Genomic DNA, 288,358 nt, shown 5'->3' on the forward strand with positions numbered 1-288,358 from the left:
TTAATTTCAACCAGGTGCTCCAAGAATATCACTGGCCAGGGACATATTCTCACATTCAACTTTGAGCTTGTGGATTCCCAGATCGTGAGGGCAGGGTAATTTTGCACTCTAAATTTGTGTAACGTAATTAGCAATTCTCAAGGAAGAACTCCTATCCCCCATGCCACAGTCTAAATGGAGAAGAGTTGGCATCCTACCAATCTCCCTGTGCTGAAGGAAGATCTCTGTTTTTATTTTATTGTCTGGATTTACCCTTTTAGTAAAAATGTAGCTCTTCAAGAGTCTTGGGCTTATTTGTGAAGTCTCTGTTCTATCCTCCCTACCCTTGGCAGGCTCTTTTCTGATCCCTTTATGGTTTAAGAGCCTAAGCCCCCAGGTTACCAAGACTGACAACCTCCCTCCAGGTAGCTATAGCATCAGCTTATGTACTTATATCTCTGCTTTTCAGTTCTCTTTTTCAAAGCAGAGGAGGGGTTGCAGAGGGTGTCTGGACATTTCCCTTACTTTCTTACCAGCTTAGGTATTCATTTACAATAAAGGTCGTCAAATTTCACCAAGAATTTTTAAATGTTTTGTCCTGTGTATGTGTACACATGTGTATAGGGGAATGGGGCAGCATTTAGATAATTTATTTTGCCACATAGAATACCTTCATGTTCTTAAGCATATATATCTTGCCATGTTTGTTAATTTTTTGAATAAGCAATATGTTTATATGATATCGATAGGTATACATTGTGATGTTTCACTCACCTGCCTTTATGTATCTGTTTTCCATTTCCCACCACCCTTTCTTGCCATATTTTTTTTATAGCCAGTGGGGCTTCTGATTTGGGTTTGAATTCACCGTGTATTTTTAAATATACAAGTATTCACGGTACAGCCTGGTTCGTTTATGAAATGTTAGAGGCCGGGATTATCTGGGAAGAGTAATGTTGGGACAAATATATTAAAATGACCAATGAAATTGTGATGGTTCAAAGAGCACCATTATATTCCTTGTGATTTTTGAAACCTACATGCATGTTTATACTAAATGAAATGCTTTTTACTAAGCATTTATTTAATCCAGAAATCTTTGTTGAGTATGCTAGGCAGTGGGGGTACAAAACTGAGTAAGTGAGCATTCTTGAGGAGATAAACAAGAAGTTAAGTTTAGTAATGGTACATTTTGCTAGGGGCAAGTGGGATTTTGCTAGGGGCAAGTGGAGTGGGAAGAACACAGGGGAAAGCATTACCCAGCCACTAGTCAAAATGAGTTGTACTGTGAGTAATAAAGAAAAAGATGGTAAAATGACAAGATTATGTTTGCTTTATCCTTAAGATGGCACTGTAAACTCACAATTCCTTTGTAGAAAAAGAATACATAAAAATCACCATGATATATCTGAAATTTCACTGAAACCTTATAAACTAGAATGGCTTTTGTGTGTCTGAGACTGTTATAGGTGCTTATATTATTCTCATTTAATCTTTGCAGCAACCCTAAGAAGCAGGAATAAGTCTTTGCCCCATTTTGCAGACTAAGAAAAGGAGTCAGAGAGGGTGTAAGTGACTTGCCTTCAGTCACATAGCTTGTAAGTGGCAGACACGAGATTTAAATGGACAGCATAAATCCAGAAACAGTGTCCTTAATCACTGTGCTGTATTACCTCTTTATAGTAATCCATATGTTGAAAATGCAGTGTCATTAGAATTATTAGTTACAAAAACTCAGGGTTTTTTTTTTTTTCCAGTTCTGGTTAAATCACACAAGTCCCTGGCATGAGACCAAAAAGTCACAGAGCCCAGGTCTTAGCCCTCAGACTGTGAGAGAAGACATGAAGGCATCAGGGACATTGTGCGAGTGGGCGCTGCTGCTTTCCACTGCTTTCCCTAGGCTGCAGCCAGGAGGCTGCCTCTGCCCTGCCAGGTCAGATTCCCCCCAGAGGCCCTCCCATAGCACCCTGGGCATATGGCCATTTTGTACTTAGCACTCCGAACTGTGTTGACTGGTTTATCTGTCTCTCTTCCTCACTAATCTGTGAGCATTTTTGTAACCTCCATGCTCTGTGCAATGCCTAGAGCATAGATTTCTCAAGAAATCTTTGTTGAACCTTTTCTTCCTCTGTATTAAACCAGTCCCTGCATCACAGGCACTATTTTCTCAGTATTCAGTCCTTCACTCCCTTCTATACACAAATAATCTCCATCCTAGACAGGAAATTGTAGAAGAGAAGGCAATCTGTGTGAGAAAACAATTTCTATTTGAAGCACTTGTGTGTTTAGGTGCTGCTGAGAATTGGAATAAAAGCCAACACTGGGCTTAAATTGTTAAGCAGTATCTGTTAGCTAACATTTCTTCTCCCTGGGCATTTCTAAACCTGAGAAACCTATACTGTGCTTACTATCCTTCCATGTATTCATCCATGTGAAATATAGTTAAAATGAAGGTGAAATATAGTTGAAATGAATGCCAAGGGCAACCTGGAAAGGGAAAAGAAGCATCAAACAATTGAATTTTGTCAAAGAAGCATAAATGAGGTAAGGTGAGTTAAGCAGCTCACTTTCCACCTCCTTTTTTTCCTCTTAGATTAACTTCAGGTTGTTTCTTAGCAACAACTGGTAAGAATTACCTCCTTTTCTGCCCTAAGCCAATATCCAGTACCCCAACCCCCACCTCTTTTCCCCCAGTTTCCAAAGTTGGCATCCCTAGTAGGATTCCCAGTTTAGCAATCTTAGAGGCAATTTTGGTAGCCAATAAATCCTCTTGAAAGAGAGAAACTTGGAATCTTTGCCTAGAATGTAAATTAACATTGAGGATGGAGCTGGTAGGAGAGCTGGCATGTTGAGGAGGCGACCTTGTAAGGATAAGAACACAGGTGTGTCAGCGAAACAGACCCTTTGAACAATGTCTGAAAATAGTATTCAACAGATGTTAGCTGTGATTATTACTATGGATTTATGTTACCAGCAAGGAGGCTGGTGAATGACTTTAATCACTCACCACATATTATAACCCCCTTACTAGGTACCAGATACTATGTTGAGTCCTGAATATACCATCTTCACTCCTTAATTCAGCAAATATAACTGTAGCTCTGAACAGGAATAATGCTTTGGAGGAATTATGATGCCTGGCCTAGCATGCAGCTGAATAGGTCAACATCTTGAAATCTTCCTTCCCCAATGTTTCAGCTCTGTTTAGGGATTTCCTCCACTATAGGCCATTAATCATAAATAGAATTTGATTTGCAAAATTTTGTTTTATTATAAAATTTTATTTTCTCCATAAACTTCAGAATATTTATTTTGTGTAGCTGAGAATTTTTTGTTTTCTTTGCATTCAGGAAGATAATGCTCTTAATAGATTAATTTATAAGTTTGGACACTCTTGAGTGGGAAACCTTCCCAACTTCAAGAAAACAATGGACTTTTAGCTACACAAAATAGTTAAGAGGTATGAGCCTTTGAATCAGACCAGACTCTTAAATTCCTCCTTTTAACAGATACAAAATCTTGAGTAATTTCTTCACTCTTTTGAGACTCTGTTTCCTTATCTGTGAAAGAGCTAAAATATTTCCATCTCACAGAAGTGGGAAAGACATTCATTCATTCAAGGATTTTTTTGTTGCACACTTACTATACCAGACACTTTCTGGGTACTGAGAATACAAAAGTAAACAAAACAGCAAGAAATGTTGTACTCTATGTTAGGATATAGAGTTTACATTCTAATGAGATAAAAAATTGAGATTGTCTATGTGAAATAAAGCATGCTATAAAAATTATTGTATCAGTGGAGAAAATAGAGGTAAGGGAGAATTAAGAGAAAAAAGTAATAATTATTATATTAATGTATAGAGTGCTTATGTCACTAATAAAAAGGCTTAAGCATTTTGTTGTGGCAGAGTAGAGATCCAAATTAGAATCTGCAGTTATGTAGTGAAGATACTCTGATAAAGACAAATAATGTAGAAATGAGTTAATTGCTAGTGAAAAGATTTTCAAATTATTTTTATTAGGTAATTTTATAATTTCATAGCAGCTGTTAGGATACACAAACATTATATATACAATTGTCTAAACAAGTAAATAAAAAGCAGTTTAGTATATCTGCCTGAATTCATATTATTCAAAATCTTACCAAAATATTTATTATAAAAATCAGTAAAATTGTTTAACACATTTATAAAAATTGCTGGGTATGTATACATAAACATTTTAAGCTTGCTTTACAAAAAAGAGTTCAATTTCTATCCATGTGCTCATAGTGACTTCAAAGGTAGTTCAAAGGGGGAATAAAGAAGGTAGAATTGCCTTGTAATACAGCATTAATTCTGACTTACCCTTGGACATTCATGAAAGATTCTTTGTTATCACATATGGTGAAAATATTAAAAATTAATACTCCATTTCTATGAATAAAACATAGAAAATAAGACTTTATTTTTCCAGACTAACTCATTAGCATGAAAGACTGCATTCATTCTGCAGATATTACTGACACCCCATATTATTTACTTTAAAAATATTTATGATACTTAAAATTCAAAAGGAAACCCGCAAGACCTATTTTTCTCCCAATACATTCACTGAATGCAGATTTAAATGAGCACATCTCATTTTGATTGTGCCCTTTATTTGTGTACTTTAAAATGACTACAATATAGTACATTTGTATTTTTAACTGGTACCAAAATTAAAATGAATGATCTATGCAAAAACAGTAGCCTGTATTTCTAGTAACAGTTGTCATATGCAAAAAGAAAAAAAAAGCCCTGAGTCAGTATGTTTTTGCAAAAGTAATGAAGGAGGGTGCTCTAAAGTCATTTTATAACTTATAAAATTGTTAAGACTGTCCAGTATTCATTTGCTTTGTTTTCATTTTGATTGAAGAGAGGTATGGTTTTCGTCTAGTTAATCCAATTCAGATCACTTCTTAATACTCAATTTCATTTAAGTCCTCAGAATATCCTGATGATTGTTGAGTTGTATCTTCCATTTCTGTCAGGAAAGACAAATATACAATAACAGTATTTTTATTATAGAAAAATATTTAATTTGTATTCTTGTAGTTTGAGACAGTATTGCAAAGTGCATTTTCAGTCAAGCTTATATGATTGGGAAAAAATATTACCTCCACAGGGTCCTGCCTGAAATTTAACATCATCAATGGCAATATCACTTCTTATCGATACTCCTCGAATGGCTTCAAAAATTATCTGAAAGAATAATATGTTTGAATTTAGAAATAGAATCATCCTGATAATACAGTGCTGGTCAGGGCAGATCCAGGCTTTGTAGATATGAAAACTTAGATTGCTCTTGAGGATCCCTTTAAGGAAAAGGATACCAAATTACAAATTGAAATCTAGGTATTAAAGAGAATATTTATTTGGAATTTAAAGAAACACAATAAATTACTGAAGCCTTGAAGATTCAGGTCCCTGTCTTCTGAGATCTCTTTAGGCAATTTCCCAGAAATGCTTGCCTAGATGTGCTTCTTGGTGGTAACCTGGTTTCCTCTTCTCAATTGGAACACTTCTCCCAGCATCCCCCAGCACTCACACAGGGTCTGTGAAAGTGAGGGGCTCAGAAACTTAAATTTCCTTTAGCACTCCATAAATCTACCTTTGATTCTGCTACTAGGTGGAAAAATTTAATATGACTGATGATACCCATGTATGAACAGAAAAACGTAATAATGAAGTTTACCAAAGATAATGGTTCACTTATGTTAAATACCATGACATCAAAGACACAGCTCAGGCAGAAGAGAGAATCAGTTTTATAACTTCAGATTCTGAGAAGAAAATAACTGATCAGATATTGTGGTTGTAGGAAAAATAGATTAGATTACTTAACCAGCTCTAAGGCTGTCCCAACAATGGTTAATAAATTACTGAATATTCCAGGGAGGCCCATGGGTAATGAAAGTTGTTCAGAAGACACATTTGCTCTATTCATTTTATAAGCAAATGAGTCTTCATTGGAGTAGTTTATAATTTAAATAAAGAAAGCCCTTAAACAAATTTTATTTAAACCCTCCCTAAAATTAAAGAATATGAAATAATATGTTTATAAAGTTATGAAATTAATGTTTCAAAGATGCTTTAATGATGGACTGGTGGCAAAATACTGTTAATAAAAATTCTAAGGATCCAACTCATGGTGGTGGATTTTAGGTGTCAGCTTGACTGGGTTAAGGGATACCCACATCGCTGGTAAAGCATTATTTCTCAGTATGTATCTGAGGGTGTTTCTGACAGAGATTGGCGTTTGAATTGGTGGACTGAGAAAGGAAGATCTGTCCTCATCCAATGTGAGTGGGGACCATCAAATTGGTTGAGGATGCAGATAGAACAAAAAGGCAGAGGAGAAGCAAGTTTGCTCTCTCTTCTGTAACTGGGACACCCGTCTGCTTCTGCCCTTGGACATCAGAACTCTAGGTTCTTCAGTCTTCAGACTTCTGGAATTGTACCAGTGGCACCCTAGGTTCTCAGGCCTTTGGCTGCAGACTAATAGTTATACTATCAGCTTCTCTAGTTCTCAGGCCTTGGGATTTGGACTGAGCTATGGTACCAGCTTTCCTGGTTCTCCAGCTTGTATATAGCAATGGGACATCTCAGCCTTCATAATTATATGAGCCAATTTCCATAATACATCCCCTTTCATATCTCTCTCTCTCTCTCTCTCTCACCTTCTGTGTCTGTCTCTTTCTCCTCTACTGGTTCGGTTTCTCTGGAGAACCCTGATTAATACACAACACTAAATAATCCAAATAAATGGCAAGAAGAGGGAAAAAAAAAATGTCCTAACACATCTAGATAGAAGGACACCTGAGTGCGGATAATAAGCATTTTGGTTCTCTGAACAACAATATAATCTGTTTTTTTGGCCTTCAAGTCTGTAATGAAAAGAGTAATAAACAAAATTACCTGAAGGAATTATATTCTGAATAGTCTATGATTTGGCCAAACACTTGATTTTATACAACTTTCTCCTCTGAATTTTCTTAATACAGTAGTGATCACCATTTTATAGTACTATGATTTCCCCCTTGTATTATAAATATGTAGTAGTATCTCTTCTTTTTCTACATTGACAATAGGATTAAGCTGACTTATCTTTGCACTTTAAGACTAACCAAATCTATCCAAATCAAATAGCTACTGAACAAATACTTATTTAGATAATAAACATAACAAATGTAGGCTTAAATAAGATAATATATGTCCTTGGTTCCCAAAGTGTGTGCTGAGGTGCCCCAGGGTGCCCAAGTACATTCACAGGGTGCTGTGGATAGTTTGAAATTTTAAGGGAAACACGGCAATATTCAATACTTAGCAGACAGCATGTGAGCTGCTAGCTCAATGTCATTCAAAGTTTTAACATGGGATTGACCTGTATTCCTTTTGATAACGTATCTTCATAGAGCTGAGTTTTTTGGTAGCTGCTGCAATTAAAAGCAAGCATTGTGTAGAAATCAATGTGGAACATAAAATAAGGGTAGTGTATCCAATCTGATTCCAAGGTTTGGGAAGTTTGTGCCCAACAGGTATATACATTCTATTAGTACATAATTTTGGTTAAGAATTAGATAAAATTGTAATTTTTATTTTAAGTATTTTTTCAGATGGCTACTAAGTTGTTAGAACATAAATACTTAAGTTGTTTGAATCCAAATACTTAATATATGAAGCTGTTAGGTGTTTCTTTTGGTCTTGTGGCACCAAGAAAAAATTACTACGGGCATCATAAACAAGAAAATTTGGAGACCTGAGTCTTTTTTTTTTTTTTTTTTTTTTTTTTTTGAGACAGAGTCTTGCTCTCAGGCTGGAGTGCAGTGGTGTGATCTCAGCTCACTGCAACCTCTGCCTCCTGGGCTCAAGTGATCCTCCTGCCTCAGGTGCCCTAGTAGCTGGGGCTACAGGCATGCACCACCACACCTGGCTAATTTTTGTATTTTTAGAGGAGACAGGGTTTTGCCATGCTGCCCAGGCTGGTCTCAAACTCCTGGGCTCAAGAAATCCCCTCACTTCAGCCTCCCAAAGTGCTGGGATTATAGGTGTAAGCCACCACACCCAGCCAACCTGAGTCTTAGCTGAGTATGCAGTGCATAGAAATTCCTAGTAACTGTTAGGCAGTATAATTAATAATATGACTGATGTAAATATTTCAGTGAGCTGGGAATTTGTATAACACTTTACTTCAATGGCATCAAAATCTAAGAAACCAAGGAGGAAAAGTCATGAAAGTGGGGGAGGAGGGGTAATCAGGGAATCCAAAGGAAATAGAATGATTTTGTGCTTTTGATCAATAGTGAGTCAGTTTCTGCTTAGCACTAAAAAATCCGTTAGGAAGGAGCATGATTAAAAATTTGCCGTTTGATGCATTTCTTTTTTGCACAGGGATAATCTAATGAGTGGAATGCCTTTAGGAGGCCACCCACATATTTTCCCCGTAGGATCTCAAATGACAGCAGTACTATCACACTCTAAATACCATCTCTACCTGCCCACCCCCATTCATGCTGTACAGATTTACTTCCCTAACTGTTCTCTTCCCTGAACTCATCTCATATCCTATTATTTACTTACAACCATTTGGATTTCTAATAGACATAAAAAACTTAACATGTCCCCCCAGAAGTCTGTTAATTTTCTTCCTGCACACACTGCCCTCACTCCAGGTCTGCTCTGTCTCAAGTCTTCCTCATCTCAATAAATGATATCTCAATTCATTTTAGCAATTGCTCATGCCAAAAGCTTTGGAGTCATCTTGATGTCTCCCTTTCCCTCAGACTCCACATTCTATACATAAGAAGTCTCGTGGGCTTCTGATGACATCTCCTCACCTCTGCTGCATAGCCTGAGCCATCACTCCTCTTGCCAGGGCTACTCCAGCAGCCCCCAAAGTCTCCTTGTCCCATTGCAGTATACTTTACACACAGTAGCTGGAGTGATCATTTCAAAATCAGATAATATTACCTTAAAGCTGTATAATGGCTTCTTACTGCTTTTGGAACAAATTTCAAACTCTTTATCACACCTTCTAAGGATTTTCATGATTATCAATACTTCTTTGACTTCACCACTTGATCAACTTGACTTCTTCTTCCTCTTTTCCCTCCTCTTCTTCTTAATATTATTTTTAATTGATAAATCACAATTTTATACCTTTATGGGGTACAATGTGATATATATATATATATATACATACACACACACACACACAAAATGTGGGATGATTAACTCAAGCTAATTAACATATCCATCACCTCACTTATTTATCACTTTTTGTGATAAGATGTGAAATTTACTCTCTTATTTTGAAATATACAATACGTTATTGACTGTAGTCATCCTCTGTTCAACAAATCTCAAAAACATATTCCTCTTGTCTATCTGAAACTTCGTAGCCTTTGACCAACAACTCCCCATTCCCTGCTCCTGCTTCCCCCAGCCTCTGGTAACCATCATTCTACTCTCTACTTCCATGAGCTCAGCTTGACTTCTTCATAGCACTTATTATCTGATGTTTCTCTCTCTCTCTCTCCATATATATTTGTTGTTTGGCTTTTTTTTTTTTTTTTTTAGAGACAGGGTCTCAATATGTTGCCAGGCTGATCTCAAACTCCTGGCCTCAAGCAATCCTCCCACCTCAGCCTCCCAAAGTGCTGGGATTACAGATGTGAGCCACTGTGCCTGGCCTTGGCTTGCATTTTCTACCTCCTCCCCACTAGAATGTAAATTCCAAACAAATAAGAACTTCATATATTACATTCATTGTAGTATCTTCAGCACCTAGAATAGTAAATGGACAACACATACTTATTGAGATGAGATATTTTGGTCTCAAACAACAGGAGCTGGATGCCTGATGTAGCTGTTGAGAATACCAGTTCTGCCATAGTGATATGAATTAGTGACTAGGGAGACTTAGGTGAGAATATATTGTTAGAACAGTGTTAATATCTTATTTTGATACTTTAAAGTTTATAAAACCCTTTCACATACATAATCTCCTTTGACTGTCTAACTGGCAATGTCAGCACAGCTGACTAGGAATTATTACCCCATTTTGAGAATGTATAAACTCTCTCAGAGATAAAAGATATCTCCAAAATCATGCAGTGCTTGTGACCATCAGGCCAATGAGGATTATTTTCGAACTTCTATGGTGGGAGGCAGTGTAGAACAGTGGCTTAGGGATACAAACTTTGGAACCATGCAGACCTGGTTCTCATTCAGCCACTTATCAGCCAGACATTTACTTTTCCCCACCTGTAAAATGGGGAAATAGGATCACTTGAAAGAACTTACAGCTCTTAGCACTGTAAGTGCCTGGTATGTAGCAGACGGCTGATCTATGTGCACATGAGTGTATCTATTAGACACTAGGATGTTTTGGAGCAACTAGTTCAGCCTGGTCTCCCTGCCATCATTTGGATTCCTGAGGGAATCACTAACCCAGAGGAGATTCTTATCTGTTCCATTCTAAGCCAAGGGGGAGGATTCTAGAGTCTTCTTCCCAGACTGTGAGCTGGAAGTCTCCAGGGCTATTCTGCATCATTTGAAGAGCCCTAAATGCCATTTCAGATGCCACACTACTCTGTACTCAAAAAACATTTCAAATAACTACCACCCCAGTAAGTCTATTATATGCAAGGCCATGTGCCTGATCCCCAAGGCCTAGATGCTGAGAAGTTACCTGTCTCCAGAACTCAAATCTTAGAGCACTTGTGCATCAGTATCGCTTGAGAGTTAAACAAAAAATCAATGCTTAGGTGTCACCCCCAAAGATTTAGATTCATTTAGTCTAGCATAGAGATTCTTTATCTTTAGCATGCATCAGATTCATCTGGAGGGCTTATTAAAACAGATTTCTGGGGTCCCCAAATCCTCAGTTTCTGATTCATTCGTTTTAAAGTAGGACCGGAGAATTTGCATTTTAAGTGAATTTGCATTTCAGGTATTGCTGATGCTGCTGGTACCTGGACCAAACTTTGAGAACCATTTGAATACAGAAGGAGTACCCCAATAGCCTAACAAAATTAATCCACCATCTCTGAATAATGATCAATTATATTAGTAAGTTCGTGAGCCATCCACTTTCTTCTTTTGAACAGACATTAAATCAGTATAAAATTATTCCTGAAGCTACCTGTTATTCTTTGCCAAATGTCTAGATGTTTATACATGTTGGGATAATGGGCCTTTCCCAGATAGTGGCTCATCTTCCCTGTCATTTGCTCTTTAACAATGTAGCACCTTTGACTGCACTGCAACTTGGCCGTCTGAGCTTCCGCAATTCCTTCCCATTTATATCTGTAGAAAATTATTTTTGGTCATAGGTTGGTGCAAAATAAAACCCTTAATTTGGATATCTCTTCCCAGGAAGATCTGGGTTTAGACAAGGCAGCCAGTGGTGAAAGACGCAGACTGCTGGTCCAGGAGGTTTATCAGCCAGAAGTAAGAATGAGTAGGAAGGTGTGCCTTTAGTTGGAGGTCACACTTTTGAGAATTCTACAGAGCAATTTTAAGAACAGTCAGAAATCTGAAGGTTATCTCCCACAGCTTTCTGGAGCTTTGGCTCATGGTAGGCAGGTAAAATCTGGCTCTCAGAAGGCAGGTGTGGTTCTCCAGGCTAGACTGGCTTTTCAGCCCCTACCTACTAGAATTTAAAAGGATGTTTCTATTGCTGCCCAGATTCCTTTATGATAGAGAGCATCTAGGATGGACATCTTCTATAGCACATGAGAGGACCTGGGGGAGACCCAGGACTGAGGATCGAGTCTCTCAGTTTCTTTTGCATCAATGCAGTGATGGAGGCAGAGGCATTAAAAAAAAATAAAACTTACTCTGGACCATACTCACTGTTAAATAGAGGCTTAAGGCAAAAGCTCTTAGATGTTTGTGGGTAATGATGCAGTAAAAGATGCAGCTGCAACTAATTAGGTAATACCATATTTAGAAGAAAAGACTTTGTTTTGGAGATTTGCATGATACATAGAAATATACTTGACACCCATAATGTATCAAGACAAAAATAGATATACTTTTATCATAGAATAGCAAGAAAATCACTTTATGCATAAATTCTCAAAGCTTTCTCTCCCTGTCACTGCTTAGATTTAATCAATGTATAGCCTAATTATGTTTACTCCCTCTTAATCCTGCCTTTATGACCCTGAAAAAGAACAAAATATTCTGTTTGGTAGCAGAATAAGAAAGAACATCAGAAGCTCCTACACGTTTTCCATTGCTTAGTTCTTATCTCTGTTGGCTTACCTGATGTTGCCTCTCACAGCTGTATTCAATCAGTGCTCGTAGCCAGGAAATGCTCTGTTCACCTCTTCTCCTCCATAAGAGGGACTCCTCACTGTCTTCTTCCTTTTTCAGATAAACACTCAGCAGGCCAGTGCCCCCTCCATACATGTGGTAGAAAAAGGTCAAGCAGTGTTTTCCGGAGACTCCTCGCAGAGGCCTGGACAAGAGGCGTGCTTTTTGTCCATACACCATGTGGGAGGCCTCAATGTACATGTAGTAGCCTTGAGGTGAATGCAAAAGCAGGTATTGTTAAAAAGGACACAAATTACATTTTCTCCTTCCATAATGTTCTTTCAGAGTGTCAAGTCAAGATGATCTGACTAAAAGTACTGATAAAGGGTTTTATAATTTTGAAGAATACATATTATCTAAGGAGAATGAATAAGTTACAAAAATGAGACCAGCAAAATGATTTCTTAAATTTAATGATTTATAATTCAGAGGTAATTAATATACCAGTATTATGCCACTGATACAGTGATTAACACACCAGAATTTATATTACTCATTCATGGACAATATTCTAAAGCTTCCAGACATTGGTTTGGGGGGAGAGAGAGAGAGAGAGAGAGAGAGAGTGGGTTTTATAGTCAGGTAGATCTGGTAGACTCTAATATTTGTCTATGTGATTCTGGCCTAATGAATAATCTCTGAACTTACATTCATCATTTTAAGATAAGGATTAATACCTGTTCTACAGAATTGTGAGAATTAAATAACACAATGACATATGCTCACATTTCATGCATATTCCATTATTTGTTTCCTGTCCTGCTCAATTCCTAAAATTTTTTGTGGCACTTTTTTTTTAGTTTTGAAAACATATTCTAATCCAATCTTTATTTAAAAATCTAATCTGCCAGTTTAGCGTTTTCCACCAACTCGGGGAGCTGAAACTTTCACAGGCTTCACAAACTTTTGCTTAGGTGCTGCCTTTGTAGGTGCCTTAGCAGCAGCCATTGCAGTCTTTTTAGATGCTTGCTTAGCCTTTTTTGCCTCCTTAGCAGCCCTGATAGCTTGTTCTCATTGAGCCTTTCTAACTTCAGGTTTCTGATTCCTCTTGGCCATTACATCAGCAAGAGATGCACCAGTAATGGCCCTCTGGAATTTGACTGCTGGGCGGGTTCTTCTCTTTTGAATTTCTTCCGACTCTCCCTTTTTGTGCTTCCTTCTGTAGAGGACAGTCCAGTTTATCTGCCGAGGATTCCTCTTGGAAAGGAACGCCGACTCGCATTTTGCATTAAGAAACTGGAAAACCTTCCTGTCGGTCCTGGCATAGCGCCTCTCGTGTCCGGGATAGATCTTGTACCCGCTAAAACTGCACAGCTCGACCTTCATGGCGACAGCTCCATGGGAAGAGAAAAGATGGTGAAGAGCCATATTCTGTAATATTTTAAAATTGCCTTTCCAATTTCCTTTTCTATTTTATTTCTATTTTTAAATTTACTGGTTTCAGGCAGAAACAGGATTAGTCGGCATGTAGATAAGGCAGTGGTGTGCTGCAGCCAACTTCCAGGGGCTTCCAATAGTCCATTGTATGCATCCTCTCCCAGCTCCAAGTGACTTCACATTGGTAGCCGGAACTGGGCCATGATGGGAGTATTTAAACTACAGAAATTGGACATGTATACAAGTCAGTACATCCTTCCCAAAGAGAGCCAGTTGGTGTTAAACAATCACTATCATGTCACTGAAGTAAAACTATATATGAATAGTAATGCAAGAGATATTTTCTAGAGTAATTCACTGGTAATATAATTCTGTGCATCTGAGGCCCATTTTTAAAAAGGCCCTGAACTCTTTCATCAGTAGTTATTAACCTTTGATCACTTGATGAAAAGTTTAGACCTCCTCTATTTGAAAAGTACACAAAGAAAGTTTGCATGCAACTTTGTTGCCTTGTTTGGTGTTACATTTGTGTTTGGAGTGGATGTATGTGTCTCCCCAAATTCATATGTTGAAGCCCTAACCCTCGTGTGATAGTAATTGGAGATGGGGCACTGGGGAGCTAATTAGGGCTAGATGAGGTCATGAGGCTGAAGCCCTCCTGATGACAATAGTGCCCTTATAAGAAGAGATAGCAGGGAGCTTGTTCTCTCTCTCTTCAGGCACATACACCAAGAAAGGCCATTTGAGCACACAGCAAGATGGTGCCTGTCTGCAAACCAGGAAAAGAGCACTCACAGGAACTGAAACAGCTGGCACCTTGATGTTGGACTTCCCAGCCTCCACAACTGTGAGAGGTAAAGTTCTGTTGTTTAAACCACCTAGTCTATGATATTTTGTTATGGCAGCCAAAGCAAACACCAACATTTGCCAATTTTGATTTATTTTTTACATATATGATGTAAAAAGTAATCTTTACAAAGTATCATGTGTCTCATTATTTCATGCAGAAATTGGTGACCAAATCAAGGGGAAAAATGAGATCTCAAATAATACATGAAAATGAAATGGTTTCTTTATAGTTTGAAGTTTAATCAATGAACTTTAATTAATCATTTCAAAAAAATATGGCGATTGAGATATCCAAACAAGAATTGGTTGGAAGTCCCCTCTATGTGCCTGAGAGGCCTTTCTCCATTTTCTTTTTCTTATTTCTACAAACACAAATCTGAGAAGTTCTATAAGCTTATTAAAACAATGGGAGAAAGCATCATTGGTGTTAATAAATTGTGTGCACTGTGCAACCGCTTCCCCCAGTGTTTTACTCTATAAAGTTCTGACCCTGCAAAACTGGGCTGACTCATAGGATATGGCCTGCATCAACCAGTCACATATAAGGAATGATGCTGCCCCAAAGAAGCAAAATCAGAGCAGAGTTCTGTGTCTGTCACTTCAGGTTGCCTGTTAACAAGGCATGGTGCCACCAAAGGCTCCACTGGCTGGGGATTCCTGAATGCAGTGAACAAGTAGAAATCAAAACCTCCTTTAGGATACTCTAAAGACTACATATATTTCAGCCCAGTTCAAAAGTAAATTTTAATTAGAAGGCTAATTGGCTTAAATAAGAAATTGAAATTGTGGGAGTGTCTTTGATCTGGTATGTTACATTTGACATCCAGTCAACTTCAACTTTTCATCTCATTGGCAGTAGTTTTATCCAAATGCATGCTTAAGGGAAATGGCATAGCTGCCAACTTTCCCATGATCTGCTTAAAAATGATAGCAAAAAAACCTGTCAGTGTTCTGGAGTGCTCACCAATGACATCCTCATTACGAACTCCAGTGGTCAGTTTTCAGTCTTTGTCATTTTTGTACCATCAGTAACATTGGACATAGTGGTTTACCACTTCAGAAAGTAGAATCACATTCTTACCTTGGCTTGCAAGACACTGTATTCTCCTGCTTTTTCTCCTTCCTCACTGGTCACTCCTTTGCAGTTCACTTTTTTCCCAATTCCACGTTCTGTTTCCTGACCTTTTGACCCTGGAGTGCCCCAAGGTCCAGTTTTTACTTCACTATTCTCACTTCCTTGATGATCTCATCTATGTTTCAGGGCTTTAAATACCAAATATGTTGTTATATCTCAAATTTACATTTTCAACCTTTTTGCTGAAATCTAGACTTGTTCAAACTGTCTAATGGACATCTCCACTTACTGTCAGGTAGACATCTTACAATGAACATATTCAAAACTCAACTGCCTAACAGCCTAAGTAGACTGAATGTCCAGTCGTTGACACCCAAAACCTGTGGGTCGCACACCACTACTCTCTTTCTCTGATTCTCCACATCAAGGCTATCAGGAACTCCCACTGGCTCTACCTTTAAAATATATCCAGAATCGAGGGGTGGAGCCAAGATGGCTGAATAGGAACAGCTCCGGTCTACAGCTCCCAGTGTGAGTGACGCAGAAGATGAGTGATTTCTGCATTTCCATCTGAGGTACCGGGTTCATCTCACTAGGGAGTGCCAGACAGTGGGCGCAGGACAGTGGGTGTAGTGCACCATGCACGAGCCAAAGTAGGGCAAGGCATTGCCTCACTCGGGAAGCGCAAGGGGTCAGGGAGTTCCCTTTCCTAGTCAAAGCGTTGACAGACGGCACCTGGAAAATTGGGTCATTCCCACCCTAATACTGCGCTTTTCCGACGGGCTTAAAAAACGGCACACCAGGAGATTATACCCCGCATCTGGCTAGGAGGGTCCTGTGCCCACGGAGTCTCGCTGATTGCTAGCACAGCAGTCTGAGATCAAACTGCAAGGCAGCAGCGAGGCTGGGATAGGGGCGCCCGCCGTCTCCCAGGCTTGCTTAGGTAAACAAAGCAGCCAGGAAGCTCAAATTGGGTGGAGCCCACCACAGCTCAAGGAGGCCTGCCTGCCTCTGTAGGCTCCACCTCTGCGGGCAGGGCACAGACACAGAAACAACAGTAACCCCTGCAGACTTAAATGTCCCTGTCTGACAGCTTTGAAGAGAGTAGTGGTTCTTCCACCATGCAGCTAGAAATCTGAGAATGAGCAGACTGCCTCCTCAAGTGGGTCCTTGACCCTTGACCCCCGAGCAGCCTAACTGGGAGGCACCCCCCAGTAGGGGCAGACTGACACCTCACACGGCCGGGTACTCCTCTAAGACAAAACTTCCAGAGGAATGATCAGACAGCAGCATTCGCGATTCACAAAAATCCGCTGTTCTGCAGGTACCGCTGCTGATACCCAGGCAAACAGGGTCTGGAGTGGACCTCTAGCAAACTCCAACAGACCTGCAGCTGAGGGTCTTGTCTGTTAGAAGGAAAACTAACAAACAGAAAGGACATCCACACCAAAAACCCATCTGTACATCACCATCATCAAAGACCAAAAGTAGATCAAACCCCAAAGATGAGGAAAAAACAGAGCAGAAAAACTGGAAACTATAAAAAGCAGAGCACCTCTCCTCCTCCAAAGGAAAACAGTTCCTCACCAGCAATGGAACAAAGCTGGACGGAGAATGACTTTGACGAGTTGAGAGAAGAAGGCTTCAGATGATCAAACTACTCCAAGCTACAGGAGGAAATTCAAATCAAAGGCAAAGAAGTTAAAAACTTTGAAAAAAATTTAGACGAATGTATAACTAGAATAACCAATACAGAGAAGTGCTTAAAGGAGCTGATGGAGCTGAAAGCCAAGGCTTGAGAACTATGTGAAGAATGCAGAAGCCTCAGTAGCCGATGCGATCAACTAGAAGAAAGGGTATCAGTGATGGAAGATGAAACGAATGAAATGAAGCGAGAAGGGAAGTTTAGAGAAAAAAGAAAAAAAGGAAACGAACAAAGCCTCCAAGAAATATAGGACTATGTGAAAAGACCAAATCTACGTCTGATTGGTGTACCTGAAACTGATGGGGAGAATGGAACCAAGTTGGAAAATACTCTGCAGGATATTATCCAGGAGAACTTCCCCAATCTAGCAAGGCAGGCCAACATTCAGATTCAGGAAATACAGAGAACGCCACAAAGATACTCCTCAAGAAGAGCAACCCCAAGACACATAATTGTCAGATACACCAAAGTGGAAATGAAGGAAAAAATGTTAAGGGCAGCCAGAGAGAAAGGTCAGGTTACCCACAAAGGGAAGCCCAGCAGACTAACAGCTGATCTCTCAGCAGAAACTCTACAAGCCAGGAGAGAGTGGGAGCCGATATTCAACATTCTTAAAGAAAAGAATTTTCAACCCAGAATTTCATATCCAGCCAAACTAAGCTTCATAAGTGAAGGAGAAATAAAATCCTTTACAGACAAGCAAATGCTGAGAGATGTTGTCACCACCAGGCCTGCCCTACAAGAGCTCCGGAAGGAAGCACTAAACATGGAAAGGAACAACTGGTACCAGCCACTGCAAAATCATGCCAAATTGTGAAGACCATCAAGGCTAGGAAGAAACTGCACCAACTAACGAGCAAAATAACCAGCTAACCTCATAATGACAGGATCAAATTCACACATAACAATATTAACCTTAAATGTAAATGCACTAAATGCTCCAATTAAAAGACACAGACTGGCAAATTGGATAAAGAGTCAAGACCCATCAGTGTGCTGTATTCAGGAGACCCATCTCATGTGCACAGACACACACAGGCTCAAAATAAAAGGATGGAGGAAGATCTACCAAGCAAATGGAAAACAAAAAAAGGCAGGAGTTGCAATCCTAGTCTCTGATAAAACAGACTTTAAACCAACAAAGATCAAAAGAGACAAAGAAGGCCATTACATAATGGTAAAGGGATCAATTCAACAAGAAGAGCTAACTATCCTAAATATACATGCAGCCAATACAGGAGCACCCAGATTCATAAAGCAAGTCCTGAGTGACCTACAAAGAGACTTAGACTCCCACAGAATAATAATGGGAGACTTTAACACCCCACTGTCAACATTAGACAGATCAACGAGACAGAAAGTTAACAAGGATACCCAGGAATTGAACTCAGCTCTGCACCAAGCAGACCTAATAGACATCTACAGAACTCTCCACCCCAAATCAGCAGAATATACATTTTTTTCAGCACCACACCACACCTATTCCAAAATTGACCACATAGTTGGAAGTAAAGCTCTCCTCAGCAAATGTAAAAGAACAGAAATTATAACAAACTGTCTCTCAGACCACAGTGCAATCAAACTAGAACTCAGGATCAAGAAACTCACTCAAAACAGCTCAACTACATGGAAACTGAACAACCTGCTCCTGAATGACTACTGGGTACATAAAGAAATGAAGGCAGAAATAAAGATGTTCTTTGAAACTAACGAGAACAAAGACACAACATACCAGAATCTCTGGGACACACTCAAAGCAGTGTGTATAGGGAAATTTATAGCACTAAATGCCCACAAGAGAAAGCAGGAAAGATCCAAAATTGACACCCTAACATCACAATTAAAAGAACCAGAAAAGCAAGAGCAAACACATTCAAAAGCTAGCAGAAGGCAAGAAATAACTAAAATCAGAGCAGAACTGAAGGAAATAGAGACACAAAAAACCCTTCAAAAAATTAATGAATCTAGGAGCTGGTTTTTTGAAAGGATCAATAAAAATTGATAGACTGCTAGCAAGACTAATAAAGAAGAAAAGAGAGAAGAATCAAATAGATGCAATAAAAAATGGTAAAGGGCATATCACCTCCGATCCCACAGAAATACAAACTACCATCAGAGAATACTACAAACACCTCTACACAAATAAACTAGAAAATCTAGAAGACATGGATAAATTCCTTGACAAATACACCCTCCCAAGACTAAACCAGGAAGAAGTTGAATCTCTGAATAGACCAATGACAGGCTCTGAAATTGTGGCAATAATCAATAGCTTACCAACCAAAAAGAGTCCAGGAACAGATGGATTCACAGCTGAATTCTACCAGAGGTACAAGGAGGAACTGGTACCATTCCTTCTGAAACTATTCCAATCAATAGAAAAAGAGGGAATCCTCCTTAACTCATTTTATGAGGCCAGCATCATCTTGATACCAAAGCCTGGCAGAGACACAACCAAAAAAGAGAATTTTTGACCAATATCCTTGATGAACATTGATGCAGAAATCCTCAGTAAAATACTGGCAAACCGAATCCAGCAGCACATCAAAAAGCTTATCCACCATGATCAAGTGGGCTTCATCCCTGGGATGCAAGGCTGGGTCACCATATGCAAATCAATAAATGTAATCCAGCATATAAACAGAACCAAAGACAAAAACCACATGATTTTCTCAATAGACGCAGAAAATGCCTTTGACAAAATTCAACAACCCTTCATGCTAAAAACTCTCAATAAATTAGGTATCGATGGGACGTATCTCAAAATCATAAGAGCTATCTATGACAAACCCACAGCCAGTATCATACTGAATGTGAAAAAACTGGAAGCATTCCCTTTGAACTGGTACAAGACAGGGATGCCCTCTCTCGCCACTCCTATTCAGCATAGTGTTGGAAGTTCTGGCCAGGGCAATTAGGCAGGAGAAGGAAATAAAGGGTATTCAATTAGGAAAAGAGGAAGTCAAATTGTGCCTGTTTGCAGATGACATGATTGTATATCTAGAAAACCCCATTGTCTCAGCCCAAAATCTCCTTAAGCTGATAAGCAACTTCACCAAAGTCTCAGGATACAAAATCAATGTACAAAAATCACAAGCATTCTCATACACCAATAACAAACAGAGAGCCAAATCATGAGTGAACTCCCATTCACAGTTGCTTCAAAGAGAATAAAATACCTAGGAATCCAACTTACAAGGACATGAAGGACCTCTTCAAGGAGAACTACAAACCACTGCTCAATGAAATAAAAGAGGATACAAACAAATGGTAGAACATTCCATGCTCATGGATAGCAAGAATCAATATCATGAAAATGGCCATACTGTCCAAGGTAATCTATAGATTCAATGCCATCCCCATCAAGCTACCAATGACTTTCTTCACAGAATTGGAAAAAACTGCTTTAAAATTCATATGGAACCAAAAAAGAGCCTGCATCGCCAAGTCAATCCTAAGCCAAAAGAACAAAGCTGGAGGCATCACGCTACCTGACTTCAAACTATACTACAAGGCTACAGTACCCAAAACAGCATGGTACTGGTACCAAAACAGAGATATAGGCCAATGGAACAGAACAGAGCCCTCAGAAATAATGCCGCATATCTACAACGATCTGATCTTTGACAAACCTGACAAAAACAAGCAATGGGGAAAGGATTCTCTATTTAATAAATGGTGCTGGGAAAACTGGCTAGCCATATGTAGAAAGCTGAAACTGGATCCCTTCCTTACACCTTATACAAAAATTAATTCAAGATAGATTAAAGACTTACATGTTAGACCTAAAACCATAAAAACCCTAGAAGAATACCTAGGCATTACCATCCAGGACATAGGCATGGGCAAGGACTTCATGTCTAAAACACCAAAAGCAATGGCAACAAAAGCCAAAATTGACAAATGGGATCTCATTAAACTAAAGAGCTTCTGCACAGCAAAAGAAACTACCATCAGAGTGAACAGGCAACCTACAAAATGGGAGAAAATTTTCACAACCTACTCATCTGACAAAGGGCTAATATCCAGAATCTACAATGAACTCAAACAAATTTACAAGAAAAAAACAACCCCATCAAAAAGTGGGCAAAGGACATGAACACACACTTCTCAAAAGAAGACATTTATGCAGCCAAAAAACACATTAAAAAATGCTCATCATCACTGGCCATCAGAGAAATGCAAATCAAAACCACAATGAGATACCATCTCACACCAATTAGAATGGCCATCATTAAAAAATCAGGAAACAACAGGTGCTGGAGAGGATGTGGAGAAATAGGAACACTTTTACACTGTTGGTGGGACTGTAAACTAGTTCAACCATTGTGGAAGTCAGTGTGGCGCGATTCCTCAGGGATCTAGAAGTAGAAATGCCATTTGACCCAGCCATCCCATTACTGGGTATATACCCAGAGGACTATAAATCATGCTGCTATAAAGACACATGCACACGTATGTTTATTGCAGCACTATTCATGATAGCAAAGACCTGGAACCAACCCAAATGTCCAACAACGATAGACTGGATTAAGAAAATGTGGCACATATCCACCATGGAATACTATGCAGCCATAAAAAATGATGAGTTCATGTCCTTTGTAGGGACATGGATGAAACTGGAAATCGTGATTCTCAGTAAACTATCGCAAGGACAAAAATCCAAACACCACATGTTCTCACTCGCAGATGGGAATTGAACAATGAGAACACATGGACACAGGAAGGGGAACATCACACTCTGGGGACTGTTGTGGGGTGGTTGCAGGGGGGAGGGATAGCATTAGGAGATATACCTAATGCTAAATGATGAGTTAATGGGTGCAGCACACCAACATGGCACATGTATACATACGTAACAAACCTGCACATTGTGCACATGTACCCTAAAACTTAAAGTATAATAATAATAAAATAAAAATATATCCAGAATCCAGTCACTTCTCTTCTTACCGCCTCCACTGCTATCACCCTGGTCCAAGCTGCTATCATTTCTCGCTTGGATTAATGCAAGAGCCTCCCAACTACTCTGTCTGCTTCTATTCTGGTCCCCTGCAATCTCATCTCCAAATTGTATTCATAGTGCTCCTTCTAAAGCAAAAGCAAAATCATACCACTCATTTAAAACCTTCCATTGGCTTAGCATTTCAGAGTGAAAACTGAAGTCCTTACAATTGGCTTTAGAACTCTATACAATCTCCCACCTATTCTCTTACCTGTCTCATTCCTACTGGCTTTCTCCTCACTGTGTTGCTTGGCCACACTGGCCTTTGTATTTTTCTTGGAATATGGCAGGTATCCTGCTGCCTCAAGGCCTTTGCATGTGCTAAGTCTGGCTCTTCCTCTAGATATTCTCAGGTCTCACTCTCTTACCTCCTTTAAGTCTTTGCTCAGATGTTACCTTTTCTATTAGACCTGTTCTGACTATACTATTCCAAATTGCAATCTCTCTTCCCTGGCACTCCTCATTCCCTATACCCTAATTTATGTTTTCCATAGTTAACTGCCTCTCAACGTATTGTATAATTTTCTTATTTTTATGTTTGCGTGTCTCTTTCCTTTAGAACTCAAAAGGGCAGAGACTTTTTTCTTGTTTAGGTCACTGCCACGTTCCCAGGTCCTAGAACAGTGCTTGGAACATAGTAGATGCTCATTAATATCTGTTGAATGGATGAATGAATGCATTTTTTCCCACAGCTCTAAGCACAAACCAATTTGACCATTTCTAGGGCATGTGGCTCCACCGTAGTCACTCCAAATGTGTGAAGTTCTTGGCGATGAGATATGCACTTGACCATGATGCTCCAAGGCAAACTAGAGCAAATCCAAGTTTTGATAAAATTAAAGTCTTATCAAAGCAAATCATCTCAGACAAGTTGTACACTATCTGAAGTATTTTTTAGATGAGCACATAAGATAATTCTTTGAGTTCATTACCTTCATTTTTTCACTGGCAAGCAGATTGGTCCACAAGAAGCACAAGGGAGTTTTGCACATTCAGTGATGAAAGGAACCTTTTTCTTTTGTGCATATTTTCTTTAACATTTTCTAACTTAGGTCAATATAAACAATACAGATATACATAATCCTAACAGAAGGGTGTGTTCAATTCCATGGAAAGAGAAATCAAGGCATGAAAATGACCATAGTATATCACCTAACTATGTACAAAGGAATCCGATGCTATCCTACACATAAGTTAGTAGCATGGTAGATGGAAACAATACCCTAATACATTTAACTTAAAAAAAATTCCTCCCAAGAGTAATTTTTAAGACAAGAAACAAATTTTCACACCTGGCTTTGGAGCTCTGAAAAGGCCCACTTGAATCCTAGGTAAAGGACCTTAGCTATAGATGAAATTCTCAATAGGGGGGAAAAGCTTCTCTGAAAGATGCTGTCACTGGGAAAGTGGAAAGTAGAGACTAAGGGCCCTGAAACATTAAGTCTTTTCAAAATGGAGGGGCAGCAATGAATTCATCATGAGAGAGATGACCTAAGAATTGTCTTTTGTTTAGTGATGATGGTTGTGCATTCCTACTGGTAACAGTACAAGTCTTGACCAGGATTATTCTGAGTTCCTGGAAGAGAGAAAACCTCTTAATTATCCCCAGGATCATTTGATTGACTTCTTTCTTTCATGGGCACAATGGACTAATTCATTTAGTTTGTGAGGGTGAAGCACTAGTCTGGTTGCCCAGTTCTTCCCAACAGGTTTGGACTCTAACTAAATCAGGGATGGCTTGCACAGCTTCCTCTAACCATCTGTTCTTTGGACCACACACATCTCTACAGATGTGACTCCTGAAGTCTACTATGCTTTCAGTTTATGCGCCCCTGGGCCACAGGTATCAGGCTGAAACTATTCATTAAGGTTTCCAGTTCCAGAAACCTTTGTATTTAGTACCATAAAATATGAGGAGGAGGTTCCAAGATGGCCGAATAGGAACAGCTCCAGTCTACAGCTCCCAGCGTGAGTGACACAGAAGATGGGTGATTTCTGCATTTCCAACTGAGGTACTGGGTTCATCTCACTGGGGCTTATTGGACAGTGGGTGCAGCCCACGGAGTGTGAGCTGAAGCAGGGTGGGGCATCGCCTCACCCAGGAAGTGCAAGGGCTTGGAGAATTCCCTTTCCTAGCCAAGGGAAGCCATGACAAGGGAAGCCTGGAAAATCAGGACACTCCCACTCTAATACTGCGAGTTTCCAACAGTCTTAGCAAACGGCACACCAGGAGATTATATCCCACGCCTGGCTCAGAGAGTCCCACACCCACACAGCCTCACTCACTGCTAACACAGCAGTCTGGGATCTGCAAGGCGGATCTCAGAGGGTCCCACACTGTAAGGTGGCAGCGAGGCTGGGGAAGGGGCGTCTGCTATTGCTGAGGCTTGAGTAGGTAAACAAAGCAGCCAGGAAGGTCCAACTGGGTGGAGCCCACCACAGCTCAAGGAGGCCTGCCTGCTTCTGTAGACTCCACCTCTGGGGGCAGGGCATAGCTGAACAAAAGGCAGCAGAAACTTCTGCAGACCTAAACGTCCCTGTCTGACAGCTTTGAAGAGAGTAGTGGTTCTCCCAGCACAGAGTTTGAGAACGGACAGACTGCCTCCTCCAGTGGGTCCCTGATCCCCAAGTAGCCTAACTGGGAGACACCTCCCAGTAGGGGCCGACTGACACTTCATACAGCCGGGTGCCCCTCTGAGACAAAGCTTCCAGAGGAAGGATCAGTCAGCAACATCTGCCATTCTGCAATATTTGCTGTTTTGCATCTTCCGCTGCTGATACCCAGGCAAACAGGGTCTGGAGTGGACCTCCAGCAAACTCCAGCAGACCTGCAGCTGAGGGTCCTGACTATGAGAAGGAAAACTAACAAACAGAAAGGACATCCACACCAAAACCCCATCTGTACGTCACCATCATCAAAGACCAAAGGCAGATAAAACCACCAAGATGGGGAGAAACCAGAGCAGAAAAGCTGAAAATTCTGAAAATCATCTATTCCAAAGGAACGCAGCTCCTCACCAGCAATGGAACAAAGCTGGATGGAGAATGACTATGACGAATTCAGAGAAGAAGGCTTCAGATGATCGGTAATAACAAACTTCTCCAAGCTGAAGGCGGATGTTTGAACCCATCGCAAGGAAGCTAAAAACCTTGAAAAAAGATTAGACGAATGGCTAACTAGAATAAACACTGTAGAGAAGACCTTAAATGACCTGATGGAGCTGAAAATCATGGCACGAGAACTATGTATTGCATGTACAAGCTTCAGTAGCCAATTCGATCAAATGGAAGAAAGGGTATCAGTGATTGAAGATAAAATTAATGAAATGAAGCGAGAAGAGAAGTTTAGAGAAAAAAAGTAAAAAGAAACGAACAAAGCCTCCAAGAAATATGGGACTATGTCAGAAGACCAAATCTACATTTGATTGGTGTACCTGAAAGTAATGGGAAGAATTGAACAAAGTTGGAAAAAACTCTTCAGGATATTATCCAGGAGAACTTCCCCAACCTACCAAGGCAAGCCAACATAGAAATTCAGGAAATACAGAGAATGCCACAAAGATACTCCTCGAGAAGAGCAACTCCAAGACACATAATTGTCAGATTCACCAAAGTGGAAATGAAGGAAAAAATGTTAAGGGCAGCCAGAAAGGTCAGGTTACCCACAAAGGGAAGCCCAGCAGACTAACAGCTGATCTCTCGGCAGAAACTCTACAAGCCAGAAGAGAGTGGGGGCCAATATTCAACATTCTTAAAGAAAAGAATTTTCAACCCAGAATTTCATATCCAGCCAAACTAAGCTTCATAAGTGAAGGAGAAATAAAATCCTTTACGGACAAACAAATGCTGAGAGATTTTGTCACCACCAGGGCTGTCTTACAAGAGCTCCTGAAGGAAGCACTAAACATGAAAAGGAACCACCAGTACCAGCCACTGCAAAAACATGCCAAATTGCAAAGACCATCAATGCTAGGAAGAAACTGCATCAACTAACAAGCAAAATAACCAGCTAACATCATGACAGGATCAAATTCACACATAACAATATTAAGCTAAAATGTAAACGGGCTAAATGCTCCAATTAAAAGACACAGACTGGCAAATTGGATAAAGAGTCAAGACCCATCAGTGTGCTGTGTTCAGGAGACCCATCTCACGTGCACAGACACACATAGGCTCAGAATAAAGGGATGGAGGAAGAGCTACCAAGCACATGGAAAACAAAAAAAAGGCAGGGGTTGCAATCCTAGTCTCTTGATAAAACATACTTTAAACCAACAAAGATCAAAAGAGACAAAGAAGGCCATTACATAATGGTAAAGGGATCAATTCAACAAGCGCTAACTATCCTAAATATATATGCACCCAATACAGGAGCATCCAGATTCATAAAGCAAGTCCTTAGAGACCTACAAAGAGACCTAGACTCACATACAATAATAATGGGAGACTTTAACACCCCACTGTCAACATTAGACAGATCAACGAGACAGAAAGTTAACAAGGATATCCAGGAATTGAATTCAGCTCTGCACCAAGCAGACCTAATAGATATCTGCAGAACTCTCCACCCCAAATCAACAGAATATACATTCTTCTCAGCACCACATCGCACTTATTCCAAAATTGACCACAAAGTTGGAAGTAAACCATTCCTCAGCAAAGGTAAAAGAACAGAAATTAAAACAAACTGTCCCTCAGACCACAGTGCAGTCAAACTAGAACTCAGGATTAAGAAACTCACTCAAAAATGCTCAACTACATGGAAACTGAACAACCTGCTCCTGAATGACTACTGGGTATGTAACGAAATGAAGGCAGAAATAAAGATGTTCTCTGAAACCAATGAGAACAAAGACACAACATACCAGAATCTCTGGCACACATTTAAAGCAGTGTGTAGAGGGAAATTTATAGCACTAAATGCCCACAAGAGAAAGCAGGAAAGATCTAAAATTGACACTCTAACATCACAATTAAAAGAACTAGAAAAGCAAGAGCAAACACATTCAAAAGCTAGTGGAAGGTAAGAAATAACTAACATCAGAGCAGAACTGAAGGAGATAGAGGCACGAAAGACCCTTCAAAAAATCAATGAATCCAGGAGCTGGTTTTTTGAAAAGATCAACAAAATTGATAGACCTCTAGCAAGATTAATAAACAAGAAAACAGAGAAGAATCAAATAGATGCAATAAAAAATGATAAAGGGTATATCACCACCGATCTCGCAGGAATACAAACTACGATCAAAGAATACTATAAACACCTCTAGGCAAATAAACTAGAAAATCGAAAATCTAGAAGAAATGGATAAATTCCTCAACACATATGCCCTCCCAAGACTAAACCAGGAAGAGATTGAATCCCTGAATAGAGCAATAACAGACTCTGAAATTGAGGCAATAATTAATAGCCTACCAACCAAAAAAAGTCCAGGAACAGATGGATTCACAGCCGAATTCTACCAGAGGTACAAGGAGGAGCTAGTACCATTCCTTCTGAAAGTATTCCAATCAACAGAAAAAGAGGGAATCCTCCCTAACTCATTTTATGAGGCCAACATCATCCTGATACCAAAGCCTGGCAGAGACACAACAGAAAAGAGAATTTTAGACCAGTATCCCTGATGAACATCAGTGCAAAAATCCTCGATAAAATACTGGCAAACTGAATCCAGCAGCACATCATAAAGCTTATCCACCATGATCAAGCTGGCTTCCTCCCTGAGATGCAAGGCTGGTTCAGCATACACAAATCAATAATCGTAATCCATCATATAAACAGAACCAAAGACAAAAACCACATGATTATCTCAATAGACGCAGAAAAGGCCTTTGACAAAATTCAGCAGCCATTCATGCTAAAAACTCTTAATAAACTAGGTATTGATGGGACGTATCTCAAAATAATAAGAGCTATTTATGACAAACCTACAGCCAGTATCATACTGAATGGGCAAAACCTGGAAAAATTCCCTTTGAAAACTGGCATAAGAGAGGGATGCCCTCTCTCACCACTCCTATTCAGCATAGTGTTGGAAGTTCTGGCCAGGGCAGTCAGGTAAGAGATAGAAATAAAGGGTATTCAATTAGGAAAAGAGGAAGTCACATTGTGCCTGTTTGCAGATGATGTGATTGTATATTTAGAAAACCCCATCATCTCAGACCAAAATCTCCTTAAGCTGATAAGCAACTTCAGCAAAGTCTCAGGTTACAAAATCAATGTACAAAAATCACAAGCATTCCTGTACACCAATAAGACAGCCAAATCATGAGTGAACTCCCATTCACAATTGCTTCAAAGAGAATAAAATACCTAGGAATCCATCTTGCAAGGGATGTGAAGGACTTCTTCAAGGAGGACTACAAACCACTGCTCAACGAAATAAAAGTGGACACAAACAAATGGAAGGACATTCCATGCTCATGGATAGGAAGAATCAATATTGTGAAAATGGCCGTACTGCCCAAGGTAATTTATAGATTCAATGCCATCCCCATCAAGCTACCAATGACTTTCTTCACAGAAGTGGAAAAAACTACTTTAAAGTTCATATGGAACCAAAAAAGAGCCCAAATTGCCAACACAATCCTAAGCCAAAGAACAAAGCTGGAGGCATCATGCTGCCTGACTTCAAACTGTACTACAAGGCTACAGTAACCAAAACAGCATGGTACTGGTACCAAAACAGAGATATAGACCAATGGAACAGAACAGAGCCCTCAGAAATAATACCACACATCTACACCCATCTGATCTTTGACAAACCTGACAAAAACAAGCAATGAGGAAAGGTTTCCCTGTTTAATAAATAGTGCTGGGAAAACTGGCTAGCCACATGTAGAAAGCTGAAACTGGATCCCTTCCTTACACCTTATACAAAAATTAATTCAGGATGGATTAAAAAGTTAAATGTTAGACCTAAAACCATAAAAACCCTAGAAGAAAACCTAGGCAATACCATTCAGGACATAGGCATGGGGAAGGACTTCATGTCTAAAACCCCAAAAGCAATGGCAACAAAAGCCAAAATTGACAAATGGGATCTAATTAAACTAAAGAGCTTCTGCACAGCAAAAGAAACTAACATCAGAGTGAACAGGCAACCTACAGAATGGGAGAAAATTTTTGCCATCTTCCCATCTGACAAAGGGCTAATATCCAGAATCTACAAAGAACTTAAATTAACAAGAAAAAAATGAAACAACCCCATCAAAAAGTGGGCAAAGGATATGAACAGACACTTCTCAAAAGAATACATTTGGCCGGGCGCGGTGGCTCACGCTTGTAATCCCAGCACTTTGGGAGGCCGAGGTGGGCGGATCACGAGGTCAGGAGATCGAGACCACGGTGAAACCCCGTCTCTACTAAAAATACAAAAAAATTAGCCGGGCGTGGTGGTGGGCGCCTGTAGTCCCAGCTACTCAGAGAGGCTGAGGCAGGAGAATGGCGGAAACCCGGGAGGCGGAGCTTGCAGTGAGCCGAGATTGCGCCACTGCACTCCAGCCTGGGCGACAGAGCAAGACTCCGTCTCAAAAAAAAAAAAAAAAAAAGAATACATTTATGCAGCCAACAGACACATGAAAAAATACTCATCATCACTGGCCATCAGAGAAATGCAAATCAAAACCACAGTGAGATATCATCTCACACCAGTTAGAATGGCCATCATTAAAAAGTCAGGAAACAACAGGTGCTGGAGAGGATGTGGAGAAATAGGAACACTTTTATCCTGTTGGTGGTTCTGTAAACTAGTTCAACCATTGTGGAAGACAGTGTGGCAATTCCTCAAGGATCTAGAAGTAGAAATACCGTTTGACCGAGCCATCCCATTACTGGGTATATACCCAAAGGATTATAAAGCATGCTGCTATAAAGACACCTGCATACGTATGTTTATTTTGGCACTATTCACAATAGCAAAGACTTGGAACCAACCCAAATGTTCATCAATGATAGACTGGATTAAGAAAATGTGGCACATATACAGCATGGAATACTATGCAGCCATGAAAAAGGATGAGTTCATGTGCTTTGTAGGGACATGGATGAAGCTGGAAACCATCATTCTCAGCAAACTATCGCAAGGACCAAAAACCAAACTCTGCATGTTCTCACGCATAGGTGGGAATTGAACAATGAGAACACTTGGACACAGGGTGGGCAACGTCACACGCTGGGGCCTGTCGTGGGGTGGGGAGAGGAAGAAAGGATAGCATTAGGAGATACACCTAATGTAAATGACAAGTTAATGGGTGCAGCACACCAACATGGCACATGTATACATACATATGTAAGAAAGCTGCACGTTGTGCACATGTACCCTAGAACTTAAAGTATCATAATAATAAAAAAAGATATATACCAAAAAAATATGAAAGGAAGTCTCCTATGTTGCTTGTTGTATAATTGTGCTGCTTTTGGAAGAGAGGAGTGACATCAAGGGGAATATAAGTCCCCACTACTTTTCTTGAATAATTTTGGTCCTTGTAAATATCCTTCATGATATAGTTTATATTCTAAGCACACACAGTAGTCCTCCTGATCCTTAGTGTATGTGTTCCAAGACCCCTAGTGGAGCCTGAAGCCACAGATAATACCAAGCCGTGTATAGACTACGTTTGTTCCTATACACATATACCTGTGATAAATTTTGTTATAAATTAGATGCTGTAAGTGATTAACAACAATAACTCACAATAAAATAGAACAATTATAACAATACTCTGGTGCACAATTTAAAACTTATAAATTGGCCAGTTCTGGAATTTCCCATTTAATATTTTCAGACTACATTGACTGAGAGTAACTGAAACTCTCAGTTGGAAAGTGAATCTGTGGATAGGGGAGGACTACTTTATGTCTATTCCATAAAGCAATACCTATGTAGAGCAATCTAGACAAACATCTTACCTAAACATAATTTTAACAGACTTATCAATGAATCAGAGTATGCCCCTTTGATGCACAAACCAATCATTCCTTTTGATGACAAATATTTTTTCTTCTTGACTTGCATATGACACTTGCTTTCTCCAGAAAAGATCAGAACTTCATGGAGAGCCACTGTGCCTCACATGTGTTTGGAAAGCAGAGAAAAGCCCTGTTTGTTGACAACTTTTACCACATTACAGCTTCAAGCACTGTCTGTCTCAGCAAACAAAAGCTCTGGATGGGAGCCAGGAAGCCCCAGTATTGAAGCTTCAGACCAGCTCACATGTTCTTGCACATGAAGGATTCCAGTCTGTGGAAGGGATTATTAACTGAAGAAAATAAATTACATTCTCTCTGTGGGTCATTGTTTAACATTCAAGACGGGGGTTCCAGTGGATCTGTTGAGAGATCAGGGTCCCATCTGTTCTTTGCACAGCAACTGTGATGTGTTGAGACACACAGACACACGCCACATACATAATTCTGGACTGTGAAGCAGCTGTTCCTCCAGTCTCGTGGCTCTTTTGCTGGGTAGGGAAGGAGCCTGAGTGGAGAGGCTGTGTGGAATGGACAGCTAGCTGCCTTCATTAGCTGGAAAAGAATTCTTAAAAATCAGGGAAAGAAGATACCAATATTTTGTGAAGAACAACTGTAGAAGGTTTTGCTCTAAAATTTCTCTTTACTATACTTTTAAGTGATTTTAAAAGACTGTCATAAATGAGGAGTTATTGTTTAATGGGTACGGAGTTTCAGTTTTGGGAAATGAAAAAAAAGCTCTGGAGATGGATGGTGGTGATGGTTACACAATGATGTGAATAGACTCAGTGCCACTGAATTAGACCCTTAAAAATGGTTAAAGTATGCTATGTGCATTTTACCACCAATTTCTTAAAAAGCTTGTCACAGAAGCCTTCTCTGTATAAGTAGAATCTGGCAATGTCAGAAACTAACATAATAAGAAATAAGCTATGGAAAGATTGAAGGATATAGGAGACTTTAATAATCTGGAGCTAATTCCTCAGATAGTTACAAACCCACTGGATAGCATTCCTACATGTCTGAATATAAACTCAAAATTCTTAAAAGACAGGGACTTGAAATAAACTGGAACTAACAAAGACAGAGTTGTGATATTCTTTTGTCTTATAGCAAACTTTTATAGATAAATTTCATTATTTAATAATGTGTTATTGATATTTCACTCACACAAGAAGTTGTGTTCTTGGAAATGAAGAAGACTTCTACCTTTACTTAGTAGCATATTGGAAGAGAATTTATTTGCCTGAAATATGGAAGATTTATTGGAATATTTAACTGTACTACATAAGAAAGTGCTGGTGTTTCTTTCTCTGGAAATTGTTACATGATGCAGGGTTGCTTTTCTGGAATAGTAGGATCAGGGAGGGAGGACTGAATGACTTCTAGTCTATTCACTGGGGGAGTCAGTGGGATAGGAAATAGTTGAAGACATTTTCTCACTAACGTGGATAATTACTCTTGGCTTATATATTCTAGTGTCATTTGGCTACAAAATCCCTGTAAACCCTAGGTCAACTAAAACTAATGTTTACAAGGAATTCTGACAGCATAGTATCATATAAACGTTAATAAAATTATAATGGTCAGTACCACCTTGGGAACTTTGTTAAGACTTGTATTTATTGTCTCATAAATACTGTAGTCTCAAGTTCCACAACCCCCACTGGATGCCTGAAATTGTGGATAGTAACAAACCATATATATATATGTATGTATGTGTGTATATATATATATGTATATATATATGTATGTATGTGTGTATATATATATATGTATGTATATATATATGTGTGTGTATATATATGTATGTATATATATGTATGTGTATATATATATATACATACACACACACACACATACACACTATGCTTTTTTTCTATACTATATACTTATAATAAAGTTTAATTCACAAGTTAGGAACAGTAAGAGATAAAAAAACAACTAGTAATAAAATAGAACAATTATAACAACATATTGTAATAAGAGTTATGTGCATGTGGTCTTTTCTCTCTCTCTCCAAATATCTTACTGTACTGTACTCACCATTCTTGTGCCAACGTGAGATAATAAAATGCATTCGTGATGAGATAAAGTGGGACGAATGACCCAGGCATTGTAAAGTAGCCTTAGGCTACTATTGACTTTCTAAGGATACGTCAGAAGGAGCAGCATCTGATTTGGGTGATCCTGGATGAATGAGCCATGACGATGTGGATGGTTGGATGTCAGGAGAAGATGATGTCAATGTTTGGGGATCCTCAATAGTTGAAGGTTTTTGTTTTGTTTTGTTTTGTTTTTGCCAAAAACTTTTGGAAGAGCATTGTAATAGAATGTTATTGTCTCTTTCTTTTTAACTCATTAAAGTGTTGCCACAGATGTTGTAATCCTTTGATCATACCGGTGACTTTAATGCTGCATTCCATCCTAGGATCATATTCCATAATTTTGTCCTTTGATGTCTGTGCAATTTGAAACACTTTGGCAAATTTCAGTTAGTACCCACACAGCTGGTTTTGCTTCGGTTTCTTCATCTTTCTTTTCCTTTGTAGATAACATGTTCTTCCAATTCCTCATTTGGTAATACTTGAAAACCTTCAATATGTTCTTCCATTTCTTCATCAAGTATGTTGGCAAATCCTCGACCAACTTATCTTGCTGTGTGAATGATTTTCCTAACTTCTTCATCAATTCCCAGAAAGCCTTTAAAATCATTCACAACTTTACTCCATAAGTTCTTCCAGCAGACATTTGCAGTTTCTGGTTTTAATTTGTCCATTGCAGCTTTGATGAATGTTACTGAATATGTAATAGTGAATGATTTCCAGAACAGATTACATCCAGATTAGGGTCTACATCAATTGCTGATCAAATGTGATCAAATACAAGGCAGGTGTATGTAGCCTTGACAAACTGAATGATGGTAAAAGGCTGAAGCAATGAGGTTGTGTTCAGAGGCAAAAACACAACCTGAACATTTTCATTTCGTTTTTTATAGCAGACAGATTTAGGATGGCTAGGAGCATTGTCTCTTATTAACAGGACTTTAAATTCCAACTCTTTGTCTTCCAAGTAATTTTTTTTTTATTTCTGGGATAATACATTGGTGGAACCATTTCATAATCAAGATGACTGTCACCCATGCTTTCTGATTATGTTGCCAGAACATGGGCAGTTAATTTTTGTTTTTAAGAGTACTGGGTTCTTCGCTTTGTACACTATCCTGGCTTTATCATATGCCCTGAAGCATTGCCATATGGTACCAGAGTTCATCTGTCATTCCATGTTTTATGCCTTGGTGCCTCCTTTGCACTTTTATGAATGCAGGTTTTATCTTCTTCCAGAAGACTTGAAGATTTGCTTTAGATGGCATCCTTTCTAATTATTTCTTCAACTCTGCTGGAAAGATAGCAGAACCTTCTTCATCACTAGATGCAACCTCTTCAGTATTTTTTATGTTTGTCAGTCCAAACCTATTTTTGAATCTATGTAACCATCCCTTACTTGCAGTAAATGGCTTGGTGTCACTTGTTTCAGGGGATCCCTTGCTGAAGTCTTCATATAGTCTCAATGCTTTCTCTTGCAACATTTTGTCATCAATTGGAACACGTTTTCTTTTCATGTCTACCACCCACAAATTTAATGCCTTTTTCATGTTCACTAAATACTTATCATGTACTATGGCCATAACTTTTGCAGTTTGACGTGCAACAGCAAAACTAGCACAAATTTCTCACAATGTCACAGATAGAAGGTGATACGGTGTGGCTGTGTCCCCACCCAAATCTCACCTTGAATTGTAATAATCCCCATGTGTCAAAGGTGGGGCCAGGTGGAGAGAATTGAATCATGAGGGCGGTTATCGTGGTAGTGAGTAAGTCTCGAGATCTGTTCGTTTAATAAATGGGAGTTCCCATGCACAAGCTCTCTTGCCTTGCTGCCACGTTAGGAAAAACTTTTGTACTTCCTTCATCTTCTGCCATTATTACGAGGCTTCCCCAGCCTTGTGGAACTGTGAGTCCATTAAACCTCCTTTCCTTTATAAATTATCCAGTCTCAAGTATGTATTTATTAGCAGAGTGAGAAGAGACTAATACAGAAGGTTTCATTGTTAATGTAGTCCTTAGCAAACTTAGCATACAATTGTTTTTCCTTATCAAGTCGAGAACTTTCACCTTTTCACTTAAAGGAAGCACCTATGGTTTCTCTTTGGCATATCTGAATTGCTAGAAACACTATGCTTGTGCTTTGGGCCAATAGGAAGTAAAATGAAGGTGACAAACACAAGCACTGTGGTACTAGAACATCTGATAATGGAGATAGCTATTAAGTGACTCATGGTCAGAGAGCATAGACAGCATGGATGATGGTAGTGAAATGGGTGATTCGCATGCTGGGTAGGATGAAGGATGGGGCCGGACAAGTGTGAGATTTCATAACACTACTCAGAACTGCACTCAATTTAAGACTTTTGAATTACTTATTTCTGGAATTTTCCATTTACTATTTTCAGACCACGGTTTTTTGCCCTCAGAGAGCAAGATCACAGATAAGAGGGGACTACTGTAAGTAGCATCTATGTCAGGAAACTCTGTTTCTGCCAGGATAGAGCTACTCAAGTAAATGGCGTCAGGAAATAGTTTGTCAAATCCTGCAGCATCCATCCCACTTTGATGCAAGTCACTATCCATCTGTTACACATACCTTTATTATGTTATTAAATAGGAGCCAGGTGGTGCGGCTGGATTTGGTTGGTTGGTTTGCTTTTTGGTCTTTATTGTTGTTCTACTAGAATGACTTGTTCTACAAATGTTTCCCAAACTTTAGTCATACAAAAGTTTTTGTGATTTTTTTTGCCTATCCGTATTCGTACTATTATTCATTTAATGTTTTTCTTTAGATTCCATTTTTAGTACATTTATTCAAATAGGAAACTTCATATTAGCATGAAAATAGACAGCTAGCTGTAAACCTGTGAAATAATGGTTTTGATGTACTGGTTATATATTTTTCTTGTACATGAATATTACTAACAAATTAGAAAAATATTCATGTACTTACCACTTGAATTACCTGGTGGTAAATGTAATGTAATCTGTGTAATACTGGCCTAAGGTTCCAACAGAATTTCTGGTTTCTACTAACTCATTTTACTTGTACTCATATGTCATAATTTTCTATTTTATAAAAGCACAAAAGACAAAACAATGAGTCCAGGAAAATACTCCAGAGGTAAACATCAGAATTTGTAAAAGGTTCACTAACTGTAAAAATAATAATACCATTCAATTCAGTGGAGCTTATAATAATACCATTCAGTTCAATGGAGCTTACATATTATTCTTTTCACAAATACAATCTCAGTTAATCATCAGAGCCACACTGTGAGATTAGCAGTTGTCAGTCTGTTTATGCTACTATAGCAAAATACCTAAGATTAGGTAACTTATAAAGAACAGAAACTTATTTCTCACAGTTTTGGAGGCTGGTAAGTCCAAGATCAAGGTGCCGACAAGTTTGCTTGTCTAACAAGGGCTGCATCTTCCAGAGGGGAGGAACGCTATGTCTTCACATGGTGGATGGCATAAAGGCAAGAGAGTCGAATGCTGCGTGAAACCTCTTTTACAAAGGCCTCAATCCCATTCGCAAGGGAGGAGCCCTCACTGCCTAATCATCACCTGTTAAGGGTCCTGTCTCTTAATTCCTGTGCTCCTAGCTAAGTCTTTGAGTTTATTACTTTACTAATGTATAGCATAGAAAGTTCAGCCATTTTGGTATCTGGTATTACTTTATTGCCTATATATGAAAAGGAGACATAGAAAAGGTTGTTAGGACTAAATGCAATAAATGAGCAAGACAGTCTATAGGAGGTCTCCTTTTCAAATGTAATATGATCATTGCTTAAATTGTACATCTAATTACAGGCAAGCTTCTTGTTGCTATCTCAGGATCCAAGCAGACAATAGTTAATACTCCCTTGAATGGGTTTTATTCAGTGTTTTAATATTTTAAATGCGTATGCTGCCTTAGCTGATCTAGAATATTCGATCTACCTCCAGATCTATGAACTTGAGTCACTTAAAATTTTCTTATTATTTTAGAATATATCCTCTATGGAAAAGAAATTTCAGTGACATCAATGTAAGAAATACTACATTTATAATCTAGATTACTTTCCAAAAAACCTTTGGGAGATTATCAAAGTGGTTTCTCTGATAACTGAACAAAAAAGACAAGTAAATTACTTTGTTCCTGTGATGGTTGACAAAGAGTCTTTGCTTGACTGAACTTCAGTCAGGCTCCTAAACCTTCTCCTAGGCCTATCTTTGTACTTGTAAAATCCAGTGTTAGCAGGAACCCTAATAAGTTAGTTTAGCAAGAACCCCCTTCCCTCAATATCTGATCACCTTCAATATAAGGATCCTCATCCTCTATCATCCTCTGGGTGATGTCCAATCACCATGCCTGTCCTCAGCAAGAATCCTGTTAGGTTGGTTTAGCCAGAACCTCCCTCACCCTTGATGTTACCTCTTAGTCATTTTTCATTCACTGACCCTCAACCAACTACTTGACTATAAATTCCCACTTGCCTGCACTTTATTCAAAGTTGAGCCCAACCTCTCTTCCCTACTGCAAAATCCCATTGCAGTGGTCCCTATAACTATCAAAATGGTACTGAATCAAGCCTGGCTTACTGTGCTTTAACAAGTATCATTACATAATTTTTTCTTTAACATAGTTGGATGTCACCAATATTTATTACTCAAGATGAGGACTTTTATAAAGGGAAAGAAGTAGAAAATTCTATGGTCTCTTAGGCAGTTTAAAGCCAAAGGCAATATAAATATAAATTTTTATACTCTTCCCCTCCTACCCCTTGTCAAAGAGCAACATACCGTGGAATAAGGTAATCTTAGATACAGCAAGGCCTTGGGCAGAACAGTTAGAACATATCAACAGAAGAATATGTTGTAAGAGGCCAGAGACACAAATATCTCATTCAGAGCACTATGACTGGTTGGCTTGCAGTGCAGAAGAAAGAGAGTATATTTTGAGTATAATAATCATGTTCTTAAATAAATAATGCTGAAAAATAAAATACCAAAGACATCCCCTCTGTTAAGTAACTTGTAGCAGAGCTATACTCTGCTGAGAAAAATTAGAAAAAAAGACAATTTTTTTTAAAAGAAAACACCTGTTTTGAAGTTATCAGAGAGATTTCCAAACAGCAAGGACATGAGGGATCAAGATCTAAGAAAAAATGGAAGGTCAGTGAAATGAGCTCAGTATTCTTCAAGATGCTTTCCACCTTGGGGGACTTTCCTGTTCAGTTGAGATGCTATTCAGAGAACAGCTGCCAAGTGGCAGAGAAACCAACATATCTCACTGGGTTGGGAAGGCAATAACCGAATTTCAGGGCTACCAAAGCAGACAAAACATTCAGGGACAAGTTTTCTGAGAAAAGGGAGGTATGAAAAAGTGATCCCATCACTTGGCAATCTTCTAAGGCATTTGTAAAATTCTTAAATTATGGAGTGCAAGAGGACAAGAAGCCAAATGCAAAACAAAGTGGGATTTTCAGCAATCTCATCAGCTGAAGAGACAAAAATTGAAGTTTAGTACATAGTAAGGAGGAAAGTCCGTAGGTAAATCCAAGAGTATATTTTTGGAGGGTATATCCTAGGTTTAGGGTAGAAGCAGAAGTAGGCTAGCAAACTAGAACTACAACATTACCTCAAGTTAGTTCTGATTGGACTGGGGTGACTTGCTCTATTCTAGTTGTCTACTAGAGAATAGGTTGAATTCTCTCTAGAGGGAAATACCATCACCCCAGGATTCTATAATTTTTCACTGACAAGTCCATTATTCAGTCAAATTCACCAGATATTATCAAGAAACAGGACCAGAGGGGATTGGAATGGGGTAACAGATGATAGAAACAGAACCACAAGTGGCCCACATATGGAGTTATCACACAAGTACTGTAAATAATTATGATTAATAATATGAGCATTTAATTATATGTTTAAGAAAATAGATAAGACAGAATTTCACCAACAAACTCAAATCTATTCAAAAGCAAAAAAATCGGGGAGGAATATGGAACCTTCGAAATGGTGGAGTAAGGACTTCAGAAAATCTCCTCCGTAAAAGCAATGAGAACACTTGCAAAAGAACTGTCACAATCGACTTTTTCAGAATTCTGGAAATTAACCAAAGGCTTTTGACAATCCAAGAGTGCTTTTCCCAAGCACTCTTTGCTTGACTGAACTTCAGTCAGGCTCCTAAACTTCCTAAAAATGACTGAATTTTGCTAAGAACAGTGACTTTTTTCTTGCCCTAATTCCATCTCCATCTCTTCTACTCTACAAAAGATGTGAAAGCCAAGAGCTTTCTAACTATCTGTTTTAAAAAGCAGTAGCTTAGCAGCCACTGGAAGATACAGAACAGATTTGGAGCTCCCTAAAAGCCCCATCTCTAGAGAAATGGCATTATTTAACCTGTTTAGCAGCTTCTGAAAAGCTTCATTCTCAGGGCTTGCCTTTATTTAACCTGATTGAAGTAAATCTTACTCTGTATGAACAACTGTATCCACATGGCATTTATCAAAAACAATCAGTTAATTGTTTAACATTGCAGCTGCCTGAGGTGGCATTGACAATTGAAGCTAACAAAAGGCTGACCAAAAAGAAAAAAATTGGGGAATGAGATATCTGTAGGGAGCTTTACAAAGCTCTAATATATTTCTGGAAATCTGAAAGGCCATGCAAATATAAAGAGCTGTACACATCCCCAGAAAAAGAAAAAAAACTGAGAAAGTCCTAATCTATCACCTCTGGCTGACCTTTATGCTCTTCATGAGCAAGAAATGGAGGCTAAGACAAAGTTGTAAACTTCTTGCTAGAGCACTGAAGACATGCCCCAACACAAACACAGAACCTGCTGTGTTCTGGGGGATCTATTGGTTTAAGGCATTTAAGGAAAATCTCTGTTCAACAATTAGTTGACTGTTAAGCTAACAGAGCAAAGCCATACACAACAAAGAATATAGACTCTACAGAATTAGTCTAGGAAAGTCACTAAGCAAACACAGAGCAACAGTGACAGCAAAAACAAAAACAGCAATAACAAAAAAACTATGGGGAGAAGAAGAATCTGTAAAACTGTATTATTCAAAATGTCTAGTTTTCAACAAAAATTAATTATGAGACACACAAAGAAATGGGAAACTATTGCCCATACACAGGATAAAAAGCAGTCAATAGAAGTTATCCCTGAGGAAGTCAAGACATTGGACTTACTATACAAAGACTTTAAGTCAACTATTACAAATATGTTTAAAGAATTAATGAAAGCCATTTCTAAATAAAGTATGAGAATGATGACTCAATGCATAGAGAGTATCATTAATAATACTACAAATTATAAGTAAGAACCACATAGGAATTATGGATTTGAAAAGTATAATGAAATAAAATATTCATGAGAGGGGCTCAGCAGCAGATTGGAACTGGCAGAAGAAAGAATCACTAAACTTGAAGGCAGGTCAATGAGATTATCCAATCTGAAGAACATAAAGAAAAAAAGATAAAAGAAAAAATGAACAGAGACGCAGAGACCCTTGAGACACCATCAAGTGTACCAACATGTGCATAGTGGAAGTCCCAGAAGGGAAGAGAGAGAGAAAGGGGAAGAAAGGACATTTGAAAAGTTAATAGCCAAAACCTTTTCAAACCTGAATTTTAAAAAATATAAGTCTATACATTCAAGAAAGTTAAAGAACTTCAACTAGGAAAATTCAAGGAGTCACTACTAGAAAAATTACATTTAACTGTTACAAGCTAAAGACAATGAGCAAATCTTTTTAATTAATAAAATTTTTTCTTTGCTAATCAGCTGACTTTAGGGTGAGAATCTTGAAAGCAAGAGAAAAGTGACTCATTATATACAAGAGAACCTCAATAAGATTAACAGCTAACTCCTCATCAGAAACTATAAAGGCCAGAAGATAGTGAGATGACATATATAAAAGTGTTGAAAGAAAACTAAGAATTCTATATGCAGGAAATCTACCCTTCAAAAACAAAGGGGAACTTATGATACTCTCAAATAAATAAAACTAAATCACTAGCTACTAAAGGAAGTCCTTCAGGCTAAAAGCAAAGTGTACTAGATAGTAACTCAAATTTGTATGAAGAAATAAAAAGTACCAATAAAGATAAATGTGTAGGTAAATATAAAGAACAGAATAAGTATATTTTTATTTCTCTTATCTTCTGATTTAAAAGACAACCAACTGCATAAAGCAATAATTATAAAACTGTGTCAATGGGCTTGTAACACAAAAAGGTGCCATATTCATGATAGAATAATGGAAGGAAGAAATGAAGCATAGTTTTTGTATGCTATGAAATTAAGTTAATATGAACTAGATTATCTTAAGTTATTAATTGAGGGCGGGGAGTGGTGGCTCATGCCTAAATCCCAGCACTTTGGCAGGCCGAGGTTAGACGATGGCTTGAGCCCAGGAGTTTGAGACTAGCCTGGACAACATGTGAGACCCCACTTCTTTCTAAAAAAAAAATCAATTGTTTTGATCACCTCTGAGCGTTCTGGCTAAGATCAAGTGTATTATCTGTTCTTATAAGTTTAATATCTGATATATCCTCTATCTGAGGATACTATATTAAATGGGTTTTTGGAGCAGGGAGATGGGATAGGAGCTTACTCTGTCCACTCCAGGCATTGACCTGGTATTGCAGTACCTCCAGGAATGGTGCACCCCCTTTGGGGAATAATAACGCTTTTAAAAATTACTTGTAAAAATATTTTTTAAAGATGTTAATTGAAATCCCTAGGGCAATCACTAAGAAAATAACTTAGAAGTATATAGTAAAATAAAACAAGAGAATTAAAATGGTATATTAGAAAATATCTATTTAACATGAAAAACAGTAATAGAATAAAGAAACAAAAAGAAGATGTAATACATACAGAAAACAAATTCCGAAATGCAAACATAAATTCTACCTTATTAATAATTATGTTAATTGTAAATTGTAATTGTTAACACTCTGATCAAATAGTAGAGATTGGTAGAATGAATTGAAAAAATGATCCAACTATATGTTGTCTCCAAGAGACACACTTTAGATTCAAATATACAAATAAGTTGAAACTGAAAGATTGGAAAATGATATACCATTCATGCAGTTCCCAAAAGAGAACTGGAGTGGCTACAATAATATCAGACAAAATGGACATGAGATGCCACCTCCCACTTGGGATGACTATAATAAAAAAGAGAAAGTGAGAAATGTTGACAAGGATATGGAGAAACTGAAACCCTAATACACTGCTAGTGGGAATGTAAAATGGTACAGCCACTTTGAAAAAGTTTGGCAATTATTAAATAGTTAAGTATAGAGTTACCATACGATCCAGCAGTTCCATTCCCTGGTTTATACCTTAAAGAAAATGAAAACATATGTCCACAGAAAAACTTGTTCACAAATAAAATAGCATCATTATTATAATAGCCAAAAAATGAAAGCAATCCAAATGTTCATCAATTGATAAATGTATAAACCTTGAAAACCTTGTCTTAGTGAAAGAAGCCAGATACAGAAGACTACATATTGTATGATCTGATTTATATGAAAGGTCTAGATGGGCAAATCTATATAGACAGAAAGTAGATTAGTAGTTGTCTGGGGGTGGGGTAAAGAGGGAAGAGACAGGGAAAGGGAATGGGAGTGACTGCTAATGGGTATGGAGTTTCTTTTGAGGTGATAAAAAATGTTCTAGAATTAGATAGTGGTAAGCATTACACAGCTTCATGAGTATATTTTAAACCAATGAATTATATACTTAAAAAAATGAATTATTTGGAATGCAAATTCCATCTCAAAACTATTTAAAAATGAACAAATGGAAATTCTAGAATTGAAAAATAGAATTACAGAAATTAAAAGTCAGTTAATGGGTTTAATAACATACTGAACATCGCTAAGATTCAAAAAACTTTTTTTAATTGGCCAATAGAAAATATCAAAACTAAAGAACTGAGAACAAAAAGAAAGAAAATATTTGTAAGAGAGCATGAAGGATATATAATACATAGTAAGAACTTTTAATGTACATATAATTGGAGTCTCAGAAAGATAGGAGGGACAATTAGGCAGGGGCAATATTTGACAAGATAAAGATCAAGAAATTTTGAAAACTAGTGAAAGATCTCAGCTCAAAGATTAAAGAAATTTAATGAAACCCAAGCAGAATAACTACAAAGAAGACTACACACATGCATGTTGATATAGTTTGGATATTTGTCCTCTGAAATCTCATGTTGAAATGTGATCCCCAGTGTTGGAGGTGTGACCTAGTGGGAGGTGTTTGGGTCATGGGAGTGGATCCCTCATGAATGGCTTGGTGCCATGCCCTTCATAATTAGTGAGTTTTTGCTCTATTAGTTCATGTAAGAACTGGTTGTTTAAAGAGCCTAGCACCTCCTCCCTGCCTCCCTCTTGCTCTGTCTCACCATGTTGACATGCCTGCTCTGCATTTGCCTTCCGCTACGAGTAAAATCTTCCTGAGACTTTACCAGAAGCTGAGCTCACGTTGGTGCCATGCTGTTAGAGCCTGCAGAACCATGAGCCAAATAAAACACTTCTCTTTATAAATTACCCCATCTCAGATTATTCCTTTATAATAATGCAAAGTGGACAACTACATATCATACTAAAATGCTGAAAATCAAACATGAGGAGAAAATATTAAATGCACCGAGAGGAAAATAGTACTTTCAAAAACAAAAACAAAAAACAATTTTAGGACTGACATCTGACTTCTCAATAGGTATGATGGAAGCCAGAATTCAGTTGAATTACATCTTTAAATAAATGGCTGATAAAGAAATAATTGTTCACCTAGAATTCTATTCCCAGAAAAACTATCCTTCAAATGTAAAGGAAAAAGACATTCCCAGACAAACAAAAACTGAAATAAATCATCAGCAGCAGACATGCACCAAAAATAAAATGAAACAAAACAAAAATAAAAAGCTAGATACAGAAGAAAATTATTCTAGCAAAAGAAAAACACTTCCCGCAAAAGAAAATAATTCAAGAGATAAACATGGAAATGTAGAAAGGAATGAAGATGAATGGGGAAATATGTGAATAAATATAGAATACTTCTTAGGATTTAAAAAATATATAAATAAAATATAAAGCAAATACTAGGGTAGTTATAAAAATAATACGACTATCGTAATGTTAGTTGTGGGCTAAAGAAAAAAATCACAACTAGTAAAGGAATATAAACAATAAGAACTCAACAACAACAAAAAGCGTATATTGAAATCTGGCAAGATGGCCAAATAGGAACAGCTCTGGTCTGCAGTTCCTAGCAAGACCTATGCAGAAGGCCAGTGATTTTTGTATTTCCAACCGAGTGGTGCCTGGAACCCCAGCAGGACAGAACCGTTCACTTTCCTGGAAAGGGGGCTGAAGCCAGGGAGCCAAGTGGTCTCACTCAGTGGGTCCCACTCCCACGGAACCCAGCAAGCTAAGAAACACTGGCTTGAAATTCTCAATGCCAGCACAGCAATCTGAAGTTGACCTGGGATGATGGAGTTTGGTGTGAGAGGAGCGTCCGCCATTACTGAGGCTTGTGTAGGCAGTTTTTCCCTGACAGTGCTAAGGAGGCCAGGAAGTACAGACTAGGCAGAACTCACCACAGTGTGGCAAAGCAGTTGTGGCCAGACTGCATCTCTAGATTACTCCTCACTGGGCAGGATCTCTGCAAGAAAGGCAGCAGCTTATAGATAAAACTCCCATCTCCCTGGGACAGAGCCCCTGGGGGAAGGGGTGGCTGTGGGTGCAGCTTCAGTGGACTTAAATGTCCCTCCCTGCTGGCTCTGAAGAGAGCAGTGGATCCTGACAGCGAAGATTCTCCCAGCACAGTGCTCAAGCTCTGCTAAGGGACAGACTACCTTCTCAAGTGAGTCCCTGACTCCCATGCCTCCTGACTGGGAGAGACCTCCCAGCAGGGGCCAACAGACACCTCTTATAGGAGAGCTCTGGCTGGCATCTGGCAGGTGGCCTCTGGGACAAGGTTCCAGAGAAGGGAGCAGTCAGCATTCTTTGCTGTTCTGCTGCCTCCAGTGGTGATGCCCAGGCAAACAGGGTCTGGAATGGACCTCCAGCAAACTGCAGCAGACCTGCAGAAGAGGGGCCTGTTAGAAGAAAAACTAACAGAAAACAATAATATCAACATCAACACAAAGGACCCCCACACAAAAACCCCATCCAAAAGTCATCAACCTCAAAGATCAAAGGTAGAGAAATCCATGAAGATGAGTAAAAACCAGCACAAAAAAATGCTGAAAATTCCAAAAATCACAATGCTGCTGCTTCTCTAAATGATCACAACTCTTCTCCAGCAAGGGCACAAAATTGGATGGAGAATGAGTTTGACAAATTGACAGAAGTTGGCTTCAGAAAATAGGTAATAACAAACTCCTCTGAGGTAAAGGAGCATGTTCTAACCCAATGCAAGGAAGCTGAGAACCTTGATAAAAGGTTACAGGAACTGCTAACTAGAATAACCAGTTTAAAGAAGAACATAAATGACCTGAGGGAGCTGAAAAACACAGCATGAGAACTTTGTGAAGCATACACAAGTATCAATAGCCAAATCAATCAAGCAGAAGAAAGAATATCAGAAATTGAAGATCGACTTAATGAAATAAGGCATGAAGACAAGATTAGAGAAAAAAAAATGAAAAGGAACGATCAAAGCCTCCAAGAAATATGGGACTGTGTGAAAAGACCAAACCTATGACTGATTGGTGTACCTGAAAGTGAGGGGAAGAATGGAACCAAGTTGGAAAATATACTTCATGATATTATCCAGGAGAACTTCCCCAACCTAGCAAGACAGGCCAACATTCAAATTCAGGAAATACAGAAAACACCACTAAGATACTCCATGAGAAGAGCAACATGAAGACACATAATCATCAGATTCTCCAAGGCTGAAATGAAAGAAAAATTGTTAAGGGCAGCCACAGAGAAAGGTCAGGTTTCTGAGAAAGGGAAGCCCATCAGACTAACGGCAGATCTCTCTGCAGAAACCGTACAAGCCAGAAGAGAGTAGGGACCAATATTCAACATTCTTAAAGAAAAGAATTTTCAACCCAGAATTTCATATCCAGCCAAACTAAGCTTCATAAGCGAAGGAGAATTCAAATCCTTTACAGACAAGCAAATGCTGAAGGATTTTGTAACCACCAGGACCGCCCTACAAGAGCTCCTGAAGGAAGCACTAAATATGGAAAGGAAAAACCAGTACCAGCCACTGCAAATACATACCAAATTGTAAAGAACATCGACACTATGAAGAAACTACATCAAGTAAAGGGCAAAATAACCAGCTACCATCATAATGACAGAATCAAATTCACACATAACAATATTAATCTTAAATGTAAAAGGGCTAAATGCCCCAATTAAAAGACACAGACTGGCAAATTGGATAGAGTCAAGACCCATCGGTGTGCTGTATTCAGGAGACTCATCTCACATGCAAAGACACACATAGGCTCAAAATAAAAGGACGGAGGAATATTTACCAAGCAAATGCAAAGAAAAAAAAAGCAAGGGTTACAATCCTAGTCTCTGATAAAATAGACTTTAAACCAACAAAGATCAAAACAGACAAAGAAGGCCATTACATAATGGTAAAGGGATCAATGCAACAAGAAGAGCTAACTATCCTAAATATATATGCACCTAATACAGGAGTACCCAGATTCATAAAGCAAGTTCTTAAAGACCTACAAAGAGACTTAGACTCACACACAATAATAGTGGAAGACTTTAACACCCCATTGTCAGTATTAGATCAATGAGACAGAAAATTAACAAGGATATCCAGGACTTGAACTCAGCTCTGGACCAAGCAGACCTAATAGATATCTACAGAACTCTCCACCCCAAATCAGGAGAATATACATTCTTCTCAGCAACACATTGCACTTATTCTAAAATTGACCACATAATTGGAAGTAAAACACTCCTCAGTAAATGCAAAACAATGGAAATCATAACAACCAGTCTCTCAGACCGCAGTGCAATCAAATTAGGACTCAGGATTAGGAAACCCACTCAAAACTGCACAACTACATGGAAACTGAACAACCTGCTCCTGAATGACTACTGGGTACTAATGAAATGAAGGCAGAAATAAAGATGTGTTTTGAAACCAATGAGAACAAAGACACAATGTACCAGAATCTCTGGGACACAGCCAAAGCAGTGTTAGAGGGAAATTTATAGCACTAAATGCCCACAGGAGAAAGCAGGAAAGATCTAAAATTGACACCCTAACATCACAATTAAAAGAACTAGACAAGCAAAAGCAAACAAATTCAAAAGCTAGAAGACAAATAACGAAGATCAGAGCAGAGCTGAAGGAGATAGAGACATGAAAGACTCTTCAAAAAATCAATGAATCCAGGAGCTGTTTTTTAAAAAAGATCAATAAAATAGACCGCTAGCCAGACTAATAAAAAAGAAAAGAGAGAAGAATCAAATAGATGCAATAAAAAATGATAAAGGGAATACCACAACTGATCCTACAGAAATACAAACTACCATCAGAGAATACTATGAACACCTCTACGAAAATAAACTAGAAAATCTAGAAGAAATGGATAAATTCCTGGACACATACACCCTCCCAAGACTAAATCAGGAAGAAGTAGAATCCCTGAATAGACCAATAGCAAGTTCTGAAATTAAGGCGGTAATTAATAGCCTACCAACCAAAAAAAGCCCAGGACCAGATGGATTCACAGCCAAATTCTACCAGAGGTACAAGGAGGAGCTGGTACCATTCCTTCTGAAACTATTCCAAACAATAGAAAAAGACTCCTCCCTAACTCATTTTATGAGGCCAGCATCATTCTGACACCAAAACCTGGCAGAGACAACAAAAAAAGAAAATTTCAGGCCAATGTCCCTGATGAACATCAATGCAAAAATCCTCAATAAAATACTGAAAAACCGAATCCAGCAGCACATCAAAAAGCTTATCCACCACAATCAAGTCGGCTTCATCCCTGGGATACAAGGCTGGTTCGACATACACAAATCAATAAATGTAGTCCATCACATAAACAGAACCAATGGCAAAAACCACATTATTATCTCAATAAATGCAGAAAAGGCCTTTGATAAAATTCAACACCACTTCATGCTAAAAAGTCAATAAACTAGGTGTTCATGTGAGATACCTCCAAATAATGAGAGCTATTTATGACAAACCCATAGCCAATATCATACTGAATGGGGAAAAGCTGGAAGCATTCCCTTTGAAAACTGGCAAAGACAAGGATACCCTCTCTCACCATTACTATTCAACATAGTATTGGAAGTTCTGCCCAGGGCAATCAGGCAAGAGAAAGAAATAAAAGGTACTCAAACAGGAAGAGAGGAAGTCAAATTGTCTCTGTTTGCAGATGACATGATTGTATATTTAGAAAACCCCATTGTCTCAGCCCAAAAACTCCTTAAGCTGATAATCAACTTCAGGAAAGTCTCTGGATACAAAATCAATGTGCAAAAATCACAAGCATCCCTATACACCAATAATAGACAAGCAGAGAGCCAAATCATGAGTGAACTTTCCATTCACAATTGCTACAAAGAAAATAAAATACCGAGGAATACATCTTAAAAGGGATGTGAAGGACCTCTTCGAAAAGAACTACAAACCACTGCTCAAGAAAATAAGAGAGGACACAAACAAATGGAAAAAAAATTCCATGCTTACCAATAGGAAGAATCAATATCATGAAAATGGCCATACTGCCCAAGGTAATTTATAGATTCAATGCTATTCCCGTCAAGCTACCATTGACTTTCTTCACAGAATTAGAAAAAACTACTTTAAATTTCATATGGAACCAAAAAAGAGCCTGTATAGCCAAGACTATCCTAAGCAAAAAGAACAAAGCTGGAGGCATCACGTTACCTGACTTCAGACTATACTACAAGGCTACAGTAACCAAAACAGCATGGTACTGGTGCCAAAACAGATATATAGACCAATGGAATAGAACAGGGGCCTCAGAAATAACACCACACATCTACAACCATCTGATCTTTGACAAACCTGATAAAAACAAGCAATGGGGAAAGGATTCTCTATGTAATAAATGTTGCTGGGAAAACTGGGTAGCCATATGCAGAAAACTGAAACTGGACCCCTTCCTTACACCTTATATAAAATTAACTCAAGTTAGATTAAAGACTTAAATATAAAACCTAAAACCATAAAAACCATGAAGAAAACCTAGGCAATGCCATTCAGGACGTAGGCATGGGCAAAGACTTCATGACTAAAATAACAAAAGCAATTGCAGCAAAAGCCAAAATTGACAAATGTGATCTAATTAAAGAGCTTCTGCACAGCAAAAGAAACTGCCATCAGAGTATTCCTACAGAATAGGAGAAAATTTTTGCAATCTATCAATCTGACAAAGGTCTAATATTTAGAATGTACAGTGAACTTAAACAAATTTACAAGAAAAAACCAACCCCATCAAAATGTGGTCGAAGGATATGAACAGACACTTCTCAAAAGAAGACATTTATGCAGCCGACAAACATGAAAAAAGGCTCATCATCACTGGTCATGAGAGAAATGCAAATCAAAACCACAATGAGATACCATCTCATGCCAGTTAGAATGGCAATCATTAAAAAGTCAGAAAACAACAGATGTGGAGAGAGGATGTAGAAAAACAGGAATGCTTTTACACTGTGTAAATGAGTTCAACCGTTGTGGGACACAGTGTGGCAATTCTTCAAGGATCTAGAACCAGAAATACCATTTGACCCAACAATCCCATTACTGGGTATATACCCAAAGGATTATAAATCATTCTACTGTAAAGACACATGCACATGTATGTTTACTGCAGCACTATTTACAATAGCAAAGACTTGGAACCAACCCAAATGCCCATCGATGATAGACTGGATAAAGAAAATGTGGCACATATACCCCATGGAATACTATGCAGCCATAAAAAAGAATGAGTTCATGTCCTTTGGAGGGACATGGATGAAGCTGGAAAGCATCGTTCTCAGCAGACTAACACAGGAACAGAAAACCAAACACTGCATGTTCTCACTCATAAGTGGGAGTTGAACAATGATAACACATGGACACAGGGAGGGGAGCATCACACACCGGGACCTGTTGGGGGGTCGGGGGAAAGGGAAGGGAGAACATTAGGACAAATACCTGATGCATACAGAGCTTAAAACCTAGATGTTGGGGTGATAGGTCCAGCAAAGCACCATCGCACATCTATACCTATGTAACAAGCCTGCATGTTCTGCACTTGTATCCCAGAACTTAATGTAAAAAAAAAAAAAGAATATTTTATCCATTTATCCTTTTTTTCTTGCATTTTTAGGTGTTTTGTAGCCAGAGTGCACAGTGATCTCTAGTGTTTTTTTTTTTCTTTTGGTAGAAAAAGAGGTCTATAATTCATTTATTTTTCTTCATCTTTCTACACACTGTACCCATTCTGGCTGGAATTTTGTAGGAGCATATATCTTCTGGCTAGGAGTTTGAAATGTAATATTGAATTTATGCACTAGATTTTAAAGTTTTTGTTTTTTGTTTTCATCTGTAGAAAGGAATGCCTTAGTTATGTTCCTACCACGCCCAGCTAATTTTTTGTTGTTGTTGTTGTATTTTTAGTAGAGACAAGGTTTCACCGTGTTAGCCAGGATGGTCTCGATCTCCTGACCTTGTGATCCGCCCGCCTCGGCCTCCCAAAGTGCTGGGATTACAAGCGTGAGCCACCACACCCGGCCCCACCTCATTTTAGTATTGTTATGTTTGCTAGAGATAGATCTCCAATGTCTTAGTTATAGGTAATTTTGATAAAGTTGGTGGGTACATTTAATTTTAAGTAAATACATTTTTTACAATAACATCTTAACCAATGTTTCCTTTGATAAGTGTTCTTAGTCTCAAGGTTGTAAGTTGATAATCTTTGGAAATATTAAAACAAAACTGTCAATATTGCACAAAAAAAGCCTATATTTTAGACTCTATTTTGTTGGTAATCCTGGGTGACAATATTCTACATGCCAGCCTAGTCACTTACAGTTCTTTGAAAGCTGCCACACTGTTTAATGGCTCCATACTTCACACCAGCCATTCCCTCATCCTGGAATGCTTCCTTCCTCCCTACCATTCTTGATGAACTCACACTCATCCTTGAAGATACCCACAAGGAGAGCCAGCTGTGTAGTTTCATTATTTCTAGGACTTAACCCTTATTACTTTACTTATTATAACTCTGGGGCAATTATTTGATGTATAATTCATCTTAGGTATTCAGGAAATATGGAATAGAACAAGATCCTAGGGATCCTGGACTATATACCATTTCTGATTGCTTTCAGTTATGAGAGGTTTAATTCTTATGTACATGTAGCTTCTGATGCTGGTTGTTTTAACAAATAAGTGAATGTTTTAGAGGAACCTTTGTTTGTTTATGCATCAATTTTTGAATGGGTAACTGCCATGATTTGGATGTATCCCCCAAAACTCATGAGTTGGAAACTTGATTCCCCAATGCAGCAGTGTTGAAAGGTAGGGCTTAATGGGAGATGTTTGGGTCATGGGGGCACTGCCCTTATTAATGGATTAATGCCATTATCATGGGAGTAGGTTCCTTATTAAAGGATGAGTTTGGTTCCCTCTTGCTCTTTCCCTAACCCTCTCTCTGCCCCTTCCACCATGGGATGATGTAGCAAGAAGGCTCTCACTAGATGTCAGAACCTTGATCTGAGACTTTCCAGCCCCCAGAACTGTAAGGATATAAGTTTCCGTTCTATATAAATTGCTCAGTCTCAGGCATTCTGTTATAGCAGCACAAAATGGATTGAGACAATAACCCTTGTCACATTGCAATCTGAGTGCCAATACATCAGCCACATTGAGCTCACACCATTAGAGGCTAGGACAAAGGAAAACCACTATTTTTGGGGGTTTAGGATACATAATAAGTGTGTGGGCTACAGCCCTGGGGTTATACTTATAACATTGTTATACAGACACTAGAAATAGATCAGAAAAAGCTTAGATGTTTTCTGCTGGATCAATTTCTAGGAATGTTCCAAAATACTAATCATTGTATTTTCTAAGAGAAGACACTCTGCTTTGGTGTGAAGGGTCTTTGGTTTATGAAAAACTGTGCTTTTCACATATAAGTTGTCACAGCTGTTCCAGGTCATGTGTGGTCTCTTAGTAGCATGTAGGTTCGGAAACCTTAGTGAGGCAGTGTAGGCAGAATATATAGCCATTAGAACCAGACAAATGTGAGATTAAGTCTCTGCTCTACCAGTTACTGCTGCGTGGCCCTGGAAAGGCACTTAACTTCCCTAAGCTTCAGTTTCCTCCTCCAAAATGTGGGAACTTTCACTTACCTTACAGGTTGTGGAAAGGATGTTGAGGTCCCTAGCACAGTGCCTACACATGGTAAATGTCCAACATAGTAGTGCCCCCTTTATCTACGTTTTTGCCTTCCATGGTTTCGGTTACCCACAGTCAGCTGTGGCCCAAAAATATTAAATGGAAAGTTCCAGAAATAAACAATTCATAAGTTTTAAACTATGTGCTGTTGTGAGTAGCATGATGAAATCTTCCACTGTTCCACTCTGTCCCAAGCAGAACACAAATCATCTCTTTGTCCAATGTGTCCATGCTGTCTACACTCTCTGCCTGTGAGTCACTTAGTAGCCATCTTGGTTATCAGACTGACTGTCACAGTATCACAGTTCTTGTGTCCAAGTAACCTTTATTTTACTTAATTATGGCCCCAAAGTGCAAGAGTAGTGATGCTGACAATTTAGATATGGCAAAGAGAAGCCATAAAGTGCTTCAAGTGAAAAGGTGAAAGGTTGTGACTTAACAAGGAAAGGACAAATCTGAGGTTGCTAAGATCTACAGTAGGAACAAATCTTCTGTGAAACTGAGAACAATATATTGTAATTATTCTATTATTGGTCATTGTTAGTGTCTTATTATGCCTAATTTATAGATTAAGCTTTATAATAGATATGTATGTATGGGGAAAAATATATTGTATATAGGGTTTAATACTGCCTTTGGTTTCAAGCATCCACTAGGCATCTAGGAACATATGCCCTGCAGATAAGGGGGAACTACTGTAAATAATCACTGATATTATATTTCCCTAGAAAATCAGTTATTAAAGTAATTTCAAGAACAAGAACAAAACACCTTCAACCTAATGCTCTATTTGTAGGTACCCTGGGCACAGTGTAGCAAAACTTGTTTTTCTTATTTACATTGTTGTACATGGGAATAAAAAGATATAAGTGGTAAAAGATTTAGTTAGAAAAGTGGAAGGTGTCTTGAGAAATTTTTGAAAATCTATATTGAAGCAAATGAAACAGAGAATAAAGAAGGCAGACCCTAGAAAAAATTTACTTTAAAAATCAGAATTTTCTATGTTGTGCACCAGATAATTTTATTTAATGTGTCAAATATTCACTCAAAATAAATGATGAACACACTAAGTTTATGCATTCAAAATTTTCCACAATATATTCATATAATAACATGCACTCTATTTTTGCTATGAAGTATCACCCGAGGCAGCTGAAGCATCTTTCAAAATTTTTAAGAAGACAAAGCAAACACAACCAAATTATTTTCTTTAGACAAAACAATACTATGTTAGCTAAAGTGTGTCCACATAACCCAGAAATAATGTAAATACAGGAGTAGAATTAGGAGCAATTTAATATCTACTATATGTGCTTTTGTTAGATTTTCATAGACTGTGTATTTATAAGGAGAAGGTAAGACATGGTCTACCAATCAAGCAAGCTCAGACTATAACATTATTTTAGCATAATGACATGAGGAGCAGGACAGGGCTTGGCTGTCAGCCATTTAACTTAAGAGTTTACCCTGTTCCTTCAGTGTTCAACCCATTGCCCTAAATCCTGGGAGTGGGTTCAATTGTGTCTTCTCCAAAGAGGTATGTTGAAGCCCTAACCCACGTACTAGAACGTGACTGTATTTGGAGATAGAACCTTTTAGGAGGTAATTAAGTCAAAATGGGATTGTTAGGGTGGGCTGTAATTCATTATGACTGGTGAACCTACAAGAAGATACATATCGGGGGTGCACTGACACAGAGGAAAGGCCATGTGAAGCAAGAAGGCAGCCATCTGCAAGCCAAGGAGAGAAATTTCAGAAGGAACCAACCCTACCAACATCTTGATCTTGGACTTTCAGCCACCAGAACTGTGAGAAAATAAATTTCTAATGTTTATGGCTTAAGCCACCCAGTCTGGGATATTTTGTTATGGCAGCCCTAGCAAACTACAGTAGTTCCCCCTTATCTTTGAGGGATATGTTCTAAGATCCCTGGTGGATGCCTGAAACTGCTGAAACTACTGAACCGTATGTATACTATATATTTTTTCCTATACATACATACTTATGATGAAGTTTAATTTATAAATTAGGCCAAGTAAGAGATTAACAAGGAATAATAAAATAAGACAATTATAACAATATGCTAGCATCACTACCCTTACGCTTTGCCATTTTTCAGTAGAATAAGGGTTTCTTGAACACAAGCAAGGTTTTATCAGGCTACTCAGAATGTTGCTCTTTCTCTTATACTCATCTAATCCATCATGAAATTCTGTGGCTTGGCTTTCAAAATATATCCAGGATTTGACCACTTATCACCACCCTCACTGCTAATACACAGTTCAATCCATGATTGCTGGTCAAATGTGCCATCATAGTCAAATCCACTATCAGTCAAATTTACAATCATAGCTCACCTGGGTTATGTGCGGTAGCCTCTAACAGGGCTCTTTGATTTCACCCTTGCTTCATTTCCACCCCCAGTCTTTCTTCAACACAGTAGCCAGAGCAATCCTTATAAAACTAGATCAGATCACTTCTCTCCTAAGTTCAACACTCTCCAATGACTTTCCATTTGAGGTAAAGTAAAATCCAAAGTCCTGGCTGGGTGCGGTGGGTCATGCCTGTAATCCCAGCACTTTGGAAGGCTAAGGTGGATGGATCACCTGAGGTCAGGAGTTCAAGACCAGTCTGACCAACATGGCAAAACCCTGTATCTGCTAAAAAATACAAAAATTAGTGGGCATGGTGGCGGGCACCTGTAATCCCAGCTACTCAGGAGGCTGAGGCAGGGAGAATTGCTTGAACCCAGTAGGTGGAAGTTGCAGTGAGCTGAGATCACGCCACTGCACTCCAGCCTGGGCAACACAGCAAGACTCTATCTTGGAAAAAAAAAATTCAAAGTCCTTCTAATTAATTACAAGGTCCTCCATGATCTGGCCTACCATTATTTCTCTGGGTCATTTCCTAGCACTCTCTCCCTAGCTCACCACGCTATAGCTAAAGCAGTCGCCTTGCTGTTCCTAGGACACACTGAGCATGCTTTCACTTATGGGGCTTTGCAATGGCTGTCCCCTCTACCTGGAACATTGCTTTCCAGATATGCTCTTGGTGAGCTACCTCAACTCTTTTCAAGGTTACCTTCTCAATGGGCTTCGTTGTGACTCTTCTATTTACATTAGTTAACTCCACCTACATTCTCCTCTCGATTCCCTAACTCCCTCACCTGCTCCATTTTTATTTCTGTAGCAATTATCACCTTTTAAAATAGTGCATAATTCATGTATACATATGTAACAAACCTGCACATTGTGCACATGTACCCTAAAACTTAAAGTATAATAAAATTAAAAAATAAAATAAAGTACAATAGTGCATAGTTATAATTAAGCTTAATATTTCTTGTCAGTCTCCTCTACTAGAAGTTCCATGAGGGTAAATCATGTCTGTTTTGTTCATCTGTGTTTCACAAGTGCTTAAAACAGTACCTGGCACATAGTAGACACTCAACAGCTATTTGCTGAATGAAGGAATAAATGAATAATACAGCAATAATTAATTGTCATATGCCAGGTCTTATTCTAAGTATGTTTTATATCGTGTTTCATTTAAACCTCACCACAGTCTGTGAGGTAGGTATTAATTATTCTTAATACAAAGATAAAGAAAATAGGCTTAGAGAGGTTAAAGATACAACTGAGATTTGAACCCAGGCAGTCTAATCCCAAAGCCTCTCAGCTTTTAAATTCAACCATCCTATGAAAATAGGAAAATAGGTAAGTGGTTATGATTAAATTCAAGTGGTTATGATTAAATTCAGCCATCCTATGAAAATAGGAAAATAGGTAAGTGGTTATGATTATTCTCATTTTCTAGATGACAGAACCGAGACTTAGAGATTTTAAGAAACTTTCTCAAGGTGAATGGGAACCTTACCTAGTGAATGGGAAACCTTAGGTTGTCCTGATGCCCTAAGTTCATGGGTTTGTTATAACCTGGCCTGGTGTTCCTCCTTGCCCTTTTCAGGGACTCCTTCCCTTCAGTGCTATTTTTCTAGGTCTTCTCTTCCATGTCTAAGGCAGTCCACAGTCTTCGTTACCCACAGAATTCCCTGTAGTAGTCTACCACAACATAGTTCTCTTTGGTTGTACCTCTTACTAGATCTCTTACTGCTATATCTGACAAAAGGAAGAAAAACTATCAACCTTCTCTCAAGAAAAATACACATACACATAACATCTAGACTACAATAGACTCTAGCTAAAACTGATTAATTCTTGACTTCAGTCCTCTTGCAATAAAAAGATACCTTTTTACCATCCCATTTTCTAGTGTCTCACTAATTAATTGGTTAGTTATTATTAAATGTGTCAGTGAAGGCTTATAGATTCATTTATTCATTTGTGCATTCATTCCATAGGCAATTTTGAGCACCTATTGTGTATAAGACAGAATACTAAATTTTGTGGGGAATTAAAAATGACTATAGTCATTGTACTATGCCCTCAAGACATTTCCAGTCAGAGCCAATGAGATTCAGTTTGAGTATTTTTGTCTGAGTTTTCACTTTCCACTAGATTCAATGTTGAAAGGCCATGAGACTGCAGTTGCTACAGCCACTGTGTTGCCATGACAGGAGATCTGTCTAGATTGGAGCCCACCCAGAAAAACCAGCTCAAAGAGACAGAAAGAGGGAGAGAGAGAAACTGGCTCCTGAGGACACAGTTTTAATCCCTGCATCAAGCTGTGCCTGAAGCTAACCCCACAGTAGTCTTTTTCTGTAACAAAGTCCGAAGAAGGATTTTCTTTTCACTTAAGTCATTTTGAGTTGTATTTTCTGTTATAAGCTTTTAGAATAGTCCTAATACATATAGGCCTTTCTAGTTATATTTTTAACATCCTGATCTCTTTCCAAAGATAGCTTCATACATAAGGAGCCACCTTAGCATCCTTCACTCAATGCTCAAAGTGAGCATCTGGTCTGCCTTTGGGCCAATGCTAAATCTCTTCAACAGCATCCTTTACCAAAGCAACATTGTCCCAGAATCTGCTGAAGCAGCAAGAAAAAAGAGTTCAGCAGTAAGACCAAGCTGCATATCTTCTTAGGCAAGAGTGCATCACTATTGAGGCTAAATGGACACTCACTAGCAAGGTGGCTGGAAACAACTGTTCTAGAAAGAACCCAAGGAAAAATTTCCAGGAGGAACCCAAACAGAAAATCTATGTAGGTTGTATTCTGTAGTGCAAGTACTAAGGGAAGGGGGTGGTCTCAGAGGGTTAGCCAGTGAGTACATTGGCAGAAATGGTAAGATGCGGAGGCTCCTGAAAGAGCCAGCATTTAGACATCTGTCATAACAAAGGACATTCAATAGCTAAGAGAGCACTTTAAATAGCACCAAATATTTTTAAAGTTCCTTTCTTTTAATCCATCTTCCACCTTCCTTGATTAAAAAATCATGAAGATGAGGGGCAGGAGAGGAGGTGAAACAAAGAAAATGAAAGAATAGATGGTTTCTTCCTTTATCCTTCCCAACTATGAGTCAGGCCCAAGCTGAGGGAAGGAGAGAAGATTCAGTTGAATGAGAAATGGAAGTTTTGATTTGAACTGGACTTCTGACATACCTGAATATCTAATTGTTCTAATATCTCAACAGGACTGGGAAGCTAAGGGATTTGCCAAGGCATGGGGAAAAGAGGATCTTTATGTTTGAAGAGTGATAGAAAAAATTAAGCTGTTCATTGTTACATTCTACCATGTTTAGCCAATTAAACAAACAGGTTTTACTGGAGGTGGTTCGGTGGTATTATTCTATAGGCTTATCTTGAGTTAGACCAAGTTTGTCCAAACTGCAGCCCACAGGCTGCATGTGGCGCAGAACAGCTTTGAATATGGCCTAACACAAATTTGTAAACTTTCTTAAAACATTATGAGAATTTTTTTTGCAATTTTTTTTTTAGCTCATCATCTATTATTAGTGTTAGTGTATTTTGTATGTGGCCCAAGACAACTCTTCTTCTTCCAATGTGGCCCAGAGAAGTCAAAAGATTGAATACCCTGAGTTAGACCATAAGAAGCAGCACAATGCAAATTACCCTCATATTTACTATCATAATGGTTTCTCTAGGAGAATTCATGAGGAAATATCTCTATGAGTTTAGTATCAGGGCTAGTTCTGCTTCTCTGGACCAAGTGTTGTGCTTTTATTCAGTTAGTATACCAAATGAAATGCGGGTGTGAGTGAGAAAGATCCATTCTATGGAAGGTACTTTTTAATTTGTTATTATTTTTTTTGAGACAGGGCCTTGCTCTGTCACCCAAGTGGGGTACAATGGCATGAACGTGGTTCACTATAGCCCTGACCTTCTGGGCTCAAGCAGTCCTTCTGCCTCAGCGTTCCAAGTAGCTGTGACCACAGGTGCACACCACCACAACTGGCTAAATTTAAAAAAAAATTTTTCAAGATAGAGTCTCACTATGTTGTCTAGGCTGGTCTTGAACTCCTGGGCTCAAGTAATCCTCTCACCTTGGCCTCCCAAAGTGCTGGGATTATAGGAGTGAGCCACCACACATGGCCTACGGGACATATTTTGTCACTGACAATGTTTACAATTGCTGATACATGTTGGTAATATGAAGTAGATCACCTCTTACTCTGTTTTATTGCAGTTTGTACGTTTTCTACAGAAAATGCACCCCATTATTGCCTACAGCCCACCCACGTGGACTGCTGATTCTGTGAATCATGTTTTACAGATGAGTTTTGGCTACTGAAAGCTTGGAGTCAAACCTGTATGCCTCTTCCTTTGTCTACCAATATATTTTGTGTATTAGGCCTCGGCCCTGGCTCCAATTTAGATTACCATTTTTTCCCCTACTTTGTCCCTCTCTTTGACTTTTTAACATACTTCTATTCTTTGTGTGCATAACTTTGTAAGCCCTGTTAGATCCTTGTTGCAGCAATGTACATAAGCAATGTAATAAACAGAAAGGATGATATTCAATGCCCATATTGAATCATCTTGTGTGTGTAGAATCACAAGTGCATTTCATTCTAGACACAAGACATAATTTTGCACATCTCAAAATGCAGTAAACGATTCCTAGAATGCTATTTTAGAAGCTTTCCTTAGGAAACAGCACCATGTGGCATAACTCACCTACCCCAGTAGTGTGATCTCCCTTTGGTCCTGTGTAGGAAGTGGGAGTTTCTCCCCTCCTCCTGTGCCAGCTGCTCCGGTTTCTTTTCTCCTGAGTAAATGTACATTCATCTTGCTCGAAAGTACACTCTCCAGGTGGAGGTGGAAGTTTCTCTGCAAGAAAATAGCAGATGTTGCAATCGCTGAGACTCTTTCAATGACTCTGTGTTGCTAGCAGCCCACTTTGCATGTATGAATGTTGTCTGGCCATATGCCATGTGATGGAGAGGCAACCCCCACTGGTGGCCCACCTACACGGAGCCACTGCTTCCAGCTAGAGGCTGCACTCCACTGCAGGTCCTGCCACAGACGTAGAGAACAATCAGATATACAGATCTAAAATACTGGGCTACTTTGAGAAAAAAACTTTCTCTGACTTGTGAATTTTTGTGAATTTCTTTTTATAAAGCTCTGGAAATTTGAGGTATATTGCCTTTACGAAAATATGGAAAATAATAAAACTGCATAATGCAGGCACTTTCTTCAGAAATCCTGGATGAGTGAAGGGTAGCCTCATAGCAACTCCACGGTTGCTTTGTGGGTGGGGGATAATGTGAGAGTGCTAAATGGACTCCTGGAGGCATAGCTGTGTAGAACAAATGACTTCATTTCTCTGTGCCTTAGAGTTCTTATCTGTAATGTGGGAATATTGATGGTAGTCATTTCACGGGTCTGTGAGGATTAAATGAGATGGTGTATGTAAAGTAATAATTTTGAATGTGAAGTTCTCAATAATTAAATTTTAGAACTTATTTTGCCACCCAGAGGTTTATTTTCCTTTTCCCAAATCCAATGTTTATGTCTTTCAATGCTATCTTCAATAACATTCATAATTATTAGAATGGTGCTTCCTCCCAATTTATTGGGGACTTCGACTAAACTTGGTTGTACCTCCATATATCTAGATTCTTAGCAAATTTTCCTAATAAGTAGCTTGTTTCATATGTCTCTTTTGTGATCATTGTTTTACTTCATTTTATTTTACATACAGTACTAGTTAATGAAACCTCATTCTTTCTTCTATGCCTTGAGTGGAACGATTGTTATCTGGGTTGTCCTTGCAGTGCCTGGCAAATTAAGGGACTAAGAACAAATTGTCTTTTAATCAAATAAACATGGAGATTATTCTCGAGTGCCAGACTGATACCACGATTTGCCTGTGTGTCAAAGAAATGGATGTCCTATGATATAGGATGCAATGGTAATTAGCAGATACAGACCAATGGTCGGGATTGAGTTATGCGCCATTTTCTCATTAGGCATAATGTATGACACATAGCTAGCTACCATGACTTTATTTTGCTGCTATCATCATTGCTTGGTCTATTGTTCCATTGTCATTTAATTCACTTAGAAAATGTTTATTAAAATTTTTAAATTACATGCTTAGCAAGTATCTGTGAAATAAAAATTTCATCAATATTGCTTGAAAATCTGCATTCATATAAGATAACAAAAACAACAGTAATAGTAATAATTATAGTAGAAGATATTTGTTTTTAAAGCACTGTTTTGTGCCAGGTCTTTATGCTAGGAAAATGTATATGTATTATCCCCAGTATTCAGGTAGATACCACTAGTTCCCTTCCAAATGAGGGTAAAGGGGTTAAGTCACATGTACAAAGACACGTATTACATTGGAATCATCATTTCTAAATTTCAAAGCCTGCTACACAGCTCTGCAGGAGACACTTTGTCAACAAAAGCAAAGGATGGACTAGCACAGATGAAATGTATGTGGTTCTCAGCGATACAGGAAATGTATGCATAGGCCAGAGAGACAGAGAGCTGAAATGATTGCTGTCTTACCTGAAGATGAGCAGCTTCCCAATTGTATTGTAATGTCATCCAGGGCTACAAGCCCACAGTCCCAGAAACTTTTGCATAGGCTCATGAAAACCACCTGAAATTCATAAAAATAAAGCTGTGAATTCTGTTAACTGAAAACTGGAAACTCTTAACAACCTGGGATTCACTTAGCACAGCAAGTGAGCATAAGCAAACTACAAGCAGCTCTTCATCGTCCGTATGAACAACAGAACATAGTGGCAAGAAGAATGGTTACCATCTGCATAAAACTCTGGAATTACTTTTATTATTATTATTAATTTTTCAGATGGAGTCTCGCTCTGTCGCCAAGGCTGGAGTGCAGTGGTACGATCTTGGCTTACTGCAACCTCTGTCTACTGGGTTCAAGTGATACTCCTGCCTCAGCCTCCTGAGTAGCTGGGATTATGGACACCCATCACCACGCCCAGCTAATTTTTGTATTTTTAGTATAGACGGGGTTTCACCATGTTGGCCAGGCTGGTCTCAAACTCCTGACCTCAGGTGATCTGCCTGCCTTGGCCTCCCAAAGTGCTGGGATTACAGTTGTGAGCCACCACACCTGGCCTAGAATTACTTAATATATTTGAGCAGAATATAATGATATATTGTGCATACTAATGCTGAAATCAGTGGCATTTCATAAAGAATTGACAGGAAGAGTGAGGAAAGCAAGAAGTTAACTGTGTGACAGAGAAAAGCCTGTCAGGTTTTAAACATTTTCCCCAGATAATCCACAAAGTGCATATAGACTTGATGGTTTTCTGAGCATTTTTCAAGCATTTCCAGTACAAACACTATTGATTTTTTGGAAATGACTTTCTGGCAACATGCTTCATTCACATTGTGAACAAAGTCCTGGTGATTTGCCATCTGGAGGCTTATGTTCCATTTCCAAAGACAAAGATCTATGTTCCCAGTTGGTGTCACTAATAAAAGCCCTAAATGCAATTATTTTATCAATCCAAACATTTTTGTTGTTGTGTGTGAAGGAAAAAACAAATCCATGCCATAAATTATTAAATCTACTGTTCCAGAGAAAGAAAAAAAATCTTGAATTTCTTTCCATTAGGCAAATTTTAAAGGCTACTTTTCATATATAGGATGAGCTAAGAGACCTTTTAAAAATATTTGTATTAGATTTTCACTGTACTTGCAGATTACAAAGCTGCTTTGAATGTATCACAATGTTTAAGTAGCACAAGCTCATTTAGTCCATGTTCAATCAATCCCTCAATTACAAATCTAATTCAAACAGACAAAGGATGGTATAACAGAAGTTGAAACCCAACTTACAAATAATGAGAACACTTGATTTTTTTAGGCTCTAGTTTAAAATGTTAAGTCTTAAATTTATTGTTTTATCAGTAGGGTTCTTTTGCTTTTTGATGATCAGATTTGTTAGAATATAGAATGTATTTAAAAAGAAATGTAAAGATCATGTGACAGCTTACCAGTATGCAAAATATAAAATGTCTTAATCCAAGATCTTCTGGATAATTACTAATTGTAAGATGTGTAAAGGTTTACTTGCACTGTATTCATATGGCTTTCAATTATAGAAAGGATAGTTTGAACTTCTCACAATTATAACTATGTATACATGCAAAGAACAAAACAAAACAGGGTAGATTTTTTTTCTCGTTTACTTCTGTTAATTTTCTCATGTTTATAGATTATAGAGATGATCTGAACATGTAAAATATTTTACTTGCAGAGTTTACAACTGGGAACTTATTCCCTGTTTGTAAAGCAAAGGTCTGTGTCATCAGCCCTGAATGCGGTTATATTTTAGCAGTAACTTTTATTGTTTTATGGGAAGGAATATTAATCCATCTCATAATTCACTGAATTAATTGTGGCGCAGACAGAAAAGTCTTGGCTTTATTTTAAGGGGTGTGTGGGGGCAGCTTTAAAGTCTATTTTTCACAGGTATAGTAAAAAAGTACCTTTTCAAAATGAATATGTGGTAGTGAAATGGTTCACCATCTAAATCATTACCTACACAAAACTCAAACATTTGGCATGGTAATAAATTCTAAAGAAGAGAAATATTAACATGCTTTCGTATGTTTACTATAGCATTATTTTATAGTGACCATAAAACCATACAAGCAGGCAAGCAAGCAAGCAAACACCCAAAATTTTAAAAATAGAGGAAATAAAATAACTATGGCACAATTATTTAAGAAACTGGCCATTGTCAGATCTGATAACTTGGGCATATTATTTTGTAGTACAGAAATATATTCCTCTCATAATGTTAAGTGAAAAAACTAAATAAAATAAGACAAAATAATATCTAGTTCATCTAAAAATAATAGAAAAAGCCTGGAAAATTTACCAAACTTACAACAATTATGTTAGACTCATAAAATTATAGGCATTAAACAGAATTTCCCCCTTCTTTCTATATTTATATGTGTGTGTGTGTATATCTATATATGTGTGTATATATGTATGTGTCTGTATATATATATATATATATATATATATATATTTTTTTTTTTTTTTTTTTTTTTTTTTGAGACAGAGTTTTGCTCTTGTCGCCCAGGCTAGAGTGCAATGATGCGATCTCAGCTCACTGCATCCTCCACCTCCTAGATTCAAGCAATTCTCCTGCCTCAGCCTCCCGAGTAACTGGGATTACAGGCATGTGCCACCACACCTGGCTAATTTTTGTATTTTTAGTAGAGATGGGGTTTCGCCATGTTGGCCAGACTGGTCTTGAACACCTGACCTCAGGTGATATCCACCCGCCTGGGCCTCCCAAAGTGTTAGGATTACAGGTGTGAGCCACCACACCCAGACTTCATATTTATATTTGACACAAAGAAAAAGGAATCAGGATATTTACAATTAAGATGTGGAATAATCAGTCATTATTATTTCCTAGATGATCTTGTCTATTATGATAGCCACTAGGTACGTGTCTATTAAAATTAAATTAAAAATTCATGTATTCAGTCACACGAGCCACATTCGAAAATGCTCAATAGCCACATGAGGCTCATGGTTAACTGAATTGGACACAGCAGGTATACAGCATTTCCTCATTACAGAAAGTTCTATTGGATAGACTTCCCTGGCTCCTTTTGGATATTCCAAATACTTCATGAATTGCCATAGTGAGTTGAATGAAATGTTAAACATGTTTTGGACAATAGCAGATGTCTAGGTTGTTCTACCTTAGCACTTTTTCCACACTTAAAACATTAGCCAGATCATGTGTTGTTCTGTCTGATAAAAGATCCCCAAGGTTAGTCAGCTACTGACTAGGTTCAAATGACCGCCTCAAGCCCCAAATTTGCTTGGCAGTTGTCTATCAGTATTCCAACATACAAAAGAAACACAACCAGATCAGCCTGTTTGATCTAACACACTGGATTTTCCGCCTGGCTATTAGTAATGCTGATCATGTCAGTGCTTATTTTGGGGCTGCCATTTTACATTTTGTATGCTCCTTGAGGTGGAGAGGTTATTTTAGGGTAGTTGGTGACTGGACAAGCGGATGAGTGGGCCTGGTTGAGGCAGGACAAAGAATTAAGTCAAACATCTTGTCCTGCTCTTAAGTACTTACCCTCTGGGTCCAGTTAAGAACGTGACAAGAAGGGAATTAGTCATAGTCTAAATTCTTGAGGGGATTAACTTCTTATTTATAGATCTTTCCTAAAAGCAGTGTTTATTTCATTGTAGGCAGTACTTCGAAGCAAGTGGAACATCTCTAAGACTGGAAAAAATCTTAGCTTAAATGTATATTAATATCTATTTAAGAGGGTACCATACCCTCTTAAATATCAAATATTAAATATTAAATTAAAAATTATATTAATTATAGAATTAAATTAATTATAGGCTCACACCTATAATCCCAGCACTTTGAGAGGCTGAGACAGTAGGATCACTTGAGGCCAGGAGTTCAAGATCAACCTGGGCAGCATAGAGAGGCTTCATCTCTACAAAAGAATTTTAAAAATTAGCTGTGTGCACTTGTAGTCCAGCTACTTGAAAGGCTGAGGCGGGAAGCTCTCTTGAACCCAGGAGTTGGAGGCTGCAGTGAGGCATGATCATGCCACTGTACTCCAGCCTAGATGACAGAGTGAGACCCTGTCTCTCAAAAACAGTTAATTAAAAAAAAGAGGGGGAAAGAAGATGAGGGGCCAAGTAAAGTGATATCCCTTAGAAAGGAATTCCTAATTTTATGCAAATCTCTTAAAAGTTAGGAACAAATTAAATTTATGTAAATCAATGTCTCCATCTACTCAAGATCCCAGTCCTTAGGTCCTGATAATACTTTAAAATGTTTGTCTTGGTGGAGAATATTCATAGCTGAGGAAATCTGCCTAGACTAACTGGAAACACAAATAGGCAATGAATGGAGAGCTGTAAAAACATATTTGCAAAGAAATAATTTTAAATACAGTCAAGGAAGGATCAACAATATTACTTAACTTACTCTCTACTGTACTAAAAATACATAGTATACATGCTTTTTAAAATCCACAACAGAGTATTGCTACCTCAGCACTACTGACTTTTTGGGCTGGATAATTCTTTGTTATGGAGGACTGCCCTGTGCGTTGTAGGATGTTTAGCAGCAACTGTAACCTCCACTCATTAGATGCCAGCATCACTGCCAAGTCGTGACAATCAAAAACTTCTTCAGACATTGCCAAATGTCCATTGGGGGAAAATCTCCCTGAGAACTACTGGTCAAGAGTAGTAGAAAACTGTTGTGTGGATTATAAAACCTCACTCACTAAATTCCTGTTATGTGCAGTCCTTGTGCTAGGCACTTTCAGAGCTGGAATTTTTTTTTTTTTTTTTTTGAGACAGAGTCTAACTCTGTGCCTAGGCTGGAGTACAGTGGTATGATCTTGGCTTACTGCAACCTCAATCTCCTGGGCTCAAGTGATCCCCCTGCTTCAGCCTCCCAAATAGTTGGGACTACAGGCATGCACCACCACACCCGGCTAATTTTTGTATTTTTTTTTAGAGACAGGGTTTCACCTTGTTGCCCAGGCTGGCCTCGAACTCCTGGGCTCAAGCGATCTGCCTGCCTTGGCCTCCCAGAGTGCTGGGATTACAGGATAAGTTATTGTGACCAAATCTGTTACCTGATTTTTGGATTCACTGTCGATTTCAACCTATTTATTCTCTCCACTCAGAACAAGTCTGTTCTAAAAATGGACTAGATTTAGTTTTCTCTTCCTCTACACATCACCAGGTGATTGTTCTAACAAGCAATGAAATATGGGCCAGCCACGGTGGCTCACACCTGTAATCCCAGCACTTTGGGAGGTCAAGGCAGGCACATTACTTGAGGTCAGGAGTTCAAAACCAGTCTGGCCAACATGGCAAAACCTTGTCTCTACATAAATACAAAAATTAGCTGGGCATGGTGGCTCACGCCTGTAGTCCCAGCTAATCAGGAGGCTGAGGCAGGAGAGTCGCTTGAACCCAGGAGGCAGAGGTTGCAGTGAGCCAAGATGGTGCTACTTCACTCCAGCCTACGTGACAGAGCAAGACTGTGTCTCAAAAAAAAGAAAGAAAGAAATATCCTCAAGCCCTAGAAACGAAAGGTAAAGGAGCAGAAATGCAAAGCCGATGGACTAATACCCAAACTGAATAATCATCCCCTGGATTATCAAGGATTTATTGTTCCAATTTCCTGCTTTAGAAAACTGTAATTATTAAAGGGCAATAGAATCTCCTCATTTTCATATTTCTCCCTTTCAAAAAACCAATGATCTGCTCTCTAGAAACAACATAATGACAGGCAGCAGAACCTAAAAGGTCACTGAGCAAATGCTCCTCATAGTATATAATTTTAAGTCTCTTCTAAAGTTGTTTTTTTTTTTTTAAGAGGGGTAGTTGATTAGGAGAGGGTCTGTGTGGAAACCCACCTACAAGGTTGTGTCAGTCAAAGGGGTCAGACTGGCCCTAGGCCTGTCAAAGTTCATAAAAGTTCCTGGTTAAAGTACCCACTAGTCCAGGTGCCATGGCTCATGCCTGTAATCTCAACACTTTGGGAGGTCAAGCCAGGCAGATTGCTGCCAGTTTGAGACCAGCCTGAGCAACATGGCGAAACCCCCTCTCTACTAAAAGTACAAAAAATTAGTTGGGCATGGTGGCGCACACCTGTAGTTCCAGTTACTCAGGAGGTTTGAGGTGGCAGGATCACCTCGGCCTGGGAGGTTGAGGCTGCAGTGAGCTGTGATCACACCACTGCACTCTAGCCTGGGTGACAGAGTGAGATCCTGTCTTAAAAAAAAAAAAGTACCCGGAAGAAAAAGTAGAGAATCAGATATGTCAGGAATTCATGTTCTCAAACCAAATCAAGATAGGTTTTAAAATAATCAGGGTTATTGCTTTTCACTTTATGAGATGTGATAGTTTAAGAACTACCAAATATAATGAATAGAATTTTGCCAGAAAAAGGAGGAAATAAATTTTGTTGGGTGCTGTGAAATCAAATCAAATCTTTGTTATGTAGTTCAAAAGGATTGTTTGTGTTAAAGAACTAAACACTGACTGTATTAAATGTTTTTTCACTGCCTTTTAGAGTGGATTCCATGGCCTGCTTGATAGACGTGGTAGGCCAGGTTGTTGGGTTAATCCACTAACTACTTTACCAATTGAATGGCCCCATTTAGGCCTATAATTAGCATGTAAATGATAACTTCCAGAAATTGCCTTCTATATTTGCATAGAAACATTTCAGTCCTGTGCCAACAATATCATAACTTACCCATGTTCACAAAATGAACCTAGTTAAGTTCTTGTTATAAGTGGTAGACCTCAACAATTTCCCAGACGGTTCAATTTTGAGTTAAATTTAACTTTTCTTCTGATGAGGTTAGAATCTTTTGAAATCATTTGCACAGATAAATTTGGTTATGACAACTACAGAGTTGGTGGCATAATTATTCACAAAATTACTATAATCCAGTCAGTGAAATTCCAGAGCCCTTCATTAAGATGCTATTGACACATCTGTAAGATATTCTATACGATGTAATTGCGTTCATTTAACTGTTTGACAATAAGTTGTAATACAGTTTTAAAAAAATTTCAATATTGAGATACTTGGCAAAATGGATGAAATTATTACAAATCCCTGAAGACAGGCTAAGTGAAGCTTTATCTAGAAAAGTAAGTGTGAGGGTTTAGCATTCTTAGAACCTAGCACTATTTTGAGAAATAGTTGCTAAATTGCAAAAGCATGCCTGCTGCAGATACTGTATTTGGTCTTCATCTCCCACAAAAGGCAGAATGACCATGTGTTTTTAAATAAGTTTTTAGCTGACCAATACTTTTTTTCTTAAAGGACCAATCTGGTTAGCTTTTTCTTTTTTAAAAGACCCATCTGATTTAATTTAACTTTTGGCTTTCACAAGTGATAGAGATCAAGCAACTTCCAGCTTTTCCCAGTGTGAAAGTCTTTCTGCTCCCAGGAGCCTTCAGGTCTGGGCTAGGGACCACACTGTGATAGAATACAGGCCTGTAGCTGAACTTTACATTGCTATTTGGATGGTAAACATCCAAATCTCTCGACTCAAAGATTTCAGAAATCTGCTTTATTTTCTGATCTTTAGGCCACTGTAAGGGGAGGGGAGGTTCCAGAAGGGACCACAGAATCAGCCATTTTTTAGAATGAAGAACAGGCCCAGAAAGCCTGTGATAGCAGCTCACACAACAGCCAGTTGCAGACTCGGGTATGAAACATTACACCCCTCCCTGATCCTTGATAGAATGTATCTCATTATACAGCCCCCTCATTTTCCCTATTTTGCTTTAGGTATCTTAAAATACGATTCTGAGAGACATGATGCAACTCCCCAGTTAATAGCTTGGGACCAAACATTCCTTTGACTTGTGTTTACAACCAGCTTCCTGTCATTTTGCCTTACGTTTGTTGATAGAGTATTTTGGTAACTCAGCACAGGAGCCTGAATCTTACATAGATTGTGGCTGATTTTCAAAACTGGCTAATGTCAAACCAGCCATAGTATCTCCTCCTCTCCACAGCAGCTCTTCCCTCACCTCAGTCACGTCCTTTTCGCCCTTAGCCGAAGACATCACTGCCCTGCCCTGCACTGAAAATGTAGGCCCCCCCAAAAAATGCTCACAGCTTCTCCGACATCCACATCTACACCCCCATCTTCACTTGCACCCATTTTCACTTTTCCCCCTTATTTTGAGAGCAAAGTCTGTCTGATTACAAAATTCATGTTCTTTTCATGGTGGGACAGAGAAGACTAATCCTACACAATTAATGTTGAAGATGCAAGTGGAAAATAAATGAGAAAAGCCTCTGAAAAAATGAACAGTAGACAAAGCTAAGATGACATCATTTTTAATGTTTTAGTCTCTAATTCCCCACCCTAATAATGAAGACGTTATTATATTTAATTACCCCATAAAGCTTTCATTATCACTGAAGGAAAATAGGTGCAAATGCCTTCCTGATTTTTACATGTTCTCCTCAAAAGGGCAGGTGACCATCTGGTGACTTCTGTTTTTTTTTTTTTCCTGAGACAGGGTCTCACTCTATTGCATGGGCTAGAGTGCAGTGGCGCAATCATGGCTCACTGCAACCTCTCCCTCCTGGATTCAAGGGATTCTCGTGTCTCAGCCTCCTGAGTAGCTGGGATTACAGGCATGTGCCACCATGCCTGGCTAATTTTTTTACTTTTAGTAGAGAATGTCAAACCAGCCATAGTATCTCCAACATGGGTCTCACCCTGTTGGCCAGGCTGGTCTTGATCTCCTGGCCTCAAGTGATCTGTCTGCCTCACCCTCCCAAAGTGCTGGGATTACAGGTGTGAGTCACTGTGCCCAGCCATTCTGGTGATTTCTAATAGGCCTCCAGGCTGCCTGTGATTTTGTGTAAAAAAAATCAATGCTGGGGTAAACATACAATGTGATTTCTCTCTGGCCCACCTCCCATAGGGAGTTCTCCTGGTCGAACACTTCCCTGACAAATGTAATGTAATAAAATGTAAAGACCAATTTAATTGTCATGTCCAAGGATAGGCATTATAATTGGAGTCATTGTTGTGGCTCACTTGGATGGAGTTACAAAAAAGTCAGTCCTGCCAGAATATAGATTTATAGAATGCAATCCACAAAGAGCAAAAAATGAAGAATCTAGGTCTTCCTCTTGCCTCTCAAGGGCTCACTCTGCTCTAGATGAACCCCTCCTGGGCCTGAAGAAGACAGCAGGCACTTTTAGCAATCCTCTGCTAATAAGAATGCTGACTTTGCCCTACCCACCTCTGAGACATAGAGGCAATTAGCCTGATTTTCATTGATTCCCAAGCCAAAGTGTAGATCCATGAGGTGAAGAAGAGCTGCAGTTTAAAGCTTACATAACTCTTACCCCTTTTTAACCTATGCCACACTTATTTAACCAACCCCTAATAACAGACAATACGGTAGTTTCCACTTTCTCAGTATTACAAATATTACTGGAATGAACGATTATAGCTAAATCTTTGTGCATAACCATGATTATTTCCTTATGATAAATCCCTAGATGTAGAATTGTTATGTCATAAAGTATGTGTGTTTGAGTGCTTTTTTTATTCATGTAATTAAATTGTTATTAAAACATTGTGCCAATTTACCCTCATATAAGAGCACATGATAATCCTTATTTCCTTGCGTCCTCACCTTTCCAGGGTAATGTTATATGTATGTGTGTGTGTGCGTGTGTGTATGTGTGTGTGTGTGTGTATTATGCATGCACACATATATGTTTATATATATACATATACAGTCATACACTGCATAATGACATTCCAGTCAATGATGGACTACATATACAATGGTAGTTCCATAAGATTATACTACCCTATTTTTACTGTACTTCTCTCTCTTTAGATATGTTTAGATACACAAATACTTACCATTGTGTTGTAACTGTTGACAGTATTTAATACAATAACATCCTGTATAGGTTTGAAGCCCAGGAGCAATAGTCTATACCATACAGTCTAGGTGTGTAGTAGGGTATACCATCTAGGTTTGTATAAATATTCTATGATGTCCTCACAAGGATAAAATTGCCTAACAAACACATTTCTTGGAATGTATCCCTGTCATTAAGTGATACATAACTGTATATATATATGTAAATACATTTGAATGTATTTATTCAATTATCAATTAAAAAATTTTTCACTTTAGACTAGAAAACATTAATATGTATGTATACATATATATTACATATATTGAAAAATCTATCACTTAGACCAGAAAACATTTATATGTATATATGTACATATTATATATATTTAAAAATAAATCTTTCACTTTAGACCCAAATATGTATATATGTATATATATAAATGGGTATATTTATACATGCATCTAAAATGAGATTTTTTAATTAATAAATTGAACAATACAAATAGTATACAGTATAAATACAGCAATTAATATAAACATCATACTCCAGGGTATTATGTTTTTAAAATATTTTCATAGACAAATGTATTATTTCATTACTTTTAAGATTTCTTTGGCTAGGTGTGTTGGCTAGCACTTGTAAAGCACTTTGGGAGGCCATACATGGGTGGATCGCTTGAGCCCAGGGGTTTGAGACAAGCTGGGTAATAGTGAGACCCCATTTCTACAAAAAATGCAAAAATTAGCTGTACATGATGGTGCACACCTGTAGTTTCAGCTACTTGGGAGGCTGAGGTAGGAGGATCACCTGACCTTGCAGAGGTCAAGGTTACAGTGAGCTATGATCACACCACTGCACTCCAGCCTGGGTGACAGAGTAAGACCCTGTCTAAAAACATAATGTCTTTGATTATAATGAGGTTGGGTGTATTTGTGCATTTATTTTCTGGTTATATTTCTTTTTTTCTGATTTGCCTGTATATATCCTATCCTCTTTCCTATTGCTTAGTTTACCTTTTGCTTATTGATTTATTAGATTTATATATTTATTTTAAATGTATTAAGACTTTGTTGCATACGTTGCAACCTTTTTTTTCCCCCTCTGGCTTGACATTTGCCTTTCAGATTTGTTTATGTGGCATTCCTCATTTGAAGAATAAAGCAGAACCAAATGTCTTGTTTTGAAGATTGAGATGAAATGGGAGGGCCACAAATAGTAATTTATCTTTGAACATTGTATAGATACATATGTAACCTGATACTAAACAAAAAGTAAAAGCTCATGGACTGTCAGTGATGTGGTGGGATATGCCACAGGGAAGTGATTTGTGGACTCACTGGAGAGAGACTTCTACTAGAAGTTAAGTACTAAACAGATAGTGCAGAAAATATCCAGAGAAAGATATACAAGAGAAGAAGGGAAAGGTAGGGATATCTATGCAAAAGGAAATAAGGTATGTTTCCTCTGGTGAAATTAGAGAGTCTTTATTAATGTGTGAATTGTCAATTTCTAATTGCGTGAGTTGAGCTTGTAGCTCTAGAGGCCAGCAAATACTTATTTGGTCTATGAGCTCAGAAAACCAGAGGGTCCCCAGATAATCTCAATGCAAGCATCAAAAAATAATGCGGCATCACCCAGAATTTGGGAAAATATTTCTTTAAAATGCAATGATTGTAAGGCTGTGAAATATTCACAAGATAGAAGTTTAGAAGTGGGGAAGGGAAGTGGTATTTTCAGGTTCATAAACAAACTTTGGAATAAATGTTTGCCTAATTAAGCTTATTAGTAAAACTATAGGGAAAGAATGCCTGGTCTGTCTTTTTGGATGTCTCCATATTGCTTGGACAACAAATTGCTGATCCGACAATGTTCCATGAAATTACTCAGAAAAGTCATGAAAGAGTGGACTGACATAAACACTATGTTCATGTAAACTATGTGTCAGCAACTACCAGTTGTGCTAATCTATCTTCCCAGTAATTTTCTCATAAGTTGGCATGAAACACAGAAGGTCTCAATAAATAACTGAAAGGAAATGAAACAGAAGGAAAACAAGAGTATCTCAGCCTGCCTTACTCATATTTAAAGCAATGTAGAATTCTTAGACTCACAAATGATGCAGAGTTTAGCTTGAAAAACTCAAGAGTAGGTTCCTTTTCCATACTTAGCTGCTTATTCTTTGACATGAAAACTTATTCCACTTGACAGTATAATTTTCCTTGTTCTGTGTACAAAGCCACCTTAATCTGCTCTATAATGTGTTGATTATCTTGTCAGTAATTAATGACCTTTCTATTTCTACTTTGCTCTCAGCTGCTCTGCTTTAATAATGCTGGGACATTAATATCCTGAAGCAGTTCTCTTCCAGTATTCTCACACATCATGAAATGTGATAGGAAATTCACCTCCTCTCATGTATCTTGTCTACACATTGGTTTTCTGCTTCCTTCTTGCTGTTAAATAGCCAACTATTTATAAATCTCTACAGAAACTTTCTAGACTTACTCTTCTATTCGAGTGAACTTCTAGGGCTGCCTTTAAAACTTCAGAACCGTAGGTATTTTACATGTAATCATATTTTCATTCTGTAAGGGCACAGTTAAAAAGATTTTAAAAGTGGAAATTTGAATCAAAGACTTAAATTTCAACTTTTTTTTTTCCTAAAAGGAAAAGATTTTTGTAAGAGAAAATGAAGGAATAGAGAAAATTACCAACAAGAACCATGTGTTGCACAATGTTAAAACACAGTTTCTGCTATTAAGATGCCAAAAATATAACAGGAGGTAGAAGAGACCTAGAAGTCATTTTAAAACATGTCCTTGTTTCATAGAAAGGTGACATGACATTCTGATTTACATAGTAAATGCTAGAGTCAGGGCAACTCTTTATATTCCTGAACTAGAGCTACTTCATTACACAAATACTATTCCAACAAGTAAAACCCAAGTCAATGACTTATAAAAGATTCAAAGAGGAAGAGGCATTTGAGGTAGACATTGACAGAAGCATAGGACTTTCTTGGGTATGTATAATGATTTCTGCAACAAGATCAATGAGATATACTTTGCTGTTGATAAACGCTGAGGGAGCATTGGAGGAGGAAGGCAGAGGGCAGAAGACAAGGATTTGAGGAATGAGAAGCCACACTGGAGTGAAGACAGTAATTGAAGATACATCTTTCCAGAAGTTTGGAGGCTGAAGGAATGGGAGGGATTGGCAGCTTAAATGGGTACTGAGATGAAAGGAAGGTTTATTGTTCATTTGTGTCGAATGCAGGAGACTAACATGTATTGGCAGTATGCAAAGGACTAATGGAGATTGAAGATTTACGAGAGAGGGAATAATTTATGAAATAAGTTCTCAGAGGAGGCAGGAAGGTGAGATCAAATGCCTAGATGGGCAGGTTGGTTTTGACGAAGAGCAAGGATAATGCTTTCTTTGTCAGATTGATCATGAGATGAAGAAGGGCAGGTGAAGATTCAGAGAGGAATAGAACTGAAGGAGCTTGTGTTGGATGCCTTTATCCTTTAGGAGATGAACCCATGAGATCACATCCCAAGAATGAGGCAGGGAGGATCAAGTTGGAAATTTGCGAGTGAAAATAGATCTGAATATCTGGGTTGGGGGATGAGGAAAAGTCAACAAGAGATGAGATGCATAAAAGGCTTTCCCAGCAGAATGGAGGGGACAGTGGAGATTAGTCTTATTTTCTCCAGCTGTGCTGAGAAGACTCGGGTAAAGATGAAAGCTACCCTGGGTTTCCAGGCATTAGGAAGACCCAGGTGGAGAAGCCAGGAAGACCTGCAGGTGGGAGGGTATGACGTGGAAGCAACCGCATCGTTGACCATGATTGCAGAATGGAGGCTGGGTAAGCTGTGTTGTGGGGCAGGGAAAGGATTGGGATTTGCATGGGGGCTGGTAAAACTTGATTTAGGTTCTTGGGAATAGGAAAAGGCACAGTTTAAGAAAGGGAAGCTGTTTCAAAGGGAAGAATCACAGCTCTTGGTTTTAGTAAATACCATCATAAAAAGTTCCAAAACAGGCCAAGCATGGTGGCTCACGCCTGTAATCCCAGCACTTTGGGAGGCTGAGGTGGGAGAATAACTTGAGGCCAGGAGTTTGAGACCAGCCTGAGCTACTTAGTGAGACCCTGTCTCTGCAAAAAATGAAAAATAAATTAGCTGGCTCTGCACCCCAGCTACTTGGAAAGCTAAGGTGGGAGGACTGCTTGAGCCCAGGAGGTGGAGACTGCAGTGAACAATGATCGTGCCACTGCATTCCAACCTGGGCAACAGAAACCCTGTCTCAAAAAAAAAAAAAAATGTTCCAAATCAGACTCAGCATATACATGTCCGTAAATGTCCTAATATTCACTCTAGCCAGGTATTCCTGGCTTTAAGTATTCACACTAAAATTCCTTGTAGGACAAATTGCTCAGGTGCTATGTTGTAAGGGATTCTAGTTTATCTTATCTGTAGGCAGAAACATTTAATCTTCCTTTTTCCTTTGATGGAATTATGTTCTTCCTTACCATCAACACCTATTCTTTGATAGTATAGTTTTCTGTCTTAACTATTTAGTGGGTTACTAACAGGAGAACCCACTCTGTTCTAGAAATTGCCTCAACATTAGGAATAAAAAACAAAACAAAACAAACAAACAAACAAAAAACATGGAGCCGTATTCTCCAGAAGCTTACATCTGATTTAAGGAGATAGGTAAGTAGACAATTTCAACACAATGCTTTAAGTGCTATGAAAGTAGTATGATGGTGATATGTGCTATACAAGACAAGGATTCTAGGTTAATTGCTTTGAGAAAATTGTCACCCTTTAACAAAGTTAAACTGGATTCTTTAATGTAGACCTTATCGAGAGTTTCTAATATGTTACTGTGCTTTGTGAATCTTCATGTGTGTGGAGTAGAGATCCAGTCTGCCAAGTTCCGTGAACTCATCTGACAACAGAACTCTTTTTCAATAGAATATCTCAAGGGATTTGTGCTCCATGAGACATAAGATGAGAAGGGCTGACACAAGATTCTCACCTAGTGAAAAAAAAATATGTATTTATATTTTTAAAAACTGATTGGATGGGGACTTTCTCCCAAATACGTAAATGACTTTGAAGTTTTTTTTTTTTTCAGTCCTATGACACAGTAAAGATACAGACTTAAAAGGATTTACCATGAAGATTTTAATGACTGCTGGGCTGATTATTAAGCCTGATCCCAGTGAAATGGAATGCCTTTAGTTATTTTCATTTATGGACTGTTTAACGATTTTTCTCCAAAAGAAATATTTAATGAACACAATATCGATTTCCTCCCAGTGCTTCCAATTAACAGAACACTGAATGATCTTTGTTAAAGGAAAGGCCAGCTTCAGGCCAGAAGGCATTGCAGGATCTAATATGTATGCTACCATGGGTGACGAAGCATAAAGATAAACTAAGGATTTGAATATATAAGGGCTAATGTTTGTGTTCATTGTTATGGAATTTGTGACAATCACTCTCCAGTCTTTCCTAATATTTGGACTTTAGGAAAAGTGTTTTGGACTGAATTGTTCTCTTTCCTCATTATCCTCCTTAATGTGTGAAAGTCTCAAGATAACTGTTATTACCTGCTCTCTATTTCACAAAGAGGAAAAACAGATCCAGAGGACCATTTTGTGATTCATCCTTTTTCAAAATGTTTCTTAAAACATTAAAGTTTTATTATTGTAAACTGTTTATAATTGTATAAAAGCAGCCATTTCTTTAAGAAAGTATCATCTTGTTAAAATAAAGGTTTAATTGACCTGATTTTTAGTTTAAAGAACTTCACAGCAAAAATCAGGGTATAGAATTATCCAAGTATTTAAGAGATGTTGTCTATAAAACCTTATGAGGATCAGACTAAGAAAACAACATTCATTAGTCTTTCTCTCTCTGCTCAGCTAAATTTAATAAATGATGTGTGTGGGTACTATGCTAAGAACTTTATATGATGCATTGCCTTTGATCTTTAGCATATACTATGGATATATGGCTATACTCCTGGTATACCCATTTTACACATGAAAGAAAAGTAAGGCTCAGGAAGGTTACATAACCAGCTCAAACTATAATGCCATTAGTGCCAGCAAACCCACAGCCAAGTGTCTTATGCATTATGCTACATTTTCCTCTAACCCACAGCTTTCCTTTGTCTACGTTAAAGCACCTTGAATTTTGACCCCTCCTAGGAGCCAAAGTTATTTCTAAACTAGAACACCAGAAGGTTAAAAATAAAGTCCAAATTTTTTTCAGGAATCCTGAGAGTTGGGGCTGGGCTCCCCTTCTCACCTGATTCTACACTTTTGATGTTAGCCAGGCGAGGGCTGGGAGGCTTTTTACACTAGGCTTAGTGTAAAAAGCATCAATTCTGGAGTCAAAAAGACCTGGATCTGCTTCTCAGTTCAGCCACTTAATAGCTGTGTAATGTTGAACAACGTCCTTAATTTTCTGCCTGAGCGTTCCTCATCTGTTAAATGGTGCTGGACTGCTTTCCTTCCTAGGGAGCTGTGTCATCAAATGAAGTGCTGGAGAGTGTTCAACAACAGCCTCCGTTGTTGGCGGCTGTGATAATATCACACAGAATCTATCCATAAGGCTACTTTGCTAGAATGGTCTAAGGGAAACTCTTAGCATTGCTTCATCCCTGTAGTTTCTGCCAAAGATTAAACTACCCAGGGAAGACAGCAAGGGGTTATTAATAAGCAGCCCATTGTCCTTAAAACAGGTTGGGTAAGTGGAAATAGGAGAAAGCAAGGTAAAGCAACATCCAGAGTGGGAGGCCATCAGAAAGGCACAGGGGAGGCAGAAGGCAGGCATCAGGAGTGAGGGAAATAAGAGGAGAGAAGCTGAAAGGCTGGACTTTACAATTCTGCACAGGCTGCTGCTCACTCACCTCAGCTCTGGTCCCATGTGACAACTCATGAGAGGTGGAAATAATGTTCATGAAAGCAGGTACTGTCTTTCAGTTGGGCCCTGAAGAATCACACCTGACATGCTTTAGAAATGGGTTCAGAGGTCACAAAGCATAGGCAGGTGACACGTGTGCCAGGCTCTCAGTTTAGGAATTCGTTTCTACTAGATCATCTGGGGGATCTTAAGCTAGACCGCATTCGAAAATGTTAAGGACACTGAAAAGAAATTCTTTACTTCCCTCACAGGAGTATTGTGAGAATTAAATAACAAAAGGTACCTTGGCAGGCTTGAAGAGCCTCATTTTCTCCAGGTGCACAAGAACAGGCCTTCCCCAAGATTGGAGAGAGACCTTGACCACCCAAAGATACCCTGCACTAAAGGGCAGCCTTCAGAGTTGACTAGATCATGATTCAGACCCCAGCTCTGCCACTTCCCAACCTTAGAAAGTCCACTCATTCATTTATTCATTCATTGACCACATAGGTACCAAACAAAATTTATTGAGCAGAATTTTACTGATGACCTACTTTGCACCAGGGCACAGTGCTAGATGCTGTGGATACAGAGATGAACAAGACCGGCAAGGTCCCTGTCCTCGTGAAGGCTATATTTTCACAGGAAAAGAGATGGACAATGAACAAGTAACAAATAAACAAATGAGATCATTTCAGATTGGGATAAATGTTATACACAAAATAAACTGGGCAAACTAATGGGGAGTAATCTGGATATGAGGAAAGCGGTTATAAACTGGGCAGCAGTCAGGAATGTTCCTTTCTGAGAGGAAGCACTTGACCTGGGACAGAAGCATGGGAGCCAGCTTGATATGGGAATGGCTAGGGCAGGAGGCACCCCATGTGCAGAGCACTGGCCCTGGGCCAGGAAAGGCCTTGGGACTCAAGGAACAGAGAAAAGGCCCACGTAACTATGTGGACTGTGAGACCCTGTGATTGTGGCAGAATGAAGGCAGATGAAGCCAGCAAAGTGGGCAGTGATCCAACTGTGCAGGACCTCAAAAACCACAGTATGGGATGAAGCTTTATTCTGAAGGCCATAGAACTGTTTCATACAGGGGAGGGCCAAGATTTGATTTCCGTTTCAAAGAAATGATTCTGGCTGCTGCATCTCTCTCTCTCTCTCTGGAGTATAGAGAAGGTGGAAGAGAACATCCAGCTAGGAAGATATTGGAGTCGTTTAAGTAAGAAATGATGGTGGCTTAGACTAGGGTGGTGGCTGGAGAGAGAGAAGTAGACATGTTTGATATGAATTTTAGGGGTGTCACTGAAGAGTTTTGTCTGGAATTTGGGGAAGAGTGGCAAGGAAAAAGGAAGAATCAAACTATTTAAATTTCCTGAAACTTCAGTTTCTTCACCTAAATTTGGTGTTACTGTAGCGTATTAAGGACTAAACGAGAGCATGTGCTGCCCAGCACAAAGTAGGTAGTTGATAAACAGCCAGCTTCTGCCTTGTTCTGACCCAGGTTGAACTCTGAACCTTCTAGAAGTTCCAGCAAGTTCATTTCAGGACTCAGTCATTAGAAATTCCAACTAATACAAAATGTATGCTAAGCTCGACAGGCTCAGAAAAATCTCTTAAACTGTCATCAGTTCGGAAGTAAAGTCAATACTGAGTTATTAAGCTAGCCACAACAGGCAATATGAAGCTTCCAGACAGACCGTGACACCTGACAAGTGTTGGCCGTATGCTTATTTGGGTGCTCTGTGACTTAAAACTCCTTTCTCAATGGCAAGAAATTTTGGTGAAACGTACTCTTTGTGGACAGAAACCACATGTGGAAAACAATAGCGTAGGTTTGGGTGTCATAGCTCTGGAAAACTCTTGATCTCTGAAGCTTTGACAGGGGTTTCTGGCTTACAGGGTACACACGAAGACTGCTGATCTGACTCTAGCTTTCTGAGTCACTCGCAATGAAAAAGCTACCTAGGGGCAGGAAGACCATTCATCTAACTCTGTTCCTGTCCAGCTATATGGTCACAGGAACATCTCCCAGCACTTCAGGGTGGAGGACCTGGGCAGGGACACTACACAGACATATCCTTGCACAGGCCTTTGGCTACCACAAAATCTGCTGGGCTACCATGCCTGGTTTCAGTGCAGCTCAGCTGCATATGAGCCTGAAACACACGGTCTTTCTTATTGCTCTCTTCTTTTTTGCATTTATTGTGGTTATTCAGAGCAATAGTTCTCTATGTTGGATGTTACAATACCCTGGTGCACTTTATAAAATACTGATTCCCAGGCCCCACACCAAAAGATTCTGACCTAATCAGTATAGTAGATGCACCACCCAACTGATCCTTCAGGAATGAAGGGCTTATTCTCCCAGTTGCTGAAAGTGTAGCCAGTGGACAGCACTCGGCTTGTTAATCATCTGTGGAAAGTTGCTTGGCATTTCAAGGCAATACCCTCTTCCTGAGGTAGCCAGCATCCAATGAATCAATATGGGACTATAAAGACAACATTGCTCTGAAACAGGACAACTCTGAAAGGCCATGCCAGTTTCAGAGCTCCCTGTAGGTCAGCTGAGGCCTTCCTTGAGAATGCACTGCAGCCCGACAGCTTCCCCTGCCTGATCCTGCTTCCTTTCCTTCCCTTCCTTCTGTGGTGATCTCAAGAGCAACACTCATAAACTTCCTGCAAGTAAGTCTCCATCTCAGGGTCTGCTTTCCTTGGTTTGAGGTAACACTTGGACATCAGCATTATAAAGCTCCACAGATGATTTTTTTTTTTTTTTTTTTTTTGAGATGAAGTCTCGCTCTGTCACCCAGGCTGGAGTGCAAATCTTGGCTCACTGAAACCTCCATCCACCTCCTGGGTTCAAGCAATTCTCCTGCCTCAGCCTCCCGAGTAGCTGGGACTACAGGCTTGCACCACCATGCCCGTCTAATTAAAAAAAAAAAAAAATTTTTTTTTTTTTTTTTTGAGATGGAGTCTTGCTCTGTTGCCCAGGCTGGAGTGCAGTGGTGCGATCTCAGCTCACTGCAAGCTCTACCTCTCGGGTTCACGCCATTCTCCTGACTCAGCCTCCCGAGTAGCTGGGACTACATGTGCCTCCCACCACACCCGGCTAATTTTTTGTATTTTTAGTAGAGACGGGGTTTCACCGTGTTAGCCAGGATGGTCTCGATCTCCTGACCTCAAGATCCGCCCGCCTTGGCCTCCCAAAGTGCTGGGATTACAGGCGTGAGCCACTGCTCCTGGCCTTTGAAATATTTTTAAGTAGAGACGGGCTTTTACCATGTTGGCTAGGCTGGTCTCCAACTCCTGACCTCAGATGATCTGCCTGTCTCAGCTTCCCAAAGTGCTGGGATTACAGGTGTGAGCCACCATGCCTGGCCCTCCCTAGGTGATTTTAATGAGGGTGAATAACCCCTGCTCAAAAGTCAGAATGTGACAATCAGTCAACAGACAATTATCGAGCATCAACTGAGTGCCAAGTACATTGCTAGGTTTTTGGTCCCAGATGGAAAATTGAGAGAGAAATTAAGAAAACTGACTCTGATTGCAAAGCTAGTAAGTGGCAGACTTGGGGTTTAAAACTAGAGAGATTGCTGTGTCTGTTCTCCTAATCACTAAGTTATGCTGTCTCCAGGATGATGGAGGGGAAGCATAGGATGCCAGGGAACCATAACCTGGCCATGCTGGATAGAAGTGGAGAGTGGGGTCAGAGAAGGATTCTCTGAGGAAGTGAGGTTTAAGCTGAGATCTAAATAAGAAGAATGTAGGCAGAGGCAACAGGGAATGCAATAATCTAAGGTAGGAGAGAGCAGAGTGTGTCCCAGGAACGGATTGCTCAGTGTGATTAGAATGGAAAATGCAAGACGTAAACCTGGGGAGGTGGCTGATGCTAGAGCATGCCTTTTCTCTAAAAGCAATAGGAAGCCAAAGGGTCCCTGCAGAGGAGGGTTGCAGCATGGTAACTCTACTGCTGGACAGAGACAGATTGCAGGGGAGCAAGAATGAATGGCAGGTGAGGATGGTTTTTAATTCAATTGTCAGATTCAATTTAAAGACCAATGGTTCTCATCCAAGGATAGGATGACACGTCTAGGGCCATTTGGAAATGTGTGGAAATAATTTTGGTTGTTGCAATAATCACAGATGCTAAACATCCAGTAAGGTGAGAAATGTTCTCACCACAAAGGCACAACTGTCCTCTTCAAAATGCCAAGGGGGTCCTCATAGGGAAATCATGCAATAAGCAAAGCACAGAAGGCTTAACTGTAGGAATATAAATGTTTTACACCATAACAATGTGAAAGTTCAGTAATTGTATATCTGGGAGAATTTGGGAAGTCAAGGGGGTAAGAGAGGTGAAGGGAAATGCGGGGTTGGGGGAGATTTATTCATTTTAAGATGGTGGGTGTCAAGAGAAACTGTCTAAAGTTTATGGATCCAAAAATAGATGGTTTAGTGTGCTAAAGTTGTAAAGGGAACCAAGAAAAATGTTCAAAATAAAAACAAAACTAAAAATTACGAGGAAGAGAGAGAAAAGCAGAAGGAATAGCATAAGTTCCTTCTCTTTCATAGTAGGGAGTCAGCCAACACAGTTAAGGTTAATGAATCAAGAAATGGAGGTGGAAATATATTTAGAGTTATAGAAGAAGCCATCAGTGAATCAGGAAGAAAAACCATCAGAAAAACAAGAAGTGGAAGTAGAATTTTAAATATTTATGTATTTATTTGTTTTTTGAGATGGAATCTTGCTTTGTTACCCAGGCTGGAGCGCAGTGGCACGATCTTGGCTCACTGCAACCTCCACCTCCTGGGTTCAAGCGATTCTTGTGCCTCAGCCTCCTGAGTAGCTGGGACTACAGGTGTGTACCACCCAGCCTGGCTAATTTTTATATTTTTAGTGGAGATGGGGGTTTCACCATGTTGGCCAGGCTGGTCTTGAACTCCTGACCACAGGTGATATGCCTGCCTTGGCCTTCCGAAGTGCTAGGATTACAGGCATGAGCCACCACACCCAGCCAAATGAGGCAGTTAGTCTTGATGTTTATTTATTTGTTTTTAGATGGAGTCTTGCTCTATTGCCCAGGCTGGAGTGCAGTGGCGTCATCTTGGCTCACTGCAAACTCCACCTCCTGGGTTCAGTGATTCTCCTGTCTCGGCCTCATGAGTAGCTGGGATTACAGGCACGTGCCACCATGCCCGGCTAATTTTTGTATTTTTTTAGTAGAGATGGGTTTTCGCCATGTTGGCCAGGCTGGTCTCGAACTCCTGACCTCAGGTGATCCACTCGCCTCGGCCTCCCAGAGTGTTGTGACTTCAGGTGTGAGCTACTACTCCTGGCTGGAAGTGGAATTTTGAGTTCAGCAGTAGGGACTAGTGAGGGAAACTGACTTCTCATTTTATCCCTTGTCTTAAATATATTTTTGTATGTTTATTTCTACCTGTATATGTTATATAAGTGAACTTTAGTTTCCTGCTTACCCAATGCATGCTTCTATGATGGATGTCAAATGGTTCTTTTACTCTCTGAGAAGCTATTTCTGTCTAACAGGGACCTGCCAAGAACTAAGGGCCACTCTGAGACATGTAGCCAGAGTTTTCTAGTGTTGAACTATACTGTCTTCTCATCTGCACTGGGGCTGAATCCATGACTAGTTCTTTCTGAGTGCTTTAGGAACTTCTCTGCCCCAACTGGATCTAGATCCATTTTTCCCTAAGTGGTTGTGGGGAACTGTGCAGTTGCTGGGCGGCTTGGTAGTTGGCCTCCAAAGAAGAAAAGGGCAAATTCCTAGGGGCATCTGCTAGGAGGCGTGCACCAATTCAGGTATAAGCAGAGACTCACTATAAAGGAATGGGCAGATTCCTAAACAACCCATGTTTGTTAACAGAGGATAAAGTAGGGTGGGGGGAGATGAGTGGAATGATGAGCAGGAGTTAGAATCCAGCATGGCCTGAATTTTAACCATCTAAACACTGGCTCAGCTGGGTCTCTATTTGTCATTATTTTTTACAGCAACTGGTAAAACTACTCCTCTGTCTTTTTATGTAGCCCTTCTGTGGGCTTTACATGACATTGCATGGTAGTTAGTTGCTTACATATCTTAATTTTCTATCATCTGTGATCTCTTCTTCTTCAAGGGTAGGATCTGAGCCTCATTCATTTTTATATTCCTTGTACTGAGCATATACCTAATAAACACTGGTTGAGTAAAGAAAACGAATGAATAAATATATAAATAAATAAATAAATCAAAGCCAAATGAATAAATAAAATGCTTATTTTATCCTCCTTTTAAAAATCAGCAAAATAGGACATAGAGTGTAATGAAGATTCCATTACTTTCTGGTGCACCCGATTGTGGGACTCTGGTATTTGCTTGTGTGTATGTGTGTGCATGTGTGTGTGTACATGCGCGCGTGTGTGTGTATTACTATAACTACTTGTAAGAGTTAAATAATTGGTAATGGGAACTCAAGTTAGGCCTTTGGGATCCCTAAGAGGTGCAGAGAAACTTGGATTTCTCCAGGACTAATAAATCGAAGAGGAAAGTTCAATAATGCTGCTGCAAGAGTCCATCTATAAGATGACATTTATAGGAAGAAAGTCTTCTTCAAAAATTATTTGATATTGTCTAGGCAATGAGCTTAAAGAGCAAGAGTCTAAGCTAATGGTAGAAACATGGTACCAGAAACACCTGTTTGCTTCCTCTCTCCTCCAGGGAGCTGAGCAATGTATCTCAATTTAGTTAGGTGATCAAAGACTGATAAAATCACGCAAGGAATACTTACAACACTATCTACTTAATTCACATACAAATAATAAGAAGCCGTTTCTGTAAGATTGTGGTAAAACTTAGATGCTTCTACTCTGCTAGAGGTATTAGAAATCAGTTTAACTCTTTTAGAAATCAGTAAGTCAAGGGGGTTGCCATGCCATTCCTGCCTAGCAATGGAAAATAGTTTTTCTTCTTACCTAGCAATGGAAACAAAAGATTTTCAGAGATCTTTGATTAACCATGGTAAAGTTTAATGATGTCCTGGAGGGTTCTGTAATGGACTAAAAGTAACCAGGCAACATTGTGATAAGAGTGGTGTACTAGATTTCTTTAGCAGGAAGTTATAGATGGACACAGCTATGATTCTATCCAGATGGTTGTAACCAAGAGAAGTTCGGGCTATGAATGTCTGTGCAGGTGCTACTGTTCCCCCAAGTTTGCAGCTTCCCCAGGGGAGCCTGCACTTTGGGTGACTCCTGGATTTGAATGTGATAGACTGATACATTCATTCATTCATTCCTTCCTTCATTCAACAATGTTTATTGAGCTACCACTGTGTGAGTTATCTGTTTGAAGGATAGCACTTTCTTATTTTTCTTTGGGACCCTTTCTTACACGACAGGATACTCAAGAGATATTTGCTGATTGACTGACACAGGCTGAAACAAAATGGATTTTTCCCACACTGGTTTCATTCTGAGTTGCAATTGACAGAATTTATTGCATCTGTAAAACTTCTTTAAGTTTATGAGTTGCTAAGCTTGAGAGATTACAGCTTTCTTTTCCATTCCCCTTGCAATAAAGATCTCTTTTTATATTCTCATTTCTATCAAAATCAGATGCTGACAGTTCCCTTATGTAAATTCTCTCTGGCTAGGGCGGTGTTGGTTCTATATTTTTTAATGAGCTTCCTCATCCTGTGTTCAGCTAGAGCCTTAGGTTGTTAACCTTAAAGCCTCCATGCAGAACCAGGCTCACTGATTTCACCTTTTTAAAATACTAGCATTCCCACTAGTGTGTGTATGTGTGTTTGAGAGAGAGGGAGGGAAAGAGAAAGAGAGAGAGAGAATTATGACTAAAGTTTCAAACTAAAGTTCAGCTGTTGAACTTGAAGAACTATTCATGTACTCTCAGTCTTTGAATTAGTCTTAGGAAATTTAAGAGATAAACAAAAAGCAAACTCTCTAGGTGGCTGTGATTCAGAGACCCAGAAAACAGAAAATAACTGAAGGATTAACCTGTATGTGGCTGGGAGTAGGGTGTAAGGGTGAGGCCGTAGGCCTGAACAGAAGGAAAATAATATATCACCAGTTGACAGTAGCTAGAGGGACATTCACGAACTAGTCCAGCAACTGAACATGGACACAGGAGAAATTGGCTCTACTGTACCTTGGTAGGCATGGGCTTCTTAAAGGTGATTTCAGCTTGCATCCAAACACCCCTTGGGGACTCCAACACAGACCAGACCTTCTCTTGAACCACATGGTTCTCTTCAAAGATGTATACTGCTAGGGTGTCACTCATTTTTAAAAATCCATAGATGGCATAATGAAAACGCAGACAATACTGCAAGTTTCCTGGCAGGGAGGGCCCATAGAGCCTTCCAATGTAGCCAGGCTGAGATGTGAACTTTGTGTTGGCTAGCAGGTAATACCCTGCAAACAAGATAAAGCATATCAGCAATGCAAAATAATCTAATCTAGATTAGCAAGTGGTAAAATATAATTAAAGTAGAACTAGACAGCAAAGACTAACAGCTATGCTTTAAATGATAGAAAGCATTTTCTAATGTCTGTGGCTTAAGTGACAGAAAATATCCATGTGCCTCTATTGAAATGATACGTCATTCAATTCTAAGTAAACTTTATAAACCAGTACAGATTTTCTATAGAATATGCCCAGATTCCAGTCATTAATTAGGATTTACACTTTTTCATGAAACAAAAAGGATGAAGTCATCTTGGAGATACCAGCTGCCTGGGTCAACCATCTGACTTAGATTGTACATTCCGAGGACTGAACCGTAGTGAATGGAAGGCCCAGAGCAGATTTTTCCTTATTATCTCTTTAGTGACCAATAGAGATGGTGGGATTTCAGGCTGGCCTGGCAGTCTTTGTGGAAGTTTGTGTGTCTGGGCAGAGCCTACTCTTCTCTTGGTCAAATGTTAAACCTGCCCTTGAAGAGCAGGTTTTTCATCAGATGGATCGTCCCAGGTGCTGAAGATCTGTGTTCTTCCTTTATTCCTTCTAAACAACATAAAGAAAAATAAGATCAGGAACCTCCCCCTCCCACCATCCCCATGGTCAATTTAAAATGAGTTCGTGTATCCTGGAAAGCCTGGGCAGAAAAGAAAAAAATAGTAACACCTATTTTTTCTCTTTCTTTTTTCTGCTCCTCCTCCTGTCGGTTTTCTTTTGGGTGCCTCAGTCTTTGTATACGGTTTAGTTTTACCCAGTTATTTAACTCAAAAGAAGAGAAAGACATGCCAGAGCTCTCTCTTCCTCCATACACCAAGAGGCCATATGAGGACACAGGATAAGGTGGCCATCTGCAAGCTAGGAAGAGACCCCTCACCAGAAACCACCCTGATGGCACCTTGATTTTGAACTCATGGCCTCCAGAACTGTGAGGAAATAATGTCTGTTGTTTAAGCCACCCAGTCTGTGGTATTTTGTAATGGCTGCCTGAGCAGACTATTATGGGTGGCCATACAACAGCCAGAACAACCTTTTTGAAACCTAAGTTTCATCTGTGTTTCTTCTGCTTAAAACCTCTCAGTGGCTTCTCATGTCCTCTATAATAAAATTCCAAATGCTTCCTGTGGCCTGCCACACCCAGGATCTATCTCCCTCTCTGACATCATTTTCCTCCATTCTCCTCGTCACCATTCCTCCCCACGGTGCAGCCATACAGATCTTCCTATTCTGTGGCGTGACCAGCTCTTTCCAAATTCGAGGCCTTCACAGATGTTGTTACCTCTGCCTGGGTCACTCCCACTCTCCCAGCTAACGGCAGCTTCCCTCAGAGAAACCTTCCCTGAATCCTGAACCCAAATTAGATTCTTCCCTCTATTCTGTCTCAGAGCTTACTCTTCATTTCTTTCTACTGTGAAAGAAGGGGATCAGAACATGCCACCCCAAACTATGTCACTTTGGCATTTTGATTATTTTGAGGTAAAGTCACTTGAGAAATAGCAGAGGCAGGAAGGGCCCTTTGACCTCCCCTTTTCTGTTATACTTAAAAGCAGGTCATAAAATTTCCTATGAACAAGGTGTTCTCCCTGTCCCAGAAAGGGAAGAACATTCTGTCACTAGAGACTGGGAGTTGACACCAAAATGGATCTGTACAAACAAACCTACTAACATAACCCTCATCTTCCATTGTTTCTTCCATATATTTCCTAGTCACTTTCCCACAATTTACTGCCCCTGGAAACTTAAGCCCCCTGACCCCTTTTTTTTGTCTTGCTACTTCTCCACAATTTTATCATCCTTTGTTTAAAATGGTATTGAAGCTCTCAGGCCTATCTGCTTCTTTGGGTCTTCGTTGTTTTTATGAAGGCTCCCAAGTGCAAGTAAAAATATTAAATAAAATTTGTATTATTTTCTAGTTAATCTGTCCTATATCACTTTAATTCTGAGGTCCAAACATGGAACCCAAGAGGGTAGAGGAAAAGTTTTTCCTCCCTGACAGCACTTACCACAACCTGTGATTATAAGTTTGTTTGTGTATATATTTGTTTAATGTTTCTCTTGCCCTTTGAAAAGATTGTCTGCCAGTGAAGGTGGGATTCATTTGAGATTCATTCACTACTGTATTCCCCAGGAGTTAATCCACTTGAATGTTTTATTACTTTGAAAATTGACAAACTGAGATTATGGTGAGTCTTTTTGTCCCTAAACAGCTCCCCATTTCATCAGTTCACTGCTCCCAGAATTCAAATGGTTCTCTAGAGATGATTTTCCAGTTAATCAGCCCAAGATCAGAATAGATTTGGTAGGGCCTTTATTTCTACAGGTTAGGCAACCTCTAAGAAAAGAATACAAAATTACAAGCACGAAATTGTGAGGGCTCTTTCGAGGCCTTTTTCAGGCTGGTAGAAGGCAGGGGCCCTGGAACCTAAGCTTCACCAGCTCCACAGTAAACTCACCTCAGTCTCCAGTATATAAATATGTGTTGAATAAGTGAATAAGACACTGAACTTGAGATCAAGCTCTTCACACTTGTCTCCACTGGGTTGGGCTCCACAAAGGCTGTCATTGAATTAATAGGTAATCCCTACACAAGGAGCACTCAGATTCCTGTTTCCAAAAGCTCCTTGTAAATATATCCATCAAGTGTCCACTCAACATTTTTTAATAGCTTTTCCCCTCATAATAGATTTTTTAAATTGTAGTAAAATATACATGGTTTAAGATTTACCATTTATCCATTTGAAAGTGCACAATTCAGCGGCATTTTGAGCATTCACAATGCTGTGCAGCCATCACCACTGTGTAGTTCCAGATCACTTTCATCACCCAAAGGCAACCCCATACTTAAACACTCTTATTCCTTCTGCCACGGCCCCTGGCAACCACTGAAACCTGCTTTTTATCTGCAGGAATATGTCTCTTCTGGAGATTTCATATAAATACAATTCAACAGATTTTTTTCCTTAAAGGTATTGCATCAAAAGTGAGTTCCAAAGTATTTTACAAGGATTTGCCTGTTTAATTAACTAGCAAATACGTTTGTTAACACGGCAACTTGAATTCCAATTTTAAAACATGGTCAAAAACAAGATTACTGATTGTCTTTGCTTCTTCACAGCTGCCTTTTTTCTTTAAGTCGATGTCTTTGCAGGTATGAAGTAGGAATGGCCAATAAAGCTTATGACTACCCAAGATGTCCCCACATAGACAGATCCCTGATTTACCTAAGCCTGTAGTGTGATCTCCAGCCCGATACATGTTTGGTTTTACTTTCACTCGGGTCCAACCTGGACCTTCTTTATCTTGGTAAAAGTTGCAGAGATCTTGCTCAAAATTGCAGTTGGCTTCCACGGCACTGAACAGAAGTTCTAAGCAAAGGACAAGCAAAGTTAATGACAATTGGCCCCAAAGATCTCAAAGGACTACATCAACTGGTTGACAGATGTTTGTATATACACATTTATACCAGGGGAGATCGAAGAAGTAAAACACAACTAAATATCTTTATCCAAAGGGCATGCTGACAGGTTAGCATCAAACCAATGTTTCAACATGACAGGAAAATTGTTCTTTTCCTTTCTAAAGGGAGGGGAGAAAGGAGCACTGTTCACATTATCAAAATGAAGTACCCGACTTCAAAAGAAATTTCCTTTCACGACTGTGAACATTTATTTATATACTTCTTCACAATTCATAATTCATTCATAAAAATTTTAAAAGAAAAAAGAGAAAAGGAAGACATTTTATGGGACTCAATTTGTCTCTAAGATGAAGATTTTAGATATATTATTTCATAGAAATAATTTTCCTTTGTTGCTCAATCTCTGTGTCAGAGGCACAGCTGCTATCTACTTTGACATCAGTAGTAGGAGCTGATCTGCTTGAAGAAAGTCATCACTCAGTTTAAATTGTGCAGGTCAAAGAGTCACAGTTCTGTCATGAGTACTGCTATTGCTTTGACTTTGCCGAGTTCTGGTATTATTTACCCTGTTCTATAAATACCTCACCCCAGATGGCCTGGAGGGAACATAAAAGATTTCTGCTCTTTGAGAAGACATACAAATGGCCAACAGGTATATAGAAAAAAGTTCAACATCACTAATCAGCAGAGAAATGGAAATTAAAACTACAAGATATCATCTTAGTCAGAATGGCTATTATTCAAAAGACAAAAATTAACAGATGTTGGTGAGGATGTGGAGAAAAGGGAACTCTTATACAATGTTAGTGAGAATGTAAACTAGTACAGCCACTATGGAAAACAGTGTGGAGATTTCTCAAAAAAAAAAAAAAAAGAAAAGAAAATAGAACTACCATTCGATCCAGCAATCCCATTACTGGGTATCTACTCAAAGGAAAAAAAATCAATATATCAAAAAGATGCTGCACTTGTAATGTTTATCTCAGCACTATTAACAGTAGCAAAGATAAGGAATCAACCTCAGCACCCATCATCCCCTTTACCGTTAAATATTTTAGTGTATATTTTATAATCAAACACATTCTTCAGCATAACTGCAGGATAATTATGGAGTCATCAGCAGATGACTGAATAAAGAAAGTATCATGGAATACTATTCATCCATAAAAACAATGAAATTATGTCTTTTGCAGCAACATGGTTGGAATTGGAGGTCATTATCTTAGGTGAAACAAGTCAGACACAGAAACACAAATACTACATCTCTCATTCATAAGTAGGAGCTAAATAATGTGTACACACTGATACAGAGAGTGGAATCATAGGCAGTGGAGACTTAGAAGGCTGAGGGAGTAGGAGGGGGTATGGAAGATAGGAAATTACTTAATGAGTACAGTGTATGTTACTCCAGGATGGATACCTTAAAATCCTCACTTAACGCAATGCAATCTATGCCTGTAACAAAACTGTACTTGTACCACATACATTTATACAAATAAAATGCTTCTGCTCTTTTGAGAATAACTTTTAATCCTATCAACAAGTGGCTTGTAAATCACGCTGTTCAGATTGCCCTCTTAGAACAGAGGGGATGTGACCGTAGCAGTTGGGATACATTCGGTGCAGCCATTCGGTGCTGCACAGATTCGGTGCATAATCTGTGATTCTTGTCTGAATGCTGACACACATGTCTAACAATCTAGGACTAGGGAGAGAGGACACGTGTTGAATAACTGGAAAATTATCTCTAGGGAAACATTTGAGCTCTAGGAGCAGTAAGCCGATGAAATAGCTCACTATAAAAACATACTGTATTCTCAATTGTCAATTTCCAAAGCAAGAAAACATTCAGGTGGGCTGAAGAACTGACCCAGATTAAAGTGGATGAAAGAGGCATGACAATCAAATGCTATCAGGGATGCAAGATTCAATCTTGGTCCAGAAGAACAGATATCTATAAAGGTTGTTATTGGGGCAATTGGAAATATTGGTGTATGGACCGAAAGTAAGTTGATAATGTTGTATCAGTATTAAATTTCCTGAACTCCATAATTATCCTGCAGTTATGCTGAAGAATGTGTTTGATTATAAAATATACACTAAAATATTTAACGGTAAAGGGGATGATGTTTGCAACCTATTCTTAAATAGTAGATAAACATGGCAAAATCTTAATTTGTAGAGCTGGGTGAAGAGTATATAGGAGTTCTTTGTAGTTTTCCTGCAAATTTTATCTGAGTTTGAAATGATAGAAAATTAAAGAGCTCCAAGAAAATTAAATTTTAAAAGGTAACTGATTAACAACACATTACAAAAAAAAAGATTAGGTAAAAAGTGTTCCTATATAACTAGAACCTGATTGTATCTCAGGGGATATGCCCTAGGAAGTGCACCAGGAGCAAACCCAGATGAGCCAGACCGGAGAAGAGGAAATGAAGAGAATTCTCAATGCTCTAAGATGGGTAGATTAGCCCACACCCTGGTCTGCCTGATTCTGTCAGCACTGGGGTATATCTTTAAGCCCTGAAGATAAAGTCTGTGAAAAATGAGCAAGATGTTACATAAACACGGATCCTTTGACATTCTCCCATAGATATTTGAGACCACAGGAAACCCCATTAAAGTATTCAGTATTAGTCACCCCTCTGCTACTGGGTAATAAAAAAAAAAATAAAAATCCCAAATCTACAGATGGCCATCTAACTCAGGAAATGGGGTGGCACTGCTAAGTGCCATGCATGAACAGAACAGTACGTCAGTGAATTCCTCATCAGGAATGAATCCTCCCCCTTCCTCCTTTTTTTTCATTCTTTGTCCCAGCTAGAGAGGGTAGAAGAAGGAATGAATCTTAAAGCAGTGCTCTTGGGCGACTGCAAGAGAATCTTAACTCAGTTAAGATGTGTGGGAGGGGGTGGAAGGTGGCATAAAAACGTGAAAGTTTACAGAAGTTTTATTCATAAGCACCAAAACTTGAAAGCAACCAAGCTATGTCCTTCAGTAGGTGAGTGGATACATAAACTGTGGTACATCCAGACAACTAAATATCACTCAGCGCTAAGAAGAAATGAGCTATCAAGCCGCAAAATGATACGGAGTAAACTTAAATACATATTACAAAGTGCAGGAAGCCAGTCTGAAAAGGCTACATACTCTATGATTCCGACTATATGACATTCTTGAAAAGGCAAAACTATGGGGACAGTAAAAAGAACAGTAATTGCCATGGGTTGGGGGGAAGGAGAGGTGAATAGGCAAAACATAGAGAGTTTTTTGTTTGTTTTTTGTTTTTGAGACACAGTCCCACTTTGTGGCCCAGACTGAAGTGCAGTGGTGCAATCTTGGCTCACTGTAGCCTCTACCTCCTGGGTTCAACCTATCCTCCTTCTTTAGCCTCCTAAGAAGCTGGGACCACAGGCATGCACCACCATGCCTGGCTAATTTTTGTATTTTTTGTAGAGACAGGGTTTCACTGTGTTGCCCAGGATGGTCTACAACTCCTGGACTCAGGCAATCCACCCTCCTTTGCCTCCCAAAGTGCTGGGATTACAGGTATGCACCACCATGCCTGGCCTGAATATAGAGGGGGTTTTTAGGGCAATGGAAATATTCTGTATGGTACTACAATGGTAGATACATGTCATTATACATTTGTCCAAATCCATAGAGTATACAATACCACGAGTGAACCCTAATGTAAACTATGGACTCTGGAGACAGTGATGTATATGCAGGCATGGGGACTATGAGAGATCTCTGTACCTTCCTCTCAATTTTGCTGTGAACCTAAAACTACTAAAAAAAAAAATGCCTATCAAAAAAACTTAAAAGTAAACAAGGATCACTTCTCTCCATGGTGATAGACTGAGTCATACAGAAAATATTTTTCTGATGACGTGATTGTCATAATGAATAGATTTGAAATGGATTTTCTTGGGCTCTTGAGGAGGTCTGATAAAAAAAAAAATCTCAAAAGCGTAACTCAGGGGCTAAATCTTTTTCACCTAGAGTGCTCTTCTACCCTGAGACAGTGTCTGATTCCTGAAGATGGGGCCAGAGGCTTGTTCGTGACCTGAGTGAGTGCAGAGCCTTTGCTTCAAGCTTGTTTCAGAGGTGTTAGTAAACGGCGGATCACAAATTTAGCTGCTGGGAAGTGTAATGATGTATTTGAAGCATAGGGAAGAATCAGAGGCAGTTGGAAGCCTCTGAGCATCTGTTAATGATCAAGAAAAAAAGAAGAAAGAACTAAAGCCCCTTTAAGCAACTTACCAAAAAGCATCATAATGTAAGGTTTAGTTAATTACTTGCTTTCTGATATTTGAACTTTTTAGAAATGAGAAGCTTTGAAGATAATCTAATTAGCAGGAGTGTGTTGCAGTTTGAGAGTAGTTGGGAACATTTCTCATCCTTTCCTCTGCTCCATGGAGTTCATGGAGAGAAACTCAGCATCGGTCCCACAGATCTAAAAGGTTCATCAGCCCCTAGAGTGCTAAAAGATAGATACTGGGGGCAGTGTGTTCTCTACACTCTACACTGCTAACCTTGCAAGGTAGTTTTATTTTAGCATGTGCTAGCCCAAGAGCAGGCTGAGACAGCTCAAAGCTGGCTTGGGTAGGAGAGGCAATGGGACCTGGCACCACACTGAAGACCTATGGGGAATCAAGGGCCAGAGTCACTGACTAGGCTGTGGAGACCCTTGGGGGCATTTAAGATAAGAAAGGCTGGGGCAACCTTAGCTGTAGCCTAGGCAGCAATTGGGCCTGTGTTTCCAAATAGACAAGAGGTCGGGGCAGTGTGTTGTCAGTGAATGGCCGATATTGGGATTCAGGTAGTGATTCTCTGAGAGTCATTCCCATGAGTGTTAGGATCTACCCAGTCCCTGGGTGTGGGGTGGACCCAAGCCCAGAAAGGAGGTTGGGTCTGCATATGACAGAGCAGTAGAGCTCTCAGTTTGAGGCTGGGCTTTATGGCAGGATTCCTAGAAGTGAATGGGATCACCTCTTAGGCATTCAAAGATTTACAGACCAAAAGGAAGGCTTGCTCCCATCTTCTAAACTTTGGGACAAATGTGGTTGTGGAGGGGGAAAGTGTGGGGGCAAAGGGATGGAGAGGGAAATGGGGGATGGTCTCATGGTCCTCTGGAAGCACGAGGGGGGGGGCAGTTCATTGGAGGGCCACATGACATTGCTGTTGAGTACCTGTGACTATGAGTTGAGTCTCAGGTCCAGGAGACTGGATTAACTCTAAACCCAACCAGATGGTGGGAACAAGATGCTTCATATGTTGATATGATTCCTGTCTCAGCCTATTAGGGAGATGAGGGAAGAAAATGCTAGATCCAGCTGGGAAAAGCAGAGACAAGAAGTCTGGAGTTAACCAAGATAAGGAAAAAATGTTGGCACCTGTTATGAAACAGAAGGTCATAAACTATTTGTGAAATGTAAGACGAAGTATGAAAATTAAAAGGCTCAGCTTCTAAAGACTCAATCTGGCCCACAGCTGCTCAATGAAAGACATAAAGCAGGCTCCAGCTGACACAATCATCAAGCTAGTGCCCTTTGCTGGTTCTCTTTAGTTGCAATCTGACCCACTGTTCTCCAGGGATGGGTGGGCATATTTTGAAAATAAAGTAAATAATATTGTCTCATGATGAAGCATTTTCTGTGTATCATATTCTGTGCTAAGGCCTTCACAGACATTAACTCATTAACCTTCCCAACAGCTCTATGAAACAGATTCTTCCATCTTGGCTATAGATATGGAAAGAGTCTCAAAGAAGTTAAATAACATGACCCATGCCAGATAGCTTGGAAGTGGCAGAATAGAGATGTGAATCCCCATTCCTGGTGGATTGAGCATAACACTACGATGATGCAATTAAACCATTTAAAGCCAAGCTGGCATAGTGGGAAGTTCTGAAGATCAGTATGGAGCTTGGTTAACCGAACTGTATAAGAACTCCTATCTGTGGAAGTTCCTGCACAAAAGGAGTCTGTACTTTGCAGACTGAGGGGTCAACAGCCCTCTTAACACATGGTCTTTGTTTTGCTGGAACTTTTCTTTTCCTTTCACCAGACAGACCACTTGTATAGTAGGAAAGAGCTCACACAAATTCTCTTTTTTTCAAAAGGAGGAGCATTTCTGAACATTACTTCTGGGTGATTCAGTTGGTTCTGTTACCTCCAGCTGCCTCTTCACCCACCCTCTGCCCAGCGCAGATATTAGATAAACACCTCTTCTACCATAGACAAAACAAGGGAATACAAATTTCAGTGTTACTGCCTAGTGATAGAAAAAAGATCTTGTCTAAAAATAATGATAAAGAGGTTGTGAAATTACTATGAATGTAATTGAAATATTAACTGATATGATTAGGGAGGAATCAAATGTAGAGACGTAAAACAATGTTGGTTTCTGTGTTCTGTCAATTTTAGAGACTGTTTTAATTTTGGATTATTGTTTGGATTAAATCATTAAAAAGTATGTAAATCTAATCTGGTTCTATCTGTTTTACAACCTTTAAAAAAATTAGAATTAGGAAAAATAGTATTCGGTTTCAGCAAATTAGTAGATTTCTGTCCAGTTTTGGAGTAACAGTTTAGCTCAAGTTGAAAATATTTTTCCATGTAAACTGTGGCTCACACCTGTAATGCCAGCACTTTGGGAGGACAAAGTGGGAGGATCCCTTGAGCTCAAGAGTTCAAGACCAGCCTGGACAACATACTGAGACCTCATCTCTACCAAAATAAACAAGCAAAAACTAGCCAGTCTCAGCTGCTCAGAAGGCTAAGACAGGAAGATCACTTGAGCCCAGGAGTTTGAGGCTGTAGTGAGCTGTGACTGCACCACTGCACTCTAGCCTGGGTGACAGAGCGAGACCCCCAGTTACCCTTCCCCCACAAAAAAAAGAAAAAAATGTCTTAGTCCCCTGACTTGCAGAATGTATCTGAAATCATATTAAATTACGAACCAACTCTCTCTTAAGTGAAAGACCTCAAACGCCAAGTTCATAAATTACTTTCCATGCTACATAACCAAGAATAAGGGCTCACTAATAAGGCAGGGTGACCATAATGTCTCCCTTGGTCTCTCAAGGAAACAAATTCACTAAACAGTACGGTCAATTTTATTTATCTGGGTTATCATTAATATATTATTATCCTTATTATAAAACATTTGCTTTCTAATTCACTTTGAATCAATTTGCTTACCTATTTTTCCAGAGAGTAAAAATAATCCTCTCATTTTAAACATCAAATTTATGAAATCACAAAACTGATCATGATAAAATAATTTGAGGGTTCATCTTGGAAGTGGAAAGTAATTTAATTAAGAGCACATGCTATTTAGCTAAAACTATCTAGAGATGTCTACCAAATACTAACATCTTTAAACATGAGGCCATTTATAAATTTTGGATACATACAGTTGGAAAGAGTTTTTAAACTATATTATTCTATTCAGTAGATTGTAAGAGCTTTGTCCATCTACCCAGCCACCCATTTATGGGCCCAAGATATCCTCTAAAGAGAAAGATGGAGTGAGGGAGTGAGAATAAGTTAGTATTATTTAATTTTCTTTTCCTGGGAAGGAAAGATGAAACCTTTCTAAGATAGGACAACTGGCTGATGGTGTCAGAAACATTAGAGTCCCTCTGTGAGGGGGGAAAAGAGAGTAATATTCCAGAAAAATGACCTTTGATTAAATAATTTTTTAAGGATGAGAGAAAAGATATGAAAATTAAAAACAATTAAGTTCTGACCACAAACATCTATTGAAACAGGAACATCCCAAAATGCAATGACAAATAGAGAATGCTCACCTGTCTGATTCTGGCAGTGAACAGGAGAGAATGAAATATCATCCAGGGCAACATAACCTCCTTTGGGACCATTGAAAGCAACTTCAAAAATAACCTGCAGAGGAAAATGGCATGCTGTCACATGTTCACATATTTTCGGTTCGGCTTAAGTGCTCTTAATGATTTAAAATGACATGTCAATCAAAACCAGATGAAGCCAAGTTACAAGGACTCATGGAATCAGATTTCCAAATATGAGTTTGGGCAGCACCCTCCTCAACCTACAGTCTCTTTTTGGGAGAATGAAACAGCTATGATCTGAGTGTCTGTGGGACACTCACAAATTCTCAAAAGTCATATATTTACATATGAACCCCTAAGGGAATGGTAATAGAAGGTGGGGCTTTTTGGGAGGTGATTAGGTTTTGGAATGGGATTGGTGCCCTTATAAGTGAGGCCCAAGGGAGCTCATTTGCCCCTTCTGAAATTTGAAGGCACAATGAGTAGGTGCCATATGGACCAGGAAAAAGGCCCTGACCAGACGCCAGATCTGCCAACACTTTGATCTAGGACTTCCCAGACTTCAGAACTGTAAGAAATACATTTCTGTTGTTTATAAATTACCTAGTTGATGGTATTTTGTTATAGCAGCCTGAATGGACCAAGACAGTCTCTAAAGTTGACTTTTATTGGTGGATATGCCCCTCTTCCTTGAGTGTCAGCTGAAGTGCCTATGTCATTTCTGCTAGAACTACAGAAGTAATTAGCATTATGAACTTCGATTAAAGGAAAAATCAGCTAAGAAAGCAGGCCAGGTTTTTTTTACCTCTCTGCCATCCCTGAGGAGCAAACACCCTCTGAGTTCCTTTCCTTCTTCCTATATGAACTCTATATCAAGGCCTGGACAAAGATGCAACAGTCAGAGGTGAGAACCCCAATCTCAGCATGTCCAGGTATGTTCCAATGGTTAGAAAGAACATGGGCCAATGACTTCAACTCCTTTAGTTTTGCTTTCTTCTCTACCAGCAACTTTAACTGTGAGCTCAGTCAACCACCTTCTGCCTGTGACCATGGGGGATCAGATGTCAGCACAGCCTTCATCTGTGCTGAAAAAAACCACCCAGGTGTGCAGTCCTCTTGTGTGAGTTAATAACCCGAGAAGACGCAGCACGGAACAGGGCTTGAAACTTCAGTGCCTACAAAGGCCAGGCAGGTAGTGGAAATGCAGAAGTAGGCTTGGTATGGTGCAGCCTCTTATGAAATCGAGACAGAAACCCCTGTCTGAAAGGGCAGCTGTCACTCAGCTTCATCAATGGCTGATATGTGGGAAGTCAGGCCTTTTATGATTTGAACTGTGTCCCCCTGCATCCCTCACACACAATTCCTGTGTTGAAGTGCCAACCTCTAGTATCTCAGTATGTGACCTTATTTGGGAATAGGGTCACCGCAAATGTAATTAGTTAAGATGAGGTCATGCTGAAGTAGAGTGAGCCTCTAATTTGAACGACTAGTGTCCTTATAAAAAGGAGAAATTTGGATGCAGACACACACACACATACACACACGGAATGCCATGTGAAAATGAAGGCAGAGAGCTACAAGCCAAGGAATGCCAGAGATTGCCAGCACACCACCAGAAATGGGAGAGAGGCATAGGACAGATTCTTGCTCACGGCCCTCAGAAGGAACAAGCCCTGCCAACACCTTGATCATGAACTTCTGGCCTCCAGAACGATGACATATGACATTTCTGTTTTTTAAGCCACCTCTTTTGTGCTACTTTGTTATGGGCAGTCCTAGCAAACAAATACGAGGCCTAATGTCTCTGTATCTAGCAAATTATCAAGAGGATCTGACTCTGGATTTTATCTGAAATCTTTGAGTTTGTCAATGCTGGCAATTAATTCAAAAATTAAAACAAAAGTAAAACGAAAAACCCCACTCCCCAGCCAGGCAGATCACCACTGTGGACTAGATTTGACCTCTAGGCTTCTAGTTTGCAGCTTCTTCTGAATAGTTTCTTGGAAGCAGACAGAACAGAGTTCAAATCCCATTTTCATCACTTATTAGCTAGGTGGGCCTGGATATATCACTGTGTTAGTCTGTTTTCACGCTGCCGATAAAGACATACCGAGACTGGGTAATTGATACAGGAAAAAGGGTTTAATGGACTTACAGTTCCACATGGCTGGGGAAGCCTCACAATCATGGCAGAAGGCAAAGAGGAACAAATCACATCTTATGTGGATGGAAGCAGGCAAAGAGAAGAGAAGAGAGCTTGTGCAGGGAAACTCATCCTTATAAAACTGTCAGATCTTGTGAGACTTATTCACTATCACGAGAAAGGCATGGGAAAGAACTGCCCCCATGATTCAATTACCTCCCACTGGGTCCCTCCCACAACACGTGGGAATTCAAGATGAGATTTGGGTGGGGACACAGCCAAACCATATCAATCACTTAACCTCCCAGGGTCTCAGTTTTCTTACCTATAAAACACCTGTCTTGTAGGACTGTTGAGGAGATTAAATGAGATAATGTATACAAATATCCAAGCACAGAGTCAGGTACATAACAAGCTCTGAACTAATTTTCTATCTTTTTCTGAAGGTTGGTCGGCCACAGTGGCTCATGCCTGTAATTCCAGCACTTTGGGAGGCTGAGGTGGGCGGATCATTTGAGCTCAGGAGTTTGAGACCAGCCTGGGCAACATGGTGAAACCTCATCTTTACAAAAAATACAAAAACTAGCTGGGTGTGGTGGCACAAGCCTGTAGTCCCAACTACTTGGGAGGCTGAGGTGAGAGGATTGCTTGAACCTGGGAGGCAGAGGTTGCAGTGAGCCAAGATCACTCCACTGCACTCCAGCCTGGGTGACAGAGTGAGACCCTGTTTCAAAAATAATATTTTTTTTTTTTTCTGCAGGTTGACTCCCTCTTGAACTTCTATTCAGGTTCCAGCCTAGTTAGCCACTAATTAGATTGAGCAGGCCCATTCTTCTCCAGCCCTCAGTTTCTTCATTTTTTGAAAAGAAAAAGAGTTTGGACAAAATAGTTCTTAAAGTACCTTGCACCTTAACAGTAATGGTCCCATAGGGACCTGGTACCTAAACGCTCCAAAATCCAAGGGGAAGCCTAGAAGTTCGTCTTTGCCGAGGGGGAAGGGCTGTGAATGAAGGAAAAGATGTGGACTTACGAGAAGGGGCAAATTAAGATTACAAACTTAACACAGGTCCATGACATTTAGCTCTCAAGGCACTAGCTGGTAAAGAAAGTGAATGGCAAAATTTACACTGAGCTGGTGGGGCAAGAATGCTATTCTTGATCAGCATTTGCTAATCATAGCCTCTGTGCCAGTGTGTTTTCTTGTTCAGACAGTCTCCAATGTTTGTTTTCCTTCTCAAAATTCACTTGAGAATGTGATGACATTAAACTCACTGATTTCTTCAGGACAACTTTCTTTTCCTGATGAGTGAGAGCAGATAACACCAGTGAATAGTTCAGACTAGTACAGCAAAATCACATGTGTTGACCCAAAGGATGTGTATTGAGGTTTAGTAGTGTCCAGAGTTGTAACTTTTCAAGTATTGTTTTTTTAAAATTCAGTAAAGTTTGATTCAGACAAACGTTGCCCAAGGAGTTTATGGTTGGATGGAAGGAGTTGGTAAAGAGAACGCTGTCAGTGTGTGTGTGGGACTCATCTGACTTTGATAGGAAACTTTTGAAGCAGTAAATGCATTTCTTTTCCTCCTCGTAACTCAAACTCACAGAAAATTTTCCACTGGGCTGCAAGAACAAATCGAGACCTGGTTGGACTTTGGGATAGGAAATAGCAAACATTCTGCAAAAGACACTGTGCTCTATCTAGAGTGTTTTTTTTGTGGGGGGAGGGTAGGTAGGGGAGGTAAATAGGAAGGGGGTGTGGGGAGAGGCAGGCACGCCATCAGTAGATGAAACACATCAGAAACTAAGACCCAAGCCTGTTCTCTGCAGCTCTACATCAGGCTAGCAGATGGCACCACCGAAACCCATCCAGAGGAATAATCTGCTTCTCTGGCACTTTAAAGGGAACTGGAGAAGATATTGTAAAAAGCACAAAGTGAAAAGTGGGGGATATTAATAACTTGGGGTAACCGAGACTCTACTTATAGCTCCAAATCTTTATAGAAATCTTATAGTAACCATATTGCTGCACCCACTGATTTTAGAGGTCCTATGGGGTCCTCAGACAGAGCTGGGCCTCCTTCCTTAGCTTTGGGTCAGATTTTAGTCCACGAACTTAGTTACTGAGTTCTCTGGCATTCACCAGCTGTGTGACCTAGAAAAAAATGTCCAATTTCTTGGACACTCTGTTTTCTCCTTTCTTGTCTGTAAATACGGAGATAATTTTATCTACTTGGCTGGATAGTCAGTACTGAAAGTACTTGTAGCTTCTGAAATACATACATAGATATAGACATGTATTAATGTATGTGCTTAGAAAAAGGTCGAAAAGATAGTAGAACTTTAATGTTAGTAGTCCTGCCCTTTGTGAAGTTGGCTGAGGGCATTTTAATTCATTTCATTTCTCTGAATTTTCTAATTCTTCTGCATTGAACACGTCACTTATATAACTGGAAAAAATTTTAAAATGAAGGCATCAAGCCTTGTTTCAAACTAGGGCCATAATAGCAAGTTTATTTCTGATTTTACGACATTATTTATGTTGCAAAAAAATAAATGAGTCACTTTTTTTTTTTTTTTTTTTTTGAGACGGAGTCTCGCTCTGTCGCCCAGGCTGGAGTGCAGTGGCGCAATCTCGGCTCACTGCAAGCTCCGCCTCCCGGGTTCCGGCCATTCTCCTGCCTCAGCCTCTCCGAGTAGCTGGGACTACAGGCGACCGCCACCACGCCCGGCTAATTTTTGTTTGTATTTTTAGTAGAGAAGGGGTTTCACCGTGGTCTCGATCTGCTGACCTCGTGATCCGCCCGCCTCGGCCTCCCAAAGTGCTGGGATTACAAGCGTGAGCCACCGCGCCCGGCCTATTTTTTTTAGAGAAACAGTTCACTCAAGGAAAACCTTCAAAACTGCTCTCAGGAAGGGTAGCTCAAGACTGAGTTTTACTTGGAGGGTTCTGATCTCCTCTTTTGAACCCTCTGTGACCACAGTGCAAGAAGGAGAGGGTCACCAAGAAGTCTCCTTGGTTGACTGGCTTTTGCCATAGTTGTTCTCATAAAAATGACTCTTGCTAGGAAATGAAGGTGATAAAGGAGGCAGGCAAAGGGGACGCAGAGGAAAGGAGAGCAGGAGAGGGGCTGAGGATGAGAAAGAGTATGGTTGAGGCACAGCAGAAAAGACAGACTGAGTGTGAGGCTGCACAGCCTCTCCATCTCCAGCCCTGTGTATGGGTGGCATGTCTGCAGAGCGCCAACGCACAGCTGGTGCGCACCAGTACACCTACCTCCATGGGGTAAGGAGCATTGAACTCGACCTCCGCGAGATTCCAGGCAGCATTCCCTGGCCTGTCCGCTTTCCAGACTTCCTCGTAAAGGCCAGCCACATCCCGAGTGTAAAGGGAAAAGACATTGTCATTCCCCTGCTGGATCTGGTAATAAAATGACAAGCAGCCAGCCATGGGGGCCGTGGTCAACGGGGAGATGAGCTGTGCCACCTCCTGGAAGTGCTTCACATAAACCGAGTCCACATACATGTAGTGGCCTGAAAATCACACAGACAGAGCACAGCGTTAAGAGTTGGGGGTGGGGGAGGGGAAGAGGCTCAGGTGAAATGGTGTGATTCTGCATTCAAAATAATCCAGCGGGAATGGTGAGGAGGAAGTGGATGAGTTACAGCTGGCAGAGGTTTGGCTGTGAGTGGATGGAGAAATGTTGCAGCTGAGAATCGGGTCCATGGGGTTCATTGCACTCTGCTAAATACAGGATGAGACCATTCCTTTTACTTTCCTTACTTTTGATTGAAGTAAAATATACATAGAGAAAGGTAGATGTGTTATCTGTCAAGTGCTTAAATTTTCATAGCTGAACACACCCATGGAAAGAAATAGAACATTACCCGAGAAGCCATTCCCTCCCAATCCTTATTTGAGTCATAAGACACAAAACTTACCATCTATTCTTAAAAGGGCATGGAGAGACCCTCCTGCACATGTTTACAATTAATGCAAGATGTCACCATGTGTTTTTTGAGTGAAACTAAGATTTTGAATTCCAACTATATTGCAATTTGTGTGTTGTTAATAGCGTGTAAGTCAATCGACACTGAAATTTGGAGGAGTGAATGTGTGGTACCACTCTTGGCAGGTCTTTGTGGGCTCTGGATGCAGAAGCTGGCCTCCATTAGGGGCATCTTGGTGAAACACAGAAACCATGTGGCAGAATGGAGACAGCCTTGACTTAGCATTGAAGAGAACTGACATTGAATCCTGCTCCACTTCTTACTAGCCCTGTGACCTTGAACAAGTTTCTGAGTATGTCTGGGTCTCAATTTCCTGATCTCTAGAATGACAATCAAATACTTTCCTCATAGAGGCAATGAATATTACATGGAGTCATGTATGTAAAGTGCTTAGCGTGTGCCTGGTACATTGTAGCTGCCTAACAATTACAATGCCATTCACAATTCTAGAACCATGCTTGCCCTATAGCCTGTTTTGTATAAAGGGTAAGCTATCATTGTTAGCAATTTTGTATGAATTCATTTGAGTGATGACAGAGAAGTGCTATGCAATGAAGCTTCAACAGAATGCCCTTTCGTTTACAAGCTCAGAATAATTACAGCTTAATATCTTCATTTCCATGACAATTTCTGGTTAAGAAGAATTCCTGGCCAGGTGCAGTGACTCATGCCTGTAATTCCAACACTTTGGGAGGCTGAGGTGGGAGCATTGCTTGAGGCCAGGAACTTGAGACCAGCCTGGGCAACATAGTGAGACCCCTGTCTCTACAGAAAAACTTTCTTAAAATTAGCTGGGCATGGTAGCATGCACCTCTGGTCTTAGCTATTGGGGAGGCTGTGGCAGGAGAATCACTTGAGCCCATGAGTTCAAGGTTGCAGTAAGCTGTGATCACACCACTGTACTCCAGCCTGGGTGATAAGCAAGACCCTGTCTCCAAAAAATAAAATAAAATAAGGCAAGAATACCTTTTCTCCATGATAAAGAGCAGAAAAAAATATTAGGAGGAGCATATGCATTTATACACTGGACGTTTACTTTGTATCTAGCACATAGCCCGGTATATGGTGGGCCCTCAACAAATGGTTATTTAATGTACAGACATGGTCTCAGAAAGGTCCTCATCTCAACACGGCAGAGGGGAAAAATGGACAGGTCAAAGCTCACTTTCTCCTGGTGGCAAGTTGTTCAACACCCTGAATCCCCTGAATAATCTTCTTTGAATATAGTTTACCTTATTGTCTTGCCAAACCACACGACGGTGAATAAACAGAGATTACAAACTCAAATTCTCAGAGGAGGCAGCCAGATTAAGTGTACGAGTGAAGTTGATTGAGTCAGGGAGAAAATAGAGAGTGGTAAATTAGTAGAAATCATATTTCCCCCACATCAAGAAACAGAAATCAAGCTTGTCTGGAAAAATAAAAACATCTGATAGTCTTGGGCCCATATTCTTATGCGGCAATAACCGGCTTGGGGTGAGAAGCCTGGCCCCTCACCCCCGTGTTCTCCAGCCTCCCTGAGACAGCAGGGTCTACTCCAGCAGATGCCCGGCACCCAGCCCCATGCTGCAGGCTTTCCCCATCCTAGTCTGGAATTCAGGTTTTCCCGGCAAATCTATCCATTTTTAAGGGATGCTTCCTTTGTGGTTTGCTAGGGCTGCTGTCACAAAATACTGCAAAGTGGGAGGCTTCAGCAACACACATGTATTGCCTCACAGTTCTGGAGTCCAGAAGTCAAGGATCAAGGTGTCAGCAGGGGTTCCTTCCCAGGGCCATGAGGGAAGGATTGGTCCTGGGCCTCTCTACAAGCTTCTGGTGGTGTGCTGGCAATCTTTGGCATTTCTTGGCTTGAAGGTCTCTGCCTTTATCTTTACATGGCATTCTCCCTGTGTACATCTCTCTCTGTGCCCAAAGTTCCCCTTTTAATAAGGACAGTGGTCATATTGGATTGGAGGCCCACCCTACTCCAGCATGACCTCATCTTAACTAATGACATCTGCACCCATCTATGTCCAAGCAAGGTCAGATTCTAAGTCCTGGGGGTTAGGACTTAAACATTTGAATTTTGAGTGTGCACAATTCAACGCCTAACACTCCCCACCATATTTTTTTAAACTTCGTATGTGCCAAATAAACATATCTACAGTCTGGAAACCACTGTAGGCTCCACTTTGCCACCTCTGGGAAGGAATTTTAAAGGAAGAATCAGAATGTCAGACTGGATAGAATCAAAGAACCTCTGATATGGAGGGAAGGTCACTCCTCCATATCCCAAGCTTGAAAACCCTCTAAAGCATTCCTGGTGGCCAGCCAGCCTTGACAAGAACGTTCTAGTAGTAGAGAATGCCTATGACCAGTTAGCCTCTGTAATCTGCTTCTGTTCTCTAAGAACTCATGTGAGTATCAAAGGCAGAGATGAAGTCTTCATTGCCCTTTGTAACATGACTTACCAATGAAACAATCTTTTTGTGAGATATGAACAGGGAGAACTGAGTGGAGGAGAGCTACAATTCTTTGTATTATAATGTATGTATAATACTTTGTTTCCTGGATACCTAATTGCAGGGGCCACAGAGATCCCGTTTAAGAGAACTTGCTGAAGGAACCATCATTGACTGGGTCTCCAGCCACCTCACCTTTGGATCTGCAGGAGAGTTTGTACCAAGACCACACCACTCTGGGCTGCTCCCAGCCAGTGACCAAGCATAGCTGCAGGGCAGGCCATTGTCTGCCATGGGGCCCTTTAGCATCTCCCATCGGCCCAGGTTCTCCTCTTCCTCAGGCGTCAGGTTTGTGTCCTGAGCTGAAAGTTTTCCCTACCTAGGGCATCTTTATGACTTTGGTGGGCCCTAGGCCCTTTTGCTGTGGTGGGCCCATTCCTCCATTAAAAAAAAAAAAAAAAAAACTTAACATTTTAGTTTATTACTGCATTGGCATAAAGAGGTATATGATGTAAGTTAGAAATTATTATATTCATTTTACCCTTCCAATTTTAAAATAAATAAAATTAAAATATTGTCATGGACCCCTAAAAATGCCATGGCTCCTAGGCACTATGGCTGCTGTGCCCAATAAGGACATTGGGCCTGTCCCCAGCTACTCTGGCTCCTTCCTCCTCAGAGCCTTCACAGCCACCTCTCCCAGGAAATCTCTTTCCCACCTAGTCCCAGCTTAGTGTCTGCTTCCACAGCCAGCCTTGTTGTAAATTCATCTTCCTTGCAGATGACAGACATCTGAGAGTTGTCTTTAAAGGGTAGTAACTCACCTGCTGTGTGGACAATATTTTGTGTGTTTGCAGTCAAAGTGCCTCACTAACAGCTTGTGCTCAGGATCCTAGGCCAAATGAACCACAATCACATTTCTGATCCAAAAAGCATCCAGCAAACACAACACGATCTGCCCAAAGTGAGTCAGAGAGGCTGCTGGGAATAAGACCAAGACTGCTGACACCAAGTCTCATACGGAACCACCAGACTAGACCACATGCTCTTGCCACCTTTTTCTTTCCATCATTCATTTGTTGCCAAAGCTGGGTTCTATTTACTGACAATTTGAGCAACATTGAGCTTCTCATTGGGGAACAAAAGGTATCTCATCATGAGTTTATTATCTCAGTTGAACTGCTAGGGGTGATTCAGAAATTGTCATTCAGGTGTCTGCCCCAGGAGAAGAGGCTGGAGGAATGACAGCCAAACCAACCAGGCTGAGTGTGTCATTGGATACAATCTGTTCTGAGGAAGAGGAGTCAGTGGGTAGGTGGCTGCAGGTGCCATTGTATTCTCCTTTCTAAAAACAATGAAGGTAGCCTGGAGTTCTTGGGAAATTTTGTCCAGTGTCTGATATTAGGAGAATTCTCCTGCCGTGTTCAATGAGCCCAACACTCCTATCTGGCATAGGGCTCTAGAGCTTCCAGAACCTCTGGAAAAGGCTTTTTTTTTTTTTTCTTTGTCAGATATTTAAGATTCAAGTAGGATGAAGCTAGGTATGGATGGACTTTAAGTAGACAGAATCCTTTAATCTGCCAAGTCACTGGAGACCCTGCAGGCCACAGAGATTCTAAAGTATTAAAACTTGAACTGAAAATGAAAGAGGTTATATGGGAGGAATGGGTTCCCCCATAAGATGAAGAATTGAGAAGCTTATTGCCACTCCTCTACAGTCTGTTCTGCTTTGCCATACACAGAGTGAAAATCAATCTATTATTACCTAATTCTGGATTATACACAAAGAGCCTGAGGTTTCTAGGCAAAAAAAGTTTCAAATTCAGTTGACAGAAAGATCACAATTCTCAGTCATGCTGCCAGTGCTCAAGCCCCTTCTGGGATGGAGCCTGCGGTGCTGGTGTATGCACACTTGCTCCTGAAGAGACCGTCTGTTCCTTTCTTGCAGCAGCCCTCTGTATTAGCTGAACTTTTCATGTGGAACCAGTGGCCCCTGGTAGTCAGCCATTTCCCCTTGCATTAGGGAAAGAACTTTAAAGGCGGTTCCTGAATGTTTATTTTCAAGCAGTCTGTCTCAGCAGCATTCCCCCAAGACTGCCCTTGGCTTGGCTGCAGTGCCAGAGGCATCCTCTGACTCAGCTGTGATGCAGCCCTGCTGGCCACATTTGCACTCCGGTTGTGTTGTCTGCTCCAGTGTTGCTGGTTGTCTGGACAAGCTGTCTCCCCAGTAGGGCAGACAACCTGGTCTGAAGAGATGTATGCCAGAGGGAAATACCCACTGGTCTGCTGTCATGGTGAGCAGATGGCACCCAAAGATAATGAGTTACGATGCTTGTTTTTCCACCCCATGAGTCTGACAGTTATCTTCACAAGCCTTTAGTTGTAAGGGTTTTGGTGGTCCTTACTATGACAAAGTCAGACTCTAGTCTTTTTATACAGCTTTCAAAGATGATGTAAACATGAATGAATATTATGTGAGACTTCTCCTATCTGTGCTAAGACCTCAAAACCCCAAACAATAAGTGACAACAGCCTCTATTTTCTAAAGAGTGGTACTAGACTGTCAATATGCTAAGTGGAAGCCCTGGCACCTACCCCAGCTCTACCAGTGTTAGCCCATCTCTCCCTTCTAGCCTGTGCATATGAGAAGGCTCGAGATGAATCAGAGATATTGGAGATGGGGTTCTATAAAGAACGTTGTCACAGAGATGCCCTGCTACGTGTTTCCTTTTGACCTCACCAGGGAAGGCAAGGGGATTTCTTCCCTTTTCTTACCTTGATCTAAAGGAGGGGGCTTAAGGGAACCACTCATGGAAGAGATAGAGGAAGGAAACTGCCATTTAACCTCATCCCCTCTCCTATGTGCAGAAATTTCTGAGCTCTGCAATTGCTCTGGACCTTGAGATGAAGGTGATCAGAGTTCTTGAGAAAGCTTGATCAGTGATACTGGAGTGTGTGTGTGATGCAGAGATGGAGCCTGGCACTGGTGCATACATCTACAGGCAAGAAACTGACTATAGGGACCTGTGGGGAAAGAGTGGAGAAAAAGGAGTTTGTTGCCAGTGAAATGCACTTCCAGAGTTTGAGGGGGCAATTTAGAAGGCAGCTGGGCTATAGTATCTTAAAAGGACTCTTCTCAAGAGAACTGCCTGCCAGTGCAGTAATTCATTAGAAGGGTAATTCCATTAGAAGGGAGCTGGTGAGGCATACCATGACTTATAGGAGCTAAGCAGGATTCACAGATGGTCAGCCAGAGAGTTGCTCATCCCTGTCTGGCAACACTAAAGTGGGATCCCCCATCGGCCAAGACAGGAATGCCAGAATTTGGCCATGTGCTGTATGAAGGGCATCAACTCTAGATTAAATAGCAACAGGCAAGTGAAACCTTTTGTCCCTGGCCTTTGCCTTTCTGTTCCATCCCCACCCTGCCCATTGCCTCCCAACTCTGAAGCAGCCAGAAGCAGTACAGTAAGAGGGAGAAGAGGTACGGAAGAAAAAGGTGAAGTATGAAGAGACAAAGCACAAACCTTTCTCTCTACTGCTGTTGTGTGGCCCAGTCTGTGGGAAGATCTAAACTAGATGAGACATCGCAGTTGTGACTTGACTGAACCTAATCCTTGAAAATGAAGGTGTTTGTTAATAGCTGAAAGTAACTGGAAAGCCACAGTAAGTCATTCAAGGGCAGAGAAAGGAAGTCCAGCAGACCTTGCACAAAGAAAATGGTAAGAAAATTAAGAAACCTGCTTCTCTACCGAGTGCTTACAGTGTGCACCAAATGGATCAATGCAGAGAGTAAATAAATAAGTCCCATTAAGATGACTCTTGCTCATTCTAAACCGAAATGAGAAAAGAGTGTCACGAGTCATGGAAAGATGATCCAACCATCTCATGATGTTTGACGGAATTAAATAACTCTAACCTTATTTTAGATTTTGAAACCTTGTCCACCTTCTTCTAGAGTAGCACCACAAGCAGGCTAGGTTTTTTAAATCTCAGCAAAGAGATGCATTTCCCTCATTATTTTTCCAGCAATCAACTTTTTTTTTTTTTTTTGCTAAGGTATGTAGAAAACGGTAATGATCTGAGCTGTCAGTAGCTTACCTCCTGAAAGATTTTGTTTCACTTCACAAAATATGAATAAAGAAAGAAACCCATATGTGATGAATCAGAATTAAGAAAACACAGGATAAAAATCACATCCCCTCCAGTATTCCAAAGATGTCCTGCCACAATTCTTACTGCATTATTTTAGTCATTTCCATCATTAGACAATAATTTGGGGGAACAATGCTCATTAAAAACCTTGACTCAATGTTTGGGGCAGATTGTTAGGAACATACAAGGAAATGAAGGAAAACTCACATCCACATTGTAGTTTCCAGAAATTACATTCACTGTTTGCTTTTCTACAACACAAAGACTAGCACTCTCCTGGGAAGACTTCCCTCAACGCTCTCTGCAGTTCTGAAATTCCTAAGTAGACAATGAGCTCCCCTTCTATGTGCTGTTTCTCCAGTTTTTACCTGAAAGCAAAGGCAAAAGCTGTGTCCGGTATATGAACGAACACAAGATGAACTCACGCAGAGTAAAATCTGTTGTTGCGGGCAGACATCTGAACAATTTAATCTTTACTTTGCCACCCAAATGGATAGAGCTCCGGGGAAATCAATATATGCAGTAGAAAGCAAATTTGATAAGAGAGGGAATCTCTTTCCTTTTTAGAGCATTGGAGGGTTTGTTTTGTTTTGTTTGTTTTAAAGAATGATACTGATCAAATCTTTGAGTCCTATGGGCAGAGCTTTTCAAATAAAATATTTTAGAATCTTTTGAACTCATCATTTTTAGCCCTATCCTCTATAGGGGAAAGACTTACAGAGCACTCCAGGCATGAGGACTCTGTGTGTGTGTGTGTGTGTGTGTGTGTATGTTGAGTGGGGATGTTGACTAATGAATGGGCAAAATGTGTGTGTGTGAGTGTGTGTGAGTGTGTGTGTGTGTGTGTGTGTTGAGTGGGGATGTTGGCTAATGAATGGGCAAAATATTAGTCCAAAGGTTGAGGAGAACTTGGAGTGAAATAGCAGGAAAGAGTGGAATGCAGGCAATCAGGCTTCCTGCTAATCATAAGTAGGAATGTAACCTGGAACCCAGGGGGGTTCCTCTGCCATGATCACATACTTTGGGATTCTCAAATGCTCTCCAAATATAAAATAAACCATCCACTCTCATGCCTCTACACTTTGCACATGCTACATTTGTCTCCCCCTTACGCATCTGGCCAAATTCCAGTTTTACTATTACTTCCTTAAGAGGGCCTTCCCTGTACCCCAAAACCAAGGTAATCTTTTGTCTGTGGTTTCATATCATTTATTTCATACCTCTATTAGTCATACATTACTGTGCATGCTTGCAAGTTTATGTAGCATTTTGGTATTCAGATAATTTGAGAAATGCCATAATGTACATGAGCACAGAACTATATTACAGGTGGTGAGAAATCCTGAAATAAAGAAATCTGTTTAGCTTTCTTTAATGCAGGGTTTCCCCAGGTTATTTGACCACATATCACCCTTGTGCCCCATATAAGGATTAGTTTACTAAAAACTGGTATTATAGGGAAGGACATTTTGGGAAGGGTCGGTTCCTGTAAACTCTTTGAGGTTAATGACTGTTTTTTTTTTTTTCTTAAAGCATCATTTTTTAAAAATTATACTTTAAGTTCTGGGATATATGTGCAGAATGTGCAGGTTTGTTACATAGGTATACATGTGCCATGGTGGTTTGCTGCACCCATCAACCCGTCATCTACATTAGGCATTTCTCCTAATGCTATCTCCACCCCTTGACAGACCCCATTGTGTGATGTTTCCCTCCCTGTGTCCATGTGTTCTCATTGTTCAGCTCCCACTTATGAGTGAGAACGTGCAGTGTTTGTTTTTCTGTTCCTGTGTTAGTTTGCTGAGAACGATGGTTTCCAGTTTCATCCACGTCCCTGCAAAGGACATGAACTCATCCTTTTTCATAGCTGCATGGTATTCCATGGTGTATATGTGCCACATTTTCTTTATCCAGAATGACTGTTTTTTTATATCACCAGGGTATGCAAGAATGTACATATAAATACATGTAAAAAGTGCTTATTATGTGTTTGTTGAATGAGTGAAGGAATGAATAAGTGATCAATGAAGAAGCACCATTCTGATGTTGAGGCTCTGACTGGACTTACTATATAATCCCATGGATGGCTAGAAGGTGCGTGGTCTTCTTCGACTTCCTCCCTTCAGCCCTCAGGTCAGCTTCTTTTTCAGCCAACAGTATTGACATATGGGGACCAAGCAATGCTAGTAGGAAAAGCTGCCTGCCTTGGGGAAGTATTCTATAATAGCCAAGGAAGAAGAGGGAGAATGGGAAAATAGAGCGAGGGATATTGGAGGGGAAGAGGGAGTGGGAGAGGAGAGAGGCAAGTGTTTATGTCAGGGGTGACAGCACCCTACCAGCAAGTCTTAGTGCTTCTCAAGGATGACCACACCACTATGCTTACATCTTGACCCTTCTGGTCAAGACATTAGAAAATCTAGAGCCTCTTTTTCTCACCCCTTGGTCCCTTTAGTCTTCTTCTCCTTTTTTTTTTTTTTCTAATACCAAATGCTATGTGCATTTAAGTATCCAGGAGGGACTCAAGCCATCTTGAAATAGATCTCACTGAATGGTGTATTTGGAGATTTTGGTAAATAGCATTAGGCAAGGAGAGAAAAGTAAAATATTGAAACTCAAAGGCATCTTAGAGATCATTGAATTCAAATTGCTCATTTGCAGATGCGTCAGTGGAGACCCTAAGAAGTTAAGGGTTTAGTCAAGGTAATAAAGTACTCTGATAACTGGGCCTGGAGCACAAGTATTTGGACTCCTAGCCTGGGGCTCTTTCTCTATCCCTGGGGACACAAATATAGTCAGAATATTCTATGATTGCAGATGGGTGTGAGGAAGGACTAGGAGAATTACACTCTTCAAAGGATGAATTGCACTCAGGTAACATAGTCAAATGGATTATTTGACACTAGTCCATTGGTCTGTTGCCTCTTCCAAGAAATATATGTTCTCCCCAGCCAGCTGCCTCTTGCCATCATTGAGGGTGAAAAACACTGAATAATCACTGAATCATAACGTTGGTTACCCACAGGGTTTGACTTCGGAACTAATTTTTAAGTGATTTGGGAAAAGTTCTTTAACACTTCCCCATTGTTAAATTTGCATCTCTGTGCAACTGTGATAAAGACACAAGAAATAATTGCCATTTTGATGCATCAGCCTTTCAAGATCCTTTCTGTTCCTTGTATTAGATTCTTAAGATATGACAGAAAAACAATCTCAAAACTAGCCTATTTTCACACATGAAGAAAAAGTCATCTGGCTTTTCTTTCTTGAAACCCCAAGAGATTGTTAGTTGCTTTACTCATTTACATAAAGCTCTCAAGAGTTGGTGACATTTTATTATTTTGAGTCAACCTGTCTTTTAAAATACTCATGCAGATTCGTGGATTACTTTGCCATGACTGGTTATCATTCACTCCACACAGAGCACTCATTTATAGTGTGGTTCCTACAAAGGGCCCCAAATGAGGATGGGCCACTTATTTATAAGGTAAAACTATGAGCTATCCGTAGGAAAACTCCAATCCTTTGTCACTGTCAAAAGTGCTAAGCAGCACTTTGGGAGACCAAGGCGGGTAGATCACCTAAGGTCAGGAGCTCGAGACCAGCCTGGCCAACATGGGGAAACCCCGTCTTTACTAAAAATACAAAAATTACTTAGACAAAGTGGTGGGTGTCTGTAATCTCAGCTGCTTGGAAGGCTGAGGCAGGGGGAATTGCTTGAACCTGGGAGGTGGAGGTTGCAGTGAGCCGAGATTGCACCACTGCACTCCAGGCTGGGCGACAGAGCGAGACTCCATCTCAAAAAAAAAAAAAGGGGGGGTAGGGGGGCTGAACCTTGCTTGTAAAGGTAGGAAGTGCATTAACATGCTTTTTTTTTTGTCTTAGCTCAATTTCTTATGTAAGTGACCCCAGATGCATCTAAAGAAACAGTTTCTGGGGGATTCTTCTGTACTCTTGCTTCACCTTTTTACTCTCCATCTATTGAAATAATGTCTGTCATGTTAATCCACCTAAATACACTGCTGTGATGGTGTCTCTCCCCTGCCCAAACACCTGTGTGGCCTCCCATTGTCAACGAAATAAAGTTAAAATCTCTTTCCTGGCATTCCAGGCATTTTAGAATTTGCCCCTGCACTGCTTTCTCAGCCACATTTCTCCCCGCATCCACCCCTTGTAGCACCACCACTGTATCATTGCTCTTAGCTTTTTCTCATCTTTGTCAAAATCATACCCATCCCCGAAATACAGTTTACTTCTTTTATCATGTCTTCTAGGACATCCAAGCACTGAAGGACCTCTTTTGTCTCTGAATTCCCAACACCTTTTTTTTTGGTGGGGGGAAGGAGACCACTCTTATTACACTTGACACACACCACCCTTTGTTAACATCCATTTGTGGTAGAAATCTCTTCTTTTCTTGAAAGCATCTTCCTTGAAGCTGGGAAGGGGCCATAGAGAATCTGTCATTTTAACTGTCATTTTCCCCGTTATATCTAATGCTGGGACAAATTAATGAAAATGCTAGATTTAAAGTTGCGTTTGTTTTAAACAGGCAAGCTCCATGAGACTCCAATCGTTTTATTTGTGGTTACTTATAAAGAACTTATTCTAAGAAGCCTGAACGTGTTGTAAAAGAAAGGAAACTTATCAAATGAAGGTTGCAAAATAGAAGTTGGCCAACAGGGCCTGACCTGCAAATGTGTTTTATTGGACCAGACTGTGATTTTAGAAAATATTCACCAACTTTTAAAAATTTGGGAAATTTCACACAAAAAAATCCCCTGCCTTCCTGATGATCTTGAAACATCAAAAGATCTGGCAACCTGGGCTTACATTCTCACACAGCAGCAACTCACTGGAGCCGAGTAGACTTTGTACAGGGTCTCTGCTCTCTAGTTTGCCGCAGTCTTCACCCAGCCCACATGCCATTTACTTATACTACCTGCCTGGCTGTTATATAGGAAATTGAAACTGAGACTCTGGACATAAAGGAGAAGATAGAATAGGAGCAAAGAGAACAATAAGGTTAGGATGAAGACTGTCCAGAGTCAAGATAAGCTGAAGGATGGGCACTTTTGAAAAAAAGAGTTGGAGACATGGTTAAAAATATTCAAATGAAGAGAAGTGACAGTGAATGAAGAAAAATGGAAAGAACCATAAGAGGTCATCACGTCTTCAGGCATGGGGACACGCTGTCACCATTAGCAAATTATTGGGATAAGTATACTACCTCAATATCTATGTGTAAATGATCAAAAGAGAAAAAGTTAACTGTTTGCAGTAGAATAAAAATTCCTGTTCTTGTTCTTGTGGAAAAGCCAGCTGCCAGAAGCTTCTCACTCCTTGGAGACCTTGGAGTCGAGGATGAAATGTCTTACAACTGTGGGGAGACCTAGGCTTTTCCAAAGCCTACCAGGGTCCAGGTGAGAGCAGTGGTAACCCACAAGTAAGTAAGCCCTTGCCCTTGTCTCTCTTCTGTGGAGGACTTCTCCTCAAAGCTGACTTCTCGCTGGTAACACAACCTCACCTCCCATTTTCCTTGCAGAGAAGCAGCCTTCTTGGCCACTAGGGGGGCCTGTTGCACACCACATTCAGAGCTAATCATCAGTATTGGCTCACCTCACTGTCACTTGGGAAGTTCTTGGGACCCATTCCCATCCTTTGATCTATTTTCAGTGAAAAGTAACCTAGGATTTTTCCAGCCTTGTCTTTAGAAATGAGAAATATTGAACAACAAATACACAAGAAAGTAAAGCATAATATGGAAATGTGAAAATGCAAGACTAGGCCACAGGTGAAGGAGAATCTTTAAGGGGGTGGCCTTCCCCTTAGCTACAGAGCTCACAGCTGCAGTTTGTCTCTACCTCACTGTAGATCCTTCCCTACTCTTCTGCTGCACCTCCTGGTTCCTACTTAGTTCCTACTCACCCTCCTCCCTCCTCTCTTCCCTGCTGACAGAAGCCACAGCTAGGTCAGTGCAGGAAGTGGGAGGAGACCGCAGAAAAATTTATCCTGGGAAAAGGACTCCATTTGACCCCAGCTCACCCAGTTCACTCTTGAAGGTGTGATCCTGTGGGAGAATGGAGTGGACATTCCGAATACTTCCTCCTCCAACAAACCAGTTCACATTGGGATTCCAGCGGTTCACAAAGCCACAGAGATGATTTTCTTCAAAGTCACATTCTGGGGAAGGGAAACAAAAACACTTCATGGAGACACAGTGTCACACCTGGGTACACCCATCCTACTACAGAGTTTGCTCTTAGATATTCAGAAGTTTCTGTCTTCCTTTGCCCACTGCGACCTTTCTACCAGGACCCCTGCACAATATTGGCCAAGAAGAGAGACAGATCCTGTAGTGAATCAATATTCTAATTCATCATTGGCCCTTTGGATTGTGGCCCTTCCACTTATTAGCCGTGTCACTTGGAGCATGACTTACCACTTTTTGTAGCCTCTGGGTCTCCATATGTGAAATGGGGACAATGTCCCCACTTCACAGAGCTATTGTAAGTGCGGAGAGCTCCCAGCACAGTGCCAGGCATGTAGTCAGTGCTTGGTACAAGTCAGCTATTTTTATCAGTCACCTCTGTCTCAAAGCACTGGTCAGGGTTATGTTCTTAGCTCTAGAAAATTTTTTCCACAACACTTTCTTGAATCTAGTGGCCCGGCCCTCCATTCCTTTCTCTTCTCATGATGAACAAGTTGCCCAGAGCTTAGGGGCATGTGCCCAAGATGCTAAAATTCCCTGTTTTTCTTATAAATCAGAACCCAGCTCAAGTCATCTGGTAAGAAACAAAGATTCAAAAACAACTAACATTTGTTGTACTCCGGGTACTAGATTCTTCACACATGTTCTTCTCCCTTAAGCCTGTCAAATGATCCTATGATGTAGCAATTGTCACCTTACAAATAAGGAAACAGAGATTGAGTGTACCCCCTGTTTCCTCCTTCCTGCCAGGATCTTGACTGGTGTAGTCAGCAATGTGTTTTTACATTAGCAAGCCCTGAAAATTTCTAAGATTTTCATTTTCAATGTTTCCACCACAGTGTCTGCTAACCAATGCCCTAACATTCAGTGCCAAAGGCTGCCTAAGTGTAAAATAAAAAGCAGAATATTCCTCAATATGCCAGGCTCCGTTCTGAGCGCTTTACATAAATTAACTTATTCAACCCTCAAAGCAGCCCCATGACATAGGCACTGTTACTAACCTCATTTTACAGATGAGGAATGGAGAGAGGCAGAGAAAGTACTCAGAAAGAAAGAAGTCAGACTGTGATCATAGAGTTTAACAAGATAAAAGTGTCGGCATCCTTTGTTTTAAACAAATCAGAAGTCACCACATCATTTGAAGAAAGGCAATTAACATGTCTTACATGTCCAGCACTGTATATACCAATTATCTTCATAGCCACGATATCATTCCTCCTCCTAAGAATCCTAGGAGGGAAGCTTTTTATTCCCATTTTACGGATGCCAAGAGGCTGAGGCTCAGTAAGCTGACTGAGCCAGCAGGTGGCGCTCCACGAGGGGTGTCTGACTTCCCTGTCGTTCACAAGCTGTGCAGATGCCAGGTGGAAGCTCAGCGGGAGGCTCAAGGAAAGGAGCCTGAGCCTCACTGTGTCTTCAGAAAATAGTCTATTTTCTTTCACTTGCGCTAGAGGTATCATTGAGGTCAAAACAGAGAAGTGAAACTTAAGGAAATTAGCAAAGGCTTTGTTGTTGTTGTTGTTGTTGTTGTTGTTCAGAATATTCTTTGACTCTCCTTTCTCTTCCCCATCACATTCATTTAGCCTTCAAGAGCTGTCAGTGCTGAAAAATCTCTCAATTCTACTGCCTTTTTCCGATTCCACTGCTAATTCAATATTACCCTCACTATGCCCCCTCTGTAAGGTCACAGCTGCTTCCTAGGGGTTTTCCCACCTGCTATGCATTTTCCTTGTACCCAACTCATTTTCCACGTGGCAGCTGGAGTCATCTGAAAGTGCAGCTGCACACTTCTCCCCTGCTGGCTGACCCACATGATTCAGCAGGTCCAAGCTCCACATCCTGCATCCACACTCTTCCATCACAAACTCCCTTAGCAGTCCTGGTCTTCACTTCAAACACCCTACTCAGCCTCTTGCCTTTGCCTGAACCTGCTCTATTTCTTTCTCCCCACAGGGGTCTGGTGATGGAGAATCCTTGCCTTCCTACCCTGCACCTCCACTTAACTAAATTCTTCTCCTTCTTGAAACTCCTGCTCCAGTGCACTGTCCCTATTCAGTCCTCTCCAATTTCCTCTCCTCCTCCCTGTGCCTCTCCACTGCACAGCTTGTCCTTCCTCAACAGTATTTGTCATATACAGAACTAGCTTCAGTGTAGACAAATAGGAACTGAACCACCATAGGACACGGTTTATCCTTTCTTTATGCCCTCTTGGAAGCTGGCACATAAGAGACAGCCAACCAACTCTGCTCAAGTGAAATCTAAGTGACAACTGTGATTATTAAGAGGAGAGCCGTGGTGTGCCAAGAGAGAAATAAGGGAAAGGAGGTAGTACAATGTCTGCTTGTCTGCCACACGCTACAAAAAGCTGAGTTTCCAGCAATTTGTAAATTATTTTAATCAGAATGTGTTGAAGTTAAGGTGGCAGCTCTGAAGTTACAGTCCCTGCATCTATATTTCTTTCATTAATCCAGACTGTACAGGCAGATTCTAATGAGTCTTCCCACACTGAAGACAAACAACATACAGTATTCAAATGAACCTAGCAAAGAATTTAAACCAGTATGCATTATGCAGTGCATTCTATAAAATACTTGGTCTTTAGGATTGATTCAGTTCCCTCTGGCAACAGTCTTTTAGAAAAAGATTCACAATTTGATTCAATGAAAATGAAGCCCACTTACCAATACAGTAGCCGGTTGTCATCTTGATTTCAAACAGTGCAATGCTGGCTGTGTTTCCCTGTCCTAGTACACCTTCTATTAAAATCTGCACAACATACGAGGAAGAAGGGGAGTTAGACTTCAAAACATCATGTTTCCTTGGTTCAATATTTCAGCTATTAGTCTGGAGCTGTTCAGCCATTTAAGGCAAAACAGGATTGTTAGTCTCAGCTAATTGCTATTGGATACCAATTTCACTACGGACTTTACTAAAAGAATGTGTGTGTATGTATGTGTGTGCATGCGCATGTGCACATAAACTCATACATCAAAACTTCGAGGTGAGTAAGGCATCTGATAGAAGCTCAGAGTCAGCTGTCTTTTCTTCTCTTGCTATCCCAACCACCACCATCTTCAGTGCTTGTGGTAGCACTTGTGGTCCTGTTTCTGAAAGTAATCACTTTTTCTCCTGTGGTTTTAGCCCTATATTCTGCAACTATGCTGGCAGATTTAGGAGGTGATAACTGCTGGGAAGAAGTTGTTAAAGAGGGAACTCAGAGCCCCCATGCTCCATCCTCAACCACTGGCTGACAGGGAAGGACTCCAAGTAGACAGCAGGTATAGGAGAGTAAAGTATTTCAAGCTTTTCAAAGAAGAAGTGGGATGGGATAGGAAATTGAAAGGCAGATTAGGAATGGGGAACGTTTTCATGATGGCTCCATTGTGTCCTTGATGAAATATTTTCAATAAACATCACACTTCATGGCCAGGTGTGTCTGGATCCCATCCTCCTTCCTTATCCAGTCCACACCCAGCTTCACCTTACATTCGCTACCATCCTTTTCCAGGACTCCCAAAGGAACAACTTCCCTCTTTGAAAAGGAAATGGAACATGTCCTTTAAGTATCTTTTCTCTTTTAAAGTATTTTCATTTTCCTTTTATTATAATGTTTTGTTCAAAATTTGTAGCAAAGAAATGATTAAGAAGATAAACAAACATATAGCACACACAATTTAGAAGGATGAAATAAAATTCTAGAAATGAGAATACTCCCTAAAGCCATAGAAAATCTATTTTCATTGAAGAGGTTGGTTTAAGCCCCATTTAGATTTTTACAGAAGGCTCATTTAAATAGACGGGAAAGAAATCTGGGAAGAAGCTCTTTTAAGAAATAAACAAAATGTTAATTTCCATTGCTAATATTCTTCTGTGGTATGTATCTTATGAAACATCACATCATAATCCAGGAGATAACTAACCTCCACGTCAGAAGTTTTCATAAGATTTTAGAATAGTATAAAGCAAAGATAATAGGCCCTATATCTTTCTCCTAAACTCTACCTACCTTGAATTTCTTGGAACTATTTTGCAAATCCAAACTGGCTATGAGCCAGCTGTCTGAAGGTTCCTTAGCTGACCAAAGCAAGCGATCAAAGCTTTCATCTTCAAATCTCATGTAGAGGTTCAGCTGGCTGGGATCTGACAGAGACTCCGAAGATGTGGTTATCTGGTAGACCAAGCGGAGGCAGCTCCATTCCTCAGCCTGTAAGTCAGGACTTAGCAGCACAGCTTTCTCTCCCTGCTTGCCAAAGGAGGTATCCACATAAATGTAATGGCCTGGAAAGAGAAAGGAACACAGGAAAAGGATCAATTTTTGGTTTGCAACCTGGAAAAATATGCAACTGCAGTCCAGTAAGTCTCTGGGCAGATAAACCTGGAGACACATTTTGTCAATCCATTGAAAGTTGCCTGAACACTGGATCACTGGCCTCTTTTGAAAAAATTAGAAAGCACTGAGGCCATGTTACCAGATGATGACAACAGGCTGGAGCTGAGTGGTGCTGCCTCTTCAGAGGGTGGCAAGTGGTCTCCACTTTGCCATAATTGCCATCACTCCCTCTTCACTCCTGACACTGAGTGTCTCTGCTTTTTATTCTTTTACACCAGGCCTATTTAGAACATTGCATTCATCTCCCTGGTCCCCACAGGCATATGTGTCTGCAGGCTGAGGGACATCAGAATCAGAAGAGCGGCATGACTGAAGTCAGAATAACTAGGTGGACTCAACCTTCTCCTTACATAGCTCTCCCCATTACCTAACGTTTCAATCTGCATTTAACTTGCATCATTATGTAGACTGAATTGATTTGGTTACCTAAGCCTGGATCTTGGGACCTAGGCAGAAAAAGTACATTGTAAGCTATTTTTTTTTTTAATTAGGAATAAGACTTCCTTCCCTTGACTCTTCCATGACCAGATTTCATAGTTCTGAGAACTAAATGAGGAAACACTTGCAAAACATGTAGCACAGGGCTGGGAAAGCACTGGACACTCTGGGACTAGCAATTGTCCTTCCTTCTCCTCTATCCTCACTTCTCCTTTCGGATTCCCTCTTTCCTCCTTTCTCCTTCTCCTCCTCTCTTCTGTGTTCTTATTCCCCTTTCTCCGTCCTCCTCCTCTCTTCTGTGTTCTTATTCCCCTTTCTCCGTCCTCCTCCTCCTTTCCTTTTCCTCTGTTCATTCTCCTTCCCTTCTCCCTCTACCCTCCTAATATTGACAAGTTCTTTCTGCTGGCTGTACAGGATGTGAAAAGCATTTCTATAAAAAAAGGTGGGGCATTGAAGCCAAGAACCTTAACTCGAGCCTTCCAAACCCACCTCTGGCCATCTGGTTTCCTATATCAATGATCCAATTGCCTGTGGGTCTTTGGGGACCTCCTGGGCCTTTCTGGCCTGCAGATTCTCATGCTTTCTCGGAGGGCCCCACATTCATGGCTGTCATTTAACCTGCTGTCTTTCATCCTGTGGCTTCCACCTCCCTGTGTCTGCACTTCAGTCTCTCTAACCGTAAACTCTTACTAGAAAGGATCTGAAAAGCCTCTTTGTTTTGCTTGATGTTCTTCAGCCTGTCCTCCCACGCTTGTTGTCTCAAATGCCCATCCCAGCCTGGATCCTTATCTCTGTGGCGAGTACCGACAGGCTAACTGGAGCTCAGATGACAGCCATCCTCACATGAGGGACACAGTTAGGGCATTGTCTTCAGGGATCCTTTCTTGCTGACTGAAGGATTTCAAGATCAAGATCTAACTCTGGCTGGCAATCTTCTTAACATAGCAACCGCCCACTGGGTGCGGATAGCAATTGCTTCTAGATGCCAACCCAGGCACCCTTGTGGAGAAATCTGGCCCTTGCAGCAATTGCTGCCACTACCATACCTCCCACGTACAGGTGACAATCACTGCAACTCAGGCACAAGTGCTGTTCTAAGTGCTTCACATGCATTTCCGAGGTGAAGGGCTTGTTGGGTTTGACTATTCTAAGCTGGAGCTCTTGGGGCCAACCCTTTTTTGGATAAAGTGCTGCTTCTTGTGGCATGAGGAATGTATTAGCGCCATCCTCTTTCCCCACTCTTTGCTACTGCCCCAAAAGAAGGGACTTCAAGCAGGCTGGGTTGGGGGAGATCATGTGAGTACCTCAAACCTTTTCCAAGGAAGTAGAGAGTTGGGACGTGGAGTATAAAAGAGGAAAGAAACAAAGACCTTGCTATGTCCTATCAACATTCATATCAAGTACCAACTTTGCTGCCATGGGAGGCTCAATTTTCCCTGGGCACTTCCCCAGCCTCCCCTTTTGTCTCCCTCCCCTTTTTCTTTCCCCATTCTAGAAGGGACAACTCAAAGCAATGCTCTTAAAGTTGAGCCCAGAGTCACCTGGATATCTTGTTCAAATACACATCCCCAGGCCCACCCCTCGAGTTTCCAATCCAGTAGGGCTGGGGTGATGCTGCATTTCTAACAGATTGCATTTCTTAGACGTTCCAGGTGATACTGATGCTACTGGTCTTTGAGAACTGTTGACTTACAATGTATGGACAGGTAAATAGGGTTCATTCTCCAGCCACCTCTCATCTACCAAAGAAAGTGCAGGCTCCTGTAGCATGTAAAGGAGGCAGGCAACAGTTCTGCTGGAAGGTACAACTCAAATTTAAGTGAATGTGTGTTAAAGCAGGTGCACAGAGTCCATCTGCTGGTGATTATCTTGGCTTTTCAGTGAGTGCCATAAAAAAATTCTCTTGATGTTCTCTCCCACCTGATGAGATTTTACTATAAGCTTATGCTAATGTTCTCTTGTCAAGAACCTTTGAGAGCACACACTATATAAAATGTACTATTTAAAATATCTAGATTTTATTCTGTGTGATGAAAGTCAGTGCTATTCATTGAGTGATTTTGACATCTTAGCCATAAATGTGGGTTATTTTAAAATATTGGAATTTTGCATTTAAATTAAAGATCTCATATTTGTTTTTAGGTCACGCCATGTGAACGTGCCTCTTAGTTGCATTACAGTCCATGCAAAGAGGTATCTACCCAGCTGACTGGATGCAATCCACCCAGCAGAATGATGCATTTTCCTAGACCTAATCATTAGCCCAAGCACCGCCCACCTCCACTATCACTGCCAACTTCAAGACTAATTTTCTAAACTAATCACTACATTTTCCAGGCCTGCTCCGGATACAGCCTTAGAATCCTTCTAAACATAGTGCTCCATGTAACCACTACCAATCAATCTGAGTTGGCACCTGAGTTGAAACTACTTGTTATCTCTGCTTGTGGCTTCAGTGTAGGGGTATATTTTGTGGTCACGTTATGGCTAATTTGAACTAGAAGGAACATGGTATATTTTGAAGAAGTTTTAGAAAATATAGGATGAGGAAGATATTAATGTCAAGGATGTTGCCTTTCCCTGCCTTGTCACTAAGAAAATTGCTATTCTAGAATAAATGTGTGAGTTCTTTTTACTTAAAAAGAATCATTTTACCACCAAGTGAATTAACGAAGTTTTCTTTGGGTGTAAAATGTTTTATTTATTCCATCTTAATCAGATTGATATTTGGAAGTTAACTTTAGACATAATTTGCATTCCATAGAATTCACCCTTTTAATACAATTCAGAGGTTTTTAACATGTTCATAAAGTTGTGCACCATCACCAGTATCTAATTCCAGAACATTTTCACCATAACCCCAAAAGGAAACCCTGTATCCATTAGCAGTCATCCCTCATTCTCCCCACCCCTAGCCTCTGGAAACCACAAATCTACTCTCTGTCTGCCTGAACTTGCCTATTCTGGAAACTTTATATAAATAGAATTATATAATATGTGTCCCTTTGTGACTAGCTTCTTTCACCTAGCATATTTTCAAGGTTCATCCATGTTGTAGCATATATTAGAATTTCATTCTTTTTGGGGGCTAATATTCTATTTTATGGATATACCACATTTTATTCATTCATTAGTTGATGGACATTTGGATTGCCTCTACTTTTTGACTATTATGAATAATCCTGCCATGAGCATTTTTATGCAAGTGTTTTTATATACAAAAATTTCAATTCTCCTAGGTGTATGCGTAGGAGTGGAATTGTTAGGCCACATGGAAATTCTATGTTTAACTTTTTGAAGAACTGCCAAACTGCTTTCTCAAGTGGTTGCATCATTTACATTTCCACCAGCAATGTATGAGAGTTCCAATTTCTCCACATCCTCACCAACACTTGTTATTGCCCATCTTTTTTTTAATTTTAGTGATCCTAGTAGATGTGATCTCTGATTATGCTTTTGATTTGCATTTCTCAAGTGACTAATTATGTAGGGCATCTTTCATGTGCTTGTTGGCCATTAATGTACATCTACTTTGGAAAAATGTCTGTTCAAATCCTTTGTCCATTTTAAAAATTGGGTTGTCTTTTTATTGTTGAGTTATAAGAGGTTTTATACATTCTGGATAATAGATCCTATCAGATAGAAAATTTGCAAATATTTTTTCCCATTCTGTGCTTTGTCTTTTCACCTTTTTTTTTTTTTTTAATGGAGACGGAGTCTTGCTGTGCCACCCAGGCTGGAATGCAGTGGCATGATCTCGGCTCACTGCAACCTCTGCCTCCTGGGCTCAAGCGATTTGCCTACCTCAGTCTCCTGATTAGCTGGGACTACGGGTGTATGCTGCCATGCCCTGCTAATTTTTTGTATTTTAGTACAGACGGGGGGTTTCACCATGTTGCCCAGGCTGGTCTCGAACTCCTGAGCTCAGGCAGTCTGCCAGCCTTGGCCTCCCAAAGTGCTAGGATTACAGGAGTGAGCCACCGCTTCCGGCTGTCTTTTCACCTTTTTTATGGTATCCTTTGAAATTAAAATTTTTAAATTTTGATGAAGTTTAACTTTCTATTTTTAGTTTTATTTTTCTGCCTTTGGCATCATAGCTAAGAAGCCATTCTCAAATTTAAGGTCACGAAGATTTACAGCTATGTTTTTTTCTTGGAGTTTTATTGTTTCAGCTTTTACATTTAGATCTTTGATCTAATTTTTGTCCGTTGAATTTTCTTGCCACCATTGTTGAAATCAGTTGAGGATGGATGTGGGGTTTATTTCTGGACTTCTCAATTTGATTCTATTGATCTATGTTTATTCTTATGCCAGTACCATAGAGTCCTCCTTACTGTAGCTGTGTAGTAAGTTTTGAAATTGGGAAGTATGAGACCTCCGACCTCATACTCATTTTCAAGATCATTTTGACTATTCTGGGTCCCTTGTATTTCCATATATATTTAAATATCAAATTGGGAATAATGTAGAACACCATAAAGTTCACTGTTTTAACAGTATTCCTTCATTTTTCTTGAATACATGCTCCTGAATGTTGTAAGCCTTTGGTTAACTTCCAGAGTTCTTAAAAAGTTGATTTTGACCATTTCTTCTGCTGTTCTCATTGGTTTTATGGGGAGAGGATTCTCTGAGGTCCTTACTCCACCATTCTTGCTGACATGCTCCCTTTTCTCATCTTTTAAAACCAATAAGAATACAAAGCAGTGCTTCAGAGGTGTTAGAGTAAACAAAACAAGTGAGAAAAAGGCAAAGAAGGGCAGAAATCACAGGGGGATTGGGAGGTTGACTGTGATGCATCAGGCCAGGGATCTGGGGGAGATTTACCAACCACAGTGTTGGAGAAATGGCATCAGGAGGAGAGGGAAGGATCCACTTCAAATATGGCTGCTTAGGCAATTGGAACTGATTTACTAGACATTTATTAGAGATGATAAAATCTTTATAAAGGGTCAGAAAAGGGCCATAAACTTCCAAATAATTTTTTTAAAAAGTCATCAATGAAAAACAATCATTAAGCCATCTTGCCAAAAAGTACAGACTCCATATGCCCTAGGGTTTGAAGATGTCTCCTTGTCACATGCAGGCATCAGAAAACAACAGAAAAAGCTTTTCTGTTTAAGTGAAGTCAAGCCATAAATAATTGAGTCTTGAAGTCATGTTCAATCTCTGGACACATCTGCATGTCCAGAACTCAATGTATCGATAACTTCCAGTAGCCATGGCACAGCGTAATAGGTCTAAGTCCCACACCATCACTGTGGCAGCATGGTCAGGGCACAAATCACAGGGGGCTTCTTGGCACCCATGGAATTCTATTAGCTAATGAATACCGAATGCCCCGTCCTTCAGGTGTGATAATCATGCTGGGGTGACTGCGTGGTACAGTGGACCCTACTCAGGATTTGTAAATTAGAACCTAGGTTTAAAACCTTATGACACACACACAAACTGAATCACTGGCTTATTTTCAAAATGGGAGTAATAAAAGAAGAGAGCCACTTTACATATACATTCAATATGTGGAAAATCAATGTACTTAGAAAAAAACAAACCAACTAAAAACAACCCAACCACTAGTATACGACACACACACACACACGAAATATGTTTTTCATATGAATAGCCACTAAATGGAATCTATTTCATCTAATGTTTAAATAAGTACATACCTCCATGCAGAAAGAAAAATTGGCTGTGTTGTACATAAAAATGGCATAATATGTATAAAACCATGTACACTGTATTCTGTAATTTAAGGAACTCTTAAGAGCAATTTTGACAATGTATAATTTTCACGTTTTGTGCTGACTTCAGACTGTAAAACTGAAGTGAGATAAGACTTCATATCTATAGGGCTGTTGTGAGAACCTGATAAAATGATGTACAGTCATGCGTCACTGAACCATGAAGATAGGTTCTGAGAAATCATCATTAGGTGATTTTGTCATTATGCAGGTATTATAGAGTGTACTTCATGAACCTAGATGGAGAGCCTACTACACATGTAGGCTATATGGGACAGCCTATTACTCCTAGGCTACAAACCTGCAACAGTATGTTACTGTACTGAATACTATAGGCAATTGAAACACAATGATAAGTACTTGTGTATCTAAAGATACCTAAACATAGACAAGATATAGTAAAAATACAGCATAAAAGATAAGAAATAGTACATCTGTATAGGGCACTAACTTGCAAGTGGTGTGGGTGAGTCAGTGAGTCAGCAGGGAGGAAATGTGAAGGCCTAGGCTATTACTGTACACTACTGTAGACTTATAAACACTGTATATTTAGGCTATACTGAATTTATATAAAACATTTTTCTTTCTTCAGTAATGAATTAATCTTCATTTACTACAAACTTTTTACTTTATAAATTAAAAAAATTTTTAACATTTGACTCTTTTGTAACAACTCTTGGCTTAAAACACAAACACATTGTACGGTACTGTATAAAATATTTTCTTTCCTTATATCCTTATTATATGAGGTTTTCTCCCATTTAAATATTGTAACATTTTTTACTTTTCAAACTTTTTGTTAAAAACAGAGATACAAACATTCACATTAGCCTAGGGCCTATACAGGATCAGAATCATCACAATGTCACTAGGCTATAGGGAATTTTCAGTTTCATTATGTTATGGGACCACCATCATATATGCCCGTCGTTGACCAAAACATTATACAGTGCATGACTATATATAAAAATGCTTTGTAAATGGTCATGTTAATTGCTAATTTCTGTTCTCATCATCAAAGGCAGGAGTTTTTTAGTTATTGCAGAGACAGAGAGAAATGTATATTGCCTTCTTACTTTTTTCCAATATGGATCAGAGAAGATATTTGTTCAGGTAACAGACCAGCAGCACATTTTCAGTGCTGATATGAGAACAGGCCTCATTCATTTCACTTTAATTGCCCCTTTGATGTTAAAATCTACAACTTTGTCCTTTTAGTGCTAGGCCCATCCTGCCTGGCCATGCTAAGCAGTCTCCCTCCTCACAGCTAAGCTCCTCTGGTTCTTACCCAAGGCTAATCATCATTTCAAGTGGAATCCGGCATATTTACTCCTGATGTGATTCTGGCTGAAATCTTATGACGCAGGTCTGACAGCAATGCCTACGTCTCTCTTTTGTTTAGAGCTTAGTGCCTTGCATATCTAAGACAAGGATGCTGCTTCTTTTTGGCAGCTTCCTTCCCAGGGCTGAAGTCTAGTCCCTGAACTCAAGCGAAGATCTTCCCACTCAATTTTCCGAATGCCTTAACTGTCTGCCTCCCTGGATCAGGTCCTGCTGTGGACACAGTATGGTGGAATGGTTGAGCGTGGCTATCACATCAGCTTGATGTTGGTTCAAATCTTGGCCACGCCACTTAGAAACAATGTCACTTTGGGCAAGTTAATTATCTGAAACCCACTTTCTTCTTTGGTAAAGTGAGGATGTTAAAATACTGATTTTGTAGTCTTTTAAACAAGATTAAATAAGATAATGTAAGTACTTAGCACAGGGCGAAGTTCTTAATAAATGTTACTGCTCCTATGTCCAATTAGATGATCAGTGTCCTCTTCTGATGGTTACCCCACCTCGTCATCTCATATTGGACCGCCTTGATACCAATTGCTATTGTTCTACCTGCTGCCCATTGCGCTTGCAAACTCTCTCTCTCTCTCTTTCTTTCTTTTTGGCAGAGTCTTGCTTTGTCACCCAGACGGGAGTGCAGTGGCACAACCTCAGCTCACTGCAACCTCCACCTCCCAGGTTCAAGCGATTCTCCTGCCTCAGCCTCCCAAGTAGCTGGAATTACAGGCACCCGGCACCACACCCAGCTAATTTTTGTATTTTTAGTAGAGACGAGGTTTCACCATGTTGGCCAGGCTGGTCTCAAACCACTGACCTCAGGTGATCTGCCTGCCTCGGCCTGCCAAAGTGCTGGGATTACAGGCGTGAACCACCGCGCCTGGCCTGCCCTACCTTTCTGACACCAACTTCTGCCCCCTATGTAGAAGATCTTCCAACTATCTGTGACTGGATCTATTCTCCCTAGTGCCTGCTCTACTGCTATGGGCATGTCTTTTTATGCTATGACAGTCATCTCTGGGATCTACCAGATAATCAAAGCAGCCTGGACAATAATACATGCAAAGCATCCAGCAAATGTTCATGAAGTTTCTGCAAAGAACAGATTTCTATCGTGGAGAGAAGATGCCTCTGTGGAACTGCATCTTTAATTATGTATAAACCATCAGCTTACATTTTGAAGGAGTGTTATTTTCTTCGCATATCAAAGACTTTCAAAAAAATGAAAAAGTCAAATTTCTCAAAATGTATAGAAAATACAGTGGGTATGGGGTTCTCAAAGTTGATCGTGTTATTAGAAGATAAATAATATAGCACTCCTTAAATGTAAAACAATTTTTTAATCTTTGGGACTATTAATATCTGAGTTTTTTTCTCAATCAATCAGATTCACAATGATTTATAAATCTACTGATTACTTCTGGCAGACAATGTTCTGATCTGAAACTATATAAGAAAAAAATCACAAATATTTGTGACTCGCATAAAGTATTCTCATCTTCCGTTTGAAGTTTCCAATTTTACTATTATTTTGTGTTGTTTAATCACTAATTATGTAAATCATAATTTTAATAAAATGATGCACATAACTTTTAAGACTTCAGCTCAAGTCATCTGGTAAGAAACAAAGATTCAAAAACAACTAACATTTGTTGTACTCCGGGTACTAGATTCTTCACACATGCTCTTCTCCCTTAAGCCTGTCAAATGATCCTATGATGTAGCAATTGCTACCTTACAAATAAGGAAACAGAGATTGACAAAAATTAATTCGCCAGTTCAAGGAAACAGCTAGTAAACCAAGCTGAGGCACAAAGTCCATGCCTTTTCCCCTGCACCAGGCTGTCTCCAAATATTTCCTTTTGTCTCCTTTATTAATTTATCTTTTCATAATATCATTTTTTTACAGCAGGAAAACAACCTTTTCTTCTTTTTCCTTATACTGGGATCCTGAAAGTATGGATAAATCTATATGGACTTTCATCTGGGCTTCTCCACAAATGTTATTTCTACTGATAACACAATAATCTGATTAATTTTTCTACTGCAGTGCCTCAAATCTAAAAGACTTTTAAACATGTCAAGATTTCTAAAATTAGGGCATGTCTTACAATTGATCTATAGTGCACCTCCCCACTCCCTAAAAGGATGTTAGCAAATCTATGGTGCAATTTAGAATCAAGGGATACAAAATAAGATTATTTGCACCTGCACTTTGGTTATTGACTGCTGTCAGAGATCCCACAGGCTTGGACTCAGAGGACGCTATCAAATATTACTGGTAAATCCTGCCAAAGGGTGGGAAGTAGGGCAACATGAAGATAAAGGGTTACAGAGCCACCATGCAGAAGGGTAGCACTGGAGGTCCAGAGACCTCTAATTATCAGCTTGTACAAGGCACAGTCCACAGTTTCAGTCCAATGTCTTAATAAGTATTTACTAACTTGCAATGTGTACATCTTATGAACAATCCATTTCCGTAAAGTATATGGGCCCCCAGTTGCCAGACAACAGAGTACTCATATCGTTTAATAGAAACAAGTCCTTCAAGCTTCCAAATCTTCCTGCTGGATTAGAAAGGGTTTCCCCATGGAGTTTTGCAGGGCATATGTCTTTTCAGTGCATGTTTTTTATGGGAATGGCTTCTCTTCTCCCCTCTCCTTGCCATGTGAAGCCCCCAATATGACACAGATTCAAGAAACTTCATTCTCATTCAATCAAAGTACATGAAACTCCTGGCTTTGGTTAGCTTCCGTGGATAAAGGGATGAATGAGACTCAAGAGGTATAAGCTTACATCTAAATCTCCCCAGAAGCCAGCATACTGAGGATGGTTGATTTGCAATGCAACTTTATAGGCAGGTCCCACTTCTGAAGTGCGGTGGGCAAAATTATCTATAATTGAAAAGGAACAACTAGATACTGTCATCCTATTTTGGTCCCAAGTGGTAAGAAACCCCTCCCAGAATGAAGCCTTCTCTAGACCAGCAAAGAGGCTCTTCCACTGGGGAAATATAGCTTTGCTTAAGCAGAAAGGAAAGCCTGCATTTATAGAGCAGCACAAAATTACCACGTACAAACTTCCAAGCTATCCCAACACACAGGGTCATGGGTGGGGTAAGTCCTTTCTTCCTGATGTGGAAACTGAATTTTCGGTGTTCTCAGTATTCCTTGTCAATATCATTTGCCTCAGGAAATTCATTATGCATCTGTCATTATTATACAATACTTATCTCCAAAAAGAAAAATTTCTTTCTTTTCAAATTCATAAGAAAAAATTTGCTCCTCTCACAAATAAAGGCAAAGCTTGGCTGACAACTGCAGAACCTCCAGAGAACCTTAATATGGTGAAGCTGGATGAGACCTTGATGTCTAATAAAGGGATCTTGATGCCAAGGAAGATTTTTTTTTTTCTAGTGCCACTTAGGATGGAAATGGAAGAAAACAGTGAGGCCTGGGGAGACACCCTGAATAGAGTGTCACTATTGATTAACAATATCTGCTTGGTCCTGGGAGACCAAATGGGGCAGATCATGTCCGACTTCTTCCTTTCTAGTTGACTCACAAACTTCTCCCACATCTGGGGTGTTTGGCTTTTGGGGAGTGAGGGGAATTTCTACAGGAAGGTTGTGACATTTTTCACCTTAGAGGTGGCCCTTGTTTATAAAATCGCATGGCAGCAGCATCAACATCGTGATCTTGAAATGTTCTTTTCCTCTGGATTCCTTGATCCACCCCTTTAATAGTTTTGCCCCTACCTTCTACCTGCTACTCCTCTATCTTCTCTATGGTATTCTCTACCTTTGTTAGTCTCTTACTTGTTAGTATTTCATTGGGTCTGGGTCTAGCTTCTCTACTTTGATGACTCTTCCTTACCATAGCATAACTGCTAATTGCCTCCCTAATAACCATTCTCTCCTGCTTCCTCATTACAGAATTCCAATTTGATTGGGGCTGGCAATGTGCTCAGCCAAGAGAATGACATTGCTGTACCAGCTTTGCATTTGGGATGGCCAGTGACTAAGTTCTAGATGAAGAAAGTTGTTGAATGGGGCTTTCAAGAAAGCTCCTCAAAGATGGGGCTGACTCAGCTAGTAGGTTTCTTTTGTCCTCTCCCTTCCTCCCTCTTTCTGTCTGAAGTGTGCATGCAATGGGCTGGAGTTGCAATGGCCACTTTAAGAACGGGAGGTGACTAGGGTGAACAATTCATCTTAGTTAGCCTGGGCCTTTCTTAGTTTTAAAATTTAAAGTCCCAGTCTGCTGCAGTGGCTCACACCCGTAATCCCAGCACTCTGAGAGGCTGAGGTGGGAGAATCGTTTGGGCCCAAGAGTTCAAGACCAGCCTGAGCAACATGGCAAAACCCCGTCTCTACAGAAAATAGAAAAATTAGCCAGGCATGGCACCTGTGGTCCCAGCTACTCAGCAGGCCGAGGTGGGAGAATCACCTGAGCCTGGGGAGGTCAAGGCTGCAGAAAGCCGTGATTGCACCAATGCAGTCCAGCCCAGGCAACAGAGCAAGACTGTGTCTCAAAAAAAAGAAAAAAAAACTTAAATTAAATTTAAAGTCCTATGTCCTGGGAACAGGACATGTTTTCTGGGGAAACTGACAGCATTTTTCATCCTAGCAGGCAACCCTGAAAATGGACATTATCACTGTCAGTGGGATGTAAAAATAGCAGGAGCTGGGTTCCTGACCATATTGTTGAGTCTTCTAACCAGTCCGGAATTCCTATGTCTGCAATTTTCACTAGGAAAGAAAAACAACAAATCCCAATTTAAACCATTATTAATTAGTTTTTTTCTGCTATAGGCATCCAAATTACTTAACTGACTTCTCCTATGCCTTCCAGCTTTGCTATTTCCTTTATCTAGGATACTCTCTTTTGTATCCCTTCCATCATACATTCCATGCCACTACTGCTCACTTCCTTCTTAGCTCACTCTATACTTCATTATGGTCTTAGCTTATCTACCATGTAAAATTATGCAATGTGCAACCTATACAACTGTACAGGGTGGACCTGTTTACATACAGAGGTAATTCCCAAGTCTCTCACTCCAGCCTGATCCCCTATCATTTCCAGACTCATGTATCTTTCTGTTGGGCATCTCCACATGGACATGCCATAGGCACTTAAACTCATTCTCTTTCTCCCAAATCCTACTCTTCCAAATCTGAGTGAATGGAACCCCAAGCTATCTAGTGATCAATCAAGAAATGTTAGTGTCTTCATTGATTCCTCCATCTCCCTCCTCCAAAATTCTATCAGTCTCAATAACTGAATTTTGAAAATTTCTCTCAAAGTCAACCATTCCTTCAAGTTCCCTCCACTGATCCAGTTTACAAAAACTATCTTTTGTCTGGATTATTCCAATGCCCTTCTGACACGTCTATCTGTTTCAGTCTTGCCCCACTCTAATCTAATCTCCACACTACAGTCAGAGTGTTATTTCTATTATGCCAACCTGACCACATCGTTTCCCAGCCTAAAACACCTGAAGGGCGTCCCCATTGTCCTCAAATTATATGGCCTTGGTGTTCTGGCTCGCATATTTAACCACACCTTTTTCTGCAGCCTACATGGCAGCTACAGACTTTCTTTTAGTTCCTTTAAGCTAAGGTGCCAGGCTCTTTATTGCTTCAGGCCTTCCCACATGCTGTTTCCTTTATCTAGGATACTCTCTTTCATATCCCTTCCATCATACATTCCATGCCACTACTGCTCACTTCCTTCTTAGCTCACTCTGTACTTCATTATGGTCTTAGCTTAACATATCTACCATGTAAAATTATGCAGTGTGCAACCTATACAACTGTACATGGTGGACCTGTTTAGATACTGCTTTTTTCAGGCAGCCTTTACTAATCTCTACCACCAAACATGGTTAGATGTCTTTTTTAAGTCTTCTTTTAGTATCAGCATTATAACTTTACTTTTTATTTGTCTGACTACTTGTCCGTATTCCTCATTAGGATTTTAAGCATATAGGGGTACCCACCATATCTGCCTATCTCCTAGTAGGTGCTTTCTGTATTTTTAAATAAATGGGTAAACTTCTTCCTGATGGTAGGCTTGTTTTATCATGTTTATATATAAAGCTACATTAAGACTCTTTTCTATTATGGAGATCTCCTGTTAGGTTTGAATTTCATGCCATTACTCAATTTGCTGTTATTCAAGGAAATATAATATTTAATGAGAGCTGTAACTTTGCTGGCAACTCACACCACACTTATTATTTTCACATATACCTCTACTGTTATATTTTCTGAAACACAAATTCTCACTATGTCAGGATACACAGAGAACTGTTGAAATGCACAATTCTCTGCCTTTCTGGAATGCAGAGTTTGTGGGAAGCATTTAGAAAATGTTTCAGTGTGTGACATTTCTAGATTAAAGAGAGCTATAGTTTTATCAGCCTCAAATTTTGAGGAGTCCCAAAGTGCAGAGATCAGCAATACATGGAGAAGTGATTAGGTCAGCATTGCTTAGCCGTCTTGAATACCATTTTGGTTCTCCCTGACAACAGGGAAATTATCCTCATATCATAGCTAACATTGCAAAAGTAGTCTTAAAAGATTACAAAGCATTAAGCCTGGCAAAAGCAAAACAAATGCCAGGAGGCAATCTCCAGTGTAAACAATCTGCCAACATTTGAAACCGCAACTACAGATGTTTGTTCCACCCTTTGTCATAGGGTCTGGGAAGGGTGTAGCTTTAAGCCCTGCTAGCCCAAGTGGCAGTTTTAGAAGAGAAGTTTACCTTAGCAACCACCAACAGAAAACCAAGTGATGAACCCACAATGAAAGGTCACATAATATTTGGAAAGGGAGCTTCCTTTATATGGTATTTAACAAAGGATGAAAATATAAAAAAAGGCTGCATTACCTGATAGATAGTGTTTGTTCTACTAAAGATCAGTTCTCAGAACACATTTTCCACTACATCATTTGTCAGGTAGGGAAGATATTCCTTCTCAACACAGAAATGTCCCTGTATTTAGGCCGGGCGCGGTGGCTCATGCCTGTAATCCCAGCACTTTGGGAAGTCGAGGCGCGTGGATTACTTGAGGTCAGGAGTTTGAAACCAGCCTGACCAACTTGGTGAAACCTCATCTCTACTAAAAATACAAAAAAAAAATTAGCCAGGCATGGTGGTGGGTGCCTGTAATCTCAGCTACTTGGGAGGCTGAAGCAGGAGAACTGCTTGAACCCAGGAGGTGGAGGTTTCAGTAACCCGAGATCTTACCACTGCCACTCCAGCCTGGGCAACAAAGCAAGGCTCCGTCTGAAAAAAAAAACAAACATAAAAACTGTCCCTGTATTTAAAATACATGTGGATGATGATGACATCAGAAGATAATGAGTAACTGAATTCACCTGCAAGTTCCCCAGGTGTACCTAATATGAAAAAGGTATTCTCCTTCCATAAAATATGTGTCCATTCACAAGACAAGAGATGCTATCTTACCAGTTTTGCTAAGAACACTGCCATCAGCATGGCTGAATATTTTTTCTCATGTATTGTGCAAGGCAATTCTGTCAAACAAGAGTTATATACCTTTCAGCTTCATTTAAGCAAGAAGAAAATAGGAGTTCCTATGAAAATTTCACTATAGTACAGATACATAAATATATATATACACACACATATATACATATGTGTGTATGTATGTATTGGTACACATATATATTTGCTTTGATTTGGACTTTCACATTTCAAGTTCTGCATTTTACGTCTATTATAAAGGATAAAAGCAAATAGGAACAAGAATGTTCCATTGAAAAAGAAAACGTAGCAGTGGAGGTAAACACATTTCATTTCATTGCGTTATAGAGAAGATATGACTTATGATGGTGGGAGCGTAATTAGAAATAAGAGTTTAAATGAAGGTAAACCTCATAATATCTGTAAAATGAGCAACCTAATCTAGATTCATGAATATAAAACATTTTTTTTCTCCAAACATAATTGAATACAGAAATCCATCTATTAGCAGAGCAAAGAAGAATGGCTGTGATCACCAGGTATGCCAAATAGTCTTATATAGCCATTTGTTGTCCAGGGCAATTTTGCCTATTAAGTCTGTTTCCTCCCAGTTAACCTTCCTTCCATGAACCCCTGAAGCTCGATGTCTGAACTCAGGGATGGTTTGGAAACCCCTGCTTAGGCAGTCTTGGGTCTTATTAAATGCTGCAGTCTAATACCACGTCCTGCCTGCTCTAAAACTGACTCCTGCTCCTTCCGTTTTTCCCAGTTTGCAGATCTGCCTTGTGTATTCACTCTCTACATGTCTATGTAAGTAACCACATTCGCATTGGCTGAGAAGTCGTCACTTGCAAAATAGTCTTTATTGAGTTCAAGAGCCAACATGCTCTATGGTCCTTCTAATCCAGCTGTTCTCAACCTTGGCTGCACATGGAATCACTGAGGGAGGCCTTGGTCTGCAGTAAAGCCTACACACCTCCCCAGGTGATTCTAATAGTCAAGCTAGATTTGAGAAGCACTCTTCTTATCTGCTTACTCTCCTCCTTCTATTCTAACACAGCTGGACCTCAGCCAGACCATACATTCATTAATGGCAGGTTTTTGTCTATTTTACTCAGCTCTTTACCTTTAATGCCAAGTAACATAATAGGTGTTAAATAAATACATGCCAAATGAATTAAGGAGTCTACCCTGCCAGTCATTTACCTAAGGTAAAGATATTTTAAAATAAAGGCAATAAATTTAAGTCCGAGAACAGTAAACACTGAAAATGAAGTCCCTGTTATTTGGAAATCTTCCTTAAGTAAGAAAGATAAATGTATGACTATGTGCCTAAGGCTTACAAGAAATCACAGTAAAGTTGGGAGAAAGCAAGGCAGTAGGCTTCAATAAGTTGGTTGCCATGGAGACTAGGGTTTTGATGACAATAACACTGATAGCAACTGTGTTAATTCCTGACCAATTTAGAGCACTTAACTATTCACAAAGCACTGGGGCATAATTAAGCCTCATAGCAACCCCATGATACAGCTGGAGAGTTATCATCCTTCATTTCCTAAATCAGGAAGGTCTGGCTCAGAGAGTATCTGCTGCCTAACAAGCAGCCAGATTCTGGATCCCACTCAGATTGCCAAATTAAGCAATTAAAAATACGTAAATATGTTCCAAATATCACTGGGGACATACTTATACTAAAAAAATTATTTGATTTTTATTTGAAATTCAAATGTAATAGGGCATCCTGCAACCTCAGGTTCCAGGCCAGTTCTTTTTCTGTGAAGAGTATTTTAGATTCGAAAGTCATGGTGGACCCTCTTGGATTAAATGGGCTGCACTGTGGCTCCTGCCTGCTCTCCCTGACTCTGAGATTAGGCCTTCCTGAAGGCTTTGCACGTGTCCAGCTCTTGGCCTGTGACTTACTCCAGCACAGCAGTGGGCTGAGCCGAGCAAGAAAAGAGGGTGGCAAAAACCACACAAATTATGTCTTTCAGTGTTCCAGGGCCAACTCTCCACGTGGACTCTGTGGGTTTTATTTTTAGTAAGTAATACAGAATGATACATAATTCAAAGATACAAGAAACTGAAGCCAAGCCTTCCTCTTACCCTCAGTTTCTGGGACACCCTTCCAGAGATACTTTATTCATATATAAACACACACAAACATATCTTTAGATATAGCCTTTTAATTTTTCTACAAACAATTAACATACTATATGCCATTCTGTGCCATGCTGTTCTTCACTGAATATATCTTGGAGATGGTTATATTATCTATCTGTTTCTCTATCTAAAGCTTCTTCATATCTTTAACTGCTGCATTGCATAGCTTTCCATTGTATAAATGTACCATAATTTAATTAATTGGTGCCTTTGTGATGAATAATTTCCCAGTCTTTAGCTATTAAAAGAAATGTGGTGATAGATCTTCTTGTATTTAGGACTAAGTACGGATTTCTGAGTATAACCATGGAAGAAGACCCTCGAAAGGGAACTGCTGAGTTAAAGGAATTGTGCCATTTATATTTTGGTTAAATATTGCCACACTTTCATTCCTCAAGTTGTGCCAATTTATGTTGGTAGCAACAACGTATTAGAGCATTTTCCCCATCATCATAAATACAGTGTATGTTACTAAGCTTTTTGATATTTAAACAATTAGATGGATAAAAAATGGTATCCTAGTGCCATTGTAATTTGAGTTTCTCTCACTATGAGTTAAGTTGAACTTTTTTTTTTTTTTGGAGACAGAGTCTTGCTCTGTCACCCAGGCTGGATTGCAGTGGTGTGATCATGACTCATTGCAGCCCTGAACTCCTGGGTTCAAGTGATCCTCCCACCTTAGCCTTCCAAGTAGCTGGAGCTGCAGGCACGAGCCACCACACCAGGCCAATTTTTAAACTTCTTGTAGAGAAATTTTAAACTTTTTGTCTCACTGTGTTGCCAAGGCTGGTCTTGAACTCCTGGCCTCAGGTGCTCCTCCTGCCTCAGCCTCTCAAAGTGTTGGGATTACAGGTGTGAGCCACCATGCCCAGATGACATCTTTTTGTACGTTTAAAAGCCACTGATATTTGTGTGTGTGTGTGTGCGCGCGTGTGTGTGTGTGTGTGTGACATCCTTGGCCTATTTTTTTAATTGGGTTGTTGGGCTTTTATTACTGATTTACAGAAATTCTTTATGTATTAAGAAAATTAACTGGATATCTGTCATCCATGTTGTCATGTTCCCCTAGTTCATTTGTCTTTTGATTTATAATCATTTCAATGCAGAACTTAATGAGTTTTGAAAACACCTTCTATTTACATGAGTATAAGACATATCTAGGTTAAAAAGATCATTTTCAACAGCATACATGATTGTCTCCCAAAACTATAACAGCTACCATTTGCAGGAGGACTTATTATGGGTCAAGTCATGTGCTAATCACTAAATACTGATCTATTTAAGTAATCACTGCAGTCCTATGAGAAATGTACAATTGAGTCATGGTACCAATGGTTCCTAAGATTTATTTGGACCTAAAGCTAGCCTGAAATAAAATTACTAAACCATATGGAGTTTGTATTTGGTGTATTCCCAACTTTTCCATCCAGCTTCTCTCCTCACCACAGCGTTTCTTCACCCTTTTCTCTTCCCCTCTCCACCCAGAGTCCCCACTCCCCTCCCCTCATATCTTGTATACATTCTGAGGAAGAGCCTATTTATAATTCCCTAGATTTTCCTGCCAGCTCTCAGCCAGTCCCTACTAGAGTGCACACTGAACAGCTCCCCAAAGCTTGTAGAGCACAAAAACAATTTTTAAGGTGCAAAAAATTCAAATATGCATAAAATTAGAGCTACAACCCATTGATACAAGGGCAGGGGATTGTTAATGACTATGATCTGCATCTCCAATCTTGAGAACTGTCTTAGAGATGTGGGTCATTGATCACAGAAGGGGCTTGGAAAAGGAATGTGGATGATTCCAAATAGTCATTAGCTCTGCCTTAAATGCCAATACAAACACCACTGCCAATGCTCAAGGCAAGCAACCTCTTCATAGCTAGAACATAGAGGGTGGTGTGCTTGGAGGCTTTTGTTTCTTCTCAAGACAGTGTAGAAAAGGCTGAGAAAACAAAGAGCACTTGTTTCACAATTAACTGCACAACACCTGATGTATACCCACAGTACTCTAAATTAATATGGATTTGCTTTTCTTTATAAAGACAACATACACATTGTAGTGGAAATCAGATGGGAGGATAATTTTTATGAAAGCATATAACAGTATTTTTATAAAAATATAAATTATCATTACATTAAAATATATTAACTTAAAGGCAAGTTTTGACACTGTATGCAAATTTAAAGTATTTCAAATTTTTAAAAAACGTATCTTAACAAATAAATTTTAGCACCAATTGCCAGAATGTGTTGTCCACCACTATAGTCAAAACAATTTTCTTTTCTTTATTTCAACTGAAAATTGTGAATGGGACTAAAGTCTTTATGCAAATATATACTCCAATAATAATATTGATCTTGCCAACAGTAGCTGAATATTTAATTAACTTTAACAAACATGTTGAAAGATAATAAACTAAAAATAAAAAACTATTTTTCCTTATAGTCTCTGTATAACTAGGTGCTTTCTCATTAGAAAGCTATTTTTTCAAAAGTATCTATAACATAGGTAATTTATATTCAATAAAAAATAAAAAGTTGTAAAGTTCTTGAGGTGTAATTTCTCTTTTTGATTAACTTCTGATCTCTATCATTTTGCTTACATGTGCCATAGATACACAAAAATCAGATGGGGGGCAGGGTGATCAATCTTAGGAGAGGGCGATAGTTAAGTCAGACTAGGCAGAGTCAAGACAAGAGGCAGGCAGAGGGTTAGTTAAGGGCAAGTTATGAATGCCTCAGAACACATCTCAGGATTTGGAAACAAGCAGTGGTCTGGTCAAATCCAAACTGGGAAACACAGATGGTTTCAGGATTAGACAAAGTCAGGAGGGCGAGACTAAGCTAGGCAGGAGTATATGTTGACACTGAGAAAAAAGATTCAGTTTTACCAGATGACAAGGAGTTTCAGACAGCACCTTGGATAGCTCCCTGGGTAAGAGGTACTTTGACAAAACTAAGATCCTAAGAAGTAAAGAATCGAATCTTCTAAGCTCTAGACTTCCCAGTTGGCACCACACCTTGATGGAATGAACTTGGTCCCAGGAGCCTAGGGGAACAAGTTACAAGCATTCACTGGAGGACTTAACACTCTAGGGACGGTGTCTATGCCCCACGGTAAAAGGCTGTTGATGGTAATACTGAGGAGAAGAGTTACTGTCCTCCCAAACTTCAGACAATTTGTTTTCCAAATGCCTTATCGCACCTAATCTGGGAACAGAAGGGTGGATCACGAGGTCAGGAGATCGAGACCATCCTGGCTAACACAGTGAAACCCCGTCTCTACTAAAAATACAAAAAATTAGCCGGGCGTGTTGGCGGGCGCCTGTAGTCCTAGCTACTCGGGAGGCTGAGGCAGGAGAATGGCATGAACCCGGGAGGCGGAACTTGCAGTGAGCCGAGATCACACCACTGCACTCCAGCCTGGAAGACAGTGAGACTCCGTCTCAAAAAAAAAGAAGATCATCCTAGGACTATCATTGCTGTGAATGACAAGGGGCCCTGTAGTGCAGCTTTAATGTGTTAATGTATACCCTTGATTTCTTATTGTCCATTTTGGGTACTTATATTTACAGATTAAACGAAGTGTGATATAGTAAATTATGTATCTGTTAGATGTAATAAAATTCTATATTAAAACAAGTTTAATTTTCCCCATCACTGCAATTTCAGATATAGTAAAGTTCATGATTTTTTAAAAATCCCTGGGTTTGACATTCATTCAGGTCTCTGCTGCCAGACTTTTCCCCTTTCTGGCCACGTACTGTTACCAGTGGAGAAAAGTTGCCTTCAGCCGACTCCTCACTAGTAGAGCCTAACAATTCAAGTTCAAAGACATATCATTTATCTCAACATCCTTTGGTTGTACTTGCCTTATAGTTTCAGTGGATCATAATAACTGGGAAGCCAAGCTCATTCCAAATGGCTTATTCACTGAATTGAAAACACAACATTTAGATTATTAATCAAGTTAATAAAAGATTTGTATAAAATTAACCTAGGAAAGGAATCAGGCAGAGGGAGGAAAATAAAGACATTGTAAGTGGAGTAAAGGTTAGGCAGGGGGTGAGGTAAGAACAAAGCCACTGGGGATACCTATCTAGTGTGTGATTGTGACTATATGGAGCTCACGGCATGATGACATGGAACCAGCTCTGAGTTCATTCATTCCGCAATATTTGTTGAGCATCTACTCTATATCAGGTACTGTTCTAGTCCTTGGAGATACAGCTGTAAACAAAACAGGTTTTCATGACATTAGTTATTCTTTTCTGGCAATCTTAAGTCAGGTCGCCTTGAGTGAGAGCTGTCTGGGTGACAATTCTTCAGAGACTATGGCCAAGATGCAATATAAGGAGGTAGCTAAATAGGAAGTCAGACCTGCAAGTGGATACATGAAAGACCTGAGTGAGAGATTTAAGGGTTATGAGTCTCCCATCTCACAGAAACCTCACAGTATATACTTTGAGAAGCGCCAGGTGAGCAGAAGACGATTCCAACATATTTTGATGCCAAGGAGGAGTTGATACATTAGAAAATACATAAGTGATACTTAGTTGGGTTTCTCTGTATGGCTTGAGATCACAAAATATTAACATTGGAAAAGACTCGAGAAGTCATTGAGGCCAACTAACTCCCTTTCTCAATTATTCTTAAGTCTCTTAGCTAACTAGTGGTAAAGCCAGGACATGCTTATCTTTACTGAAATGGAAGCAAGATGTTTCTTTGTGTCCCTCTCACATTTAATTGTGTCTGGCTAAAGAATCTCCTTTATAATAGCAAATTGAACCCACATTAATATGTATAAACTTAAAGTACTACAGGGCATTCATTTTTTATTTTTCCTTGGGCCCCAATAGGCTGGGCTTTGGCTTGGGATAAAAGGTATTAAAAAAAAGAAAGAAAGAAAGAAATCATGCGTAAGCATGCAAACAGGAACACAGCCAAGGGAATGGAATGCAATGCCTGACCTGGAGCTCTCTGGCTTCTTTCAGTGAGAAGTGCCATCCTTGTCTTTAGTTACAACTCCCTTCTGGCATGTGACTTATTGCTTTTATACAGAATAGACTGTCATAAGTGGTGGATTGGACAGGACTTGCTTTGGCTTAGGAGACATATTATATCCATGCAAAAAAATTTTTCACTGAACTATGAATCCCTTAATTGCTTTAGCTATAGAATGAGCAACACTTTTTTAAATAAAAGCAACTATATATGAACTATTTTCCAAAACTCTAGTACAAAACAAATATAACTTTAAAAAATGAAAATGAGAGAATCCCATAGATATATACTGTAAAATGAAAATGTTGATTTATTATAGTACTGCTAAATATCAGTGGTACAATATAAAGAGAGAAGGGAGGGCAACAGTGGACAAACCACCAATTCATATCTGAAAATGAGACAATAGCAGCCACTGCTGCCTTCCACAGTTTTCAAAAGTTGGCCAGGTTGGCTATTGTGGATTCTGATTTTACTTATAAAATAAAATGTCCTATGATTCCTTTTTGTTTTTTCCATTTTAGCAGGAGATGCTAGGAGCTAAACATGCTTTGAAATTTTACAGATGATAGGTAGTGTCTTGTAGAATATTTCCATTGTATCTCAAATTTTTTTACATTTTCAACATTCCTTTTGGACAATGTAGTGGGGGAGAGGCATTTATTAGAAAGTTCTGACTTGCAGGTGGCATTGTATTATGCGCCAAGAGTGAACCAGATAGAGGAAGTTGCTCCTTAAGCTTGCAGGTCTGAAAGAAGAGGGAATTGCCTCTCTTCAAAGGCAAGTAACTTCCATGATTGACACTTTTCTCTCATCAGCCCTCCAACAGTAATTATGCCAGAAACAGACCCAAACCTGGGCTAGTCACTTGTAGCAGGCTCTCTGGACATAAGGCTGTAATCACACCTGACTTTCCTGTCAGATAAGAAGTCCAGCCACTTCTTTAATTTATCGGATTATAAGGTAGAGAATATATATATTAAAAAATACCCCAGTAGTCTTGCAGAGGTTAGAAGACGATAGCACTGCAAACTAGAAACAATTGAGTAAAAGCATAAAAAAAAAAACTAGTGATATTAAATGAAAGACCATCCTTTCATTCACTTTTTAAATATGTGAATTACAGACTTACTTCCATGGGGAAATTATATTAGACTGAAGCTTGGCTTTTGAAGATGCCTTTTTTAAAAGAGTTTTTTACCTAATGAATTTGACATTTCCAGAACAACAACTATAATTCATAGAGATTTCTGTAGCTTACGTAAGGGCTGTTACCCGCACCATCTTATTTGAGCTCCCCAGCAATCATTTAAGAGGATATTATTATTCCATGTTCTCTATATCTATTATTTATTTATTTATAGAGACAGGGTCTTGCTATGTTGCCCAAGCTAGTGATAAACTCATGGACTCAGCCACATTCTGTATATCCTAAGACTTCACAGTCTGTATCAAGAAGATGGAAATTCCTATAAGCATTTGTTTCTTCTCTTTTATTTTCCCTGCCCCACAGGCCTAAGCCACACTCATCTTGTGGATGACACTGGAGCTGTGACAGTCTGTTATGTCCAGGCTGGGTGTCTTCTATTTTTATTGGAAATAAGATGATCACAGGTAAGAACATCTGGCATAGGCATAGTAGGTGACAGGTAAGAATTAGGTGATTTGGTTGTAATTGGTTAGCTTCCTTAGATATTCCCAGGAGGAAGTAATGGCCTCAGGGGGCCTCCAGAAAAAAAAAAAAAGATCTCGTGAAATTTCTTTCTCTTGGTGGATTGAGCCTGAGGCTAGCTCATATGATGACTATGGGACCTTCAATTTGCTGAATCTATCCACAAGCTTCTACACTCTTTGGGAGATTGGTTAAAAGTCTCTTGGAGCCACCAAGAGGCTCAGGAAGACTGAGAACTTGTAAGGAAGTTTCATTGTTTTTGAAGAGTTTTTTAATTTTCCTCAAATTTTATTTGTGTTGGTCTATCTGTGGAAATGTGTGGTATGTACACACACACAAACCATACTACAGACAAACTCATAATATGAAACATTAAAGTTTTGTTTCTGTTGTTCTGAATATGCTTTGGTGCACGGAGAACTGGCAGGACTATAAAAATAAGGTATAACAAACTCATCCCAAGCAGGGGGCAGGAAAGGACAGTGCCTCCCTGGTTATCAATTACAATGACACATTCAAAGCCTAAGTCAGCTCTCCACTCACAGATTTGGACATTCCCTCCCCCTCCAGGACGGTTCTTGTGGCTTTCCATTGCTCTTGAGCCCAAGATAAACATCCTCAAGATCTGACTTAGCATCTATCACTAGACCAAACCACATTACCTCATTTTCCTCTTCCCTGCCTACTCCCAAATTAAATCTTACTCCTGGCCTGCCCTTCCCCATCCCTGTCCCATCAAGCTCTCTCCTTTGCATCGAACAAACAGCTGACAGTCCCTCTTCAGCCAGACTCTCAAAAATCAAACAAAAAAAGGTAATTTTCAGCCCTATGTAAACCATTTGGCTCAACAAACATTTATTATAAAGTGCCTACTTTATGCCAGGCAGAAAACAAAAACACATCAAAGGGCCCACCTCAGTGAGCTGATAGTCTGCTGTGGAAGTATTATGTTCCAGGGATGCCTGAGTCAGGGCACCTAACTGGACCAGTAACCCCAAATCTCTCTTCATTTGACAGTGGAGGATTTTTAAAAATTAGGTGTTTCCACACTGTTTTTCACAAAATAGGAACTAGACCTGTTTGGGGATTAAAACCTTCCTGACCATTTAGAAACTCTGCAATATTTTCCATTCCTCGATGTTCAGTTTGCATTTGGCCACAAGACATGGTTTAGGAAGAGCTGTTGGCCGCCAACTCAACACAGATTGGCAAGGACACATGGAAACCTAGGAAACTGACTGTGTAAACAAACAATACTCCCAAATACACACGCAGCCCAACCAACTGCCCCTGCAAACACCAACACTGCAGAGCAAGGCACTTTTTTCTTCCTTTTTTCTTAACAGAGGGCCTTAAGGTAAAAAATAAAAATAAAAATTCCAGCAACAGGAAAATGATTAAGTAGATTATGATCCATATTACAGACTGTTAGGCAACTATTTAAAATAATGAGTTAGATCTCTGTTGACTTGGAAATGTCACATGTATGAATGTGTGTGGATATATGCACACATACATGTATAGTGCTACAGCATATAAAACATATGTACACTTCCATAAGCTTTAAAAATAATGTTTCTACATACATAGAGTGATTGTGGAAAGATGCATGCAGCATGCTGCTTTGATAATATTAGCTACCTCAAGGAGATGGGAAGAGGAAGACTATTAATCTATTAATTAGTCATTTATCCCCCATATTCTGTGTTATTTGAATGGTCATAAAGGCATGAACGGTTTGGTCATTTAAAATAACCAATAGTGTATTAAAGCAAAAACAGGAGATGGAGAAAATACTATCTGCCCTACAAAATGAATGATATGTTTAAAGTGTTTCAACATACACAAAGTAAATAAGAATAGTATTTTGCAATAACACTTGTAATTACATAACATCTAACCACCAAGAAGCTGTGTTTGCAGACACACTTTCATTCAGTTTTAATCGACTGCAGCTGCACATGCTCCCACTCAGCCAGATAAAGGGCAGGTGTGTTTTGCTTATGTTGGGGACAGGCCGAAGGCACACCTATCAAACAACTTCTGCAAGGTTGCACAGTGAGCTGTGGATCCCAGGGAAGTCCTCTGAAACTCACCCATTGGTCTCTGGTTTGCAAAGGACAGATGTATTATGACAACTAAGAATAAACAAGTAGCCATTTTCCTGTCAAAAACCCAGAAGTGGCCATTACATGTGCAGTTTAGAAGCAATTAGTCCGGTGCTCACAAATAATTCGTGGAGGCTGACCAGAAAGCAAACCCCCTTGGCTTTGATTCATAACCCGCCAGCAGACCACCCACACTGTATGCTTAAGGCCCATGTGTGCTCATCAACAAAACAATAAGATCTGACAGTCTAGGGCTGTTTATACTCATGGTACTCTGCTGGGTGGCTCACTCAGTAGGAGAGAAGAATAGTTAAGGTCATTCTTATAGCAGTTCATAATGTCATGAATTTGTTCCTTGAATAAGCCCTTTGACAGCGTATTCTCCAGAAAATCATTGTAGATCTACATTTGTACACAACAGTCTATGCCAGTGAGTTTCATTCTTTTGGGACCTCTGCTAATAATGCAGGGTAATTGAGCCAACAGTCATCTATAGTATCTCAGGGCTTCCCCTTGGGGTGGAGGGTCAAGTAAAGCATGGTTTATTACCAATGGGTGTGCATCAGAGGCCAGGAGATGGTGACCCATTTGGGTGTCTTGGCAACAAAACACACCAGCTAGGGGGAGGCTGGAGTAAAGAAGAATTCTGGAAGATGGCTCCCTCTGTACTAACCTTGAGGTCTTGGGATTCTCAGATGGACAGTTTGTGAAGTAAAGATCAATTGGAGCTGGCCACCTGAAGCAGGCTGGTTTTGCTGTGGGCCATCCAACATCCCCATTTCCTAAGGAGGTAGAATTCCTAAGGGAAGGAGGGCAATAATTCTGAGTGTGCAAGGCCTGGGGATGAGGATTTTTGTTGGCAAGACATGGCAGCTTGCGTGATAGACTTGACTACCCCGTGTTTCTTAATTAACAGCTGAGAAAATAAAAGAATTTTCATTGGAGGAATGCAAGCCCTTTAAAATTTTCAGGCCCAGAGAGACATTAAAAGGAGGTAGCAATCACATCCTACTCCCAGCTTTGAGCTACGTTTTCATGTCTTGAAACTGTTTGCTATTGCCCAGGTAGCTATAAATTAACCTAATCATGCTACACAGGGTACTATAACTCACACCCTATACCTTAACAATGTATATACCAATCACTAATCAACATTATTTCTGTAAACCAATAAGAATTCCTAACTTTGTATTAGCTTACTCCATGTCCCCTTTCTTTGCCTTTAAAAACTTGCTTATAACAAAGGTCAACAGAGCTCATATCCAAGGTTGCTTGAGTCTGAGTCTTCTGGGCAGCTGTCCTCACTTGGCTTGTGAACCGTATACATTATATTTTGTGCCTCAGCCTCTTCACTTTAGGTTGACGTAGCATAAAACATTATGTGGGCACTTTGAAAAATACCACTGAAGGGGCCTAAGGTAAAACATGAACATTCTGGAGGAGAGAAACAGGGGGTAAGAGGGAGTTATCAGATTGATTTAAGGTTAGTAAGATACACAGATTAAATGGTGTGTGCTCTTACAGATTCACCTTGGATATCCATCCTGCATTCAAGATGATTTTGCAAAAGCAAATGAACCCCTAATTGTCATGATCTCACACACTGTGCACTATAGCAGTTTTTTTCTATTTCCTAATAAAAATTATAAGCAGGAATGAGTGGAGTTAACTTTTGAGTGGGTAAAGTCAAGTCTCTGAAATTAATGAATTGATTCTGAGTTTCAAGGGACACATACATACAAATGAAGTTTTCTCACCTGTGAATATCATGTGCAGTGTTGTAACGTCACGCCTTTTGTTGTTCGGGCTGGGCTTTCATACTAGCTTGCCTCTCCTGGACTGAATCCCTGCTTTGTTCTTGCAAATGGACCAATACAGTCAAGAATGGCTTGGCATTGACATCTCTGCTTCATGAAAACCAATAAGAAAGTCTAAATAGCCTGTACCTCTCAGAACATCCAGAGAGGAAGCAAGGGTCAATGATAACTATTCTCTAAGATGGGCATGTGATGCATACAGCACTAACATGACACTACCATTATCTCAATTTCTCATGAAGACAGAGTTCAGAAATCATAATCCCTGATGCCCATTCCATGCATCAGGGAGCCATGCTGTCTAAATGTCAGCCACTAGCCATTTAAATGTGGCTATTTACATTTAAACTAACTGAAAGGAAATAAAATTAAACATTTTGTTTCTCAGTCATACCAGCCACATCTCTACTGCTCAATAGCCCCATTGGGCCAGCAGCTATAGTACAGAACAGCCCAGGTACCCAACATTTCTATTATCACAGAAAGTTCTACTGGACATCGCTGGTCCAGATTAACCTTGGATATAACCTTGGGCCTTTATGATGAGAATCATCTACCAAGTTAGAACAATTAAAGTGTCAAGAGGAAGGGAGGAAGAAGGAGGGTTTCACCTCTGTTGCGTATCAGCTACTCCTTCATTCTTTGACGTGATCAATTTATACCTTTTCAGTCTTACAAAAAGTCTGTGAAAACATAGCCTCGAGCCCTCCCCACATTCTGGAGCCACTACTAACCATGAAAGAACCTAGGATAAATTAATCCAGGCCCCAAACACAGGAAGATGACAGGGTTTTTATTGTGCTAACAGATTGTCTATTATTTAAACTACTTCCTGATGCTGGTGTATTATTTAAGTAAAGAAAAAGAGTGACCTGGCATTTGGGTTTCTCTCCTCTAACTTGTGAAGAATTCTAAGTTCTGCCTTCCTGGGGTTTCACAGCCATATATGACAATCTCCAAGGGAACGCTCTGTGCTGCTTTGCTCTAACAAACTGCTTTGCTAACCCTGAGCCTTGACACCTAGTTTAATAGGAAAGGCTGAAGGGACTATTTTTAGAGAACAATCTGTTATTGAAACTCCCTCATGTTTCCACTCAAGAGTATAAGCATTCTCTAGAGTACAAAATAAAACATTCTACCACAAGCAAGTGATCCAAATTCAAGAGGAGAATGGCATCATACAGAGCTGGAAGAAGAGCACCAATCCTCCAAAAGCACTTAAAAAAAAAGTTTGTTCCCCAAAACAATCCAGTCTAGGACTGGGGCAGCATATTTTCCAATTGAAAAGGATGAAGAAGTCAGTGCCATCTCAGAATCATTCTACACTCCAAATCTAGGTTTACCATCTCTAAAGGGATGGAATAAGACGTTTTTCTTTGCCACAAAATTGGTGAACAGGATCCATTGCCTAGGGAAGAAAGGCCCTAAGTATCGCCATTAATTTTTTTTTTCTTTTTCTTTTTTTTTTTTTGAGGCAGAGTCTCATGCTATTGCCCAGGTTGAAGTGCACTAGTGTGATCTTGGCTCACTGCAACCTCTGCCACCCCTGTTCAAGCAATTCTCCTGCCTCAGTCTCCTGAGTAGCTGAGACTACAGGCGCCCACCACCACACCCGGCTAAGTTTTATATTTTTAGTAAAGATGGGGTTTTGCTCTGTTGGCTAGTCTGGTCTTGAACTCCTGACCTCGTGATCTGCCCACTTCAGCCTCCCAAAGTGCTGGGATTACAGGCATGAGCCACCATACCCAGCCCCTCCATTAATTTTAAAGACAGCTGTCAGGGAGCCTTCAACAACTCAGGGCTTAGGAAAAGGGGCCAGAGCTGACTCAACTGCCCCCACCTGCCATCGCAGCCCTGAGACTCAGCCTTTGTAACGTCACTGGGCATTTTGGGGAGCACACTGTTCCTGGTGAGAGGGGATTCTCTTGCCTGCATGTCCAGGGACACTGTTAACATATCTCATTTTTTTCCCTTTGCAACATGTGCTGAAGATTTCCCTCCATCAGTACTTAGTGATCGCCTGCATTGTTCCAGACAGCAGCACAGTGTGCCACTGCATGGATGGACTCATCCTGGTCTCCTTTGCTGGACACCTGGGGTGCTTACAATATTTTGCTGGTGTCAATAATGCGACTATGAGTAACTCTGTACATTTCATACAAGTATATGTGTAGTTGTAGGCTAGATTTCTGGAAGTGGGACTGCTGCATCCCAGGGCCAATGCATCTGTAATCTTGGTAGATATTGCCATGTTCCCCCTCATTGGGTTGTAAACTGTTGCTTTCTTGCCGTCGATGTATTAATATGAATGTCTGTTTCCTCACAGCTTCCCACACAATCCTCAACCCAGGAAGTTTATTGTACTTTAAAACTTTTAAGTAATATTTCCTAAAGTGTCTAAAAATCACCAGAGGGAGTTTGTTTAAAATGAAGATCCTTATAATCCACCCGCAGATATTCTGATCCGGTAGCCTGGCTTAGAGCCTAGGAAACTGCATTTTAAACAAATATTGTAGCAATTCTGGTGCAGGTGATTTCATGACCAATGTTTTTATAAGGGATTCAGAGGCTAGAACATCCCTGCTGAATCACAGATGTGGGTTTTGCAAGCTGAGCTGCAAAGGCGGTGCTATGCAGGCGTTAGGGTCCTGGATTTGAAATCCACACTGCCCAGGTTTGAACCTGGCTTCATTGCTTGCTAGATGTGTGCTCTAGGGCAAGTTACTTCATCTCTGTGTGCTGTTGTTTTGTCTGTAAACTAGGGCTAATAGTATTATTGCTTTTAGGATTCAGTGAGCTAAATGTTGTAAACACTTTCAATAATGGGTGGTTTCTTCTTATATCGTAGAAACTGCTAGCTATCAACCTCAATATCAATTTTCCCCATCTTCCATGGTAACAGAACTCCTGATTTTGGCTGGGCACATCCACTAGAATAAACACTGTATTTTTCAGCATTCCTTGCAGCTCTTTGTGGCTGGTCAGTGAGAGAGAGCAAGACAGGCTACATAATTCAAGGGGTCCATGCAAAAAGAAAATGCAGGGCTCTTTGATGAAAAAGTAGGAAAAGGGTGCTGTTAACGGTATTAAATATAAAGCTTTTTCATTTCTTCCAGGATCTCTCTCTTGACCTGTCATGATGATTTTTATTTGCCATTTTATTTTGCTCCCTCAAATGCACAGACACTTGTCAGGCAAGAGGAGTCCCTCACTTTGGCGACTCAGTGAAACACAGCCTCTGGGGTTTTCTTCTGGGTTCCCCATCCTGCCACATGCCAGCCCTGTATTCAGTGCCTTGGTGGCGGCTGGGAAATCAAGCCAGGCATCTCTTCCTACTGTCTTGCTGCCCCAACCCCCTGCAGACAGTGACCTTTAAGGGTACTGCAGCCTCTGCACACTGGGACAGGTGAGGCATCCAGTTGAGACAGCCACTTACCCTCAGGGTGTTGCCCACTTTGTTTGCATACGCCCCATTGTCCCCTTGGATTTCAGTTACAGAACAGACTCAAACATACATTAAGAATTTCAAAATGGTTTAACTATCTGCTTTTCACTGCAGCAGTCACATGCCCATGGAACCTTAGAAGTTGCATAAGTTTTATGTGCATCTTGTAGGAAATGCCCTTAAAAATTATCTTTACCTTCCATCTTCCTGCCTGAAATACATTCATAAGAGATGGAGAATTTGCCACTGCCTGAGACCATGAGGATAATGGCCACACTTAGGAATGGCTAGGCTTGAGTTAGACGGAGACGGGATGTCAAACAGCATCCTTTCACTTAAAGCTATTAAGGCCAGGGTTTTTACCCTGGGGTCGAGGATTTGATTCTGGAGTTTCACGACATCATACACAAACTATTACATGTCTGTTTTTCTGGGGAGAGAATCCATGGCTTTCATCAGATTCTCAAAAGGGCTCATGACCCCAAGAGTTTAAGAAACATAGCTGGAGGACAGAGCTTTGAACAGCTGCAGACAGAGTTCTCTTTGGCTGTTTACATGTTGAAGTAATCACAGGCTCTGTTAAGACCAATGTAAGATGTAGAAGAGACCAACATGGATAAGACACCATCAGGACTGGAATGAGAGAAGGGGCTTGTGGCCAGGCCAGGAGAGAAACTCTAACCCATTCCTTCCCAGCACTCATTTTGGTGAGATGAGATTCATGGTTTATACCAGAACCATCAACAACTTCCACTTGATCACTATTTGAAAGTTGCTAGGATCCTGTATATAATTCACATTATTTGAAAGCTGCTAGCATACTGCCTACAAATCACTGCAGAATAGTAGTTTTTTCCAACTAGTCTTTTCAATGTCCTTGGCCAAAACCCAGAGTTAATGAGTCCCTTTAGTAGCTTAAGGAGAGGTATCCAAGCTGCAGAGATCACATTGACATTTGAAGTGACCATTCGGGAATCTGGACAAGATAAAGTGAGAGTCCACTCCACAAGAATTTACTCTTGGGATGAATCAGCCCCTACACCAGCTCTTATTTTTGTTTTGGTTTTAAAACAACTAGGAAACTTTATTATAAATATTCAGTGCTCTTCAGGTACAAGATGTACAAGTACCACAAATTAAAACAAAGTTGGCTTATCAGAAGTGAAAGCCTTCTTCCTTTTAAACCACATATTTTCAGATACTTAAGCTTGGCAACATTTGTAGATATGTAAGCTTTACTTGCACTGCCTATTTGTCATTTCCTTAAACAAATCTCTGTTGCATCTTAAATAGAAATAATAGGTTGGATTCAGTGGCTCACACCTGTAATCCCAGCACTTTGGGAGGCCAAGGTGGGTAGATCACTTGAGGTCAGGAATTCGCGACTAGCCTGGCCAACATGGTGAAACTCCATCTCTACTAAAAATACAAAAATTAGCTGGTGTGGTGGCACATGCCTGTAATCCCAGCTACTCGGGAGGCTGAGGCAGGAGAATCTCTTGAACCTGGCAGGCGGAGGTTGCAGTGAGCTGAGATTGCACCACTGCACTCCAGCCCGGCTGGGGGATAAAGCGAGATTCTGTCTCCAAAACAGAAAAAAAAAAATAGAATAAAAATGTGTTTTCACCTTTTTTTTAAAAACGTGCTTTTTTTGCCTTTAATTTTTAGTGCACTTTTTTGTCTTAGCCTTTTCTTTTCTTAAATGGCAGAGATAGACACAATTATTTAGCTCAAAGAGACAATACAGTCTCATGGTGAAGAATCCACACTCCCTAGATTCAAATTCAACTCAATATAGCCTGGGCAAGTTACTTAACTTTTTTCGCCATGTCACCATTTCCTCATCTATCAGTGGGGATAATAATAATACCAACGTCTAGCTCATAGATTTGTTGTGAGGATTCAATGAGTTATGGCTGGTATATAGAAAACGTTGATAAGTATAAAGCTACTACTATTATTCTGTTAGATACAGTATCACCATTCTAAAATTAAGAGCATTTGTAATCTATGTTGGAAAGGACTAGAATTCAGGGTGAATTCTTGAGTTCTTATCTTGAGGAAAGAAGCCTCAGCCAGACTCAGGAATGTACTCATTGGAAACTTGGGCTTTAGGCAGATCAGTCATAGTGGGACTGGTGATCATGGTGAACCACATTTATTTGAGAAGGGTTTGTGCTGAGGTGACACTGATGGTCAGGAAAACATGATACGTTGTTCTTTACATCAGAATTTAGAAAAAGATAAACTAGGTGAGGGTCAGTATCTTCTACCTCTCCCAAATTACCAAAACACTAAAGACTTTCTAATAATAAATAAATCTGAAATTATTATTGTCAGTCATCATATTGATAGCATCTACTTAATTGACAGCTGATTTCTAATAAACTCGATGAGGTTTTAATACTGAGCAGTACCTCAAATAGTCTAAACAAGGGCTCTTTTAAACATTTTACATTTGAATTTTAAAATTCAGCCTCCCAAGTTACCTCCTCCCTATTGTATTTTGTAATGTAATATGCTTCCAGGAACTTTTAGGTAAATTAAAGAGAAACGCCAATTTCAGTTTTGGTCCCTTCCTTCAGCCTTTGTTAATCTATTCATAAGTAATATTCTCCAAGCTCACGTGCTCTCCCTCTTCCCCCCATTAGTTTTTTAAAAATATTGTCTGTGTGCTTTCTCTCCAGAATTGCTGGCTCTTGATACACTTTCCCATCAACTCCCCAAGTGGAAATGTTTTCAACCAGTGCAGAAGTGAAAAATTACCCAAAGGCTGTATGATGCAAACTCTTTCTTTGGCTTTATCTTACTGATAAGAATAAAAATAACACCTCATGTATGTATAGAATATTAAGGTTCACAAAACACTTTGTGTCTCCACTGCCTTTATTAACCTCACCACAATCCAGGGAGATAAGTAAGGCATATGACAATTTGGCTTAGAGGAGTTAAATAAGCAGTCATTTCAATCTTATGAAATTGGAAGATCATAAAAAATATTTTCGCCAAAATCCTAGACTTATGATTCATGCTTGGTTCCTTAGCTAATTATTTCTACTTGCATGGAAAAAAAAATAGAGTAACTTCTGAATTCTGGAACCCCTGGGCTGTAGCACAGACTCTTCAATCAGGGAATTTTCTTGTTTGTGAAAGGAAACTATGACATCTTACGTAAATCAAGTACTGCTCTCAAGTTTTCCTTCATCTCACGGTTGGTCTTCCTTACAAGGAATAGATAGTCAAAACGTATGGTAAAGCACACACTATTAACCCAACACGACCCAAGTTAACTCTATCAAAACCAGCACCAAAAAGGCCTCTCATTCTGATCTTCTGAAAACTGTCTGTGGAGCAATTCCACTAGGTCCTTTTTCATTTCCTGTTTATAGAGTTCTGGACAGTGGATATTTGGCATTAAAAGGTTAGTATAAATAAATGACCATTGATATGCAAATATTTAATTGATCATGATTTTTTGAAGGCCTTGCAAATAGCAACATTATTTATCGAAATACATTTTTAGTGACATTATATATTTAAATCTCAGAATATTTACCTTAAAAAGGAGGGAGGAAAAAATTGACTGTAGAAATAGCAGAAAAATATATTCTGCTATAGAATATATATAGGAAAATAGGCAAATAAGAAATGGGATAAGACAGTAAGTACCGTAGGCAAGGATCTATGATAAATCAATACCTATAAAGATGGACCCAAAATGGACTGAAGTTTGAATGTAATTCACTACTCAACTTGCAGACCACAAGACTACATCATAGATGCAATATATTGTTATAAGATCTTCTTGTCTCTCTAATCAATCAAACATTCAATTAGTAGGAAGTTACTGAACACCTACTATGTGCTCAGCCATGCATATTCAATGATGCAAATCTCTGGATGTTGCTCACACCTACAGATATTTATACTACACTGCAGTGAGTGGGGTTTTGTAGAGCTGATGGCTCAAACTCCCTACCTCTTATCTTACTTCTGTCAAACAATAAGCTCAGATTAAGATAAGGAAACTCCACTCTCCAAAAAAGAGGGTTATTCCTCAAACTGTTGATAAGGACTGAGCCACATTTTCTTTTCTTAGCAGTGGAGCTAAAAAGTCTATAAGGCCATATGGAGTTAGCCTTCTTCTCTTTCTCTTTCCACATGCCTGGAGTGAAAAGGTCCAGGACCACTCTTCCATAGGATGAAGACAGACCTTGCTTTTTCTCCTCCCAAGGAGCAGCCAGGCCCATGCCCATTTTGTGCGTGGATACTTCTTAGGAAGCTCAAGAAATCATGGAGTTACTGGCCAAGGAAGGATATAGGTATTAGTGAATCTCCCACATAGTATGTTGGTTTCTAACAATGCACAATGAAAATACAACCTCACTCACCCTACACTATTTCCAAAGTTCAGCTCATCCCTTTCGCAAACACCTCCCCCTGAGAGGGATCTTGGAGCAGTCTCAGGCAGGGTTGCAAAAAGACACATTGAGACTGTTATTCTTAGTTGAGGAATATGTCAAGAGGAATAAATTCTTCTTCAGCCAAGATCATGCTGACATGAAAACGATGTCCTAGGAAACAAGGCGAGAACAACCAAAAGAACAAATGCTTCTGGCTGAAATTCTTCTCCAACTCTTCCTGTAACTCTTCAGGAGGAAGAAATTCCAGAAAGCAAAGCCATTCCCTCCCAGGTGCTAAAGTGTGGATAGGGACCAATGCTAAATATTGACAATCATCTTCAAAAAGTTCTCCATCTCAGGAGTTGGAACGTTTTCCCTTTTCTATTTTGAAACAAACTTTGGACTATTTTTAGCCTCTACTAGCCATTAAGGAACAAAGTAGCTTTCAGTGTTAAAACTTATCAGGTATCCTATTTTAAGTGAATTATCCAAAGACTATTCATACTCAAAAATTTGCTTTTGACCCTATCATCTATAAAGTGTTTACAATGACAAGCCTTGGCTATTTGATGGACAAAAACTTTGAGGCTCCTGAGGCTTACGTTAACATTACGTTAGCCAAGAAAGCAGGAGGAGATAACCGCTGCATAAGAAAGTTGTGCTATAATTTGAGAAACACTTAAAATACCTGTGGCTATAATAAATATAATTACTATTAATATCATGTGGCTCTTTACACTTGACCAGGAAAGGAATAACTACGGTAACATAAAAACAAAACAGGAACTACAAGAATAATAACTCTTTTGGTGTACATGGAACTGAATTGCCACACATGAGATGAAAAATCTGTGACAGAAAGAGAAGGTACTGTCCAGGGGATTCATAAGCCAAGATGAATCTCGGGTTTCCTCAGCTTATTCCTCTCTTGTGCACACACAATCCTTCTACTGGCTTCTGCCCCTTCCAAGCAATAGCAAATCCTATCCTTCCTGTCTATGTATCTCTCCAGAATTCACTCTCTGCATCCTGGTTCCACTGACTTCTCCACAATTACTTCCCCAGTGGGTTGGGCTAGAGCCCCAGTGCTAGTGCTGGGCCCTCCCTTTTCCCCTCAGGGGCTGCCTTTCCTAGGCATGGCTCAGTCAGTGGGAGGGCTGGAGGGAGGAGTTTGGAGAGATGAAGGAAGAGAAAAGCCTGGGTATTTCTCCCTGTCCCTCTCTGCTTTATGCAATGTCACCTAGCCTGTGGCTGCATCTCCTGTTATGGCTCCAGCATGGTTCCATGGCTCCAGCGTGATTCCAGCTTCTGCCAGGGACCACTAACTAGCTGGGTGACCATGTGCAGTATACTTAAGCTCTCTGTGCTCATCCATCCAATAGGGTCAATATTATCTATCCTATAAGGCCACTATGATAATTACCTGAAGTAATACCCTTAATGTTCTTAGGATAGTGCTTAGTATGCTGTAAGCAGGAAGTGTTAGCAAGGATAATTCTTCCACACTGTTGTTTGCTGCAATCACACTGAACCATTCTTTTATTGGAATAAATTTTGTTACCTATTTTTGAGGCTTTGCCTTATATCTGTCTTGCTTTACCTAACTTTTAAATCGTACCCATTCATTACAGCATTGTAATGTCTACTTCTTTAAGAAAACTGCTCTGCTGTCCTCTGTCCCCTAATAAAACTCTTCCGTTCTTTGGACCTTGAGACATGCTTGTATCTGTCCTGTTGCACATATCACATTTGTCCTGGAATTTAGATGTTTGTTTCCTGTTTCCTATTGCCTTTTTTTGTGTGTGTGATGGACGGAGTCTCACTCTGTCACCCAGGCTGGAACGCAGTGGCGCGATCTCACTGCAACCTCCGCCTCCTGGGTTCAAGCAATTCTCCTGCCTCAGCCTCCCAAGTAGCTAGGATTACAGGTGCCTGCCACCACACCCAGCTAATTTGTTGTTGTTGTATTTTTAGTAGAGATGGGGTTTCACTGTGTTGGCCAGGCTGGTCTCAAACTCCTACCTCAAGTGATCTACCCACCATGGCCTCCCAAAGTCCTGGGATTACAGGCATGAGCCACTGTACCTGAACCCCTATTGGCTTTTAGTCTTTTGAAGAAAAGGTCCCTGCCTCCACTGTCATTGAATCCTATCCAGCCCAGTACTCCCTACCCCCACAGAGGAGGTGGTCAATAAATGCTGTTGCACTTGATCCCCAACTCCAGGCTGTGCCTCAAATACAGGCTAGTCTAGATGCAGAGTCATTATCGTGCCTTTTGAGAAGTAGCATCTGTGCCCAGAACACTCATAAAATAGCCCTTTGCCTATTTCACAAGTTAACTAAAATAAATATTTTTCCCATTTTTATAGTCTCTCATACTTTTGAGATGTCAAAACTGTCAAGTTTAACTCTTCTCTGGATTCTCTTTATAAGTCCTATACTAGCTCACAATGGTAGCATGCTTTAAAGTTTATAATTTGTATCAGCTCAAACGAGTTCATTTGAGCCACACAGGACTCTTTATGGGATACACAGATTAGAGATTCTCTTCATTTTAAAGATGTTGAAAATAAAATGTAGACAAGATAAATCCTTGTATAAGATCACATGGCTCAGCACATTCAGACCTGCATGGGGCTGCCCAAGGTGGCACACTGAGGTCTGCTTGTCTGATCTAGTGACTCAGTGAGGAGTTTTTGTCATGACAACACCACACTGGTGGGCCATACCGGCAGGCAGGCCTATTGCACCTAGAAAGAGTGTCTAAGAGATGTTTTCCTCATAAACAGTGTGATTTTCTTAAATTATCCAAAAGAGCTGCATCTCCCACTTATATCACCAAACTGAAAGATCCTATCCGTAGATTATAAACTCATGTAAGATCATACCAGCCAATGACTGGCCCCTAGGATCACCTGAGCTCCTTTTCAGATGAAAGAGCTTGGAATCGATTACTTTTTGCTCACTGTACACTTTTTGTCCTGAACTTGATAAGTTTGCTGAAGGTAGGGATATGGGCAACCTTTTTCCTAAAATGTGTAAGGCAAATGAGTTCCACTGCACAGCCATTTGATGGGATTGTTGGTAGCTGCCTGGAAATCTACTGGAAGCTGTATCCGAGCAAGCAGAAAAGAGTATCCTGACAATATCTATGCCACAGTTGAGGGACAGGGAGTGTCCCTCCATGGGACATGGAGATGCTGTGCTGCAGATCCCTCTTCAGGACTGAAGGGCTTATTACTCCAGATGGTGGGACAGCCACTGGAAAGCAGCCCTGCCCTGGTCAGCCCTCTCTGGGGAATGCCTTCAGTGAAAATAGCTGGTACAACCAAGATCACACGCCTTTTTCTGGATACTAGATACAGGGTTTAACCCTCTTTCCCCTACTTGGAAAAACACAGAAGAGTCATCCCACAGCCAGAACATCCATGAAGTAGGCTGGGGCCTTCACTGAGGTTGCATTGCCGCACAATTTCTCCCTCTGTCCAGTCCTGATTCTTCCCTTTCTCTTCCTCAGGTGTTGATCCCAGGAGCACCCTCTCATAAACTTCCTGCTTGCTAATCTCCTTGGGGCTTGCTTCTAGGGAACCCATCTGCAACAAGGAGGAGTGACAGAGATCCCAGATATTGATGAACTTAATTCATTAATTTATTAATTGAGTTGTTTATGTGTCACTTTATTGGCAAATCTCATTGGATTTATTCTTCAAATATGCCCTTAATAAGACCATTTCCCACTTGTCTCTACTGTGACCCACCAGCACCATTGCTAGTACATACTTTTAGCACCAGCATGCAATTTAGCAAAAGACAGATGAATTGTAGAAAAACCCCCACTCTGGGATGCCAATTAGAAAAAGATAGCTTTTCCTTTTGGCTGGCACAACCCCTGGCTTGATGAGAAAAGCCAGATGCCTTTCGGTAGTGAACAACCTGTACCATCATACACCATGGCCCTGCAGTAACCCTTCCTAAGCCACTATGATCTCTTGTCTGAACTGTAACCTCTAGCTGCCCCCCTACTTCTCCTTCACCCATGCACAGTATACTACCTACACCAGCCTGCGAAATTCTTCCAAAAGGAAAAGAGACATGACCTTCCTCTTCTCAAAGTCACCCAGTTCCCACTTATTCAGGTAAATCCTGTTAGTCCCTAAGTGCTCTGACCTGGCTACCTCTTGCTTCATTTACTACCACTCTGTCTTGCTCCCATTCACTCTGTTCCAGGCACACTGGTTTCTTGACAGTTCTTCATATTCACCAAGCACCCCCTTTCCTCAGGGATTTTGCCCTTGCTTTCCCCTCTGCCTGGAGCACTTGGATCCTGGAGAGTTGCATGTCTGGCTGCCCCATTTCCCTTGGGTCTCTGCTGAGCTGTGACAGAGGTCTTTCTGAACTGCCCCAATCTTCTTTCATACCTATCGTCTTACCCTAATTTTTCATAGGATACGATACCATATATGATTATTTATGTGTTTGTGGATGTCATGTTTCCCCTTACCAGAATATAAGTTTCATGAGAGTCAGAACTTTGTTTCATTCACTACTATATCCCAGGCCCTACATTATGATCTGAAATACTGTGAGTATCAATAGATTCTCTTGAAAGGAAAAATGACTAAATAAACAAACTTGCTCAAGAACAACATTTGGCATCCACTAAAACTTCTGCAAACATGCAAGGAATTGGAGGGTGAAAACACAATGGGAAAATGTTCATTAGGGCTATGTAATGTAAGAATCATGAGCTTTGGTAATTGTTACAAAAATAACAAGTGAAATTGTGAAATAGTTTTGGTAGAAACACAGTGTACTCCACTCAGTGTCTCAACCCAATGACCAGGCCAGGGATTGGAGTGAAGTACACGTTTTCTACCAAAATGCAACATCATAATTTTACATGGTTTTTCTGCCTTATTCTAACTTTCAGGGGCCTCCATGTATTAAAAAAAAAAGGAGGTGGGGCTTTGACTCCTGCTTGGATGAGACACAGTTTATTCTCTTAGATGAAAATTACATCATTTTTCTAATTAGGATTTTTCAAAGCCACTGGAATAGAAATGTGCTTTAGGCATCTCCTAAAGCAAAGCCATTTAAAACAGACTAAAATACTATTTTAAACTACCCAAATATTTACATATGGATAGATTAGTAGTCATCAAAACTCTTGATTTTCTGGACAGAAAGAGGGATTCTTAAGCTGGAATATATTTTATTTTAATCCGTGACATTTTGTGCAACATAAATAGTAAATCCTATCAATATGGAGAAGTTGAATGTACTAGAATGTTCCATAAAACACGTTTTCAAAGGCAAAATGAGTTTTCAATAATAAGGTTCTATTTTACACTTGCCTTCAAGTGTACACATGGTTTTTGGATAAGTAGCTCGTAATCCCTGTTAGTTGTTTCTCTAGTATGTTTCCTGTGTGATTTTGACAGAGGGAGGTTTTACTGATTCTTTCATTATATTTCATATAGACAGATGGAGCTAAGATTATTTCCCCTAAATATTAATTCACATGAAGCTCTTGAATGTTGTTTCCACTCAAGTTACAATGGCTTGGCATATTCTTGATTTTATTTTGCTTTGTTTTGCTTTGCAGCATGAGGTTATATAGACAAACTACTAACCCAGATTTCTTACTGACTGGCTGCTGGCTGCTCTCTGGACTGATTGTGTTACCTTACACAAGTCATTTGACTCTCTGGGACCTCAGTTTCCTCATTAGACAACTGGAGGGTTCTGCCCAGAGGCCTTTGGAGTACCTTCCAGCATACACATTCTTTAGTTCCTCATTTGGCTGTGTTATGCAGTAAAATTTTTGCTATTTAGGAAGTTTGAGGCACGTGGTATGGATGGAAACAGAAAATTATCTGTAAAAGCTGTTTCCTAAAGATGGATTACAAACACTCACACACACACACTCACACACACACACACACACCTTCTCTTTGTCTCCAAGTGCAAACACAGTTTCAGAAATTACACAAGAAATTGGTTGTAGTGGTTCCTTATAGAGAGTGGGATTGGGATTTGGAGGAAAAGAAGGGAGTTTTAAAATTTTAATTCATATGTCTGGTGAAGGAATGGAAAACTAAACATTGTATATTCTCACTTATATGTGGGAGCTAAGCTATAAGGATGCACAGGCATAAGAATGATACAATGGACTTTGGGGACTCAGGTGGAAAGGGGGTGAGGGATAAAAGACCACAAATTGGGTGCAGTGTACACTGCTTGGGTGATGGGGCACCAAAATCTCATAAATCACCAGTAAAGAACTTACTCATGTAACCAAACGCCATCTGTTCCCCAATAACCTATGGAAAAAAATTTTTTTTTAAATTCATATGTCCTTATATTGTTTTAAAATTATTATATATATACATCATTTTTGTAAAGAAAAGGTTTTCTTATTGTCAATAGAGATGTGAGAATCACATTTGATTTATTCTTCATACACTTCTTTTTTAAAAAAAAAAGAACGCTTATTCCTTTTTCAGTAAACTTTTATTTTTTCAGGTGGCTTCCATTTAATCAGTGGCACATCGAAAAGAGAACAGGCTTTGGAATGAAGCCCACTTGGGTACAAATGCCAGATGCAATATTTAGAAACATACACTTCATGCAGCTTATTTGAGCCCTAAGTTTCTTATCTGTAAAATGGGAATGATAATAATGATACCTAATTACAGGCTTGTAATCTGTGCAACAGATTATAAATAATTAAAATAAGGTGCCTAGCAAGTGTATGGCACAAAGTAGGTTCCAGTGATAACTCTTAATAATACTATTATCACTTTCTTGTTTTATCTTTTAACATCTAATGGTAAATGAAGATATATTAAATTATAAATTAACATTATTTTCAAAAGATGGCTATCTAAATACTCAGTTCTGAAATACAGTAGTAAATAACGTTCTTATATTTTTCTTTTATTTACTTATTAAATACATATTTCCCAAGCATCTACTATGCGCCCAGTATTGGATGAGGCACTACAAAGATGAACAAGGACAAGCACATCACGAACTATGCTCACTCCGTCTCTCATTCAGGCCTCTGCTCAGCACTTTCCTCTTTAGAGAGTCTTTTCCTGCCCACCTGAGCCAAAACAGCTACCCTTTTGCTGTCATATTTCTCTCCATCTCTACAAAACTTATACCACTGGGCACATCATACTGTTGTTTGCCTATTTTTTTTTTTTTTTCTTTTGAGACAGAGTCTCACTCTGTTGCCCAGGCTGAAGTGCAGTGGCGTGATCTCTGCTCTGCAGCCTCCACCTCCCAGGCTCAAGTGATTCTCCTGTCTCAGTCTCCCAAGTAGCCGGGACTACAGGCGCCTGCCATCACAGCTGGCTGCTTTTTGTATTTATAGTACAGGTGGGGTTTCTCCATGTTGGCCAGGCTGGTCTCAAACTCCTGACCTCAAGTGATCTGCCCACCTCAGCCTCCCAAAGTGCTGGAATTATGCCTAGTCATTTAAGTTCCCCTCACCATAACCCGTGTTCCATGTGAGACAGATATTATTATTTTGCTCTCTGTTGAGTTCCCATCACCTGGCATCTGAAGATGCTCAGCAGATATTTGTTGAATGAATAAAAAAATCCATTTTTGCTGAAAACTGCTAAGATTTTGTAGATTGTGCCTGTTTACATAGAGTACACCTAGGCAGGAGAAGAATTTATTCTGATGGAAATAGCTCCTTCTCTTCAACAGCCAGACCCAGAGCTCCAACCCTGGTACTCCAGTTAAGAAGGCCACATTTACAGGAAAGAAGAAAAACTGTGCTGCCCAGTTCCTGGCTGTTACACCACTGAGGGCTTTTCTTGTCTCTAACTTTCAGCTTCTGGTCAGTCTGACAGTTTGTGGACTTGAAGCTTGTTTTCTATATTTTAATTCTGTTGACTCTGGGGAGAAATGTCTTCAGAGAGAGACTAAAGTTCCCATGAAAGTGTTGATTTGTTCTGCTGAGCCTGTTTACTGAGAGGAGAAGCTGCCCAATGTACACTTGGACCCAGGATTTCTGTTTTACTAAATGTTATTGGGAACAACAGTGCAAGTCCATTTCACTTACAGATTCCCTCATCTGGCTAAGTAGTGTCCCAAATACAAACCATGAAAACAGCATGGAAAAATGGGTTTAAATGGAAGCAAATTAGACCTGCTGATCTGATCTTTTTGTTTGGCATAAAGCTTTTTGTTAGCTATAAATTATGGTGGTGACTTAGATATAGATTTAGTATGCTCAAACCTAAAAAACGATTCTTTTTCCTACAGCTCATCTCTTACAACCCTTCAATTAATAACTCAAAAATATTTACTGAGCTCCTATTGTCTCCCTAGCCCTGGTAGAGGGCTGGGAATGGGAGAGGAGACATAGATAAATATATAAAGGTATAGTGTGTGTGTGTGTGTGTGTGTGTGTATACATATCATGTGTATATATCAGTGTATCCAAGTGTATCCTTCCAAAACAACTACTCTGCTTTTTTGAAATTAAAAAAATCAGAAAAGAGGAAAAATGACAAAATGAAACAGCAAGCATAGAAATTTCAAAATCTTAGACAACCAATGGCAGTTTTTAATTTAAACTTCCGTTAAGAAAACTCTCCCTATTGGGTAGACTGCTGCTAAGGCTCGTAGGGAAGCTGGACTCTGGCCATTCTTCAAGGCTTGGGCGTGACCATTACAGCTGAATCCCATTACAGCTGAATCAACATCTTCATGGTCAGATGGACAACAGGAAAGGCCAAGGGTTTTAGTCCACCTGATTCATCCATGAGTTCTGAATGGCAGCATTTCACTGGATACTTAATCATGTTTAGCTCACGAGAGCCAAACACCAATTCTACAACCTATACATTCGACAAGTTTTCAGAGCTTCTTACAGGACTGGGACTGGGGTGAGCCAACTGCAGGATCAGAAGCCATCTCTGTCTTCATTTAAAATTTTGTTATTTTGCTCATCATGGAATTTTTGCATTAATTTTGAATCTTTAAATAGTGCATTAAAATATTATTTATCTTGATCATTTGATTTTTGGCACCATCTTAAATTTTGCACCCAAAGAGAATGCCTCATTTTCCCCAACTTAGTCCAGTTCCTGGCTTGTTATGTGCAGAGCATTTCACTAAGACCCTACAGGGGACGAAGAGAAGGAAGAGATATTGATGCCAACCTCTAGAGCCTAATAGGAGGGGAAAGATATGTTTTGAAAGAATACCAATACAGTGAAAGAGTGATAAGTACTTTAAGAGGGATCTGAAAATAATGACAGTGCTTTGGGAGGCAGGATAGACACTTATGACAAGACTTCCTGCCCCAGCCCTGCGACTTCTAGCTGTGTGATGTCAGGCAGACACCATTTAACCACCAGAGACTAATGCTTCCTCATTTGTGAACTAGAAGGAATGTCACTCACCTCAGAGGGTGGTTGTGTGAACCAAGGTAAAGTGTACAAAAATTGTAGGGGCCCATGATAAATGGCAGTAATTGGTAGCTGTGGTTCTATTTAAGTGGGCCTGGGGAACACAGATCTAAATTGTTGGTTGTAATACTGGCTATCCCACACCTTCATAGAGAGGCAGGTATAGAAATGCAATACACTGTGCATTTGCATAAGGATGCATGAAAATTAGGGCCAGCCACTCACATCCATTCATTGGCTTTCTTTTTCCAAACTGCTTTGGGAGCTCCACACTGAGTTCTGTGTCATTTGGGATCCTAAAAGAAAAATCCATGATGATGAGAGAGAGTGTTTTCCATGTTACCTGGAGTCTGAGTACCATGATGGGTTCCAGGTATCAGTGGCTTATCTTAGGAGAAGGGAAGAGAATTAAGACAATTGTTTAAACAATTCATTCAACCAATTCAACATCTGGGACTGGGAAGACCTAGACACAGAAAAGTTAAGGATTTCTCTCTCTCTCTCTCTGACACAGACAGACAGACAGACACACACACACACACACACACACACACACACACACACACACAGACACCCTCTTAGTCATGACTGGGCAGTGTCTTGGAATTTAGTATCTGCATGTTATATATCTTTTCTTTGCTGCAGGAATTGCTTTCTAGATTTGTCAAAAGAAGAAAATGCTATCCCGTTTCTGGGAAATAAATCTGTTTTCCCAGTGGAACACTCATTTGAACCAGCAGACAAGGACAGTTGGGGGTGCCACAACAGCAGGATGAAAGCATAACTGAAAAATTCATCTTTTCTATTGACTGCTTCTGTCTAGATACATCCCTGAGGGAAGCACATCACTTATGCAGGAAGTCTCCATGATGCTCGAGCTCATCTGGTATTTCTTTTCATTTAAAAAAGCCTGACAAGGTGCCAGCCTTCATAGATTGCTAAGGCTGAATTGCCACAGGGACTAAGATTCATTCATCCATTTGTCAAACATTTTCTGAGTGTCTCTCCAGTGCCAAACACTGTGTTGGGCACAGGAGAATCTGGTGACACAAGTGAGAGGGATTCTTTGCTTAGAGATTAACAGGGCTGATAGACAATAAACACAAAGCTTAGAGTTCAGCAGAGTTAATAGACAATGAACAAATAATTAAATCCACAAGAAAAATATCAGATAGCCAATGTGCTAGTGAGAGAATTACAATCAGGTGACCGTGAGGAAGGTTGAACTTAAGGTTGATCTTAGCTCAGGAAAGAAGCTAACATTTCAACCAAGGCTCGAATGAAGAGACAGAGAATGTTGTGTGAAGGTCTGAAGGAAGAGGGTTCCAGACATGCATAGGAAATGGCACTAGTGCGCACCCTTACCTACTTAATTCATCAGTGAATCAACTGTACTGAGCCTCCAGTCAAGGGAGCTCATGAATTGGGTATTTGGGTGTGGCAGTGTAGGCTTCACAAGAACATGGCCTTTGATCTCAGCCCCTTAGCCTCTAATAGATCCTAACATAGCCATCAGCCATTACACTGTCTCTGGAAAAAACGATGAAGAAATCTATTTTCAAGGATTGAGGCCAAAAAGAACTGAATGTTGTGGCAGAAGCTTTCTCTCTACCTGTACTTTATTGAAACTGTCTTTGAACTGTGGAACATGGCATTGGTTTTGTGATAATGGCACTAGATTACCTGAATGAATGAGGAAAGAACTTGTTCCAGGCTTGGGAAAGCAAGTCATAAAGAACCAAGAGCCAGCAGGAGGAGGAAAGAGGGGAGGGGGTCATGAAAGAAGAGCTTAACAAGAAGGATAATAGAACACAGGCCATTATTCTCCTATGGCTTCCGAATGCACATGTTCATGTCCCATAGAATGAACTTTGGAAATGTTAAAACAAACTATCTAAACCCTAGTTTCTTCATCTGTAAAGAGTATCTTCCTCACTGGGTTGTAAGAATTAAATGAGAGATGCATGGTCGTATGCCACGGGTCAAGAGACATTGCCCACTACAGGATGGAAAGACAGAAGACTGATCTCACCCCTCTGCCTTTATCCCACGGTTGAAGGATTTTCCCTCTTCTCAGGCTTCTGTGGTGTTTCCTGCTTCACCTCCCTACCCGTTTGAGTTCATATGCCTTTTTGCATAACCCAAGCAGGCAAATATTACATTTTCATTTTCTTTGTATAAGGATACTTCACTCATTTTCAAAACAAGCCCATCAAGATGATCAAGAAACATAGTTCCACTGGAATTTGTCCAGAGAATGTAGGTCAGTCATGGGGATCCTCTGAGTGTGAGACTCTCATAGGAGTTCTCAAGTTAATCTCATTTGGAACTTGGAACCAAGCAGAAAATTCTTGTTGTTCCAGGGCCCTGTGCCATTTCTAAAGAAAATGATGGATTTCAAATTTTCCCAAGTTAGAATTCATTTCCTCAAATACAAATTCAATTCTCCCTGTGTATGGGAGAATCTAGGAGAACTAATGTTTTTACATGCTTCTCTTAGTCACTCACATCAGAACTCAAGTAGAAAAGTTTCTTGCCTCAAAGTGCAGCAGAAAATAAATGAATGTTGCAATTGCTGTATCCCTCACAGAAGGCAGGCAGAAGCCAGGAAATCTGTTACAAAATATAGCCCTGCTGCCTAGGATCTTGAAGACCTGCACGCTTCTGTCTGCCTCACCTGTCTCAACCATAAAATGGGGATAAAAAAGGACCCACCCTTACCAGGCCCTTGGGACAGTTAAACTAATTAATAATATAAAATACTGAGAACAATATATACCCAAAAGAAATCACTCCATATGGGTTATCTATTTTTATAACTATTATTATTTCTATCATAAGGACACTTTGAAACCCCATGTCAAGAGAAGATGTAAACAAAGAGGTGGCAAAGCAGAATGGTTATGTTCTTAGTCTTCGGAGATAAACCTAGGTTAAAATCCAGGCTCCACCAATGACTTGCTCTATGACTTTGGGAATGTTAAGAAAAATTCTAAATCCCAATTTCTTCATCTGTAAAGAGCATCTTCTTCATGGGGGGATTATAAGAATTAAGTGAGATGATGCATGTCATGCACTCAGCACAGTGTTTGATGATAATTGCTCAATAATTGTTCAATAAAATAATTGTCATTATTCATATTCCTATTGAATCTTCAAGTTCAATGCCAACATGCCCACTCAGTGCTCTGTAAATGCTTGCAAATGTCACTTTGGTCTTTGAGCTTATTTTTAGCAACTCAAATGAAATCTAAGGATAAAAATTTTTAAATGATTATCAAGGTATCTACTTTCAAATACTGAAATAAAACATGCCAGGCATCACCCTTAGCTCCCAGCTGAGGGTACCAGGATGGCAAGTCCTTCTGCAGCACACCTGGTGGTTTGTGATGGAAACTTAAAGGAGAATGAAATGAAATCTCAGAAGGTCTCTCTCCAGGCTTTTTCCTTTGTCAATGTCTCCAAGGAAAAGTCTTTAAATCACTTGAGTCTAAAATCCCATGCCTTTTGTGCATGTCTGTGATTCACTGCACATTAGGATGGAAATAATGGCAAATATTATCTATTTTTCCAAGACCAATTAATTTTCTAAGAATTCTTAGACTACTAGGCTAATATTGTGCTCAGCAAGAGATTGCTCATAAATGTGTCCAAACTTATTTTATGACAGGAATATGGTCCCCAAAGTACAAATGACTTCCTAATAACCATCTTGACAAATTAAAGAGGTTAATTAAAAATATAAACCATTTTGTACCCTTTTCATCTTCTAGCAGTTTTTATTGTGAGTAGCTGAGTTTGTGGAGAGACAAGAGGCTTGAGGAATATTCTGAGGCAACTGAGCTGTCTGCTTTCAGCTGTTACACACACAGGTCACCCTCATCCTCTCTCAAAAGCTGCATAATAGCATACTTGGTAGGCAAGAGGGCTACTTGGATCAAACTTGATCATGACAGAAATTAAGACATCATTGGTAATTATTGATATGTTCTTTAATAGGGGATGGTGTAAAAACCTGGGTTTGATTTCTGACAGCAGAATTTTCTTTTGAATTCAATACTCTTTAAAGCAACAGTCCCCAAACTTTTTGGCACCAGGGACTGGTTTGTGGGAGACAATTTTCCCACAAACCAGGGGGTGGGAGGATGCTTTCAGGATGATTCAAGCACATTACATTTACTGTGCACTTTATTTCGATTATTATTCATTGCAATATATAATATAATGATTATACAACTCACCATAATGTAGAATCAGTGGGTGCCCTGAGCTTGTTTTTCTGCAACTAGAAAGTTGCATCTAGGGGTGATGGGAGGCAGTGACAGATCATCAGGCATTAGATTCTCATAAGGAGCACGCAACCTAGATCCCTTACATGCGCAAATTACGTAGGGTTCCCATTCCTGTGAGCATCTAATGCTGCTGCTGATCTAGTAGGAGGTGGAGCTCAGTAATGCAAGTGGATGCTCGGTAATGCAAGTGATGGGGAGTGGCTGTAAATACAGATGAAGCCTCGCTTGCCTGCCTGCTGCTCACCTCCTGCTGTGTGGCTGGGCTTCTAGTAGACTGGTACCGATCTGTGGCCTGGGGGTTGGGACCCCTGCTTTAAAGCAAGTACTATAAGTCCTAGTCCACAAGCCCAAGAGAAAATGAATCACACCTCGTGCCAATACAATGCATTTTCAGATGTGTTGTCCCCAACATCACTTATCTTGTATTATACAATATTCAGTACAGAACCATGTATAAGTAGTTTTAACTATTTTATATTGACAACATAAGTTGACAATAAAGATATTAAAGTTTAACTCACATTTTTCTCACCAGAATTTATGAAAAAGAAAAAAGATTTTTAGAAACAACAGTGGGATTTCAGATGGCTGTTGCTAATTTTCAGGATTTGTAATGGAAAACCAGAGTTTCTTTCCATAAAGCTTATACTTTAAAGTTGGCTAATATAGGATCAAAACATACTTCAAAAGAAAATTCTCCAACAGTCTACCCTATTATTCACTTTTAATAAAGTCAAAGAAATAGAAGAAATCTGCAGACACTTAGAAAACTTGCTGAGTTGTAGTTTGGGATTAGATTGTTTTGGTCATAAAATATTGGTAAACGAAGGAGTCAGCTACTCACTGAAGCAAAAGCATTTTAAAGTCATCCTCTTTATAAGCATAGCCCCAAATAACACTTCAGCTCTCCTTGGCAGTGAGGCAAAAGTTTTTCAAATAAGGAATGGAAATTTCTCTAAGCATCTAGCAAAGTTACATATCACAGGACTGTATAGAAACATTGCGATTCTGTTAAGAGTAATAGAATGAAGAAGTACCAAAATTCTTACCTAGAAGGGCAACCAGCTTGCAAAAGCACATTTATTTGTGTACTCTTTTAATTCTTTCACAGTAGGAATAGATGAACTTGAAGTTTAGGAATACTCCTTAAGACTGCCAAAGTATTTTAGGTCAAGCTGTAAAATTTCCCTGAAGTTCTCTTCCAAGATTATGCTGAGGATTGAGAAGAGAATCCTTCAAATGGTTCCAAGAGCAAACTCTAATCTGTTATGGAAAAGCAATTAGTAAAAACTACATTTCCCTATCTCTGCTTGATGCCTTCCAAAGGCTCACCACTGCCCGGGATACACACTAGTTGTAGTTGGGGCCTAGAACTCAGGGAAGGAGTTGTAATGTTGGGACATCATCAACACTGATGATGGGGGCAGAGGTTCCCCACCTTCTGCAGAGAAGCGTAAAACTTGCAAGTCTGACTTCCTTGGTGTTGACCTCTGGAAGAACAAAAGCATCATCCAACTCCAAGTGAATTAGGACCACGTGAAGTTCAAGCCAGGTGAGCTTGGCTTGATATCCCCACTCTCCCACTCTCCAACTGAGTTGCTTTGGGCACGTTATCCTAATCTCTCTGTGTCTCACACTTTCTCATCTGTAAAATGCTGATAATAACCACCTTCAAGATTGTTGTGAAAGTTAAAGATGATGAAAGTAAATGTGCTTGTCAGGCACTATTAAATGCTACCTATAGATCACAGACCCGGGCTGCATAGGAAGCTACTGCATGACTATCTCATTAAGTTTCGCTGTGCACTTCTCACTGGGAACTACTTCTATAACAGAAATAGAATATATTATACAGTAACATTCCCATAGACCTAAAACATTCTCCTGCAGCTTATAAAAGACTTGTTTTTGTGTTGTTTTGTTTTTTTAAAGAGACAGCGTCTAGCTAAGTCTCCAGGAGTGGTCTTGAACTCCTGGCCTTAAAGTCCCCCACCTCAGCCTCCCAAAATGCTGGGATTACAGGGATGAGCTACTATGCCTGGCCTTGTTTTTGTTTTTCAATGAGTAAGTTCCAGGGCACATAATAATTACCACAGATTCAGCCCAAGCTCCTACCTCCCCTGTATTTACAGTAGAAATAAAATTTCACACATTTGAAGTCGACACTCCAGTGCCCAAAAGCCACTCAGTGGAGGGTACTTGGAATTATATGGAACAAAGGAATTCCCAGGCTCTTAGGGTTTCTGAATCATCAAAGTGGAACTTGGATCTAATCCAGAGGTAGCAAGGAAGCCCGCCTCTTTTCAATCTTCTTTCTTTGCTGGTCCCTTCCCCTTACTATAGAAACAAGCTCAAGTCCCCCCTTCCTAAAACAAAACAAAACGAAAACAAAAATAAAAACTTTCATCTCAAAGCTTCTTTGTAGGTATTGTTGAACCCCTTTCTTCTCACATCTAAACTTTTTTTGCTGAGAAGTCTTTACCAACTATTGACATTTCCCATTTGTTCCACCCTACTGCATGGGGCCTCACTGATCACATCCTCCTTTTGAAACTCCTAACTCCTTTGCTTCTACAATCTTCCACTTTCCTAATTCTCCTCATACATGCCCGGTTCTTTCTGTTTCTTTCATGTCCCCATCTCCTTCCTATACCTAATTCTTAAATGTGAGCTCAAGGCATCTTTCTTAGCCTCCTACTGTTATTACTTTATCCATTCTCCTTGGGTGATATCATCTCTGCTCGTAATTTTAACCACTACTTTTCTGCTGAAGGTTCCCATACTCCTGCCCAGACTATACCTGACCTTTGGATTCTTACATCAATGTCCTGCTCGAAATCTCCACTTGGATGTGTCCCAGGCAGCTCAGAACTGATCATATCTTTTTCTACCCTAAGCATGAATTTCCTCTTGGAACTCTCCCAACTGTTGGCACCATCAACCAAACAGCTGCCCAAACTAGAAATTTCAGAGTCACTCTTCCTCTGACTCGTTAGTCCTATCCATCAGTACTCAAGCCCTGCCAACTTAATCCCCTTTAAGTTGCTTTATTTACTGCTTGCCTTTCACACCTAACATCGCTGCCCTAATTCAGGCCCTCATAATCTCTTCCTTGGATACATGGGTAGCCTCCTAATTAGCCTCCCCATTGGCAACTGTATCTCCCTCAAATTGAGCCTCCTCACAGCTACTGAATGAACAGGCAGGTCCAGCAGTGAAGTAACAAATGTCCAGTGATAAAGGCACACAAATGCCTCTTCCAGAAGTATCTTGCCTACAACTTGCATCTCTGTGTTACTCTTGCCCAAATATTGCTCTCTATACTTCCTGTTGATTCTGAGAGCTAACTGATAAACTTCCAATACCTCCTTCACTGCTTGATCAAATGAAAAGCCTTAACTAGCACACAATTCCTTTTACCTTCTACCACAATTATGGGTTTTTGTTTCCTCTATTGGCCTAGGGCCGCCACCAAGGGCAGGGACCATGATTGTGAACCCTATGGACTGTGTACTCGTGTACTATGTCCTCCAACTACTAACATAGAACCTGATGGATAGTAGACACTTAGATGCTTGTTCACAGTATGAATAGTCTGCAGTAGGTTTTTCTGTAAAACATATTATTTATTCATGATGCAATGAAATTATGGTAATGATACCACTTGTTTTATTATCTTATTCTTAGCCTCAGAATCCCATAAAACACATGCAAATTTCTCACAAAGTAGAGAAAGCAAATATTCTGGAAGATCTGACTTGCAAACCTGATCCTCTGCTTTCTCCATTTGTCATAACCATATATAAGAACTTCTTCCCAGAGCAGACAAATATCCTTATGTGCTTTTAACCATCAAGGTGGGTACTGTGGACATCTCACACCTGAGTGCCTCAGAAACACCCGCTCTCCATAGCTAGTTCAAAGTCTGGTCACCCTTTGCCAAAAAATACTTTTCAGCCCCAGCAGCGCCACTCTCAAGGTTGCATTGTGGATGTTTGTGATGGCAGAGGGTCAAGGGACTTAGGCAGCCCTGATGGGTAAATAATCTAAGAGCTTTTTGTCCATTGGCAAATTAGGGATGAAACAGGCCACGTACTGGTGAGACAAGCTGTAATACTGCTTTGCTGTTATATTTGGAAATTACAACATAAGCCTTCAAACTCTTTGAAGTCCCATGGTAGGAAGGATTACTAAATACAACCTCTTTTACTACAGGAAAAAAAATGTTAAGGATTTTTTATTTTTTTTTCTATCAATCTCAACAATGGCTTTAGAGATTGGTGAAATGCAAAGTGTTTGTTGATGCCACATATTATCAGGCATTGTAAGGAGGATGTGATTCCTGTTCTCAGAGACATAATAGTCTGATGAGGTGACAGGGTGGGGACTCTTATCAGGAGATGCCAATAAGAAGACTTACACAGTGGAAAGTGCAGAGAGCCATGGGAAGGGAGGGTTTTCATCTGGAAAAGTTGTGGAATGTTTTAAGAAAAAGCTGGACCTTAAAGCATAAGTGGGACCTAAATAGATGAGCATGGGACAGGAGAATAGAAAAGCAGCATTATACAGGTAAAGAGAACTTTGCAAATAGAACAAGAAGCAAGTAAGTAAAGGGCATGTTGAATGAACAGCACATTAGAGATTAATGGGAAGGAAGAAGAGAAATATAATTTGGAGCAAACTGAAGAGCCTTGAATGCCAAACAAGACATTTTGCACATTAGCCTGTGGGTAATTGCTAATCATCAAAAGATACTTAAGACGAGGGCATGTCTTCTATCTTACATCTGGAGAAACTGGGGAGTTGAAAGCCATTCCAATACACATTCCTCACCATGGACACATATCAGAATCACATAGGGAGTCTGTTAGTGTGTGTTGTTTTTTAATGATGCCAAGTCTGGTCCCATTTCTGGACAAATAAATCAGAATCTCTTGGAGTAAGACCTGGATATAGTTTAAAAAAAATTTTTTTTACCTGTTTTAATTTCCAGCCAGGGCTGAGAACCATTGCACAGGTGAAACCATATCTATCTGTCTGTCTGTCTATCTATCTATCTATCTATATCTATCTAGATAGGTAAATAGATATAGATTAAATAGATGGATATGTAATCAAACACTCCAAGAACCTAGACCTGAATGCATAACTACATTTATGTGATTTAGTTGGTTAAGAAAAGCATAAGAAAAATTGAAGGAGAGTGCTTGGATAGTTGTTAGACATGAAAATCAGGGTTGACCAACAAGGATGCCCAAAACAAGTTTAACTACCTGTTAGCTCTACTTATTGGGATACCCATCACCTCTACTAACATAAATGGATTTCACTCAACTTCTTCAAAACCTAATATTGTTTGATAAGAGATAGAAGTAAGACTGATGCTGGGGTGATCTACCAAAGAGGTTGTTTTAAGAACCAAATTTTTAAATGAATATTACACCCCAAGATACAAGTTACCAAAACATGGTAACTATAGGCTAAAAGATTTGAAGATGGCAACAAAAGCATAAAGTCCTCTGAAAAAAATTATTTTTTTCCTCCCCACATATTAGCTGACTTCTGCAATTATGGGAAGGGAAACATCCTAAAAATCTCCAGGTGTCCTATTAGGGATCAGGCCAGGATTTGGGTAGCCACTTCCCATTCAGCAACTCTAATTTGAGTTGGGAAGAAACTCAATTAGGAATCCCTAATTGAGTAGGGAGGAAACGAGATGGGGTGTTGGCCTTCATAAGGAGGAGGCTGCCCAGACACAGCTTACATCCAGTAAGCCAGTAGAGGCTTAGCAGGCAGATATTACCACCCCTGGTGGGTTAAATCTCAAGTGGAGGGGTCAGGCAAGAAAATTCAAGCACCCAGACTGATTGACAGGAAGGCCAAGGGTTAGGGTCTTGTCCAAGAACTTAGGAGATGAGAGATCATAGAAGGCACCAGCACCATCACTAATGGAGCCAATTGATGCTGAGGCACTAGCAGGCTGGGGTGGGAGAATAGTGAAGCAGGAAGGAAAGCATTCTTGACAACAACCAATAATTTATAGAGAAAAATGTGTCATCTGCTGGGAGAGACTACATACTAAGTATGAAACTCAGTGTTATTACTTTATATCCACACCTTGCTCAGCCACACAAAAGTGAGATGAGGCTTACCAGTGCTTAAACTAGAGCCAAATAAGAAAAATAAGGTTCTTTCTCTGGTTGGAATGAAGAGTAGATGGCATAACTATAAGCAAAAGAAAACTACACTCTCCTTAGCTCCCCAAAAGCTGTTTTGGAAAGCTGAGTTAGAAAAACTAATGTTTATTTATAAAGTTTATGATGTTGATTAAAGACACATCAAGTAATAGTAAGAATAACATCAGTTTCCATGTATAAAGTGCTCACTCTGTGTTAAATGTATTAACGTATATAGTCTTCACAACAATCTCATGTGATACGTACTTTTACTATCTCAATTTTATAGCCAAGGAAACTGAGACATAGAGAGGTTAAATAACTTTCCCAAGCCCACACAGCTTGAAAGAACAGAGCCTGGATTCTAATCCAAGTTAACCAGCTCCAGAGCTTATACTAACCACGAGGCTTAAGCCATTCTTCATGATAAGGAACTACCTTTGAAGGGGCAGAATGAACCAGGAGCACATAGGAAAATGCTTAAGGATATGTTCGGGATCTAATACATTCATTCAACAGGTTCTTTCATTCAACAAATATATATTGAGCACCTGCTATGTGCCAGGCCCTTTTCTACATGCTGAAGATTGCAGACAGGTGGGATCCTTATACATCTGAAAGAGCGAATACATGTTACATGGTATGGCATAAAATGTAGTGTTTTGTGGCTTTGGTAGGCCCCAAACACTGCATCTTTGGAATCTGAGTTCTTCCACATGTCTGAAATATAATTAGCTCTCTGATGAAGAGTTTCCAACACAAAAAAGTTTCAGAGTTTAGAACCCAGAGTGGAGACAGGGATGTTTCCTCCAGTGCTGGAGGAAAAAGAACTGGTGGAGAGCCAAGGAGATGAGGCCCTGTCCAAGGGCTCCCTGACTTGGTCTGTGTATGAGGAGGCTGCACTGGATGACCTCCAAGGCCCAGCTCTAGGATCTGGGTTCCCAGGAAGCAAGGCAGAAGCTAGGCTGCCCTCAGGCACAGCACAGCACAGCCATGCTCAACCTGAGAGCAGTCACAGCCAGGGCAGCAGCAGGAAATGGCATGTGACACTGCAAGTATAACTAGGTTACATTTCTGGAGTCAACCATCTCTCCCAGAGGGTGTCAAGGAACATCCCCGACTTGTGCCAATTTCCATCCCCCATACAATGTGCGGATTGTACTTCTGCTTAGAGAGCTCTAAGAACAACGTGCAGACATAATGCAGGACCAAGTAGCCCCATGCAGATGAGCATAACTCGTCCCCGGCCTTATGAACTTCGTGATGTGAGGGTGGGATGCTGAATCAGCCCTCCAAAATCAGGAAAGGAGATGTAGTCTGCAGGAAGGAGAAGACTGGCTCTCCTCTCCCAGGAACCTGGGATCCTTGCCAGATTTGTGGCTCTAGCTGAGCCTCAAGAAATAGCAGGCAGGATTCATCACTGTTAATAATAACTGGCACATGACTGAGTGCAGAACTGAAACGCAGATGGCCGAGGAGCTGACAGTGTCCTTAAAAGAGAAGGGACAAGTTTGAGTGAAGGAAAGGGTGTTAGAGAGACAAACGCACATGTATTTACACATGATTTTGGGACATTCTACCATGCCCCCACCCCACCTCTTCGTGATGCCCAACCCTGTAGCCCACCTGCCTGCCTCAGATGCTATCACTCACTCCTGGGTACAAAAGCCATCCAACCTTTTTCTGTATTAGGCGATTTCTCAAACCCTGACTCCTACTGTGGAAAAACAATGTAGGTCGTCTCTACAACAAGTGCTTTCAATTTCTCTTTTTACCTCCTCTTCACCTGAGACATTTCTGCAGCTGCCTTCCTCTTCCAGGTAGCTGAGTGTTCCAAACTCCTAATTAAGCGGCAACACCTAGACTTGGCTTTACCCTGCCTCAGCTCCTCGAGTGACTTCCTCACAGAGTTCAGTTAAAGGTGCTAAGCCACAATGTCCAAAAATGAGAATGAAGCCAAAATCCACTCAATGATTCCTTTGAATCATGCCTGTTTGGATGCGAGGCCAACTGCATGATCTCCAAGAATCCTCAGGGCAAAGGACCTCTGCCCCCACAGCTGGCTTCAGGAAAATGGAATAAGCAGCCCTGATTTCAGCTGAGGAACACTGCTCAAAGGGGTTCCCAGATCCTCTGAGCTGTGAATAAAGATGATTTTTTTATAGGATAAATGAATGGAGAAAGATTTTCACAGGATAAAACAGATCCCTGGCTGGGTGCGGTGGCTCATGCCTGTAATCCCAGTACTTTGGGAGGCCGAGGCGGGTGGATCACTCAAGGTCAGGAGTTTAAGACCAGCCTGGCCAACATGGTGAAACCCCATCTCTACTAAAAATACAAAAATTAGCCTGGGGTGGTGGCACATGCCTCCTGAGTAGGTGGGACTACAGGTGCATGCCCCAGCTACTCCAGAGGCTGAGGCAGGAGAATCGCTTGAACCTGAGAGGCGAAGTTTACAGTGACCCGAGGTCACACCACTGGACTCCAGCCTGGGCAACAGAGTGAGACTCCTTCTCAAAAAAACAAAACAAAAAACAAACAAAAACAGATCCCTTCTTTGCTGGATTCAATTCAAACTTAAAATTTAGAAGTGAGTTCAAATTTGAGTCTGACATAGTATCACTTCCCTTGACAAGTTAGGGAAAATTAAAATATTCTATAAAAAGAATAGAGGGAGATCAAGAAAGCAGGACAACCATGGGCAAAATGAGAAAGTAGACAAACCTGGGTTTCAGTGCCCGATCTCCTGTACTGGTACACCTGGAGTTCCCTGGGGGAAACTGCCATTGGGATAAATAACCCAAGCCAACACAATGCCTGGTCAAAACTTACCTATTCTGTGTCCAGTGGAGATAAAGCATATTTTAAAGTGGCCATGAAATAGAGACACTGGAACTGTAATCAGGGACATCTAGGGATTTAATACTCTAAATCAAAGGCATGAACCTCAGATACTATTTCAGGCAGCAAAGGGGATATTTAGAGACAAGGAGACTTTTCCAACTACCTCCAGATTTGATTCTCCTGTGATGAAACCCCAATTTGCAGATTTGTGTCCCAACTTACCTTCCTTCTCTGGCCTTTTGCATTGTTCTCTCCACAATAAATTAACCTACTGACCATGGACATATAAGAAGTGCATCTGGCACATATGTTTATTGCAGCACTATTTACAATAGCAAAGACTTGGAACCAACCCAAATGCCCGTCAATGATAGACTGGATAAAGAAAATGTAGCACATATACACCATGGAATACTATGCAGCAATACAAAAGAGTGAGTTTATATCCTTTGCAGGGACATGGATGAAGCTAGAAGCCATCATTCTCAGCAAACTAACACAGGAACAGAAAACCAAACACCTCATGTTCTCACTCATAAGTGTGAGTTGAACAATGAGAACACATGGACACAGGGAGGGGAACTTCACACACCGGGGCCTGTCGAGGGTGGGGCGCAAGGGGAGGGAGTGTATTAGGACAAATACCTAAAGTATGCGGGGTTTAAAACCTCGATGACGGGTTGATAGGTTCAGCAAACCACCATGTCACATTTATACCTGTGTAACAAACCTGCACGTTCTGCATATGTATCCCAGAACTTAAAGAAAAAAAAAAAAAAAAAGAAGTGCATCTGGGCAAAAGTCTCTGAAACCCACTACTTTCCATGGTGGATCCAGTACATGCAGGTGAATGGAACCAGTTACAAAGGGTTTCTGCAGCAAGAAGTGCATTTGCAGAGAAGCTTGTGAACAGCTTGCCAAATTTCAGCCTGGAAGAATTTTATTACCTTTAATTTACCAACCTAGAAATGGGCTTATAAGGGAAATTCTTAGTGATGTCTTCTTAGCGGGCAACCACAGCAACTGCCACACACCTACCTCACTACCCTGGAGCCTGGAGTACACTGTTACGTCCAAGTTCTGGCCTTTGAAAAACTGAAGCTGGAATAACTGGAGTCTAACCTGCCTGCTCCACCCTGGAGTGCTCAGAGGAGAATGAATTAACTTCCCCCAGCCAACCCAGTAGCCCCAGTCCTGAGCCAGAAAACAGTGGCTGTTAGAAAGAATGCAGAAAGCAAAGCCACAGTGCCTTCATTATACTATTAAACTGTAATCACCTTTTTCTATAAGCATCTTCCTGTTTTCTCTGAAGGGGGACGGTTTAACTGCTGTGCTGGGGCAGAGGTGCCAACTCAGCAGAGAGACTTCCTGTGGGTCTGGGAAGCAGTTGTGTTCAGCACGCTGTGGCATGCCCACTGACCAGAGGCAGGCTGTGAGGGGGCCCCCATCCTGAGAGAGGGCCGGAGGCAGGGACTCAGAGACTAAGGCTCTTGGCTTAGGGAATGATTTTGATTTCCTTTTCTCAGGGCCAGCACTAGGATGAGGCAAGCCAAGTGCTTAGGGAACAAGACTTAAGGAGCTGTTCACTCTCGGGTCCTGCAAGTAGCTCCTTCACCCTAGTGCCAGCCCTATTCAGAGCCAACAACAGCACAGGTTGTGTGTGTGTGTACACGGGCTGTGGAAGTCGGCAGTTCTCACAGTGTAGTCCCGAGACCAACATCATCAGCATCACCTGGGAACTTGTTAGAAATTCTCAGGCCCCCTGAATCAGACACTCAGGGAGTGGGGCCCAGCAATCTGTGTCTTACAAGCCCACCAGGTGATTCTGATGCAGCTGCGGTTTGAGAAGCCCCGTGCTGGAGAAGAGTGCTCTCCAAAGCCAGTCTTGCGGCATTTCTAAGGCCATCTCCCACAACGCTTCCATACAGCCAGTATAGGGAAAGGGTGAGTGGCAAGATTACAGAGACTTTCCTAAAGCCATCAGCAAGATAGGAATCCCTCGAATAATAAATCAGGAATTGCTTTTTCCCAGCCACCCCTAAGTAAATTGTAGTAGTCAAGACTTGGCAATTGTTGGATAAAGATGGAGATTACTACTGAACCAGTTCCTTCCTGTTTCTTCCTAACTAGACACTCAGCCACTCAGTGACACTGTGATATGGACTAGCCATTTGAATATTCTATGGCTGAGATTCCTTCCTCTGTAAAATTGGTCCAACATCACCTACCTGTGAGAGTCAGAGAAGCTAATGTATGCAGAACCCTGAGTGGAAGCCTGGGGCAGGGTGAGCTGTGGTGACACTTCATACATCTAACCAGGGGTTCTGGGCTCCATCCTCCCCCAGGGAGCCAGGTGGGAGGATCTGGGGCCTGAGGACAATTGAATGGGGAAGGAGGTGAGCTGGTTTCATCTAGGCTACTATGTTTTTTAAAGAAGGCTATTTTCCAATCCAAATAGTCTGTGGGCATCAGGCTTCATTGGTGGTGACAAAAGAGAAAGGAAAGAAGGGACACCCAGTGCCGCCTGCCATTGGGTCCTGAGAACCACACTTAAAAAAAAAAAAAAAAAAAAGCCATATAAAGGCAAGACGACACTTCAGAAGACCCCACATTTAAACTGTATCCTTGGGACCCAAACAGTGTATAGTAAGACAATGGCCACCAGTGAAACAGGGACCCCAGGCATTTGGCAGTGTACTTGGTTTCTTTTGTCCAGGGCAGGATTATAAACAGGAGTGTGAGGATGAAATCATGCAGCAAAAAACACTGTCAGGGTCAAGGCGGGCGTGATGTCTTAGCACTGAGGTCCCATCACAGAATTGTGGAACCATTTCTGCAAAGCTGAAGGAGAACTAGTCCCATCCAACTTTTCCCAACTCACAGACATGTCTCCTGAGGACCAGAAAGGTTGCTGGCCTACAGAGGCACACAGGGGAGGACAATCATTAGCTGTGCTCCCTTTCTCCCTTCCATTAAGGAGTGCTGGGGTGAGACGCAAATTTTAAGCTTCTACCCACAGGCCAGGTAAGCAAAGGGCGGCCTCCCGCCCACCCCGTGCCTGCCTCGGCCATCCCTTGCAGCACAGCTGAGGGCTTGAAGGAGGATCCATGACTCACACTTTTCTTGCCCCGGGGAATTAACTCCAAGATAACATTACCCATGTGGGTAAAAAAAGCAAGCCATTAAGGAAGAAAGTTCACCTCGCGCCCCTCTCCACCGAGCCTTCTTACCTTCCTCATTTAAAATCCACGGCAGAGAGGCCAACACGGAGTCAAAACCGCAAGTGCTCTCTTCAAAGGCACAGGACCCAGCGGGCAGGTCGAGGGCACCGGAGAGCTGCAAGGCTGCGGGCACAAAGCGAGTTTCAGTTCGACCTTCCCCCAGGAGCGTTTGCACCAACTCGGGGAGCCCCAGGGGGACTACCTGGTGAAAGTGGGGGAAAGACTAGCGGGAGGGGGCGGGGGAGGGATGCAGTACCTGTCCCCTAGCATCCCCGGGCGCCTCCCTCCACTGAGCGACCCCACGCCCACCCCCACCCCAGGCTTGGCCAGGGGAGGGAGTTAGCGGCTGCGGAGGATCAGGAGGCGCCCTCGGATGGCCCAGCCCAGCACGGTGAGCCGGGCCCCTGGGGGCAGCAGGAGCGAGGGCAAGTCGTCAGAGCGCCCCCGGGGTTGTCCCGGGGTCCAGGCCTTACCTTGCAACGCCAGGAGGACGCCCATTAACAGCATGGTCGCGTTTCGGGGAGGACGACTAGGAAGGGGTGCAAGTTGCCAGCCCGCTGGGACAGGCTGCTCCTAGTGAAAGGGATCGTGGGAGGCGGGGGCGCTGGGAACCCGGGGAGGGAGAAGTCGAGAGGCAAAGCTTGCACTCTGAGCTGCCCAACTTTGCAGAGCGGCTCTCGGAGCCGAGCGGTACGCTGGAAGGTGCCCGAATGGAGAGCGCCAGCGCCGCGGGGCTGAGCAGCAGCCTCAGGTCAGACCGCGGCCCAGCTGGTCCTGGGCGACGATGGGGCTGGGCAGGGAGGAGACAACTGCACACTTTGAAAGGCCAGCCACGACTGGCTGGGAGGGGAGAGATCGGCCCGCAGTGCCTTCGCTCAGGATTTTAAAGCTTGGGATCAGAGCCCTTGCAGACACTTGGAAGGGGCAGGCCTTCCAGGAGTCCCTCCGCTGGGTTGGGACCGGAGGCGCCCGCCCCGCCCAGCGGCGGTGGGAACTCGCTTATTTCTGGGGACAGCTTCCCTGCATCTGGCATGTCAGTCCCGCAGGGCTGGCCCTAATTTTAACTTCTTCTCCCCAGAATGAAAGAGGGTGGAATTCTCCAAGGACAGCCTGGAGGAAAATTTGGAAACTGTTGGGTGGAATAAGCTTTATATCTAAGGAGTTTCAGCGTTTACGGTCCAGCAATGCTAACCCTGGAATACCACCCCCACTTTTTTTAGCCGGTGGAATGTCTGGCATGCCTGGTGCTCAGCATTCCCTCCGTCCGGTGAAATGGGGGCATTCCTTCTCTCCAAAGAGCCATGATAGATTGATTAATGGGAGGCTTTAAACTGGGAGGGGGTTGTTGGGGGAGGGAGTTACTTCTGAGGAACCTGTTTGCTTTGGGCACTAAGTGGGTCTCCAACAATATTCTCTTCTTGTAAAGTTCTTCTTCCCTCCTCTTCCTCCTCCTCCTTTCTCCCATTTATAATTTTGTGCAGGCAATTTTGTGAGGAGGGCAGTGGTTTTAAAACCTGAGGGTGCATCAGAATCTGCTGAAGGGCCTCACCTTCCATTTCTGATCCAGTAGCTCTGGAGTGGGCATGAGAGGCTGCACGTCCCTAATAAGTTTCCAGAGGCTGCTGCTGCTGCAGCGGGTTTGGGTCAATACTCTGAGGACCACTGGCCTAACAAACTCCTGATGAGTCATCAGTTCAGCCTGCTCCCATGCCTTCACCTGGCTTCCAGATCGCTGGGTTTCCTGGTCTTTCATTGGCCGCTTCTTCTCGGCCTTTTTGCTGTTACTTCTGTAACCCCTTAACACTAGAGTGCCTCCAAGTTCTGCCCTATCACTCCTGTTTCTTTCTCTATCCAGCCCCTCAATGCTTTCCTCCAGTCTCATAGTTTTAGATAGCAATGATAGCCTGATAACTCTCACATTTATATTTCTAGCCCAGACTGCTCACTAACGCCAGACTCTTCGATCTCATTGCCACCTCAACATTTCCAATTGGATGCTTCAGAGCTATTTCGTACTTAACAGGTCCCAATACGAAGGCTGCATATTTCTTCCCAAAACTGCCCCTCCCCTGCGTCTTCTCCATCTCAGTTAAAAGAACTATTTTCCTCCAGTTGTTCAGGAGAGAAAACTTGGAGGCATCTTCAGCTCATCTGTTCCTGTCAGACATTGCCAATTTCTATCAGTTCAGGATTCAAAACACAGCAGATGCTGACCATGCTCCGTGCCTGTGGTGGTGATGCCTTGGTTGGTCCAAGCTGCCCTCACCGTCAGCCTGGGATACTGCAGTGGCCTCCTGACCACGGTCTCCCTTCATTTTCTGCCCTGCCCACCCTACTCTCTTCTGAACACACTAGTCAGGGTTATCCTTTTAATACAGAAATTGGGCCATGTCACTCCTTAGCTCAAGACCCAACGAGTTCCCAAGTCATTTAGTAAAGTCCAAAGTCTTCACAATGGCCAACCAGGCCCTATAAGACCTGCTCCACTCTATTCTTTCTTTTCTTGCTTTCCTTCTTTCTTTTTCTTTTTTTGAGACAGAATCTCACTCTGTCACCAGGCTGGAGTGCAGTGGTGCAATCTCCATTCACTGCAATGTCCACCTCCCAGGTTCAAGCAATTCTCCTGCCTCAGCCTCCCAAGTAGCTGGGATTACAGGCATGTGCCACCATGCCCAGCTAATTTTTGTATTTTTAGTAGAGACAGGGTTTCACCATGTTGGCCAGGATGGTTTCAATCTCTTGACCTTGTGATCCACCTGCCTCGGCCTCCCAAAGTGCTGGGATTACAGGTGTGAGCCATTGCACCCAGCCCCACCCTCTTATTTCTCTAACTTCAACCACCCTGCTTACTCTTCTCTAGCCACACAGACCTCTCGGCTGGTCCTCAAACACAGTCCAGCTATCCTTTCAGAATTTCACGCTGGCTGTTCTTTCTGCTCAAAATGCTCTTCCACCAAGAACCACACAACTCACTGCCTAATGAGGTCTTCATTCAGATGTCACTTTCAGTATTAGAAAATGTAGTAACCTTCTCCCTAATAAGGAAAATATGTCTGGAATTTTTTTTTAAAGGTAGGAACAAATGTTCATGTGTTTTCTGTAAACAATGATTCAAATGGTTGAAAATGTATTCATTAGTATTCATGTATTCATGCTATTTGGTGTATATGTTTTTTTTATTTATATGCTTTGCCTCAGGTAGTAGCTAATAATAACATTTATTGTGTTTACCATTATAAATATTTTATGTAGATAATCTCATTTAAGCTTCACAAAATCTCTATAGGATAAACATGTTTATTATCCCCATTTAATAGATGGGGAAGCTGAGGTGCAGAGTTCAGTGACTGTGGACAGTAGAGACAAAACTCAAACCCAGATCTGCTTTATTCCAAAAGCCTATTTTCTCAACCAGTATAGAAGCCTCTCTCACTTGGGTCTTGTATTCTTTTTTTTTGACTTCTTGATCACAGATGGTGCTAAATACCTGATAAATTTCATCACATTACTTAACTAAAAATTCAAAGACAGTTATACATTTATTTTCAACCAAACAAGTTTTCAGCAACAATCAAACTGGTGCTCCTTTTTCCAGATACTTATGGAGTATTTCAAAGTTTTAGAATTGCCTTAGATTCATGTCGTATGTTCTAAGTCATAGGAAAATAAAAAACTTCAAAGCCCTAAAGAGATCCTTCCAAAATTTAAAATATGATTTGCAACCTTAAGGTGACATTGTGTATTGCCACCCATGGGAACAGAATATACATAAGTACAAACTCAGAGTAAATTTTCTATTTTGCATATAATTGTTTGATCCCAAGAATATATGATCCTTAGACACTGGCACAAGTTAGAATGTCTGGGAAGAAGACTCTGATTTGGAGTTTAATGTGCAGGGTGTTTAATCAGGAGTACCTTGGGATCAGTGCCATGGAAGGGAGGGAGAGGAAGCAGGAAAGGGTGGAGGGAGAATTGGAGTTGCAATGCAAATCCCACAAAGCTTCTTTCAACCCCTCAAGGAACTATGGAGTTAAAATGGCCTATCTAACTTGTCTCATGTTGGGCTGAAATGAAAGGGCATTTGTACTGCTGTCTCCAACTGTCAGTGGTTGTGGCCTACACTGGGACAGAATTGATCTCCAGTGAGGCAGCTCTCTGCACTGGGGAGGATCAGAAGTTGAAGGCTGATGACAATAAGCTGCTGGGACTAAAAGTCCTTTCTTGAAGGGGGATATGGACAGCACAACAATGCCTACCACAGACATTTTGCAGAGAAAGGAAAAGATATTGTATGTGGCCTAAGTCAGGATGCAGGGAAAAAGACTGAGGAGGGAATCCAGAGAATCTAGAAATTACGTCAACCTGCTTCCTTTGGTCACTAATCATAGCACCCACATGGTACCCACCTGGTACCCTCTTATTACTTGGGAAAACAGATCAGGCCCCAAGGAACCCAGAACGCTATTCTTCAAGATTTAGCTTTAGCAACTGATCAAATAACACATATCAAGTTCTGGCTTATAGAAAGCACTCAGTACTTAGGTATTGTAATAAGTTGAATGGTGGCTCAAAAGATATATCTGTATCCCAGAATCTGCAAATGTGACCTCTTTTGGAAAAAGGGACTTTGCTAATTTAATTAAGTTAGGGATCTTGGGATGAGATCATCCTGCATTACCAGGTGGGCCCTAAATCAATGGCAAGTATCCTTATAAGAGACAGAAGAAAAGGCACAGACACATGTAGGAGATGGTCATGTAAAGAGATTGGAGTGATGCAGCCCCAAGCCAAGGCATAAATTCTCCCCTAGAGCCCCAGAAGACTGTACTCTGCAGACACCTTGATTTGGGGCTTCTGGCCTCTGAAACTGTGAAAGAATAGTTTTCTGTTCTTTTAAGCCACCCAGTTTGTGGTAATTTGTTCTGGCAACCATAGAAAACTAATATAGAGTGCATTAAGTAAACACATGCCAGGCACTTAACATGCATTATCTCATTTAATCCATGCAATATCCCTATGAGGTGAATATCATTATTGTCCCCATTTTATAGACTAGGAAACAGGACCAGAGGGGGTCAATTAACCTGCTCAAAGTCACACGTCCAGCCAGCATGCAGCAAGGATTTGATCCCAGATGCCCGCCTTTCCTAGCTATCTATGATGCCCCTAAATGCTTCCTCCTTACACAGGCCTGTCTCTCCTAATGAGGGCTGCCTACACCACTCACAGACACCATGCCCTGCTCTCTCTCTGGGTTCCTGCATGATGCTCACCTCTCACAGAGCGTGCCCATCCTCTCTGCTCTTTGCCAATCTGCTCCTGGCTCCCTCCAGGTACCTTTCACCAGGGGCTCTGCTCCTTGTTGTACCACTTCTAGCCTGGAGATCACCAAGTTCTTGCTTCTAGCTTTCTGAGTCAAGGTGAGGAAGATGAAGCATTGCTGCTCCTCTCTATCCAGTGTCTTCCCACATAGCCAGGTGAGGCGTTGGAGGGTGTGAGCAAATCTGTAGGAAGAAAGCAAGAAAGCCAGCATTTATGATTGCACCTTTGCCTGCACTACAGAGGTTAGCCAATCTCAGAGGCTGTCTTTACTGTCCACTTTCTCTTCTGTTTTCTTTCTCTCCTTGTTAGTCTCATGCAGTGTCATGCCATGATAAGCTCAGCAAACATTTCCTGAGTACCTACTGTGAGCCAGGCACTATGCTAGGGGCTGGAAATCCAGGGGTCAAGAAGACACATCCTCTGCTGCTGAGACATGAGACTGACCCGTGAGACAATAATTTCAATAAAATACGTGGATGAGATAGAATAAAGGCTGCAAATATAAAAAGTCTAGAGGCCAAGGAAGTCACATAAATGAATGGTGTGATCTGGTAACACGGAAGAAATAGGGAGGGATGGAGACTCTGGTTAACTGGAGTAAGTAAGCCCAACTAAAGGGCATTACAGAAACCATCTACCCCAACTGCTCATGTTTCAAAAGAAGCCCAATATTCAGATATGTATGTAACAGCTCCTGACTTTCAGATGCCAGCAAGAAATTAATATACTCAAATCCCCATGTGGTAGAATAAAATCTGTTGGGAGGTTAAATTCAATTCTTGAGCTGAAGTTTGCAGCCTTATGATAGAACCACGGAGACAGAGAGTAGGGTGCTCACTGCTCACTCCTCCAGAGGAGGTAGCCAGGCACACGGGAGCAGTGCCATTCTACAGTAGAGAAAATGGAGGCAGAAAAAGTCTAGGTGACTTTTAACCAAGGCTGTATGTCTCTAGGGCAGGGGTGGGATGAGAAGTCATTAATTATCTCACCTAGTTGGCCAGTATTTGGAAACACGGAAAGGACTTTGTATATTCTAGGTTTTGCACAGATGTAAGGTAATTAATAATAAAATTAGTAACATCTTTTGTAGTTATTATACCTTGTTGCATTCTCATTTATCTCATATGTATAATCTGTTTTTCTTAATACCTGGGTCTCCTTTAATCTATGCCAAGCCATTGTCTCTGGATTTTTGTCTTTGTTCTTTGTTTCTGCCTTTCTCTCTCACTGTCTGATGTACTTTGTATGAGCTCACCTCTATCTCTGTCACTCTACACTCTGTTTTTTTTTGTTTGTTTTTTTTTGAGTCTGTCGCCCAGAGTGGAGTGCGGTGGCACAATCTCCGCTCACTGCAAGCTCCACCTCCCAGGTTCATGCCATTCTCCTGCCTCAGCCTCCTGCCTAGCTGGGACTAAAGGCGCCTGCCACCGCGCCCAGCTAATTTTTTTTTTTTTTTGTATTTTTAGTAGAGATGGAGTTTCACTGTGGTCTTGATCCCCTGACCTTGTGATCCACCCACCTCGGCCTCCCAAAGTGCTGGGATTACAGGCGTGAGCCACCACGCCTGGCCTACACTCAGTGTTTTTAAAAAAATCTTTGACATGTTTATTGGAATTACATTAAATATATACATTGATTTATAAAGATTGATATATTTACCTTGGTCCATTGATATAAATTTTTGTGTTTCCCAGTAAACTCTTAAACATACCTTCATGTGAATTTTACCAACTTTATTCTAATTTTATTCAGAAGAAAAGACCAAATATGCACTCCTGCAGTCAGTGGTCTGTGTTGCTTCCATGTCGTCTCTCTCTGCATACACTCAACAGGCCCCCACTCATTACACACAATCAGGCTAAAACGAGCTGGCAAAATCATTCCAGGCTCCGGGCTTGTCCTGCCAGTGACCTCCATAGTTGCATTCCAGCAGGAGGTATCTGAAGGCTCTGCCCCGAGGCCAGCGATGCTCCTTGGTTACTGTCCAGCACTGTTGGCCTCTTCCTCCCAAATAGCAGTCATATGCCTGCTACGGATTTGAATCATCTCCCATGATGCACCAAGGCCCAAGGGACAGTCAGTCCTTACAAATCTCCTTTTATTACAAAACATATAGCCTACTGTTCAAACTGCCACACTCAAATGACTGAACCCATAAAGTAGGTACGTCTTCTAGAGTGAGCATTTTAAAGGAAATAGATACTTCAATTGATGCTTTCTATCATTAATCTTTTCTTCATCAGCTTACTCTGGATCCTAGCTGGGAGTCAGACATCCTTCATTACAGCTTGAATGCAACCTTCTAATTTTTTTTAAATTGAGGTTTTCTGGGCTGACCAGCCACAGTGATAATACTACCATGTTTTTTGAGTGTCTGTGATGTGCCAGGTGGTTTCATGGTCAATTCATGGAGGAAGAAACTAGGCTCAGAGATTTGATGTGACTTGCTCAAAAGTACAGGGCTGGGGTGGGAGCCAGCTCAAGCTCCTACCAGAGCCCTTATAACCTCAATGCCATCCACCCAACACAGGGAAGGTTTGAGCACAACTTTGAAATGTCAGGTTACCAGGTCCCCGGCCTCCTACCTCTACCCACAGGCAGTGCTGAGGCTGGGAAGGCTAGGGGCTTGGAGAGGGGTGTCAAACAGGTTCACCCACAGCCCTCAAAAGGAACAATCCCCCTGACACCAGTGCCACAGATCTTGGTCTTCTGGCCTCCAAAACAGTGAGATAATAAAAATTTCTGTTGTTTAAGCCGTCTGGTTTGTGGTACTTAGTTACTACGAACTAATATATTTCTATTCATTTCTCAAGACCCAGTTCAAATGGCCCCTCTCCTATGTTGTTGGTGTGCCTGTGCTGCAGCGTGTATGATGCTGTGTCCTAGGCTGTGCAGGCTTCTATAACAAAGTATCATACACTGGGTGGCTTATCAACAACCAAAATGTATTTCTCAGTTCTGGTGGCTGGCTGTTGGGTAAGGGCCTGCTTCTTCACAGATAACGATTTCCTCACTGTATCCTCACATGGCAGAAGAGGCAAGGGTCTCTGTTGGGCCCCTTTTGTAAGGGGGATTTATAAATCCTATTTATGATAGCTCTGCCCCTATGACCTAATCACCTCCCAAAGGCCCCCACTTCTAATGCCATCTTTTCGTGGGTGAGGATTCCAGCATATGAATTTGGGGCAGACATAAACATTCATGCCACAGAACGCTGTATGACAATGACTTTGCTATGTCTCTGTGTTCTTCGATAGAGGCTGAGTTTCAAGGGTAGAAAGCAGAGCAAGTGTGTTTTATCTTTGTGTCTGCTCCTGTGCTATCTCTATACATGGCTAATTGTAGTCGCTCAAAAGATGTTTGTTGAAGGAAAGTCTAAGGAATAGCCTATCCTCACTGGTCCACACGGCCCAAGAACCAGCCTAAGCTGCAGTCCTATGAGTAGAAGAAAAAGAACTACATTTAAATTACCCAGGGGGATATGTATAAAAATGAAATCACAGATGTGTTCTGGGAGCACAGAGCCAATCTGAAGAGGAGCAACAGACTAAACAGGGAGTAAAAGCAGGCTTGCAGGGGTCAGGGCAGCACATTTGGGAAACCGGAGAAAGGCAGACTCTCAAAAGTCCACTTTCATAAGAGGCAGATGAGGCCACAGAGAGAGAACTTAACCTATGGAAGGAAGTTCCAGGCCTTGGATGTTGGAGGGAAATAGAGACTATGAAACAGCTTGGATCCTGTCACCTAAGTCTGTCCCAGCCCAGCTCCATGGTCTCCTATCTGAGTCCAGGAGTAAGGCCAGGCTGTTGGGAAAGCCAGAAAAATCTGTTTCCCTAAATCTCTAAAAAAACACTGGGCCACAAATGGCTCTATGACCTGCATTAATAAGGATTGTGACAGTATTAAAATGAGAGCAGGTGAGCAGCAGTGCCATGCCCAGCTTTGCTACCAACAACCATGCCTTTGGCATTTCAGGGTTCATTGCAGTGAGAATGGGCAGCATCGTGGCTGTGCCAGAGGTACAGGCTGGTTTGTGTGCACACATGTTCGCTCCTAGGACATCCCCCCAGATCCCAGGATCTAACACTCTGTGTTGCCTATTAGGGTTAAGAGTGAGGCAGAGCACACCAGAATCTGACATATTCTAGCTAATGGTGGCTCCAGAGACTAGGGAGGCCCATGAGCAATGTAGGCTAAACCCAGGTGGTGTGCTTTCTCCTTTACAAATTTTGTTTGAGTGCTTTGGCATGGAAACAGGAAAAATAAAGCATTCTGTAGCCAAAAACATTTCCAAGAACAGCAATGAAACCCCAGCTTAGCTTCTGATTCATCATCTCTGACATTATTCATCTGTTAGAGTGGGGATACACACACTGTGATTCGATTGACATGAACACGGATGGGGTGATACAATAAAGGGCTCGGCACTGAGAGACAGAATGGACACCAATTGGAAGGATGACAGATAGTGAATGTCAGCTCTGAACAGGTGTGTGGGGTGTGTGCATGGTGTGCAAAGACACATTAGCGTTGAGAAGCTGAGTCACAGGGTTACTGCTAAATCTGGAGGCCTGAAATGCAAACAGGTAGAACACTGGAGACTTAAACATGTCAAATGACACAATTCTTTCTGATTTTCCCGGTACCCAAGGCCCAAACAATTGGTGATAATGAAGAAACTCTACTACCAGACATTGCGAGATGCCTCAATGACCTAATCCAGCAAATCACAGCTCCAGCTGTCTATGAGCACTGTTTGCCATCTGAGGAATTGTCTCTTTTTAATATAAAGGTTGGCACTCATCAGATAATAATTTCTGGGATAGAAGCAAAGTATTGGTATTTTCTTAAGTCTCTTGAAGGTGATTCTACTGAGCTGGGATTAAGAACACACTGCCTTAATCCTTTCATCATCAACAAAATTAAATACTATTACTATTAACAGAAGGAAAAAAAAAAGCTGTTTAAAGAGAGTGAGAAAGTGTTATACCAGGAATGCGAGCATGATTTTGTCATTGAGACCACGGCCACTGGAGCAAGACCACCTGGGTTCAACTTGTAGCTCTGCCACTTGCTGTCTATGAACCTAGGGCACATTATTTGGTCTCTCTGTGCCTCAGTTTCCTCATCTGTAAGATGGAAATCATAATAGTACCTACCTCACATGGAGATCATGAGTACTAATTGAGTTTATATTGCTAGAGTGCTCAAAAGAGTGTCTGGCATGCCAAGTACTATATAAATATTTATTATTAATTTTCTAACAACTCAAGTTTTTCACAGGTCTAGGCTTGTAGTTGAAGTTGATGACACAGTCTATCCATCAAAATAGCCTTTTCTATAGTGTCCTGCCTCTTAGGGTGGGAGGCACAGAAACTAGAAATGAAAATTGGACAATTAGTAGCATTGATGTTCTATCAGAATAGAAGAAACATTCATTCATTCATTCATTCATTCATTTACTTGGAGACAGAGTCTGGCTCTGTGATCCGGGCTGGAGTGCAGTGGTGCAATCTCAGCTCACTGCAACCTCCACTTCCCTGGAGTGGGAAGCAATTCTCATGCCTCAGCCCCCCGAGTAGCTGGAATTACAGGCACATGCCACCATGCCTGGCTAATTTTTGTATTTTTAGTAGAGGCAGGGTTTCACCATGTTGGCAAGGCTGGTCTCAAACCCCTGACCTCAAGTGATCTGCCTACCTCGGCCACCCAATGTGTTGGGATTACAGGCATGAGCCACCACACCCATCCAGAAGAAACATTTAAACTATTGAATGCATACTATTATAAATACCAACAACTAGGATATTAAAATAGTAATGGGAAAATAATTTTAGGATTAAAATAGAAATCTTCATTTGATAATACTCGAGGTGGAGCAAACAAAATGGAATGGTATCTATGAAGAGGCATCTTACAAGATTATTTTTCCAGAGGCTAAAGGAAATTATCTTGGGCACTGGATATAGCCTGAGGGGCAAGTCTGTCTGTATCTAATAAAAGTGTCTTCTGAAAAAAGAAACAGAGAGGGAACTTTAAAGTGGAGCATCTTATTTTATGAACAGCTGGAAGTGCCTACAACTCCTCCCCAAACTGGAAAGATTACTTTTACATTATCCATTTTACAATTTTATGTACACATTTTTAAAACTCTTTTGGGATGTGGAAGGTTTATTTATTCAGTCACCCATAGCAAGTTCAAATAGACTTCTGGCTATCTAAAAAGCCACTGCACTCAGAATTTCTCCCATGGTGGTGGGGCATGGGGATGCTCCATGGGGAAATTTGTTCCCTCACCTATAGGCTTCACTCCAAAACAAAGCAATAGGACTGCAATGACTTCTGTGACTCTAGCCATGGTAATGCCTTGCAGTGGGGGGTTACATTTTGCATCTCTCTAAGTTTCCATACTGGGCCAGCAATACCACTGAATTCTTCCAAGAGAAAATAGCTCCCCCAAAGGTGGCACCCACAGGAGTCTCTGCCAGGTTCCCGAGTCTACTGATTCTTGCATTCCACCCCTTCCCTCAAGGTTCAATTCCTTTATTTTAAAATTACATCCTTTAGAAACTTTCTTTTTTTTTTAGCAAAGACTTGTGAGAGGTCAATTCTCCTTGTTTTTAAAAACATCAGTCATAAAGGATACTTCTGTTTGATGTAGACTTTAAAGTTCTGAGTAAAGATGGTGGATTGAACCACCAATCCAAATTTTGCTCTTCCAGAAATCATATAAAACTACGATGAATATATATTATTTAGAAATGCATGAACCTTTAAGGATATGGGAAACGGGAGAAGAGACAACAACTGACTTCTGGAAGCCAGAAAGAAGATGGGTAAATAAACTAACCCGACATGTCAAAGAAAGATTCTAAGCTGGCTCAGTTTAATTTTTTTCCTAACATAATCTAAACTCCAGGAAATGGTGACACCAGGTAACACTGGAAATGGAATAAAGAGGGTGGCCTAAAATAAGGAGGATTAGAAAAGTTGTTTCAGAATCACCAGCTTTCTAGATTCCCTCAACACCCCACACTCTTGGATGAGTTCTCTTCCCCACCCTAGCAAAAGGATGTTTACTGGAGAGGGTAAAACAGAGGTACCCTGTGATTAGAGGGCAAAAACTGAGTTAAGAGCAGGAATCCCACACTGAAGCCAGAAGGAATAGAAGGAATAAATGAGTATGTAGATGCTGAAGGCCAAGACCCCTGCTCTAAGTCCTGTTCATCTACTCAGCTTTCACAGGGATTTGGAAAAATGGAAGAGTCATCTCCAAGGGATTTGACCAGCCCAAAAACTTACACATACCAATATTAAGGTTAACCCCAACAAATGACCCAGCCAGATCACCCTCCAATAAAACTCACTCAGATCTTCCAATCAGCTTTTTACTCACCCACAAGTAAACAAGAGCAGACACCTATTATGAGAGGGATGAAGAATGCCTCTAACTTACAAGATAAAGATCAAGCAAACAAACCACAAACAGATAAAAATGACTCAGGGAAATTATGAAGGGAAGAGAAAACTTCAAAATAAAAGTATTATTAATATCTCCAAAGAGAGAAGCTATGATACTGAATCCCAGGGATGAGGTCAGAATGCTATTTTAAAAAGAACATTCAGAGAACATAAAAGAGCTCTTAAAGTTCATATGGAACCAAAAAAGAGCCCACATTGCCAAGTCAAAACTAAGCCAAAAGAACAAAGCTGGAGGCATCACGCTACCTGACTTCAAACTATACTACAAGGCTACAGTAACCAAAACAGCATGGTACTGGTACCACAACAGAGACATAGATCAATGGAACAGAACAGAACCCTCAGAAATAATGCCGCATATCTAAAACTATCTGATCTTTGACAAACCTGACAAAAACAAACCATGGGAAAAGGATTCCTTATTTAATAAATGGTGCTGGGAAAACTGGCTAGCCATATGTAGAAAGCTGAAACTGGATCCCTTCCTTACACCTTATACAAAAATTAATTCAAGATGGATTAAAGACTTACATGTTAGACCTAAAACCATGAAAACCCTAGAAGAAAACCTAGGCAATACCATTCAGGACATAGGCATGAGCAAGGACTTCATGTCTAAAACACCAAAAGTAATGGCAACAAAAGCCAAAATTGACAAATGGGATCTCATTAAACTAAAGAGCTTCTGCACAGCAAAAGAAACTACCATCAGAGTGAACAGGCAACCTACAAAATGGGAGAAAATTTTCGCAACCTACTCATCTGACAAAGGGCTAATATCCAGAATCTACAGTGAACTCAAACAAATTTACAAGAAAAAAACAAACAACCCCATCAAAAAGTGGGTGAAGGACATGAACAGACACTTCTCAAAAGAAGACATTTATGCAGCCAAAAAACGCATGAGAAAATGCTCATCATCACTGGCCATCAGAGAAATGCAAATCAAAACCACAATGAAATACCGTCTCACACCAGTTAGAATGGCGATCATTAAAAAGTCAGGAAACAACAAGTGCTGTAGAGGATGTGGAGAAATAGGAACACTTTTACACTGTTGGTGGGACTGTAAACTAGTTCAACCATTGTGGAAGTTAATGTGGTGATTACTCAGGGATCTAGAACTAGAAATACCATTTGACCCAGCCATCCCATTACTGGGTATATACCCAAAGGACTATAAATCATGCTGCTATAAAGACACATGCACACGTATGTTTATTGTGGCACTATTCACAATAGCAAAGACTTGGAACCAACCCAAATGTCCAACAATGATAGACTGGATTAAGAAAATGTAGCACATATACACCATGGAATACTATGCAGCCATAAAAAATGATGAGTTCATGTCCTTTGTAGGACATGCATGAAACTGGAAACCAGCATTCTCAGTAAACTATCGCAAGGACAAAAAGCAAACACCACATGTTCTCACTCATAGGTGGGAATTGAACAATGAGAACACATGGACACAGGAAGGGGAACATCACACTCCAGGGACTGTTGTGGGGTGGGGGGAGGGGGGAGGGACAGCACTAGGAGATATACCTAATGCTAAATGACGAGTTAATGGGTGCAGCACACCAACATGGCACATGGATACATATGTAACAAACCTGCACATTGTGCACATGTACCCTAAAACTTAAAGTATAATAATAAAAAATAATAATAATAATAATTAAAAAGCTGAGGCCTGGCACAGTGGCTCACACCTATAATCCCAGCATTTGGGAGGCCAAGGCAGGCAGATTGCTTAACACCAGGAGTCTGAGACCAGCCTGACCAACACAGTGAAACTCATCTCTACTAAAAATATAAAAATTAGCTGGGCATAGTGGTGTGTGCCTGTAGTCCCAGCTACTCAGGAGGCTGAGGCAGGAGGACCGCTTGAGCCTGGGAGGTGGAGGTTGCAGTGAGCCGAGATCATGCCTCTGAACTCTAGCCTGGGTTACAGAGTAAGACCTGTCTAAAAAAAAAGAAAGAAGGAAATAAAGAAAAGGAAGGGATGAAGAGAGGGAGAGAAAAGAAGGAAGGAAAAGAAAAGAAGAAAAGAAACGAAAGGAAGGAAGGAAAAGTAAAGAAAAGAAAAACCTGATAGTGAACACAAACATTCAATAGAAAAGTTGGAACTTGAGGTTGAATCAACCTCTCAGAAAGTAGAGCAAAAAGCAAAGAGAAGAAAAATAAAAGGAAGTTACATAAATGTATGTTTGTGTTTTTATATAGAAAATATAAAACATATTATTTTATAAAACATCATATAAACAGTCTAGGAAGATCAATGTCTAGATTATGAGGATTTAAGAAGAGAATAAGGTGAATAAGAAAAAAATAGAAATAATTTAAGGAAATTTTCTGAATTCAAATACATGAATTTCCAGACCGAAAGCCTCACTAAGTTCTCAGAACAATGAATGAAAATAGATTCATAGCAAGGCATATCATTGTGAAATATTGGAACAATGGGAACAAGATCTTAAAAGCTTTATAAGAGCACAAGTGAGTCACACTCAAAAGCCAGTTAGAATAATATAAACACTGATCATTGATCTAAGCAAAATTACACTATTACTATATTAAAAGCATGAGGGCCCAAAGCAATCTACAGATTCAATGAAATCTCTATTAAAATACCAATAAGATTCTTTACAGAAATATTAAAAAGTCCAAAAATTCATATGGAACCACAAAAGACCCAGAATACCCAAAGCTATCCTAAGCAAAAAGAACAAAACTAGAGGAATCATATTACCTGACTTCAAATTATGCTACAGACCTGTAGTAACCAAAACAGTATGGTACTGACATAAAAACAGACACATAGACCAATACAGACCCCAGAAACAAATCCACACACTTGCAGTGAACTTATTTTCAACAAATGTGCCAAAAACCTACAGTGAATTCGTTTTTGACAAATGTGCCAAGAACATACACTGGGGAAAAGACAGTCTCTTCAACAAATGGTGCTGGGGAAACTGTATATCCATATGCAGAAGAATGAAACCAGACCCCTATCTCTCGCCATATACAAAAATCAAATAAAAATGGATTAAAGACTTAAATCTATGACCTCAAACTATGAAACTACTACAAGAAAACATTGGGGAAAATCTCCAGGACATTGTTCTGGGCAAAAATTTATTGAGCCATACTCCACAAGCACAGACAACCAAAGCAAAAATGGGTAAATGGGATCACACTGAGTTAAAAACCTTCTGCACAGCAAGGAAACAATCAACAAAGTGAAGACACAACCCACAGAATGGGAGAAAATATTTATGAACTACTCATCTGACAAGGGATTAATAACCAGAATATATAAGGAGCTTGAACAACTCTATAGGAAAAAGCCTAATAATCCCAGTTCTAGTGATAGTGAGAGAGTTCTCATGAAAGCCGATGGTTTTAAGTGTGGCACTTCCTCGTTCTTTTGCTATCTTTCCTGGTGCCTTGTGAAGAAGGTTCTTGCTTCCCCTTCATCTTCTGCCATGATTGTAAGTTTCCTGAGGCCTCCACAGCCATGCAGAACTGTGAGTCAATTAAACCTCTTTTCTTTATAAATTACCCAGTCTCAAGTAGTGCCTTGATAGCAGAGTGAAAACAGATTAATACCCTCCTGGACACAAAAATTATAGCCACAAAGATAAAACACTGGAGACACAAGAATAGTCTTGTTCAAAGATATGGAATTTTGGAAGGAGACTATAAATCAATGGGCTTTTACTCAGAAAAAAAGATCTAGGGAGTGGATGTAATAGAATGCTGAGCGTAATATGACTTATTGCCCATGGATAAGAGAGGTGTGAAATGCCCCAGATTTTAAAGATAAGTGAAACTAATTAAGGCCAGCCAATTCTTCCAGGGATTTTAAAGAAGTGGCCAAATGGGCTCCGCAATTATTCCTACAGCTCCTGCCCAACTCTTTCTTCCACCATCTCCAGTCTGTATACGAGAGATTAGAGAGAGAAGAAAGAATCCTGCAAGTTGGGTGTTGCTGATGAAGGATGAGAGTAGTGGCTTTTCCCACCTCTCCCCTTGGGAGAGAAAAAGGAAACTGCCTTTTTCCAAATTTCCCCAATGTAAAAAGGGCTCCATCTATAACTCTCAGAGATCTAGCATCTTATTGACATCTTATTCTATAGTTTGGGTTCTGTTTAGACAGTGCCCTTGCTGATCTGTGCCCTGTATCTTTATGTACAGAAGAAAAAGAAAGGGGAAAAAAGTGACAGAACAGAGAGAATGCAAATGTGTAGCAGCCAATACTTACCCTATTTGGTGGAACAAAGATGCGTAAGTTTCATGTGGATTCACAAATAGCTAGGTTTGAACTGCTTGCTAGTGCACAATCTAAAAGTATGACCCATCAAGTAAGAGACTCCAGTAGTTGCAGGCTATCGGATATTCCACTACTGGCCAAAACTGGGGGAGGGAGGTGGCAAAGGTCATGCCTGAGTGTATGTCCCAAGCCAAGAGATGGGTCCAGTGATTGTGAACAGCTGGAACCAAGAACGACACCCCCCACCCCCCACGCATATAAGAACAGGGCCCTCAAATGGCTGCACCTTCAGTAATTAGCATGTTAAATAGTCTGAACGCAGCCAGGCGCAGTGGCTCAAGCCTGTAATCCCAGCACTTTGGGAGGCCGAGGCGGGCAGCTTACCTGAGGTCAGGAGTTCGAGACCAGCCTGACCAACACGGTGAAACCCCATCTCTACTAAAAATACAAAAATTAGCCAGGCATGGTGGCACACGCCTGTAATCCCAGCTACTCAGGAGTCTGAGGCAAAAGAATTACTTGAGCCCGGGAGATGGAGTTTGCAGTGAGCCGAGATTGTGCCACTGCACTCCAGCCTGACCGACAGAATGAGAATCTGTCTCAAAAAAAAGAAAGAAAAAAGACTGAACTCAAAGAGGTGTGAATGCAAGCTGGTTTGATTTTTGTTCACCTACAGCTTTCAAATTTTGGTCCACCACCAGCGAGCTGGTATTTACACATGTGCCTAAATACAGAAGGGGAATGATATCTGAGAGAGGACTACCATAACACTCAGTTAGGTGAACATTCTTTATTTTTTTCATCCATACTCCCTGCCCCTACACTGCAGAAACTGAGAGGAAAAAGAGAGAAGAGTGAATGTGAAGACAATGCCCTTTCCCCACTCGAAGGCTCTTGAGTAGAAGCCTAGCTGCTGGCATGGGGCAGGGTGAAGACAAATATTCAATTAGTTATTCAGTTGAAGTTTTAAACTAGACTGGATTGACTTTATTGGTTGGAAAAATAGGCTTGATGCTAAGATTCCAGGAACAGTCCAAAATCATGCCACAGAAATGGCTTGATAAACAAATGCCACTGTCACCCTAAAGACCTGGAACCTGACTGCACTGGACCTATTGCAACGGTTAATGTCCCCAGAACTCAGACTCCATTGCCACCACACAATCCTACAAAATGAAAACAGTGAAAAGCGCTTATATCTTTTGTTTGTTACTTGGGAATTTAAATCTCACATGGGTGTATCTGATTAGTAGAGTCCAGGCCACGTGATTTTATTCTAGCTGAAAGGGAAGCTGGGGGTTTGAACTCTGAGTTCTGTATTGCAAGGGCAGAAATTATAACATGGAAGTTTCCCATACTTAGAAAAGCTCTTCAGAAGACGATGGACCACTGCAAATATGACACAAGCCTATTCTGGACGTCACTTAAAATAGAACTGATTAACCATTTCATACCCATTAGGATAACTATTATCAAAAAAACAAAAAGAAGTGTTGATAAGAATGTGGAGAAACTGGAGCCTTTGTGTATTGCTAGTGAGAATGTAAAACAGTGCAGATGCTGTGGAAACTAGTATGGCTGTTCCTCAAAATTTAAATAGAATTACCATATGATCCAGCAGTTTTACTTCTAGATATATTGAAAACAAGGACTGATACGGTTTGGCTGTGTCCTCACCAAAATCTCATCTTGAATTGTAGCTCCCATAATCCCCACATGTCATGGGAGAGACCTGGTGGGAGGTAATTTAATCATGAGGATGGTTACCTTCATGCTATTCTCATGATTGTGAGTGAGTTCTCATGAGATCTGATGGTTTTATATGGGACATTTCCCCCTTTTGCTCGACACTTCTCTGTGCTGCCACCGTGTGAAGAAGGACATGTTTGTTTCCCCCTCTGCCATGACTGTAAGTTTCCTGAGGCTTCCCCAGCCATGCTGAACTGTGAGTCAATTAAACCTCTTTCCTTTATGAATTACCCAGTCTCAGGTGTGTCTTTATTAGCAGCATGAGAATGGACTAAAACGGTAAATTGGTACTGCAGAGAATGGGGTGCTGCTGTAAAGATACCCAAAAATGTAGAAGCGACTTTGGAATGGGGTAACAGGCAGATGTTGGAACCATTTGGAGGGCTCAGAAGAAGACAGGAAAATGTGGGAAAGTTTGAAACTTCCTAGAGACTTGGAGGGCCCAGAAGACAGGAAGATGTGGGAAAGTTTGGAACTTCCTAGAGACTTGGAGGGCCCAGAAGACAGGAAGATGTGGGAAAGTTTGGAACTTCCCAGAGACTTGTTGAATGGCTTTGACAAAAATGCTGATAATGACATGAACAATGAAGCCCAGGCTGAGATGGTCTCAGATGGAGATGAGGAACCTGTTGGAAACTAGAGTAAAGGTCGCTCTTGCTATTCAAAAAGACTGGCATCATTTTGCCCCTGCCCTAGAGATCTGTGGAACTTTGAACTTGAGAGGGATGATTTAGGGTATCTGGTGAGAGAAATTTCTAAGCAGCAAAGCATTCGAGAGGAAGCAGAGCATAAAAGTTTGGGAAATTTGCAGCCTGACGATGCAAAAGGAAAAAAAAAACCATTTTCTGGGGAGAAATTCAAGCTGGCTGCAGAAATTTGCATAAGTAATAAGGAGCCAAATATTAATCACCAAGTCAATGGGGAAAAGTCTCCAGGGCATTTCAGAGACCTTCACAGCAGCACCTCCCATCACAGGCTGGGAGGCCTAGGAGGGAAACATGGTTTCATGGGCTGGGCCCAGGGCCCCCCTGCTGCTCTGTGCAGCCTCAGAACTTGGTGCTCTGCATCTCAGGTGTAGCTAAAAGGGGCCAACATACAGCTCAGGCTGTTGCTTCAGAGGGTGCAAGCCCCAAGCCTTGGCAGCTTCCATGTAGTGTTAGTCCTGAAGATGTGCAGAAGACAAGAATTGAGGTTTGGGAACCTCCACCTAGATTTCAGAGGATGTGTGAAAATTCTGGGGTGTCCAGGCAGAATTTTGCTGTAGGGTCAGAGCCCTCATGGAGAATCTCTGCTAGGACAGTGTGGAAGGGAAATGTGAGGTTAGAGCCCTCACACAGAATCCCCACTGGGGAACTGCCTAGTGGAGTTGTGAGAAGAGAGCCACTGTTCTCCAGACCCCAGAATGGTAGATCTACCGACAGCTTGCACCGTGTCGCTTTTGCAAAAAAACCATGTGGCTTTTGCACTGGAAAAGCCACAGACACTCAATGCCAGCCATGAAAGCAGCAGATAAGGGGGCATTACCCTGCAAAGCCACAGGGGTGGAGCTGCCCAAGGCCATGGGAGCCCACCTCTTGTATCAGTGTGTCCTGCATGTAAGACTTGGAGTTAAAGGAGATCATTTTGGAACTTTAAAATTTAATGACTGCTCTATTGGATTTCAGACTTCCATGGGGCCTGTAACCCTGCTGTTTTGGCCAATTTCTCCAATTTGGAATGGGTGTATTTACCCGATGCCTGTACCCCCATTGTATAGAGGAAGTAACTAACTTGCTTTTGATTTTACAGGCTCATAGGTGGAAGGGACTTACCTTGTCTCAGATGAGACTTTGGACTTGGACTTTTGAGTTAACGCTGGAATGAGTTAAGACTTTGGGGGACTGTTGGAAGGGTATGATTATGTCTTGATAAGTGAGGACATGAGATTTGGGAAGGAGCAGAATGATATGGTTTGGCTGTGTCCCCACCAAAATCTCATCTTAAATTGTGCTTCCCATAATCCCCACATGTCATAGGAGTGACCTGGTGGGAGGCAGTTACCCTCAGGCTGTTCTCATGGTCATGAGTGAGTTCTCATGAGATCTGATGGTTTTATATAGGGCTTTTCTCCCTTTTGCCAGGCATTTCTCCTTGTTGCCACCGTGTGAAGAAGGACACGTTTGCTTCCCTTTCTGCAATGATTGTGAGTTTCCTGAGGCTTCCCCAGCCATGCTGAACTGTGAGTCAATTAAACCTCTTTCATTTTTAAATTACCCAGTCTCAGGTATGTCTTTATTAGCCATGTGAGAGCGGACTAACACAAGGACTCAAACAGGTATTTGTCCATCAATTTTCATAGCAGCCTTAATCACAATAGTCAAAAGGTGGAATCAGTAGATATTTATCAATAGATGAGTAAATAATTAAAATGTGTTGTGATGGTTAATTTTATGTGTCAACTTGACTGATCACAGGATGCCCAGATATTTGACTAAACACTATTCCCTGGTGTGTCTGTGTAGGCGTTTGCAGATGAAACTAGCATTGAATCAGGGAATTTAGGACAGCAGTTTGCCCTCCCCAATGTGGGTGGGCATCATCCAATTTATTGAGGGCCTGAAGAGAACAGAAATGTAGAGAAAGGAAGAATTTGGCCCTTCTTATCTGATTGCTAGAGCAGAGACATCCATCTTTTCCTGCCCTCAGTGTTTCTGCTTCTCAGCCTTCAGACCCAGACTGAAATTTATACCATTGGCTGCTCTGGTTCCCAGGTCTTCAGACTTGGACTGAAGCTCACCATTAGCTTTCCTGGGCTCCAGCTTGCAAACGGCAGATTGTGAGATTTCTCAGCCTCCATAATTGTGTGAACCAATTCCTTATAATAAATCTCCTCCTACATATATCCTATTGGTTCTGTTTTTCTGGAGAACCCTGACTAATACATATGGTATATACATAAAATGAAATATTTTTCAGCCTCAAAAAGCAGTGAAATTCTGATACATGCTACAAACGGATGAACTTTGAAAACATCATGCTAAGTGAAATAAGTTAGATGCAAAAGGGCAAATATTGCATGATTCCACATATATAAAGTACCCACCATCACATTTATAAAGACAAAAGTAGAATAGTGGTCACCAGGGGGTGAGGGTTAAAGGGGATGGAGAATTATTGTTTAATGGGTACAAAAATTTCATTTGGGAAGATAAAAAATTTGCAGAGATACATAGTGATGATGATTGTACAACAATATGAATTAACTTAATGTCACTGAATTGTACACTTAAAAATGGCTAAAGTGGTAAATTTTACATTATGTACATTTTACTACAATAAAAAATATAATTAATTAATAATTTTGGAAATCAAAATGAAATGGAAATTGACCAGATAATTTATTTCATTACTCCTGTACTTTGGTGTTTTTCTAGATGGTGAGATAGAAGAAAAAAGAAAACAAAAAGTGATTTTTATTAGATCTTTTGTGTAAGATCTACTGCACAGCAAGGGGCAGGTTATACCAGAGTTATGAGAATTGAATGTTGGGAGTAGAACCCCAAAGAATTTAGATAACATGAGACAGTCTTGCAGCCAAAGGTCAGCACAGCATATTGAAAATTTGGGCATTAGAATAACAGTCATCTATGTTCAAGCCTCCCCATTTCAGTGCAATAAAAAAAGATTTAAGAAACCTGGAATCAGCCAGCCATGGTGTCTCACACCTGTAATCCCAGCACTTTGGGAGGCCAAGGAGGGCGGATCGCCTGAGGTCAGGAGTTCCAGACCAGCCTGGCCAACACAGCGAAACCCCATCTCTACTGAAAATCAATATTAGCCGGGTGTGGTGGCATGTGCCTGTAACCCCAGCTACTCCAGAGGCTGAGGCAGGAGACTCACTTGAACCCAGGAGGCAGAGGTTGCAGTGGGCTGAGATCACGCCATTGCACTCCAGCCTGGGCAATAGAGCAAGACCCTGTCAAAAAAAAAAAAAAGGAAATGAAAAGAAAAAAAGAAACCTGGAATCAAGAATAGCCAAGTGGGCTTATTGACTACAAAAATATCAAAAACTAGTTTTCTTTTAGAAAGGTTTTTAGATTTATTTTCTTCAACTCTAAAAAAAGAAAAACCAGTTATTAATAAAGGCAAAAATCAGAGACAGAGAAACTGAATAATAATTAGCACAGGAAGTTTGGAGTCAAATATTCCCTGATCTCCAACTGACCTTGAGCAAATCGCTTAAGCTCTCTGCTCTTTAGCTTCCTTGGTTCTACAATGAAAATGATAGCTTCCTCACCAAGGTATTGGGAAATTCATCAAATTCACCACTGTCAAGCAAATTCATGGTATGCAGAAAGCCAGGGCAGACATTTTGTTCCTTTCAAATATATAGACTATCTATAAAACAACATGTTGAGCAAGAATCACCAAATGTCCAATTGATGCACACAAAATATCCAAATAATAAAATTAAAATTTTATATACAACTGTTAGAGTTTTCTATGTTATGGCTTTCAAAAGCCCAAACACATTGATTCCCAGCTGCATTGCAACTCCACCCTACATATCTTGCCTCTTGTCCTGGTGACTTATTGGTATCTGATGTTCAGGAGAGGAAGTAACTCAGCAAATGGGCAAGAGGGCCAATCTTCCAGACCTCTAGACTCCCGTTTTTGTTCCCCAATCTTCTTCATCTTAGCACAACTAAATTGCAACACTGAATTCAAGGGTATCTTCCTAAGAACCTCTCAAATGCATGATTTACAGATTGCTTTGCAGGTAAAGCAAGCTAACTTGATCCTTTAAATAAAAGTGACCTTGTTACTTTAACAGGAAAATAATAAATCTATCTGAAAGACTTTTAGGCTTCAATTATTTTTCAAGCATCCTTAGTTAATTAAAAGAGGGCAATATACAAAAGAAGATAACCTTTTCCATATAAACTATAAATACACCATCATTAACGAATTTCATTACAGGAAAGACAAGGCAACAAGCAATTCTAGTTTAGTTCAGCATTTAACTTAAGATGATAGAATGGCAACTTTGCAGCTAATGTTTTAAGTAGTTAAAATATTTTTACAGAGTCATCCTTTAAAATCTGACATGTGCTTTAAAAATAAATGAATATACTCTAAGGCAATAAGCTTTTGTTTAGACTTTCGGGTCATATTAGTGATTTATCTTTCTTGTTTCAGCTACAGATACTTCAGAAATATTAATTAGAAAGAAAGAATTATAGTGCTGACTAGGTCTAACTTACTATATCTTCTTTTGTAGTTATGTGGCTTTTTATTATATTACCCTGTTGAAGGGAAATTTGTTTTACACTGATGACAAACCAAAACAAATTCAACCTTTGTGGTGGGGGAAAACTGCTGTATTTCTTGAGCATAACTGCATTGTAACGTGCTGACAAATTCAAAGTAACTGCTCTGAGTAATGAATGCATAAGGAAACTCCAGACCAAAGGGACTGGAATGGTAGTGACGGAAAGGAAATACCCTGATTTTATTTTTTCCTAAAAGGTAAGCTTAAGTTCCAAGTGTTTTTCATTCAAGAGTTCCAAATATCTTTCAATGGTGTCACTCTAAAAACGAAATGAGAGAAAACAAAGAGACATCTGAATGCCCAGTCTGTTCCTCTGAGAAATACATGATTAATTCTCATGATTAACAAGTCTTTGTCCATTAAGCTTGACTGGCTCTGGGCCAGCCTGCTGGGAGGGGTGCTGACTGGGTGTAAAGTTATTATAGCTTCAAGAGTGCAGGGTTTGGCATCAGACTGCCTGGGTTTGAATCTCAGCTGCACCACTTAGCAGTTCTTTAACCTCACTGAACCTCAGTTTCTTCTGTCAATAAGAGATGGTGACAATCACAGTCTCCTAGGATGAAGTGAGATAATGTATATAAAGCACTTAGTGCAGGCCTAACACATAATAAACATTCAATACATGTTAGCCAACTTCTTATTTTTGCTATAAGCTTGGATGATTTAACAACTCCCAAGAGCATAGCCCAATTAGCACTAAAAAATTATTTGGGCAAGGGATGCCCTTATAAGCAAATGAAAAATTTAGTAGAATTCAGTGATTTCTTCCAGGTGCCCAAGGTACTTCCTGGTATAAATTAGAAGCACAAAAACCATATAATCCCAGAATAATAATGAGAAACTATGATGTGGTCCTTAACACTGGAAAAGCACTTGGAGGAGGGTGTGAATCAAGTGTGCAGACTTCACAGGCCAGGGAAGAACCAAGTCCTTTTCTTTCGCAGCTGGGAGGGGGATAGCCTCAGGCAAATTTTCAAGCCCATTGCCCTCTATCTGGACTCTGGGCTGTTGCAGGGGGCTTGGTGAAAGTGAGACTGACCCTTCGGTTTGTGTGGGAGCTGAATGAGGCCTGTGACTGCCAGATTTCCCCCATTTCCCTGATAACCTGCATGACTCAGCAGAGGCAGCCATAATCCTCCTAGGTACACAAGTCCAGGGACCTGGGAATCTCACCCCCATCTGCCACAGCAGGCTCAGCAAGAACCGCCCAGGGAGAGTCTGAGCTCAGATACGCCCCCCGCAGGTCTCTATCCACACTACTACAGCTGATGCTTTTTGGAAACCGCCACCTCCTGGCAGGAGGCCAACCAGCACAAAAATAGAGCATTAAACTAGCAAAGCTAAGGACCGTCACGGAGTCCATTGCACCCTCTGCCACCTCCACCAGAACAGAGGCTGGTATTCATGGCTGAGAGACCCATAGATGGTTCACATCATAGGACTCTGTGCAGACAACCCCCAGTACCAGCCTGGTGCCAGGTAGACTCACTGGGTGGCTAGACCCAGAAGAGAGACAGCAATCACTGCAGTTCAGCTCACAGGAAGGCACATCCATAGGAAAATGGGGACAGTACTACATCAAGGGAACATCCCGTAGACAAAAGAATCTGAACAATAGCCTTCAGCCTTAGACCTTCCCTCTGACAGAGTCTACCCAAATGAGAAGGAACCAGAAAACCAACCCAGGTAATGTGACAGAACAAGGCTCTTCAACATCCCCCCAAAATCACACTAGTTCGCCAGCAATGGATCCAAGCCAAGAATAAATCCCTGATTTACCTGAAAAAGAATTCAGGAAGTCAGTTATTAAGCTAATCAGGGAGGGACCAGAGAAAGGTGAAGCCCAATGCAAGGAAATCCAAAAAATGATACAAGAAGTGAAGGGAGAAATATTCATGGAAATAGATAGCTTGAATAAAAAACAATAAAAAATTCAGGAAACTTTGGACACACTTTTAGAAATGCAAAATGCTTTGGAAAGTCTCAGCAATAGAATTGAACAAGCAGATGAAAGAAATTCAGAGCTCAAAAACAAGCTCTTCAAATTAACCCAATCCAACAAAAACAAAAAAAAAAGAATAAGAAAATATGAACAAAGCCTCTAAGAAGTCTGGGATTATGTTAAATAACCAAACTTAAGAATAATCAGTGTACCTGAGGAAGAAGAGAATTCTTAACACTGGCAAAGTTGTTTCACAGAGGGAGAGAGCGTGGTTGAGTCCAAAGTGCACTGGACTTGGAATCAGAAAGAACTTGGATTTAGTTCTTCACTTGGTCACTGTAGCAGGTTAAATAGTGGCCTCCAAAAGATACGTCCAGTTCCTAACCCCTGGTACCTGTGAATGTGACTTTATTTGGAAACAGAATTTTTGCAGATGTAATTAAATTAAAGATCTCAAGATAAAGTCATGTTGGATTTAGGGTGGGCCCTTAATTCAATAAAGAGTGTCCCTATAACAGACAGAAAAGAAGATACAGACATGCACAGAGGGGAGGTCCATGTGAAGATGTAGGCAGAGATTGGTGTGATGTGGCTACTTCCCAAAGAATGTCAAAACTGTGGGCAGCCACCAGAAGTTGGGAGACAGGCATGGAATGAGTTCTCCCTCAAAGCCTCCAGAAGGAACCAACCCTGCCAATACCTTGATTTCAGGCTTCTGGCCTCCAGAACTGCTAGAGAATAAACTTCTGTTGTTCTAGGCCATCTGTAATTTGTCACAGCACTCTAAGAATCTAATACAGTCACTAAGGTGGAAAGTTAGTGAACCTCTGTGGGGACTAAAGAGATCAGATATATAAAGACACCTGGACATAGCAGGTGTTCAATAAATGTTTTTTAAAAAATCAAGGTATGGGACACTGTTTACACTATGCTAAGTGAAAAAATATATATGTTTATCTCACATATAGAGCATCTCTTCAATTCTCCCCAAGAAAGTGGTGACATTGGTTGCATTGGGAAAAGTGAACTGGGTGGCTGGGGAAAAGGGCTATGAGGGGAACGTGATGGTTTTGAAACATGGTTGCAAATTCTCCCATCAGGAGGTGGAAGCTCTGACCCTTCCTTGGACACTGGTGGGCCTTTGCCCCTCTCCTAATGAATGGAATGGAATAGAATTTGTGCTTCATGAAGTCCGAGGCTGCATTTGAAAAGGGCATGTGGTGTCTGCAGGCTTCCCTTGGGACAATCACTCCACAAGTCATCAGCTGCCATGTTAAAAGCCCAGCCGGGAGGCCACCAGTAGAGAAACTACATAGTGAGGGACAGAGAGAAGAGAAAGAAGAGAGATGTCCAAGGAGCCTCAGCTGCTCCAGCCTCTAGCTTTTTTGAATCTTCTCAGCTCTACCAACAAACGTGAGTGATGCCGTCTGAGATGGGCCCAGCTCCAGCCACTGTCTGACAGCAACTGTGTGAGAACCTGAACAAGAACCAACTATCTGGGCCCATTCATCCCCAGCTTCATTACTGAATGAAGATACCATTACTGTTTTAAGCCACTGTTTTGGGGAGTTTTGTTACATACAAATAGATAACTGAAACAGAGATTCTACTTTTTATCCTTTATATATTTTGAATTTTCAATTACATGGATGTATTATTTATTTACAAAGTAAACAAACTAAAATTATCCCCCAAATTCCCTGGTATAGCTTTCAGCTACACCTAACCCTTAAAATGGTTTAAGCAACAGAATTGTTCCAGTTGCCTTTGGTCTGAATATCCTCTGGGACTTACTGCTGAGTGGGAATCTGCCTGGTGTGAACTGGGGAGTGCTGGGATGCGCCCTTGCCCTGCTCCAAATAAAAAAACCTTGCTTCCTCAACAATGAAAATTAATAATGTCTTGGTGAATAACATATGCAAATATGTCCCATCTCATTAAAATTAAATAAATGCATCCCACTAACTATTTTCTAATTATAAAGTAAGAAACATATCTTCCAATGGAGGGACTGGCCATCAGCACCATAACCAGACATCATGAGTAGAGGGATAGCATAACATGATGTGACTCCAGATCCTATACAAGATGAAGTAACAGTGTCACCTATGAAGTATTTGCTCCCAGAAGATTGAGCCTGAATCAACTCAGGTCTACCTTTAAGTTTACCAGAAAGGCAGGTGATAGAGAAACAAGTTCAACTCCATCCTGAGGTTACCATTAGACAAATCAGAATATGGAACAGCCTACAAGACAAAAGGCCTGGTCTCTTCAAAACAATATTGGCAAAGAGGTGGGAAATCTGGCACTCTTATGCACTGCTAGTATAACTGTACATTATCTCCAAGGCCAAGCATATTCCTGGCTTCAAAAAACCCCTCTTTCTACCTCAGTGCCAATACACATTTACAAATAAAACTTTGAGTTCATCAGGATTTACACCTAAACGAACAACCATCCAAGAACTGACAAAGTACAATCTATCATTTAGGACAGAACATGAAGGATTCGATTCAGTTAGATTTATTGTGAATATGCTGCATGACAGCACTTTAGGTGACAGGTGTTAGAGCTGAGATGATAACCAAATTACAGTGAATATTAGTGAAGTAAAGGAAGAATTTAATTGATACCTTCATGTCTCTCTCAAACTGGAGAGTTTTTTTTTTAAGGTAGTAATCCTTTGGGCTCATGAAGAATCCCTATAACAGTTCTAAATTGTTTTATGTACTTAAAGTAGCTTGAGACTGAGTTAGAGCTGCAATGTTAAGATAGCTAGTAGGTATGTTAGAACAAATTAATTATATCCAAAAAGCTCTTCATCTATTTACCATGCACAGTTATTCTGAGATTTACTATGCCATCGAAGTGGGACTCAAGAAACCTAATGAAACTCACTATTTATGCCTATAATGCAGCAGTAATATTTTAAGGCCATCTCATTAGTAGAAATATTTGCAGTCAACCCATTTGGGATGCCCTTGGAAAAAAATACGTGAAGCATATCAAAAGAACATAGTTCCCTTTCAGCACAGGGGTTATTTATCAAAATGTTAGAGCAAATGGCAACATTAGATTAGTTTAACTGGTTCATTCTTTCCCCCAGAAAACTATTTAAAGATGTCAGACCACTTAAGAATCTGCTGAGTTTAGAGTGAATTAACACAAAATTGTAAACAGTACTTTGCTTTCAGAGAGAGTAAACATTTAGGAGAAATTAGATGCAAAGATTATTGCCTCTATTTTTCTATCTGGTAGCTTCCAATAAGTTAATGCAGTGCCATCCACACACCTATTTAGCTTTATTACTAAATTTTAAAATGATATTGTGCTTTAAGAAATAAAGAATCTTTAAGAAGTAAAGATCTATAAAGCTGCTCAGTTCGCTCAGCCATGCTTGCCCCTACAGATACCCCATGGCTTCTGAAGATAATGTTTGTTGGCCATAAGAGAGGGACCTCATTCCTGGGACTGTAAGAATAAGAGAGAATTCAGATGGAAGCATCTCAATACACACAAGATTTTACTCTTTTCCTGTGACACAATCCACCGGCACGTTTAGAGCCTCCCAAGCCCGAGACTGGCTTGCCTCCTTAAAAATTCAGACTAAGTCTTCATTCCAGTGTATTGTTTGAGAGAATGGCCTTAAATTCTCTCTTCTAACATTTACTTCCAGTAAAGAGGGAAATTACTCTTTGGGCCATGGCTTCTTCTTCTGTAAAATAGGGATAATAAGAGTAACTACCTCATACAGCTGTTAGCAGGACTAAATAAGAAAAACCATGTAAAGCACTTAGAACTGACTAGCACATCAGCTTCATTCTTCTGATCCATGTTCATTGTAGAAGGCACCAAGCTGGGCGCCAGCATTCAATGATGGAAGAGAAGAGGCAGCCTTCCCTCAGGACTCTCACAGGCTAGCTGAGGAGCAGACATGAAAGTGAATCACTGCACTGCTTTCATTGAGACATATCAATGCGGAGGTCATAAGAGATCTCTGCTACTGTGTTAGGGGTTATGCCAGGGATTTCTGAAATGCCCCAGAACTTCACAGGAAAGAGATACTTTGGCACGCCCTTGAAGGATAAATATTATGTGGGTGCCAAAGTAATTGCGGTTTTTGCAATTAAAAGCAATAGCAAAACCCACAATTACTTTTGCACCAATGTAATACAACTTTCCCTTCAGTTAAATGACCTAAAACCTGCCAGGTATGGTGGCTCACGCCTGTAATCCCAACGCTTTGGGAGGCCAAGATGGGGGGATTACCTGAGGTCAGGAATTCGAGACCAGCCTGGCCAACATGATGAAACCCCATCTCTGCTAAAAATATGAAAATTAGCTGGACTTGGTGGCAAGGTACCTGTAATCCCAGCTACTGAGGAGGTTGAGGCACGAGAATCGCTTGAAACCGGGAGGTGGGGGTTGCAGTGAGCCGAGATCACACCATTGCACTCCAGCCTGGGCGAGAAGAGCGAAACTACATCTCAAAAAAAAAAAAAATAAAATGACCTAAAATCACATTTAGTACTGTTTGCAATTATACCACATTACATAATGCTGCCACATGGAAAAGCCAGGGCAGGCTCACATCACTCAGATGCCCAAGCATAGGGGATTAGAGATTATAGTCTTATTCTGTCTGTGTGTACATAAACACTGCTACACTTTTTCCCTAGACCCAAGCTAACTGACAAAATGTCCCTAGGGTTTTGAGTTGTCCAGAAATTTGGGTCAAACTAGGACTTTAATAGTTATTGTAATGGCTTTCCTTGGGAGAAAGGTCACATAGAATTCCCTCTTGGCTTGAGAAAAAGTTAGTTTGCATTTATGACACTGTAACTCTTAAAACAGAGAGTTTCTCTCTCTATTTTGACCACTGAGAAGCTTGGGAACAAACTGGCCACATGACAATAGCAATGATATAAGGCTGCTTTTTCCTCTTGTTTTGAATTCTTACCCACATCTGACACCTTTGTCTTTTAATTTTTATGGCATGCATTTTTGAAACAAGTTGAAATCCTCTCAGAATGCGAAGAAAAAAATGCTTTTAGGGCTCTCAGATTTATGAGAAAGTAATTCAGTGGTGCCCTCGAAGAGTGAATATCCCTTCTCCCCCTAAGTATTCATTCACTTACAGAGAATTTACTCATTGATAGATCTAGGATAACATTTCTAACCATCAGACACCAGGGGGCTGTTTTCCTCTGGGAAAAAAAAAGTACCTTAATACAATTTTCTTGCAAAAGAAATCATTCAGATGTATTTGCTAAAGCAAGCAGTCTATCTAGTACTAAACTAGCTAAGGACATATTTGAAGGGGCATGGTGGAGAGGCCAGTGGAAACTCTGAAATCAGGGAGTTTGAACAGCTCCATCAACTGCCCAACTGGACGGCCACCAGGACCACTTCTCGTAGAGGCTTGCAGGAGACAAACTGTGGCAATGGAAAGAACTAAAAGATTAGGAGATACACACACACACATACACACAATCAAAACAAAACCAGTAACACTACAGAGTCTGAATAAAAGGCCACTTTTAGGAATTATTTTTTTAACTGGACAACTCCATTTGTACCATGAAGATCAGTATAAAAGTTCAAGTAGTCCCTGCAATTAGAAAAAGATATTTATATCAAATATCCTCATCAAAATGAGAAGAACTGAAGTGACAGCATTATGTAAAGCCATATAGACACAAGGTTACTGTTGGGGAGGAAAGATGTGTTTCCTCATCAATTGTTGGGTTTATGACTGAGGCCCCTATAACAAAAGGCAGAAACAAGAGAAAACCATACAAGTGTATTTAAGTTTTACATGATATAGGAGCCTTCAGACCCAAAGAAACAGGGAAACCCATGTATTTTTATGCTAAGCTTAATGAAGAAGTGGATAGCTGTGGCAAAGTATGTTTGGACAAAGAGTGTATGATCTAATGATAATAAACTGGGAGGATCTTAGCAAGGCCTGTTTGTTCAGATTCTTCTCTGTGCCTCTGTGTCTCTAGAGGCAAGGACATTCCTTTCCTGTGAGTATAGGGGAGCACCTCTGGAATGAAGGTTTTATAACCTGCTTTAGGGGAGCAGAATAAGGGAAAGTGAGAGTGATTTTCCTGATTCTGCTGTTTTTCCAAATGCCAAGCTGCCATATTTTTGAGTAACATGTCCTGAACCCCATCAATGCATTTCATTCATGTAGCTACACACCCACACACGTACACACACACACACACCAGCTACATATGGTTCTACTTGGTGTTAGTACCTTACATATATTAACTCCTTACCTTTCTCAAGAGGTAGGTTTTAGGTTTTATCACCTCCATTGTCAGGAGATATAGAAGTTAACTAACTTGCTTGGCACACATGTGTGTCAGTTGTTGAGCTGAGTTTCCAACCCAGGTTTGGTAACTCTTTTGTAAAGTATGCAATTTCCACTTGGCCATATGAGTCAGAGAGGTGTATGTAGAAGAAAGACTTGCAGATACCTTGGAAGCCATGAAGAAACAGGGATTTGAAAAAAGCATGCTTTGCTGGCATGGAAGAGATTAATCCCACATCTTCTTTTTCCTATTACTAAAACCTCCGTACAATATTGAAGAAAATCTTGGGAGGTGGAGCCAAGATGGCCAAATAGGAACAGCTCCGGTCTACAGCTCCCAGCATGAGTGACGCAGAAGACGTGTGTTTTCTGCATTTCCATCTGAGGTACCGGGTTCATCTCACTAGGGAGTGCCAAACAGTGGGTGCAGGACAGTCATGCAGCGCACCCTGCGAGAGCCAAAGCAGGGCGAGGCATTGCCTCACTTGGGAAGCACAAGGGGTCAGGGAGTTCCCTTTCCTAGTCAAAGAAAGGGGTGACAGATGGCACCTGGAAAATCAGGTCACTCCCACCCTAATACTGCACTTTTCCAATGGGCTTGGAAAACAGCACACCAGGAGATTGTGTCCCGCACCTGGCTCGGAGGGTCCTATGCCCACGGAGTCTCACTGATTGCTAGCATAGCAGTCTGAGATCAAATTACAAGGCAGCAGCGAGGCTGGGGGAGGGGTGACTGCCATTGCCCAGGCTTGCTCAAGTAAACAAAGCAGCCAGGAAGCTCAAACTGAGTGGAGCCCACCACAGCTCAAGGAGGCCTGCCTGCCTGCCTCTGTAGGCTCCACCTCTGGGGGCAGGGCACAGACAAACAAAAAGACAGCAGTAACCTCTGCAGACTTAAATGTCCCTGTCTGACAGCTTTGAAGAGAGTAGTGGTTCTCCCAGCACACAGCTGGAGATCTGAGAACAGGCAGACTGCCTCCTAAAGTGGGACCCTGACCCCTGAGCAGCCTAACTGGGAGGCACCCCCCAGTAGGGACAGACTGACACCTCACTTGGCCGGGTACTCCTCTGAGACAAAACTTCCAGAGGAACAATCAGACAGCTGAATTTGCTGTTCACGAAAATCCGCTCTTCTGCAGCCACCGCTGCTGACACCCATCCAAACAGGGTCTGGAGTGGACCTCTAGCAAACTCCAACAGACCTGCAGCTGAGGGTCCTGTCTGTTATAAGGAAAACTAACAAACAGAAAGGACACCCACACCAAAAACCCATCTGTACATCACCATCATCAAAGACCAAAAGTAGAAAAAACTACAAAGATGGGGAGAAAACAGAGCAGAAAAACTGGAAACTATAAAAAGCAGAGTGCCTCTCCTCCTCCAAAGGAATGCAGTTCCTCACCAGCAACGGAAAAAAGCTGGATGGAGAATGACTTTGACAAGTTGAGAGAAGAAGGCTTCAGACGATCAAACTACTCCGAGCTACAGGAGGAAATTTGAACCAATGGCAAAGAAGTTAAAAACTTTGAAAAAAAATTAGACGACTGTTTAACTAAAATAACCAATGCAGAGAAGTGCTTAAAGGAGCTGATGGAGCTGAAAGCCAAGTTTTCAGAACTGCATGAAGACTGCAGAAGCCTCAGTAGCCAATGCGATCAACTGGAAGAAAGGGTATCAGTGATGGAAGATGAAATGAATGAAACGAAGTGAGAAGGGAAGTTTAGAGAAAAAAGAATAAAAAGAAATCAACAAAGCCTCCAAGAAATATGGGACTATGTGAAAAGACCAAACCTACGTCTGATTGGTGTACCTGAAAGTGATGGGGAGAATGGAACCAAGTTGGAAAACACTCTGCAAGATATTATCCAGGAAAACTTCCCCAATCTAGCAAGGCAGGCCAACATTCAGATTCAGGAAATACAGAGAATGCCACAAAGATACTCCTCGAGAAGAGCAACTCCAAGACATATAATTGTCAGATTCACCAAAGTTGAAATGAAGGAAAAAATGTTAAGGGCAGCCAGAGAGAAAGGTCGGGTTACCCACAAAGGGAAGCCCATCAGACTGATCTCACAGAAGAAACCCTACAAGCCAGAAGAGAGTGGGGGCCAATATTCAACATTCTAAAAGAAAAGAATTTTCAACCCAGAATTTCATAACCAGCCAAACTAAGCTTCATAAGTGAAAGAGAAATAAAATACTTTACAGACAAGCAAATGCTGAGTGATTTTGTTACCACCAGGCCTGCCGTAAAAGAGCTCCTGAAGGAAGCACTAAACATGGAAAGGAACAACTGGTATCAGCCACTGCAAAAACATGCCAAACTGTAAAGAGGCTAGGAAGAAACTTTCCTAGAAAGAGGCTAGAAGAAACTGCATCAACTAACGAGCAAAATAACCAACTAACATCATGACAGGATCAAATTCACACATAACAATATTAACTTTAAATGTAAATGGACTAAATGCTCCAATTAAAAGACACAGACTGGCAAATTGGATAAGGAGTCAAGACTCATCAGTGTGCTGTATTCAGGAAACCCATCTCATGTGCAGAGACACACATAGACTCAAAATAAAGGGATGGAGGAAGATCTACCAAGCAAATGGAAAACAAAAAAAGGCAGGGGTTGCAATCCTAGTCTTGATAAAATAGACTTTAAACCAACAAAGATCAAAAGAGACAAAGAAGGCCATTACCTAATGGTAAAGGGATCAATTCAACAAGAAGAGCTAACTATCCTAAATATACATGCACCCAATACAGGAGCACCCAGATTCATAAAGCAAGTCCTGAGTGACCTACAAAGAGACTTAGACTCCCACACAATAATAATGGGAGACTTTAACACCCCACTGTCAACATTAGACAGATCAACGAGACAGAAAGTTAACAAGGATACCCAGGAATTGAACTCAGCTCTGCACCAAGCAGACCTAATAGACATCTACAGAACTCTCCACACCAAATCAACAGAATATACATTCTTTTCAGCACCACACCACACCTATTCCAAAATTGACCACATAGTTGGAAGTAAAGCTCTCCTCAGCAAATGTAAAAGAACCTAAATTATAACAAACTGTCTCTCAGACCACAGTGCAATCAAACTAGAACTCAGGATCAAGAAACTCACTCAAAACAGCTCAACTACATGGAAACTGAACAACCTGCTCCTGAATGACTACTGGGTACATAACAAAATGAAGGCAGAAATAAAGATGTTCTTTGAAACTAACGAGAACAAAGACACAACATACCAGAATCTCTGGGACACATTCAAAGCAGTGTGTAGAGGGAAATTTATAGCACTAAATGCCCACAAGAGAAAGCAGGAATGATCCAAAATTGACATCCTAACATCACAATTAAAAGAACTAGAAAAATAAGAGCAAACACATTCAAAAGCTAGCAGAAGGCAAGAAATAACTAAAATCAGAGCAGAACTGAAGGAAATAGAGACACAAAAAACCCTTCAAAAAATTAATGAATCCAGGAGCTGGTTTTTTGAAAAGATCACCAAAATTGATAGACTGCTAGCAAGACTAATAAAGAAGAAAAGAGAGAAGAATCAAATAGACGCAACAAAAAATGATAAAGGGCATATCACCACCGATCCTACAGAATTACAATCTACCATCAGAGAGTATTACAAACACCTCTACGCAAATAAACTAGAAAATCTAGAAGAAACGGATAAATTCCTTGACAAATACACCCCCCAAGACTAAACCAGGAAGAAGTTGAATCTCTGAATAGACCAATAACAGGCTCTGAAATTGTGGCAATAATCAATAGCTTACCAACCAAAAAGAGTCCACAACCTGATGGATTCACAGCTGAATTCTATCAGAGGTATAAGGAGGAACTGGTACCATTCCTTCTGAAATTATTCCAATCAATAGAAAAAGAGGGAATCCTCCCTAACTCATTTTATGAGGCCAGCATCATCCTGATACCAAAGCCTGGCAGAGACACAACCGAAACAGAGAATTTCAGACCAATATCCTTGATGAACATTGATGCAAAAATCCTCAATAAAATACTGGCAACATCAAAAAGCTTATCCACCATGATCAAGTGGGCTTCATCCCTGGGATGCAAGGCTGTTTCAACATATGCAAATCAATAAATGTAATCCAGCATATAAACAGAACCAAAGACAAAAACCACATGATTATCTCAATAGATGCAGAAAAGGCCTTTGACAAAATTCAACAACGCTTCATGCTAAAAACTCTCAATAAATTAGGTATTGATGGGATGTATCTCAAAATATTAAGAGCTATCTATGAAAAACCCACAGCCAATATCATACTGAATGGGCAAAAACTGGAAGCATTTCCTTTGAAAACTGGCACAAGACAGGGATGCCCTCTCTCACCACTCCTATTCAACATAGTGTTGGAAGTTCTGGCCAGGGCAATCAGGCAGGAGAAGGAAATAAAGGGTATTCAATTAGGAAAAGAGGAAGTCAAAGTGTCCCTGTTTGCAGATGCCATGATTGTATATCTAGAAAACCCCATTGTCTCAGCCCAAAATCTCCTCAAGCTGATAAGCAACTTCAGCAAAGTCTCAGGATACAAAATCAATGTACAAAAATCACAAGCATTCTTGTACACCAATCACAGACAAACAGAGAGCCAAATCATGGTGAACTCCCATTCACAATTGCTTCAAAGAGAATAAAATACCTAGGAATCCAACTTACAAGGGATGTGAAGGACCTCTTCAAGGAGAACTACAAACCACTGCTCAATGAAATAAAAGAGGATACAAACAAATGGAAGAATATTCCATGCTCATGGGTTGGAAGAATCAATATCGTGAAAATGGCCATACTGCCCAAGGTAATTTATAGATTCAATGCCATCCCCATCAAGCTACCAATGACTTTCTTCACAGAATTGGAAAAAACTACTTTAAAGTTCATATGGAACCAAAAAAGAGCCCGCATTGCCAAGTCAATCCTAAGCCAAAAGAACAAAGCTGGAGGCATCACGCTACCTGACTTCAAACTATACTACAAGGCTACGGTACCCAAAACAGCATGGTACAGGTACCAAAACAGAGACATAGATCAAGATCAATGGATCAGAACAGAGCCCTCAGAAATAATGCCACATATCTACAACTATCTGATCTTTGACAAACCTGACAAAAACAAGCAATGGGGAAAGGATTCCCTATTTAATAAATGGTGCTGGGAAAACTGGCTAGCCATATGTAGAAAGCTGAAACTGGATCCCTTCCTTACACCTCATACAAAAATTAATTCAAGATGGATTAAAGACTTGCATGTTAGACCTAAAACCATAAAAACCCTAGAAGAAAACCTAGGCAATACCATTCAGGACATAGGCATGGGCAAGGACTTCATGTCTAAAAGATCAAAAGCAATGGCAACAAAAGCCAAAATTGACAAATGGGATCTAATTAAACTAAAGAGCTTCTGCACAGCAAAAGAAACTACCATCAGAGTAAACAGGCAACCTACAAAATGGGAGAAAATTTTCGCAAGCTACTCATCTGACAAAGGGCTAATATCCAGAATCTACAATGAACTCAAACAAATTTACAAGAAAAAAACAAACAACCCCATCAAAAAGTGGGCAAAGGACATAAACAGACACTTCTGAAAAGAAGACATTTATGCATGAAAAAATGCTCATCATCACTGGCCATCAGAGAAATGCAAATCAAAACCACAATGAGATATCATCTCACACCAGTTAGAAGGGCCATCACTAAAAAGTCAGGAAACAACAGGTGCTTGAGAGGTTGTGGAGGAATAGGAACACTTTTACACTGTTGGTGGGACTGTAAACTAGTTCAACCATTGTGGAAGTCAATGTGGCGATTCCTCAGGGATCTAGAACTAGAAATACCATTTGACCCAGCCATCCCATTACTGGGTATATACCCAAAGGACTATGAATCATGCTGCTATAAAGACACATGCACACGTATGTTTATAGCGGCACTATTCACAATAGCAAAGACTTGGAACCAACCCAAATGTCCAACAACGATAGACTGGATTAAGAAAATGTGGCACATATACACCATGGAATACTATGCAGCCATAAAAAATGATGAGTTCATGTCCTTTGTAGGGACATGGATGAAACTGGAAACCATTATTCTCAGTAAACTATTGCAAGGACAAAAAACCAAACACCGCATGTTCTCACTCATAGGTGGGAATTGAACAATGAGAACACATGGACACAGGAAGGGGAACATCACACTCCGGGGACTGTTGTAGGGTGGGGGTAGGGGGGCAGGACAGCATTAGGAGACATACCTAATGCTAAATGATGAGTTAATGGGTGCAGCACAACAACATGGCACATGGATACATATGTAACAAACCTGCACATTGTGCACATATACCCTAAAACTTAAAGTATAATAATAATAAAAATAAAATAAAATAAAAAAGAAAATCTTGCATGGTTCAGTTTTGACACCGGCCTGAAAAGACTCTATTGGCTGCCTATTTAAGAAATTTATGTTAGGCTGGGTGCAGTGCCTCACGTTTGTAATCCCAGAACTTTGGGAGGCCAAGGTGGGTGGATCACCTGAGGTGAGGAGTTCAAGACCAGCCAGGCCAACATATAGTGAAACCCATCTCAACTAAAAAAAATATAAAAATTAGCTGGGCATGGTGGCTCATGCCTGTAGTGCCAGCTACTTGGGAAGCTGAAGCAGAAGAATCACTTGAACCTGGGAGGCAGAAGTTGCAGTGAGCTGAGATTGTGCCTCTGCTCTCCAGCATATGCGACAGAGTGAGACTCTGTCTCAAAAGCATAGACCAGAAGCTAAAGAAATAGCAGCTATAATTGAGAAGCAGAGCAAGGGTAAGAATCTATTTATGGACAAGGAGGCTAAAGCTGGGGAGGTTGAGGGACTTACTCAAGACCACCCATGAGCTGTGCACGGTGGCTCATGCCTGTAATCCCAGCACTTTGGGAGGCCAACGTGGGCAGATCACAATGCCAGGAGATTGAGATCATCCTGGCTAACATGGTGAAACCCCGTTTCTACTAAAAATACAAAAAAAAAAAAAAAAAAAATTAGCCGGGTGTGGTGGTGAGTGCTTGTAGTCCCAGCTACTCGGGAGGCTGAGGCAGGAGAATCGTGTGAACCTGGGAGGCGGAGCTTGCAGTGAGCCAAGATCACGCCACTGCACTCCAGCTTGGGCAACAGAGCAAGACTTTGTCTCAAAAAACAACAACAACAACAACAACAACAACAACAAAAACAGCTGTGAAGAAAGGGCAGACCTAGAAACTAAACCCAGGTCATCTGGTGTGAAGTCCAGCATCCTTTTCTCTGAATCTTCTTGGCTTCCAACTGTCCATGACACCACTGCATGATGCTAAGCGTGGCTTGCTTCCCCAACACATCCTGGCAGCTGCTATAACAAGCAGCCTCAGGTGCAGGTGCGCTTTAGCTCAGTGAAAACAGCTGGAGGCTCTTCCTGGCAGCTTTGAAAGGAAAATTTCCCCATCTGTTGGCACGAGTGCATAACAGGTTTTGAAAAGTGCAATTCGGAGCACTTCTGTTCCTGATTCCCTCTAACCAAACACATGTGTCGGGCAGGTTGCCTGAAGCTCTGATGGGGTGTGATGAACTCCAGGCTGTGTTGTGGTTGAAATGATGGTGATGTAACTGAAGATACCTGGCCTCAATGATAAATGGGGAAATATGTTTATCTGGTATAGTGGTTTGGAGAGAGAGAGAGAGAAAGAGAAAGAGATTGATTGAGCTTGCAAGCAGAAAAAGATTCAGATAAAGAAGGAATACTGGGCCCTTTTTTTTTTTCCAAAGGATTTATAATGAGCTTGCTTATGAGTCATCTGCATCTGAAAGTGAACCCATTTCCTTCATATTGGAATCCTACAATGCCAGCCTTAAACCAAATTGTGAAATAGGCACTGTTTACTACCCTCGTCTATCTTTCTGCTTTTCATTCTGCCTTTCAAAGCCCTTTCTTCCTGTCATCCATTTTTGCAGTGAGGCCAGCCTCCCCAGTCCCCATGCCAGGCATAAGATTCTTCTTTTCCTCTACCTCATCCTCCATCCAAATGCAATTGAGGAAGAAAGCAAAGCAAATGCGACTGATTCACATTAAGTTGTGAATGACTGGCTGGGCACAGTGGCTCACACCTGTAATCCCAGCACTTTGGGAGGCCGAGGTGGGCAGATAACTTGGGCTCAGGAGTTCAAGACTGGCCTAGGCAACATGGTGAAACCCTGTCTCTACCAAAAATTACCTGGGCATGGGGGCTTGTGCCTGTGGTACCAGCTATTCAGGAGGCTGAGGTGGGAGGATCACTTGAGCCTGGGAGGAGGAGGTTGCCATGAGCCAACATAGCACCACTGCACTCCAGCCTGGGTGACAGAACAAGACCCCATCTCAAAAAGAAAAAAAAATGTGAATGACTGATGGCCTTCCCAAGGTACTCACAGTTTAAAAATTTGCACACTCTACATAGTAAATTTTAGAAAAATTTTCCTCAAGATCTGAACTAGTTTATCTTCACAAAAGCAGATGATTACATTGAATTTAAACTTCCAGTCTCAATACATATTTAAACACTAACCTACTGAAAAAATATTTATTGGCTACCTATGAAATGGAGGGTACTGTGCTGGGGATGAGCTGGTGAAGAAGGAATCCTTGTTTATATGTATTACAGTAAGAGAACCTGCAGTCACCATTAGGAGGAGTCCATTGGTCGCCCTGGGGCAGCACTGTTCTGTTGGTCCAGTGCTTTGTCTGTGTCAGACAAGGAGAAAGGGGGAGGGCAGGGAGACTGGAAGGCTTTGCCAGAAGTGCCCATTCCTATTGGCTTTTTTCCCCACTCCCTGCCTGACCCCTGAGGCACTTGAGTTTACTACCCTGGTCTGAGAAGATTTTCTTGCAATACATATTAGATATATTTTATAATGATGGAGATGATTTTATAACGTTGGAGATTTTCGTTAAAATATAAAACAACAAAATGTTAAAATGCAAAATGTTAAAATATAAAGTGATAACAAAACATTAAAATGCAACATTGAAAAATGAGCTTCCTTAGAGCATGAAGTCACCAAAAGGATTTGTTCCATTTGCTCCATCTTCCCACCCTCCTAAAAATGTGTGTGCTAAAAATTAGGAGACCAATGTTTTATTCCTCCTTTTGTGTTCCTTGCAACTTCTGTGACCCCAGACAAGTTACTTTGCCTTTCTGGGTCTGTTTCCTTATCTGTAGAGAGAGAATTTGGATTCTAGAACAGTCAAATCCTTTTAGGTCAAATAATGTTCTAACACTGCTGTAATTCTTTGCTGTCTCACAGACTCCAGCGAGATTTTAATAAAAGACCTTGGCGTTTTTTCACTGGTTGCATGACTCAGGAATCTATCCCAAAGAAATACAAAATAAAGGTTGTCAGAGAAAACAGCAGACTTTCATTTCCTGGGTAAAATGCTTCCTCTAGGACCAAAGAATCCCATTACAAAGAAAGCCCAAGGAACTATAGGAGGGTAAAGATCAGCAGAAAGCATAGCTGATCATATGTAGCATATTTCTAAAAGTGTAAGTTCATATGTACTAGATGCTTTTTTGGAACGAAAAATGAAATTTAAAGTGTCAAAAGTATTTTTAAAGTTACCTTTTATATTTCAGATCTCAAAATCACCAAATAAAAATATGGCTTGTCTCATGGGGCTATATTAACAGGTTTCCAAGTAGATAATTTCCCCTATGTAGCTTGAGACTGAGGTCTAGAATTAGGTACTTAGCAGAGAAAGGGAAACTTTTGTACTAGCCTCTCCCTTACTAGAGGGTGGAGAGGTTATGATTCAGGAAAAAAATTTGAAGTCTCTTAGAAGTGAGTGGCTTTTTCAAGAGAAAAAGGAATGATGAGCATGCTCAGTGAGGTTTATAGGTGACAAGTCCAAGACAGGAAGTAGCCTGGTGACAGAGGCCATAGCTGGTGGACTAGTCATAAGTAGACCAGTGCTTAATTCCCAAGCATGGTCCAGCTTGCAAGTCCCCCTCTCCACATACTGCTATCAGGGATCTATGTATGGGAAAGAGGATAGAAGAAATAATTAGAATCACAAGACTACTTAGAGTGTTAGAACCAAAAGAAGATCCACAGACTTGCTAGCTAGTGTCACTATCTGATTATACAGATGGAGAAATGAGGCCCAAAGAGGGAAAATACAATCTCAAGCAACTCCCTCCTAGCATAACTGGCTTCCAAACCCAGGTCTTCAGACTCCCAGGCAAATTCACTTTTCACTCAAAAACAAAAAAAAAAAAACAAAAAAAAAACAAAAATATCCTTCTTTGAGCAGCAAATCCCTAGGTTTAAAATACTTACAAATACATGGCTTAACCTCCATGAGCTTGCCTGCATGTGGACAATCCAGTAGAACCCCATTCAAGTCAATCTTAGTAACATATCAATTGGTATTAAATAATTCACTCTTTCCTTCCTCTGCAGACTCTATAAAATATAATTGCTGAGGAATGCTCTTATCATTCATCACTGTGATATCAATGTTTAATTTGTCATGTTACTTTTATGAGGAGACTTCAAAAACTTAGTGGAAAAATTGAATTAAAAGATAAAAATAAAAACCATAAACTTTCTCAACATAAGACCCATGAAGGTCAAGAAGACAATTTTGTAAGTGATGATACCAGCCATTCATTTCATCTGTAAAGAACTGAGGATCCTGGGAATTTAACCATGTCAGTGCAGTCCTTTTTACATTTTTTTTTAGATGGAGCCTTGCTGTGTTGCCCAGGCTGGAGTGCAGTGGCGTGATCTCAGCTCACTGCAACCTCCACCTCCCAGGTTCAAGCGATTCTCCTGCCTCAGCCTCCCAAGTAGTTGAGATTACAGGTACACACCACAATGCCCAGCTAATTTTTGTATTTTTAGTAGAGATGGGGTTTCAGTTTTCACTCTGTTGGTCAGGCTGGTCTCAAACTCCTGACTTCGTGATCCAACTGCCTCGGCCTCCCAAAGTGCTGGGATTACAGGCATGAGCCACCATGCCCGGCCCCTTTTTACATTACTAACTGACCAAAAAATGGGTACTCTTTAAAGATTTTTTTAAGATTAGGAAACAAACAAAAAAATCAGAAGGAGCCAAATCAGGACTGTAAGGTGGATGCCTAATGATCTCCCACTGAAACTCTTTCAAAATTGCCCTTGTTTGGAGAGAGAAATGAACAGGAGCGTTGTTGTGGTGGAAAATGACTCGCTAGTGAAGCTTTCCCAGACGTTTTCCTGTTAAAGTTTTGGCTAACCTTCTCAAAACACTCTCATAATAAGCAGATGTTATTATTCTTTGGCACTGCAGAAAGGCAACAAGCAAAACGCTCTGAGCATCCAAAAAACTGTTGCCACGACCTTGGCTCTTGACTACTTTTGCTTTGACTGGGCCACTTCCACCTCCTGGTAGCCACTGCTTTGATTGTGCTTTGTCTTCGGGATCATAGTGGTAAGGCCATGTTTCATCTCCTGTTACAATTCTTCAAAGAAATGCATCAGGATATTGATCCTACTTGTTTAAATTTCCCATTGAAAGCTCTGCTCTTTTCTGCCCCTGATCTAGGTGCAACGATTTTGGCACCCATCAAGTGGAAAGTTTGCTTGATTTAAATTTTCCAGCCAGAATAGGGTAAGCTGAACCAGTTGAGATGTCTATGGTGTTGCGTATTCTTTCTCCTGTTAGGGGTTGGTTCTCTTCAATTGGGGCACAAACAAGATGAATGTTTTCCTCGCAAATTGATGTGCATGGTCTGTTGCAGAGGGCTTCATCTTCAACATCATCTCAACCCCTCTTAGAACAAGTTATCCATTTGTAAATTGCTGATTTCTTTGAGGTACACACTTTTTGTAAATTGTTAATGCTTTCACCATTCTTTCACCAAGCTTCACCATCAATTTGATGTTTGTTTTTGCTTCAATTTCAGCAGAATTCATTTTGCTGTTATATGGGTTATTTTCAAACTGATGTCTTATCCTTTTTAGTGCCTCTGGCAAGATCCTGTTCACACGTTATAACAAATTAGCATGAGTTTATTTTGGTGCCAAAAAAGACATTGAAAGCCATGCGTAATTTTTCCATAGTACACATTTTCCATGAACTTTTTGAACATCCCTTGTATTGTACCCCTGAAATGTCTGGGCTGGAAGTTGAATCCCAGAGACAGTTGCAAAACTAGATTGACTCAAATGGTACACTGTAGTGGGGACCACTTGCAATTTAGAATCATAGGATTACTATCAGTGTAAGAAGGGTCCTGTTGTCATGCTGAGGGGTCAATTGGTGAAGAGGACAGAATTGAAGCACCTTAAGTCAATTCTGCAAATGATAAGATGGGGCTATCACGTAAGTTCAGAATGCTATCAATTCCCAAGTGGCCAATTCCCAACGAAATCCTGACAGTGCCCACAACCAATGGAAAGACATTATCTACAGCTACGCTCACTCCTAGCGAAGATAAACATTTACTCTCCCTTTTCCCAACTTCTCATTCCTCCCCATCCCCACCTCCGCAATCTCTTTGCCTTGATAAATAGATTTTCTCTATTCATAGTAGAAAAAAGTAGGACTCTGTCAATTCTGTATGTCACAAGGGGCCCCCATTAGGCTTTGCTTCCTGACCAAGCTTTCCTGGCTATATTCCACCTGGACCCCAGCTCTGTGTGTGCTGTGACATGGTCTAAGACAAATCAGTCTCTCTGGGTTTTAGTTCCCTCATCTATAAAGTGGACTAGATAATTCCAGGTCTCTAACTCTAAAATTTTCAATATTTAGTAATATTTTTCTGATCTTACAAGTGGTAGCAAACTTCTAAAACAAAACCTTGTCACTGTTTACTAAATGTATAAGGTAGTAAAGACAATGAAAGATAAAGTTGTATGTTTTTGAAAAATAATTTCTATTCTTGTGATATGCTCTAAACATTTCATTTTATTCTATCCTCACTGTCCATTACAGACACAAAGACACAAGAAACATCTGAAATTATGGGCTAATGTCCACAACAGAACATAATCTTACATTAAGTGAAGTCGATATTAGATTCCCTATCAACGGGTAGATAACAGCTCCTTCTACACAGACAAAACCTGAATGAAATGATAACTAAGATGGGCCAGTTTTGCATCCCAGAAGATATCATGGGGCAGCCACAGGTGTCTAAGGTGTCTGCAGTTGGGTCATTCATCTATCTATCTATTATCTATCTATCTATCATCTATCTATCTATCTATCTATCTATCTATCTATCTATCATTTATCTATCATCTATCTATCATCTATATATCTATTCATTTTTGCATTTATTCTTTTATAATTTTTATAACTTAAGGTAGCTTATGTAAGTCATTTAGCAACCCAAAAATGTTTAAGCATGTCTTTTTTTATTAAGACAAGTTACTAGAGGATACAAAGTAACAATGAAAAACATTGCAGCACTAGGTGTACTGTTCTTCCTTTTGATAGTCATAACTCGGCCCACTCTTGGAACTCAGCCATACACAGCCAATAATCCAAATTAGGAAACTTCTCATTAAGAACCAGTTATAAAATAAAATACTACCGAATGTAGCCATCTGTGCATAGGTAAACACTCATTCCCCTACCCGTGGAATAAGAGAAAGGAAAAGTAAGAGCCATTAACATTTGCTGTCAATACATTCATTAACATTAGAAATGTTAGTTCAATGTGTTAATGTTTATCTTGTACACAAACTCTTACATAATTCTTTGGTCTTGAACAATTACAAAGTATATAGAGACTCCCTTAAACCCAGACCCACATTTTGGCACAAATGCAACACTCCCAGAACTGAGTGGTCTGGAGTTACACATTTTTTTACACACAGAAAATGATCATTCTTGTCCCTTTGCTAGGGACCCAAGCCCACACTTTCCTCTGGTACCAGAGGAAGCTACATCTATCTTAGATAAATGCACAGATGGGCAAATCTGAACAGATATTTTTTATTCTACAAAATGTGGCAATGCGGTACAACTTGAAAATTCTAATGCTTTCATCACAGCCCTGGGCTATCACCTTGCTGCTACCTAAAAGAGTCTGAAATCACCTCACATAGGAAATCACCCCACACATCTTTTTAATAGCTGTGAGACTATACCTCTAGATAAAATATTCTAGTTCTGTCTGCAGCAGTTTGGCAATAAAGGTTGCAGCCCTCTCCTCATCCATTTTGTTTTTCGGTAGAGATGGGATCTCACTATGTTGCCCAGGCTGGTCTCAAACTCCTGGGCTCAAGTGATCCACCCACCTCTGCCTCCTAAAGTGCTGGAATTACACACATGAGCCACTGTGCCCAGCCATCCTTTTGTTTTTCTAAGTTAAAGTGGAATCTGCAAATCTACTTATGCCAGGTTCAGTTTATTGAATGTTTATTGAGCAATTACTATGTAATTGATAGCTCGATAGCTGGCCTAGCAGACGCCAACCATGACTGCACTTTACAATCACCTGGGAAACTTAAAAAAAAAAAAATGGGATGTGCCAGCACCCAATGTCTAAGAGATTCTGGTTTAATTGGTCTGAAATGGGATTTAGGCATTAGAGCTCCCCTCATGTTTGTAATGGGCTGCCAGGGTTGAGAACAACTGAACTAGGTCCTGGAGGCACAGAAATGAACATGGCAAGCCCCTCCCTTCATGGTCTTTGGCTAATTTGTGACTGGCACTAATGTTTCACCTTGGGAAAGGCAATCATCAATTTGGGCTTAGGTGACACTGTTTGCAAACGATGGAGATCACTTTGGTAAAAAACATGCACTCTATGCTAGCCAAATGAATAGCCCCACAAGGTTATTTTTAAATTTTTCTGATTTGTTTCAGTGGCTGTTTCTCAAAGGCACAATTTCCTCTCTCAGCTGAAGCAGCCCATTCAACGCTGATAGCCGTTCTGTCCTGCCCGCAGTTCTCTCAGTCCCTAGTTCAGCAACTGGCACAAAGACAACACACCATCAATCTTGGCTCAGCCACAGTAACCCAGCAGAACTGATCACAGACAGAACATCAATTTTGTCATAGGAGACATGCCTGGCGAGGTGTTTATGACTAAACTGTTTATAAGACTTTACTGCAAATGCTATTGTTAATCACATGGGACAGATTAAAAATATCCCTCATTATTTTTTTTCCTCCTATCCCATTGAGCAGGAATCAGTGATGTGTTTCACCAACTCGGAGCCTGGGACAATCCTGACAGATGTCGGAAGCTTCCCTGGAGTCCAGTACAATTGGCCTCTGGGAGCCTGTATCCACGGGTGCCGCTGTGCCACTGGAACCTCCAGAGAGGAGGTAGGGCAGGCATTTCCTGTCTGTTCTCCCCACTACCCCAAACACCACCACCACTGCCTCTGACTATTTTGTATAAACAAATGTTTGCCTCAATGATCCTGTTTGTAGTTAAGTCCTTTGCTGGCTTCAATCCTGCCCTCAAGCTAAGCCTACTTCCTCTCAGCCCCTACCACAGAACCACTGCTGGTGATAGCAATTACACCAGGGCCATAACCAGCAATTCTGGAGATGGACATTCTCCAATCAGTCTTCCTGTACTCCCCACTTCACCCACCCAAGTCTGAGCCCAGCATACACACAATGGGACCCTCTCTCAACTAATGAGATTTCATTTCCATCCCTGTCTTTCAGGCTTACCCATAATATTCATGTGGTCCAGGGCAAAAGGCCAAATGATGCCTCTCACATTGTCGATGTAAACATTTAAAAGTTACAACTCAAATCAACTAACTGTTAAATAACATACATTTTATCCCCTACCTTGATAAATACACACCCTTGTAATGACATTTGCTTTTCCCTTTCAGCTACTTAACTGAATTACATTTTTGTATTTTCTACATTTATCATGATTTCAACCTGTACTCATTCCCAATGATATAAAAAATTAAAATATAACTTATTGTAAGTACGCAAATCTTGAATATATCTTATCAAACATTTAAATTAAATGTTAAAAATTAAAATTAGTTTTATGCTTTTGAAATTGCATTTCTACTGAAATATTCAAAATTTTCTATTAAAATTAGAAAGCAAGACACAAATTATACTTCATGATATCAAATTGTTAAGTGTTTAAATAATGCAGAAATGATAAAATTTGCTTTTTTCCAAATTTATTTGTCAATAAATATTTTAATAAAATTTAATGTATGCAAAATTCTAGGATTCATCTGGGAGGCCAAGGCAGGTGGGTCATCTGAGGTCAGGAGTTCCAGACCAGCCTGGCCAACATGATGAAACCCCGTCTCTACTGAAAATACAGAAATTAGCTGGGCATGGTGACAGGCACCTGTAATCCCAGCTACTTGGGAGGCTGAGGCAGAAGAATCGCTTGAATCCAGGGGGCAGAGGTTGCAGTGAGCTAAGATTGCGCCATTGCACTCCAGCCTGGGCAACAAGAGTGAAACTCCATCTCAAAAAAAATCCAGGATTCAATTTCTATCTGGATAGTGAGGTAAACCATCAGCATCATACTTTATACATGCTATGTCTATTTCTACATAGATGCACATTTGAGAGAAATATTAATTTTTAAAATCTTTCCAAGCATTCCTTAGGTGCCACATGCAACTGCTACAACTACTATGATAGTTTGTGAGTACCTCTGGTACCACAAATTGTAGCATAAGTAGAAGCAAGAAAATAAACACTGGGTACTATTGGCAAATAATAAATAATCAATAAGAATTTACTATATTCAGATTGCCTGAGTGGAAGAATTTGACAAGTTAATTTGTCTTTTCTCTCACTATGTGCTTCCACCATTCAAATGCTCCCAGCACCCTAAAGCAGTGTCTGTCTCTGAAATCACCAGTAGCACAATCCAGAAACCCTGGCATTCAAATGAAGTCACATTTTGTAACAATTTTGATTCAGAAACATAACGCAAGAGATGTAAAGATGCATTCCCTGGGGCTTGATCAGTTAAGTCAAATTGTGTGTTATGGGTTATGGGTACTGCTGGGTCAGAGCTGAGTATCAGATCTCAACTAACAGAGATACCACTGTCTGTGTGCTCTTAATAAATTCATGTGTGTGTTGGGGTGGTCCTTTAAAGTATGGGACCAGAGAAGAGACCCCTCTTGCCTACGTCTCTCACCACTTATCAAAGGACCTGGCTCAGAGCTAGAATAAGTTCTCAACCACAGCTGGGGAAAGATTGCATAATTTAAAAATATTTAACATTGGAAATTCTGCTTCCAACCATGGCAAAATAATTGGAATGACACCCCCACCATAACCCGTAAACATAACAGAATATACTAAATAACCGTTTTTAGACATTGAACATCAGGCAGCACAGGACTGTGCTCTTGCAGGAAAAGGAAATAAATGAGGTGAGTTGCATGATTGCCCTGGCTTTCTGTCTGGGGTTGCTTTCTGTCTGGAGTGTCACTTTCTAGAAAGTAGCATGGGGAGAAGATCCCAAGCAGAGCACAATAGAATCTCTGAGTGGAAGAAACAGACATTGAAGTTCAAGTAGGCAAAGGCAGCTGTCATCTAGGAGGCAGATAAAACATTCCAGAAATTTGCTCAGAGTTCCTTTCAAGTCCTTTGCCAATACTAAGCCATGAGTTTATAGGCTGGAATTCCTATAGGTCAGGCAAAGAATGACTGGGGAACTGTAAACAGAACAATTTCCAGAGCTCACACAGGCCTGGGTGATGTTGAAGTTCTGATCACCCAAAGTGATCAGCCTACTCAGGGCATCTGGTAGAACCTCAGAAGAGTCACATCTTAATAATAAAATGAACTAGCTCTGGACTAAAGTTTACTCCACACCTGCCCAAACAGAGCTTTTAAATAGGCTTTGGAAGGATAAAGATGATTAGCAAGCATTGCTATCTACCAGAGCACAGTCTAACACCCTTTATAAAAAGGAAACAAAATCCAGTATTCAATATCCCAAAACTCAAAATGTCCAGGATTCAATAAAAAATTATTACTAGCCATGAAAAGCACCAGCAAAATGTGATCCATAACTTAGGAAGAAATCAGTCCGTAGAAACAGATCCAGAAATGGCAGAAATAATGGAATTAGCAGACAAAGATATTAAAGTAGCTATTGTAAATATGTTCAAATATATAAAGGAACATAAAACTGAGAAGAGAAATTAAAAATATTAAAAAACCAACATAAATAAAGAAACTCTAGAAATAAAAATATTCAATGTGTGGGGAAAAAATTCACCAGATGAAATTAACAGCAAATTGGATAGTGCAGAAAGAAAGATCTGTGAACTTGAAGATGAACCAATCAAAACTATTTAAACTGAAGCACAGACAGAAAAAAGACTGAAAAAATGAACAGAGCTTCAATAATCTTTGGAAAATATCAAGTAGTCTAATACATATGTAATTGGATTCTCAGAAAGATGGTGGGATATAAAAATATTTCAAGGCCAAGAGAATAAAAAGACAAGCCACAGACTGCTCTTGCAAAAACACGTATCTGTTTTTTTTTCAGTCTGTTTTGTGGGTGTGTTTTTCTTTTTTTTTTTTTTTTTTTGCAAAACTCATATCTGATGTATTTGCAAACACATATTTGATAAAGGACTTGTACTGAAAATGTAAAAAGAACTCATAAAAATCAACAAGAAAGCAAACAACCCAATTAAAAATAGGGAAGTAGCTGAACAGACACCTCATCAAAGAAGATGTACAGATGGTAAGTAATCATGTGAAAATATGCTCAACATCATATGTCATTAAGGAATTGCAAATTCAAACAATAAAGTAATACCACTGTATACCTAGTAGATTGGCAAAAATCCAGAAAGCTGACAATACCAAATGCTGACAAGAATTTGGAGATCCTGGAGCCCCAGAAATTTTTATTCATTGTTGGTGGGAATACAAAATGGGACAGTCAGTTTGGAAGACAGTCTGGCAGTTTCTTAAAAATCTAAACATACTCTCACTGTATGATCCAGCAATCATGCTCCTTGATGTTTTCCCAAATGAAATGAGAATTGATGTCTACATGAAAACCTGCACACAAATATTTATAGCAGCTTTATTCATAACTGCCCCAAATTGGAAGCAACCAAGATGTCTTTCCAAAGGTGAATGGATTAAAAAAACAACTGTTACAGTCTTACAATGGAATATTATTCAGCAATAAAAAGAAATCCACTCTTAGCCATAAAAAATTATGGAGGAAACTTACATGTATATTTCTCTGTGAAAGAAGCAGTCAGAAAAAGCTGTATACTGTATGATTTAACTCTATGACATTTTGGAAAAGGCAAAACCATAGGAACAGCAAAGAGATCAGCAGTCGCCAGGGGCTGGAGAAGGGAGGTAAACAGGTGGAGCTCAAGGGATTGTTAGGGCAGTGAAACTATTCTGTCTGACGCTATAATGGTGGACACATGTCAAAACTCAAACAATGTACAACACAAGAGTGAACCCTAATTTAAGCCATAGACATTAGTTAATAATACTGGATCCATATTGGTCTACAAATTATAAAAGTGTACCATATCATTGCAAGATGTTAATAATAGGGGAAACTGAATGAGGAATGAGAGAGGTATGTGGGAACCATCTGTACTATCTGCTCAATTTTCTGTAAACCTCGAACTGCTCTAAAAAACAAGGTCCGGTAATTAAAATTTTTTTAAAAACTGAGACTCAGTGAGGTTGTTCAGTACCACTGTTTGGTGTCATGGTCCAAGCTACAATCCTGGTGCCTTCATTCCAATCTAAGGGCAAATTCACTCCTCAATGGGGCATGGGGAGCAGGAACCTTCCACTACACCAGAGCTGTGTCCCAAGTTACAGATGAAAGCTACACCAGTCAGCTTTTATTCTCGTATATGACCATATATGCCAGTTTGCCTGCAATAGTCTTGGTCCATCCCTGTGGCAGCATGAATATTAATAGCGCCCCTTTTCAATCTCAAACATGATCAGTTTGGGACAATTAATTATATGACATCCTACTGAAGCAGACATTTTTGGGGAGCATATTCTACACAGCAAATACTGTGCTAAGACAATTATATGCATTATCTTAAACAATACTTTATCAAGCAGACAGTCACTATCTCTACTTCATAGATGAAGACACTGAGGTACTAAAAAAATTTGAAGATGTAATGGCAAAAAATTTTGAAACTTGATGAAAATCATAAATCCACAGATCCAAGAAGCTTGATAAATCCCAAGCTGTATAAATACACACACACACTGCTGAAAACCATTGAGGGAGATCGTAAAAGAAGCCAGAGAAAAAAGACACATTACATACAGAGAAACAAATATGAGAATTATCACAGAAATCATCAGAAATTGTGCAAGTGAGATGACAATGGAACATCTTTAAAGTCCTGAAAGAAAAAACTGTAATCAAGAATTTTTTATCTAGTGAGCGTTTCCTTCAACTAAACAGCACATCCTGCTTCCATTTTTAAGAAATTCTAGAAAAGGCCCTGCTAATCTATTGTGACAGAAAGTAGTTCAATGGTTGCCTCACACCAGGAATGGTGGGTGGAGAATAGGACACCGAAGAACTTGGGGGTTGATGAAAGCTGTCTTTATCTTGATTAGTAATGAAGGTTTGGAGGTTGTCAGAACAAAAAGGGCAAAGCTGTTCTAAATGCACAGCTGTGTATTAGTCAAAAAGTCATTGAATTATACGTTCAAAAGAGTTATGTTTAATCAAATTTAATTAAGACCTCAATGAAGTTGATTTTTTAACAAATTATTTTCAACAACTGAAGAACTTTCTTAGTTTTAGTGCAAATCCTTTGTTGTTCCACGCTAGTTAAAACTCTCTTGTACACGTATTCCCTTCCCAGTTCCAGCTGAATAGGAACCTGAAACTAAGCCTTTGGAAACTGCCCGACAGTCATCTATCCTTTTTTATTAGCAAGCTGCCATGTTTTGTCTGAAAAATGATTCCCCAACCCTGCCTCTAGATCCAAACAAATCCAGAACCTCCCCGGATGTGGTCAGAGTTGTCTGATTCCTGAAGCCTGGTTAGATTTACACACCTTCTATTCCACCCACTGAGAGCAAGCTGAAGTCTGATTGGCATCACAATGAGAATAAATACATGCATACACTATTTTCATTACTAAATTATAAAGCTCTCTAAATTACATATAACTATTGATTCAGCAGGCAATTCAGAAATACCACTGTTTCTCTTTATTACATTCTCCAGAAAATCTAAGGAAAAGATTCTCAAACTCTAAAACTTTTGAGGGCATAAGGATGTTCTGAGTAGCCTCTCTGTAATGTAGATACCAACCACCTCCCACCCCCTGCCCACCTCCCTCCAGCCTCCCACCCTGGCTTCTCCTCCTGAATCAGTAGGGCTAGAGTGGAGTCTGTTATTTACATCTTAAACAGGCACCTGATTTGGGCTTTCTGAGGACCACACTTTGAGAAATACAGATCAGAGCATTCTAAGTGAGCTAGAGGAATAATCTGAGCATCCCCGGGAACAGAACTAGTCCAGAGGCTCACAGAAAAGTCACCTGAAAGCTGAAGCCCAAGAAACTCTTAGAAGCCCCTAAAGGTAAAAATGAGTTTGGAGGCTGTTAGAAAGAAGAACAAAAAGGGTAAAGTTATTTTAAATGGACAGTGCTAGAAGAAAAGGTTCAGACGGGGTTATCACAAACTAGTGATGAATCCTGGCCTCTCATTCCATCCCACCACCCTTTGGGGAACTATAAGACTGATGTGCTCTTGCTTGTTGAAATGCAATACTCTGTGTCTTCATCTAACCTGTAATACTTAGTTATCCTATCCCTCTGTGTCTAGGAAGATGGAGGTTAGCATGCAGGAAGTTTATTAAAGAGTACTCTTGGGGTCAACAGTCATGGGATAAAAAGGATGGAAGTAAGATTGGGTAGAAGGAGAATTAATTGGGTTGCAATGCAGACAGCCTCAGCTGATCCCTCAAGGAGCTCTGAAATAGGAATGAGCCCTTCAGCAGCATTGTCTTGAGACAGTTCTTCCTTGGCCAGTCGTTGGATGTACCCCAGAAAAGGGTGAGACCTTTGGCAGGGGGTCTTTTGTCAGATGAGGCAATTCCTGAAGAAGGCTGATAGCCAAGGACTGTGTCAACATAACTCTTAGCAGCAGGAGGAATAAGTCCTTAAGGCCCAACATGGGATCTGAGTGTTGTATCATTTATCATTACAACCACTACTCTTCCCCCTGCCTTTTTTTTGATGATGCTTTTTAAGAATCATATCAATGTTTTTGCAGAACGTTTTCAACAGAAAAGTTTCCCAATCTTCTAGGCTATTGTTGCATATGCCGATGATCCAAGATGACCTCTTGCTTCCCCTTTCCTTCCTATTCCGTCCTGAAAACACTTATTTGTCCTTCAATTGGCAGCTCAAATGTCACCTTCTTGGTGAGGCCTTTTGGTTTCCATCAGCCAACACAAGTATTCCATCTTCTATGTACCCAGGGAGCTCCAGCTATCTCAGGAAACAGCTAGTCTGTGCTATTGTTAATGTCCTTTTCACAATTAGAATGTAAAATCCTGGGCAAAGGGACTGGGTCACTATTTCATTTGTGCAGTCCCAGCATTCTTGCACAGGCACATCATCAGTATTTGTTGAATTAGATCCATCAATATGAACACAGCAATGGCTCCATGATCTTGGTAACGTCAGCCCCTCCTTGTGGCCTTAGGGCCTGGCTAAGATGTGTGGATATCTGAGGTAAGCCAATGCTTTGACATTCTGTCAATCATTATTTTTTCACTTTGGTCATTTAGTAGGAATAGAGAGAATGGATTTTAAAATGTTTGCTTTCAGAAAGAAATTTGATTAACAGTGCATTTTCCATTGGCCAAAGTAAGACCAGTGTTTTTTTAAAAACCTAAGAAAATGTCACCTATTCTGTGTTTCTTGTCCTCTTTTCTTTTGTAAATTTAAAAATTAGTGTGCTTGGATATACACTAAGATAATTAAAATTTGTATAATAAAATAAATCACATACTCTTGGTTAACAAACCAAATCATTCATTCTTTAGTTCCAAAGTATTTTAGCAGACTGGCAATGTTCAGGTGACTGTTCACAAAGTAGTAAAGAGCTATGTATGGGAGTCTGAGATATCTGGCTTTGATTTGCCATTTATCCTAGTGCTGTTTTTGTGCTTTTTATAGACTGGCAGTTGAGGTAGTGCCTGGATAGCCATCCTCATAATCCGACTATAATAAGCTTCAGTTTTCTTATCTACAAAATAAGAAAACTTCCAGAAATTCTAAGATCTCTTCCAGCTCTAGCATTATTTGATTCTATGGCTTTATCTATACTGAAACACATGATGGATATTTGAATGTTTATTTGATATTTTACATGTAATTTAAAATTTAGACAATGTTGTCCTGGAGCATGATTTTTATTTAACAGTAGTTTCATTTAGGATCTCTCTTTTAGAACAGTCATTCCTATTCTTCTTTGGGCAACCCAACTAAGATTTTGCTACATTAAAGACTTCTCATAAATTTATATGATCTAAAGTATTTTTAGCAAGAAATCTGTAAGCTAGATAAAGAAAAAAAAAGGGATCAAAAGAGGAAATAGGTAACGCAAGGCTGCTACTTATAAAGAAAATAATTTTTAAACTCTGAGATTTAAATTGAGCCCTTACCTGTGGGTCCTGCATTATGGTACTTTGCAGAGAACAAAAAAGTGGTGCTTGAGAATTGAATTTAATCTCTTCTTTCTCTCTCCGAATTCTCACATAATGCATTTTCTGCAGTTACAAATAAAGGGCTTTTTTTTCCTGGGGAACTAGAGATACATGTGGTATCTCTAAGAGGAAATGACAAGAAGCTAAGTTAAATGGCATGCAAAGAAGAGTGAGCTGGAACAAAATGATGTGTTTTGGGAGATGTATGGCATCTTCAAAAACATCACACTTATGGTTTTCTGGTGTCTGTGAAACTTGGACCAATTCAAAGTGCCATATTTGATAGATTCTGAAAGAACTGAAGAGAAACTGGGTTACTGTTTTTTTTTTTTCTTTTTCTACATTCAGTTTTAAAGCTTTATTGCTTTCTGGGAGATAAATTTCTTCTTTTAGCATTATCTATCTCCTTTTACGAGATATATTACTATACTCCTTGGCCATTTGGGAGCCAATAACAGTTATTTATTTATTTATTTATTTGGCTGCCTCCTGATCTTACAATGAATCCTTTTAGGCAACATTCTTGAAAAACAGGAGATTCAGCAATGATGTAGAATCACAGAATTCTGAAACTGGAAAGAGCTCTAGAGAACAAAAGTGGGCAGCTGCATTGCAGCTTTGTTTCACTCTCTATACACAGTAAACCATCCAGGCTAAGTGACATGCAGAGAATGAGCCTTGAGTGGGCAGGAGGACTATTTGGGTCTAGCTCTAATTTTTCAGTCAGGCAGCTGAGGACTATGAACAAATCTCTTAACCTTTGGTTAACTCTCAGTGACCCACTTCTTAGCCTTGAGCAAAGCATTTAATCTTCAGTTTTCTCATCTGGAAAATGAAGGGTTGCATTAGATAATCTCAAGGGCCTCTTTCAACTGGGAACATTCTGTCCTTTCTTGATGCCACTCCCAAAACTAAAACAGTGTGTATTTCTCTCAACTGCCTGCTTCAATGCCCATTAACTTAAGAAAACTCAACATAGACAAAAATCTGGAATTTTAAAAGAAATAATTTAGGGGATTGGTATTTGTGTTATAAAAGTACCCTTTCCCTTACAGACATAAATTTCCTTTAAATAATTAACTATTAAATATGTTTTTATTTTATGACAATTAGATTTTCACACAACTTTTCAGGAATGCATGTTTGATAGCAAGTCAAGTGTACCCTCTAATAATTACCACCCTTGATTTTACTATGTCTCTCCCACTCCGAACTCATGTTTCTAGTCTTAGCAATTGTATTAATCCATTTTGCATTGCCATGACAGAATACCTGAGGCTGGGTAATTTACAAAGAAAACAGGTTTATTGGTCTCACGGTTCTGCAGACTCTGCAAGAAGTATGGTGTCAGCATCTGCTTCTGGTGAGGCCTCAGGAAGTTTACAATCATGGTAGAAGGTGAAGCAGTAGTAGGCATGTCATGTGGCAAGAGAGGGAGAAAAATTGAGAGGAGAGGTGCCAGACTCGTTTTTTAACAATCAGATCTCATGGTAATTAATGGAGTGAGAACTCACTCATTACTGCAGGAAGGCACCGAGCCATCCATGAGGGATCTACTCCCATGACCCAAATATCTCCCACCAAGCCCCACCTTCAACACTGAGGATCACATTTCAACATGAGATTTGGAAGGTACAGATATCCAAATGATATCAACAAGCTCTCACCATAACTTTTTATTATTTGCAATTTCTTATATACCTTCCATCTCACTTTCCCGTGAGTCACGTAGCTCAGCATCATTTTCTTCTGCATTGACTGCATCCTTTTTTTTCTTGCTTATTATTATTATGTTTCCACTGGCTCTTGTAGCTCATCCTGGAATTCCATGGAGTTCACTATGGGACATCTGTTCACTCTGAATGTCTAATTTAAGCTTGCCTTATCTGTTCAGTCTGCTACAACAAAATACTGCATACTGGGTGGCTTACAAACAGTAGAAATTTATTTCTCAGAGTTCTGGAGGCTGGGAAGTCCAAAATCAAGATACTGGCAGATTCAGGGTCTGGTGAGGGCCTGCTTCCTGGTTCATGGATGCTTCCTTCTCACTGTGTCCTCTCCTGGTGAAAAGGACAAGACCGCTCTCTGGAACCTCTTTCAGAAGGGCACTAATCCCATTCATGAAGATTCCACCCTCATGACTAATTACCTCCCAAAGGTCCTGTCTCCTCATATCATCACCTTGGGGGTTAGGACTTTAATGTATGAGTTTTGGCGGAGCATAGACATTCAGACCACAGCAAAACTCAACATCAAAATGAGCCGTGCTCCTTTAATCTATATCGTCGCTGTTGTTGTGAAACTCAAGTGAAGCTCCTCCCCACAATTTAACACTGAAGTTCAACCCATTCCTTGTTTTCTTCTGAGTTTCAATAGATGAAATAAACACTTTCTATGTCCATAGGTAATACATGTCTTTACATTGTCACTGAGACAAATTAGCAATTTTGTGAACAAGAAAAATAGGATTTCTTACTTGGATATATTGAATATATTAAGTTCTTTGGACAAAAGTGCTATAAAACTCTAGAATGTTATCATTGATTTGTTGTCAATGAGAAAACAATGCTGTTCTTAATTAACTTCTCAAAAAATGTGCAGCATTCCTAAAAGAGAAAAGAGATCCATTTTCCATGAGAGGTCTCAGTGCTTCAAAAGCCCTGCTAGAAATGTATCTCTTGATTCTAAATCTATTAAAGGGGTATAGTCTACATTTTGTCACACAGGTTAAGGTCCTCGGAAATTTTTACATCTAAGTTCTGTGGGGTTTGGCTTTTATGTGCCCACACCACAGTGTCATTTATCAGGCCATTTTCATACCAGAAATCCCATTTTAAGGTAGGAAGTTGATCCAGTATGGAAATAAAATGCATCATTTTTTTTCCATTGAAAGTGGACATCTACTTCTAGGATTTACTTAACTTGAAATAAGGCTGCAATCTGTGGTGTCATTCCTAGTATGACATTTCCAGCATTTTCCCAAAGTGTTAAGGTTTAACTCTCATATCAGCTTGCAAGGATCATTGAATTTAAAGTGGGAAGGCCTCTACAAAATTGTTCAATCATTCCCACTCATTGTATAGATGAGAAAGCTAAGGCCCACAAAGACTAAACAACTTTCCCAGAGTCACACAGGAAAGACAAAAACTCAAATGTCTGGATTCTTAGACCAGCGCTTCCTTCCCCAATTCCTTTCCAGGATTCCATTTTGATTTTGGTCTCAGTTCTACCTTTTATGTCAGCAATTCAAGAGTTCTTATGTTCTAATAAGATAGCCTAGTGGATGGTTGTGGCAACAGATAATAACAGGCATGTACATGTTTAAAGAGGAGCACCCTGATATAGCGCCAAGAGCAGTGAGTTAGGTCTCTGAAACTCAAGGTTCTTTCTATTCATGGGTTGCCATGATCAAGTTGTTTAGCCTCACTGGGTCTGACTGTCCTCAGGTGGAAAATAGAAAGCTAAGGAAAAGATCAAATGAAATAGGGTAGGTGGAAGCAGCTGGCACATATCTGTGTTCAATAATATTTGTTCAATCTGAATTGACCTGATAATTCAGGCACCCAAGGGCAGCATGGGACCTAGAAAATCACTTGAATCCTGATTCCTTTTCTCAACAAATTATTCCAATGTACCCACTCAGTTAAGAAATATTTATTAAGCACCTACTGTGTGCCAGCCAGGCACTGTGCTTGGTTCAAGGATGAAATGGTAACAGAAAGACATGGCTATTTTACAGATTGGTAGAAGAGACAGAGAAGTAAGCTGCAATGTCCTGCTGTGATGACACAACACAGAGGAAGGGCTCTTAACCCCAACCAAGCAGATGTGGGGATGCTCCTCAGAGGAAACCACCTGTGAGCTGAAACTCACAAATAAGGAAGAGTTACCCAGACGGAGGACTGGGAAGAGCATTCCAGGAAGATAAAATACAACATGAAGATCCAGAGGCAAGAGAGTTTAACACTCTAGAGGAAATGAAAGAAATTGATTACGTTGTGATTAGAATGTGAGGGTGGGAGCTGGAGAAGAGACCGGGGCCAGGTCTTACAGGCCACTTTAATGCACTTGAAGCTTATCCTAAGAGCAATAGAAAATTTCAAAGACTTGTAAGTAACAAAGTGAAACAATTATATAAATGGTTTTCTTGATGAGGAATCAGATTTTTTTTAATTTTGAGGGTTTCTTATTGACATAATTATATCTATGCATATTCATTTCCATATTTAACTCCTTCTCATTTGCCCCAAATTCGTATAAAGCATTCTTCAAACTATATCCACCACTATTGGACCTTCACCTTTTAAACAAAAATTACTAGACAAATTGCTTACTTTTTATTCAAAATGACAGCAGGGTCCATAATTACAAGTGACCAGTAAATCAGCATGAAAAAAATCCTTGGGAAATAAACGCATGCACTGCAAAACTACAGTTAAAACCTTCAGCATTCAAATGAAGAAGAAAATGCAGGAATGACTGGAATAGGAAACCAAAGAATAAACAGATGAAAGAAAATGTGAAAATATATTCTAAACAGTGAGCCTATTAAAATCACCACACCCAGCCAATTTGCAAGAGGCAGGCAGTTCTGAAAAGCTGGAGCACCATGAATTAGCTTTGCCAGATAAACTAGGTCATGCCAAGCAAACTGGGACCTCAGTGGAAAAAAGATAAATTTGTGTTTGCCAGCAGTGATGCCATGACCAACAAACTTTTCCTAAACCTCAGCCTAGAATTTGGCTCTGCCAGTGCACCCAGTGGTGAATCAAGACCTATTATCTCTGCATTTGGGGGTGAGGAGGGAGCACTACACTTATGTATCAGAAACCTTCTGTGAATGGGAGAGCCTGGCCTAATTTCTGTTGGGGTTTGTTTTCCATTATAAAAATCCATGAGCTATTATACTTTCTAGCCAGCTTTATTTGAACATCTTCTACACACTTAATAACGTATAAAGCAAACAGGAATAGTAATCATTTGCAGCAGTAGAGTATTTTTCCCTCTAAAAGCCCAAAGCTTCTGATTTTGAGCACAGCATTCTTTGGGGAAAGCACTTCTCTCAAGCTGAAGATTTTATTTTGTTGAATAAAAGGATTTATGGTCCACAAACAATGGGGTTGGTAGCAGATGTAGGAGAACGAGTTGAACATCAAGAGGCCTTCAGGGTTAGAAATATGATGGCTGTTTTAGGAGATGGGAATAAGGAAAGTAGGAAAGGCTCTTTGCAATTTCTGTTAAATTCTAACTTTTAGCACTTAGTTGCTTAATTGAATACACTATACACAACTTTTTAACATTATGCATAAAGCACAAGTTTATTGCCCCCAAATTTGGAACATATAGATAAAAAAGAGAAAATATAATTCCACCACTGAAATAGAATCTCTGCTAATACTTTTGTATCCATCTCTCCAAATTTATTGCTTTAGCTCTCACTTTCTCTTTACACATAACTATGCATTCACGGCCTCATTTTTATGATATGTACATTTATATATCCATACATATGTTAAAATAGGATCATACTTCACATACTATTTCTGAATCTTTTTATTCTTAACAATTGTGAATATTGCCCCTTGGGCTAGAAGCTTGATGAAGGTTGGGATTTTGCTTGTGCTTATGCATTGCTGTTTTCTTTTTCTTTTTTTTTTTCTGGTCTTTTTTTATTTTTTAATTTTAGTAGCTTTTGGGGTACAAGTGGGTTTTGATTACATGGATGAATTGTATAGTGGTGAAGTCTGAGATTTTAGTGTACCCGTCACCCGAGTAGTGTACACTGTACCAAATATGTAGATTTTTATCCTTCATCCCCCTCACGCTCCCCCTTTCTGAGTCTCCACAGTCCATTATACCACTTTGTATGCCTTTGTGTACCCATAGCTTAGCTCCTACTTATCAGTGAGTTTTGGTTTTCCATTGCTGAGTTACTTCACTTAGAATAATGGCTTCCAGCTCTATCCAATTTGCTGTAAAATACATTAATTCATTCCTTTTTTAAGGCTGAGTAGTATTCTGTGATGTACATAGACCACATTTTTAAAATCCAATCATTGGTGGATGAACACTTAGGCTGGTTCTGTATCTTTGCCACTGTGAACAGTGCTTCAATAAACATATGCTCGCAGGTGTCTGTGCTGTTTTCTTAGCATTTAGGCTAGTAACCTTCCTATGGTGGATACTCAATATCTATCGACTGAATGGATAACTATTCAGTCATATAACTTTCCTATGGTAGATACTCAATAAATGTCTATTGATTGGATGAATATAGTTTCATATGAGTCAAGTATATTTATGCATGTGGTATATCAATATATAATACAGTATAAATAATCAGACACACAAATACAATTAGTGCCCTAGTTCTGGCATCTATATGCACTAATCCTATCCACCCCAGGTCAAACGCTGCCCCTCTATCAAACCCTCCTCAGGCTTCCCTATGGCTCTCTCCTTCCTCCTGTCAGTGCTTCCTCAGACTTCCATAGAATATTCTTTACTTCTTTTTGGCACTTAGCACTTTCTATCTTGCTTTATACATATTTAGTCCATGTTTCTCTATCTTGATACAGTGCACCTTCAGGGTGGCATCTTTGTTCAGTTTATATTTGTAATAATAATAAAACATAATTCTGTGTATGTATTATTTAATGTGTGCCAAGGACTATACTAAGTGTTATATGTCCATTATAACCTTTAATATTCTAAATAATCCCATAAAATTGGTATTATGATTATCTTCATCTTATAGATGAGTTATCTGAGCCTTAGAAAAGCAAAATGACTTGCCCAAGGCAGAGATGAGCCTCATGCTCAAGGCTGTCTGATTCCAGAATCTGTGCTTTGGATCCACTATCTCCACAGCCTCCTTGACTATCATCTCCCACTCCCAAGTCATTTGCAGCAGTGCCTTGTGTAGATGGTAGTAGATGTCCAGTGAATTCTTGTTGAATGAATAAATGAAACATAGATAACAATTGAGCATGAGTTGGTTACTGATGGAAGTTAAGTCCTGAGACTGGGATGTTTATGTAGCTTGGTCTGGGGGCCCAGAGGGAAGTAAAAGCACACATTTGGGGAAACAGTCCAAAGTAGTTCATGGAATTTTCTCCTATTTGATAGCCAGGAGACATGAGCACAATGAGTCTTTGTCTAGACAAAATTCAATTTGGAAGGAGATGCCAGTCCAAACACAAGTAAGAACTTGATGGTAAAAATGGTGCTTCTTCGGAAGGGCTGATGTGGTTGGGAGTAATAATCGAATAAATAAAAAATTCGGAACTTAGAATAGGAAAGGTGAAAGTGAGAGTTAAATTAACAAATAATTAGAAATGAGAACATTGGGATAGTGTCAAAAAGGAAGGGAAATACAGGGAAAATTCTAGAATCTTGAAGTAGTCAGCAGAAACTTGCCACACTATCAGAATGAGTCTTCATTCACTATAAAAATGGAGGGATTGACATAGTAACAATTTTCTTTCCAGCCCTGCTAGCTTTGAAACTATAGCAGACACTTCCAGAACTCCACCTGTATCCCCTTGGCCCTTACCAGTCAGTCTGACTTCAGGAGGCCAGCACCTGCCTGTCTCTGCCTAGAGCCCGCGTGGGTCACAAACCCAAAGTGTGAGAGCATTAAGCCAAGCAGCCCTCAACCACTCACTGGTAGGAGCTGGTGGGTAAAAACCCCAGACCCCTTGTCACCCTGATAGAATAACTTGGAGGTACACATTGCACACTACCTCCCAGAGCTCCCCAGAGAGAATAGACTTCATTGCCCCATGGGAAATTGCTTGATACATATATTATCTATTGGCTCCTTTATCTTCCCGGTTTCACTTTCTCAATCCTCCATCAGTATTCCCTGGGATCACTTCCCAGATAAATTACTTGCACTGAAATCCTTGTCCGAGAGCCCTGATTCTGTAGGAGGAAGCAGGACACTCTTTGGGAGCAGAACATATACACAGATGCCCCTTAAATCTCTGCCTTCTCCCATACAGCAGCTCCCCATAGGAATGTTAGCAGAGAAAGGCAGTTAAGAGACCAAAGTCTTGACAATACAGAATGTGAAATCATTTCAGAGTATGACTCCCTCCTTTTAAAAAGACACGCCAAAATTAAGTAAGCCCTATATTTCAGAGCCCCAGCCCCAACACATTTTCCCAAAGCTTTTTTAAAAATGTACGTCTGCAACTAAACGATATACAGAAAAACCCTATGGTCATATAAGTTTAGGAACTGTTGGGTTAAACAAAGTCAAGATTTTTACAGCAGGAATTTTTCTGACCTTTTGTATGCTAATGAGATACTCAACATAGCCAAAAGGGGGATACAGTATGGACCATCAACCAGATTATTTGTTCATGAACCTCTGAAGGGGCCAGCGGGCCACAGAACACACAGAAGGAAACTCTACCAACCTCCAAAATAATCCATAGATAGCCCATTTACAGTTCAGTCTTGTCTCTCAATTTGGCCCCAACTTCAACCACCCTTTCCTCTTTCTGCCCCCATCTGTGGCCCAGCCTTCAAAACAAAAATGTTCTCAGAATTCTCCAAACTTCTTTGCATGATGCCTGGAATACCATCTTTCACTTTCACACCTGGTGAAATCCTCTTGGTTGATCTTTACAAATCCACACAGAGATTACTTGCTTTGAGCAAGTTTCCTCAACAACCCTCTTATTCACCTTTGTGTTCCCATGATTTTGCACAGGGCCTAGAAACTACATAGCAGGTACTTGTGTGAATGAATTAAAGGAATATGTGAGTGAAATGAGGTATAAAGAAGTGACCTTGAACAAATCATTTATTTGAGTTCAAAGCAAGGAACAGAATGTGGTCCTCTCGTTCATAGTCCATGTTCATCCTCTGTCCACATCCCAGAAATCCAAGATGTGATTTGGAGAATTTGATGATTCTTTTTAAAAGTTGTGGTAAAATATACATAAATTTTACCTTCTTAATCGTTTTAAGGGGACAGTTCAGTAATATTAAGTACACTCACATTGCTATGCAAACAATCTCCAGAACTCTTCATGTTTCAAAGCTGAAACTGTGTATCCATTGAACGACAACTTTCCATTTTCTTCTCCCCCAACCCCTGACAGCCACCATTGTACTTTCTGTCTCTAATCTGACTACTCGCGGTACCTCACATCAGTGGAATTACACAGTCTTTGTCTTTTTATGACTGGCTTATTTCATTTAGCATAATGCCCTCAAGGTTCATCCATGGTGTTGCATATACCAAAACTTCCTTTCTTTTTAAGACTGAATGATATTCCATTATATGTGTATCCCACATTCTGCTTATCCATTCATCCATTGATGGACACTTGGGTTGCTATTGTCAATAGTGCTGCTAGGAAGATGGCTGTACAAATATCTCTTCAGGGCCCTGATTTCAATTTTTTGGGATGTGTTTGGTGACTCTTTTTGGAGCACACTGAAGTTTTAACATTTTCCTTTACAATCAGAAGCATGCTAAATAATAACCTAAACTCATGCTTGGTTAGCTATCACCAGAAGCATAAAACCAGCAATTACAAAACACTGTGTCAGTTAGGACTTTTTGATTACCTGTGACAGAAAACAACTTGCACGAACCAGTGAGGAGATTTATTGGAAAGGTTTGATGGTATCTTGTGGTACCCAATGAAGTGTCAACCCCACAAGAAGAAAGGCACTCCTGGGCCTTAAGAACAGCTGGAACCGAGTGCCTTCTGGATCCTCCATCTCAACATCTCCTCCATACTTGCCTGCTCCATTTTTCTCACTGCACACTGGCTCTACCTAGAAGAAAAATGGCATCCAACTCCCCTCACTTTCACATCTGTGGCTTCAGCCTCATAAAGAGACTGGACCAATTCTTTCTCAGTCCCAAATCCAATATCTCACAGAAAAGACTCATTGTCCCTATTTTTGTTAAGCTCCCATTCTACCAATGTTGTGTCTAGGAAGGCATAGACAAATTGTACAAAACGGCTGCTCCCAGTTCCAGGGGATGGATATGCATATTGGGGAGGGCAGGCGAGTGCCAAAATGCCACAAGTACTGAATGACCATAAGTCTACCAACACCTCAGTAGAAGGACCGCAGGATGGAAGGCAGTGGGATGAGAAAGTCTCCAAACACCCACATCCCTGATGAACACTCCCATGAGGTAAAAGGGAAGGGATTGTGCAGGCAGCAGTGAGCTCTGGAGTAGAAAAACGCATTAATCAAAGTCCTGTCTCATCAACTAAATGAATCCACAGATAACGAGGCAGGGAAGAGACCTGCTAGCCCTGAGATCCCTTTAGACAAGGTTTTTGTGTCATATGGCAAGTCCAGCAAGAGACCTGAGAAAAGGAAAGGGAAAATTAGGGTTCCCACAATATCAAGCAAGGCCAGAGGCCAAAATTAAAAGGAAATAATAATGACATCCAGAGAGATCCTGGACTGTAACATTTCCAGGAGAGAACACCCAGGCTCAGGTACCTCTGAGGCATCTTATGTGATAATCAGTTAGAGAAATGCAGTTGGTCACAGGAAGTGGAAAGAATAGACTAAAACTATTGCTAGGAATCAAAGCTAAACCCCGCATCACTAAAGCCCTGTCTCTGGTAAAACGTTTCTCCTGTTTGTTCATTGATTCTGAATGTTAAGAAAGTCTTTCCGGCAGTGGTTCCAGGGTACTGAAGCTATGAATCTCAGACAGCAAATGAAAAATGAGGGCTGCAAAGTTCAGGCAATAATAGAAAATTAAATCTTAACTGAGCTGCTATAAATATCACAACCAGAAAACAGAGTTCATCAGCAAACTGCACTGGCAGGGAGGGTAATGAATTTCTCCTCTCCAGGCAAAATTTATCAGTGGTGCATAATAGAGTATTCTCGGGTTTGGAGGTGAGGAAGGGGTTGATGAGGAAAGAGGGTGAAAGAAAAACAAGCAATATTTGTAAATTGAAGTATCTCTTTAGTAAAATCACTTTTTCTCAGCCAAAGCCAACAGCCCAGCTCAAATGACCCTTCTACAGTAACTCACCTAATGCAAACTTCCACAGCCCATTAGCTGTATCTCTTGCACTGCACTCAGCATTTTAGGTTATCTGTAGTTACTTGCAGATATGTTTTATCTCCACAATGAGATTATGAACCCCTGGAAGGCAAGGGAGAGGAATTGTTTCCTTTATCCATCTTCACGTACCCCACAACATCCAGAAGAACTAGTATTTATTGACTCTTTCAACGTGCGATGCACCATGTGAGACATTGTAGTGTCGTATTCCTATGAGGTCCTTCCAAATACCCTGCAAGGTGAGGAGGACTATCACATGATACCAAAGAGGAGACTGGGGCTCAGAGAGGTAAGTAATTCGCTCAAATTCACACCACGACAGAGCTGAGATTTGAACTTAAGTCTACTTAATTCCAAAACCTATATTCTTTCCTACTCGATACACTACCCAGTTGGCAAATAGCAATCCTATTTTCCAATATGCATGCTGATTTCTCCAAACCACATCCTGTGGCAGATGTTGTACGTATATTATTTCAATTACTCTTCACCACAGCCCAGAAGTTTGGTAGCGTTATTAGCCCTATCTCGCAAATGAGAAAACTGAGGCACAGAAAGGTTGACAAAATCTAAAAATCGAATGGCTTATAGTAAGTGGTTGCATCAAGATGCTGACCCACCCTGCCAGACTCCAGAGTGCGTGCTGTTAGTCATCGTCCTATGTTGATTTCAAAATAAAAAATAAACACACACACACATCCCACATCACGTGTTTTGAGCAACTCCTTTGTGCTAGGCTATGCAAATTTTGTAATTTAACCCTTATTACAATCCTCAGAGCAGAGGCAAGTATTCAATAAACTATAAAATTAATGAATAATGGAAGATAAAAATAGAGGTGCAACTGTTATCAATTGCTAAATTAAAAAAAAAAATCCAGAGACTCCTCTGTGTTTGCATTGGTCATACTATCGGCCACAAGCTATGGAGGACCAGGGGAAATAAATGAGTATTAGAAACGAAGACAAATAAGGGCAATCCAGACAATAGAAAGAAAAGGTTTTCACTTGAAAAATGAGTGTTCTACAAAATCAACAATGGCTCATCCTAAATGAGACAGGTCTCCTTTGTTGCAACAGCATCTTAAATGAACTGTTAGAAAATCAGCATTTACAAATAAAACAACAGAAATCTCCAAGTTAGCCTCAATTTTATATCAAAAACATAGCCTTGTTAAGTGGATGACAAATCTTCTATAGGCTACATCCAGATGAATTAGATGATAACAGTAGCCTTAGAAGAATAGAGGGACTCAGACAAAAAATAACAATGCCCTGTAATCCCAGCACTTCGGGAGGCCGAGGCAGGTGATCACTTGAGATCAGGAGTTCGAGATCAGCCTGGCCAACATGATGAAACCCTGTCTCTACTAAAAATACAAAAATTAGCCAGGTGTGGTGGCACAGGCCTGTAGTTCCAGCTACTTGGGAGGCTGAGGCAGGGGAATGACTTGAACCCGGGAAGTGGAGGTTGCAGTGAGCCGAGATCGTACCATTGCACTCAAGCCTGGGCAACAGAGTGAGACTCCATCTCAAAAATAAATAAATAAATAAAACAATGCCTTGGTTCTACTCTAGCTTTTCCAGCTTTCTCAGTCATTTGTGCTCTCCACCAGTGGTTTCTCTGCCACCCTAGAGGTAAGCATGGCCATAGAACTCAGTTGGGCCAATGAAGTACGACCAGCAGTGATGTGTCACTTTCAGGCAGAAGCTTAAAGAATCAGTGCATGTGCATGGTTTACAATGCTTTCTCTTCTTTTGTCAGGATGACGGATGATATTCTAGAAGGCATTTGTCTGTCACCCTGCATCACTGAGTATAAATGACAAGAGCAGAGCCCCATGCTAACCCACAGAGGAAACTACATGAATGAGGGGGAAAAATGTTGTTTTAAGCTACTGAGATTATTGTCGTTTATTATTGCAGCATAACAGCCCAACCTGATCAAGATATGAACCGCTAACCCTGGTTAAGTCATTTTATCTGAGTAGGTATCAGTGTCCACATCTGCAAACCAACGGAATTGCCTAAAAGAGGGGTCATTAATCTGGGAACCCACGAGTGGGCTTCACAATGACAATGAATCAAAAAAAATGTAAGAGTGTGTATACATGTGGGTGCATGAATGAGAAAGAGAAAGGGTGCCATGGCATGTGCCTGTAGTCCCAACTACTTGAGAGACTGCGGCAGGAGAATTGCTCAAGCCCAGGAGTTCGAGAACAGCCTAGGCAACTATAGTGAGACCCTGTCTCTATTTTTTAAAAAGAGAGAGAAAGAGAATAAGCAAGACAAAATACACATTTTTCTTGAGAGAGAGTTTACAGCTTCTTCAAATTTTAAGAGGGTCTGTGTTATTAAAATTATGTTGAGAGCCTGAATATTCTTTAAGGCCATTTCCAGCTCTTAATGTGCTTTGTGGCTTCTATAGCAGGAAAAAAAAGTAGTTAATTAGGTTTCAGGACTTGCCTTGGGTCAGATTTTATTAAGGTTGTTTTCCAATAATTGCATTTAAGAGTTACGCTTAATAGAATTACAAATATCAAAATCTCAGGAGGTATTCCTGAGTAAAAAAGGGATTCAGAGTAATTCTTTTAACCAAAGAAGGAAAGGTTCTTCGACAATTGAAACGAAGACCCAGATTCCATTTGGCAGGTAGGACAGAGCTGGATTGACTCTTTATAGAAAGAAGGGGCCACTCCTCCAAAAACATGTCCCCACACATGCACGAGTGTGTGAAAGACCAGAGTGTAATACTTCAGCTGAAGGCCATGGGCTCTTTTTAACATGAAGGCAGTGGGGTAGACACAGTTCATAGACAGAGCCTGAGTTTTATAGATGGGCATCTGCAATGTGAATTCAAGCCCAGAGTCACAAGGGTATTTCAACACGCCGTTGGGCTAGTTTTCTCATCTATAAAATAGGGGCACTAATATTCAGCTCTAAACGGAAGAGTCTCTGCAGCAAATAGATACTACATGCAATGTTATTGAGGAGAGTTTCATGAGGGACTATTTACAAAGGTGTGCACAGAGTTAAGAGAAACCAGCGAGGCGTGCTGAAGCCTCTGGGACTGGTTAAAGCAGAGAGCCTTTTATCCCACAGCTGAAGGAGCAAGAGAAAGAAGGGTTACTTTAAAAGGAGAGAGCCTTAGCTGGAGCTATAGGAAAGGGCTACACAAAAGAGCCCCGGCCTTCCAAGAGAAACAGATACAGCTCATCCTGGCCCGGCAGGGAGACAGCCAGAGGGGAAAACACTTTGATCATATTCTCTTCTCATCCTCCTGCTGGTGCCTCACCTTGGCCAAACCCAAGAAAAAGCAACGGGCAAGGGAGCCTGTTGACATGGTCATAGAAATCAGTTTCCTGTGGCAGAGAAGGATGGAGAAGGGTGGGGAGAGAATGTGGAGGAGAAATGAGCATTCGAGCATATAGAATGCTGAAGTAGGCTTAGCCATGCCATATCACTATTGGTCAAAGCCCATCTCTGCCCTTCTTAACCAAGCATCTTGCTAGGAACAGCTGATGAATTCTAGTTCCTTCATAATCTGAATCTGACTTCCTTTCCATCGTAGTGCCCACTGTTCCCTTTCATCTACTCTACAGAATTACTATGGGAAAAACACATTTATGTACGTTATCACTAATCCTCTTAACAACTCATCAGGTAAGCATTATTTTCCCATTTTCATGAAAGAATGAAAGCTCATATAAGTGGATTTCCCTTACCCACCATCACAGACCTGTTATGCTGAAGAACAAGAATTCAAATCCAGATCTATTGGACTTCAAGGTCCACATTCTTGTCCTATCCCACCCTGCAAGGCTTTTAGTCCTAGCTTTGATTCTAATTATTTTGTACCCTTCATAAGTCTCTCACCTTTCTGGGCCTTTTGCTGTTTTATGAGAAGGATTTATTTGTACCTTTCCACGATATTGTTGGGACAAGATGAATGTAGTTTCCAATGACTGTGAAACTATCTACCTGTTTCTATTCTTTGTGAATCTTGCAATGATTACTTTTTTTTTTTAATGAGACCCAAGCATTTTCTTTGGTTTGGAATTGGAAATGTGTCTGCCCACTCTAAGTCAACAGAAAGCCCCAGAGAGAGGAGTTTCTAGCTATCTATCTATCCTATCTGTCTATGCATTTGCAGATTTCTTTGTATATCCGCTGTCCGAGACCTCAGAAGCACCTTCTCTTTACAAATTGCTGCCAAAATGTCTCCTACATTAACAGTAAGTTTCTGGAGTCGCCATCATCATTAGCCTATGATATTTAATGCTAGTTGAGTTGCACATTCTAAGCTCTAAAGTAGTCAGAAACCTAGAAAAAGAGGTTATTTTTTCCTATTTCCTGGATCCCAAGTGTGTTCAGGTGGATAACATCAAGCAGGAGAAAGGCAAGCTTCTGTGACCCAGGAGCTGAGCTGCATCAGAGAACTATCCTTCTTTCTAGAACAAAATCTTAAATCAAGCAACCCTACAGTGCAGGCCCTTCACCCACTCCCAAAGTATAGGTTTTCATCTTAGACAAAGGAAATAATTGGATTCCTGTACTGAGCTCTGTGATCTACTGCTGCCAGCTGCATCACTGTAAAACCATTAACTCCTTGCTGAGCATTTTCTCTGCAACAGGAAGAGGTAAAAAGGAGATACACATTGTTTAGGCCAAGTGAAAGGAAAATATTTTTTAAGTGGTGCAATGTAGATCCCAGTAACATGGCATCCATTTCAACCAGCCTCAAATTATGGACAAGATTTAAGGATGAAAGCCAGAGAATTTGGAAGAGGACAGATTTCCACCTTCAAGAGCAACCCGTACATCACCCAGGGGTTGTAGGGAGTCTAGAATTCCAGCATGAGCTGCATTTTTCCCTCCCTTTGACTCTTGGTTTCCACGTTCTTCTCTAATAGGTCATAGCCCTTCAAGTGAGAAATGAAGCCAGTCACTCCACTTCCTCTGACTGCGTTAGTGCCTCTGTGCACTGGGGCTTTAAATGTTCATGAGATCCTCTCTCAGTGCAATGTGAATTAAACACCTATAGCCGGAACAGTAGGGGCTGGAAAAATGCCAAGGCAGATACAACCGAGACTCCGTCCAGAGAAGCCTTCAACAGAGCACTTGGAATTAATTCATAAAAATGAATTAATTTTTATGAAAATACTGACTGTACATTGGTAATGTACAGGTAAATGAAAAATACTGACTGACAGATAGGAGTAACTTGAATCTACCCCTCCCTGGGAACCACGCAACAGGAACCCTCACCAGGCATCTCATTGCAGTTATTTGTAATTATTTTCATATGAAAACAAGGCCCAGTGAAAATTAACTCTTCCTTTCAATTTAATGATTTAAGGCTCAGTCAGATTTGGGGCTGATGAGAAAGCCTTGAGGATGTGGCTAAATATGAATCACTCTCCAAACTCTCTTAGAGTCTCTCCCAGTGTTATCTATGCAACACTCTCTTGAGTCATGGAAGTCAGGACAACTTCTCTCTCAAATAGCATGTTGGATCCATACAGACAATAGATCCAACAAAAGCCTGAGATTGAGGAAAATAGCTAAAGTTTGAGGAGTATCTTTGAGAGCCTCCCATTTTTCTATTCCAACCTTTGTTGCATAATCCTTCAAATTTAGAGATAGCATCTTGTCACTTCTTTTAAACATTATTTTTCAACCACTTTTGGTTAAGACAATTGAGGTTAGCACCTCTGTTTGAACAGCTGCTAACTATTAGCAGAGGAGAGATTCCTCTCTGCTCCTGGAGGGGACCCTGGAAAAAAGCCTTAAGTCCCCTTTTCCCTTTAATGAGAATTAGTTGACCTTGGCCTTGCGTCCTTTTGCTCAACTCTTCCTTCTAACCTTCTAAAAAATGTTCAAAACATATTTCATTTGGGAGGTTTTCACAAAGAACATAGGTTTGCCTGGCCACCCTCTTGGAGTTGCAATATTTGAATTTAAGGAATTTTGGGGGAAGAGGACTTACAGATGAAGAACTTGGAAACCAGCCTCAAAATGACCATCCCATATTACGTTAGCACTAGTCACCATTAGGGATTTTCACAATCACCATGAAAAGAAAGAGCCACAAAAACCGAATGTCAGCCAGGAAATAAGCAGGTTACATTTGGGCAGATGGTTAATATTAGGAGGAAGGATATCCAGATTCATGATTTTCTTTTTCCTTAACAGCAATGTCAACAAAACAAGGCAACCTTTCTTGGGCATTTGAGGTGAAAACTCCATGGCGTTCATACGTAGGATTTGCTCATGGTTAATTTCTATCAGCCAACTATTATCTATTGACCATCAACACATGGCTAAATTGTTCCTTTGATGAGACATATTTTCTGCCTGATGGGTTGTTATTCAGTTGCTGGATTCTAGGTTCATTGGGGTTATTAAAATTGTTTCTTGAGTTTAGCAAAATAAAACATTGTACTTTGGTTTTCACTTTTCCCTCTGAAGTTAATTAATGGTTTTTAAATGTCCACTCTGATTTATAACTATGAATAGTTATACACAAACAATGTTAGGCTGACAGTAGTCTTTGTATCCCAGTCTACGAAACCATTGGTTGACGCAATAGTTCACATCTGCTGAAGGAATGAAAAGCATTTCCAGAATATTCTTTGCTTCCTCTCCCTGTGTGGGTACTTGGGATAGTATAGAAAGTGGAGGTATCACAATGGGGAAGAAAGAGAAAAACTAAAGAGTGGAGGGAACTCATCCTCCCCTACACTTCTGTGCCAACTTTCAAGCCCAACTCTTCAGTGAATGTCATCTTCAAGGCCATTTGTTTATTTAGATTTGCCAAATGATGGGTGATTTCCCCCAAAGATTATAACTATGAAAAGAAATAAAAATCTCAGAGAGCTAGGAAGCATTAAATCTTTTACATACTTTCATTAGACATCTCTACCTGGATGCCACATAATTATACTAGAGTCCAGTCATATATAATATAAATATGTGTAATTCACAGTGCCTACTTTGAGAAAATACAGATGGCACCATCACCACCACCTCATATGCCCAGAAAAGCATAATCTTTGGTGCAGCATGTTTCCCAAAACATAAACCAACAGTTTCATCCATGGTCAACTTATGACAGACTGACTAGACCCAATACAACTAAAATCATTTATTGAGAAACATTAAGATTTAAGGAACTTAAAGGCAATTTTGTCTAGATTATATTTCTGCCTTAGTGCCTTTTGAACCTAATCCCACATAATTGGTAACCTCATTATATCCCAAAACTGAACCTGTAACTTCTGAAGTTAATGGACTTCACCCTTGTACTTCACTCTTTCATCACAGGTGCCACCATTTCCCCAACACGGGCTTGGAAACTTAGAATCCTCATTAACTTAACCCATTCCTGCATTAACAAAACTCAGTTTGGAACAGGCATACATGCAAGAGACTGTGCTAGATGTTGTGAGCGATAAAAGAAAAAGAAACATGTACAACAGTACCTGACCTCAACAAGCCTGAAATTGGGTAGAGTGAGACACACGTACACATGAAAAGGCATGTAAGAGCTGAATGGCTATGGAATTCACTCTGGGCATGGGTGAAGGGGAAGACCTTGGGCAGCAAGGCAGCCATGTAGAATACCATGCAGACACCACCTTGCAACCACGATGGGAGCAAAGTTTGAGACGAATGCAAGAGACCAAAAGAGCTAGCTCCAGGTAAGCAGCAAGGCCTCTGAATTTTGCCTTCATTACACTCTGTGCAGCTGTTCCTTCCTTTCTCTAGTTTTTACTGCCTGCACATTCCAGGTTTGAATTATAATCATAGCCACTGTTAGAGTTCACTGAGCACTACAATGTGCCAGGAACTGTTCTAAGCACTTCATATATATATATATATATATATATATATATATATATATATATAGTTTTGTTTTGAGATGGAGTTTTGCTCTTGTTGCCCAGGCTGGAGTGCAATGGCGCAATCTCGGCTCACCGCAACCTCTGCCTCCTGGGTTCAAGCGATTCTCCTGCCTCAGCCTCCCAAGTAGCTAGGATTACAGGCCTGAGCCACCACGCCTGGCTAATTTTATATTTTTAGTAGAGATGGGGTTTCTCCATGCTAGTCAGGCTGGTCTTGAACTCCCGACCTCAGATGATCCGCCCACCTCGGCCTCCCAAAGTGCTAGGATTACAGGCGTGAGTCACTGCGCCTGGCCCCACTTCATATATATTTAATGTACTTAATCCTCCTCACAACTTATAAGGTAAATAATATTATTATCCACATTTTACAGTTGAGAAATCAGAGGCACAGAGAGGTAAAGAATCATGCCCAAAGTTAAATGCCCAGGAAATTGAAGACCAGCATTCTGTCCCAGTCCTGGTTTCAGATCCTAAACACTTATTCACCCAGTCCGCCACTTTCCATTGCATTGCTTCCATGCCATTTAAAATCTCAGATCTATCCTCCAAAATACAACTCTCATCCACTCTCTCATCCCACTTACGAGTGCTTGGAACCTCTGTGTTGTCTAAGAGGTAAGGCTCACAATCTTTAGACTGGGAATTCAAGAGCCTAGCCTTACCATCTACCTTTGCCCATCCTGCCAATATGGTTTTCTCACATATTCTCCAGTAAGAGCCCTCTCTTCTCACCAGTACATCTGTTCATCGGCCCTGGAAGACACCCTGCATGTTTATATCTTCAAGACCCATAATCGCAGATATGGCTTCCAGCACCCATCAGATTACACCATGCTTGTGTACTGAACAAAACTGGGCATCAACTCCAGCAGCAGGTGGACTAGGGCAGATCTGAAGGCCTGGCTTCCAAAAATGCAACCCAAGGTTAAATTGTAATTAGACTACACTCTTCCTAATTCAAATTCCATTCATCATTAACTAAAATTGCCAAGTATTGTTTTGTTCCGAAATCAGAATTCCTGCCATTCTATGCTGCTATACAGTACTGTTGCAATTTTATTTTAACCTAATGCCAAACTTTGCATAAGTCCGTTTTCAACTTTACCTTACTAGCTTCTGTCCATTTTTCTCCAATCTGGGAAGATCTTTAAAATACTAATTAATTTTACTCACATATTAACATGGTCTTATCCACAAATCTAATAAAGATATTATTTACCTAGCCATCTATGTTGTTTAATTAAAAGTATCTTAATAGGATTTTGCCAAATATAGCAGGGAAGACTACTTTTTTCTCAAAGTGGCTGTGATGCATTAAATCAACAGCCATATAAACTGTTGATGATCCAGCCTATGTTTGTTTATCTTGTCTGCATAATTATCATAGGACGTTTTATTTGAAGATTTGTTAAATTTTTTATTTGCTTGATACAGATATATCCCTGATAATAAGCCTAATGACTTTAAAACCCAAGTCACCTTATTTGGAGATAATTCTTGGTTTATTTACACGTTTCTGGTGATTATCTACTTTTCTAAGTGCTTGAAAACCACCTACTTGTTTAGTAATCTAATCAAAAGTTTTACTGGCAATTAACACTAAGTTTGTGCTTACTATAACACCCTTTCTAAAATTAGAAGGTGCCCAGCTCCATCTTGGGTGCCTTTCCTCTTTGCAATCATTTTCCACTTGAGCCCAGGAGTTTGAGACCAGCCTGGGTGACATGGCGAAACCTCATCTCTACAAAAGATACAAGTGTCAACTTATCTACAGTTAGCCTTCGGGATGCTGCATTTGCAGATTTGTGTCATGACCATGATGTTACACTCAGCCTTCACTATGTGTGGCTTTCCTCCCAGATTTGCTGTTTCTGTTCTTTCTTTAATGTTTTCTTTTCTTTTCTTTTTTTTTTTTTTTTTTTTTTTTTTTGAGACGGAGTTTTGCTCTTGTTGCCCAGGCTGGAGGGCGGTGGCACGATCTTAGCTCACCGCAACCTCCACCTCCCAGGTTCAAGCAATTCTCCTGCCTCAGCCTCCCGAGTAGCTGGGATTACAGGCATGCACCACCACGCCCGGCTAATTTTGTATTTTTAGTAGAGACAGGGTTTCTCCATGTTGGTCAGGCTGGTCTTGAACTCCTGACCTTAGGTGATCTGCCCGCCTCATTCTCCCAAAGTGCTGGGATTACAGGCATGAGCCACCGTGCCTGGCTGTTTCTGTACTAAATCTGGACTTGGTTAGTACCCTAAACACATTCAGTTTCTTTAATGTCTCCTCAGTGAACTTCTCATTAGAATAACCCAAGATTACAGAGTAGGCATTTCCTTTTTAAAGCTATTTATCCTTCTTAAGTGATAGTCCATTTTAGAAACTGACTATGGGCTCACTTCGCCTTTCTTAGACTTAAAAAAAAAAAAATCCAATGGATGTGTCTGAACATGCCCATTTGTCCCTTTCTCTGCTATTACAAATTCCAAGGTGACTCAGTCATTTCCTCCCATGCTTCCCATACCTTCTGTTTCACCAACTGGCCTTTCCTTTTTGGTCAGAGTTAAGTGGAAGCTTGACTCCCTTTGTCCTCTAATCAGCTGTTCCACTTTTAGCAGTAGGAGCCTCCCTGCAGATGTTTGGAGAGTTTAAAGTCATGATATCACCGCATCGCTATTATAGGGCCAAACAGTCCTCACCTCTCCTCACTTCTCTGTGTCTTTTCATCTCTGCACACATGCTGCCATGCACAATTCTGGAGTTTTCCACCTGGCACTTTGTTAACATCTAGTGTTCAAGTTGAGTGGGAGGGCTGGGGCTGAGAAAGCTTAGAGCACCAGCTAGACATGGGTCTAGGGATGTGTCAGTAAGTGGGGCCCAAACCAATCTTCAGGTCCTGGAAGTACATGAGTAAAGGACAAACCCTCTGACTTAGTTTAGGGGAACCATGTAGTTTCAGGGACCTAAACTGCACTCCAGCTCTGGCAGTAGAGCATGTGGCTGAGATTATGGCAACCATGACATTTGCTCCGTAACCACAGTGATTAGTTTAGCAGTGAGCACATAACTTTGGTCAGACCTCTCAGAGCAAACCTCAGGACTCCTGCGGGGATGTTGGGAGGGAGCTTCTCTTGCTTCTGAGGAGAACAGGAAGCCCATAGGTCATGGAGCTGCTTGTAGCCATCTTAGGACCACAAGAAGATTTCATTTTAGATGAAGTCGATGCCATGGAAGGGGAAACAAAAAAGTGAAAGCAATCAGGTTCTTGATAACATCATTGAGCTATAAAACCAAGGGTTCCCTTTGGCCAGCCTTCCTTTGGATTTTAATTTCCTCTTAAGATGAAGCCCATATGAGTTGGGGTTCCTATTCAAAATGTGTCCTTCCATTCCATAACCAGATCCAAAGTTCTGTTTCACAAAGTTTCAACAACGACCATGAGACTGGGTTAAAATATTAAATTTATTCATTTTTCAAAATTGCCATTACTTTGTTTATTAAACCCAAGCCAAAAAAAAGTCATTTTTGTTTGTTTTATTTTTAATAAAAAGAGACTTGGGAAAATGTATCATCTGGAAAATGTCAATAGAGAGAGACAAAGTTGCAAGATATACAGGATTGTTAAAGGAACAGGTGTCAGGAACTAGCCATGACTACAGGGATTTGGGCTGAGATAAAAAGAAGACACAGAATTTTCCAAGAAATAAGGTTTAAAAAAGAAGGATGAGGTAACCTATGTCAGGGATGGAGGAATCCGATGAGTTCTCACTGATGTGAAAGACAGGGTGGGAAGGCCAAGAGGCCACCCATTTGAGAGCTGGTGGGAGTGGGGCCATGATTGGCTTGGAGTTCAGAATTGATAGGATGTTAGGTGAATCAGAAAAGGACTAAAAGACTAAGAGAATACAGAATGACTGGACGCTGAGTGGTGATGCAGGGAGACAAGGTAAGTCTGGCAAAACTGAAGGAGTGGAAAGGTGGAGGCAACAGCCTGTGATCAGAGTCAGCTCTGAGCTCCAGCCACTTAAGGACATCTTCATCTTCTGCTCCCTGCTTTGCCTCTATGCACACTACAATAAGTATGATGAATTATTCTTTCCAAATGCTGTATTTCCCTAATACGATCCCCTACGCCCTTGTTTCCATGGCCTCTGTCTCAGTCTTAGGCACAAACATGTCATACCTGGGCAGTGGGTGGTAGAAACTGGATCATTTAGTCAAATGTTGATAGTATATTTGAAGTTCCATCCCCCTTCCCCTGCCCCAGCCACGTACATGAACATCCCTTCAGTCCTACAGCCTCCACAAGGAGAAGCCTGTAAAACATCTGAAGAAGCCTTATGGTTCTCTTCCCTCCCAATTCCATGTTACTCCATGGTAGGAAAAGCAACTTGTACAAACCTTAAAGGGCCACAGAGATTATCTACACCACCTCTTTACCTTTGAAATCGGTGAAACCTAGGCTCAGAGAAATACAGATACTCACACAGTCAGCTAGTGGTCAAGCTGGCATGAACACTGCAGTCCCCTGAGCTGTAGCCCAGTATCTGTCTCTCCACACAATGAGGGCCTCTTCATCTTTGGAATTCTCAGCTCTTTTTACATCAAACCAAACTTGGCTTAAGACCCATCATTTGTCGGGTGTGGTGGCTCATGCCTGTAATCCCAGCACTTTGGGAGGCCGAGGTGGGTGGCTCGCCTAAGGTCAGGAGTTAGAGACCAGCCTGACCTCGGGGTCTCAAGTAGAGACCCCGTCTCTACTAAAAATACAAAAACTAGCCAGGTGTGGTGGTGGGCACCTGTAATCCCAGCTACTCAGGAGGCTGAGGCAGGAGAATCGCTTGAACCCGGGAGGCAGAGGTTGGAGTGAGCTGAGATCACACCATTGCACTCCAACCTGGGCAACAAGAGTGAAATTCCGCCTCAAAAAACAACAACAACAACAACAAAAATCCCATCATTTATATCAAAATCCATCTTTGTTTCAACATAATTCCTGTGTTTGGGGTGTGTCGGGGGTTGGGGGTGGGGGGTGTATTTCAGTCTCTCTCCCCACCAGAGTAGAAGTCTTTCCAGGTATAAACCACCTCCCTGCCTCTCATACTTCTCTGCCCATTTAAATCAGTCCAGTTCCATGCCCCACCCTGGGACTGTAAGTCCTGAAGAGACAGGGACTCTCTTACTAATCTTTTTGTCCTTGGGTCCTAGGAGAATACCTGGCACACAGTAAGCACTCAGTAAAAGCTTATCTGATAAAAACAGCTCTGTGTCCAGCACAGTGGCTCATTATAATCCCAGCACTTTGGGAGGCCGTGGGTGGATCACCTGAGGTCAGGAGTTCGAGACTAGCCTGGCCAACATGGTGAAACCCCGTCTCTACTAAAAATACAAAAAATTAGCCGGGCGTGGTGGCCAGTGCCTATAATCCCAGCTACTAGGGAGGCTGAGGCAGGAGAATCACTTGAACCTGGGAGGTGGAGGCTGCAGTGAGCCGAGATCGCACCATTGCACTCCAGCCTGGGCAACAAAAGCGAAACTCTGTCCCAAAAACAAAAAGAAAAAAAAGAAAAAGGAAAAAAGAAAGAAAACAGCTCTGTGAAACTGTATAGTACATGGCCACAAATATTGACTGTTGATTTCATATTCTTTATCATCCATCCGGTACCTCAAGCAGTAGAAGCAGCAGGAAAAAGTTAATTTCCAGAAGCAGTTTAGCAGTTCTTCAAAAAGTTAAACATAGAATATCATATGACCCAGCAATCCCACTCCTAGGTTTTTGACCAAAACCCTTGTATAGATTCACTTCACTCTGCTTATCCAGTCATCAGTCGGTGGGCATCTGAGTTGTTAACCCTGTCTTTTGGCTGCTGTGAACAATGCTGCTGGGAACATTTATATATGAATATTTGTGTGAATAGATATTTTCAACTATCCTGAGTATATTTCTAGGAGTAGAATTGCCGGGTCATATTTGGTAACTTTCTTTTCATATTTTTTAACTTTTTGAGGAACTGCCAAACTGTTTTCTACAGTGGCTGCACCATTTTAAATTCCAGAAATATATGAAAATGTCTTTTCTCCCCATCCTCACTAACACTTATTTAAATATATATATATATATATATATATATAGCCTTCTTAGTGAGAATAAAGTAGTGATTTTGATTTCCCTAGTGGCTAGTGATGTTGAGCATCTTTCCATGGGCCTCTTGGTTATTTGCCTATCTTCTCTGGATAAATGTCGATTCAGATCCTTTGTCCAAGATTAAAACTTGATTGTCTTTTCGTTATTGAGTTGTAAAAATTATTTATACACTCTGGATACTAGGCCCTTATTGGATATATTATTTACAAATATTTTCTCCCATTCTGTGGGTTCTTTTTAATTTCTTGATTGTGTCTTTTGACTTTCTTGATTATGCCTTTTGACACACAAAAGTTTTTGATTTTGATGAAGTCTTCTTTCTTTCTTTCTTCTTTCTTTCTTTCTTTCTTTCTTTCTTTCGTTGCTTGTGCTTTTTGGTCCATGAGATCTTTGAACTCCAGCTTCCACTACCAACTAGGTCACCCCTTTCTTACTTTACTTTCTGGAGAACGAATCTGGTGGGACCCCGACTAGTCAACGATTGGCTGCTCCAGGGGCTGATCAAGGGATTTGAGGTCCAGGAGTAACAGAGGGGGAAGGGATTCTGTGGTCAAACAAGACCACCAGGTGTATGCTTTCAGCAAGGGGTATGAGTGGGGGATCATTCCCAAATAGGGCACGTGGGATGACCGCACTCTCCCCCTACCAAGAAAATTGTCTCCTTGCTGATCTGACACCTGGCAGCTGGCTGCCACCCAGTGGCGGAAACGAGAAAGGCTTAGGCGGTGCTGGTTTACAGTTGCTAGTAAGGTGGCTACAAAAACATCTTGCTAGAAATTTCAATTAGGTCACACGTTAGGGAAGGATGGGTCTGGCGTTTGGATTGTTTGTGACTCAGTTGGGTTTAAGTGAAAGACGGGCTTGTCTTTCTACGTTTGAAAATGCTGTCACTGTCACTAGCGCACTGCCTTCACGTGGTAGAGAGCTGCATTCTTGTAGGTAGGCATCACCGTTTTAGCTGGAGAAGTTTGCTTCATGACCCATATGTGTTCCATTTATATGCTACTTCTACTTTTTAAAAATAGATTTCTACCCTGCCAACAGCAGGCCCCTTAATTTGAGGTAATTTTCTGGCAGTGTGTTAGGACGAAGCTGTGGCTGCGAATCACAGCACACCTAATCTTTCGTCTTAAGTTTGACCTTCTTACTTCAAACTCTACACCATCAAAATAAGTAACCATAAATTGGAGAGGAAAGAGATGAATACACACAATTAATAAACTAATAATTTAGAAGTAATAATCCAGTAATAATATCAGGGTACTCTTCACCACAATTCAATTCAATTGTTGATTCGCTAATGACAGAAATCCATCTTGAATGAACTTAAACAAAAGAATGAATTTGGCAGGGCACAGTGGCTCATGCCTGTAATTCCAGCACTTTGGGAGGCGGAAGTGGGTAAATCATTTGAGGTCAGGAGTTCGAAACCAGCTTGGCCAATATGGTGAGATCCCGTTTCTACTAAAAACACATAAATTAGCTGGGCATGGTGGTGGGCGCCTGTAATCCTAGCTACTCAGGAGGCTGAAGTAAGAGAATCGTTTGAACCTGTGAGGTGGAGGGTTGCAGTGAACCGAGATCGCCCCATTGCACTCCAGCTTGGGCAACAGAGTGAGACTCCATCTCAAAAAAAAAAAAAAAAAAAAAAAAGAATTCATAGTAAGGATGCTGGAGTATCTCAAAATCAAAGGTAGGTTGGATAACAAAAATGATGAGAGAGGAATGTGTGTTATGGGGCCTCATGGGTAGTGAGAGCCTAAACTTGGTCTTCAACTCTTCCTCTTTCTCTCCTTATGCTTCAGTCTGCATTGAGTTCAGTCAGTCTCTCTGCAGATGAGCATTTCCACATAGTAGGAAACATAAACACTGAAAGCTCCCATATTTCATGTTGCAGCAAGGGGCTAAATCATTGCAGAAAACAGCCACCTCTCCTGCAAGTTCACGTAGAAAGCATACACCCAGGGGTCATGCTTTACCAAGTGATTCCTGCTCCACCACTCTACAATTAGGTGTTTGCAAAATCACTGGGAGAGCTGGAGATGCAGGAATTAGGCTGAGCTTCCTGGACCGACTTCCAGAACAATACCGCAGTTTCCTGCCACAGTCAGAAAGTCTCTGCTGCTGTCTGTGCAAGTGAAATGGATGGCCTATGTTCTGCTTCTTGATACCCACAAAGCTCAGAACCAACCACTGGGACCTCAACTGCACCTGTCACAGAAAAAAAAAAAAGTCTGTGTATCATACTTGCCCAAAAACAGCCCACAATGTGAACTTCTGCCTTCCCGATCTCTCAAGGGCATTGACTGGAGTCAATTATCAGAAAAACCAAGCTATTAAAGAATCTGGGTGATGTGTTTCATTATAGGCTGAATGTTTGTGTCCTCCCCAAATTCATATGTTGAAATATAATCCTCAGTGTGATGGTATTAGGAGGTGGGGTCTTTGGGAGGGAATTAGGTCATGAGGGTGGAACCATCGTAAATGGTATTAGTGCTCTTATAAGAAGAGGCCAGAGAGCTAGCTGGCCCTCTTTCCACCACGTGAGGAAACAAAGAGAAGTTCGCAGTCTGCAACCCAGAAAAGACCCTCATCAGAACCCAACCATGCTGGCACCCTGATCTCAGATTTCTGGCATCCAGAACGATGAGAAAGAGATGTTTGTCATCTAAGCCATCCAGTTGTCACAGCAGCCTGAATGGACTAAGCCTTGTTCTTTAACTTTCCTTCCTGTAACTTGCAGTCATGTTACAAGAGATTGGAGTGGAGCTGAGAGAGCCCATCTGCAGTATCCGGAACAGATCCTGACTCTTTCCTTCCATTTTCAGATTTACACTTTTATGGAAGAACTCTGCTCGGAATAGACACAGTCCTCTATCCACCCCTGGACTAAATAATGGTGACTGATGGGGAGCCACACAATTGGATAAAAGCAAGGAAGGACCACATCAGACAGGGAGACTCCTCTGAAACCACCTGGTTGGATAGGAGTTAGGGGAAGGCCTTATGAGGCTTTCAAAGCTCTGGGTGATCTTGGCCCCCTAATAACTTGTTGACCTCATCTCCTACTTCTCACCCACTTGCTCGCCTTGCTCCACTTTAAGCATACCAAAGCCCATTCTTACTCCAGCCATTGGACAGGCTATTTGCTGTGCCTTGAACATCCTTCCCTGAGATAGCCACAGGATTCTTTTCCTTACCTCACTCAAGTCCTTGCCCAGATTTCACTTTCTCAGCAAGGCCTATCCTGACCATCCCATTTAAAATCGCAGCCTGTTTCCCTCCCCTGACACTCACAGTTCTTCTTATCCTACTTCATGCTAGCTTTTTCTCTATTCACACATTGCTTTCTATCATATCCTTTTTAAAATTTATTTATTTATTTATTTTTGAGATGGAGTCTCCCTCTGTCACCCAGGCTGGAGTGCAATGGCACAATTTTGGCTCACTGCAACCTCCGCCTCCTGTGTTCAAGTGATTCTTCTGCCTCAGCCTCCTGAGTAGCTGGGATTACAGGCACCCATCACCACGGCTAATTTTTGCACTTTTAGTAGAGATGGGGTTTCACCATGTTGGTCAGGCTGATCTCAAACTCCTGACCGCAGGCAATCTTCCTGCCTTGGCCTCCCAAAGTGTTGGGCTTACAGGCGTGAGCCACTTCACCTGGCCTATATTATTATTTACATACTTATGCTTATTGTCTTTCTCTCCTCTCCATGATGGCAGGAACGCTATTTTTAGACAAAGGAAAATGTTCTGTGAAGAAAATAACAGTTGTCTACTATAGCCAACAGTTACGTACTATGTGCCAGGCACGATGAAAATTTAAATGCATAAGGTATGGTTCAGACACTCAGAGACCACCCCCAAACATATCTCCTTAAAACGAAAAAAAAAGAGGGGGATCTTTTTTCTTTTTTTTTTTTTTTTCCGAGACAGGGCCTCACTGTCACCCAGGCTAGAATGGAGTGTTGCAATCATAGCTCACTGTAGCCTCGAACTCCTGGGCTCAAGCAATCCTCCCACTTCAGCCTACCAAGTAGCCGAGACTGCAGGTGCCAGCCACCACAACTGGCTAATTTTTCTGTTTTTTGGAGAAATGAGGTCTTGCTATGTTGCTCAGGCAGGTCTCAAACTCCTGGCCTCAGGTGATCCTCCTACCTTGGCTTCCCAAAATGCTGAGAGAAAAATCTTTCATGATGAAGTGAGAAGTGATATTCTAAGAGGAATCATCGTTTGAAGAAGGGAGTGTTTCACTTGTTCTTGTATAAACAGAGGAGGCTATAGAGGGAGCAGCCCAGGCCTGAACCAGACCTTCAAAAGATGAATGAATTCAGGTAGATGGTAGAAGTAAGGAGGATATTCCAAGGAAGGATAACTGCATGAATAAAGAGGTAGGATCACAGGAGTTGGGGAGAGAAAAATGTTCCCCGATTCATAAAACAAAAATTATGAGCTACAAAGAAGTAACTTATACACTAACATGTTCCCCTTCCCCATGTCCCCAGTAGTCTGGGTGTTTGTGTTTAATATTTGACCAAAACCTGCAAGGCAGTGGGTGGGAGATTTCCCCTTGGAACAGGGCATAGCAAGAATCTCTGTAAACCCTAAGCTAAGGCAAAGGCCTCACTTTATGCTTTCCTTGATGTAAAATTGCTCGTGGGCAACCTAAAGTAAGAAGGTCAAGAGAAATGCTCCTATAAAAGATCATGAAAAAAGAGGGATTGCAGAATTCCAGTCTCATTGGAGTCTACATTAGTGGTTCTTTAATTTCAGCACGTAGACAAGTGGCCGGGGATCATGATGCGTCTTGGATGTGTATGTTTCTGTGAAGCTTCCCAAAGTCCGTGATACTTTATTATCTGGAACAATTTGCTTCTTCTTCTAAACGTGTCCCATCTTATCCAAGCCCAGGAAGGCCTTGCCTTTCACCACTAAAAAGATCTTGAGAACATCATAGTGTTTTCCTTCCTAAGAAAAGTAAAATTTAAAAAAAAATCTACCCTGAAGAATTATATCCCCTTCCTAGAAAGTAGAAGATGTTGCAGTCATTTTATGTTTCAGATAGAATTATTTTCTTCCACTCAAAAGTGGTTTGCACGACCATGGTGGGCAGAATAATGGCCCTCCACAGATGTTCTCATCCTAATCCCCAGCACCTATGAATATGTTACCTTATATGGTAAAAGGGACTTTGCAGATGTGACTAAGGACCCTGAGATGAGGTATTTTTTCTGAGTTATCCAGATGGGCCCAATCACACAAGTTAGCAAAGTCTGGAAGACTTTCCCGGTGGTCAGAGGAAATGTGACCACAGAAGAAGGGCCCAGAGATACAGCATTGCTGGCTTTGAAGAGAGAAGAAAGTGACCATCAATCAAGGAAAACAGCCTTCACCTTGATTTTAGCCCAGTGAGACCCATGGCAGATTTCTGACCTCCAGAACTCCAAGATAATACATTTGAAATGGCCGAGTGCACTGGCATACACCTGTAATTCTAGCTACTCAAGAAGCTGAGGAGGTGGGAGGATTGTTTGAGCTCAGGAGTTCATGTCCAGCCTGGGCAACACAGTGAGACCCTAGCTCTAAAAAACATAAATAAATAAGGCTCATGCCTTCAGCACTTTGGGAGGCCGAAGCAGGCAGATCATGAGGTCAGGAGTTCAAGACCAGCCTGGCCAACACAGTGAAACCCCATCCCTACTAAAAATACAAAAATTAGCTGGGCATGGTGGTGTGTGCCTGTAGTCCCAGCTACTTGGGAGGTTGAGGCAGGAGAATCACTTGAACCTGGGAGGCAGAGGTTGTGGTAATTTTTACAGCAGCATTAACAATGAGTACGATGATATAAGTGAACTTCACAGAGATTTTAAAACACACACACATAATGGCAGAAACCACTTGCGACAGGGAGGGCTACTCTTCCTGGCCATTCTCGGATGATAGGTTTTCTCCCCCATCGCCTAGTAACTTGAGTGTGGAGGGAGCCCACAGTGCTCTTTTGCATGTGCTCATTACACTCTTCAATACTGGGAAAGCAAGGACAGAAATACAAAAATAGAAATAAATGGAAAGCACACTGTTTCAAATGTTTCATAAGGGGTGACTGTGTTTTGTAGACTATATTATCTCATTTCTCTTGATGTTTAGTACAGTCTCGTTGAATGTCCCAGCTTTACCACCACCGAATTTTGGAATGTTTTGGGAAATCATGTGTTCATCATTAAGCTGAAGCATTAAAAATTGAGCAGATCTCACCCATCCCAAACAGAATGGTGGTAACAATAGAAAATCATAGGGGATCCTTAAAGGAAAGATCATAGAAGACAAGATTCAGATCCATGAAGTCCAGCCATTTGGCCTTTGTAGGAGAATCTTCCTCCGAGGTTGGCCATGGAGGACACAAATTTTATTCAATTTGAACCTTAATACTGGGCTTTTGTGGCATTAAATTAAACAGGGAAATCCCACACCTTTTTTCCCAGAATTGTTTTTCTTTCTCAAGCTCACCATCAAAAGCTATTGTTGCTTCAGTTGGCCTCTTTAAAACTTCAGTGAATAACTTTCTCATGAGGTGAGTACTACTGTCACTTGAAACAAGCAGAACATATCACACTCATAAGAAATGTGACTGGAGTTACGAGGGTCAGCCCGTCTGAGCAGAGCAACCACTGTACAGTTATCTACTTCCATGGTGCCGTGGAAAGTCCTAAGGTGTAATTCATAGTTAAACACACCATCCCAAACCAACTCATGGAATGAATGGCTATTGAGTTTTTGCTCCAGTTTATAGTGATTCCCTCTTCTCCAGTGACTTCTCCCCTCACACCTCCATCTTCATGGTCATAGCTATGGAGCTCTACATAGCCTTTCGTGCAATATGAACTTTTCTAATACCATGGCCTTGGTTGATGGGTCTGGGTTGGGCAATTAACCCAGACTGGGAAATCAGTCTCTTCTTTAGGAATTTGGAATTGGTATGTGTGTGACAGAGATCTCCCTGGAGAGTCACAACTATAATATTTAGACTCAAAAGCTGTTGGAAGACCAGTTTTCCATAAAGTGAACCAGAAAAGCAGAGGAAGTTAGTTCTCTGTCTTCTACAGGAAGACAGAGAAGAGTGAAGCAGATGCAAAGTGAAGCAGACGTCTGTTTCAGGCTTTGGTTCCAATCTGCTCCTGGCTTAGCTCCATCTCCGACCTGCAGTATTCTAAACTACTTCTTTGGCCTTTTAATAAAGTCCTTTATGCCTGTGGGGGACCAGAATATGCCCCCACCCCAAAATGTGAACAATTGTTGAGCTGAGGGCAATTAAGAAGTAGCAGATTCAGGAAAGCTCTCTGCACTCCCTTTATTTGCCTAAAAGCAGGGCATAGATTTACAAAGACAAAGGTATTCTCTCTCCCCAGGAAAAACAAAGGTTAACCACTGCAGAGAACTCTGGACATACTGACCTGCAGATGATACCAGGAGAATCTACATGAAGGAGCTTTACTGACCCATCTTTAACTGCCAGTTATTTGCCTTCCCACAATTTACTGCCCCTAGAAACTCATTTTCCTTTATCTTATCACTTTTCTAAAAATCTGTATTCTTTGTTGAAGATGCTATATAAGCTTGAATTCAAAGCCACCTCTGAGAACTATTCATTCCCGGGTGTCTCCCATGCATATGTAAAATATACATGTTAATAGACTTCTATTTGTTTTTCTCTCTTTAATCTGTATTTTGTCACCAGGGTCTGTTCAAACCAAGAACTCATGAGGGTTGAAGAAAAAATTATTTTTCTTCCTCTACAAGCCCTTTTGCTTAAGCTGGTTTGAGTGGAGTCAGTTTGGCCTGTTATTAAAAAATAACATAGCCTTAAACAACAGAAATTTGTTTCTGGAGGCTGGGAGGTCTGAGATCAGGGTGCCAGCATGGGCAGGCTCTGGTGAGGGCCCTCTTCCTGGCTGACAGACAGCTGTGTTCTCCCATGGCAGAGAGGGTTCTCTGGTCCCTTCATCTCACAAGGGCGCTTATCTCATCATGGGGTCTCCACCTTCATGATCTAAACTAATCCTCCAAATATATTGGGGATTAGGGTTTCCACATATAGATTTTGGAGAGTCACAAACATTCAGCTTGTAGCAAGTAGGTTTCATTTACATTATAACAATGTGTCCCGGAGAATAAAATTGAGTGCTGAGGAGCAAGTCTGGGATGCAATGACATAGCTTTTGTGGACAAACAGCCTTGGCAGCCACTGTCTCACCTGCCACCATTAGTGTCTTATTTCTGTTGGCAAATATGCAAGAACTAACCAGAAAAAAAGAAGCTGCCTTTAAATTCCTCTTTTAAAATGCAAAGATGGAGGTTAGATATCCCCTCAGCTAGTCTCAAAAACAGCTCTCTGTTTCATTCTACTTTCTCCTGCGTATGCCTTGGGAACAGCAGTAAACCAAGGAGTTGATTGCTTTAGTCATTTACACAAATGGCTAGAATGGGAATAAATGAAAGCAAAAGCTCTTACTAGTAAGGCTAAATGCCACAAAGGGCTGCCACAGACCAGCATTTACATGATAACGAATTAGCTCGTTGTGTCTCTCAAAATTAAAATATGCATGTTCTCCCCACCCCCAAAACACAGTCTCTCTCTCCTTTCCTTCAATCTCTCTCTCTCTCACATACACAGATTCCTTATTCAGTCCTAATGCCCCAGGTCCCACACTGTCAATTCAAGGGTAGGAAGACAAACTTTCCTGAGATCACAGAAACAGTCACACAGCAGAGAAATGTCTGTCAGACCCAATAAGATGCAAAATCTCACCTGAGCTACTACAAGGCAAAAAGCCAAGGTAGGCCTTATTAATTGTTGATTCCTGGCACTGTTCTGAATAGAAAACACACCTTGGGCATGTGAAGCTTCTCTGCCATCTGACTCTGGCTGGTTCTCTTAATCAACAAAAATGAATCTGAAATACGTTTGCCTGAGCCAGTCTCATAAGTTAATTCCACACAAAGAAAACCTATTCTCTTGCACAACTTCAACAACATGTTGTATTGTTAACAAGAAATGAAATGAACCTGATTTTTTTTGATGTGTCAGGAATATTTATTTCTAGAAGAACAGAAGATTACAGATCTCAAATCTAAAATACCTACTATAAGATCTCCATGTGTTTTTCCTACCCAAGCAGGGAATGAATTAACAGGCGATAGAAAATATAGGCTGGGCGTGGTGTCTCACGCCTGTAATCCCAGCACTTTTGGAGGCTGAGGCGGGCAGATTGCCTGAGATCAGAAGCTTGAGACCAGTCTGACCAACATGGTGAAACCCCATCTCTACTAAAAATACAAAAATATTAGCCGGACATGGTAGCGCACACCTGTAATCCCAGCTACTCGGGAGGCTGAGGCAGGGGAATTGCTTGAACCAGGGAGGTGGAGGTTGCAGTGAGCCGAGATTGCGCCACTGCACTCCAGATTGAGGGACAGAGTGAGACTCCATCTCAAAAAAAAAAAAAAAAAAAGAGAAAATAAAATGTAACAGAAGAGTTTATTTTTTATTCAAAAATATTCAAATATTTTGAGTTCAAAAATAGTTACTTGGTATAGGTCAAACCATATGAAAATGCTGATGTATACCTACTGTGTGCCTTACAAGTGTGGGATTTGGAGTCAAATAGAATTTGCTTTCAGTACTAGCTGCATTACTCCCAGCTGTGTGCAAGTTACTTAAGCTCTCTGGGCCTCGGTTTCAACATCTGTACAATGAGGGAGATAATATCAACTTCATAGGGTTGTTGCTACATCAAGTGCTGTACCAAGTATGGGATATCTCATCTGACACCCCACCAAGTATGGGGCAAGGGGAACCTTCAGACATTCTGAAAAACTGAAGCTTCTTATCTCTTTCTAGAGTTTTTCTAGGCCAGGTTTCCCTTACCTAAACCTAAACTGCAAGAACTTCCCTAAGCAAGAGGTATAGAAAGCTATTACTCCTTCAAAAGAAGATCAAAAAATTTATCTGTGTGGTTATTTCTTCAGCCCAAATTTACCTGCAATGTAGGTCTGTCTTCCTTCTCTCTTCCTTTCTTTCTCTTTCTTTTCTCTTTCTTTCTTTCTTCCTTTCTCTTCCTTACTTTTTCTTCTTTCATTCTGGCTTTCACAAGAATAATAGGATTATTTTGCATCTATCTGCTACTAAAAAAAAAAAAGACAAAACAAAACAAAAACCCTGTTTAGCTGTTCCTTACTCAATATAGACTTGCAGACTTGTCAGGGCTTATAAAGCATGTATTTAAATTCTTATTCTAATCTCCACCCCTGTTCCCTACCTAGCTGAATTCTATCTCCCTTTCCCCTCTCCCCACTCAGAGACAAAGCAAGGATCATTCAGAAGATGTCATCTGGATGCTTCAAGTGGCTAAGTCAGCCTAGCCTGGCTTAGTGCAGACACACTCATCTAAGTGAGCCATGATTACATCAGGAAAGAGAGGTGTGCAGGATTCCAGTCTCACTTTATCTTCACAACAATCTTACACTGCAATTATCATTTTACTGATTTTACAGATAAGGAATCTGTGACTAAGAGAGATGGAATAGCTTTCCCAAAGCCCTATATCTGTCTGACTTCTGAATGTCCTGCAGCCTAAATAGTCCCTATAAAAGATAACTCACGGTCATGCCACTCCCCTGCTTGAAACTCTCCGGTAGTTTCACATCATGCTTTCAGTAAAGTCCAGTCTTCCCACAGCCTGCAAGATCCATCATGATCTGGCCTCTGACTTCTTCTCAAACCAGCCAGATATGTTCTCATCTTGAGACTTTTGATTTTAGGGACCCCTCTGCCTGGAATGCTTTTCCCCAGATCTCCACGGATGGCTCTTTCTTGACTCCCTGCCACTTCTTTCACAAGGGCTTCCCTGACCACCTAATCTGTAATAGCTCCTCTTTCCAACCCTGTTTTGTCCTCTTCATTGCACTTATCACTTTTTGAAAATATTACTTATTCTATTAGTTTACTGACTTGTCTAAACTGCCCAAGGGTAGGATAGGGCCTTTAGTCTTTTCATTACTGTATCTATAGTATCTAGCATTGTGTCTTACAATAGTAAGCACTTAATGATTATTTATTAAATGAATAAATAAATAGAAGCTGTCGTAGTCCATTTTGTACTGCTATAAATACCACAGACTGGGTAATTTTTAATAAACGGAAATTTATTGGCTCACAGTACTGAAGGCTAAAGTCCAATATTGAAGTGCCAGCATCTTGCAAGAACCTTCTTGCTGCATCATCTCATGACAGAAGGACAAAGACAGAGAGCAAGGAGGGGCAAAACTCACCATTTTATAACATTAATCTATTCATGAGGGCAGAGCTCTCAGGACCTAAACACCTCCCATTAGGCCCCAACTCCCAACACTGTTGCGCTGATGATTAAGTTTCCAACACATTCGTTTTGGAGGGGACCAAACATTCAAACTGTAGCAGCAGTGTTTAGGAGAGGTCAGTTTAAATCCTCTTGCTAAAGTTGTGCTAGATAATAGAAGTGCTCTAGATTATTATAGAGATTCAGTTGTAGAAAATTAACAAAACAGCCTCCTTAGTTGAAAAGAGCAGACTGTAACTAGCTCATTCTTTGTTCTACTTAACTTTAGTTGGTTTTATTCATGTGGCCCCTAGCTAAGGAACATACTCCAAACTCTTGGTATTATCATCCTGGCACACTGTATTATCTCAAAGGTTTTAAATGTTTTCATGCAGCCATCCACAGAATGTCAAATGGTCTCTCTTTGATTGGAACAACAAAAACTCAAAGAAATGTGTGACCATGAGGACATGATAACCTATGAATGATGTCCTGAGACCTGAAACCCAAAATGATGGTAACTGAGAGCAGCACTAAAGCCCTACGTTTTGGTCACACTCTCACTTAAGTAAGAACCTGACCAAAAGGGAAGAATTTTTAAAGAAAATTATGGGAGGCCATTGTTTTGGACAGAGCTTATGCACTAGGCTCCAGCAGACCATACTAGACCAACAAACTGAAACTTTAAGGAAGCAGATAGATCCTAAAACAGACCAGGTTTTGTTTTCCTTCTGAAAACAAGAGATTCCAGCACAAGGAGATCCCTCTACTCCAACACTTACAAAAACATAAGTTGAAGCCCTTGCTCCCACCTTACAAAACCACTCTTCTGCTATTTACCAGTGGGATTTGAGACCCAATAAGTACATTTATGATGGTGACAGAGTGACATCAATGCCTAAAGTTGTGGTCAACCTCTCAATTTTGAGAGATTGACCAAAAATGGGAGAATTGTTAAATTAAGTTTAACCTAAAACTACCTCCTTTGTACATATTCTAAGTTTGACCTAAAGGTTTCTCTCTACATCATGAACTATAACCCAACTTAATGTGTAAACAGGCTGTAACCCTTTCTTGTCCCAATCACTGGAGTTTCAGCAAGTTACAGGCAGCCAACTGTTCAAACCACATTCAAGTTAGGCAAACACCAAGCTGTAACCAATCCGGCTGTTTCTGTACCTCACTTCTATTTTCTGCACACCCTTCCTTCCTCCAAACTATCTTTCAAAAACCCTAGCCCCCAAATTCTCAAGGAGGCTGAACTGAGTAATAATAAAACTCCAGTCTCCCATTAGCTGGCTTTATGTGTATAAAACTCTGTGTCTATTTCCAATTCCCCTCCCTTGATAAATTGTCTCTATCTTGGGAGCAGGCAAGTAGCACTCATTGGGTGATTACGGTAATGTTAAATAAAATTTATAGAAGGACATTTGTTTGGACTGAGTTTCTGCACTATGCCCAACAGCCCAAACCAAAATGGAGTCACTCATGCTAAAGTTCCACAGCACCAAGCCTAAATGAAGCTATTTATCTGACCTTCCAAGAAATCAAAAGAGTGAGAGAAAACAGCCAAATCCCCAAATAAGCCAGAGTTAGCCAGCATAATAAGGAAGTTTCCTCTGCTTTATCCTTTATAAGGAAAGTAACTTTTGAAACAAGCATCCACTTTTTGTTTTCTGTTTCTGCTTTCCTCAGCCCTTTTCTGTCTACAAAACCAACTTCTGCTCAGCTTATCTGAACGCTCATTCTATTTTACAGAATGTGGTGCCACCCAATTTTAAAGCTGCAAATAAAAGCCAATTAAGATATTTAAACTAAATGTGTTGTAATTTTGTCTTTTGACAGTAGTTAAACCAATTCTCCCATTTTTGGTCAATCTCTCAAAATGGCCTTAGGTATCCTTAGGTTCAGGATTGAGTTTTACCACTTCTTAGCCAGTTAAGTTATCTTCTCTGAATCTTTGTTTTCATCTGTAAAATAAGAGTAAATAGTACCGGCTGAGCACAGTGGCTCATGCCTATAATCCTAACACTTTGGGAGGCAGAGGCAGACAGATCGCTTGAGGACAAGAGTTCAAGACCAGCCTGGGCAACATGATGAAACCCTGTCTCTACTGAAAATACAAAAATTAGCTGGGCGTGGTGGCGCATCCCTATAATCCCAGCTGCTTGGGAGGCTGAGGCACGAGAATCACTTGAACCTGGGAGATGGAGATTGCAGTAAGCTGAGATCTCGCCACTGCACTACGGCCTGGGCAACAGTGCAAGACTCTGTCTCAAAAAATAAAAAAAGTTAAAAAAAAAGAAGAGTGAATAGTACCTACCACAGAAATATTTCATGAATATAAGAAAACAGAGGTACTTGGTACATGCCTACTGCATAGAGTGAGCTTAGTAATTCTTACCTATTCATAATAATAACTTCCAGAAGTAATTATAAAATCTAAATTATGTTTAAATTATCTTCAACTATCTTTAGAAATTAATGGCTGTCAAACTGTAACCCAACACTTTATACATCATTCTTCCAAGGTTCAGGACAACCTCAAAATATGACAGTAGGAGACCAGAATATGTCAGTCCAAAATGTAATCACCTGACAGTTTCTTCTTGCCTGCTGCCCAGAAAAGCCAAATGCACTGAGAACAGCAGGAGTGTTTGCAGCAAAGAAAGTGTTTAATAGTGGCCAGACATGGTGGCTCATGCCTGTAATCCCAGCAATTTGAGAGGCTGAAGCAGATGGATCACTTAAGGTCAGGAGTTTGAGACCAGCCTGGCCAACATGGTGAAACCCCATATCTACTAAAAATACAAAAATTAGCCTGGTGTGGTGGTGTGTGCCTGTAATCTCAGCTACTCAGGAGGCTGAGGCAGGAAAATGGCTTGAACCCTGGAGGAGGAGGTTGCAGTGAGCCAAGATCGCACCACTGCACTCCAGCCTGGGTGACAGAGCGGGACTCCATCTCAAAATAAATAAAAATAAAAGAAAGTGTTTAATTGTTACAGAGCCAGCCAAGTGGCTAGAATTATCTCCCAGGAAGATGGGAGATAATTCTCAAATTTGCCTCCATGAAAACTTGGAGGCTAGGGTTTTCAAAGATAGTTTAGTGGACAGAGGGCTAGGGAATGGTGAATGATGATTGGTTGGGTTGGAGATGAAATCATAGGGGATTGAAACTCTCTTCTTGTGCTGTGTTGGTTCCTGAGTACAGGTTAGCAGACTGGTCGAGTCCGTTTCTTGGTATGGGTTACTGGTCTTGGTGGCTGGTGCCAGCTGGTCCGTCAAGAAGCAAGGTTGCAAGGTGTAAAAGATACCTCAAACACCAGTTTTAGGTTTTACAATAGTGACGTTATATATGTGAGCAATTGGGGAGGTTAAAAATCTTGTGACCTCTGGATACATGGCTCCTAAACCATAATTCTAACATTGTGGAGTTTTACAAAGGCACTTTTGCTTTCTGCACAGGGAGGGGGTTTATTTTGGGAAAGGGCTATTATCATTTTTGTTTTAAAGTTAACCTATGAACAAACTCTCTCCCATAGTTAGCTTTGCCTATGCCTAGGAATGAGCAAAGACAGCTTGTGAAGTTAGAAACAAGATGGAATCGGCTATGTCAGCTCTCTCTCACTGTCATAGTTTTTGCAAAGGTGGTTTCAAAATATGTCTCTTTGGCATATTGATTATTGTAAGCTGGTTATCTTGAGAAACTGCAGACATAGGAGTAATTCTGCAAAGTTGCCCTTCCATAAGGAAACTTACATCTATAAGGGAAACATTTATTTGAAAGGATACCTCCCTCTCTTCACCAGCAAGAGAAGGACTAAATCTCTAGAGATTCTTATCCATGAAGAAGGCATCAATTGAAATCTGCACAACAAAGCTTACCTCTGTTTACAGCAGGGGTGTTCAAACTTTTGGCTTTCCTGGGCCACATTGGAAGAAAAATTGTCTTGGGCCACACATAAACCACACTAACGACAGGTGATGAGGAAAAAAAAAATCACAAAAAAAATCTCATGTTTGAAAAAAGTTTATCAATTTGTGTTGGGCTTCATTCAAAGCTCTCCTGGGCCACATGAGGCCTGCGGGCCATGGGTTGGATAAGCTTGGTTTACAGTGTTTTTCCTGGCCATCTGAAGCAGGACTTTCCTCATACCCTTCTTTCTTTGTTTCAGCAAATGATGGTATTTAAGCAGAGGTTTAACTCTTTTTTGAGATCTACTCTAGAGATTTATTAATTTTCTCCCATGTATACAAGAGGTATTATATATTAATAAACTCTTGTTTGTTTTCCTCTTGTTGATCTGTCTTTTGATATAGGGAATTCTGGTTAAGAATCATGAAAGGTAGAGAGATTCTTTTTCCTCCCCTTTAGTTCTAAGATTACTTGACCCTGCAGGACGCACACTGAGCCATCACAGACACAGTACAAGGTTTAGGAGAGTTGCAGAAGATTATGACTTAGGATTTGGGCAGAAACACTTTTGAAGATTTTTAAAAATGTAATTGATCCACCCCAATGGAGCAATAGAGTGATATTCATGCATTGCAAAATCCGCATACAAAAAAAGGGCTAGTTTTTAGGTGACACTGGGCTCAGGCTTGCCACATCCCTCCCTTTCCATGGTCCTCTGACAGATCAGGAGCACTTTGATCGTGAACTGTGGTGTGGTGAGCATCACCCTCCGTCAGACCAACAGCATCAGTAGGGGAACTCTTGACCATATAGGAGCATATAAAAGCATGTGTCCGCCCATAGCGTAAGACATTTCAGTGAGTTCCCAAATATAACTGATATTCCCAGCCATTTTTGAAATGACAAGTTTTTCATATAAAACAGACATTATTTCTTGACGCACTTTCCCAAAGGCTCCAAAGTCAGTATTGGAAAATGTTGACTAGGGAGCCATAGAAACCTCACAGGGAAATCAGAACGCCTGGTGAAAATGCTCAGAGCATTTGTCAGAGCTCCCAAGAGTTGATTAAAGAAACTTCTTGCTCTGTTGGGTTTCTCCACAGTCCAGGAGCATGTTACAAAGCTGGTTTTGTGAAGAGGCCATAGCTCTGGGGCTGGGCCCGCCAGGCTGACTTCCAGGCCCAGAAGGGAATGAGTCCCAAGCTTGACCCCAGCTGGAAAAGTGAAATGTGCTAGAGAAAGCAAGAGAAAATCAACTCATTAAATTGCCCGCTACATAAAACACAGATCGTTTTAGAGATAGGAGGAAACGTAGTTTCTCAGATCCAGAAACAGTGGTTTCCAGTATGTTCATCATAAGGGGTCCGATTCAAAGGTGCAGGACTGATCCTCCACTCCCAAGAATTCTGCAGGGAACATACGTGCACAGATGTCACACACATCTGTTCTGACTAAATTAACTTGTAAAGGGGGAAAATGGAAGTTTAAGGCCTCTAAAATAGCACCAGTGAGTAGAACTATTCAAAGGGAAGTTTTGTAATGCCTGGGATTGGAATTTTGAATTTTGAACTAAAAGAAGACCCAGTGTTTGCTACACAGCTCAATCGGTGTTGAATCAGGAATTTTAATGGAATTCAGTCTTAATGACTAATACAAACAATTGATTGTATGTCACTTTAACTCTAGAATCAAAAATACTAACCATTGTTCTAGTCATTAATGATGCAACTGATAAAAAGCAATTCATTTGGCCAGGCACAGTGGTTCATGCCTGTAATCCTAGCACTTTGGTGGCTGAGGTGGGTGGATTGCCTGAGCTCAGGAGTTCGGGACCAGCCTAGGCAACATGGCAAAACCCATCTCTACAAAAAATACGAAAGTTACCTTGGCATGGTGGCATGTGCCTGTAGTCCCAGCTACTGAGGGGGCTGAGGCAGGAGGACTACTTGAGCCTAGAAGGTTGAGGCTGCAGTGAGCCGAGATTGCGCCACTGCACTCCAGCCTGGGTGACAGAGTGAGACTCTGTTTTTTTTAAAAAAAGAAAAGGGAAAAAAAGAAACGAAAAATATTTTGTAATCGATAGCAAAATTTACTAACTATAGCCTAGAGTTATTATACTTGTGATGTTTCTTTTTTTCAACAGAATATAAATACGTGAATTTTCATGACTGTGAATTTGCTTTTTCTATATTCTGGATGGTACCTTAACACCGTGTGCATTACAAAACACAAGTCCAAGTGCTAATTATTCTTGTTCATCATTAGATGTGTTTTCCAGTCAATAGAATGACATGCCACAGAGCGCATGACTCTTTTAAAGGTACCAGGCATTGCAAACTCTTTTCTAGGGCAATACAAGGCCTCTCCCTAAAGTAGGAATAGTAACAAATCAACAATGGTGAGAATGTTGGTGCTAGCATTTGAGTTACAATTGAAGGGCATTCTTGTTATAAAAATCATACTTTCACCCTGATTTATTTTATTCATATTGATGCCCTTTTTTTACTTTATGAAAAGAGGTTTCCAATGAATTTTTCCATAAATCATCCCCTAGGCTTTTAATATTTCAAATAAGTGTGCCACTTATTCTATTCATTTGGAGCCATAAGATCCCTTAACTTAAGTATTCTATTTTGGTCACAGTACTAGGTATCACTGTTAATTAAGAAACATTTGAAACTATTACTTCATAGTAATGCATTTGAATGCCAGAAAGATGGAAGGCACACTTAAGAGGAGTCAAAAAACAATAATTGTCACTGTTACACCAATCTTCATAGTAGTCTAGTGATTAGGATTCTGTGCTTTCACAGCCATCGTACTGGTTTGGTTCCCAGTCAAGGAACCAGTCTCTGAAAAAAAGTCCTTTAACTCAGGAGAAGAAACATTTATAAAATTTTGGTTTGATATTTGTATGACTCTTGACTTTTGAGGGTATCCATTTGTTATTCATCCTTTTCCCTTTAATGTACAGTTTTCGATCTCCTCTTTTACTGTCTATTTTAATCTTCTATCTGTAGGCACATGGGATGGTTGGCCTTTGTGTGTAGATGGTCAGCTGAGAAGCTGAGACCCTAGAGAATATGGCAGGACAGAAATGTGGGTTGTACTCCATTTGTGGCTAGCAAAGCTTTCTTTTCTTTGAGCTATCTTTGCAGTGGATCTGGATCTTGTGAGGACTGCTTTGCACCTCTTTGGAGATATGGAGATATTTAGTGCATCATTAGTTAAGTCACAACACTGGTTAAGGCTTACTGGTTTTGGTGAGTTACTTTGAAAGGCACCTTGGTTTAAAAGAAAAAAGATCTTCAAAAGCCAGGTATATTGGCTGTTTGTCCCAGATAAAATCTGATTATAAGAAATTTTAAAAGATTTGTTTTAAACTCTCTATGGTCAGAAGTCAACTTAATTAAAAATTAATATTCAGGCTCTCTGTTGGATTGTGTTTCTGGGAATTTTTTTTTAGTTGACGAAAACTTTTCTTAAATTACATGTTTGGTCCCTCTGTCTGCTTCCTTTCTTATTGTTATGATTTTTGCCAGAAAAAAATGTAAAATGTCATTGGCTTTTTCAGAAAGCTTAAAATCTCCTCATATTGGCTCCTTTAAGAATTGTTCTCCCATTTACTCCTGCCCCTTATTCCTCTTTGCCATCTTTGATACCACATGAAGGGACCTAGGAAGGAGCTTCTGATGATTCTGAGATCCCCATGAGCAACACAGAAAAAGGCATCACACACCTTCTTTTCTGGGGTTATGGGGAGGTCTTCTGAACTTCCTTGTGTAATTCCAAAAGTCATGGGCAGGTTTCTCTCAGGTCTAAAGCTCTGTTCTCTTTTGTATTGAGTTCCCTGATGTCTTTATGTTGTAGGGTATCAGGGATTACTTTGTACCATGAGAGAGCACTTGACATTTGTGTGTGTGATGGCTGGCAAGTCACTGGCAAGGCCTGCAGTTTTGGGGGTGGCTGACAGTGCTACAGTGAATGATTGTCAATATGGGGAGCTAGTCATTTCTTTGTGTGTTTAGATAAGAAAGACATGGAGCTAGGATGCTTGGAGCTAATGAGGAACTAATGTTCACTAATGAGGGATAATACTCCCACGTGGGATGGGCTGATCATAGAGTAGACTAATTTGCATTGGGTCACCCACCAGCCTCAGGAAATGTCTTTGTAGTAAGGGGCACTGTGGAACTTGCATGGCCTGGTCCCATGGTCTTTTGTTTTTGAAGAGTACCTGGGATTCAGTGTAAAAATGGGACCCTTAATTTCTGAGGTTTTAAATTCTCTGTTTTCTAACTATACCTGCTTTTCACATATATAACTATTAGGTTCTGAAAACACAAATGCTTTGTTGGTTCTATTTATTAATGGGCTCCACTCTGAGCTCAGTGGTCCAATTGGAAAATGGAGACTAAATTAGAAACTATCTATCTAAATAAAATTGGTCTCCTAATAAAATCCTGTGGTGAATTCTTATGTTTTTGTGTTACCTTTGCATCAATCTTAAATCATCCTCTAACAAACCCAAACCCCTTCTTATAAAAGCTTAAAGTCTCTCTCTGTGCTTTAAAATGTAAATTTGCTAAACATGTTTTCTCTAAAACTCAGCAACGATTTCAACCATGTGGGACAGGTAAATTTTAACTTGTTCTATTCACAAAGGCACAGTTTGAATCCAACTGTCCTTTTAAACTAGTAAATTTTATAGATCTCATGACTAAAAGTTTAAAATTAAAGTTATAAGGCCTTTATTTGTGTTTGTCAATATTTTTACATATACATGCATACATGTATGCTGTCTGTATATTATATACATGGTATTAAATTAAGTTATAAAAACATGAGTACTCATAAATTAAATAACAAGTCCAAATGCTTTTGAAGTTCACGAGACATTGGTAATCTTTGGAAAGTAGAGCTAGTTTTAAAATTGTTGGGAAAATAAAATAGAAATGTTTTCAAAATTTTAGACATTTTTGCCTGGGTCTATTGGTCAAATTTATTCTGTTTCTCCTAGATTAGTTTCATGGTCATAAAACTATTGCTTCTGTGGCTTTTTGATATTTGTTATGATTTGTCTGTGAGTTTGTCTTTGGTTTTGAGCTTTTAGATTCTGAGGTCTAGAGAAGTGGCAATGGTGAGGCCAGAGAATATACATGTGTCCACAGCAGCCTGGACCACCAGCTGCAGAGCACAGCCACACTCAATATGATTCTGTCCTTGATGGCCCAGTTCTGTTTCTTGTCCATGATGAAAGACATCAGATCCTCCAATCATTGTTTTCATAGCTCTATCCTCTGTCCTGGGCTCTGCATCTGGTACATTACAAGTAAGATTGCTTACTTCCTAAGTTTTTTCTCTGGAAATTAGTATTATTAAGATTTCTTTTATTTTGCATGACTCCTGTACACATTACTGCACTTACATGCATTTTCTTTATTAATCTGCCTTTTGTCCATTGACTTTTCAACAAACCATAAGAAGTCAAAGGGAAAGTTTTCCCCTGGTCCCTACACTGATTACCAGTAGTATAACTCTGAAAATGAAAGCCAATAGAGTATCAGCAGATCTCATTCTTTCATTGTGATTTTTTGCAAGGCAGGGTCCATATCTTACTCATTAAACCTACCCATATGTAGCTTTTCAACAATACATGTAAAGATTTTTGTGGTTTGTGGTTGCAGCAGCTATTGCAGAAGTTGACTAAAATAAAGAGGGTCATCTTGTGGGAAGCTCCCAAATAGGATACTCTTCTAGCCATCTCCTCTCTTTGATTTTCTGGAGTTACATTTGGTTGACACAAACTGGAACCTCAAAAGTGGTGTGGAAAGGGACAAGAGGGGTAAGATTTTATCTCCAAAGGTCTGCCCCAAGGCTCCATGGACTTACTACATTCCCAATTCCAGCACTGTTCCCTTTTCCATGTAAATTTCTTATGAGTGAACATGGCCAGGTCATGTGGTACCCAGATATTTGGTTGAACATTATTTCTGGGTATGTCTGTGAGAGAGTTTTTCTGGATGAGATTAGCATTTTAATTGGTAGGCTGAGTAAAGAAGATGGCCCTCCTCAATGTGAATGGGCCTCTTCCAATCCCTTGAGGGGCCAAATAGAATAAGAAAGCAGAGAAATGGAGAATTTCTCTCTCTTCCCAACTGCATGAGGTGAGACATCCGTCTTCTCCTGCACTCAAACCGGGTCCTACACTATTGATTCTTCTCATTCTCAGGTCTTTGAACTTAGACTGGAACTTACACCATCAGCTCTCTTGGTTCTCAGGTCTTCAGACTCAGATCAGAACTACAACATTGGCTCTCCTGCATCGCTAGCTTGCCATCTGCAGATCATGGGACTTCTTAGCCTCCATAATCACATGAGTCAATTCTTTTTAATAAATCACTTCCTGTATATGTCTAGATAGACAGATAGATAGATAGATAGATAAACATACATAGATAGATACTATTGGTTCTGTTTCTCTGGAGAACTCTAACTAATATAGATCTTGATACCAGAAGTGGGACATTTCTGTCTTAGCTCAGGTTGTTACAACAAAATACTATAGATTTTCAAAATCATAAAGGCAAAAAGTAGAATGATGGTTGCCAGAAACTGGGTGAGAAAGGAATAGGAGTTATTGCTTAATGGTTATAGAGTTCAGTTTTACAAGAATTCTTTACAAAGAATTCTTTACAAAGAATAATGGAGATGGATGGTAGTGATGGCTACACAACATTATGAATGTACTTAATACCACTGAACTGTACACTTAAAAATGGTTAATACAGTAAATTTCAAGTTATATGTTTTTTACCACAATAAAAATAATTTTTTAAAATGCCATAGACTGGGTGGTTTAAACAACAAACATTTATTTATCACAGTTCTAGAGGCTGGGAAATCAAAGATCAAGGCATTGGCTAATTTAACTCCTGGTGAGGCCCATCTTCCTGGCTTGCAAACAGCTGCATTCTCACTGTGTCCTCACAAGGCTTTTCCACGACGCATATGGGTAGAAAGAGGAAAAGGGCACAAGCTCTCAGTGTCTCTTTGTTTAAGGGCACTAATTTTATCGTAAGGGTCATACATACTCTTAGGATTTCATCTAAACTTAGTTACCTCCCAAAGTGCCTTATCTACAAATACCATCACATTGGGGGTTAAGGCTTCAACATATAAATTTGAAGGGTGGAGAGGGACAATTCAGCATAGGGCACTCTTTATTAAAATTTGTAATAACTGGAAATTTTAAAGAGACTTCTGTTTTCCTGACCTAACCTACTGATCCAGCAGGAAAAAAACAACGGCAATGACAGCAAACCAGGCTTTTATGGGAGGAACAGTCTGTGTAACTGTCAATTACAGGAAGAAGCCATATAACCCCCACCTCACAATACCCTCCCACCAGACACCACCCAAAGAGGCAATTGCCATTTCCGAAGATGTCAAGATGAAGCACCAACAAAAATCAGGGATATTCATACTGTAGTCTCTGCTATTTCCCACTCAAACGAACCAGACAGAGCTCCTTGGAGAAATGGCTTTTCTCAGGTCTAAACTCCTTGGAGAAATGGCTCTTCTCAGGTCTGAGACAAGAAATGATCAAGCTGAGCCCAGGCATGTTGTCATACTGGAGAGCAAGGAAGCTGTCAGAGATCACTGGGGCTATATAAAAATGTCAAAACAGCCAGCCCGAAGTGGCTGTTTTTGGCCAAAAACTAGTTCAATGTGAGCAAGAAAATGATAATGCTTGCAGTAGATTGCAATAGGTTGGTATGTTAAAAATCTATGAGTTCATGATGCAGAAAAAAACCAGTCATCTTTGGAGATTTCTAGGAAAAACAAGCCATTATTCTGAAAACTAGTAAACAAAGGAAAACAATCAAGCATTTATTGCACCTTTCCTGTATAAACGCAATTCTTTCAAAGTAAGAAAATAGTTGGTGATTTTTAGTCAATAAATGCTGAAAAATGCATTTCCCTTTGGCCACAGTTCCTGAGAAGCAGTCCCTCTTCTACTGTCATGGCTCTCACCTGCTTCCTGGAATACTGTCCTCTTCCCATGCACTTTCAGGCCAAAGGATGCTGTATTAGTTTGCTAGAGCTGCTGTAACAAAGTGCCACAAACTAGCGTTACAGAATTTAGAAAACTGAGATCAAGATGTCGTCTGGGCTGGGTGCAGTGGCTCATGCCTGCAGTTCCAGCTACTTGCGAGGCTGAGGCAGGAGAATGGCTTGAGTCCAGGAGCTCAAGGCGGCAATGAGCTATGATTGTACCATCGCACTCCAGCCTGGCCGTGAGTGAGACCCTGTCTGAAAAAAAAAAAAAAAATGTGGGAGGGAGTTGGCAGGTTGGTTCCTTCTGACAGCTGTAAGGGTGAATGTGTCCCATGCCACTCTCCTAGTGGCTTCCTGACAATCTTTTGTGTTCCTTGGCATACCAGACGCACCACCCTGATCACTGCCTT

General features: G+C 40.5%; 1 protein-coding gene, 1 non-coding gene and 1 pseudogene across 4 annotated transcripts; 1 reads left to right on the forward strand and 2 right to left on the reverse strand.

The window, feature by feature from the left end:
- Positions 1–3,788: 3,788 nt before the first annotated feature.
- Positions 3,789–184,187, reverse strand: MAMDC2 (MAM domain containing 2). 3 transcript variants are annotated; one of them, XM_055272309.2, is made up of 14 exons: positions 183,803–184,187; positions 183,339–183,452; positions 121,357–121,628; positions 120,032–120,116; positions 117,185–117,322; positions 103,813–104,069; positions 98,396–98,489; positions 90,380–90,523; positions 86,850–87,115; positions 61,825–61,918; positions 59,977–60,129; positions 12,276–12,535; positions 5,120–5,204; positions 3,789–4,986 (listed from the first exon to the last, which is right to left on the reverse strand). In XM_055272309.2, the coding sequence occupies exons 1-14, from the start codon at positions 183,834–183,836 to the stop codon at positions 4,922–4,924; spliced, it is 2,061 nt and encodes a 686-aa protein (XP_055128284.1). In that variant the 5' UTR covers positions 183,837–184,187; the 3' UTR covers positions 3,789–4,921. The 3 variants fall into 3 exon arrangements, with proteins under 3 accessions (XP_055128284.1, XP_055128286.1, XP_055128287.1); XM_055272311.2 differs by lacking the exons at positions 3,789–4,986; positions 5,120–5,204 and having other exon boundaries at positions 12,317–12,535; positions 59,981–60,129; XM_055272312.2 differs by lacking the exons at positions 3,789–4,986; positions 5,120–5,204; positions 12,276–12,535 and adding an exon at positions 53,642–54,684 and having other exon boundaries at positions 59,981–60,129.
- Positions 13,122–13,684, reverse strand: LOC129479340 (large ribosomal subunit protein eL24-like; annotated as a pseudogene).
- On the forward strand, positions 41,906–42,096 carry LOC129480014 (U2 spliceosomal RNA). The gene has a single exon (XR_008656917.1). It is a non-coding gene; the product is annotated as a U2 spliceosomal RNA (small nuclear RNA).
- Positions 184,188–288,358: the final 104,171 nt, after the last annotated feature.

The sequence above is a fragment of the Symphalangus syndactylus genome, chromosome 3 (genome assembly GCF_028878055.3).
Source record: "Symphalangus syndactylus isolate Jambi chromosome 3, NHGRI_mSymSyn1-v2.1_pri, whole genome shotgun sequence".
NCBI classification, from domain to species: domain Eukaryota; kingdom Metazoa; phylum Chordata; class Mammalia; order Primates; family Hylobatidae; genus Symphalangus; species Symphalangus syndactylus.

Excerpts from the sequence above, each read along its gene's own strand:
- MAMDC2 (XM_055272309.2), bottom strand. The coding sequence starts at position 183,836 with ATGCTGTTAATGGGCGTCCTCCTGGCGTTGCAAG. Across the intron at positions 121,629-183,338 it reads GTGGATTTTAAATGAGGAAG|GCCATTACATTTATGTGGAT; the intron begins GTAAGAAGGCTC and ends TTCTCTTTCCAG. Across the intron at positions 104,070-117,184 it reads CACCTTCAAGAGTGAACTGG|GCCACTACATGTATGTGGAC; the intron begins GTGAGCTGGGGT and ends TGTGATTTTCAG.